This window comes from Drosophila virilis, chromosome 5, assembly GCF_030788295.1.
Source record: "Drosophila virilis strain 15010-1051.87 chromosome 5, Dvir_AGI_RSII-ME, whole genome shotgun sequence".
NCBI lineage: Eukaryota > Metazoa > Arthropoda > Insecta > Diptera > Drosophilidae > Drosophila > Drosophila virilis.
Genome location: NC_091547.1, coordinates 22,395,868 through 22,684,225, shown reverse-complemented (window position 1 = coordinate 22,684,225; position 288,358 = coordinate 22,395,868). Strand labels below are relative to the sequence as shown.

Sequence of the window (288,358 nt, the reverse complement as noted above, 5' to 3'; positions counted from 1 at the left end):
TTCAGATTGCAAATTGCAAGACGGCAGCTGCGAGAGTTAAGGCGAGTCGAGGCGTTGTCCGTGGCCGAAGGCACACAAAAGGCGGCTAAAATGGTTTGGGTGGAGGGGGCAGGCGGACCTTGAAATGTCGCACACATAAATGAAATGCAGCGAAACGGTTTTCCAGGCCACAAATCGGTTTGGCAGCCGGGCGCATGCAAAAAGCCAATCTTGATTACAATCAGTCCGACAGTCAATGGGAGCAGCGCAGATGCAAACGCAGATGGTGCTGCGGAGTGGTGGAAAGGGGCTTTGGAGTTGCGGCAGAGCGTAGCATGTTGCATGTTGCTAGGCGATAAAGATCAAATGAGGAATGAATGTCGCCGACGCAGTCTCCGCTCTGCCACACTGCCATACTGCTTGCTGCCTGCTGCCGGCCTAGTTGCATGTTGCGTAGATATTTGCATTTTGCGGGCGGTCTCCGGCTGACAAGATTTGTGGCAGCAACATTGCAACAAGCGGCTGCTGCAATCAGTAAATGGTTAATACCTACACCCAACTCTGTTCAGAGTTCGAAGCAAGTGTTATCTGCTGCCAGCTGCTTGCAACGCAACTCTTGGCTCTGCCATTGCGAATTATTGATAATCGAGTGCGTTCTGCAAGAAACGCAAAATACAATTCTTAACAAATCTTAAGCTTAAGGTTATAATTTTTATTTTTTTTTTATTGAACTGCTATCTTTTTTTTTTGTAATTTCCTATAAAATAAATAACATTAAAAAAATAGTTTAATAGTTCAATAATTTATATAGTGTAGAAGTATTATTAATAACTTTATTTTATGTTTATTTAATTTAGTTGATTTTTTTAGTAATATTAAAATAATATTATGTTCGAAGCAGTGTTGATAAATTCTAAATGATCTGACAGACTGCTTGCCTCTTTAACCTACAAGCAAGCAGTACAAAAATACTGGATTTAGCTGGATAACATACAAACTGACATGGATTTCCAACTGCTTAAATACTAGCCACAAATATATATATTTTATACGTGTATCCATTTGGTAATTAAAAATGTTAATAGAACGGAATGTAGAAGCTCAGAAGGCTCAATTAAAGGTATTGGGAGTAATTAATACAAAAATACGTCCACAAACGATGTGAACTAGTATTTTCTTTATTTAACAGTCTTTAGCCATAAACAAGCTAAGACTAGCAGCAGTCGCAGCCCAAATGGTTATAACTACAAAATTAAGTATTTCTGCAGCGATCAGCAATTGATTTGGTGTATCTCTGCCTCCATTTGATGTACCTACAACTAATTGACAGCTTCCAGTGCGACGGTCTCTTGCCATTGCGAATGCTGTTTACAGAATTTCGTGATATGTCACGTGGCTGAGCTGCATAAAAATGCTGTAGCCATAAAACCGGCCCACGTCTTCAGCTAAGCCACAATTATTTTCGGGTTTGATGAGGGGATAGGGGGCAGGAGGAGACCATGTGATTGGCTTTGCGGAACCGAACGAGACTGTAAATTATTTTTGCTCGAGTGTGCAAATTAATTTCAACTAACTGACTGACTGCCTGCCTGGCTGTCTCTCTGACTGGAACTACATTCGGTTACTCGCAGTGCCTGGCGGTATCAATTATGTGTATTTTATGAGCGGTACCCACACTGCAGCAGTCGTCGTCGCCAAGGCAACTTGGGCATTTGGTAAGCTAGAAAAAAACCCGTCACTTCACCAGTTTTGGCCAAATTTGGCTATCAATTTTGTGTGTGTGCCGTTCTCCACTGCCGTTGACATTTTGGCCAAGTTGTTAGTTGGCTGCTGACGCGTGCCTTGGCTAACAGCAATTAGCATTTTGTTAACATGGCCCAAAGCACACGCACACACACACACACACACAAACAAATATACCTTGCTTGCTCTTGGCCACCATGCGCCGTTGCACTCTGGGCCTGAACTATGACACGGCATAAATCAAAAAGCGGCTTCGGCCCATTGTAAGTCGTCTAACTATGTGGCCCATAGTCGTTCAGGACAAGATGAGCCAGAAAGTTTCTCTGTTCGATTTGGCTGGCCTAAACTGGCAGTAGGTTTGGCTTTCACGCCGCCTCTCAGCGGCACACCTGAGCTCTGGCAACTAGACGCTGACTGTGGCAACACATCATCGGCTCTGCTAACTAAATCAACAGCCAACAAAACAATGGTCTGCTAACACACACACACACACACATGCATAAAAATCTTGAGAGCCGCGAAAATTAAAGTTAATCGAATGCTTTGACCTTTTCACACAGCCACACAGAGTGCAGGTAGGCATGGCCAGCCCTTCTCCAAATGCATCGCATTCGATTTGCAATTTCAGATAAACAAAACAACAACACAAAAGACACGAGAAAAACAGATCTCAGAACACTGCAAGCACACGGGCAATGCTAAGCAGGCGAATACCCTGTATTTTAAGGTTTTCGCAAAACTTTGAAGACTCGCACAAAACACATATGTTTCAGAAAGAGCAGAAAATCGCCGAGCTGTTCATTTAAAATATCATATATATATATAGCCTTAAACTTGGCGCTAAAACTCCGTTAAGTCCTGTGTATCCTAATTTCAAGCACTCAGACAAAACATTCGCTCAAACAACAAAATAAATGTTCTACAAACTTGGCTCGAAGCGGGCTCGAATTAACCTTAATTAAATTTGTCATATCTGAGGTTTTTAATCAAACAAATGCTTCATGTTTTATGCTGTGCATATCTTTTTGTGTGTGATTCTGTGTGTGTGTGGGGGGGCGTGTGTGTGTGTGTGGACACTCGCTAATGTCAGCGACGACATGACAACAAAATGTGACCAGAGCGAAAAAACGAAATCTATGTTAGAACACAAACGATTAAAATCATTTTAGCCCCCGTTAAACACACCTAATTGCTGGACAACCATCAGACAGCTAATTGAAAAGCCGCCCGGTACAATGTTTCTCTGTATATATAGATAGATATATATATATATTTTGCATTATTTTTTAGTCTCTTACATTTTCAAGGCCCGCTCTTGACTAATTTTCTGTGCTCAGGTTTTTTATTTCGATTGTTTTTACTGCACAATTATTTCAATTTTATTTTATTTATTTGCTTTGGGGTGTGGCCGCAGTGCGACACGTTTTATTTCTAGTGGCTGCCAAATGCATTTGCTGAGCTTGCAAAACCGCAAGACTCCGCTCGAGTCGGGGCCCATAAATAGGGGCGTGTGCGCCCGGTTTTATGGCAATCAAATGCGTTGTTTAATTCGAATTGACTTTTTGAACTTGCCGTGAAACGTCGTGTCGCAAATGGGAGCCAGTGTTGCAAGTGGAGCACGTGCTCGATTCTCTGGTGATCAACAATTTTAAATGACTAAAAATCGCACTTTTGATTGAGTTTCGATGTGATTGGCAAACAAATAACTGATATAGATAGGTTCGTATAGCGAGTTAGTAATTGGATGTATCTATTATTACTATTATAACTATCATAACTATTATTAGTTTTATTATTATTATTATTTTTAGTCTTATCTGATAAGCTCCGATAAAATGTTACTGAAAAGTAAATATTATTTAAGTTTCTTATTTGTGGACGATTGTGAGCCTTAATTACTAAGAATCTTCAAAAATTTGACTGAGCGCCGGTAAGAATAATATATTAATCTCCTGGAGCCATGAAAATACACTAAGTTCTTTTAGTTTAATTTCACTACATTCTTTTTTTCGCTTTGTACACTCTATACACTCTGGTAGCGCTTCCAGCACTACATACTAAGTATATATGTTCATATTATTGTTAACTTTAGGATGTCAGGCCGTGCGCCAATTCAGGGACTGAGTCGAACAGTGCCTCCATACATGTTTCGGTTGCTTCAGATCGACTATGATCGGGTGTACGTAATCTTCATATTTATTATATTAAGATTCCCTATAACCTTTAGCGTGGGACTTGAATTTAAGAGCTGCTTGAGGGTCAACAGCCTTAACCACGGGGAGCATCGACAAATTTTCAAAAGGACATTTTAGACGTTCAACTCACTGTTGTAAGGCAATCTTTACGGAAATTTTATGTTGGACTGCTTTAGCTCCTGAATTTTGTGTGCTTCAATTAAAACACACTGGATAAATTTGTTCTCTAATATTTCAATATATAATAAATTTCATTTAATACATATTTTTAAATATTTATATTTCTTTATATGCATTTAACACTTTTTTTAAATGATTACAACTACGTTTCCCTAGCCTGGCTTGGGTCTTGCTTTTCAATATTTTTGATATTAAATATGAAAACTAGTTATCACAGTTTTCGGAGATTTGTTTATTGAATGCATTCGCCCATTTCTAATGAAGCTTTCGAACTACTTTGTCAGAGTATTTCGAATAGAAATAAAATGCTTTAAATTTGTTGAAAGTTTGCAATTGATAGTTGTATCATAAACTAACGCCGACTCGCTTTTAAAACTATTGCACAAAAACCAAAATAAAAAAATAGAAAAAACAAAAGGCCTGTGCACACAACACTGCCACAGCCCTCTCCCCGAAAACAAACGCCCTCTGGATGCAGACAAGCTAACAAATGCAATTCAGAGGCGGTTCGGACACAAGGCAGGAAGCGAAAACAAGTTGTATGGGGGGCGGCCTGGGCGTGGCATCGAAGCGATTTGTGAAGTGTGCAGTGCAGTGGGGGTGGAGGGGGTGGGCTGGAGAGGGGAGGAGAGGGTTGTGCCAAACTTTGTGGCATAAACTTTTAATGAGTTCTTTTTATATTTGCGATTTGCATGGCCACGCCCCCCATTTGTCACACAAATGAAATCTGCTAGAGCGAAATTGCATTAAAGTTGCCATCGTTGTTGCTGTTGTTGTTGTTGTTGCTGCTGTTACTGTTGTTGTTGCTGCCACTTGTAAATTATTCACCCGCCACGACCCACTTCAATGACATTGCCTACTTCGGTGCAAAGTTTTGGTCAAAGCGGCCACCCTCCAATCTCCCCCCCACCTCACCCCGCCCCTCTCCGGCTCAATGATGAGCGCAAAACAAAAATTGCGAAATAAAATAAATAAATATGCCTGGGCACAAAAACTTTTAAATTGAAAATGCGCTTTGAATATTTCAGCATTTTGCAATTCGCATTTTCCAGCACTTCCTGTCCGCCATCTTGTGCGCCATTGCACTTGGCTAACTGCTAACTGTACTTGTGCTCATCTTTCGCCGTCTTCGCCGGCTTTCGGCACGAGGCGAAAATAATTTGAAATTTTAATTAAAAATATTTCGGGAAAAGTTGCGGCGCTGCCGGCGGCGTTGCTTTCTATCACCAGACACAAATACGACAAAATCAAAAAACATCCAAGACAAAAATTAAATAAAATTCCACACAAAAATAGGGAAAACTATTTCCGGCCATTTCATTTGCCCCCCGCTCGCTCCCGCGCTTGCTCTATCGCTGGCATCACTTGTCTTCAATTTTAATATTGCCGCCAAAGGCAAAAATGCGCACTTGAACAAAACGCAGGAGACGGCAATCCGGACATGTTGCAGCTTGCAATTGTAGCCGATGTGACAAGTGTCGCTTACTATGTAGTGTGTGTGTGCAAATCTTTGTGTGCGAGTGTGTGTGCCTTGTGCCTTTTAGTTAGTTTGTATATGCGTCCACATTTATCAAGATAATGTTCTAAAATTATCTGAATTTTTTTCTAAAGTATTTAAGGAATATGCTACTGTATAATTAAATTTAAAAATTATAAATTTAAATTATTTTAGATATAATATAATAGTAAATGTAATATAATATAAAAACAAATAACAATAATTGAAAGTAATTAATAGATCCATCAAAATGGTTTCCCTCAAAAATAAAATTACACAAAACTATAGGAAATTAGCCTTCTTCTGCCTAGTCAAAAGAATATTAATATAAATAAGTATTACAAATTGCAGCCGAATTCGAACCAAAAATCTTTTAAACAATAGATAACTCTGGCAACTAAACTGAGCAGCCCAATAATTGTCTTGGCTTTACAATGGCATTTCATTGATCGCGAATTCCGCTTACGCATAAACGTAAGCTTGTACTGATGCACTTCTTTGCATGCGTATACGTAGAAAGTATTGCCACTAGCTTTTTTTTTCCTTTCTTGGTGTAATTAAACCTTAGTAGCTGCCGAAGCAAAAAGGAAGGAAGCCTTAAGGCAGTCACAGACGAAGATGAAGACAGAGACGGAGCTCTTAGCACAAGAAAGAAAGAAACTTTATTAATAAAAGTTTTTCCTTTGGTATTTTAGCCAAGTATTATTAAAAACTTTCATATACGTAACGTTGGCAATTCAATATGCCGACTAACACACTCCCACACACACACACACACACACGCACTCACACACTCACATAAGCACACCCACACACATGGTGCATATGTCGACGGCTGCTCATATAATCAGGCATTAAATTGTGTGGTCCTTTTTATGCATGTGACAATATTTGTTGCAGTTGTTTTTTGTTTTTATTAATTTTGTTGTCATAGCATTGCGCCTCTTGTCCTTTTTTTCGTGCGAGGAAAAGCATTCGCACACTTTTCGCCTGCAGGCCGTACACGATAGACAACAGCTCTTTTCTCCAACCCTTAGCATAATTGGCTCAAATAATAAAATTATGGGGGTCCCTCACGCTCTCTTCAGACGTGACAAGCTTGCAGTGGAATATATTTGTAGGCCTCACTGTGTGGGCTTTGAAGTTTACTGTGCATACATATATTTATAGAAGAAATTACCCGTCCTTGCCCGGGCCAAACACCACATTACCCGTTTATTCGTGCGTCCTTATATTTTATCTAGTTTTATATTTTTTATTACTGTTGATTGCGACTAATACATAAAACAGCTAGCTATAATTTAAGTAAACAATAAATCAAGATTGAAACCAGCGCACTTCAGTTTGAAGTCACGTGGGCTCATAACAAATATATATTAAGAAAACCTAATCAAGGACTTATATAGTCACATATCGATTTGATAAAACTTACCGCAATATTTAATATCAGCTTTACAGGGTATCTTCGAATCATCGACTTTGTTCAAAACTATTTTTGATATTATATGCACTATGGGCATGTCTTAGAGCTTAGCCACAAAGCAATTTAAAAGCCTTAAGCTATGTAGAAAGCATCTTTAGCTGCTGCCCAAAAGACCGCATAAGCCATAGCCCGCAATCCTTTTGATGATAAGTGGCCAAGCAGCAAATGACTCGTCCTGGCCAGTACAGGCACTACAGATGCTCCGATGTCGTTAGGCTTTGAGCTTGACTGGCTGCGAGGGAGAGAAAAGGAGAGAGAGAGAGTTTGCAGTCGGGCTGTTGAGCTCTCAAACTATTTGCACATTGAGTGCATGCATATTAGTTAGCATGGAAAAGGGAATATCTAATGAGCTGCGTGTACCGTCCATTAACAGGCGAAACGCATTTTCACAAAGTTTAGTTCCATTAGAGAGTAGTGCTTCGGCATCGTCTTCGTCGTCTTGGCCTTCTTGTTTTTCTATTTACCCGGCACTCACTTAGCCAGACAAACTGAACAACTAATTAAAGTAAAGCAACAACAACACATTTGCACACAAATTTCGTTGACCAGTTAGGCGGAAGCAATTGGACTGTTGTAAAAGCTAAAGATACAGATACAAATACAAATGCAGATACATTCGCTGACACGCTAAGCAATCAGTGCAGCGACCACAGTCGCCCCCTTGCGCTTTGACACATGAATATGCAAATATGACGCAATCATCGCTGCCCCTCCTCTCTTCACAAGTGCGCATTGAGACCCCCCTTAGCATAGTTGTCGCTGCCCAGCTTTAGCCATTTACTTCGATTTGCTGCGTTGTTCATTAATTTGCACTGGCGGCCGGTCAGGACTCTCTATGGACTCCTGGGCCTGAGAATGCTGTTGGCATTGCTATCACAGCTGGCTGACATCGGAGCACATCGATATGGACCTGGCTGACTTTGTTGCCCGTTAATTGATTGCATCCATTTAGGTAACGCAGTGTTGTCCCCCCACATCCTGCTGCTGCTTTTCCAGCATCGTCTGGCCATTTGGTGTGAATCTTTGCGCCCGTCTCTGAATTAATTAGTGCCTGTTGTACGCCGCGCCCCTTGACAACTGCCCGATATTTATTAATTGAAATTGAAAACTGAATACTTACATTTCCAGGCTTGCAAATCTGCTCAAGGTGTGATTTGCTGTCCAGCTCAGAGTTAAAGCAAAAAGCTAATTTGCTTTGAACTATATATTTATGCGTACATACTACTTAATGTTTTCTCATATTTGTGTCGGGTTTTTTCAATAACTGTTATATTAGAAGACGTTATTCAGGGGTGTATTACACTATATTCACAATTTTAAAATATAAAGTTGACATTTTATAATATAACTTTCTGTGCCGGAATGCAACATTGCAAGCACTCTTATTTAAATGATGTTCTCCGATAAATGTAAGATTTGTTCAAAAACTAATTTAAATATTTTTTATTTTAGTTTATATTTTCTTGCTTGTTCAACATTTATTTGCGCTATCGCCAATAAGAAAATAGACAAACTGTTTTCGATTTTTTTTTTTCGCTTAAAATTCTTTTAATAATGCGTTTATGTAAATTGCATATATCGAAGAAAATAAAAAAAATATATATATATTTTTCAGTTTAATTAAAAAATAATTATTTTGACTTTTTAGTTGACGAATACTTTTGTCCCTGACTGTGTTTGCACACATATTCTATTTATCAAGTTACAAATTGTTATATATATGTTGTCTGCTACTTTTTTTGTACATTTGATTTTCAATAATTTGCTGCTGATATAGGTCGTATCATAAGTTGTATAAATTTGAGTGTCTCTTCGAAGCCGTGCCAGTGTTGCCAAATTATGCCCTTGCCGCGCGAGCTGGTGTTCAGCTGCCGCCGCTTATAGTACTTGCCATTGGGATTGCTAATTGATGGAATAAAATACTTGGGATTTTTTACGTATTGAGTATACACGAGTAAGAGACATACCAAAAGGCTGCACAGGCTGCGTACCACCAGGCGCTGTGATATCGGCGCGCACAGCTGCCTTCCAGCCAGCTATCGTTATCGCTGTCCAGTGTTGAGAACTTCTGCAGGACATTCAAGCCCATCGAGTTGCCAGCGTTGCCAGTGTATCTGCCCAGCGAGCTGAGCTCGTAGAAGGTTTTCTCACTGCCAATGCTGAAGTTGTCATAGTGTGCATAGCGTATCTCGCCTTCAAAGTCCTCCAGATGCACATAGAGCTCATAGGGCTGCAGTGCGGTCAAACGATGAAGCTTCTCTAATCCAATAAAGAACTCGCCATTAAGTGCACCAAAACCCAATTGATAGTCGCTCCAGTTGCGATAGAAATTCACGCTGCCGTCCATGCGGCGTTGGATGACCAACCAGCCGGAGCCAGCGAAGCGCGCATCGCAGGGCACATAGAAGGAATCCAGGCCAGGTAGCTTGATCCTATAGATGCCGGTGGTGCTGCCAAATGGCAAACAACTGCGCGGCTGAAATTCTTCCAATTCATCTTCGTAAGCCTTGAGCTTGCTGTGTGCCGCCTGCAGCTTTAACGAATGCTCATTGGTCAGGGCTTGTAATTCCAAAATTTGTGCATCTTTAAATTTGAGCTGCAAACTCAGCTCCGATATTTTAGCCTCAAGGTCCACTTCACTCTGAATTTCAGTCTTATAATCTTTGGCCATTAAACTAATTCTGCAGCTAGTCAAATTGTGCAGCAGTGTTGTAAAGTGATCTTCAATTTCCTTGAACTCGACTGCAGCCGTTTTGACCTGTGCCCGGCAAGCAGCCAACTGGGTCTCCTTCTCCCTAACATGAGTCTCGCAACACAGCTCTTCTGTGGCTTCAATGTGCCCTGATATTTTAAAATCGGTGTCGGCTTCCAGCTTAAGCAACTGCTCATTGTTTTGCTTGATCAGTTCTTCAAGTTTAAGAATTCTTACTTGTACTTCATCATCCTCCATCAAACTAGCCCAACTATTACTCACTGAGAGCACGAAAATGTAATTTATAAAAATATTCGAATATCTGCACATTTTGCTTATGCGTCCCGAACTAAAAATTAGAGCAGATTTTTTATACAAATTCCCAAGATTTGGGCTGCCTATTGAGAGCGAACACAAAGTCAGACGGGCTATCAAGCTATAAACCAGCAAAAATATGTGGGAAGTCCCAGATAAGCGCTATCAGAATGTTTTTCCTGCTTAGTACACTGACCAAAATTGTTTGATATATTATAAATTCTTTCTCTTATTTTTATAGAGTTGTCAGATTAGGTTAATAAAATTAAGAAGTAAAAAAAAAAAAATTAAAAAAAGATTATTATTTCTTCTCATTATTTTTATTAAACCTTTTTGGTTTAGCTTATAGTTTCTTAGCCCTTATCATGATTTGAACTGATTTGAAGGAATAATCATTATCATGCCAGTCTGTATCCACCCAAAGGATGCCTTGACTCGAGGTGTAATCATCTGGTTTTTGGTAAGGACCATTCAAGTTACTGCAAATAACAATAATAGTTTTATACATGCATTTATTTAGTTTAAATATTTCATTTAACGTACCTGAGACCGCACGCATAGTACCACCAGGCGCCATGAAAACGTTCAGCACAGCTTAGGGATTCATCACTATCGTTGTCACGATCGTAGGTGCTGAACTTTTGACCTTCATTTAGACTTAACGCATCATCAATATCTCCGCCGAAATTTCCCAGGGACTGCAGGGCATATGATTCCTGTTCAGAGCCAACCTTGAAGTCATCATATGTGGCATAACGTAACTGGCCATCAAAGTCCTCCAGTTGTATGTAGAGTACCTGTGGTTCAGCTTTGGTCATATGGTGCAGCTTCTCCAGACCTATGAAGAACTCGCCAGCTAAATCGCCGAATCCAGTTTTATAGTCGCTCCAGTTACGATAAAAGTCGACGCTCCCATTGATCCTGCGCTGTATTACTGTCCAGCCGGGACCAGCTAGTAGGCCATTGCAAAGCACTGGAAAGGGTTCGCGCACACCGGGCACCTTTATCACATGCACATTTGAAGAGCTGCCAAATGGCTCACAATTCGAAGCCTGACAGCAGTTCGTGTAGGCGGCTATTACAGTGTTCAATTGCTCGATTCTCGCAGCATCAGAATTCAACTGCGATTGCAGTTCAATAATTGTATTACTCATTGTGCTTATACGTTCACCAGATGCCGTGACATTTATGTTCAATTCTGTTATCAGCTCATGATTTTCTCTGAGCTGCTGCTTAATGGCCGTGTCTCGGCTTTCGTATTCCGCAATACGATCGTTTTGCTGCCTTAAAGTGACGTTCATGACATCTATTGTCGAGCCTTGTTCTTTGATTTTTTTATTTGTTTCACTTAATTCGTTAGTCTTTTGCACCAGCTGTTCCCTTAGTTCTTGTATGGTTAATTCACTTGAGTTTAGTTTAGTAAATGTTTCGTTGATAGTTTGTTTCAGTCCACGCAGTTCGCTAGTAATGTTTTCTAGTTGATTGGGCTTATTAATGAATGTATCTTGCAGGTTTATTTTAGCCAGTAATTTTTCATTATTGATCGTCAGACTCTTGACCATTTTTTTGTAAATAGTAGTCTGCTGCAAGCGCTTTTCTTTTATGGCATTGTAGTATTTCTGTAACTCTGGAAACTTAGAACACAAATTTTCGCAGTTGCTTAACAGAGTTTCGGCTTGTTTATTTCTAGCCAAAGAGTTTTCCAAAGTCAATAACACTAAAATTAGGTACACAAAAATCTTACTTTGCATTTTGCACAAATTATCAGATCAATTTTATTCCGTTCGTATTTATTGCTTCAGTCGTTCTACATGCGACAGTTGCTATTAAAATTGCTTATTGGTCTGCATATATTACTTGGCATTTTTCAGCAGTCTCTCATATTTATACACTGCAAGCATTGAAAATAGGCATATAGGTTTTATGCTAATTTATATATAATGCTCAGCCGAGTCGATCTAGCTCTGTTCGTTTATCTGTCCGTCAATCGTAGAAACTACGAGAAATAGGGATATGAATTTATAAAATTCCTTCTATCCCAGGATAATCATAGATAACTGGCCGCCCTGGTCTTAAGATATCTCGGAACTTATAAGGGCCCACCAAATATCGTAGATGTATTCACGTATAGTATACACACATATAGAATGTATTATTTTTCGGATATCCCATCACACTTGGCTAGCGCCTGATCAGCGTATGTGCTCAAGGTATCTCCCAGTCGGTCACTTCTAACTTGAGCCCCTTGTTAATCATAACATGCTTATCGCAAAAACTACATTATATAAATACAAACAATATATGCATATTATACCCTTGCAGAGGGTATTAAAATTTTGCCTCGAAACGTGTAACGCAGATGGACATCTAAAACTATACGTTCTTGTGTATTTAATTCAATATAAATAGATTTATCTATCTGTATGTGTACATGTATATGGGAGCCGCCTTTATTAAATTTGTGCATAGTCTATTTCTCATGAGAACTAGAAGAGTATTCAATGGTCACCGAATTGCAGATAATTGTGTTCTCTCTTGTATGCAACTTCGGCATTCTCTAGGGGAAAAAAAAAACAAAATTTAAGTATATAATATAGTTTAATTGGAATATTTCAGTTAAAGTACACTCAAAAAATTAAACCAGAATTTTAGAAGTTAAAAAGTTTTTCTTAAAAAGTATGTTTTGATAGAATTTTTTAATGAATATTTGCTTTATTAATATTTTTTAAAATTCAGAAAAAGTCATTTTGGGCCGTACATTAAATAAAATAATTCAGAAGACTGATATTTTGTTAAAGATAGCTAATATTGAGATTTAACTTATACGGAGCTTCTAGTTTAGCTACCCGTTTTGTGTTGTTACAAACGACTATGCAGAATAAATAAACTTTTAAGTGAAATGTTGTTTTTATTTGATGAATATTTTAATTTCCTTTTAATTTGGCAAAGGCTAAAGCTTTAAAAGCTGTGCAGATGCGCTGCGTGAACAGCAGCAACATCAATTAAATGGTTATATTTTATTAAAAGTCTTGAACAAAAGACGCAATGGCATTGCCATGGCAAATAGATGGCGCGATTTTCGCTCATTTTGTGGTGCAACTGAGCGTATACGCAACGTGCAACAGTGTGAGACCTTTTGAAGTGTGGGTGTGGCTGGTGTAGCATCCACCGGTTGCCATAACGCTGACGCGGCAGCTCGACTCGACACGACTGGACCAGCCTCGAGACGCGACGACGCCTGCACTTCGCAGACAGGTGCGATGGAAAAGGTAGGAGGGGCGGTGTGGCCAGGTGTGAGCGGGGGAAGAGCTCTAGACAACGCTGTTATTTATTCCGGATTTGTCTACCTTTTTTATTTATGTTTGGCAGACGCCAATTTTCATGGCGGCGGCAACGGCAACAGCAATGGATTTGGCTTTGGCTTTGGCTATCCAAAGGATGCAGCTGCTCTTCAGCTTACCTGCACGTAGAAGCAGGTATGGGGGTGCGGCTGACCACGTGATTCTGTGCGCCAGCCAAGCGGAAAATAAAAGAAATGCCAAGCAACAGCCGCCACGTTGTAAGCTCACCTTTGATTGTCTTAGCCCGGTCGGACAGATGCTCGCCGGCCAAGTAATGAAAACTGCCCCTATTTAAGGGTTGAGATTTTGGCAAGCTAGCAGCCAAAGGGAAAGAGATGGCAAAGAGAGGGAGAGAGAGAGAGAGAGAATTAGAGAAATATCTCTGTTTGTGCTGTAAATATTTAAGCTGTTAAAATGCTTTTGGTTTCTGGCTTTGTCTACGGCCTTTGTCTATTGCTAAGAATTGAAACGGCAACCTTTTAAATTGTTTCGGAGTCGCTGTCATTTGGAGAAAAGTGCTTAAAGCCAACTATTTTTTGATTAAAAAACTTTCTTGTTGGCCGACAAACAAATTCAATAAGCAGCAGCAAAAATCAATAACAAAAGCCGACAGCTGCCTCACAGCCGTCCATCGAAGTGGCGCGAACTTAGTAATCTAAGCCACAAAACACAGCCGCAGTATGCGTAGCAGGGTGTGTGTAAGGTGGTGGCGTGGGGAGTCCGTTTGTGTGGGGCACATAAATTCAAGATGTGGCCATAAGATTTATGACGATTGCGAACGTGGAATTTCGACAGCGACCATAGACAAAAGTGGCTAAAAGAAAATGCCGCAACATTTGTGAGCGCCTCTGGCCTTTGAACTTCTGTGTAGGGTGGCCAGCAGGGGCGGGAAGGCGTGGCTGGACAACAATTTACAGTAGGCATATAAAATGTGCATAAAAATTGAAACTGCCGGCGCGCTTGCCGCCTCTTGAGAGGGGCCGTCCGTCCTGGAGCATGAGGCGTATACTTTACGCATTTTAAGTTTCAATTTCACAGCCGAATTTATGGGCATAAAAATGGTGGCATGGCCATTTTATGGCCACTTCCGCTGACCAAAAACAGCAAGAACTCTAAGTGATTTCTAACATAAAAAAGCATTAGAGCCAGACGTCAGACAAATATGATAAATTCAGCGCCGTTTTTATGCCATATAATGTTGTCTGACTTTCAGCTTGAAATTTGTTGGCTTCAAATCGAAATTTGTCGAGCTTTTATTTACTTCACTCACTGACTGCTTAATGAAAATGCTTTTTCCGTGCAATTTTCCAGGGCATACCAACCCCCAATCATGCCCTGATTTGAGCAGCGCAATCAATTGTCAAAGTCGTCGGGTCCACGGTTCCATAATCTGGCTTATTATGCAAAGTAAATGCCCGGCCCTTTGGCAGCGGGCCCCTGCCCGGTCCAATGGAGACGCCAGATAATCTTGGTGATATTTCATTGTCGTCGTCGCCAAGGCTTGTAAATGCGTTAACAGCCACGCCTACCCTCAGCCTCTGCCTCACTTTCCCGGCGCTTGCCTCGCGCCAATTGCGAAATATTTCCGTTTCCGGTTTGCTGTTGTCGCTTATGCACTTCCTTCATTCCCGCTCATTTGTCGCGACCCGCTCATAATGCCGGACTATTTGCTCAGATTTTTCCTTTACGCTGGCGGCGTTGCCATATTTTTTTATATGCCCTGCCCCATATCCGTTCATATATGGAAATACTCGAATTTATTATGCGTTTGTCCGATTGTCTCGCGCGTAATTTTCCAATTTCCATAAACGGTTTCAATTTCAGCATTTCCTTCATTTTTTTTCTCTTATTTTTATTTTTATCATCGTGTTTATGTGTTGGTCGAAAGGGTTTTGCAATTGGGCATTGGGGTTCCTTTGTGCTTCATTAGCATATTAAATGGTTCCTTAAAGTTGATGAAGTATTAAATTATACGATTGTAGCTATGACTATGCCACATTATGGACACGTTTCATTCCATTTGTGGTACAAATAGCCCAAACAGACATGTGGGCGGAGGCTCCAGACTATGTTGATTATGTGGCAACCCTAAACAGTTTTTCTATTTCAATTTACATATTCATTCATTTGCCTCTCATATATTTCATGAAGAGATTTTTTTTAGTTGGAAGATTTTACAAATTATGTGCTTAAGAAAAATGAATTATATAAATTGCTTGCATTAAATTTGTTCCGGTTTTTTAAAAAGATATTCCCGCTATAAATATATATCTGAATGTGTGCCGTGCTCTTTTTACTCCCCAATAAATTTGCGTATATAAAAATGAGGAAAATCTTTTTGTATTTTGAGCTCTTAGTTTCTTGCATAGCAAATGAAAATCAAAAATAGCCAAATATTTCGCATAGCTCATTTGCATTTTCTTTATAAAACCATGTCTTAAATTGCATTCCTCTAAGTTTTCGAGTGTTTTGCTTGTCCCTTGCAAAAGCAAACCCCGTTAAATAGTCGAACTCACCTCAAAACTAAAATCGTATGACACAGCCGTCGCACATGATCACCTGCTCTTCGTGCATTGCATATATTTGGCAGATACTCCACTGTCTGTCCATTCCATTTCATCTCGTCTTTTTCTATGCAACTGAATGACTTCATTTTGTGCGCTCAGCCATGCAAATTCGCAACTGATTTTGCGCCCAAATCACATTGTTGGAAGATGCAGAAGACGGCAACGCATGGAAAAAAAAAATCACGATTTAAAAACTCTAAAATTAAGCTATCATCAGGTTTTACAACTGACTCTGTCTCGCTCACGCCCACTATCTCCCCTTTACACTCTGCTCCTAGGTGGGAACACATTCCAGTACAATATGTGTATAAAAAAGTCAAAAGGAAATAAGTGCAATGCAATGTCATTAAAGTAGACAAGCAGACAAGGACGAAAGGAGTGTTGGGGTCTGACAATGACTATGACCAACATAAAATCACAACACACACGTACACACACAGACACGCAGCAGATAGAAAGACAGTCGCCGTAACCCAATCCGTAACCCAACCCGTATTCCTGTCTGTGGTCGCTTATCGGACGGTGTGTGCGTCGCCTGGCTCTAAACTCCATGCTCCGTCCCCTATTCAGTGTCCGTGTGCGTTACATAAAGCCGTAATCTGTGCTTATAAAACGGCAAAATGGCAAAACTCTGCAGAGGGTTTTTAATTGTCTGTGCCGGATGGCAGCCTTAAATGCCTTACGACACAAGATGGACCCGAATCACACAAAGAGAAACAAGGCACTTGAACTGAGAAGATGAAAATTTAATTAATTTTATTTATTTTACTCGAAAATAATAAAAACAACAGAGAAATAATAAAGATTTTTAAAAATAATTTAAAAACTAGAAAAAAGTAAATGAAAAGTAAAAATGTTTTACTCTGTTTTATTTATGAAAAATGAACTAAGAAAAATCTAGTAATAATAGAAAATATTAAAAGTATTTTTATTTATTTTATTTATTAATGTTCGACAAAAACGAGTGTCTTGCTAATTATCTAATACATAAAATTATAATATTGAATACCGAAATCCCAATTAGAATAAACAATCATCAATCTTAAAGAAAATTGTTTGTCCTAAAGATTCTTTCACTATTATCTAGGAATTTCAATGATATGGTTGTAAAACATACATTTTTTATATGTATATATACAAATTCGATTTATTTTTAACTCTCTGCTCTGAAAAATTTTTGTCAGTGCACACACGTCCGATATGAAACGACTTTGTTGAGTATGCCCGAGCAAATGCTGTGAGATTTTTTTAATTAAAATCCCTTCATAATATTATGTTAATGTTTGCTTGCCACCTGAAAAACTACCAAGGGACCCTGTCACTTTATTGCAGCACCCTTGCAGCAGCCACTCCTCACCTTTGCCACTTCAAAATGCTTTTTAGCTGAAATCAGCGCGAGGCAAACTAATTTCTGGCCGAGATTGAAGTGCCAGCTAGAAAGTTATAAAAAGTAATTGTTGGCACCCGTTGATTTTTACATTTTTTCTCGTCCCACCCTCACGGCCAAAAATGCAAATTGAGTGCGCTATCAGCAACTGTCATGGCAACCCATTTTCCCCTTTCCAACGCATGTCCATTGGCGAGGTGTGGTACACGTCCATTTACTGTCGCACAGTTTCACCTGTTTTGGTTCTTTGACTCCCTCCCCACCACTTTTTTTTTAGCAATTGTTGTTGAGCTGGTTGCCATTTGGCTGATGTCGGCAGATTTAGCGCACGTAGCATTTTTAATAATGCCGCCAATTGTCATATTTGCCCCAACGAAAATGGTCATCCCATTTCGCAGAGGGTATCCTCATATGGTTATTGTTGTGCTTCTCTTCCAGCTCTTTGCATCAATTAGTTTCAGCAAATTTCCAACTATCTCACAACAAAAAGAAATGTGTGACGGAACCGAGTTGATGAACGAAAATGTGAAAAAAGACAATGCAGATGAATTTGGCCTTAAAAGAGATAGCTAGTGTCAGCGAGTATGATATAGATACACGTATTTACTATTATGACATTTGCAATGTTTTCGCTGTTTTATGTTTTTTGTGAAGGTTTACACGAGCTGAGGATATTGTGTATACAGTTGTAGATAGGCTCGTGTAAGACTTTGTTTGTTAACAAATTTATTTATTTTAACTCACCCATCAACAAGAATCACAATCTTTGCCACGTGTAAACTTGCGAATAGGAGAAATCAGAATCTTAGCACCGTGTAAACTTGCGTCTGCCTCGAAGCCTATCAGTCATAAAAATACATACAACGTCGTTTATTACCCCCCGCATCAGCTTTTATATATTTTTTGTGTCTCTTTCTCTGTTGTCTGTCGTATCAATTGTCAATTTTAATTGCTGGCAGTTGTCATAACTCGGTTGTTAAATTTACAACTGAGCTGGCCAACAGGGAGCGAGGGAGTTGGAGAAAAAGCGAGCAACTGAGAGAGATGGATTGAGAGGTGAACGGGGGGGCAACGCATTTAATGGCGCCCTCAACGCAATGCGTTGACTTTCTTTATGGTTATGCAACAGCCAGACTGGACAGAGAGTCCATATTCGAGTCGCTATGCATGAGCTGCTTAATATGCAGCGAGTGGCCATATTGAATCATCTGAGGCAAATGCCGCGGGCACACTCTATCGAACCGGGCGAGTCCGTGGCTCATGCTGATAAGCAGAAGTCACGTAGAGATGATTTGAAAAGGAGACAAAATCATGCATTAAATCGTTGCGACTGGCCCGAGCCCTGGTTCTCAGTTCATTTAATTGCGGCCCGCTAAAGGTGTGCAGTTACACAGAATCCATCCCCCCTCCCCGTGCTGCACCTGGCTCAGTCCCAGTGCCGTTCTAGTCGCAATTAGTCAAACGAATTTGTTGGAATTAATCAGAATGTGGCCAGCATTTAAAATGCAAAATGCGTGCGCTAAATTACGACGAATTCTGAAGCAGCACAAAAAATATACATAAAAAAAAAGAAAAAACAAACTAGACGCATTTTTTAGCGTGTAAGCAGCGCACCCCGCGCTGCCCCTCCTCGCCAACTCCCCTGGCGGCAAAAGAGAGAAGACCTTTGTGCCAAGTTGATGATGACTCGTTTTGGCTTTGTGTTCGTCTTTGGCGCGTCTACATTTGAATACTAATTGCATTTGGGGCACGTTGTTGTTGTTGTTGTTTTGGTTGCTGGCTGCCTGCCTTGCGGTAAATATGATAAACAACAAAGCGCCTCATTTTGACATTTGTCTGTTTGCAGCGCCCACGTTGACGTTGTGCCACCACGTTGCCAATTCCGCCGACAGACTCCCACGACTGACATACCCGACCTGCCCCGCCATGGCTGGCTGCCTGCCTGTCTGCCTTTGCCTGCTCTTCGTAATCGCAAATAGATATGCGACTCAGATAATGATCGGCTCAGCTGGCAGGCCAAACTCCAGCTACAGCTACAGCTCCAGCTCCAGCTCCAACTGCAACTGCAATTCCTGACTCCGGCGGTTGTCGCGCTTTGAACTTAAATGGGTTTTGCTGCTGTTGTTGTTGCTGTTGTTGTTGACATGCAGTCAGCAGGCAAATTTGCCATATGTTGGCAAAATGGCAAACTGCTTTTGTGCTGGCCTTTTCAGCTTTAACCAAGTGTCAGATATTTTAACATTGCCTTGCCAGGACTTGCTGCCTACCATTTTAGCTGACACACAACAACAATGCATACACTTCCAAATAAGAGAGAGACCTCTATTTTACGCTTGGGTTTTCCTAGTTCCAAAAACAATGCCATAGTCCAGAAACAATATTTATTAAATTAGGAATTTTAATAAGTTTTTCTAAGCTAATTAAATATCTTTCCTAACTAGGCTGACGAATTTCATACTTCCCGAGAGTAGAAATGTTAAAATTAAGTTTTCAAATTTTGATTTACATTTCATGGCACAAATATTTACCAGTCTTCACGCGACCTTAAAATTGCGAAAAGCCATTTAAGTACATTTATTTTTACATTACAACTTTGTTTTAATTATCAAAATCAAAGCAATAAAGGTAAATAAAAATGAGTAAAGTTCCCTTGCTGATAACTCTATTCAACAGCCACACCAGCCAAAAAAAGTAGTTTCCAGGTAGGGCTCGAACTCGCGACAGAGCGCACCACTTGCTTTGGCCTTAATCAACAGCCACACCAATAATTAAGTATTATTGAGAAAAAAAAAAAGAAAAAATTAAAATAGCAGCACAGAAAACTATTGCAATTGCAATGCTGTTGATAGAATTCGAAGCAAACTCTTCTTAACCGATCTCTATAAAATTTTCTACAGTATATCTTATTGTACCATAGAATATTTGTGCATTCTCAATTGCATTTAAATTGAGGCTTAAATTGGTGGGTAATATAAGTTGTGCTATTTATTAACTTGATATATAGCTCTGCGGTGGTAGCGAGGAGGGGGTCATAGGTATACAATTAAAGATAATATATATCTCAATATCTCAAACTGTTTGCCCTGACTAACCGACTGACTGATTGGTGTTCAACGCACAGCCCAAACCGTAAGAGATAGGAAGCTGATATTTTCACTGTATTTACCTTATGTGATAAAGGTGCACGTTTAGACGAGGTTCCGGGAATTCCACCCACAAGTATGGAAAAATCGCGATAAACGTTTATATGAAACTTTTTTGTTAACCATCCGATCCACCTCAAACTCTATTTCTAAGTTCTTCAAGAACAGAGACAAGAGTATATACTCTATGGGATCGGAGATGCTTCCTTCTGCATGTTACATACATTCATTTTGATTTGCACAAAGACATTATACATATTTGAACCATTTTAAATGGTTTCAGGGTATAAAAAAAAGTCGAAATGCATGGTTTAGGTTCTAGAGCGTTGGACTACCAGGCGGGAACTCGCAGGTTAAAATTCTGCAGCGAAGTTTTAAAATTTGTATATTTAATTAAATAGAAAACAACGAAGTGAAAAATGAGAATACAGAGACACGTGCCTAAAGAAGTCGCGTTTCTTTTTTAGTGTTCCACAATTTTTGAATTTTTATGGAATAGTTTTTAATCACGACTTTTCTCTTTGCTGCCAGTTACTGCCAAATTTGCAAAAATATCGTTATTGTCGGTGAATTTGGAGCAATTTATGTGAATGGGAGAATCAGAGCCAGAAATGAAATAACAGCAACAGCAGCAGAGCCAATGAATAATTGACCAGGCACAACATCAGCGCCGCACTTGTAATTAATTATACAGCAGGAACAGTAGAAGATGTAGAAAAAGGCACGCAGGCAAGAACAGGAGCAGGCAACAAATATGTCTGGTAATTATCACTAAGACACGCCGTTGCTGATTAAAAATGCGACGCCGACGCTGGGACTTGGAGTGGGTTCGGGTCTGAGACTCGGAGTTAGACTTAAACTTGAACTGAAACTGGGATTGGAACCTGGGTCTGAGTCTGGGTCTGGATCTGGTGATGTGCATCGAGGCAGCAAGTTGAACGCCAACTTTAACTCGAATTCTGACAGTTTTCGTACGGCTGACATGACAAGCTGCCAGTGCCGATGACGCTAAAAACTTGGAACCCAGTCGGTCGGCGGGCCCAGTTGCGGCCGCCGCGGCCGGCGGCTGCCCCCAACTGATTGACTGCCCAGACAGGGCGACTGGCGACGGAATCTCAAAGCTGATGCTTGGCCTGCGCTTGAGTGGCGATTTGAGCAGCGCAGCCTGAAAGCCGCACCATGTAGTCAAGTGCCGACGGCGACTGACCGACTCCTGACTGCGGACGTCCAGTTCTGCGGTTGGCACAGGGTGTGCGCGGTCAGCGGGCAGACGGTCAGACAGCCAGCGACATGGAGTACCAAGTGTTGCATATAAATGAGGCGTGCCAAAAGTTGACAATGATATTAACCTTGAGTGGGCTTTTCAGCTGGTTTTTTACTTGAAGGTCATGTAGTCAGGCGGCGAGCCATTGATTCATTGCGATGTGCTTGAAGATAATTGCTATGGGCATTAGATGACTAAAAGATGATGCGTTTGTCATTCATGCGTGTTAATCAGCTTGCGACAGTAATCGATATACATAGTGCTTAAACGAATCATCTCAGTGCAATCCTCTGCAATTTTGCCATGAAATGCAAAGAAGAGATTTCTAACCCCATAAAGTATATATATTTTCCATTTCAGTCTATTTCTATGCGAACTAGTCTCAGTTTTTAAGCTATCGTCTTAAATCTTTGAAGAGGTCAATTTTTCCGCCGCAGGAAGTACATATGTACCTACAAGTATGTCGTAAACGGCCTGATTGGACCTAACTATTCTTATATATTTGAACAAACTCGGCAATTACTATTTAGTTTCATTATACTCTTTATTTATGGTCCAAATAGGAAGTAAGTATCTCTAGCTATTGAATATGTTTGTTGCTATAAAGTATCGTTGTTGCTTAACTAAATCAAACTTATTTATAAAGGGTGGTGTCTATAAATTGTCTACGCGAATTATTTAAAAAATTTCTCTTCCCAACTTGATAACCGAACTTAACTTTCCAAAACTGTTATTGTAACTGTTATTGCGCCTAGGCATAGCAATAAAATCGGGAAAAATAAAAGATTGCAAGGGATCAACCCGGTTTTAACAATAACAACTGTATTAATTTTGCAGCGATTACATTTTGCATTTGTTAACCCTTTTTTGTTGCTGGCATTTTAAGCCAAATGGGTATATTATACAGACTTTGCTGAAGCTGTGAGCTTGGCTTGTGCATATGTCTGATATACTTTGGGGTTTTTGCACCACACAAAATTTCCAGTTACTCCTTTGCCTTGCGTCCAAAGTTTTCACCATCCTCCAATGTCTCCGGCAAGAGAGCACCGCGTGTCTCTGGTAAAAAGATGCTGCAAATCACGGCCGATACCGAGAAGAGGCCAAATATGAGTGGTGTTATCCATGCCTTCAAGAGGGCCAGATCACAGATGAGCGGTGCAAGCAGGCCACCAATACGGCCAATCATAGAGCACAGGCCCATTCCATTCGAACGCACCACCGTCGGAAATATCTCACCGCCCCAAAGATACACATTGGGAAATGATATCGACGCACCAAATAGTCCCAGTGTGGCGCAGGCCACCTGAATCCGCATATCGAAACTAGTCAGAAACACCAAAGCTAACAGGCCAATGGCACTAAGCGCATTGGACAGCATCATTGTTATCTTGCGACCCAAATACTTGGTCAAGACCACACAGAGCAGGGTTCCGGGTATGCCTAGCCCAGCGGCGATGAGATTGTTAAGGAATATATTGCCGCCCAGCTTGGATATATACTGGGCGGTGCCATAGTAGACCATGCAAATCACCAACCAGATAACGAGCATGCAAAAGGTCTTCGTACGCAAAAAGGGCGTTCGAAAAAGATCGATCACGTTACCCTTTTTTGAAGGCGTCTTGGCAGCTAACACTTTATAGCCGGACTCTATTTCCCCACGGATAGTTTCGGTGGGCGCATTGTTTTTTTTTGCAATCTTTTCCAATATCTTTATGGAATCATCCACACGTCCTGTCGTATACAGCCAGCGTGGCGATTCGGGCACCAGGAATATGTAGAGCACGAACACGACCGAAAATATTGTCACGGCGAACTGAAACCAGCGCCAGGTGCGTATAAAGTAGGCAAATATCGCCAGGGAAGCGTGGCCAACGTTGAACGGTATCTGATACAGAATTGCAACTAGTTCGCGTTTCTTCGGTCCTATTATTTCCATGATGAGCACAAAGCTGTTGAGAGGGAGGGAGAGGGAGAGAGAGAGAGAGAGAGAGAGAACAATAATTAAATTCAAATCTAATCCAAAATTGCAGCATACCAAAAGTTTAAATAAATGTAGATTTATTTGCTTTCTTACCATACCTTCATAAACACAACACTCATTTTGCGAGGCATCGTGAAGGTCATTGAAGAAATTTCCAATCAGTTTTGATATAGACTAGATATCAACATATATTCGACTGACAGACTGATGGGTGATCATCGCACATCTGCAGTTTTTCTGTTCGAATTTATTGCGAATTCCACCCGCAAAAGTGGAAAATTAGAGGAAAAATTAAAAGCATAATTAGCTTGAAACCAATATTCAATGATTTTCTTACATTTTCGAAGTGTTCAAAGGTTCAAGCTTCATAATAAGAGACTAAAGTGGGTGGAAAACATTGATTCCATATTTTTTGTGCATCTCAAACTCATTTTATATCAATCTAAAACTGAGATTTGGAACTTCAGATAGTGCGGGTGCATACAAATGTTGTACAACCGGTAAATAGATTGTAGTGAATGTCTTAAGTTGTAAGCAAAACGCTTGAAAATATATATTATATATATTTTATTGGATGGTAAGAAAGCTAAGGCCTTACTACACAGCTTGCCAAATGTTAAGGTCAGATTGCTTTTGGATCGATTAATCATCTTCCTGATAGAGTATATTAAATCATCGGTAAACTGTTAAAGGCTTTCTATTTAGCTCTTTACCATTAAAGTTAGTGAGTGTGGTTTGAAATTTACCTTGTTGTCATGGTGCCGCCTGTGGCAAAAGCCGTCAGAAATCTGAAGAGACAGTAGAACCAAAAATACGGGGACAGACAGACGATCAAACCAGCGCCTAGCTGCATGAAGCAGCAGCCCAAAAACGCAGGACGACGACCAAAACTGCAAATATATATAAGTAAATAATGAAATGAATATATAAAGTTATATTGTATATAGCTTACCGATCTGCGATCATGCCAAAGACAATACTGCCAAACATAACGCCAGCCATAACAATGGATTGTGACATGCTGGACAAACTCGATTTTTTACAGGTCAGATTCCATTCTGTGACGATGGTGGTCTCGAATACGCTGGTGTCGAATTCGATCTCATCGCAGTCGTCGCTGCACGCATCTGTCACGTTTGCTGTTGCGCAACTGAGGGGCGTGGGAGCCGCCAAAAATATGTGTGCTAGTGTGTGCCAGCCCGTGCCAAATTTACTTAAAAATATCAGCATGCAAAACCAGAACTGATAACGCTTAAAGTCACCAATCTGGGAGATAATTGGATCGGCTGTCTTCTCCACCGGGACAGGATCCTTCTTCTTCGGTTGATCGCCCATTATAGTCAGTTATTGTACCTGTGTTTGCTATCTAAAGTGAAAAATATGTAAGAAATAGAAAAGAACATTGTAAGAATGAATGTTAGATAATTGATTATCCTTATAGTAATAAAAGGAGTTCAATGCCAGTTTTTTCCTGTGTAAACTTGACTTTCTCAATTATATATACTATATACATGAATATATATATATAACGGACTGGCGCTCGCACAACTCGCGACCGGCAACTTACTGACTGGCGCGAAAATGCGGCTGGTCCCAAAAGATCGTCAGATCGATTTCATATGCCAACATCGAACCGGTTTTGGGGCCTCATCGACCTCAGCTGGTTAGCAGCCGGTTAGCGTGACAAACTTGGCCAGGCATTAGCACCTGAGCAGCAGCAGCGACAGCGGCAGAGACTCGCATCCAGGCTAAATTGGCATTTAGTATTGCAGCAGAAATAAGGCCAAAAGGCAACAAACCCCACTTTTACCTCTAGTCACAGACTCCCAGCAACATGATTCGGAACTCTGTAGTTGTAGTTAAATAAAGTTGGCCACCTCATTAATTGAAGGTGCGCCGCGGCCAGAGCTATTTGCCACAGATAGCAGCCAGATGCAGCCATTGTCTACAGCCAGATAAACAACGCTGCCACTGCCACAAGATGGCTTAATTATCGACTAAGCCAGGCCACAATCGAGTGAAAGTTTGGCCCAAGTACTGGTACTAGTGAGCCAGGCCCCAAGATTTGTCGTTAGCGACAAGCAACAATCAACACTCGCTACTTGCAACCAGTCAGCATATTCCCACGACTGTGGTAACCTGTCCAGAGCAACAACAGTGGCACAAAATGTCACAACAATTGAAAATAAATTATATGCAAATTGGATAGCCAATCAATATTACTTACACATACGCCAACATACACTCAGGGCCAACACAATGCTAGCCACATGATAAATCCGCCAATTGTCGCATAAATGTGTCACATTGGCACCCACTAAGATGCCCAAACTGGGCATAAAAATATAACTTCAGATATACAATTCGATTTCGATACGGTTACTTAAGAGCTGTCAACATGCCTATATGGTATATGAGCTTTAACAATTTCACAATCATCTCACTTGATTTTTTTTTAAGTATAACTTCTATTAAACTGTGTATGTATAATTGACAGACATGCGGTTAAATCAAGTAGGGAATACTAATAAATGCCCGGTCAGGTCAAGATTAACAAAAACAAACATGCTGACAATTGCTATTGGAGTCGAATAAGCAACCTCTGTTTTTGATCCGACGCTAAGATACCCAAATCAGACTTGCAAAACACACTCCGTTTATAAAGTGCGTCCTTTATATAGCTGTTAGCAGTAGTTTAAGTAATATATTTGCTACGTTGCTTTTACTATTATAATTATTGTTATAACTAAGTATTATCTCTATATATAAAACTGATGAAGGTGCACGTTAAGACGGGGTTTCAAGAAATCCTCCGCAAGTATGGAAGCTTCTGAAACCTCTCTGAAACGTACGTATGAAGCTTTTTTGTTTACCATCCGATCGGTCCCAAACTCATTTTCAAAATTCTTCGTTCAAAGATATTTTGGGGATGTTTCGCACTTTTAAGAAAATCCCTCCCTCCTTGGTGAACCTTTTATCAAACGAACTGAATACTGAAACCCTGTTTCGCAATCGAGTTGCAGCCATATATATATATATATATATATATATATATATATAAGCATATACGATTTTAGTGGCTATTATGATAATGCACTTTTTTTTATAGGTATTGTAAAGTTAAATGCACATGTTACCAATAAGCCTTTATGCGTGGATCACCAGCTATTATCCATACAAACAATTTGTGTGTGATAAGAAAAAATTTAAGCCTATTTGTTGTTTATTTGCACTTTGCACTTTGCACTTTGCATTTGGCTTGCAAATGCTAGGTTTGTCAAAATCGTGAATTATATATGCCACTCACGCCCGCATTTTTCTGATATTATTTAAAGCACATTTAGTTTTATTATTTTACTTTTAATATACAAATTCCCTATATATCCGTTTCATCAATAGCTTTCAGCAGCTGCTGCCAGACTGCGTATAACCCGTACGACAACAAGTTGAGCTGAATGAGATCTGCATTTTCACAGCGGGTGAGTCTGGGTTGAGATAAGAGCTCTCTGGCCTGATAAGGCGCAAATAAATGCTTTATTAGTTTATTATTAACTCGTTCTCCACACTTAGTCAATACGCAAGCAACTTATCTGTACGATTCTTTTTACTAGACTATTTTGAATATTTTAACAGCTTCTGTTGACAGCGCGAACTACTAATGAAATCTGACAATGTTGAATGGAACATAATGGAAAAGAAACATAATAACGAGCTAAGCCCTCTTCGTTAGTGCTTTAAAGTCTTTAAAAAAAGATTCTATTTGCAGAGTTGTTTGTGAAATCTATTAGTTTACTTAGGAATATTATTTAAATGGTTGTAAGTATATAACTCCTCAAACAATCTTAAAAAAGTTAAGCGAACTTTTGTAAAATAATGAATGTATTTCAATGTGTCAGAAATACCCAATAATATAGACATATGATATAAATATCTACAATTGAACGAGCTTTTGAAAGACAAAATACATTCTTCAAGTATCAGAAATAGCCAATAGTATACTCATAACTGCCTAGCAGGGTATTCGTCGCAGGATAAAATTTATAACTATATACGAATATATGGGATTAATTCTTCAAACTTTTATAAAGCTCTCAACTAGTCCCACTTCTAGTGCTTCTGCAGTATGTCCTCGTCACAATTTTAGCTTGAACAACTTGTAATTAACAAAGAAGAGGCAAGTTGAAGAGGCAATTGAAATAATCTATGTACCTACTGCTTGTACCCCACACCGCCTCCATCCCTGCTACTGTTTGTTACATATTTTGCTGCTGGTATTTTTGGCCAAAAGGAGCTGGGTCTATGATAGACTTTGGTTGGAACTGCTTACTTACTTGGGTCTGCGTATAAGACTGCTATAATGTGTTTTCTGCACTTCGCAAATTTCCAGTTACTCCTTTGCCTTGCGTCCAAAGCTTTCACCATCCTCCAACGTCTCCGGTAACGGAGTGCCGCGTGTCTCTGGCAAAAATATGCTGGAAATCACGGCCGATACCGCGAAGAGACCAAATATGAGTGGTGTTAGCCATAACTTAAACTGTGACAGTTCACAAATGAGCGGTGCTAGCAGACTACCAATACGGCCAATCATTGAGCACAGGCCCAAACCATTCGAGCGCACCACAGTCGGGAATATCTCTCCGCCCCATAGATACACATTGGGAAATGATATCGACGCACCAAATAGTCCTAGTGTGGCGCAGGCCACCTGAATCCGCATATCAAAACTAGTCAGAAACACCAAAGCTAACAGGCCAATGGCACTAAGCGCATTGGACAGCATCATTGTTATCTTGCGACCCAAATACTTGGTCAAGACCACACAGAGCAGGGTTCCGGGTATGCCTAGCCCAGCGGCGATGAGATTGTTAAGGAATATATTGCCGCCCAGCTTGGATATATACTGGGCGGTGCCATAGTAGACCATGCAAATCACCAACCAGATAACGAGCATGCAAAAGGTCTTCGTACGCAAAAAGGGCGTTCGAAAAAGATCGATCACGTTACCCTTTTTTGTAGGCGTCTTGGCAGCTAACACTTTATAGCCGGCCTCTATCTCTGCACGGATAGTTTCGGTAGGCGCATTGTTTCTTTTAGCTATCTTTTCCAATATCTTTATGGAATCATCCACACGTCCTGTCGTAAACAACCAGCGTGGGGACTCGGGCACCAGGAATATGTAGATCACGAACACGACCGAAAATATTGTCACGGCGAACTGAAACCAGCGCCAGGTGCGTATAAAGTAGGCAAATATCGCCAGGGAGGCGTGGCCAACGTTGAACGGTATCTGATACAGAATTGCAACTAGTTCGCGTTTCTTCGGTCCTATTATTTCCATGATGAGCACAAAGCTGTTGAGAAAGAGAGCGAGAAAGATAGAGAGAAAGAGAGAGAGAGAGAGAGAGGGAGAAAGAGAAAAAGAGAAAGAGAGAGAGGCAAGCAAAACGATAATTAAATGCAAATTTAAACCAAATTTGCGGCATATCAAAAGTTTAAATAAAGGTAGATTTCCTTACTTTCTAACCAAACCTACATAAACACAACACTCATTTTGCGAGGCATCGTGAAGCACATTGAAGAAATTTCCAATCAGTTTTGATATAGACTAGATATCAACATATATTCGACTGACAGACTGATGGGTGATGAACGCACATCTGCAGTTTTTCTGTTCAAATTTATTGCGAATTTCACCCGCGAAAGTGGAAAATTAGAGGAAAAATTAAAAGCATAATTAGCTTGAAACCAATATTCAATGATTTTCTTACATTTTCAAAGTGTTTCACACATTTCTCACGACCACAAAATGGGTCATGGGTCAATGGAATTGTTTGTTACAAAGGTTCAAGCTTCATAATAAGAGACTAAAGTGGGTGGAAAACATTGATTCCATATTTTTTGTGCATCTCAAACTCATTTTATATTAATCTAAAACTGATTTGGAACTTCAGATAGTGCGGGTGCATACAAATGTTGTACAACCGGTAAATAGATTGTAGTGAATGTCTTAAGTTGTAAGCAAAAAGCTTGAAAATATATATTATATATATTTTATTGGATGGTAAGAAAGCTAAGGCCTTACTACACAGCTTGACAAAATATTAAGATCAGATTGCTTTTGGATTAATTAATCATCTTCCTGATAGAGTATAAAGGCGTTAAAGGCTTTCTATTTAGCACTTTACCATTAAATTTAGTGAGTGGGGCTTGGACTTTACCTGGTTGTCATGGTGCCGCCTGTGGCAAAAGCCGTCAGAAATCTGAAGAGACAGTAGAACCAAAAATACGGGGACAGACAGACGATCAAACCAGCGCCTAGCTGCATGAAGCAGCAGCCCAAAAACGCAGGACGACGACCACAACTGTAAATATATATATATATATATATATATAAGTAAATAGTAATATAAATATATAAAGGTATTTTGTGTATAGCTTACCGATCTGCGATCATGCCAAAGACAATACTACCAAACATAATGCCAGCCATAACAATGGATTGTGACATGCTGGACAAACTAGATTTTTTACAGGTCAGATTCCATTCTGTGACGATGGTGGTCTCGAATACGCTGGTGTCAAATTCGATCTCATCGCAGTCGTCGCTGCACGCATCTGTCACGTTTGCTGTTGCGCAACTGAGGGGCGTGGGAGCTGCCAAAAATATGTGTGCTAGTGTGTGCCAGCCCGTGCCAAATTTACTTAAAAATATCAGCATGCAAAACCAGAACTGATAACGCCTAAAGTCACCAATCTGGGAGATAATTGGATCGGCCGTTTTCTCCACCGGGACCGGTTCCTTCTTCTTCTTCGGTTGATCGCCCATTATAATTAGTTTGTGTACCTTCGTTTGTTATCTTAAGAAACACAAAAACGACAAAATCATAAAAAACATTGGAAAACAGCATGAATTAGAATGTTAGAAATTTATCCCTGTGTGTGTACTGACTGTATTAACTAAATTGACTTAATTTATTGACAGGTTTTTCAAACGTGAACTTGATTTTCCTAATTAGTTGGATACATTTATGTGCCTGTGAAACGTTTTGTCCCTGTTAGTCTATGGTAAGAATCTTGAATCCGAATAAAAAACTTGCGTTTACAAGGTCGAACTCTCCATTCAATAGCGGCGAATTAATGTATTTTAATGTGTCAGAAATACCCAAAAATATAGACATAGGATATAAATATCTATAATTCAACGAGCTTTTGAAAGACAAAATACATTCTTCAGGTATCAGAAAATCCCAATAGTTTACTCAGTACATTTTAGGTGTAGAATATGAAGAATATAGTGTAAGCAGATCTTAATATGTATGCCTTATATTAAGGGAAGGGATAAGAATATTAGGTAAGAATATGACACTCACAGCAGTCCAAACAATCGTATTATTTGAGAAACAGTATATGTATATATGTACATAGCAGAGTTTTCGTAGCAGGATAAAATTGATAGATATATACGAATATATTGGCTTAATTCTTGAAACTTCAATAAAACTATCAACTCTTGCCACTCTAGTGCTTTCGCAGTGTCCTCTTCTCAATTTGAAAATGTTAGCTGAAACAACTTGTAATTAACAGAGATTTGAGCTGTGGCTAAAAATCGCAAGTTGAAGAGGCAATCGAAATGATATGTGTAACTACTGCATACTCCCCACCCTCGTACTGTTTGCCACGCCAGCTGCGTCGACGTCATGCCAAGTGTGACCACAAAGCTAAAGCAATTAAAAGGCATAAAGAACATTTACATTGTAGGTCGTTTTTGGCCAAGTGAGAGATTTAAGCGGCTTTTAAATGTCAGAAGCGGCGGTGAATGCTTATGCCAAATATTTTGGCAAATATTTTTGCCGCTCGTTTTCATTTTCTGGGGTATTTATGGTCCTAGCAACGCTCCAATTATCGCACAAAAGGATTACGGGCCAAATACCGCAAAAATTGTACAGAGCTTATGACGAAATGCGAGCAGTGTTTGAGCCAAGGCCAACACTTTGCACTCCGGTTGCGGTTACTGGGCCATAATTGCAACACAGACCCGTTAACACTGCCAAAGGGGCAGCAGGGAGAGTACGCTTCTAAATCCACTCGTAGCCGAATCAAGCGTTCGCAACAAACAGCCAGACAGATGGAATAAAGTGCAACAAGCGTTTAATTTCAGTTCACATGAAATACAATCAAAATATTTTATATTTTTGCCCATAAAGAAATTCATAAAGCGAATGTCGGCGTCGTTTTACCAATTCATACGAAAATTGCTAACTCAGCGCGCACATATATCATTTTTATGCCCGACCACGCCCCTTTCAACTCATAGCAAATTGACAAATGCAGCAACGCGCGGCAATGTCTGAAATGTCTTTGCCACTATTTAAGGTCTTTTATGAGTTGCCAACTGCGAGCTGCAAGTTGGAAGCTCAGCCCCGCAGCCATCAGAGCGGTGTGTCGTAGAGAGGGTGTCAGAGGAGAGAGGTTGTGAGCAGGCAGCGCAAATGAAAAAGCGCACCAGAAACTATGAACAACGCTCAGCGAAATAAAACTGCTTGTAATATGTAGGAAAAACTCCAAGTAGAGATAATTTGTATATGAATCAAAGTGACTAGGTGATGCTCTATATGTGAATACTAATTGCAAAATTCAAAATATAAATAGAATTTGATTTAAAAGTGCAGATTTAGAAAGGGAATTACGACCTTATAAACTAATAAATTTAAGTTTTTTTGTCGAGAGCGAATCAACATATTGATAAGAATAAGTCCAACCTTAAGCTGTTATCAAATGTTCTTGAAGAGAACAAAAATTAAAACTTAATTAGTTCGATTTTCTTTACCATTTATTTATAATTCGATGTCAAATAATTTAATTTAAAAATTGATTCAAATGCTTCCTAACTAATTTCAATTTGTTTTAGTTTTTATATTGGTAAAATAGTTTCAAAACATTCAACTAAATTTAACAGTTTTGAATTTCTTAGAGATTCGTTTATTTTCACTTACTGTGTTCCCAATACCGAAACGTTGAATAACACTTGCCTGATGCTTGACCTCTACTGAAGAAAATCAATAGCTAGTTCCTTTTTATAAACAGTGTGCAAAACTACCCTTAAAATGTTCTCGATATATATTTGCCAACTACCTGAGTTCTTATCAAACATCTGCCTGTCCATCCAAATGGTCACAAGTCCTGAGCTACCTGTGCCGTGGATCGTGTGTGAGACTGTCTCGAAGGTGTAACAATTTACAGGACTAAGAATCGAGTTGTACTGCAAGAAAAATCTTCCATTGAGATACTCACCTATAATCAAAAGTGGGGAAAATGGGGAAAAGCCAACTCTTACGGCTTCAAGTTGAGGTATACCCACTGACTTTTATAGGGTATTTGCAGCATTATTTTATGTGAAAAAAAATCAGCTAAAAACAAAGCGCCGCATCAACGCTTTGGCTGCCTTGGCTTGAGCTTGGGCTCTGGGCACTGGGCTTTGGCTCTATTCCTCTCTAAATCCTCTTTGATTAAGTGCTCAGTCTTTACTGTGGAGATTTTTTAATCGTTACCTCGTACCACCACGTTCCACAGGACGCTTCTAGCTGCTGGCTGGCTGACTGGCTGGCTGGCTGCTTGCAGGCAAGTGTAGGACGTGCATGTGACCATGCCCCATAGATTAATCGCTAATCTGTCCCTAGAGGGCGTACGGACATTTTTAAAAACTGCACACAAAAAGCAACAAATATACGCTGCCTCATCCCTCTCAAATCCAGCTAAGAGAGCCAGCACCGAGACTACATGAAGACTGAGAACCATTTGGAGTTCTGTTTCTCGTTAACTTCTTGTATACTTTTTTTTTTTTTGTGCGTTACAGCCAAGTCGGGTTTCTGTTCTGTAGCTCTTTAAGTTCGCATTCGCACCTCTTTTTGTGCCTCATTTTTTTCTGCTGCCCTTTTTTGGTTTTATAAATAAATTAATAAATTTAAGGCCCAGCATTAATTGTTGCCCAACTGTCGTCGGCAGAGCTTCAGATTAATGTTTTAATTTTTACTAGTCAGTCGTCTAGTTTAGTATTCTCTCCAGTAACTGCTTTACCTCATCCATTAATTTATGCGCCATTTTTGAGTAATTTGTTTGGCCAGAGGCGCAAAAATGCATTAAATTGGAATGCAACAGGGCCAAATCAGGTCCAGTGGAACGGCTCTCGGCTCATCTCTGAAAATTGTTAATTTTAAAACATAATAAAATGCAGCAATAATTTTTAGGGTTCGTTGGGCCTTTCAATTTGCCCTCGTGCGGCCACAGCGAACACACTCTAATGTGTGTCACATAAATCAGAGCGGGAAGTCGAGAGTGGTTAGTTGAGTTGTGGGGCCTGCTAACTACAGGGTGTCTCACTGGGTCTACTAATCGAAACATAGTGAGCTTGGTACAGATTTCGGCTTTCAAATAACTAATTTAAGACTCAGGTGAGGGCAAGAAAAGGTGGAGCTAAACTTAGCAAAGAGTATTCAAAATTATTGACATACGTCTAGTTTAGGACCAATATTATTTTCGTATTTGAAGAGCAGCAAAAAGGTAATATATGACATTGGGCTATGAACCTTTCTAGAACTACAATCGATCTTCCTCGGCAACACTGCACGCCTATGTTGATCAAAACCATAGTTTTCTGGTGTAAAAAAATTGTAATATTTAGTTCATTATTTAAGAATATTCAAATTATATTTAAGCAACCTTCAAAGCAAAAGGTTCGACTGTGTGTTAAAAAAGGATGCTTTTTAAAGCAGACTTTGTACAGTCGCAATCACTTTCTTATAAATATCCAGCTGATGATAAGTTAGTTTTGAATATAGTTGATAAAATCTGTAATTAAAAAATGCATTGAACGAGTCATGAATACATAAATACAAAAATGGAAGAACCAGAATTACATATTTAAGAGCTTGAATAACATTCCCAAGAATAATAAATAAATATAGTGAGTGGGCGCACCTCTATGATCGGAAGTCCTTGTATTGATAAGTTTTAGAATAGAAAATTAAGGAAACTTTATTGAAACATTTTTTACAATTATCAACAAGGACTCGACTTAATAGACTTTGGCAACTGCGTCTTGAGCTTTATATCTTCAAAGATTTTAATGAGTGTACATTATAGATTGTAAATAAAATATTCGAAAAGCACAGTGTCTATTATAGCATTCCATGTATTATAACGACTTGAATCTTGCTCACATTAAACGAGCTCAGTTGATGGCTTGTTAAGTAAATTGATAGTGACTGGGCGCTGTCATGGGTCTGGCTAATGCAGCTTGTAAGTTGCTCACTTAAGTCATTTGTTTGCAACTCATTTCCAGCTGAGTGCCATAAGCATCATCATTATGATCAAGTGCTGCTGCTGCTGCTGCTGGTGCAGCTACTCAGATTTGTCGCTTTAGTCGGTGGCTGCTTAACTAAGCCGGCTCAAACAGCAGGCCGAATGGTCTGAGCCCTTTTTCCATGACCAGCCCGTGGCCAGCCACGTTTCGGCTTGCCTTTGAACTCCTTCCGAGCGGCTGTTGACGGGCTCCATAATTGCTTGTTAAGCAATTTGACACGACTAAATAAATGACTGACTGACTGAGAAACTGACTGAGAGACTGGCTCACTGACTGACTGACTGACTGACTGACACTAGACTTTGGTGCATTTCCTGGGCGACGCGTATTTCATGCATTTAGCTTAATAATCGAGTCGAGTATTTTACGCCTTGTTGAAGGCCCTGGTAATCTGCCAGGTCTACGACTCGAGGGCCTAATCAATTTGTTGGAGCTAGCCCATTGGCTCAGTGGGGCTTAGTGTAAGGTGGGGCGCACTCTGATTTATGCGTGGCGGGCACGCAAATCGAGGCGCTTAATTTCCGCTGCCGACAGTCGCCAACCGCAGCCTGTCAGTCAAAGCAGCTGTCATAATAGCTTGCAACAAGCCCCATGACCATCCCCCTCCCTCGTTTCTGTGTAGGGGGGTGGGAGCAATGCTTTGCAATCTTTGCGTGTGCTTTAGACCAGAAGGTAAATAAATGCCGACACGGCTCTCGCACTCGCTCTCGCTTTACGCTGGTTTATGCATAATTAACTTGACTACAAAACTTGCACCGTTACAATTTAGTACAAGTTTTAATTTATGCCTCGAACGGAGTCCTGTAATGAGTCCAGCGTCCTTGCATCCGTTAGTTAGCCGTTCAGTTTGCTCTACGTAAGCAAACATATTTTAATTTGAGGTTATGTTTACATGCTCTGTGTGTGTGCCACGCTTCAGCTCGCACAACATCAGCAACAACAACAATAACAAGAACTGTAGCTAAAGCTTCAGTAGAAACAGCAGCAGAGCCACAAGTCCAACCTTCACCTGGTCGCATAATTTTCAAAAGTTACAAATTACACTCTGCTACCATTAACAAATATTTATTTGTCAACAAAGTGTCTTTTGTATTGATGCAAAAGATGTTTAAAATTTATGCTGGGGCTGAGCCTGATATAATAAAGGACTTAACAGCTTTATTATATTATATTTATTATAATTTTTTAATACTCGAAACAGATATATATCTACGTATAAAATGTATGCAATCGGTAAGTTGTTATAATGTCAAAACATTGACAAAATGGAAGATATAATAATCTACAAATCTACAAAATAAGTAAAGCACTTTATTAATACATTTTGTAATCTACACATAAATAAAAAGTAAGTCTTTTTTAGTGTATATTTAAAAGTGATTGATTATTATTTAATTTAAGCTATATTTTGTTATATTTTTATAAAGGTATCGATGATCAATAGTAGACAAACTTAAAAACAAATACAAATATAAATTTTATGTATTTTATAAAGGCATCGATTATTGATTAGCGGTAAAGGTATAATTTCCCAGCTGCATAGTGTTATGGAAATTGTTCAATTCTGTTGGGGTATGCCGTACGTATGCGGCGCTCCATATATGTATATTATCGGTTGTGCGATATCAGACACAAACATAAATGCAAACAATAATATTTGCTTAAAATTGGCTACGCCCTGGACATTGTGTTAACAGAAATGAAGAGGAGAAGAGGAGACAAGGGCGGTCGTTAGGTATGCCAAAAGAAATAAGAGGCAACATGTGTTTTACATGGCAATGGCGATTGGCGATGGGCGATTGGCGACTGTTGATGGCGATGAGGCACAGCAACTGGGCGTCATGTTTGCTGTTCAATCAGTCGTTCAGTTTATGGCAGCCCTGGGACAGGCCCATCCGCTGGTAACAAACCATAGCAGCGTTCTGTGTGCAACTTTACAGTCTTGTTTACTTGCCAGTTGTTGTTGTTGCTGCTATGTTCAAGTCCGCATTGCGTATACGACGCATTGGCACAGTGGATACACATTTTGCAGCTGACATTTTTGCGCCGCTTTTGCTGCTGCTGCATTTTATGCAAATGAAGCCAAATATTGTTATAGGAGCAACATTCTGTTCGGCTGCTGTCCCCCCCTTTCCTGGTCTCTGCCTCCGGTTTCTGTTACCGTGCCATGTTTACCTGCCAGGCCACACAAGAGCTAAGTCAGCCAGTTGTAGTGGCTGTAGGTTTTGTTGCATTCGTATTTATTTTATGTTTTCTATATGTCACACACTGTGAACGAACATGCCACATGCAACACATGCAAAAATCAAAAATTGTTAGTTATATGATGCTCATGTTTTTTTGCCGAAGTGATTTTAGTTGTAGAATGTTTTTGTAAGTGCGCTTGGCTTAATAATTAAAATAAGATATTACTTAAATATTGGAAAACTCCATATGGGTTGCTTATCGAGCGAGCTGCATGCATTTAAGCTGTGAGAATCGCGAAGAGCGGCGTCGTGCTGCAAAAGAGCCAACACGCAAATGGAAGCCAATAAAGATTTAAGCTTTCACCCGTGAATCAGGCTTTTTAATTAATGCATTTGCAAGTGCACTTTAGGCCCACACGCAACATATTTGCCCGTAAGCCGAACATTTCCACCAGCCCTCAGCGTCCCCCTCCCATTTACTACTGCATTTATGGTAAGAGTTGGGTGTTTCTTTTTTTTTGCTTTAAATGCGCATCATAAATGCATTCATTTGTGACACTTGATGTAATTTGTTAGTGCGGTAATTACATAAAAGTGCAACGGCCAAACAATCACACACTTAAAAGCTTTTTGGCGGTGGGCGTGGCCCATGGCCGCGTAGACGTCGTTCTGTGTGGCCCAGTGCAGGCGCGTGTGCGAAATCGCATTAAAATTAATGTAATTTACAACAATGAACATTAACTTAAATTAGCGATGAAATGCAGCGCACACAGACAGATGCACACAGTGCATCGAAAGTGGCTGGTCTGTTAGGGGTGAGGGCTGTGGGCTGTGGGCTGTGGGCTGCGGGCTGCGGGTTACGGGGTAACTGGCTCTAAAGGAATGGCATTCGGTGCGTATGCACACAGCTATTTGGTGTTGTCCCGTTGTCCAGTTGCGTACACTGGCGGCATGTGTGGCATGCAGTCACGTGCAGCCAAACGACGCGAAATTCGCCAACGCATTTGTCCAGCGTGAACCCCCGGCGACTGTCCCCCCACCCATTCTACACACTGTTCGGTCTGGTCAAAAGCTTTTGTTTTCAAGCGGGCGCCAAGGAAACAAATCATTTGCACACAGTTTCCCCCCTTCCTTTGGTAACAAACCAAGCAAGCCCTCCCCGCACAACAAATTAACGGCCATAAAGCGTTTTTGCCAGTGGGTGACGGGCAATGCCGGGTTCTGGTAGAAGAGGAGAATCAAAATTTACGAGCGGTGTCTGCGTCGCCCCAAAAATTATAGCGCACATAAATTGTTAAACGCGAAATCCTTTGATTTTAATTACGTCGAGAATTTTTATTGCCCGGTCCGTGCGGATGCGGAAGTGCGGATGCAAAGGACTTGGGCGCAGCTTTGCGCTGCTTCCGGCATGCGTTTTGCTTGAATTTTCTTTATTTTCCCAGTTATACTTTTTTCGCTTGTGTTCTTTTTTTTAGACAGGCAAATTAATTTTAATTGTGGTTTGGCTGCCGTAATTAATTGCAATTGAAGCGTACAACAAAAGAAAGGTAGCAAAGCGTGAGCGAAGGGCGAGGGAGAGAGAGAGAGAGCAAGTGAGGAGGGCTAGAAATAGCATAAGCCAGCTACTTGCGCCCATCAAAACAAATCAAATGAAACGCATATTTCTGCTTCAATTAATCAAATTAATTGAAATTTAATGAACCTAATTGTTAAGAACCTAAACGCAGCGAACCTCAAAACAAGCTTTGTTGTTGTTGCTTTTTATTTTATTTATTTATTTTGTGCTACTTCAGGTAGCTACAATAATAACAACAACGGGCAGAAATATGCAATACGGAAGCAACACAAAATGGCCGCAAATCAAAGGCAGCGCCGCTCGGCATTTCCTTTTTGGCTCTGCTGAAAAGTTAATAAAGTCGATATACAAAATGGCCACGCGCCTGTCAACGATTCCCACAGGAACTGCAGGAATTTTCGAGCGTTCAACCCCCAACTCCCCATGTCTGCTGGCACCTTAAGCTGCCCAGGCATTTATTTGGCCAAGTCTTGCAGTATTTTTTCAATTTCTTGTGATTTTTAGTATGGGCCACACAAATGACAGACTCAACATTTTAACAACGTATTATAGCTAAGCAGGATAATAACACTTGGGCTTCCTCCCTCTGCGTGTGTGTGTCTGCGTGTGTGTCTGTGTGTGTGCGCGCAAGTGCAAACAAAGCTAAAATAAAGATACTTCCGGGCCGTGACCAGTGACAAGCACTTTAGTTGCGGCCAGCGAACAATGCGAATCACTTGGATTCTACGCGCTTAGTGTTGAGCACTTGGCCGTTTAACAGTTAAACATTGGTTGTTAGCTATGAAATGAATAATGTTGTATGCGATTTGTCCATATACACTTTTGTTTTATCATTGAACTAACTTTTGCTTAGCTAAGACCAAAAAATTGTACATGTTGTGCAAGGAACAAGTTTTTTATGTGTAACTGAAAGCCTACCTTACTTTAGAACTAGCCTGTGGAGCTTAGCCGCGGTGGCTGAATTCTTGTAATTTTCAACCTGTTTCTAAATAAGCAAAATACCAAAAATAAAAAAGAGAAACAATTATTAAAATAAATGGTATATTGAAGATCTCTCAAAGTTGGCAATTGTATTCGGAAAGTACAAAACGCTGTCGTGTTTAAGCTATTTTATTAACATTTTCCAACTGGCCATAATTAAAATTATTATAAGCAATTATTAAAAAACAATTTGGTTGAATTTTTGTGCAGATACTGCGGAGTTTATTTTCATTTATTAAAAAGAAACAGCATAACTGACAAATGTATTTAAGTTAATCAATAAATATAATGATTTCCATTTTGAAAACGCGGCAAAATGCTGTTCAGCTAGTTTTTGGCGGAATTTGGAGCATGTTTCGTAACTTCCCAACTGCCCAAACCCCGCATTAAATCTGAGTTGACGTCCGTTTGTTTGTATTTTTTATGAGCTGCCAGGACAGCGAGGAGTACTAGGGATGTGTAGCTGTAGGAGCCTGAAGAGTGATGCTGGTCAACACTACACAAATTGTTGCGCTGACCGTATCCGTGTCCTTTGTTGTGCGTCATTTTCTTGTGTGTTGTTTGCTGCTGTTTGTTGTGTTGTTTGTTATTGTTGTTGCTGCTGCTGACTCGTTCATTGTGTTTGCGCCATAAATCGCTTCCGTTTATGTTTTAGAGCCACACAATGGTCCAAAGTGCGAGCTGAACAAGAAGCAGAGCACGAAGTAGCTGTAGGAGATAAAGAAGAAGAAGCAGCAAACGGCAGGCAGGCAGCATCAATGGCGGCAGTCAACAAAATGGCGACGTTGACGTCGGCAGCACTGCTGATCACAAGCGTAAACAATAAAGTTTAAAACAACTAAGCCCAGATACAAAATGTTCTACTGGGGGGAACAGCGATGGAATTTCATTTCGTATTGTCTCTCAGTATGTGTGTGTGTGTGTGTGTGCTGGAGCTGGTGTGTGTACTTTCTAGCCACGGCTCGCTGCGCGCTCTTGACCATGTGACCAGCAAGCCGTGTCAGTCATTTTGAGCGCCGTTACGCTTTTGTGACCTCCCCACACCCCCACCCCCTTAAAACAAGTATTAGTTGAGGGAGCTGAGGATGTGGATGGAAGAAATCTCATCTTTGTGTTTGCACTTAGCCCCTAGCCAGTGTGCGCGTTGTCCTCCTGTTGTAGTATGTCAGGACATTGCGCCGCCTTTTCGCCTTGTGCTGGAAATAAAATAAGTTAGTCCCTGGCAGCAAGGCAACGTCCTGTCCCAGGACACAACGCACAGCTCATGTTGACTTTTCCTATTTTAAGTCCGTTTATTTCTTTTACACTTGCCTACTCCCGACACCACACCGCACTACGCCTCTGTCCGCCTTCACTTCCGGTTTGGGTTCACAGTTCGCATTCGGTTGCAGCAGTTGTTGTAAAATGAAAAGTTTTTCAGTCGCCTGCCAAGTGGCAAACACCGCTCTGCTCCCAACAACAATGCCAATAACAAGAAGAAGCAAAGTAGAAGAATAAAGAAGCAGCAGCAGCAGTCAGCAAATGCAGTTCCTAAGCTAAAGTTTTAATGATCCAAGACGCTAGATTTTAGAATCCGAATTACTTTGTTAAAAATGTTAAGAAATACGCAGTGTACTTGGAAAGGCAAAACCAATTCCATAAATTTAAAAGATATCACATATATTATGAGAACTTGCTGGACTATGGATTTAAAGCTTTAACTTGCCCGTGTTTACTTCTCCTTTTCTCAGTGGCAACAATCAAATTTGTATGGAAAACCTTCACTGCTATCTGTAAAAAATGTAAATATTATAGTTGTACAACGAGAAATACTATTATTTATAATTCTTCTTCTGTTATGGTCCTTTTAATATGTTCTAACTTATTTGCGCTATAAATGACACTTTTGTTTCTCTCTCTTATTTTTTTTTTCCAACAACTTTAGTTCATTTCTATTCTCACTGTATTTTCCCCGTTGAGAATTCTTTCAGCAACTGCTAGTTTCAATAGGGAGCCTTTAATATAAACCCAATACACACACGTACAAAAGTCATTTTGGCTCCGTCCCAATTCCAGCTGCCTCTTCATTATTTAGCACCCCCAGTTCGAATGCATTGCTTTGGCCCTGCCACACCTCTTGTCGCTTGGCGGCCTAGCCCCGACTCCCTAACACCTGCCCCTGCCACCCATTTCGCATGCCTTTTGACACACACCTGTGCGCATTCTCAGGCCGACCCCTTGGCTTAATGTTGTAACAGACAACCGCAACACAACAATGGGTCGTGGCGCAAAACACCTTTACACACACTCACACACATGCACACGCGCACAGTCGACTCACATGAACAACTTCCACACCATTTACAGTTCATTGAATTTTCCTGATAAATACGCATAATTTGTATACATTTATACGAAATATGTATATATACTACACCTCGACCCGGACCCGGCGCGGGCCCAAAGTTGGGTGCGTGATTTGCCGCATTCTGCTTGAATGAGTTGGCAGCTGACAGGACGAGAGGAGAGTAAGCAGCACGGACGAGCCTTTCGGTCCGTTCCAACTGACACTGAGACGTCGTAGGTGCTCCGGTTGTGCCCATAATTACTTTTAAATAAGCAAAATGTCTGCCTGATGTTAGGCTGTGTCGGAGCTCAGCCTCTGTCTCACGGTTGCCAGCATCAGAAAACATCAAAAAGTTTTGTACATTAAATCAGGCATTCTGCGTATTTGTTGTTGTTGTTGTTGTTGTTGTTGTTGTTGTCGATGTTGTTAACAGGCAGCTGCCTTTTTCGCCTGCTCTGCTGATTTTCCGTTAATTTCCGCAACGCGGCAATCATTGACTTTTCAACGCGGCCAACTTCGGGGCCCAAGCAGGGACTGAATTTGTTGCCGAGAGGCTGCTCTGGGCTCACAGGGGCCGCCTGGCCTCGCCTCGCAACGACATCAGCGACGACGTCAAACACACTGGAGAGCCATTAGCGTGCACATGGGGTTTGTGTTAGGGGTTTTTAGTACTTGGCCTCCTCGCAAATACCCGCCTAACCTCCCGCCACACATGCTAATACACACATTTGGAGCTGCCTGTTTATTCCCTGGCTCCCGTTCCCGTTCTCATTCCCATTTCCATTTCCATTGTGCCCCTGTTGAAGTCGTTGATTTTTCACATTTCAGCCTTTTTCACGCTTCTTCCACCCCCGCTTTTACTTTTTCACTTCTGCTTTGTTTCCGCTCGCATCCGGCGTATGCGGCGTCTCTTTTAAATGCGCGTGAATGAGTAATTTTTGTTTACACTTTTGTAAATAAAGATTTATGTCGCACGGGGCGCATGGGCGCCACCGTGCGGCTATGTGGCACGCGCCACGTGCCACCAGCCCACCTGATAATAAACCGTGTGCAGTTTATTCACGCAAATTGATTAGTTCGATTATGTCGAATGCCACCCAATACGCAGCTCAAATCCCCATCAACAATGTTAAGGTTAAACAGCATCAAGTGTTAAAACCCCGGAGGGTGAGAATTTAAGAGTACTCGAGTTTTGATACCCTTTAAAGAGTTATGTGACGAATGTTAAAATATACATGAAAGTATGCATGGGATCAATTTCGCAATTTTTTATTTTGTAGATGCGAAAGCTTACACGATAAGGAAAACAAAGAGATCTACTAAAAAAAATGTACAACTAAAGGGTTAGTAGAAAGCTTTTATATAATGAATATTATTAAAATGACTAAGCTATGGCTAAAATATAAATAGTAGGACTCTCATTTTATGCATATGCTGCCTTTTAATGTAATCCTCTTAAGACTTCTAGGTCTGAGCTTAGTTGTTTCTGATAATATCTAACGGTTGAAAATAACTTTCCAATTGCCCACTTCACACTTTTTTAAGCGCTTGGCCCTATCTGACCATAGTCCTAGGCGGGGTAGCCTGCTTTAATCTGATATCGCACTGGGGACTTGCACTTAAGTGGAATTACCTTTTTAAAATAAACATGTAAGAGTCAATATTGTTTGTATATACATATTTGTACGCTAATGAATGTCAATATTTATTTGGAGAAGTCGGGGCACATACAAACTTTCGGCTATCTGCGAATCAGACGTTTAGGGCTAACAACTGTTGTCCAGTTCGTAAACCAATTCGGGCAATTAACTTTGGGTGTTCAAAGTTCATTGATTTGTTTTCCAGTTCTTCAACAAATTGACAGCCTTGACCTTCGACCCGCTGTCGACCTGTCGCCAGGTGGTCGTCGCATGAAAGTTTCATGTAGTTTATCAAAAACTCCCGCTCCTGCAGCGCGTGCCAGTTATTAGTTAATAACTATTCGGTCTTTGTTTATTTATAATGGCCATAATTGCCGGGACGTGGCCAATGTGCTTTGGCACCTGCTGCTGTCCAAAAGCAAAGCCAAATATAGCGTCCCCACACCCCACCCGGCGCTGCCAAGCCCTGAACCAGACTACAATCCGGCCGATGCCAGTCCTTGTCTAACGTTGTCCATTGGGCATTGTAATTTAATGGCCGTCGCACAATTATTTTCCAATTCACAGCCCAAATACGAAGAAGAGCTGCGGCAAAAAGGGGGCACTCGCAATTCGCCCGTCCTGTTGTCAAGTTAACTTTTGGTCTGCGGCACACAGCAGGTGTTGAAGTTTGGCTAATTAATAGGCACACAGATTTTTTAACTGGATGCGATCCGGCGAGTTGAGGCTGCCGACAGGTATGTATGTATGTGTGTGTGTGTGTGTGTGTGTTTGGGGCTGGAGCGGGCAACGGGTCACGTCCGCTTCACAATGCGGGCGACAGCTGCGTCATCCTGGTCCGCGTTGCGTGCCTGGCTACATTTTGTCCAGGTCCACGTCCCGAAGTTATTACTAATTTTAAATTTATGTGCATTTAATTGAAATTCGGCAGTGGCAACCACAGTGGTGCCCGCTGCCGCTGCTGATGACCCACTTGCTGGCTTGCTTCGGTGGTTCGGCTTTGGCTTCAATCGAACATGGCAAACAAGTTGCAAACAAGTCACCAAAATCGCATGCAACATAAATTTTCGCACATTTCGGGGCTGCAACGAAGCGCACATGCAAGCTCAGTCGCTGCCACAGACGCCGCATCCCAAGTCCAAGTCCAAAGTCGCGAACCTGGCCCCAAAGAATTAAAGCAAACAAAAAAAATGTTTATGCGAGTGCGCATTGTGAGCCTTTTTTTGCCTGGCCGCAAATTTATTACGTTAATTAAAATAATTCTTAATTAATAAGAAGCAGCAGCAGCGGGGCATGAGCTTTTGCTGGATGCTGCCGCGTCGATGATTGTTGCCGCACAGCGCAGTTGCATGTGCCACATTTGCAAAGGGACTAGCGGAGACAGCAGCGTTCTGTTTGCTGCCCTTTGAGGGCACTCGTCGTGCTCTCTCACCGTCACTCTCTCCCGCTCTCTCCTTCTGCATTTCCATAGTTTGCCCTCTGTCTGCCACAAGCTTTTTGTCTAGTAATGCAGGGCGCATCAATTATGGATGCCATGTGGCAGCTCCCCTCAGTGCAGTTACTCTACCCAAAGCCAAGCGTAACCGCCCACTCGGCGAGTTTCTCACGGCGCATGTTTTAAAATGAATTTAATATGCTCTTTACTATATTGAAAAATTAATTAAAAAGGTGTAGGTTGAATTATAATTTCATACTGAAGATTACTTTACTATCGAGTATTAAGCGGAAGTTTTTGAAAATATAATATATATATATATATATTATATATAAAGCTAAACGTTACCGGTTCAAATCCAGCATGATCAATTTTTCAATTTTTAAATTTCTTTTTATGCGCTGTACCCATTGAAAGTGCGTTAAAAGGGTATTATGTATTTGTGCAAATGAATGTTTTTTATATGTTATTATTCAGAACAGAAAAAATCAAGCAAGCGGTTCGGCACTGGCAAATCTATTTTTAAGAAATAAATAAAACAAATACTTTGAGATGCTTTTTCCATAAAAAAAAACTCTCCACAGCCGCTGCTGCGTATTCGTATATTTGCTTATAATTTGAACATTTGTCTTACCGTTTGTGCCACTGTCGCTGCACTCTCAGCCTAAGCTGCACTTGTCCCATTGCTGCCACTCATTACATTATTTTCGTGTGTTTATTGTTTCTTTGCGCTGCGGCAGTTGCCGCCATACCACTGGCCACGGGCCACGCAGCTCGTAGCAGCAGCAGAAGCAGCTAGCTGGCGCCCTATTGTTCCAGCCTGCGTCTGAGCCTGCCTCTGACCCGCTGGCCCTCTATAGACGGTGCTTCGACTGTCCGTTGGCCGCCGCTGTGCCGCGCTTGTGCTGCTGCTGCAGTTTCAGTTTATTATGCAGCAACGCACCCCCAATGCGGATCGGGTTGCTGCTTGCCTCGTTGGCACAGACAGCGCCTGACAATGAGTTTTTAGTTTGTGCAACGGCGCTGCGTTCATTTTGCTGCTGCTTATCTGCCACTGCCACTGGTGCAGACGCCGGCGCTGGCGCTGCCAATGTTTGCTGTCATTGCAAATTTTCGAGTTTGACAGCTAACAAGCACAACCGGAGACGGGGTTGGAAAAGAAGCGCTGCTGACTGGTTCCTGTATGGACGCTGACGCACAGCGTCTTTACTTAAGTGGCTCTACGCAACAGCGGCAGGAGGAGACCCCTGCCTACCTGCCCCAGCCCCCTCCCTCTTGGCGGTTATTAGCTGGCCACTGCTTAAGTCGCGCCGAGTGGCTCTCCACACGAGCAGCTCCTATGCGGTGTGGTCTTAATGATGTCAATCCAAAAGCTGCTGCTGCTGCTGCGAACAATGCATTGGAACTTTTGACAAGCGGATTGGGCGCTGGGCGGTATTAGAGCTGATTAGCCGTGTGCTTCGGGTATGGGTTTGTGTCTTGCCTGTATTGTGTTTTAGTCCTTGAGTCCTTCAGCGCACTCTCATACAGTACAGCTATAAAATACACGTAATTAATGTGGACTTACCAGTTTGGCAATTGGATAGCCAAAGATATGGGAAGACCAGCAAAAATTCTTTGCATCGCTGCACACAGCTGCAATTTTTGTAATAGGTTTCTCGCTTGCTTGTTTCACATCAGAAATATCTGCTAAATTAAAAATGGGCGAACGAAATTCAAAAAGACCAAATAGTTTATAAACTTGCATAAGCAGAAAGCTACAATTAACACAAGTAAAAAAGAGCTTAAAGTTTTTAAAAATTTAGAATACATTTTTATTTTATTTATTTTATTTATTTATTTTTTAAAAAGATTTTTATATTCATGTATTGTTTTATTCGTAAGCTCGCAAGCTCAACTAAGTGATTCATCTAACAAAATTCTTGGCTATGCCCAACTAAAAACTAAGTTCAACTCTTTTGCTTGAAAGTTTCAATAGGTTTTTTGCATTTGCCCTTTGGTGACACAGCAGTTCTTGAACATTTTCTAGCATGTTAGCAAATTGTGTGTAGAGTAGAAGGTTAACACAGCGCATACTAGACCCCATTTGTTGCAGTGTCCTCGCGACGTTCTAATACATATGTTTATGCCAATTTTCTTATTACATAAGTGAGTCAGCTGAAAGCATAAAAAGACAACAGCTGGAGCGAACTTCAACACGAACGAGTCATGAACGGAGTGGGATAAGCTGTGCGAAGCTGTGCGCCATGTCGATAAGTCAACTACCTTTGAAAACGACAAGTCATCGCAACATTGATTTGCAGTTTGATGCGTTCTCTAACCAAAATTTATGCACTTATTTGCTACTGTCCATAATTTCAGTACCAGTTCGATTTAGAGTTATCGAGTTCTATAAATGGGAAAATATGCTGGGTGTGCGATTCCCTGGAGCGCTCTTTTTAACTGGGTCCTTGACTTGCTGACCCAGTTGGGCGAACAGCTATGCGCCACGGCCTTTGTTTCTGGCCTGGCATCGCCTGGCCTAGCCTCAGCTCGGCCTGGTATCTGCTCATAGTTATCGCCACAAATAATATTTATCCACTAGATATTTGTATTTATTTGCAATGCTTTTCCACTTGAATTCCTTGCTGCTATTTATTGCTCTCAAGTCAGCATAAAGATGTTTGCCGAGAGTCGCTTCAAAGGTCAACATTGCAGCTCGCGCCAGTCATCATCCACCTAGCCAGCTCCCCTCCATCCAACTCTGACTTTCACATTAGTTTTGCGTGGGTTTTGGCTCACTGCTGCCCCTTCTCCTATTGCACTCGGCGTGCTCTATCGTTCATCGAGTACATTATCAGCATCAGCATCATCATTGGCCAACAACAACAGCAGAAGCAACAATAACAACGTCATCAGTTTTTAGGTCTTGGTGCGCTGACTTGGCCGTTATCCGTTTGGCTCAATCTGTTGGCCAATTCCTTTGATTACCGCACCCTTTTCTGGGTATTCGCTGCCTTTGTTTGGCTTAGGTCATCATAAATTGTTTGCTTTCAAGTCAATTACACTAGGCAACCACATATTCCAAACCCCAAATGCCAAAATCAATAGAAATAAATTTTTTAAAGATTTCTACATTTTACGAGTAAGGACACGAATTTTTGTTTTTATTGTAGTCTTGCCTTAAATAAATATTTATCGATTATTTTAAAATATTCCAATCTATCGGTAATATTATAATATATATATATATTTATATAACAAATAGAGTATATAAAGATCGAAATCATGTCCATTATCAAACAAATTTCGATAGCTATCGCAAGTATTGATTATAAAATAAAATAATCGAAGCGCTACGCATTATAGAATGAGAACATGTAATATATTGGGAGTTTAAGGAATAATTCCCATTTCTTTCCATAGAACCGAAATCGAAGAAACAACAATTTTGGTAGTGTGTTAACTAGTGTTGTCAGTAGAGGATTTGCACTTATGATTATCTTGGCCTGCTCTTTAGACCCCCGTCACTCAACTGGGTCAGTAGAGTGTCGGCATTGTCTCTACTACTCTCTATACTCACTAGCCAGAAGAAAGTTCAATGCCAGCCCAATACCAAGTGCATCGTTTGGCTGAACGTGCCGATAAGTCCGCGATCAATTACCATATCTTGTGGCATGGGCTAAGCAAATTGTAGCACTCATAATTTGTTGTTGATTGCCTGGCACTTTTGCGTGCTCGAGTGTCGTCTCGAGACCGGGTCCTAAGTAAACTTAAAAAAAATATATATTTTTAAATCCAAACAAGTGGGCAAACCCCGCAGCTGCCCGTACGGCAAAGGGACACTTGAAGCGCCGGCGCAAACAAAAACAGGACTGCGTTTGGGTCTGAAACTGTGGAACGGACGGGCGGACAGACGAACAGACACAGCAATGCAGACAGCGACAAGTTTTCCACCGTGCCTTGTCCCATTGTCGGCATCTTTTTTTCATATCTCTGGCGCTTCCGTTGCAACGAGAGCGAGATGCAAATGTGCCTCAACTGGTCCCTAGCCAACCAGTTCCCTTCCACTTCAAAGTCTTTTGACAATATTTGCGCGCCTTGACAATAAAACGCAAAGTGAAGTCTCAAGCTGTCGCCATCGCTCCCCTCTCACTGTTTTGTTCGGGTCATTTAAATTTCATGGTAAATCAAAATTCGTTGTGTTTATTATTTGTTTTTGCTTTTGTATTTGTTTGCTTTTGCATTTGGCTTTGCGCTCTATGTAGTCCATTTCGGCGCCCCCAACAGCAGAAGACGCCACTTTCAGCAGACCTGCTGGCCACAACGGCTGCGGCAACGTCGGCATCCTTTGTGCCACAGGATGTCGATTACATTTGTTTACTGCACTCGCTGTACTATAATTTTCCAGCGGCCGTTTAATGAACAGGTGCCTGGCCAGCCTCTCTGCCTGCTTGGCTGCCTGCTTACCTGAAACTGCTGCTTAATTTGCCAAGTGCACACAGCCGGGCTGGGCAGAGTGGGAGCGTGGTGTGGAGAGGGGCGCCTTGTGGAGGGACTGTGGTCAGAGTGAGTGCCGGCATTCACATTGCCACACAAATGGCATTTAATCTCAAAGCGCATCGCCAGATTTACGCGCTAGACAAGATCAAAGCGTCAACTTAGCATTCAACAGCCCACCAATCAGCTGGGCTCAGATAGGGACCAGGCTATCCTGACCACAGCAGACAGCCAAGCAGTCGGCACTGTCTGTCTGTCTGTCTGTCAGTCTGTCTATCAGTCAGCCTGTCTGTTTGGGCTTGGCTTGGACTGCTACTTAAATAGTTATGGCATGGATTAGGTTGAGATTGAGTGGAAATGGGCTGGCAAGTGAATAGCCGCTTTATCAATAAATTAGATGCCCTCCGATACGAATTCCATTTTGCACTCGACTTAAACAAGCACGCGCAAAATTTGAACTAATATTTATTTAACTTTTAATGCAGAACAGATTAAATCGATAAAAATATATAAATATTTGAAAATTCATTGTTAGTATGAATATAGTATAATCTGTACTTATCAAAATATTTGCCCCATCAAGTTTGATAATATATTAAAAATGGATCCCGTTCATAATATTTTCATCTAGTTTTTTAAAAGATTAACATTTAATCTTTATGGATATATAGATATGTAGAAGGGTCAACCTAAAAAACTCGTTAATCATTCTGTGGAAATAACGAAATAACTTGTTTCCATGCAAATGCACCTGGGCCCAGTGTGCTATGGCAACGTGCTACGAGACATAAACTCGAACGCACACGCGAACATTAGCAACAATATTTCTGCAATAATGTTGTATGTTTTTATACCCTAAACCCATAGAGAATGGTAAAAAATGGGCATATTGATGTTGTGCATATGTGGATAACAGGCAGAAGGAGGCTTCTACAATAAATTATCGATAACAGGCCACCGTGCACGAAATCGATAAAAATTGAAATCGATATCATAATTTTTACCTTGAAGCTGACGAAAGCAAAAGACACCGAACTTGCCCTGTTAAATGTCTTAAAACTAAAACGTTATTATTTCTCTCTGTTGCTAACTCAGACATTTCTCCGAAGTTAATCAGAAATGGTTTTTCCATAGTGTGGGGATATGGGAAGCTCGCTTAGAAGTCTTACAATGACAGCTTTGCGCTGCGTTGAGGGGGTATCTCCCAGTTTGGCACTCCCGACTAGAGCACTCTTACTAGTTTTGTTTGTAATATTGTTGTTGTTTCCTTTATACTGGCTACATTTTGTTGCACACTTTGTCAACAATGTTGCCAAGGCAGGCAACAAGCGCATTGCATGCGTGCGCGGATTAGCCGCAAGGACCGCCAACAGACTAAAGTCTGGGCATAATATGTCGAGTCTGCAGACTCTATACGCATCCTGAGCGATAAATAAGCGATAACATTTTAATGGTCATTCGACGACGCAGCTTGGCACATGTTAACGCTGGGCGGGGCAGCACTGGCCGGGCATTCGGGCGTGGGCAGCGCAGGTGCAACACATGCACGCACCTACATGTGAGGCACATTAGTCAATCAGCGCGTTGGCTGATTAATGTAGATCCTCCGTGCCCCAACAGCGCTGACAAGTGCTGCACTTCCGTTGCAGACGTCATACAGTCTAGCGCTGCTTGAGGGGCTTTCAGGCTGCAGATGCCACAAATGACAAGTGTCAAAACGCGCGTTGCAGGTAGGCTAAAAACTTTTACTCATTTAAATTGGCATGATTTACACGCACAGCAGCTCCCCATTTTCCATTTACCATTTCCCAATGCCAGCTGGCAAGCAGGTCGGTCTCTAGGCCTGTCATCCGCTGGGCTGCGGCTGTGGCAAATTCCAACAGCATTTAACAAGCCGCAGCAGCAGCAGCGACTGCAGCATCAGAGGAGGCAGCAAAAAGAAAATGACAAACAGCAGCCCAAAGACCAAAGACAAGATGTTGACAGTCCGCAGAGCGGGCGGGCGGACGGCTGCCTTGCGTTGGTTGCATTTGTCGGGCCTGGTCTGGCCTGGACTGGGTCCTAGTCTGGTTGCTCTCGCTTCTAAGTCTGGGGCGGCTGAGGGTCGCCGCATGTCTGCTGTTGCAAGTTGCTGTTGTTGGTGGCTGACGACGCCGCTGCCGTCGCTTGCTGTGCATGCAAAGTGTTGAATAATTTGTTGCGAAATATTTCTAGTTGCACGTATCTGTTTCGCTGCGTACACCCAGCAAATATGTCGTTGACAACATGAAGGATCATCTATAATGGGCTTTAAATTTTACAGGATTTTAACAGACAAGTTTTATTTTTGTGCAACTGCATTTTTTTCTAGTTCTGTATTCACTTTCATTTTATTTTATCATTCCACTCATCGTTTTTCATTTGTTTCACTTACACACCCCTGTGGGTGAATAGCTGCATTGATATTATATACGATAAGATTATAATAATTATTATTTTTGACTGTGAATAGAAAAAGAAAGCAAGATTTGCCTCGATCTATTTAAAATTGTATTTAATCATATCACGTCTCATTGCATATTTCATTCGCTCGTGTCCACAGGTGGAAAATAAGTGGAAATTCTTTGAATCACATAACTAACATGAGCTTAAAAAAAGTTGTACGTTCTCTATATGATTCAAATGTTTGTGATCAAGATAAGAGTATTTGCAAATTTCATAAGGGGGTTTCTCCCCTATTGGATGTTGTTGCTTTTGTTGGGTGGATTAGCTGCTGCTTTGTTTGTGGCATGCTTGTTAGTGTAATGTGCAACATGTTGCAGCGACTGCGTCGCTGTTGCTGCGTAATTAAGTGGGCGACAGTCTGGTAAATGCAAATTTTTGTGTCTTGTCCCGACGCTGCCGAAGCGGCTGCCGCGGCCGTTGCCGTCGCTGCTGAACGCAGGACATGCGGCAACAACGATGCAGATGCCGTCGACTGATATGCCTGATAAGCAGCCATGTTGCTGTTGTTGTTTCTGCTGCTGCGAGCTGCTGCTAGCTGCGATAAGCGCCTCGCCTATGATCTATGATCTTGACCTTGTCCTGAAGCGCGCGGGCGCAGCTGTCGGCTGGCAACATTGCAGCGGCTTAATTAAAATGTCAAAACTGGTTTAATGGCGTTAATGAACGAACACTTGGCCAAGCACACACATTTGGCAGCTAGTTAGCTGCCACAGAGTTGACAATCTCAACGTTGTCTTGCGCACATTGTTGGAATACTTGAGCTCGACTCGTTGCGGCGCATTCAATTTGAAGTTCGCTTTGAAGTCGCTGCGCGCTCTGATTTATTGTCAAATGTTGAACGATTTCTAATAAAAGCCGCCGACGCCGCAACAAAATGGAAAGTTTTCGGCCAGCTGCTTTGACTGTTTGCGTACCGCCAATTGATTTATAGATATCAAGTTCAATTCAGTCTCAACGTCAAGTTAGGCGCTCGCCATTGTTTCTTGGTTTTTGGCCATGGCCCGCATGTTGTGACTCCTTGCCTACAAGGACTCATAATTAATGATCGGTCATGAGCACGAGCAAGCACTATATATCATTTAAATATATAAATAATACCACATACAAATATTTGATTGAACAACTGATTTGCTGATCAGCGCTTGTCTCAAACTGGAGAAGTCGCCGGATCAAATTAAGACTTCGATTTGACCAATTGGACTCTCAATATGTTTGAACAACAAGTACTAGAATATGTTCTAAAACTCTCTCCCTTCTTTCACACACACTGCCCCCCCCCCCCCCCTCTCCCTCTCTTACTCTCCTGATATGTTTGTCATTTGCAGAACACAAGCCCATAATTCGCAGTGCCCGTAGACGGAACTACGTCCGCCTCAACCTCAGCTGCCGCCACGGCTGCAGTGGTGTCTGCTGCATCTGCCAGACGCGATTTTTATGGTAGAGAGCGGCAGGGGGGCGAGGCCAAGCCCATCGACTTGGCGGGCCCCATGTCTGAAAAGTTATGTGATTTATTTGGTCGGCTTGTGAGTGTGTGTGTGTGTTGTTTTTACTTTTTCTTTATTATTTTTTTTGTCCATAGTCACCCGCTGCAGTGCGCTGCGCTTTTATTGTGGCACAATTTTTATGATTTTTATTGGTGCGCACTCGAGTTGAGTTGCCATGGAGTGGTGCAGAGTGGTGCCGAGTGCTGCTGGTGGCTTTGCATGCCAATGACGCACAGTGTGGCACGAGAGGAGGCGGTTGCTGTAAACACAACTGCAATGCATATCCATGAGGCAAACGGATCGACAATTCGTATATATTGTACGTGCATTTATTATAATACCCTTTCAACATTTAGTGGCTGTGAAAGGGTATGCCAAGTTGTGCAAAGGTTTTGCTGACCATTAAAAGTTTAAGCACTGTTTATCAGTAGCCCAAAATTCTGGTCAAAATACAATCGATTAATAAAACTACCGTTATCAAAAGGTAAATAATATTCGAATAGGAAAAACATATGTTATGCCACGAAACTAACTATAGCGTATCTGCTAGTCGAGCACTGGCTAACGCCGCTTTTGCTTTTTTGTACTTGTTTTACTCGGTTTGCTCGAGTTTCGTGCAACAATCTGTAGACACAATAAATTACCAATTATATTTTCATTTCATATTTCTGTCATTGATTTCAGTGGCCCAGACGACATCGCCCTCGCCGGGCATCAAATTAACCGAGTTTCAATTGAAATGGCCGTTTCTCTGCTTTTGCTCTCTCTTTCTCTCGCTCTCTTTTGTATCTCTTAGCTTGTCGCTCGCACACATTGTGCAGCTGGCGCGAATTGATTTCCATGAATAAAGGAAATCAATTCGCGGCAGTTGCATAATGAGTCATATTATGCAGGTAAGTAAATGTTAATAAATGTTTCCCTGGGATAATATGTCAACCAAAAAGTAATATCAAAATGGAAAAACAGAAATTTGGATTCGTTTAACATTGGACGTTTCCTGTATACTCACAGGATTCGATATTAATGGTACTTAAGCTCGTCTGCCATGTTATAGGCTATTACTACTCGTAATACCTACTTTTCGAATAAAATTGAAGAGTTTTCTCGTTTACTTTCGAGAGCAGTTCCAGTTAAAAATTGCTGCCAGTTTTGAACCGGCGACCTCTCACTTGTTAGTTCGTCGCACACAGACCTCTTTCATATAAGTATGCCTCTTTTGTGTAGTACAGATTAGGCTTAAAATACTTTTTAAGGACAATCTTAAATGTATTATTGACATTCACAAAATTAAACGAAGGGAATCTTTTTCCTCAGTCAGACCAGCTGCTGCTGGTGCATGCCCCCTTTCCATATATTCAGCCCCTAAAGCTCTCCGCCCATTATTCTCAATCAAATTTGTCTAGTCGCGGCACCAGCAGCAGCAGCAGCTTTGCATGCACATTTTGCCGAAACCTTAATGAAAGTTAGCAGCCGGAAAACTGCAATCTTAACGCCGGAGAGCTAAAAGCCAACGTCTGGCAAGGCATCCGGGCAAATTTTCTACCCCTATAAAGCCCCGTTTAGGACAAAGAGGAAACGCGAAAAATCCTTTTATTTGCGTGTTTTTATTTTCGTCTGGCCGTCTATTTTAGCACGAGACGCTGTCTATATGGCCGCGTGCTGTTTATTTCACTTGCTGTACCATAAAAAAAAGCTGGCTAGAGCTGGCTTTGTGTCCAAATCCCAAACAACCCTAAGCAGTCCCGCATAACTCAGGCCGGAAAATCAAAAGTCGCAGTTAAAGTGTCTAAAAAATTGTGAATGCATTAAATAAATGAAACACTTTGCAGACAAAGTGACCATGGTCCAGGGCTAAATAGGGGTTGCCACTCGAATGAACCCTAGACAACAATAAAATGAAATTGAAATTTGGCTAGCAGATATTATTAAATTTAAAAATTTCTTTTAAACTTCCGACTAAAGATCCTGATTCGAATATATATATGTATATATTCTTGAGGAAATCGTATTAAAGGTTAGAAGCAGAAAAAATTTATTATAAATGTAGTTGTAGAGAAATAGCTTCGAGCTGAAAAATATTATGCACTTTATAATTAAAGGATATAAATATTTCATATAGAAATCTTATTAACTCAAATATTCCAATATTTCCTAGCTTAAAGATCTTTCGAACCGAATTCCGCACAGTATCATTTTTTCTCATTGTTTCTTTGAGCCACATCCATTAAACAAATGAAACTGACCGAAACGGGTCCGTTCAATGGGTTTCCTATGCTTGGAGCTCGAGCAGACTGTAGGGGTAGTTACTTTGGCCGGGTCAGTCAAGAGTAAAAATTAAACAACGCAATTCAAAAGGCTGCCCGTTGTTGTTGTTGCTGTTATTGTTATTTTTAATTTTTATTTTTTTTTGTATGCATATTTGCAAAGCTTTTTGGAGCGCTTTTATTATGTTGGCCCTTACTTGAGCGCAGGCTTTTTGATTTATGAAGTGTAAACAAATGTTAATGAAAATTTGTATGGCCATAGTCTGAGAATGTTTAAAGTCCAAGGCACTCGAGCGCCTGAATTCATTTTAATTGCCTTAGCCAATTATGAAGTTTTCAGTGAAAATAATAAAAATCAAACCGAAAAAAAACTAGCTGGAAAAACTACAAAAAACTGCCAAATGCTTCAGCTTCTGTAAGCTCAGCACGTAATTCAATCCAGGCAATTTAATTTTTGTGAGCCTGTGTGTTCGTTACTTTTCCCTTTGCTGCGTTTGAGTTTTTCCAACTTGCACGCTTTGCTTTTTGCAGTTGTTGATGTTGTTGTTGTTGTTGTTGTTGTTGGGGAGGGCTGCGCCAGGTGGTCTAATTATTCAGCAAAATTTTCATGCTTCATAGCAGATTTTAGCATATTTTTCCATAATTTGCTGCGCTTGTTTGTCTGCCCACACACACACACACACACATACAAATTACAAATCGAAAACTTGCCAAAACTAGCGGCAATTAAAGTATTTTCTTGTGTGGTACAACTACCCTTAACCCGAGCAGGACTTGGTCTACCATTTTGGCTGACTGTGCGTGTAATTATAATTTTCTTTAAGTCGGTTTGCGCTAACTTTTCTTTATGTGAAAGTTTTCCACTCGCTATTCTGCTCATCCCTCCCAGCCCCTCACTCATTCTGCCTCTCTATCTCCCTCACTCGCTCATGATGTCTACTTTACTTGTTGTCGTTCTTGCCGCACAACCACAAATAATTTTGTCGAAAAGTTTGTCTCCCATTTTTCTGGTAAATTTTTTCTTTTTCATTTTTTTTTTCGCATGTTGTTGGTAATTATGCGCTTTGTGAAATTCAAAGAACGCAAACTTTTGGGCTACAACATCATCGTCTGAGTGTATTAGTTGTAATGTGCTACGGTTAGCCAAAGGAAGCGAACAAGTTGCCAAACTTGCGACAACAGCAACAACAAATACAGGTTAACTCGCATTACACGTGCCATGAGCCCAATCCAAAACCCAAACCGAATCCTGGTCTCAAGACTCTTTATCGTTGGGCGCTTACCTTTTGGGTCCAGTTACCGCCTAGCTAGACAATATGTCTTATTAGTTGAGCTTGGCAGGCGGGCAAACTTTCAAATGATTTCCATTCATTAGACCAAAAGACCACAAATTTTGAGCTAATGATGATGTTGATGAATGAACTGCAACTTTATTAACAGTTCTTCACGTTCTATTCGTCAAAAAGTTTACCACAGTTTGTCAGGTCAAAACAAGTTGTAAATTAATAAAATTTGCTTTTAATATTTTAGATTCAAGTTGACTAATAAAATGTATTTCAATGCTATGGAACACCGCACAGGTAGATACACTGTGTTTAGATGTCAGAGTCGCATTTGCTTTAATAGCTGCCAATTTCTTGCCTATCATTAAATTTCCTAAAGTTTTCCTCTACACTTAGCCTCTAATTATTATTTATTTCTAAAAAGATTTTTTTATTGTAAGTTTTTGACAGTACAATAATATAATATAAATTTTTACAATAATAATATATAAATGTTTACTTGTATAGAAATAGTTATTTGTTTTGTAATATTTAAAGTTTTTTGCAAAGAATCATGAGTCTTGGCCAAAGTAAAAAACTTTTTCAATTTATTGGCCATAATGAAGGCTATTTATTACGTTGGCCAACAAATGAAAACGAATTCAACTCGTTTGTAGTTAACACCAGCTCACGACTTGGCCATTTTGCCTAATGGCCCAGACATGTGCCTGGACATTTGCAAGCGGCCACCGCCGCAATATTTCCTTTTGTGTAATACGACATTTAATTGTATTACTTCATCAGGCATACAGCGAACAGGTGAGGGGATAAGCTACGAAGTGGAGTCATTTGGCCAAAGGCAATGGCATGAAAATTCAACTACAAAGTGGACGGTACACAAAAAAAAACCAGACTTGCAAAAAATGAGCTGAGAAAACTATGAATGAATAAAACATGCTGAGATGGTATATCTAAGAGCTGCAGAGATGATATACCAGGAAAAATCTTCCAGGCAGAGCAGTTTTGAGAGGAAAATATGCTTGTAAAGCTACCAAAGAGATCATATTTTTGGATTGACAGGAATTAAAGTTATAACAGAAACAGCAAACACCACAGCGAGCGAGAGAAAACCCATTTGCATTCATAATTTTTAAATTCTCTTGAAATTCCATATAATATAATATTCTCGCCAAGACTATGAGAGGAAATTGATTGTCCGTGAAATCGCACAAATTATGCTCAAACAGTTAAATCAATCGATTTGGTATATCATGTAGATCCAACCATTTTGGGCGAATTTTCTAAAGCCCCTTCTTAGTGTTTAACCTATTTAACAATTGTCTGCTTGCGTTGCCAACTAATCAGTCAGTCCCTGGAAATCATTTGCGTATATTTACTGGCAAGAGTTTGATAAATCATAATGTTAAGCTGACAAAAGACCAAACTACGCTCACTTATTATACTATATAAGACAGCTGAGCATAGTCCAAACAGTCCGATTACTAATGACGCCGATCATATCATGACAATTCCAGCTTAGTCCCGCTCACAATAGCTGTGTGCAGTATTAATCCTACGTAGAGACCCGCTAAACATGGCTGGTTGGCAAGGCTGGGGAGGCGGGTGTCTAGTGGGAGCTATGCAAAGTAGCAACAGCAGCCAATGCGACCAAATGTAAAATGTGTTTTCACTTTTGTACGTTTATCAAACGATTTGACTGGGTACGCTGAAGGGGGACATCGGAGAGCGGGAAGGTGCCAAGCGCCACGAGGAGAGACATGGCCAACTGCAATATGGCCAAAGGCAACAAATAGCTGACAATAACAGCGACAACAACAACAATGACCCCAAGCAAATGCACGACGCGCATATTGAAACCGAAAACTGCAGCCAGAGTTGAGTTAGAGACGAGGTGTAGAGAAGAGTGTGGAGCCAGACGGAGGGCAGCTGGCAGCAACACGTGACGGGGGCTTTTCATAGATGTGGAGCGACTCACAGCTTTAGCTAGAGCTGCCTTGCATTGAAGTTAAGTGAAGTGAAAATGAAAACAAAGTTTAACAAACCGTGGCTAACGAGCTACATTATTAAAACTTCAAAAATGCATAAATTTGCGAAAGGAGTTCGAGCGGGCTGAGGGACACTGTTAGGGGAGCTTAAAATAAAGGGGGCTGCTTATGCATGAGGCGACTGCCTCATGTAACTGCCATATGATAATATGCAGCAGATCCTGAGCCTGCATTTGAAAGTTATTGACACCTACTCGCCGATCGTGAGCTGGGGGAGGAGGTAGTAACAGCAGCAGCAACAGCTAGAGATCGCCTGCTTGGGTCTGCGCTCCGACTCCTTCTGGCCGGGGCTATAACTCTCACACAAGGTGTTTCAAAATGCATGTTCATGCGTTCACTTAGAGAAAAGGGAGCCTTAAAGAAATAACTCGACGAGTTTCAAATATATCACAAACTTCAACTAATAAAATATATTTAAATATTTCTTGTTGATTAACGAAAAACCTTTAATATGCAAAGCATATCATATTCCATATAAATAAATATATTTATAAATAAATGTTCAAGAAACTCTCGAATTTGTAAAAGACTTAATCTGACTGCCAATAATGTTTTAGACATTTTGAGAGCCATTTCGATGCTTGAAGCTGTAAATTCATGATCAGCGATTAATAATTCATTATAACACTTTAAGCATATTCTATCCCTTATTTTTGAGTGTACGCAGTTGGGCACGATCTTTGCACTGGAGACAGACGAGAGTTTTCAGTTCGCGACTTGCCTGCAAGTCATTTTGCGCATATTAGTTGGCCATTAGGCGCACAGACAGACGGACTGTCAGTCCTTCAGTCGGTCCTGCCGTCCGTCAGTCTGTCAGTCAGTTAGTCAGCTGCAAATCGCATTAAAATTCAGCTGGTGTTAAATATTACAAGCGCCTAGCCCCAACGCCCCCAACCGAATGTCGAGTGTGCGGGGCTAAAGGTTTTCTCACTGATTCGCTGCTGCTGCCAGTCAAGTTGTACGTCACTCAACAAACCGGCGAGGGGGTGGTTGGGTCGAATGTAGGGGGATTGTGGGGGCAGAGGTGTGTGTTGTGTGGTGACTGGCAGCTGATGCAGCTGAGCTGTGCTGCAGTTTATTTGCTTGTGAAATGTTATGGCAACGTCTACGTGATATGTTAATCATGCAGCCATGGAACGTGTGCTTCGCGTCCAGGATGCGGATGTGGCCAAAGCTAAAGCTAAAGCCAAAGCACTTGCCGCACAAAGAGCGAGAAGGAACTATTTGCAGAGAGAGCGAGACGTAACACAGTGGCGAGGCATAAATGTCAAACAGTTACCACTTACAACAGCTCAAGCACATATGCTTATTATATGTGTGCCCATTCGATAGGTATGCAAGGGTCAAGCAAACTGACATCTCACTAGAATTCTTGGCATGCAATTTCTAGCTTGGATGAACTGTATAATAGTTTCTGTTGCTGGCTTATGTAGCACGTATAAATTAAATCTTTAAGTTAGTCTTGAAAAAAAACTACGGCTTCAGTAGACGCATTCAAAGTGTATTTGGACTGATCTTATTTGTCCCGGCGTCGTATCCCCGGGGGATAGAAAGCGGGCCAATTGTGCCGGGCTGCACCACTGTTAAAATGGTTGCGGCGTACCACTGTGAATTACAAGGATGTTATCTTATGTTTCAACTTGTAAAAATAACTTTCCTACAGACAGACGAACTGCTTAAAGTAAATACTATAGTACAGAAATATATAGGCATGAGAATACGTAAGCATTGACAATTTAATACGCCTTTGTTTTCATTTGGGAAAAGTATGTATTGGCATGAGGCTTAGCGTAAAGTTTATTCTCCTGAAACACATAAATACTTATCGTAAAACAAAAAGCCTTAACAAAAAGGATACTATATTTACATTCAGTTTAAACGATTTGATGTATCAATCTTCAATTCTTTACACAGCAATCTGAATTTCAGTAATTTGTTGAAGAATGCTTCCAGTGAAGAAGAACTTGATAGTAGAAAACATACAATACAATAGTTTTCCGCCCAAGAGTAAATCTAGGTAAAACCATCGAGTAACTCGCCTAAGCAAAATTTGGTAACTCTGATTTTAAGCAGTCGCTAGTTAATAGTTGGTCTTAGCTAGGCATCACATTTAATCACAAGCCGATCAGTCTTAATATTGGCCATATTTAGCTGGGAATTTGTTGGCCATTTATAGCTCTAACTGCAGTTAAGCAACAGGCTGCTCACATTTAAAACTCTCCCAGAGCATAAACAGCAATTATAGCGGGCTCAAAGCGAGTAGACAGATTCGAGCCATGAAATACCAACACCCGACAGCTGTAAACAACAATTTGCTAGGCCACAAAAAAAAAGAAAGAAAGCAAGACAACGAAAACGTGCGCGAAAAAATGTATATACATATATATAAGACGAAGCTGCAAATACCAATAAGTTGGCAAGATCGTCGGAGCCTTATAAAAAAGTTATTTAAAACGCCAGCCGCAATGGCAAATGATGATGATGATGAGCAGCCCGCTGCTGGCCGGGCTAAAACGTTAAAACGTTTAACGTTTTGGCAGGCAACAGACACAGAAAACTTGAATGAAAACCCCAAACGAGAGCCCAAAGACCACAAACTGAACGTAATGAGCAAATTTATGGTCAATTGATAATTTAATGGCATTCGGTATCATCAATTATGGCGGATGGGGACTCGCAGCTCGCAACTCCAGACTCAAACTGAACGATTGCAGCTTGGCTGCTGTATCTATAGCTATAGCCGGACATTTATCTGTATTTTAGCTGCATCCCGTTTTTTGATCTCCCCTCCCTTATGGAAGATGAAGTATTGTTATCGAGCCCAATGAACCTGAAATTGTGCAAAAAATGTTTGGGCATTTTTGTGGCACACATGAGTTATGCTCCCGCGGTTCATCATTAGCTGCAGCCGTGCTTTATATAATTTGTCAAAGCTTTGCTTCTAAACAGTCCCAAATTGGGTCACATGTGGCTCGAACCGGCAGCCCAGCATCAGCTGCTGCTGCTGCGCCTGGCGCTGGTCTACGCCTGGGTCACAACTTAAGCCGCTAATTGAACGCTTTGCTTGACACTTGGCATAAATCACACACACATACACACATCTGACTAACGGGGGGCTGGGGGAGCGCGCTCGAATTGCTCTGCTGCACCTTGCATACCTGCTGCCTGGGCACACTGTGCACGTCGCCATATTTATGCCAATAATATGCCATAAACTATAGGCAAGGAGCCGCCAGACAGACAATGGCCAAGATGCAGGCCAAAAATGGTTAAGAAACGCGTCGCGCGGCTTCCTCTGATAAAGTTTATGAACGTCTTGGCCTGGTCAATGGCAACTGTGTAGGCAGCCACTTTGTCAGCTGTATATGCCCCCTACCCTTCACGCGCCCTCTGAATGTCCTTGAGTGCGGTGCTAAACTTTTAGCATCGGCTGCAACTTTACGCACAAGTTGCGCGCATAATTTACTCCCCTTCACCACCGCCGTACGCCCCTGCGTAATTATTGGCCAGATGCATGTTGTTGCTGGGCTGGGTTTTTGGGCTTGGGTTCGGGCTCGGGTTCGAGCTCGGGTTATATGTGAGTGCATTAGAGGCAACCACAAATTGTTTGGTTTGCTTTTCGCGCAAATTGTAGTCATAATTTTTCTACAGCCTGCTACAAACTGGGCTTCATTATGGCCCAAATGCAGTTCTATCAGAGCTAAGCCACGTTCTCGAAATGGCTAATAAATAATTTTAATGTTTTATATTACCCATGCTTCGATTTAAGAGTATATTGTGCATAATTATGGGAACCTTTGAGATTAAATTAAATTAAGAACCGAAATTTAGATAGATAGTTAGCTATATATATATTCACTTTACTCTTTTCTTTAATAGAATATTTGGACACCAATTATAGTTTACCGTTGCGTAATCTTATATTTGATCGCTAAAAAATTGTATTTTCGATAATCGAATTTAAAGCTCGTATCTCTCAAAGTCTGTAGATCTTTATAGTCGTTCCAGACAACTCCAATTAATTGTATTTCGATTTTTGTTTAAATTTATATACGATATATTTAATATTAAATTTAATTATATGCGATTATTTATTAGATTTAAAAAAAAACTATTTAAATATAAATTAATATAAAAAATACACTTTCCAGCTTTAGCACTCGTATAAAATGCACAGAAAACTTGAAAATGTAAAGTTAGTAAATATTTAAATGCTGCCTAATTGCCAATGGCTGCAATATCAGCAATCAATAGAAGCAGCAACAATTGCAATTTCCAGGAATTGTTTAGGGTAACAAAACGACCATACACATAAGCGCGAGTCCGTGTCCGAGTCCTGGTCCTGGTCTCGGTCTCTATATGTGGCGGTCATTATTGAAGCCCCGACAACGGGCAACATTTGTGTTGGCAAGTGCCACAAATCCCACATCAATCAAAATGTGCGTTGTCTACAACAACCACAACAACGATAATACGTAACAGATGTGGGATTCACCCACTTCTCTCCCTCTCACTCACTCTCGGGCTCTCTCATTCACATGCCGCTCGAAGTGCGACAATTGACCCGTTGCGAAATTAAACCAAGATTGAATAACCGCTAAGGACAACATTGCAAGCCCAAATTATAGCGCCCATCGATCGGACCATTCAATCAGTCCCACGTGGTTTGCTGCACACCTTATGCAAAGTCCCACAACGGTAAATTGTGCCATAGCACAGTGGTCGCAAGTGTTGTCAAACGTGGCGAAACAATCGATTACCAGTTCTGCCAAATAACGCATTAAAGAAGTCGCTGAGTCCAATACTAATAATAGCTAGAATATTGAATATTTTGCTATTTGAGCATGGACGAATATAATTATGTTATTGAGAAAAAAAAAACTAAAAACGCTTTAAATTTTAACTACTTCCAGTCACGAATTCGTGTGCTTAAATAAGCAGAATTTACTTAACCATTGCTTGGAAACAGAGTAAGTTATCGATTATCGGAAACAAACTCGATCTGCGCAGGCACTAGGAGCACCTACATCTAAAATTTCAAGTCTCTAGCTCTTGTAGGTTCTGAGATCCTTTCGTTTATACATACGGACGGACGGACGGACGGACAGACAGACGGACATGGCTAGATCGACTCGGCTATTGATGCTGATCAAGAATATATATACTTTATGGGGTCTGCCTGTTACATTAATTTGGATTTTGCAACTTTTCAGTTTAAATATTTATTTGTGCTATGCGCTTTATGTTAAATATAAACATTATTATTTAAAAATGAATAATAATATATAATAAATATATTGCATTTAAATTGTAATTTAATTCTTTAAATTATTCTCTGTTTAAGTTAATTGTTATTAATTGTTTGAATTTAATAAACTAATAATATTTCTAACCTAGTGGGACACAAAAAACTGTGTTTAATATTTTTTGTGTTTGAAATTTCACGCGCTGTTGTCCCACTGTGCCATTACCAACGTCGCTGGAAATGGCTTTGCATGCAAATTATGATATTATGCCACGCCTTACGCCCCCAAAGCATACACACACACACGCACAGAGAGAGTGCCCGCCTAGCTGGGCGCGGGCAAACTTTAAGTTTGCAGGATATGTCCTTCGTCCTTTTCTGCATTGATTTTGTATTTCCAAGGAAGTCGCGCGGAAGCTTGTTAGTGCGCCAGCACCCGCCCCTCCCCTGTTGCCTACAGCTTTAAAAATTGCTTTGCATGCAGTTTTCTGCAAGCCTGCCGCGCCCCCTCGCAAAAATGGCCGCCCCCTCATCAGCGGGCGCGCCCACATAGAGACAGAGCCTCGGCCCGAGCTATTACGCTGGCAAATTGCAATGTAATTAGTTTTTACATTTCTATATAGTCGGGAACGTATAATTGTGGAAAATGGCATTTCTAGTTAATTAATGGCTTGAATAGGACGCCGAGCGACGGAGACGTGAGCGGAGAAAGAGAGATGGAAGATGAGAGACCGACGCCACCTCCCACCTCAACCACCTGCTGTTATGTGTAAAACTTTCTGCACACTTTTCGACGTGTGGCGTGCAACAACAAAAAGTGCAGTCACCTACATGTTGCAGCACACCAACCTACCTACCCAACCCGCCCTTTTCACTCCTCCTCCTCCCTTTGCCAATGCTCTACCCCCTGCTGACAACTGTGGCAACTTTTGCTTGAATTGCTTGAAAATTTAATTAAAATGTTGGCATTTTTGTGCACGAATTGATTTTTACGAGTTGGCCCAAATAAAAAAGAAAATTATCAAAAGAGCTCAGAATATTTGCAAAACAACAACAAAAATATCGTTTGAATGCACATGTGTGGTGTGGGCGTGGTAGCCACTTGTACGCCCTCCATTCACAGCTGACCCTCAAAATGCAGAGTGCAGGAGCTGAGCTCGGTTCAGCTCAGTGTTGATTCAATTACGAATATGTTTGATTAAAATTTAATTTCCAGTAACTGTTTTTTTTAACATACGCTTTCGTTGTTGTTGTATCTATTGTCTGCCCTTTGTGTACCAATTTATTTGTGGCAATTGATTCTTTCGTGCAGCACATCAAAGCGAATGAAAATCAGCTTTCTCTTTTCGTACAGGAATTTGACTGCTATCCGATTGCTTGTGATGTAATGTTAAGATTCTGATAAGATTATGATCTTTTCTGAGGGGCAGGCGAGTGATTTCTGTAGTGGGCTAAGAGTTAGCATGAATTTTAGGTTTCGAGCACCCGAGCAGACAGAATTTGTTTTCTTATAAAAGCTATTCATTGTTTAGTAACAGACTAGAGATAATTTACTCAAATTTATATTTGTATTTTAACTTGACAGTAGTTTTGGCACATATGTTTTACCTGCCACAGGCAATCTGCTTGATAAGGAGATACGAAGGAAGAATTTGTACAGAAAGAGACAGACGGACAGACAGAGGGAAATGGCTATATCTAAACGCCTTTCGATGCATATATAATATACTTTGTGAGGCAGAAATGCCCCTTCAAATCGCTACAATTTAATACATTTTAAGCAACACATTTAATAAAATTAAGGCGAATAGAAATAAAAACTTTAGTTTTGTTGCGCTTTAGTTTTCTCGTATTTATTCAGTTCAAGCAATTGAGTCACATTTCTGCGTAATCAAGTCCAATCGCTCATTCACTCGATTTTTTTTTAATGTCAAAGATCAACAAACAAAACCTCAGTCACAGGCTGACATGCAGAAATTTGCATAAAATAACAAACCTAAAAATGGACACGCCCAGCAACAAACAAACAGCAACAAGAGCAGCCGCCGCATTTGAGCTGAAAGTGAAAATCGAATAGAAAATGCTACCGTTTTATTTGTACAGCGCTTTGTCCACTGACCATTGAATTTGTTTTTGTATTTATTATTTATTTTGGGTGCCTAATTTAAATAAACATTTATTTGTACAAAGGCCCAAATAGGTTGAGCAAATGACTTCCTGAATTGTGTGCAGCAGCAGCAAACCCAGCAACACACAAAAGAAGAGAAAAAATAGCCAAATTGCATAATCAGTGAGACAAATGCAGCGGATTATGAAATCCTTCGCTCAAAGGCTGCCCCGGCACGGCTGGAAGCCGCACACAGACGCCCAGACGACCGGACGGACGACGGTTGGACGGTCGGACAGTCGGCCAGAAGGCTGTGAGGCTGCCAGGCAACGCCAGGCAACTAACAACAACAATGTAACCAGCTCTGGCCCTGGGTTGGGGAAAACTGGCAGCAACCTGTCGCATATTTAAAGCGATTAACGGCACGATTTCAGTTGGCAGCGCTGCCTCAGCATAGAAATTGAAATTGAAATGCTTTTGGCAGCGCCAACACTTTTGCTACTCACGTAGGGCAAAGCGGGTACCTGAGCTGCGTCAGCCAATTTGACAAAACAGAGCACTAGGTGGAGAAGATATTCCCTTAAATACAAATATAAACTTGAGTTCAATTTTGTGTAAATAATGATCCACACATATAGCTAAAAGCCTTTGTATAGGAATATAGAAATTGATTTTTTAATTTTTTCTGGAATCCAGAAGATATGGCAAAGATTTTTTTATATACTAGTATGTAAAATGAGTATTAATTTTGATTGGAAAGTTCTTAAAATTTCTTTAAATAAAAATATATAAATATTTAATTACCTGGCGTAAATCGAACCATTAAAATTTTGGTTGAGCTGCTTATAATTAATTCATACTTTCTATATTTTCAGATCAGTTCAGTTCAGAAGGAAGGAATCGAACCCGACAACTACTTGCTGTATGACCTTCATTCCTGCAATAATCTAGAATAGGGAATCAAAACAACTGAAAATTCAGTAAACGAATTGGGCAAGGTAAGTGTATTTAAAATTCGTTGTGCTTTAAATGTTTTGTGTTCCTTGGCTTGTTTGCTGTTGTTGCAGCTGTTGTTGTGGTCGTTGTTGTTGTTATTATTGCAATTCGTGTCTCTGGCATCGCAGACAAAATTGAAAACGTTTGTAAATACTTTGAAAGCATTTGCAGCAATTGAACAAATACAAAATAGTTTTTTGCCGACGCTCTTTGGGGAATTGTGAAAAATAAAATAATATATATGCATGTACTCACACACACACACACACACACACATATATACAGACAGTGTGAGTTGTTTCTGTTTTCTATTTCTATTTATTTTTATTATTTGCCAGCTTTTCCTTTCGGCCTTTCCTCCAGTTGGCCATTGCAATTGCGGCGCTGCGACTGACCTATAAATAAAGTTGGCAGCCAACAGCACAACTACGGCCCAAAATGGCATCAGCGAAAATTGTGCAATAAAAGCGCATAACCTGCAAATAATATCTAACAGCTACAACAACATTTATAGAAAACACGCTCTCAATTTCCTAGCCAATTGGCCATTTCTTTTACTGGCCAAGCGCAACTGATTGACTTTTGAACTTAACCAATTTTTGAGGCGGCTCAAATTGGTTGGGCTTGCAATTTTTTAGTATTTTTGTTTCACATTCATGTTGAGTAGAAGGCTGGGAACCTGAGATACATCTCTGATCTAGGCTAAAATCTAAGATATATAAAAACGTTTTTTATATAATATTTAAGCTTTCCAATTAAGCTATTTTCTTAAATTTGCAGACTTTCAAAGAATCAAACTCAACCAACAAGTTATTTTTAAATTCTTTTTAATTAATCTTTGATCAGTTTTACTTTTAATTGTGTCAAGCCTGCATGCAGATATTTCATGTTAATAGCATTCGTTTGGCTTGAAATGTAATATTTACAATTTTTTCAAAAAATAATTGTGGTGTTAAGCCAAACACTTAAAAGCTCTGCCAACTATTTGCTGTGATGCATTTGAAGACTTTTACCTTTAGCCCGTGCAGCTGCAGCCAGTGTCGAATTTCTGCTGCAAAGCCAAGAGCACAGGAATTGATGATGGTCTCTTAGTTTGTGAAACTTGCCTCGCTTCCAGCTACCCGCCTTTCCAACAAGTATCAAACGCTGCTCGTAAACTGAAGCCGGGGCTAGCAAAAAAAAAAACTCTTTCCTAAAAGAAAACAGCCAGAACTCAACAAGCTCTCCTACATACACGCACACAGAGACAGTTTGTAACTGTAGCTCAACTACATGGCCAATACCAGAGTCTCTGCTGAGGATGTTTGCCTCAAGCATGCTTAGCAGAGAGCGAGCGAGCATTATGCTTATATCATAAAACAAAGAATTTCGGTTATTTTTGCAGAGCTTCTTCTCTTGCCGCAGGCCAGGCATTGGGTTGCTCTGGCGCACTTAATGGCAAAAGCTTTTATCAGCTCCGATTACACAATTTAAAGCAACAAAACTGTCACTTTAAATGCAATACAAAATGCCACGCCCCACCCTTACACACGCCCACCCCCCTCCCCCCGCAACTAACGCCCGTTTTGATGGGTTTCATAGCATAGCACCTGGAGCTGTAGACCCATTGAAGAGTCCTGCGGTTGCCGCACCGCAACATTGTTGCCGAAAACCAACGTAACCCAAGCCAAGACAGGCACACAGCTGGCAACACCCACCCGCCCATACACCCGTACCCCGTTTGTTGGCCAAGCGTAACTCAGCTTAAATAAATTTAATTTAATTACCAGTAAAAACCGCATGAGTGACTCTAGCTAGATGAGTGAGCCGTGCAAGGACGTGCCAGCTATCTCACACAGTTTGCTACACTACACTACCTACGCCGCCCCCGCACTGCCCGCTCCAGCTGCACAGGCATTAGAGAGTCTTACCTTTGCATAGTGTGCGTGTTTGTGTTTGTGTAAGTGTATGTGTTTATTTAGGAAATAACATTTTTGTGGCAACACATTTTTGGATTTTATTACAGAGTGCGGCGGCGGCACGTTGAGTGCGCAATCCCCGCTACTCCCCGCCGCCAGCTCACGCTCCGCTTGAGGTCAACATGCATTTTATCACTGCAAACAACAACCTGACTCAGCACACTCTGACGATAAATAACCTTAATGTAGTGGCCGCTGCTGTAGCTGCCGTTACCTTTCGTTTTAATTACAGGCAGCGACTGAAATTTCAAATTTCAAAGCATACTTTTAGGCGCCGCTGAAAAAAGTGCTCGAGAAAGTGTTGCCGCAGCAAACGGGCCACTGGCTGCCATTGCACACTCACACCCACTCATCATACTCACACTACACCTACTCACCACACTGGCACTGTACTCACCACACTCGCCTAGCTGGGTTTCGGGGCCTGCCTGGCGCACAAGGTCAAGTAACTCGAAAACTGCTGCTGCACTTGACGCTCAGCGTCACGATTATTATGCAAATTGGCCCCGCAGTGTTTGCACACGTGGGCAAATACTTGAGAAGCGGCTTAGCGGAGAGCTACAGTCACTCGAGACGCACTCATCCATATAGTTCGGCTGCGGCGGGGGCGACGAGAACTTGCAGTGGCCACAAAAAGTAAGAGTTACCGAGTGATCAATATATAACAAACTGCTTTTCTGCCAGGACGCCCTGCAATTCCGTTCTAATCGATCCCAATGCGATACTCCTCTATTTCATTCATATTCAATTCGTTTTTAATAAACTATTTCATTCGAAAATCGGAAAGCGGATATTCAAAAACAATATTTTTTAAAAACTTAAAAATGCCATACTCAGGTAGTATATAGAATCAATAGAATAAGGTCTTAGAATAGAATAGGAGGGTCATAGAATAGACTGGCATTAAAGTTAAATGGTAATATCATAAAGAATGCGGGTTTTTTGATGGCAGCCGATATTTGTGGTTCGTACCAGTTGGAAGGCGCATTTTTTTTTATTCGGACGGTATGTATTCAAGATAATCGAATTAAAAATTTGTTAAAAGCTTTAAAAATCCATAAATCGAGTAAATAAAGTCCGATTTTTGGAAATAGTGAGCATTTAGCTATCACGGAATCCCATAAAATCAATTTGACTCAATTCCGATATTCGAGATCCGTTCGATTTGAAATAGGATATCATTCCGAAATCGGGCTATGTTTACCCGAGATATTTCCCGATCCCGGGAAGATTGGGCGCGTCGAATTTGTGGAGGCAACCGATAGTCGGGATTCGTTCGAGTTGAATGAGGTATATGCTGCCGAAATCGCACTGTGCCTACTCTACTTGCCTGCTTGTGAAGCTTGTGAAAACTCCACTAAAGTCTACATACAAATTAAATGTATAAGTTCTGACACGAAATATAGTAAAAACACAGGATACTGAATCTCGTATCAAATCGTTTTCATCAAAACGAGACAAGTTACTGATTGATTTCAATTTTAATCAACTTTGAAGCATTGCAACTATTTTATGAAATTGTTCTAAAAATCGATCAATTTAAATTAACTTAATAAAAATTATTTCGTATACTTTTGCAAATTATTTTGTAAAACAAGAAATGAGTTCTTTTAAAATAAAAGTTGATCAGTGCTGCCGTCTTAAATCTGTTGGTGCCGCCAGTTCCAGATTTACTCATAATGGCTCTTTTGGGCATTCCACAAACTCACAGAGCCCCATTGGCAGCACCCCGCTCACCCGCTCAATAACCATATGCACAACTCTCTTCACCTTTCTTCCGGCCCGCACTTGCCGTGGACCTTGTCCGTTGCCTGGTAACCTAGTTTAATAAATAATTCGCTATTTTTGCTTTTTGCCTCTCTTTTACATTATTTTTTGTTGTTGCCTCTCTCTTTTTGTCTTCGGCAAGTCATTCATGTGTGCAATCTGTGGGTGTGACTAATTCAATTACAACGCCCAATTGTGCATGCCTCGGCGCTTGCACGTCGTCTAACATGCACCTCCCTGCCCACCCCGCGCAGCACACTCTCTAATACACTCTGTGTGTGGACCGTGATTTTTCATTTTCATTTCACGCTTTCTCTCTCTTTTTTGACTACACCTCCAACCCCCCCTCATAGTGAGCTGATAGGAGTTTAGGAATATGTGTGAATTTCATTAGGTCTGCTTTTTTGGGCTCCTGAATTTCGCATATCGCGCTTTCGATTCACAGTTGCGCGCGTTTCGTGACGCGTTTCTCATTTAATTGTTTTTTGTCACACGAGTTATCCTTTTTTAGGGCGTGTCGTGTTCAAAATTGAAATTAACTTACAGTCGCCCTCTCATCTATAAATGCAGTTGGTTCAGTGTGTCATTCCCTGGAATTGGATGGGTAATCAACGTGATTTGCAGCCAAGCGAGCGCAAAGGAGGCGTGAGAGCTACCGCCAAAACGTGTGAATATGGGTGGGTGCTGAATCGGGAATGGGGTGTTTATGATCAGATGAGGTTATCCAAGGTCGGCATTTACTAACAGTAATTATAGTCGGTTCCATGGAAATGAGGTGTATAATGGGAATTGGTAGATATAATAAGGACATGAATTTGGGAGAGTAAGAATGAAGAGATGATATTTTCAGAAGGAACTATGGCAACTAATTATTACCAATAATGATATTATTTACAGATATATGGATAATTGCAAATAAATATAGATATATATAATAGAGTGTTACAATTAAAGTGAATATGGTAGCAAGATATATGATATATGCGAATGTAGTATAAACTGTTAATGGATTAAAAGAGCAGAGAATAGAATAAAATAAAAGCTCTGCCAATCCAATACAAATTGTCGGTAGTTCCGCTCATGGCTCGAGAACATGTCACGCCTTTGGGCAGAAATTTATCATTTCAAAGAAAGCATTTACTTTTAAATTATTTAAAAACGCATTAAATGAGAGTTAACGACAGAAAATATATTTTATGCAACGAAAAGTTTTTTTTAAAGAAAATTGAAAGTCTGACAGCTTAGAAAATTCTCCCAACTTGCCCGAATAAAAGACCTCGCATTATCAGCCAGCATTTATATTATTCAGTAGCTTTTTGATATCATCCTTTTCGGCTGCATCCACATAATTCTGTCCACCCGGCGTGGTTCCATCTTTATTAGCGCCCTGATCTAATAAAAATTCAACGCATTCGGTATGCCCCTCCCAGATGGCTGCCAGTATGGGCGTTATATGATACTTGTCAAGCTTATTAACATCGGCTCCGATCTCCACCAGATACTTAAGCATCTTTAGCTGCCCAAAGTCGGCGGCATAGTGCAATGGTGTTCGACCGCCAATAAATTCGTTAACATTTCGATTCGAGTTCTCGAATGCCATTTGCACGGCATCAATTTCGCCGTTTTTAATGGTCCAAATTATGTTTTCATCATTCTCACACATTTTGCTGGCTTGATTAAATAAATGTTGCTCACTCAATTTGTAGCTTACTGAGATGTGTACAAATAATGAGAGAGAGAAAGGGAGGGAGTGCTTGCATGTGGTTCGATTCTGTGCTACATCTTATAACTTCTGCCCTTCTTCCTGGAATGCATCACTTAACTATTACAACCGCCTAGCAACGCTTTGTGCTTCTTTCGAGTGTTCGAAACGTTTCTCACAGCCGCCGCCGCCACTTCCTGCAGCCCCAGACATGGGCATAGCTGGCGGTGCTATCAACACTCAAGCATCTTGATGATCTGGCGTATACATTGCGAAACGTGATTTGTAAGGTCATCATTCAAAAGGCATCGAGTGTGCGACAGTCGGACCGACAGACAAATCCCATGCCCAAATCCAAAAAAGGCTCAAGAAACGGCAGCCAACAAAAATTAAAATGGTTATACATTCATGTAATTTAACGAACTGGCAACAAAACTAAACTAAACTAAAACGAATCTTGACTTCAGTCTAAAAGATGCGGCAATGCTTGCTGCTGTGCTTGTTGCTGCCTTGGAGGTTGCTGTTGCTGCTGCTACAGTTGTCTGTGGCGATATTGGCGATGCCAAGCGTGAGATTATCGACGATTGTATGCAGCGATGATGATGCTGATGAGGATCAGGATGAGGCACAGACCTGCAGCAGCAGCAGCAGCAACTGCATGGGCAAAGGCAATGGCCATGTCGATGGCTCCCGAAAGCGGCCAAAACAATGCAACGCGCAGCTGCGGCAACTGCAACTCAAGTTCACTTTTCATGCAGCGGTGGTGCGGGCTGTGGCAGAGCTGGAAGCTGAGCTGCAGCTCCAGTCATTGACTTCGGTTATCGCACGCCAAAAAGACAAAACAGTTGCATGCCCTGCGCTCAGACAGAGCCGACAGACAGGCAGGTTGGCAGGCCCCAGTCAGGCAGGCAGCGCTATCTGCATGCGATCAAATTTCCAGGGCTTCTGTTGTGGACAGCTACACTCGGAGAAAACCCTCTGCTAACTACTATTACTGGGATAGATTTTATACTGTTTTGTTTGTGACATTTTTAACTGAATGAATAAATAAGGTTTGTTTAACATTAGTTTATTTGGTCTTCTGAGAAATTGCATTGCTTAAGTAAGCTTCAATGTTTTCTCTTATTAAGTATAAACCATCTTTACAAATCAAGTCTAATTTATTATATAATTGGTCGGTGATGATATTCGAAAATTGTGTATTCTAATTAGGCTTTTAGCACCTAATTTTTATAATTTAATATATTGAATAATTAGGAAGACTAGTTTTAGTTGACTATTTAATAATAAAATGATTTGCAGACCTTTTAAAGGTTAGTGCAAATTTTCCCTTGAAATAAGAGCTCTTGTTCTTAAATTGAGACATGCATATCTGAGATTTAATACTCTATTTATGTATTAAAAGAAAACCTCTTCAAACCGAATTTTTTTTTGTGAAGACATTGCGACCTTGTCTGCACGAAATTCACAGTTTTTTCTCTGAGTGTATGGCTTTGAGCACTACGCTTGTGGTACTGTGTATAGGGCACCGGCGATCATATTGAGCGTCTGCTTTTGACATTTTGGACACAATTTGAACCTTTTACTTTTTGTTTTCCTTTTTTTCTTATTCAAGTCTTGTTTTTGGGGCCAGAGTGTAAGCCACGATTTCCAGCTTAAGCGCAGTTCCAGGAATCAACAAACTCGAAGTAGCCTCATCTTCGACTCCCCCTCAGTGGATATCTCTTTGTGTGTGTCTCTCTTGCAAGCCTTTGTCGCTGCTGACATTGATTGAGAAATTGATTTAAGAAGCGTTTTAGCTGATTTTGATCTGTTAAAGCGCGCAACTGGCTGTCAGTTAAGCCCCTTCCCGCCGCGGCTTTTATGCAGCGTCTTTAACAGTTTTGATTTATAAACTTTTTGATATAATTGCTACAACTGCAAAATGGGATTTATTTTACCATTTTACGCGCTCAACTCGTAACTGACTGGCAACTAAATCAATTTAAATCACATGCATATCCGGTGCTGCTCAGCCACTCCCCCTCCACACACCACCACAAATGTTGCCACAAGGTCGTTTCCATGTCCAATTTAATGGAAAATGTAATTCACAAAATTTTATGAAGTTTTGCAGAACTACAAAAACTCCAAATGCAAAAACGCATCATTCACTTTGTTGTTGTCGTTGTTTTTGTTTCTGGCCAACTGTTAACTTAGTTTTGGCAAATATTGTTGCACACAAATGCTAATGACAGATGCCAGTACAGTTATAGTTGTGGCATAGCATAACAGTTACCAACTTTTGATAGCCCTGTCAGAGGTAAAGTGTTTTGATGCCGCCAAAGTTGGCTTTCCTTGACCTTCATTCGGGCTTCGGTAGGTGGGAAGGGAATACATATGTTTGCCAATTGTGTTAAGTGAATGATGAAAGCGTAATGCAAAAATTTGGGAAGTGAATTAAGAAGTAAAGATGGGATTGATAATAAGGTAAGTGACATAAATAATTATGTAAGCGCTAAAGCGTTATTTTAGACAAAGTCTACTTTTAGTTGATGCTTATGACCTAGAATTGTATATCATATTTATAACATGAGCAAAAGAAATAAAACTGTGTGGCCGAAATCATATTATTTCAAAAGTTTAAAGCCCAAAATTGATTGCTTAATATTCACAAAATTAAAAAAAATGTAAGGCTAAAATTATCTTAATCTTGTTGGTTCAACACTCAGACATTTACCCAATAAGACGTCACGTTCGCAAAGCACAATAAGATAGCTGCTGTTCTTTTAGATAGTCTGTCATGATACTTTAGCAATTGGTGCTACTGGACTTGAACTAGAGGCTTCCAACTCGCTGATTCGACTGGCAGATTAGAAAGCCACGCACTCTCATGACGTTGCAGGTCGAATTTAACAATACCCTGTCAGCAAGTACACACAAACTCTTTACAATGCGCGTTGATCAAGTCAGGACAAACACTTTTATCTAGCCACATAGCTTATTCATATTAAATATAAATATTTCATTACTTATTTGACAATTTTATATTCCAAATTTTCACTTGTATTTCCTTAATAAGATTCTAAAAAATCTTTCTGACGGATTTTGAGAATTTCAGCTTTAAATATGCTAACTAACTCAAATTAAATACGTATTTGTCGAAAACAGGCCTAGAGATAAGCAAGAGATAACCAAAGCAAAGTAAAATATTTTGTTTTGCTCATTAGGGAATATATTGTAGAGAAAAATTGAGAGAGAGGGAGAGGGAGGGAGCCAAGAGCAAGCAGAAACCCAGAAGACCGCAAGTTAACAATCAACACTCGAGAGGCCTTAAATAATTTATAATGTCTTAATTATTTCCTCAACATCAAAATGTGGTCAACAAATTGTTTATGAACTCGACAACTAACATGAAAACACTTCCTCTTCATAAAGAGTAGGGATTGGGCGGGGGTTCTACGAAAATACGGAATGATATGCAGCAGATTAGCAGATGTGATAATTTGTTTGGTACCCATTACCGTTGCGCTCTAGTGCGCTTAATAAGGCGAGCCCAAAAACTCTGGAAAACAAAAGCGAATTAAAAACTAGCCAAGATATACCATATACATATATATGTATAGCATTTGTCGAGTCTGAGGCCAAACTACTAAATTGAAAATTAACATATTTCGGCAGTAGATGCTATCGGGAGCAGCACAGACAGCAACATTGTTTGGCAGCAGCAGCAGCAGAAGCAGCAGCAGCAAGCGGCAGCAGCTCCCAAAGGTTAATTTAATTTTCCATTTTCCGGACGCCGGCAAAAGCAAAAAGGGAAATTTTTCATTTTTTAAATTGATGGCCGCCGGATTCGGAGTCGGGAGTCGGTAGTCGGCAGTCGGGAGTCGTTGTGTCTTTCGTTGGCTTCCTGTTTGGCAATTGTCTTGGCACAAATCTCATGCCCACCGCAAATTGAAACTACAACATGGCATTGTCCTTACCGATTGAATAAGAATTATGCCAAAGGATGCCACACACACAGACACACACACTCACACATATATATATATATCGTCTGCTAAGAAAACTCAGCCTCGAGACACCCAGGGAGCGGTTCCATGTAGCTGGCTGTCAAGCTCTTTTGGAGCATTGTGATTAATGTGCTGCCGTTTGCCGCCTGCTGCTCCTGCCAACTCCTGTTTCTCTTCTTGGCCTGCTGCTGTTGCTGCTGTTGCTGCTGCTGCTACTGTCTCTGCTGCCCGTGTCCCTTTGCTGCTCTCTAGCTCCCTTTGTTGCCATTGTCTATGGCTCTAACCATTTTGGCATGTTTGTCATTTGGGAAATTGTGCGGTAGCTGTTACAGCTAAAGACAAACAGGCGGCAGGTAAGCAGCCACAACAATTCTGTCCTGTCTCTGTAGTCTATTTGAGTTACTTCTTGGCAAAACGTATTCACATTTACTTACAATGCACACACGAATTCGAAACTCGTGTTGCACCTACATGCTTCACTTTTGCCTTTTTCTGTCTGTTTCTGACAATTACTGGAACTTCATTTTCTATGCCCGCCCACACACATCAATATTCTTTATTCTTTTACACAAGTTGATAGTTCAAAATATCGAATACACCAGTCCATTTTAAGACTAGACTACGAACCGCCTTTAAGCCTAGAATTGTCTTTTAAAAATAAGCAAATCGAAACCCTACCCGAAATATACACAACTTAATTATGTAAATAAATAATAATAATACACACATTTTTAGTAGAACAGGCAATGTTAAATTAAAAATAAAATTTTGAATATATTATTTGGCCTGCACCAAATCCTGAGATTATGTTTTGAAAAATCAACTCAGAACATTAACCGTAAATCTAGCCAATGTATATATTTTTTTGGGTTTGGAGCCTTCTCCTTTAAAACTACATAATTCCAAGCTAGGCAGGGGACTTATTTTAAAAATTAAGCCCAAACAACACATACAAAAGAAAGATGGTTGGGCTTGAACAAATTGAAAGGAATTCATATTCTGTCATAAGGAATGAGGTCAATTATAATTCCCTGCTTGCACGTTGTAACTTGTAACGAAAATTTATATTTTCCTATATATATTTCAATTATTATGTAGATATGTTCGCTTCTCCTGAAAGTTCTATTTAGAAATGAACAATTGTGCCCCATTCGTAAAAGTGGGTATTAACTTATATTTATACCATTTACGTCATAAGCGATCAGCATTTATTCTTATTACAAAAGTCAATCGCAAAACAATTTTGCTCCATTAGGTCTATTTTGGAGTCTGTGCAGCATTCCAGGCAACATTTGATTTCAATCCTGCCATTAATATGCCAGCTCTGCACCCCAAAGGCAACAGCAACCAAGACGCAGACCAACACGGAGACCAAGACGAAGACGAGGACCGAGACGAGCTGCAGTTCAATGGCTTTAACATCCTGACGACGACAACAACAAGAACAGCATTGATTGCCTTCTGTGGCTGGCTTCTGGCCTCGACTCTGACTCCAGCTCTGGCTCTGGCTCTGGCTCGGTTCTGGCCTAATATGAAGCAACACCATTAACAGCATGCAAATTAAAAGTACTCAACAACATATCAACTGCTGCGCTACCAGACTGCCAGGGATTGGCAATGGGATTGGGTTCGAAATGCGACTGCGACTGCGACTGCGACTGGAGCCGACTTGCGGCTGCTGGCTGTCGGCCTGGCCAACAAATGCTGTCGAAACAAAGACTAAATGCCTAAAAACCTAAACAGGGCTTCATGCGGCAGGCAGGCAGGCGGGCAGTCGGATTGCGGCTAGCGGGGCACAGCTATCAAAGCTGGCGATGGTAATTGCAGGTTTTGCCGCAAACATTTTGCACCAAAACGACGCCGCTGACGTCTACCAATGCACTTCAAGGAGCTGCTGCAGCTCTTCGACTGGCTCTGTGCTGCTTTGCTCTGCTCCTCAGCGACGGTGTCTGCTAAACGCGTTGAATGGTCGCTGCTCTTGACGCGCATGCGCGGCGGCCGCGTCCAGTTGGCCATGGCCGTCACTCAAGACGGCAACTGGTCAGAGCCAGGGCCACGGCCAGAGCCCTAGTACGAGTATGACAGCCCGACAGACAGACAGACAGACAGACTGACTGACTGACTGACTGCTCGAGTTAATGATGGGCCTCCGCAGCTAGCTGGGCAACAGCGTAGTTGACTGAGTGCTAGAAATACATATCCACTCAAATGTCATCGAGTGCAGTTCTTGTGCTCGAGTAGAGCTGAAAACCTAAACTACTTGAGTTTTTCTTGAAGAACTGTAAGAGGCGGAGGCATGTCAATCATATAGAAGATTTTAGCAAATGCCAGAGTTAATAATACAACATTTCAAATATAATACTGCAGAGATTAATATGATTACGTTTAAATATTGCAAGGGAATGATTTTTAAGCTCGAATTTCTAAGAATACAAATAAATGTAATATACTTTAGTTATACAAGTTATACAAATATTATTGGGCCATTAAATAGAAAGAGAAAAATAAAAATAAAGGGTTTTTTGAAAGCTATTTTGGTCGGCAAACAGCAGATCGCTGGTTCAAATCCAGCATAAATTTGCGAATTTCATATGTGTATTGAGCTTATTATTCAATACAAATTAAGTGATATATAATATAGAAGTTTTTTTTAGTAATTATTAGAAAAGCAACGATTATTCCATTACTTCTGCCTGGACTCATTATATTCATATCTTCTACGCTCGCACCATTTCCCATTGGCTCTTCAAGTTGCAGTTGCCATTAACAGTTACTACACCGGGGGGCACCATTTCACAGCGAACCACCAATCGAATTATAAACAGCCTCAAACCACGAGTTGCCACTCTAATGCGCACATCCAAGTACCCACATGCACATGTCAGTGGGTCCGAAAGAAAAGAACAACAAAAAATACTATTAAAGATGCGGCAATGATAACCCAATGAAACAATGGCAACAACAACTGCAGCAGCACAAATTGCAATTGAAGTTAATTTCAGCAAATTGCATGCCAAAATGTGTTAAAGGGAAGACATTCCCGAGCCCAAGAGCCCAAAAGAGAACCCAGTCCAGAGAACCCGGCCAAGAAAAAGGGATGGCAGAAGAAATGGCGATCGCAGCGTTAACTAACTCCGACTACTTTGGGCTACAAAGAGCAGAAGAGAAGCTTCTCCTTGTTGAAATAAAACAAAAAATACAACAAAATAAAATAAAACAAGAGAGAAAAATTAAATTACAGGCTTAGAGGCGCGCACATTGCAGCTTGGCTGGGTATTTGGCTGTGGAAGCTTGACTGCTTCCTCTGATATAAATGATGGCATGAATGAGTGACCGGCTGACTGACTGAGTGCCTGACTGACTGACGTACTGACTGACTGACGGACAACGGCCAACGTGCAGCGGGCATCACTTAAGTATCTGCGCTTGCGGTGCGCTCAAAAGCTCCGCCCACCAAAAGCCCGCGATGCAACTGCAGCAAAAGGTAGGCAGGAGGCGACGGCGACGACGATGGCGACCGGCATCGGGGCGCGAGATTACTCACGCGAATGTAATTTGGCAATTGCTTATTAGCGCTAACGCGCCGCTGACTCCAGTTCCGACTTCAAGCCCGGTTACCGCTTCAAGACTAATGCACAGTGGTGCAAAGCGCACGTTATGCCGATGAAATGAGCCCAAAAAGTAAGGGCTAAAATGAATAAGTGATTGAATGAATGAATTGTAGAAAAACTGTAATTTATCCTTATAAGTGACTAAAGTTGCCATTATATCAATTCATTTACCATTAAATGTTTTTGTTTTTAATTAATTATTATTGTTCTTTTTCGAACAAGACAAGAAAGCCAGCTAAGACAAACTCATCTATAGATATAAATTAGATGGACAGTTTGCTTTGTATCAAATCATTTTGTAAATTAAAATCTACTTTTTAAACAATTTAGTTCCTTTCTTGAGAGTCTTGTTGCAGTATGCGATGGCTGCAGCAACAACCGAACCACTTATATCACCTTCTAGTTAGAACGAGCTGCGCCATTCGCCATTTGCCATTCGACTGCTCGTCTCTCCATCTTCTGCCCTCATCTGTCCGGCTCTATTCCCCGATATGCTCAGTGGTCGGCTTCGTCTGCGGCTCTTGCGCAATGCGCGTTGCATTTTCATAACGCGATCTTTGATGCCGCCAGTACAGGAGACGAGGACGAGGCTGATGATGAGGACCTGGACGTGAACGTGGACCTGGACTTGGACGTGGCCTGAAGCAAAAGATGGCACTGTCCGATGACTGTGAATGTGAAGTGCAATAATTTTCTTTTTTATTATTATTACATTTTTCGTTCTTTTGTGGCCTTTTGGTCTCTTGAAACGGGCTGCTGGCTGCTGGCTGCCAGCTTGTCGAAGAGTGTTGAAACATTTTCGCGTCATTTGCAGATTCTTTTAATATTATGATTTTTTGGTGGCCCTCGCTTAAACGAGATGTTTGCTGGCCAGGAATGGCCTAACGACATGACAGTTGTGGCCTCTTAAAGGCATTGCTTCAACGCGGCAAGCCTTTTGGCCAATAAAAAAATTAACTTGCTAAGAAGCTTGGCCAAAAGTATGTTTCCTTGTGCCGAAAGGAATGCCGCCACAATTAAAGTGACAGAAGGAGCAAAAAATTTTAAAAGCTGTGAAGGTAACAAAGAGAAAGAGCTGATTTTTTTAACTTTTTACAATTTTAGTTATTAATCTAAATCATCATTCAGAACCAAGTATTGATAAGATATATTACAGCTCTCCGGTTGCCTATACGTGGAAGTCTTCTCGTTCAGAATATTGAACTCTGAATTTGGGTTTCCACATCCGGTTAGATTTGGAGACTTGGTTTTTCATATATTTGCAAAATGTGTTCTTTGCCCAAAACTGACTTCTTACTGATATGGTCAGATATATCCAATGATTGGGATCTAATTTTAATTATGCTTTGGGGCAGAATCTTCATCAAAAGTTAATATTTTGATAAACTATATATATAAAAAAAATAGAATGGTTCGGTTCAGCTGCTTTTTGTACAAATGGTTTAGATTGAGGTTCGGATTGTATTGCAAAATAAAAGTTGAATTCTTAGTGCAAACCAGTTATATTAAAAACGTTCACTAAATAACGACATTATACCATAGCCATATAGAAAGCATCGTAATTATAATAAAAGTACCTACAGTGAACTGTTAAATAGTCAACAATTCCAATCCAAGGGTGCTCTCTGTTGGCTTAAAATTTGTATATAGAGGCCGGTTTGAATCTAGCAAGATTCACGATCCCTGACTAGCTTTTTAACATGCTCCATTATCAAAACGCTCTAGACAGTCTCAATTTAGGCAGAGCTACCCAATGCTTATGCCCAAAAATGTGAGCCAGAAAAAACAAAGCTCAGAGGCAATACCAGAGAGCACAAGCTAGAAATTATCAGGACAATTAGAGAATCGATAAGCGACAACGGCGAGCATGATGGAATCGGGCATCGGAATGTGTTGGCTAAAATGGTGGCATCAAGTGGTGTAATTCAATCTGCATATGCGGCACAAACGAAGGAAATCAAAGAGCAGCACACAATGGGCCCGGGCACAGTGGGTTCGAGCTGACTAAACAGGGTAAAGGGCAATTGAAATGCCCAAATATAAAAGGAAATGCAAAAGAAAAGAATCAGATGGAGAAAACGAAGAGTGGGAAAAAACCTAGCAAATGGACTGAAATGTTGTCAAACGAAAATACGGGCATAGATTTCTATTAAAAAATTGCGCACAGAAATCGAGAGGCATTCGAACCTTTTGTCTTTTGTAATATTATGCGACAAATTTGTCTCCCTCCAACTCTCTGTCTGTCTCTCTCTCTCTCTCTCCCTATCTTGCCTCACTAGTGCTAACTCTCTTTCCACGCTCGAGTTTGCATAACGACTAGCTGAAAGGCAAATTAGAAAATGGCGCTTGGTGCCTACAAAGAAAGCACTCGATGAATGCAAAGGGAAAAGTATTGAATAACATTTGGATATGCTTAGAATTATATAGAGAACGCTTTTTTTCGGCATATTTCGCTTTATCAATAGCAAAATTGTCAACGGCAGCTGCGTGTTCCCAAAAAAATAAAAATTTAAAACGAGAGAATGAAAAAACAGAACCAATTGAAACTCAACTGAAGTGCAATTGAATGGAAATAAATACCACGCCCAGTCCCAGCTCCACGCCCAACCCAAAAACAGGCAGCGCCAATTAACAAAGCGCAAGCAGCAGAAAATACGAGAGAGAAAAATTCTTGTATCGCTGACCACGCGAAACACATTAAAATTCAAATGCTTTGATATACCAATTAATTCTCGAGTTCTGAGGTTAGTTTCTTGGCTTCGCTACTCAATTAAATGCAACGAGCGGCGTGATAACAAGATTATCCGGCAGCCGCAGACATCTTGAGACAATATCTATAAGCCATAAAAAGTCAAGACGGAGTTGCAGTACCCAAGAAACAAAAAAAAAAAAATCCTGTTTTGCTGCTGCTGCTTCTTTGGCCAAATTGGCATTTTGGCAATGAAAGGCAAATGCTGCCGCCGTCTCAGGTTCCTTCTTTCAGACTCATGCTCATCGTCCTCGTCTTGTCATTGATTTGAATTTTATGTGCACGCAGCGGCAGCAGCAGCACCAGCGGGGTGGTAGGGTAGAAGGGGGTAGTAGGAAAAAATGAATTTCCACAGCCTTATTTGTCAGACCAGACACAAAACCGCCGGTAGCAGGGGTACCGTTCGAAGCGCTACACTTTTGGCAAGCGCCCCAAATAGGATCCACATCCCCCCTTACCACACGTTATATTTGCATACCAATGCCTCGCATTGAGCTCTGCAGCTTTTGGCCAGCCTCGAGCAACTGTGGCCTAAACGCCGTGGCTGTGCCTGACTTAAGCATAGATAATCTAAAATAACATCTCCAATGGTATGAGACTTCTTCCTAAACAACAAATTGAAAAAAATCTTTTGGCTCACAATGTACAGTCGTTTGTCGCCAACATCAATTTCTATGCTCGTTTGGCAATTAACTCAAAGGTTTCTAAACACAAAACAACCACATCTCATGTTCAAAATATGAACGAAATATTTTTAAAATGTTTGTGTGTGTAATCGCCAGGAACTGGACATTAAAGGACTTATATCTGCAAATAATTATACCACAATATATTACCTCATATTCGCATATCATATTCTTGCTGGAAGTGCATTTTTTTTTTGGCATTTTTGAACTAGTGACTTCTCTTCACTGGATCAACTTTTGCCTTTTGCTGGAAGTGTTTTGACAAAAAGTGTTTAAAAATTATTACAACGATTTCGCAATAATAACTATTTAAAGTCATAAGGTACAAAAAAAACCTTTAACTCAAAATTCAATCAAATTGAACTTGGTAACAAAACAAGAAATATATATTCCTTGAAAAGTGCAATTGTGCAACGAGGAACGAAGTTTGAGCCCCAGGCTAGTAGATGCTATTTTAAAAATATAATAATAATGATAAAATTCGGGTTTTTATATAAATAGTGTTAGGTTAACCGAGTTAAAAAATATTATCTTACAGCTAGCTCTATAGCTCGGATATCTACTGTAGACCGATCCCTAATCTTTAAGGTCCTTCAAGCACATATTTTAATTGTAGAATATATTTCTAGCTCATCAATCAATCTAAAACTCATAAGCAACTCATTAAACTAGCTCAAATTAAAATTGCTGCCAATTATTGTCGTGGTAGACCTTGAAATATGCACTGGACGAATGCAAAGTTCAGACGACGGAATTAACAACATTTTTGGCCAAACACAATAAAAATAAAACAGCACTAGCAACAACAACAAATGCCAAGAAACTAGTTTGTTCAACTTACTCAACTCAAGCAGCAGACACTTCCCAGCACCGTTCCGCGCTGCGCTGCGCTCCCTTTGCACCGCGGGAAGACACTACCAGTTCCAGTTCCAGTTCCAGTTGACGTCTCGGTGCACACTCCTGCGGCTTTGAGGACGGCGCATCAAGTGTGAGTGTGTGTGTGTGTGTGAGTGTATACGAGTGTGTGTTGTGAGGCTTGTTAAAGTTCATTTTCGATGCAACGAGCTGCAATAATGCATAATTGTGCTCATTAGTCTTTTTGGGGCCAACGATCGTGTATGAATTTAAATTTTAGCACGGCGAACCAGCCAACACTCTTAACTTGAGCTGAGCGGGTGAGGGAGAGGGCGAGGAAACGGCTCAGACGGACCCTAAATAAATACAATTGGACAGCAATGGGTATGGGTTGAGCGAGAGGCGACTCTGAAATGTCGGCGCGAACTTGAAACATTTGCGCGCAGGATTTACGCGTCCAGTTAAATTTACGACTGCGCACCTTTGCATGAAATTGACGTGGCTTTTATTTTTTTTTTTTTTCGGCCCGCTCCCCTTCATACGCCCTGAACGCAGGTCAACTTGTTGGCCGGAACGTGGGCCGTGTGTGTGTGTGTGTGTGTGTGTGTATGTGTGTGTGTGTGTGTGTGTGTGTGTGTGTGTGTGTGTGTGTGTGTGTGTGTGTGTGTAGTTAATATCAGCGAAATACTCGCGTACAAGCCTTGTTAAGTGATTAATCAGCGCCAGATATAATTTGTGTCTGCGTTAATTTTTTCACTCGAATAAAACCACCAGCTTGTGTGGATCTGTGCGGATTTGTGGTGCGGCGGCTCTGTGGCCGTCAATGTGCTTGCTGGCTCTCAAGGCGGAGTCAAGTGTAAATTAGGACGTTGCAGCTTAGCGGACAGACAGTCGCAGCCGAACCCAACATGAACGCGCAAAATTACTAAAAGATATATGGTCCGCAGACCTGAGAACCTGCGCAAAATTGAGCATATTGAGGCCCAAACTTGAACCTAAACTTAGTTAACCAGAAAGGCAGGCATTATGCAGGTAATTGCAGGAAGACATTAGTTAGGTATTATATTGGTCATTTAGAGAGATGTGAGCTGCCTATAAAGCATGATCAGATACAATATTAGAAAAGTAAACAAAATTCTGAAATACTTTTGGACAGTACACACGTTAAGCTAAATAACATCATACAACTTAGCACGAGAATTTCAGACAACTATTTTCAGCAGACTTTGTAATCGATGTAAGAGATTTACAAGCCCTTGTCCCCATTTCGAAGAATTATAAGCAACAAAGTGTCGAATATAAATATAAATTTATAAATTTAATAAGTAGAGACAACCATCAAAATAATCAATTCAAAACCTATACTAAACATGCTCTTGGTCTTTTTTATTTATTTAATTTAGTTACCAAAAAACTCTAGTATAATATGGGCTAATACAAAAGCACGATTCACAATTTATATTAACATATATTGGTACCCAATATTCAAGTAGTTTAGCTCCTTCTTTATTTTATTTTTGCAATTTTTTATCTCATAGACATACATTTTTTTTTAAATATTACCTTCTTAACATTTTTAACGCGTCAATAGAAATTCTGTCTAATCAAATTTATTAACTCACATTTTTCCGAAATTTATTGAAGTGCATGGCTGATTCCATGAGTGGAAGTCGTTCAGTTCTTAGAGGGTAACTGCTCATTCTTTGGCTGTTTTTTTGGCAACTCGAGACTCAATTGCCTGGGAATTTGCGGTTAATCAAACTGTAGGACAAAAACTTTAAGAGCGGAATCCAATAATAAAGCGAAGTCGAAAGCAATATTCAATTCGAGGACATAAATTAACCATATAAACCTTTATATGGAATGCAGTCGGGCGTTTGATGAAATCAACAGCAGGCGGAGCAAGAGGGTTTTATAGGGTTGCATTTAAGATAAGGAGAAGATGCGAGGGACTGAGGGTAGCAAGGAGGAGAGTAAACACACAGACAAAACAAACTGTGTTTTCTTTTTATTCTGGGACAATCTTGTTATCGAGCCTAGTCTCTTGTTGGGTTTGCGTTTCGGCTCTCGGGTTATATAAACTACTTCAGGTAATCTAAGGCTTAGAAATGCTAATCGCCTTTATTTTGGGAACAACGAGAAGAACAAGCAACAACAATAGGGAGCAGCATCTACCTTTTTGCTTTGTCACCGTTTGTCCTGTCGTTTCGGTCTTTGATAATTGAAACCGTAAAATTGTTCAGCTTTGCTGCACAGGATGTAAGCAGGAGCAGCAGCAGCAGTAGCAAAGGCTTCAGCGTTCAGGTTTTCCCCTATTTCTACTCCGTTTTACATATTCTGCTCCTTTTTTTTTTGCTTTTCTGTTTGTTGATTTAGTCGTGCGAATTATTTGTACACGCATTGTAGTGCCGCCTCAGGATCAGCAGCACGCAGCGCACACATGTGTGCTGGGACACACGCTTTGCATATCCTTGCCAAAGAAGTTCGCCCCTAAAACGCTTTCTTTATAGGGAGGTGCATCATTCCTTTTTGATATTGCCTCAAATTTCATAGACAGCGCACCCTTTTCGAGCGGCGTCTCCCTGGCATATCCTGTACTTGGTCCTAGTGCTGGGTGTTCTTCTGACTGCGTCCTGTCGCTTAATTGCAGGTTGCAGCTGGGTCTTTGATTTTGGCCGTCATCTTTGTCACCGCGGTTTGTTTGTCATCGTCGCCTGCTCTCGTTTTCAGACTCATATTTCATTTGTCGTTTGCCCAAGTTCTTTTGGCTAGCCTCCTGGCAGCGTTTGATGCGTTTTTATTTGTTTGCTATCTTTTGCCCTTCTGACAACAACATCAGCGTCATCATCATCAACAATATCAACGTCGTCAACTTGATTATCCTTAGAAGCAACGTTTCGTTTGACAATTTTCTGCTTGACATTCAAGATTTTAATCGCCGGCATTTGCCATAAACTAGAAAAAAATACTTCTTTGGGTTTGCCGTTTGCTCTGGTCTCAAATTTCCACAGACTTGAGGCTGAGGCCTTTTGTCGATTTAGATCGGGAGAAATGTGCTTAACAATGTTTGCAATAGCTAAAAGCTGCAGCTGTTTAACTCTTTAACATTTCATATCTTTTTAGTTATTGAATATTTATTTTATTTATATTTACTTATTTACATTCACAAACCAACAAAATGAAGACCTCCACAAACTACAAACTAGCTCAAAAAGTATTTGGAGAATCGCAAAGCAGTGCGCTTTCTGGCAATTTATAACCAAAGTGATTTGTTTATCTTTTGTCTGTTTTTCTTTTCCCCTGGCATGCATTTAAAATGCCTTATAGGTCGTCTAGACTAGTGAGTACCTTGCGTACTTACGAAGCTGCCACCAACCCCCCTAGCGGCATTTCTCCCCCTTCCACGCTTCTAGTAGATTTAAGCTTCTTGTGCGTTGTTTCGTTTTGCGACTTTACTTTGATTTCGCTCGGTTTGTTTGTTTATTCGTCTCTCAATAAGGAAAAATTGTTGTGTATTGTTTGCAGCAGTTGCTTCAGTTGTTGCCTCATTAAAATTGTATATTTCAATCAAAGTTCGCTGCTCGGTTGCCTTTCGAGTGGGCGTTGGCTGTCCAAAGGGGTAGCTACGCCCCCAGCCCCGCTTTGTAGATGCTTGGAATTCAGTTGCTGCTGCTGCTTCGCCCACATTCCTTGGCTCGTCGTCTGTTAGCCGGCGGCATCAGCCCCGCGCCCTTTGGCCCAAAAGTTTTACGGTGTAATCGGAGCTATCAAAACTACTCGCACATATAACTTTGGTAATTATGCAGCCAGCTAACGGGAGCTGCTTGGCTAAAAACTGTAACTGAGCCAACGACCCTAACCAGCAAATGTCACACGTGCCCAGACACAGGGACCCCAGACTCCAGACCCCAGATCCCAGACCCCCAGCTCCCAGCTCCCATCTGCAGACAAAGACTTAGAAATTTGCTATGCTCGCAGCGAGGCGCGCTTAAGTAGTTTATAATTAAGACATAACTGAATTAGCGTTGATAATGTCTATTTTATAAAATATACACACACACTCACACACACACCCACACCCAGAGTCACAGCGTAACTTGAAGCTGCGCACTTTTCCCATGTGTCTTATCCGAAGCCTTTTCTGCCCGCTCTCGTTTTCTTGTTTATTGTTGTTTTTCTTAATGAACGTCATTTGCTTTGTAAGCACAATTTCACAATTTAGCCCTTTCAATTTTTGTTAATTATAATAAAGGCGAGTACACAGCTAAGCAGGAAGTCATCTCTGGCTTCTCAGCTTCTCAGCTTCACGTTCACATTGTCCATTGTCATTCTTATCAGACTAATTTGAATTTATTGCTGCTCATGTGTAACAAAAACAATGCAAGACAACTCATTACCGTGCAAGTCAAGTCAGGTTGGAAATTTGTCAATGGAGTTTAAGGAAACGGTCTAATGCATTTTGGTCTTGCATTTAGTTTTTTGTTCATTTGATAAAATACAATTTATTCCCTTTTTCTTTATTTCTTAACTCGCATTTTTCTTTCAACGTCCTGAGTTTGCACTATGGCGTGTTAGCTAAGCCCATGAGTAAGAGTAAACACTATCTGGCATCAAAAATTAATTGAATCTACTAGAAACACGCACACAAACACAGAATCCATTCAGTTTGTTTGCTTAACGCTCATACGCCACGTAAACCCCCAAAAGACAGACAAAGAGAGAGAGAGAGAGGAAAAAGAAAAATTAAATTGGTTAAAAATTTAAACTTGGTCACGTGCCGTTGATTAATGAAAACTGTTGCCGACGGCCACGACGGGTAAAGATGATGAAAAGTAACAGGCTGAAATAAGTGAAAACAAATACGAATGCGAATACAGAGTAGTTGGGGGATATGAGAGCAAGGTTCGAGGCAAACACTTTGGGAAATCAAAGCACAACTTGAAGAAGCAAACACTTTAAAAAACGCTTATGACACGCATACGCCCCGTGTGTTTAGCGAGCGCGCGAACCTGAATTGAATGAAACTCGCGCATACAAATTGACAAATATTTAGAAAGGATTGCAGGGTATGCCAGGAGGAAACTTCTCGGATGCTGGGATGCTGAGATGCTGAGATGCTGGGCTGCCTGCCTTAGCAGCGACAATGACATTAAATGAGCGGGTGTATGGAGTGCGCGTAGCAAAAGTCAAACAAGAGATAAAAGCAAGGATTAGTACGTTAAAACGCAGACGACGACGACGACCACGCTGCAAAAGAAGAAGATACAAGGCAAAAGGCATGTTGGGTGGCAGGAAGCTGCACGAACTGGCTGCTGCAGGTGGCGAGGGGGCCGCAACGTTAAGTAGACAGATGAACGTAAAACACGCGCGTGGCTGCGGTAATGTCTACGGCGCTGCAGACGCGACAACCCCACCCAAAAAGGAAAAAAGAAAAACCCCAACCCGGCTGGCATGGTGTGCGTGCGCCGTATCGTTAAGGCTGCCTGACTTGCGTGTGTGTGGGTGTGGATGTGCGTTGGAATATATATAAAAAAGTAAAACTCCTCGAGAGAAAAAGCATGTTGAAAGTAAATTGAAGCCGGAATTTTCGCAAGTGTGCACAAAAAGGCAACAGCACTCGCATTGCCACTGCCCCAAACTAAGTTGGCTAGGAAACTTTGCCAGCTGCTGCTCGCCATATGGAGTGCCATAGCAGTTAGCTTTAAGAAAGCTATATTTTATAAAGATATATATGTACATCAATCAAGATGTGGTCAGAGTGCTTTGTACCGAAAATGATGGACTTAAAGTGCTTAGTTAAGGCTAATACTTATTAAAGAAAATAATGTATCTATGTGGTTTGTTAAATTGTTGATGATAATATAAAATTCTTTGAAATTCAACTTTTCATGAATAGCCACACTAAATTTCACTTTATTTATTATTATTGCTATCCATTCGCGAGACAGAAGCTAGAGAATTAGAATTTCAAATATATATTCTGGCGTGTTTCACTACGTAAAACGATTCTCTATTTTCGCTCTCGAACATAACATAACATAACATCAATAAAAATCAGTTTTAACACTAAATTTGGTAAACAACCAATATCAGGAACGCACTTTTCATACATAGTGTGTGGCTAAGGTAATAGAAATGTTTGTAACGGCAGTTTGTCGTTGTGTTCAGGGTATCTTCAAGTCGAGCATAATTGAGTCTCGATTTTTTTCTCTTTTATATGAATTTCTAGCTATCATCTCTTGTTGCAAAGCCAACTCCTTTGTAGCCACCCTGCAGTCGATAGTTAATCTTGTGCTTCATTTAATTTTTGGGTTTGGGCAAAGGAACGCTTTAACGCCTCATTATGTGCAGCAGACAAAAGGGAGAAATGTTTCCACACAATGGGCACCCAAAAATTAAAAGCAAAATTAAACACATTCAATTAAATTGTGTGCAATTTTTCCGGCACAGGCTGACAACAGCACCACCTGCTGAATCCCAGACCCAAACAATCAACCACCTCCCACCATGCCGCGCGAGGCAAAACCCAAAAAGGTGAAAAGTTATGCCATTGACTGTAACGTTGCGATTACCTCCGGAGCGTACAATAAGGTGCGTGTTTGCCCGCCGTTGTTGTTATTGCTGTTGTTTTTGACCCATGGTTGTAATGATGCTTACAAGAGTGTGGAGCGCCGAGCGAGCAGGCAGCAGGGGGCTACTACACTGCGGGCTGCCCCAAAATATGGAAGAGTAATGCCAAACATCAGCGCTTATAACTGTGCAGATTATGAAGTTAATTTATCAGCAACGAAGCGGATGAGCAGACACTCAGTCGGAGCTGGGGACGGTGCCTGCTGCCTGGTGACTGCTGCCTGGTGCCTGGTGCCGGGGCGGTTGATTATGAAGCCCTCAAGTGGTAGCTGTTTAGCTTTTTGGCTGCCACATTAGAGCGGTGAGGGGCAAGTGAATTGTTTGGCAGCACAGGCGGACATTCATTAAGCCATCAAATTGCCTAAGACAAATTTGCCAACTGAAATGAATGAGTGCCATGTGCCACGAGCTGAATTTGTACGGGGTAAAGTTCAAAGCACACGCAATAAGAAGCTGCAAAAGCAAATTTAAAAAATTAACTAAAGGTTGATTTAAGTGTGGCGAACAGATAGACGCCCATTAATAATCTATAACTTTCTATCAATCTAGCCAAGGCACAATAAATTTAGTCAAAACGTACATTTTGCTTAATTGCAGAACATCTTTTTAAAAAAATTTTCTTATTAGTTCATTTTTGCTTAAACAGCGCCAAGAACATTTCATAACATTTCGAAATTAATAATTTTGTTTAAGATTTTCCTTAAAAGGGACATCCGTTCAAACTGCGTTTATTTCCTTGAGTTTATATGAAGTTTTATTGGCTGAGATATTTGAAAGTACTTCTTATGCACTTATAGCTATTCCTTTTCCTTGAAAACTGTCTGAAGTATTTAAAAAAAGTTCACACTTGTGAACTTGAGTTGACCTCTTCAATTAAAATAAAATTAGCAAACAATTTCATCTCATATTTATTTTTGAAAAAAAAGTGCATTGAACTTTGAATAGAATCCGTCTTATAAAGTTTCTGGCTTGACTTCTTCAATAAACTTTGACCACGCAGCTAAGAATGACTGCGGGGTTATTCACATCCAAAAAGAAAATAAAAAATATATGAAACCTACAAACGAATCAAAATGAAATCAAAATTCAAAGAGCAGCAAACGAATTCCACAAATAAATGAGGTATTAATTAGCACCCAACTTAGAATAATAAACCCCAAAGAAAAGTGGTAAAAAGAGAAAAACACTGAGAAAACATGCACAAAACGGAATCATATACAATATATATGTATATATAAGGAGAAATGATTAATTACGCTAGAGCACAAAAGAGCGCATTTCGGCAAAGAGACAGAGAGAGAGAGAGGAAGAGAGAGAGAGAGATAGAGAGAGAGAGAGAGGGAGAGGGAGCGATAGAGAGTGGGGCTTTTGGGGGCGTTTGTATGCGAGATCTGAGTATGATTTATTGTAATTTAATTGTGGCACATTATGCGGTCGATTTCGGTTTTTGGAGAGAGAGTGAGAGAAAGAGAGAAAAATACTGAGTTTCGCCTTCTGCATTTGAATGTCATTTTTGTTTGTTTGCTTTTTTTTTTCGTAGCATGAAAATTGCTAAACGAGATAACTCAAGACAAGGGGCAAAAATGTTTTGGTGTCTAGGGTCCATACAAAGTATGCCGCAAGGCAGTTGAATAACTGAGCAGCTAAAGCAGCCGGAACAGCTGAAGATTCGTCTGAGTGTGTGTGTGTGGCACAGTTACATAAAGAAATCGATGCAATGCCACATGCCCCACCCAGTTCCACAGACAACAAACAGACAGGCAAGGCGAAAAGTTTTCGCTGCCAAGAAAACAAAAGCAAATTATCATATCATTGAAAGTGGAAGGAAGTGTGGGCGTAGGGGCCAATGGAGGGGCAGCAGGAGCAGCTACTGTGGCAGCCACAGCTCTGATGGCTTTGTTTGTTGTTTGCCGAACGCGGAGGAGGGGTCCAGCAGGTAGTGGGGTCTGCAGATGTAACCAGGTGAAAGAAATTATATATTCCCTTGATTATAATTTCATCAGCGGCAACACTAAAGCATCATCAGAGCCATGTCGAAGACAGGCGCAGGCGGCGCGCTGCTGCCTTTACTGCTGCTGCTGCTGCTGCTCTTCAAGTCTCTGTTGCGGTTGGTCCGGAACGGGAAGGCACGAGGAGCTGCTGGCAACGGAATGTTGCGATGATTGAGTGCCAGTGGAACCGTTCGCTGGCTGTGTCTATGGCCGGAAACAGCACGCTGCATGCTTCGTTGTACATTTATTGACTGCTTTGGCAAAGAAGCTGTGCTGCCGTCGCCTGTCAGTCAAGTCCTTGCCAGGAGAGCTGTGGCTCCAGCCTGGCCAGACAGAAATCAATTGTTCCCATTATTATAATGAGATTACTTACCTACTGAACGACAAAACGTCGGAGCAAGCAGCCACGACTACAGTCACTCACTATATATAAATCATGTATATATAGCACTCAATCTATATACATATAGATACCTATTTACCTGCTTTTGTGTGCTTGCAAATATAATGACTTTAGTAGTCAGCGGAAAATGTTGGAAAATTGCTGTGGAAATGCTGAAAAATGTTGGAAACGCTCAAGTTGAGGGTTTCCTTGGCCAAGGGATTGAGCTGAAGTAGCTCCTCGAACGTAGACGAATTTTCATTCATGTTTTTTCCCCCTTTTATCCATTTTACTTTTTGCGTTTACTTTTGTTTTTCCCACTCGACTTTTATCAGCATTTGCATTGCATTTGAGCGCTGAGATTAGCGCATGGATTCAAGAGCTGAAGCTTCAGCTGGAATTGCTAAATCGGTAAATCGGTAAATGGCGTTTTGATTTCCCTCGAATTCTTCAGTTCGTAATGCAAGCAATGGAATGCCAATTGAAAATTAATAAGCTGCAAGCTCTTCCGACAGGTGGCTACAACTAATCACAGCTTGGATGGGTTCTCTACTAGCATAGGTATTCAAGCATAGGTATTCAAAAGTAAATTAACTGTGTGAATGTATGCTTTTTAATGAAAGACGTGAGTACTAGTATTATACTGAATACCTATTTAGAACTCAATGTGGTTGAGCCCGGAATTTGAATATACTTATAAAGTACTCCCCAAAAAGTAAAGAAACCAAAACTGAAACGAATAATATTTTATCTATTTTTTTTTTTTTTTAACGTATTAAGGAGTCTTACCTAAGCATGCATAAGTCTTCTATGCAAATAATTTAAAGAAATGAACGACCAACATTAACCCGAAGCAATCGGTTTGAAATTTATTATACACTGTAATAGCCAAAAATTAACGCATTCTGTAGAGATTATTTTTTATTAATTCTGTTAAGGTCAAATAAGTCAAGCCAAACCCCAAGGCAATAAAATTAATAAATATCTTAAGATAAGATCTCCGCGCTTACTTCTAGAAACTATTTGTTTTCCGTTTCTCCCACGCTTGTAACACACTCATGTGTGTATTTTAATATTTCTAGAGCGCTTTCTAGACCAAAAAAAAATAATAATAATAATCACGTGCTCCACAAAAAATTTGTGTGTCAATGCAGCTCTTCAGCCAGACAAAAGAAAGTAAAGCGACGTCCATTTAGAAGACAACACAAAAATTTTGATAAATACTTGAACCGAGGAAAATGCTACAGATACTGTGTTAAAAGTTTTTCGAAGTGCTTGCTTATTGGGCTTAAAATGAGGGAGAGCGACAGGGAGAGCGAGATGGCAAATTATGTGGAGAAAAGCGCCCCCAGTCAAAAAGGTGTGAAACAACTTTCGTTTTTTTCACAGCTAAATAAATAACAATAAATGTGAGTAAAAAATAAAAATAACAAAAGATGCTGAAAGAGCAGAAATTGGTAAGAAAGGGGAGAGACGCAGGCGGTGGTCGTGAAAGAATGGGCAGCTGCTGGGCGCAGAGCAAACGGCGAAGCAGCTTGACGAGCTCTGGACACGGACACGGCTCAATTTCAAGAGACAGACAGCTAGTTAGGTAGACGTTGCAAGGGGGGCTGAAGAGGAGTGGGGTACAAAAGAGTTGCAGAGCAGTAAAAAATATATCGATTAACGAAACTCTCGTAGGCAGCTGAAGTCATTGCTGTCCATATGAGAAGTCGGCTTAAGTGCCGCACAGCACCGGGACTCAAGTGGACTGAGGCGACGCCAGCCAGTGTATATATGTGTGAGTGTGCGTGCGAGTGTGCGTGTGTTAAAGTGAGTGTGCGGCATGTGTGAATATCACATGTCAGTGAGCTATAATTAATGCGGGTCAGACGCCGATTACAATGCGCCAACTGACAGCTTGAAGTGCATGTGTATGCGTGTGTGTGTGTGTGTCCAGACTTGAGACCAAGAATAACAGTGCCCTCAGGCGGAGGGGTGGGCTGCGAGAGGGTGAGTTGGGGCAATGACAAGTCAAGAAACGAAAGCAGCCAAAATCGATGGGCCAAGTCAATTGCCAAGACAGACGATCTGAGACACATCAAGTTAGAAAGAAAGCAAAGCAATGATAAGCAAATTTATATGCTCTTTTTTTGCCTTGGTCACACTGAACGCTCACTTTCTATAAGGCGAACTATTGAACCGCACACTCGAAAATTTATTACAGCAGCAGCCACAAAAATTTGTCTAACAATTCCTTCAGTTTTTTTTCCTTCTTCAGAGTGCGACAAAATTAATGAATTTTCTATGCAAATGCAGAAAAACGCGAAATAAAATTTAATGCCAAGAAAAAATGCGCAGGCGACGTGCAAACGGCAAACAATGAGTGGCATCTAAAGCAGGGGCGTGCGGCAAATGTGTGGTGTGGAGCGGGTGTTGGGGGGGGTAAGGACCGGCCAGTAGGGATGTCAGCAAATTGTAGCATAAGAAAAATTAAACGCATTAGGCCAGCGACCAAGCGCCAAGGCGTGCGCACATCCTACTGCCCTTCCTTGGCCCCTTCGACGGCAACACTCAGACAATAGACGACGCTTTAAACTTGGTTTCTAGTTTTCTGCTTTTTTTTTTTTCGATTTATGCAAAACTGACAGCATGCGCACGTCCCCATCACAAACCCTCCTCCTACTAACAGACCTTCCCCAAGCTGTTTTGTTGTGCCTGTCATTATTATGTACGTTTAGGCCTTGTTGCTTCAGCTGTTTGTTGCCTCATGCTTGAGCTTGGGCTACGACAGGCGCTCATTCGATTTGACTTGCAACTGGGTCAGGCTCAGGCTCAGGCGCTGCTTGAGGCGCTCAGCTGCCTGGCAGGCGACTAAATGTCCTTGTGCCAGTACGTTTGACGTGCAACTGTCAGCAGCCAAGGCGAATGTGAGGCATAGCATGAGGCACCAAATCAATGCCTATTGACACACAATTTGCGTGCAAATTTTTAATGCATTTTCCAAAAGGAATTTTCACTGCTCGATGGACCCTCATTAACTTAATGTGTCCCCATCCAAATGTTAATTCAGCAGCTGCACTTGGGATAAGTTTGTAGTTTGGTATAAATCTCTTGTTATTGAATGCATATACATCCAGACCTAAAGGTCCCTGCTGCCTAGTTGAACGTTCGCATTATATAACCACTGCCGATTTGACACAAAGTTTAACATACAATTGACCAAATTGCAAGGCACCTGTTTCGAATTTAAGTAATGGAAATCAACCTAACAGCAAACGGAGCCCTTTAAGTTTCACTTGATTTTATTAATAAAAGTATTTAAATTGAGCTTTCTTTAAATAGTTAATATTTACTCCACGCCTAAATTCTACTGTATATTGAGAGGCAGGGCGAGCGGGCGCTTTTGTAATGCGTAATAAAAGTTGTTGCATATTTGCGGGCGTTCCTCAAACCTTTATCCCTCGCCGCCGACGAACTATTCCAAGCTTCCACACGCAAGTTCGGTCAGTGTTCACATGACAATGTCGCTGACAGGGCGCAGGAACAGGACGTGCAACATAGCCAGGAAGTGGCAGAGGAAGAGCACAAGGTGCTGGGTTGAGGACGAGCAGTTTAATATGCTTAGAGCAACACTTTGCTGCCCCACTCATGACAACAGCAGCAACATAAATTAGCTAATTAGGCACAATTAAATATCCCTTTTGATTGCGGTTGCCACACACACACACACACACACACACACACATATCTACTCACTCACGCACACACACACACAATCATAACCCGCTGCTTGATGTTTTTATGTACATTGCCCGCCAACTTTTTTGTGCTTCCTGCAATTTTAGGTCCTGGACGACGCGTGTTGCCAGCCACGCCCACATGGCTGCAATGTCGTACGCCCACGCAGATAACAGTACACATAGACACACACACGCAAACAGACACATTCGCGAGTTTTTGCCACAACGTGGCAAAAGTTTTGCCGCCACAGCCAAATGTTATTTTCGACGCTGTTTTTGTCTTCTCTTTGGGGGTTTCGGGAGGGTTTTGTGGGCGCTGGAGTCGTTGGGGAATTTTCCAACCGCAAAGTTTTCATGTAGCTACGGAAAAGTGCTGTGCGTTCAAATAATTGAGTTGGCATTGGTCTCTAAAAACAACATAATTACCATAATTAATTGTAATTATAGTCAAATAAATTATGCGCACCGGCTGCAAATATCGCTTTATATTTTTGTACATTACCTGTACCAACACCAACAATCAGCCCCCGCCTGACCACTTTTGGCCCATTACAAGCCCGCTAACCAGGTACTAACTAAAACTGTAACAACTGTAGCCAAAGTTCAACTGTAACCCGCACCGCACCATTGACACATACAACCGACAACGTTGTTGCCAGCCAGTCAGGCTAACGGTGCCTGACATCACGCACAACAACAACTTTAACAACAACAACAGCAACACGATCGACCTCGAGTAGCTGGCAAGAAACTTACCAAACAGCCGCACACAAAAACAGCGCCTAAAATTTGTACCTACAACTATTTCAGCTAATTTTCAAGCACATTCCCTAACTGGCAGCACTCCACACTCCAAAACTCTCCCAACACTAACCAAGCACACTCCACACTGTGTCCACTTCAATCCTCACTCGAGGTGCTGAAAATTTCTGCTTAAGCCGCAGAACTAAATTCAAATTGCTGCTAAAGCCTGTGGCACAGTGGTTGAGATATCAAAAAACACAATAGGAAAATTAGTTATACTTTAAAATCACGTTATATCATTCTTCGTCATTCAAATGGAAACTACAGATTGTTATTTAAGCTAATAAACTGTATGGATATAAATTCGCTTCATATTTAAAGAATCTGGAATTATTATATTCTTAGCAGTATACTTTACAACTTAACAATCAACCATCGCCATCGTCGAGGACATGACAATATCTCTGCACAAGCCCTGGAATTAGTCACAGTCGAGTAAAAATTAGAATTGCACTAAAATTGATTAAGTTTCAAGAACTAACAGGTATACATGTATGAAAAACTAAAGGAACTTAACCCGAACTTACGCACATACAAAACTGTTCAAAATTTCAACGAAAGTCTATGCACTAGTCCATTTGCTGCTGGGTTCGAGCCAGCGACTTCTCGCGTGCTATTTAGACGTTCTACTCACTTATATGACTGCACTGTTTTATATATTTTCCATTCAAACTTTACAGCTAAGCAGCATTTATCAACTAAAGTCCATTATATATTAAATATTGGAATAAAAGACTCGCTGGTTTTATTATCTTTATGAGGAGAGTGCATTTAATAGTAATGTAAATAATAATAAGTATAATTTATCAATCAAAATTTTGCATAGTTATTTAATTGAATTACGCCTCAAAAATATGCGTACTAATTCGCCAATTTCGCTAGCTCTTGCTCCACTGTGCGCTGTGATTGTTACTTAAGGCCGTTGCTCAGCCGCTGCTTGGTCTTGCACTTAGCTTTGCGGGGCGATGCGACGCGACGCGACGCATGCGCAAAATGCCAACAATTTTCGGCGCAGCTGTGCCCGACTGAACTTATCTTTGGGGATCTGGATCTGTGTGCTAACTATGCTGACAACTCCAAGGCGAAAAGTGCCGAAAACAACCGAAACAACAACAACAAGAATAACAACGATTTTGGTCTGGTTGTTGAGCCGTATGCTTGGCTGTCGCTCATTTGGCATTGGGTTCATTTGGTGTTTGGTTCTTTTTTCTGTTTCCTTCTTGTTAACTCTGTGAAATGGGGGCCTGGTGCGGGGTCTGCAATAAGTGGTATAATTTGGGCTGTTATATTATGTCGCACACACACATCTATACATACACACACTCGCGCAACATATTCCAATGCAATTTGGTGGCACAGCCGCAATTAAACGTGCAACTGGAGGCGTTTGTTTCTCTCATTTTGCGCCGCTTGGCCAAATGAGTGGGTTACACAGTCGGTGGTGGTGCACTGCGGCTCTGATTGGGCATTTCGTGGCATAACTAACTCGAAATGTGTCTAAGTGGCATTGCAATTGCCTCTTTTTGGCCGCAACATGCTGCTTGCTGCATGCTGCACGCTGATGAGGAATGCATGATATAGCTCGCAGATACCATAGATGTGCGAGAGATTAAAAAGGCACAGCGACAGTTAAGCAGCAAGAGAAGCGTGTGAGTGTCTGGGAATGAATCTTTTATAAAGAAAACTGCAGCTTATCATGAAGCTTAAGCTATTTTCTCGGAGATCTACTTGTTTCCATCTTAAATAAGCTCTAACCATAGAACTCGCCGACTACAAAACTAGTTGTATAAAATTTGGTATATGTGTTCTTTTATACAGAGTGATAGAAATAAGACAAAAACCGCAGATTTAATCTTTTTTATAATAGTCCTGTGTGTGGAAAAGTGGGTCTGGGAATGAATCTCTTATAGATACAGCTGCATGCTATACATACATCTTAATGTCATAAAGCTGAACTCACATATGTTTGAAATATGTATTCTAGAATATGCTCGTTTCCAATTTACATAAGTTGTACCCATTAAACTCGAAAACTATTAAAACTAGGTATAACATATTTGGTATGTGTCTACTCTAGAGCAGAATGCAGAATTTATACAGACTGAAATCCCATTGAATATTAAAACTATAAATGTTTTATTGGTAGACATGTAAGTACTTTAATCCTTAAGCTATTGTACTATTATAACGATTAGGAGAGTTTTTCAAGAATTAATTACTTTTATAATTCGCTCATCCTAGCTGCCTTTATTTACACCCAACTACGCATTAGGTTTCCCAAAGTAACTTTTGGTTATTTTCGACGCAATTTGTCATGTCATACAAGAGAGAACCCCCACCGGCAATCGACTTAGCTAACTGGGCGATAACATCATCGTACAAAGCGCTCTATGGGAAATTTATTGTTTCATGTAACATGAGAGAACGACGCGCAACGGAAGTAACAAGGGTAACTATTTGACTTGTGTGTGGATCAGCAGCTGCCACGCCCAGAGGCCTTAACAATGCTAAAGCCACACACAAAACGTGGCTACAAATGATGACCACCAAGTTAGGGATCAGAAACGAAGCGACAACGTTTCGGCTAATGTAACACAAGACTATCTCAAATCTAAGTTAGCCACGCTCGCGTATTGGAAACATCATAAATAACTGCTGGAAAATGTAGATTTGTCCACGCCTATTTGTGGGCAAAATCTAAAGGGCAGCTGCGCATTTGCCTAATGGGAATGCTGCACGCGCGCGTTTCACAGCGCAGAGAGATGCAACAGCCCTGCCGCCCGTCGCATGCCGCCCAACCCACACGTGTGTGTGGCTCTTCCTTATCTACAAGCAGCAGCCTTTTTGTGGGCGTGTGAGCGAGTGGCTGCGGCTGTGGCTTTGGCTGTGGCTGACCTTCGCACACTTGAGTTTGCTGCAGCTGCCAGAGTGATATGATAATGAGGGTTTCCGAAAAATAAAGCGTCTGTCCTAAAACATAAATCATGGTTAAGCTGCACTATGTTAATTGGCCTAAAAGGCAAAGCCCTCAAAGACGTGGCCAATTTTGCAACGCACAAATTCCTGCCAATTTCAACAATTTGCGCAAAAAAAACAAAGGCAAAAGACCGCATGCAGGCGAATGCAGGGCCAGGGGCAAGCGGTGCAGTCGGGGGCAGTCAGTCGGCACTTGAGTGCCTCCAACAAACACTCGAATACGCAAATTTAAATAAAATCATCAAGAATCGGAAATTTGAATTTCCGAAAAGTGCCACTCGGACCGGGCGAAAGGTAGCCTAAACCGCCAAACGAGTGTGCTGCCCCCGCCGTCCGGTTGCATGCCCCACCGTCGTTGCCCATCTCTGCAAGTACTTCAGGTTGAAAATCGCTGCTTGGCAATGCCAACTGTTTTTCTCTTCTTTTTTTGGTCCGTTCCGTTCTGTTCTGTTCTGGCCTGGCCAACGTCAGTCAGTCAGCACCTCATTCAAATGGCCGCGTCGACGACCTGTGCAACAACTGTGCACCATGCCCCAGCCCAGCTGCACCTAAGTATGGCACTTGCCGCTGGCCTCTGCTTTGACTGCCGCTCGACGTCTTCTTGAAATGCTCGTTTCGCTTCTGCTGCTGCTGCTTCTTCTTCTTCTTCTACTGGGTTTTTTATTTCTTTTATTTTTTTATATACTTTTTTGAAGTGCATACAATTGAAATAATTTCCTGCAGGGGCCGCTGCTCCCCTCAAGCTGAGTGCAGCGCGCACTTTTTGCATAATTAAATTTATTTTTTAGTTGCATGCAGCGTCGAATGCGGCGCTGTTAGCCGTTAGCTGGTGCTATGGCCCCAACATTAAGTAGCCTGTAATATTTTAATTAAAAAATAGCTTGTTTCCTTTTTTTGTTGTTTTTGTTTTCCAGCAATCAGCAAAATCAACAAGAAGCCAGAGAAACAGTCAAGTTTCCAAGCGATATTAAACTAGATATGGATTTTAAAATAATGTTTTTATAAAGTCAGGAGCATGCTGATGGTCACTAAATTGAACCTATTTGTATTTGAAACCTTTTACGATCTATTCAAATTATTTAAATAATTTTAAAATATTTTTTTATAACTCAAGCAATTTATTCGTATTTAAAGTATGTTGTATTCCTAAAGAAATATTACGAAACCTTTATTATTAAATAAGTAATATATTTTATGCATATACAAAATCTTAAGAATTGTCTGTTTTATGGCTATTACCTTCTAGAATAATTGCTTCACATTTTTATAACCATCTTCATCTATAGTCGTTATATATTTAAAATCAACCGCCAAAGTATAAAAGCCATTCCACTTTCACATGCGGCCCCATAAAAAGTGAAATTATGCAATTATCTGCATTTAATGGTTTATTTTGGCAACTGCACAGCTGCCTTCGGTAACCCCACGCTCTGTTTCTTTCCCACTTCAGCCTCACCACGTCCACGAACATTCACAAAAAAATTGGATAATAATAGCGCATTGCTCCTGTGCATTGTCTGTAAGCAATTTTGGCCAAAAGTAGGCTAACAAAATTTATGTCAACTGACTGCGCACAACTTTTGTCAGCCACAAACAGAGAAAGAGAGAGAGAGGGGGCGAAAGATCCATTTGCAGAGACTTGGCTTTTTGCATAGCCAAAGATCTAGAGTGAGGCGAGGTAGAGGTATAGGGTGCCAGGAGTTGAAGTAAAATAAAATGTAGCACATTGAAAAAGGTGGCCGGGCGTAGGGGTTGCATAAAAATAAAACTGTCCGGCCGGAAATTTTAATATATCCCCTCCAACAGCAGCCCTGCCCATAGAAACTATGTCACTAGGCGGTGCAGCTGGATTGGAGAGTGGAGGGCGCCGCATTATGCCCTGGCTTTAGAGCAAAGCTCTGCTTTGGCTGCAACGTCTGGCCAGATAAGTTTTCCTGCTGGCAAACGAACCGTCTCATGCACAAAACAGCAAATCCAATTCTGTAGCTCTGCCACTCCCCTTTGGCGAGCGCTCCATCTCACACGCTGCTCCATTTACGTGTCGCAGCATTTGGTCTTTTTGGGCCAGAATTTAATACACGGCAGTTTGTCTTTGACAATAACAAAAAGACAAAAAAAAACTTCGCCAGGTAGCGGCGTGCTGCATGTATACGAGCGCGAATGCGAGTACAAGTATCTACGACTCGCTACAAATGTGCAAAGGCTGCGACTTGTCGCCACTTGCAGCATTTGCCATTTGCCATTTGGCATTTTGCAGCACTGCAGCCACTGCGACTCCAAGTTTTGTGTTTTACATGACAAGCAAGAGCAAGTCGACGAGCTTTATCGCCCGGCTTAATATTTGCCCTCCCCGGTTACCGAATGGTTGCGGCCAAGAGCCGTGGCGTATATATAATATTTTATTGTGATGAACGGATGTCTGGGGGCTTTTTTAGCTATGGGTAACACATTTTCTGAGTGCAGCTTTTGTTGGGATAACCAACAAAATAAGTTAGGAGCCTGCAGAGAATATGCGTTATATCTCTATAATAACAATGATAATTATTTTCAAATGCCAAAATTAGTCCCGTTTCCAGATTTCTGTGGCATATAAAGTCCGTTCATTGAGTGTTTGGCTTTCTTGGAAAATATAACTCAATCTTGACAAATAATAAAATCAAGCAGAAGTTTTCCTATATTTCGTATGAATAACTATACAAATCATTTTAAAGACCTTATGGGTTCAAACTAAATAAATATTAATTGTTATTAATTTAAAAACAAAATCTTTTCAAGAAAGCAAACAAAAATATTTGAAGGTAAAATAGAGGCATAGTTACCTCGAAATTGATTGCTTTCTTTTAATAATTGAATAACGATCTGTAAGGGATAGAAACAAGTTAATTTAATTTAATTTAATACATGTATATAAATTCTATATATATTTTGCTCTCTTGGGCTCTCCTCTCTGACAAGTCGCTCACTTTAACACTGCACAGTGCTGACTCGTTGAGCGTGGACTTCACAGTGCTGACTCGTTGAGCGTGGACTTCAATTGCAGTTACGTGCAACTTCAACCTCGCCTCGTCCTAACCACCGCCTTCGACACTTCTGGCATTTCGCAAGAGCTTTAAATTGGCTTTCAAATTAGGTCGCGCTGGTTGTTGCTCATGTTGTTGGGGCTGTTGCCATTGTTGTCACATTTGGTTCGAATGCGTTGGCAAAAGGCAGCAGCAGCAACAACAACAACACATCAACACACACACACACACACACACACTCACACACACACACACACACACACACACACACACATGTGGCACACACACTGCGTGTCCAATGTCCAGTGCTCGTGGCGTTGCCCAATGCCTTTTAATTGAAAGCGGCATATGCAGAGCAACAACAACAAAAACAAAACCAACAACAGCAGCAACATTGCCGAGACAGACGCAGTTAAGAATTGTAATTTTCATTGCTGCCAGAGAACAGCAGCCTACAGAGCCCACCCCGCCCTTCAGTCCCACACTCCCTCTGTCGCTGTCGAGGGAACGAATTCGGTTTCAAGTTGATTTTTGTTTCTTTTGCTGCAAGCTGCAAGCGCGGCTTTAAAATGCGTGTTGCAAGTTCTTTGGGGCAGTTGGCAAAGTCGCTACTGCCGCCAGTCGCACAAATTAAATTGGCTTTAAATTGACACCTCCGGTGGCAGGATATAGCCGCGTTCACACACACACACACACACACACACACACACACACACACACACACACAGAAACGCACATGCACGTTGTTTAACTTTATTAAGGATTTCGTGCAGCTGCTGCCTAGATTGTTGCCTTTGGTGTTGCTGCCGCTGTCTGTTGCTGCTGCTGCCACGCCCCCACCAGCAGCGGCATCAGTTAATAAAGAACCAAATTATTGTGTTGCTCACACTTTGACACATTGAAACGGAAATTTAATTAAGGATTTTTTCAATAAAATTGCGCTCTTTATAGCCGGCCGCAAATTTAAAAGGCCAGCAGCTGCGATCTGTCAGTGGTTAAACTAAAGCAATTGCCAAAATGTTCTCCAAAAATAACGTTCCCATTATAGTCTTCTATTATGTAAAGGAAAGGGTAAAGGGTTCCATAAAATGAGAGCCAACTTATTTATACTTATCGCAAATCTCAGAAACTAATAAATACATTGTAAAAGCGAGCTCTAAGTATATTCAAGAGTTCCTATTAAACTCTTTACTTTGCAGAAAATCAGAATTTCCGGGGAAAACGTTCAAGGATGTTTCACAAACAAGAAATGCAAATGTATCTCGCGATTCGGCATTCCGATCGAAGGTAGTTTACGTGCAATACGTTACTTTCTTTTATAATAATAATCATATTTTATAATTAGTAAATACATAAATCTTAAAGTGGCCCGCTATAAATACAGTATAGATATATTATACTAAACGTTATGAATTTTAACTAAAAAGTAAGCCTGAACTTGACAATATATCGGGAGAATTGCGTGTTACTGTAAAGTCCCATCCATTTCGCTTACTTTGCAATCCTTTCCCGTCTTGCAGCTTTTTGCCCGATCATTTCTCTAGTACCACTCGATAGTTGCCCCATTAGAGCCAGTCAATTAAGATATTATCACAGTTCTTTAAATTGTTAACCTATTCACAACAAACGCTAAATTAGCCTTCAACCTTTCCACTCAATGCTTCAAATAACTGCTCGTCTCTCTCGATGCATCGGGATATATAAATAAAATATATGCAGAAAAGTGCTCTAAAAATTAGTTTTTGCATGCGCTGCTCGTTGTAATGGATACGACTACAAATGAGCGCAGCTCGAAGAAAACTTGCCAAAGGATGTTTTAGGCTATGTGCCGTGGAGCGGGCGCGGGTGGTTGACTGGCAGAAGGCACTCGAAGGCAACAACAAAAGAACTAATTAAAAAATTAATCTAGCTTAAAGTTCCATTAGAGCGCGAGCGAAGTTTGACGCTGTGGGAGAGGGATGGAGGGAAGCAGCAGCAGCGGCAGCAGCAGCGGTGCGTTGAGGAAATGGAAAAACTTTTTCCTAGTGCAGGCAGCAGCTCTGTGTGCATTTCGCGGATGCCGCCGGCAGCAACAGCCTGCTGCCACAGACAAGCGCAACAATGCCGTCCAAGGGGAAAGCGGAAGTGACAGCGGCAGCGGCAGCCGGAAGTGCAAGCTGTTTGTAAAGCACAAAAAAAGAAGGTCTGCGAAAATAAGGCTGAATAATTAAAATGTCCTTGAACAGCAGCTCGAGTACTGCATAAAAAGTGTGCGAGCTGCAAATTTACAAAATTCAAATGTAAAACAAGATTTTCTACCTTGCACGAGCAAAGTCCAACAATCGCACACCCTGCAGCATCCAATAGATATAAGGCCTGTGGGATCATGATTTGTGTTCATTGTAAATTGTTGGCCCAAAGCGCATTTAGGCAAAGCTGATGAAGCTGACCTCTACTTGCATGCGACCCAGCAAAAGTGAAAGTTCAACAAAGCCAAAGGAACTGCAATTATGATTAGTGAGTGGGTCAGCAGATCGTTAAGGTCGCTGCTTTGTGCCATAACACAGCAAAGATTTAGTGCAAAGCGGCTTAAGTAATGCCTGCCAAGTGATTTATGAGCGCAGTTCAAATATGTAAAACGAATTTGTAAGACAAAGGAGACAGAGAGAGAGGGAGAGGGAGAGAGAGAGAGAGTGGGAGATGGAAGGCAATTTTAATCCAATTTTATTGTAAGTCGTTTTAATTGAAACAAAAAAAGGAAAATATTTGACATTCTCATTTTTAACAATGAGTTGTCGCTCACTAGAATCATTTTTCGTTCATGGAAATTTCTTTTTCGTCATTTTTATTTTTAATAAAATAAGAAATATAATATATAAAAATATAAAAAATATTCTTCTTGATTAAAATGGCTAAATGTTCAGTTTTAGTTGACTGGAATTTATCTCATTTTATTTTATTAAAATTTATGAAAAAAAAAAACATTTCGTTATATTTAAAATCTTAAGTATATGTTTAATTGAGTTGTTTTTTAAGCTAAGTTAAAAATAACAAGCCTTTACATCCAAAATGCAAAGAGAAACGAGATTTTGGTTTGGAATGTATTCCTTTATTTTAAATTAAAATAAAATTTTGGAAACAAATTTCAGTTATGCTTTTAAGCCTTGAGTTTTTGTTTAGTGAAATTTATATTCTTTTCTATTTTGAATCAATTTGTTAAAACTATTCGATTGCATATTTTTTTTATATTGAGTTTTCTTTTGATAGAGTTTCTTTGCCCTTTTTTCAATAATTGTTTTTTAAGCTTTTCTTCTTGAACTGCAAAAAGAAAAGCTTTGTGTTAAAATTCTTAGTTCTGAGTTTTCGTTGTCTGGAATTTAATTAACTCTATCTCGCACCGCTTTTTTCATGTATTTTTTTTTATTTAACTGAATTCTTGATAGCTGGAATTTTTGCAAAACCAAAGAATTGGGCAATGGCGATGTTTTTAGTCAATTAATAGAAATTCAAATATTCATGACTCCCAAATAATTTATTTGACTTCCTTTAATCTAATCAACAACAATCTCTTTTAATGTGTTAAGTGTTTCGCTTATTGTTTTTCTTGTGCTCTAAATTTAATTGAACTAACGTGCCTTTAATTCTACTACGGATGACTCACCATAGTTTTTATTTTATCGTGGCCATAAAAAACTATGCTAAAACGACAGACGTCAGGGCAAATGCCATTTGGTTGACACTTTAAAAGGGGTCACAGAGCACTTCAAAAATTTTCCGAAAAACTTTTAACTTTATTGCGGGACATGTGCGCACAGATGGGAAACCAGAGAGAGAGAGAGAAAGAGAGACAGAGGGCAAGATACAATTTTTTGGCGGGCAGTTTAGTGAAAGTGTAACTGTAACTGTAATTATATACAGCTGACTGTCTGTCTGTCCGTCTGTCAGTTTTTGTGTGTCTGTCTAGCTGAGGGCAGGGCACGTCCAAAGTTTGCAAGTTTATCCAAACGGTTTACCGCCCTCCAAACTACGGCCTAACCTTAAACTCAGCTCCGGCTCAGAATTCATCTCTGTAAACTGCAAGTGTCGCTCAAATGTCGCTGCCATTTCTGTCTGTCTGTCTGTCTATCTGTTTGTCTGGCAGACTGCGTCTGGTTGGGGTGGGCTGTCATAAAATATGAAACTTTTTGGCCAGCCAAAATATATATATATATCTGTATAGTAATAGTATTTATATATATACCGCCTTGTCGATGTTGTTGTGGGTTTTTATTTGTTTCTCTTATTTTTTTTTGTTTTTTTGCTTGCCTACCCCAAAAAGTTTGCAGTTTTTGTTGCCAGACTTTTGTTGGCAACAGTCGCTACTGCCTCCCACCGCCCTTAGTTGCGTGGGTGTAACTCGAAGCGCCATTGGCCCAATTACACTAAACGAGTGTTTCGCAGATGACAAAACCCCCCGGCACAGAACGTCCCAGCCAAGCCCAACCCCCCACTAAGCCCAACTATGCTATCGCTTCAGGCAGTCGCAGGCTGTCTGCCTCGACTAGATAAACGACAAGGATTCGACGAGGATTCCGCATAGACAGGGTTTTCACATGCTGCGCCATCTGTAATTTCAGGCGTTATAATAGAGCTTAATGCACAAAAGTCGTTATCAGTAGCCGGCGTTGAAAACTTTCCGTCAAAAACAAACAGACAAATAAACAAATGAAATTCCAGAACGCGTTTGATTAAATGCATGTAATTTGCATCGCATCCAAACCCGAGCCAAGCATTGGGCCATCAATCGTCATTGTCTATTGTCAAATTGCGCGAAATGAAGCGGTGGAACAAGACTTTGTGCGGAACAAAACACTCCATAGACAAAACAGACAAAAGAACAGATCTTACAATGTTCAACCATCGTAAACAACTGCCAGGAATGGAAGAGCTGAGAGTATGTTCAACGGACCAGTTGCCCTCGACAGTAACTGACTGAAATGCTGAATAAAATATTTATACATAATTATTTTCAAATTTATTCAAATACATTTCAAAAAATTAATAATATCCGCATTTCCTTTTTTAAGTATATACCTCAGGTGAAATAATATTATTATGCCATATAAAATATTTTAGCATACAATATTTGAGTTTTTTTAATATATTATAAACAGCATACTCGTTTTTATTTTGTCACTGATCCTAACTTAACGAAGATGGAACAATGTCTAATAGTTTATTTAAAGATCCCTAACTAAATGTGCATGCTATTTGATAATCCAATTTCATGAACTAATCAAATTTATATTGACTAGTAAATAACTTACCAATTAAACATGATTGAAACAGTTTTAAAACAAGTTCTATAAGCCCAACAGACCCTTTTACATGTTGATTACAGGGTATATTAATCGACGACTGGACCGAAAGGTAAACAAACTCTTCTCAGCACAAACGAGAGTCCAAAGACAGAACTTAACCTGAGTCCATCATAAAGCATCTCTTTGTTGCATATTAATCTCTTCGACTATTTTAGCGGCAACTTGTGAATTCCTTTCAGTTCTTAGGAGACCCCCTCTATATACCCTTTTTCAGCTATTTATGACGCCCACTCTGCAAACATACACTCTCACACACTAGAGAACTTTGAATTGGGTTCGAGTCTCTTCGTGTATTATGTGAAAAATGCAATTTGATTGCTTGTAAAACATGTTAAATTCTTATGCGGCAAGAAAATCCAACAAAATTTTATGTTTCTGGATTTGGTAGAATTTATATGACACGAGGCGTGGTCCAGGTTCAGCCTGTCGGCGGCCTGCCAGTTCCCTAAAGAGCGGTCCATACTTTTATGATTTGTATTTATATTTTCTTGTTGTGTTTGATCTTTGGACCTGCTGACTCACACATGTGAAAACTCTTCACATCTTTGTACAACTCATAAATGTGATGGCCTTGGTAATGTTTTTATTTTTTCCCTCGGTTCTGTTTTTATTTCGCTTAGAATATTGTCTTATGCCACTCATGTGGAAAATATTATTGTATGTATTATGATATATATATATATATATATTTGAAATTGTCAACGCTGCTCGTTTTTATGGCTCACATCATGGTCGATGACATCGTTGACTTAACACGCCTTCAAAAAAAGGACGTGGAACTGCATAGAAAGCACCTTCCGGCAATGGCATAACCCAATGTATAATCGTGTGAATTTACGACCTGTCGATGCGACGAGCTGCTTTTTCCTTAAGAACAAAAGCTTAAGTGACTACATACATTGAATAAAACCATAGAACGCATTTTGCATTACCAATAAACGCTTCCATATCATATGCCAAAAATATCAAATGTAAATGTAATATATGGAGCCCATTCATATTTTCACTTTCACCGAAGTGTAAATACAACTTTTAAGGGACTTTATTCTAGATATTCCTGTTATATACTGACCTTTTAACATTTCCGTTTATACAAGACATTATATTTCGGCCATTTTGGTCCGAAGTAAAATTGTGAAAGAAATATTTCTAATTCAAATACTGCTAAGGTTTATGTTCTTAAAAGAAATAATCTTAGTATGTTTCGCCAAAGATTATTAATTAATCGTCAAGAGTTTTCATTTATAAAGGATATTTTGGAAAGGGTGGAAAAATCAATTTAATTTATATTGCTATAAGAGAAAAGCGAATGTTAAACTGGTTCTTACAAAAAGAAGAATATGTTTATTTTTCTTATAACGCAAATATTAATCAATTTATCATAAACAACCGACCTAATATCAGCTTGTTCCTCCATAGAACTTTTTGTGAGTTTAAATAGTTGCTTGCATTAAATTCTGCATGCAATTGCTACAAAATATCTGGTTAAGTATAACTCACAAGGGAAGTCGAAGCTGAATCATATAGAGAAGCATCCAAAAGTCATATTCGACAGTCGCCCAATATCCGTAACGATATAATGACAATCGATGATATTGTATGCCGCACAAGACTGTCATGTTTTATTTAAATCAGCTTTGATTGCCAGCTACCCCTTGACATAGATATGCAAGTATATCAATGCCAAATAAATGCAACGCCTGCGCGTAATTTAAATATTCGAAGATAATCAGCGTGAGGCTGTGATGCTGGGATGTTACTTATTATCGAAGTGCAAGAGGCGTTGATGACGCTGACAATGAGGATGACGACTTTGCCACCATGTGGCAAGCATTGGATGAGCGCGAAAGATGAAAGCGCAGCGCCGACATCAAGTGAATTGAAATGAATCAGCAGCAATGATGGAAATGGGGCTGAAGATGGGGTAGCTGGCTGGGGTCGGGGTATACCAGGCAGGCAGCGAAAAGGGCAACAAGAAAAAGCAAGCAAAACGAGTGGCACTTGAGCGCCAGAACAAGCCTAAATAAGTGGCCGCATAAAGAGGCGACATAAATATGTGTGCGAAAATTATGCAGATAAGCAGATACGCAGCTCAAGAGACACAGATACATATATACATAGATACATTTATATATATGTGTATGTGTGTTTGCAATTTGCGTTGCTAATTTGACAGCCGTCAATGGATTTGTCTTGCTTGGGTGCTGGCTGCCAAGGTGTTCCAGTTACATTTCCTGGCCGGCTGGCTCTCGGTTTTGGTTTGAGTTTGGGTTGGGTCACGTGCCTGGCTTTGATGTTCCGTTTTTTTCTCTCTCTTAATTTTTGTGTGCCACAGCGCAGCTAATTAGCCAGCGTAGAGCATGCGGCAGCAATCGCTCAACACCACTCGCCAGCAGCTGCTCGCATAGGGCCCGAAATAAAATTTAATTACGCAGATTTTTACGCCTTTCGCTCATTGCTCAAATAACACATTCAAAATGCGAGTGTGCGTCTGTGTGTGTATTTGTGTGTGTTGGCAGCCAAGCGACTATTTCCTTTTGACATAAAAATGCGTTTTTAACAAGCATTTCAACAAATCTGTCCACACTGCACACAATTAAAATGCTAAAAAGCACCCGAAAATAAAGGCGCAAAATTCCGAAGAGACAACAACGAATATCAAATGCTTTACAATACAATTTGAATGGATATGAAATTTTTTAAAAAATGTCACCATATGCTTCAAAATGTTACAATAATAACTATTTTTTAAAATGCTAATAAGCTTTAAGCATGATGAATATAATACCGCAAAGGTAAACTGTTCAACTTGTATTTCGGCTGCAGTCTTACAATCATATTTTTAAGCTTTAGCATATATAATATAATACCCTAGGTAAATTTCAGTTGTAAACAACTATAAAAGAATCGCAAAAGATCTAAAATGTTTTGTAAATTGGATTGCATTTTTAGAATATTTTTTTAAGTTTTTGGCTTGAAATAGAATGCACAAAGTCTGCTATAACTTTTAAGATGTTCACAATTAAGAAACTGTCCTTAGTCAAATGAAATTCAAAGATATTTCGGGTGACATAAGTGGTCTTTAGTACACACAAGTGCGATTTATGGGTCACATGAATATATTCAAATATCACAAAACAATGAACTGAATGTTACAAAAGTAATCAGGAATTTGTAATACCCCTTTTTAATGGCTACTTAATATGAATTACGAGGTGACTGCGACGGCGAGTGAGTGTCGTGTTTGTGTGTGGGAGGGAAAATGAGGAGGATGTTGGGGGGTCAACGTCACCCCTTTTTGGGGCAATGAAGCGCAACCATGGCAGATCAAAAACAGCTGCGCACATGACGACGAGCTGTACAAAGGAGCTCTTGGCACTTGCAAATGCTGCTGCCTTGTGTTTGGCTTCAGTCTGTTGTTCTTTTGACATTTCAACTGTCATAAATGGCAAATGCAGTGCGTCGCCTCAGTTGGCAGCGGCGCATTCGCTGCCAGTTCCAGCCGAGCGCCTTTAATGCTCATGTGGAAAAGATTCACATGTTGGCCCCAAATGATTGACATACAACGAATGCTGCCGCCGTCGACTGACAAAATGCCGGCGCACCTCCAAGTGCCAGCAGCAGCATCAGCAGCAGCTACTTACATATTTGCAATGACTCCCAACTTCAATTGCGTCCCCCCTTGCCCGCCCCTTTACCAGTTGCTATTGCGGCCACGGTTCCATCTGAGTCTCATTCTTGGGTTCTGTGCGCCGCCTGTGACGACTGACTGTCAACAATTGGCGTGAAGTAGTTGAAGCTTATTGTTCTCGTTAACAGCACCCCAACGCCCCCTCCCTGACGAGCCTCAGACCCCCGTTTAGCTACATTTCTTGTTCAACTTTGCGGGTCTCGTTTGCTAGTTTGCTAGTTAACCAGCCATGTCTTATGTGCTGGCTAATTAATTTCAATTAAAATGCCTAGACTGTTACTCAGGCAGCAGGAGGGAACTGAGCGGGCAGCACTCTACTCTCAGTTACTTTGGCAAATGCAAGAAATTCGCATAGACCTTTTAATTGATTTACGGCTGTCAAGTAATTTAACTAATGGGCAAATGGAAATTTTATAATGAAAACATTTTCACAATTGTGCCAGCAACCAATGTGTGTGTGAAATTAAGTAATTCCATAAAGCCAATCAGAGAACAACATTTGTCAAGTTCACCAATTTTAATAGAAGTAGAGAAGTTGACTAAATAATTAAGCAATAATTTGATATAATAGAAAATGTTAACCCATAACATTGACAACAAATGAATTTGTGAACTGATTAAATAGGCTGCCTCCGAGGCAAATACCCAAAAAATGTTACCATATATTGAATTTCTTCAACGATATCAAATTAATATGAGAGCTATTTAAAAATATAATAGAAAACCCCATTAGACTTACTTCATTTAACTAACATTCTCCAATATCGTAAGCGAGCATCATCTGAATGGCTGTCCACACATCCCATTAAGCTCACAGCTGGCTTTACGGCAGGTCCAAGGGGAAAGAAAACTCCTGATGATGCCCCGGCAATTGGTTCGCTTTAACAACTGCCAACTTTGCATGTGGCTCACATTTATAAAAATCAATATTTTGCCCAGCCAATTCGGATGGGCGTGGGGTTAAGGAGGAGTGTGGATGGTGGCGGCAGCACGTTGCATGCCCCATTCAGCTAGACAGCGTCATATAACTCAGCATAAAAAATGTCAACTGTCTGCGACACACAAAACTTATTTGTCATGCAATTTTCTCGAACGCCTTAAGAGGCGGATGAGGTTGAGCTTGAGTTTGAGGATGTGAATCGAGGATTGAGGCATAGAAACATGCGGCACACACGGCACACATGGCGCACGGGCAAAAAGGCAATAGGCAATGGCAATCTATACATGTCGATGGACACAGCCAGAGAACCAGTTCTGCCAGACATAATAACTTATGGCGATTGGGTGGCAGCGGCAAATTGTGGGCTGCGAATCAATAACGTCAATTGATGCGGAGCAGGTGACAGTCCAGGCCGGGCTCTAGGCATCGAGCTCCACTGGGAAGCCTGACCTAGGCTTACAGTTAGTTGCAGCACAAAACCAGTTACACAGTTTGTCAGGCAAATAAACGCGGAGCCAACTGTCTGCCTCTGGTTGACAACGGCCAGCTAATTGGTCATATTACTAAAAACTGTTAAAATATGAGTGGCCAACTGGCCCAGCCACATGACTGCAGTCGTATATTTTACACACAAATGGCTTCATCACGAACCTGACTTAAACTAGAGCTTTGCTCAAATCTCGCTGCAGCTAAAGAAGTTGAGCTGACACAGAGTGAGATATATATATATATATATAGAGAGAGAAAAAGGGAGCGAGAGAGAGAGAGAAAGAGATCCTGCCTCTTAACGTGGCACATTAACACTTTAACGTGCCATAATTACCCAGAGCACACAACCAGGTAAATAAAATCATGTACACGCGTAAAAATGTCAGCCAATGCCTTTTTAAAAGTCAGCGAGCAAGTTAATTGTCCGCTCAAGGTAGCCAAGGGACAGTCAGGCATTGTGGCAAGGTACGGCCAGGGGCAGCTGCAGTCAAGACAGCGACAACAGCAAAAATCATCATCATCGTCGTCATCCTCATCCTCAACCTCATTTGAGTTGGAGTTGGAGCCCTGACAAAGTTGTAAGTTGTTGATGTTCCTTTGCTTGTTAATGTGGCTCGCATTGTTGCTGGGGCCATTTTAATGCGTCTGACAACGATTCAGTGACACAGTGGGGCGCAGCCTGAGTTTTATGGGAAGTTTCCTTGCAAAAAAAAAAACGATCAAAAACTGTATTCCAAATAGCCGCTGGGTTCAGCGGACACTAAAGTTACGTTATTATATGATAACTCAACTTTCTTTTATGAAGATACATTATTAATGTTATTAAAATACTAAAAATATGTCTCTAGTAGTACTCATACTAGTCATACTATTCTTAACCATTTTAACTAATTTTTATTTTTAAATATTCTGAGTTGCCGTCTCATTTCCGAGCATGAGTATTCATTATGAATATACTTATGGGAAGTCTAGTACTCTAATGTTTCTCTTTTCCTCGGGTATTATAGAAGCTGCATATGCTTCACGATATATATTAATAGTGATTAATAGTGCTCTATTAATTAAATGCTCATCCCGTACTCGCATATGCATATTATCAAAACGTATTATGCTTGTGACTACACTCTTATGTTCGTCCTATATTCGAGTATGCGTATAACCGAGATTTATACTTAATAGAACTTGTTTTGCTCAAGAGCAGTCAATGTTCGCCTAGACTTCTCGTATGAGTATTACCAAAGACAATATAAACACTTATATATTATATATTGTCTTTGGTATTACCGATATTCATTCTGCTTATGTGTACTTTAGTACTATACTGTTCGCCTCGTCTTCGCGTATGGGCATTACCCAGGTTCACACATAAAATTAGTTATTTTGGCTTTGAATATTTAAAGGTGTCACAGGCCCAGCAGGCGGACTACTTAAAAGTATATTTTCTGACACTATATTCATAAACCTTATTGATTTGATGACAAGTTCCAAAAAGTGTTTAGTTAAAAGGTTTTAAATATTCGAGCTTTATGCAAAAGCTGTTTGTCCAAATTGAACCATAGTACAGCGCATAATTACAATTCCACACCTCGAAGCAGACACCAAAATCATGCGAAGAGCAGCTACGCGCCAGGAGCGACGCGTCGCTAATGCCAGATCGTCAGATCGTTAAGTGAATTCATATAAAAATTCCTTAAATGTCGCATTATGACAAAACGATCGTTTAAGAGGCGCAGCAAAGCGGGAGGAGCGCTTGAAAGACCAGCGGGCCGTCAGACAAGCCCAAACAACATGATTTTTATGAAGAACTTTGTCGACGACAAACAGCAAACAAAAAATGTTAACTGGAGCCTGTTTGGGGCTAGGCTGGCGGTAGGACAGTTGCACAGAGTGGGGAGAGGGCTGCGTGATAAAAATGCTTAGCACACGGCACATTTTGTAAACATGGACAACATGACTGGGGAGCACAAAAAAAAAATTAAAGGCCAAGGGCAAAGGCAGAAACTCTCGATTCCGATACCAAACTAACGATTCTCAACTTTAGCTCTGTCACAATTTTTGTGTTTCATTTTTTCTTCTTCTTATTTTTTTTGTTTTTTTTTTTTCAAAAATACTCCGCATTATTTTCGTAACGTTCGCAGCTTCGGCAAAAGTCAGAGGCTCGAATCACGAACATTTTGTGTCGTCGCCTCTTCCATTCAAAATCCCTTTCTGCTCTGTTTGCCATTTTTTGTTGTTATTTTTTTTTTTCAAGTTTTATGCAATTTTTGCTTTTATTTTTGGCATTTCTGTGGCTTTTGGTCATGAATCATGATTTATTTGGTTTTTTTGCTTCTTTAACTTTTCGACTGCTGCGCAGGACATTTTCACTTTGTTGTTGTTGTTGATGTTGTGTACTGCTGCTGCTGTATAAGCCAAGTTTGGTATTTAGACGGGCGGCGACAAAAATGGCTTAGTTTGTTGCACACGTTTTGTTTAGCTACCACCAGCAGCAACAGCAGCAGCACTTGGTGGGAACTTTGTACCACCATCCACTGCAATTGTTGTAGTTGTCTGCCTGTCTGCTAGTTGTTGCTGTTGCTGTCGTACTATGCCGGCTGCCGGCATAAATATAACCACATCTGCAGTAGGTTCTGCATGTATTTTGCCAGTCGTGATTTGAAGTTGATTTTGTGCCACAATTGTACAACTTTTTAAAGGCCCAAGCCCAACGCACGATACAAAATTTAAATATTTAGAAAAAAACGAGGAGTTCCTTAAATGTTGTTTAGTTGTTGAGACTCAGGTGAATCGGCATACGAAGGTAAATATATCTTTAGGTACGTACAAGCAACAATAATGGGTCAAGATCTATATCTAAATAGTTGCTAAGTATTCGCGAGAGAGACTAGTAAAAACTCGTAATATAATTCTAAAAATTCTACAAAAGTCAACAATTCTTCAAAGACAAAACTGTAAAAATAATAAATTATAAGCTACCATTAAACTGCAAAAATAAAACTCCTAGCTGAGTGGAAACTGAAAACGATTAAGTTTATTTAAATAACTTTAATGGATTTAACTATGTCAAGCCTAGACGGGCTTGATGACCAACGCAGCGCTTTGAAGCTATGTTTAATTGCATATATTATGTGATATCACAGGAATGTCGGCTCTTGAATTGCCTTTTGCCACGAGAGTGACGGCAATTATTTAATTTTCACATTTATTAATTGATTGAAATTCAATTCGTATATTGATTCGAGCGTCCTTTTCGCCAGAGTCCTGTTTAATAGCCTCGAGCATATTTCACGCTCGTTTCGCCTGCCGCTTTTTTTGCAGCCTTTATTTTTTCCCCATTTATTTTACAATGTTTTTTTTTTTTGTATTTAATGTTAGCATTAAACCGGATATTGTCAGCTTTGCTGAGGCGTGTGGGCCAAGTTAATTTGCCACACCTCGCAATGCCCATTTGAACAGTTGTCAAACGAACTGAACGAGTTTTAATTAGGTGATGCAAAAAATTGAATTTTATTCGCATTTTTCGTTACTTCCAGTCGGAAATTAAAGACATACTTGTCCTTATTCGTATACTCTTGATATGCAATCCTTATATACATATATTCCAGATTAAACGAAAAAGAACACTTACCTTTAGTTTTTGCAAAATATGCTATTAATTTTCACCCCAAGGATCCTCTTGCAGAAAAATGTTTACAAATGTTTTTTATATGGCATGTGGATTCGATACATAAAAAAACCACACATATTTAATTATCAGCATAGAAAAAATATATTCTCAAGGGTATTTAATGTTAAGCAAAGAGAAAATTACTTATCTTTCTGGTTTTCAAGTCAATTAACGGCGGAACAGTTGCAGGGGCTCCGAGAGAAGTTACTTGGTTTCTGCGTGGGCAAGCCAATGGGCTGATATATGCGGCAGGTTTCAGGCAATATTAATGCAAAAGTCATAGGAAATTAATTTAGACTTGAAAAGAAAAAATATTGCCTGTTTGTGAAGCTCTTTTTTCCTTTTTACGTTTGTGAAGGCAAACCAATTGCATTTGCCCGATTTTTCTTTGAACATTTTCTATTCGAGCTGTGGCAAGGGCAACTGCCTTTGCATATGTTTGGCTACGTGCGCTTTGCCACGCCTCCCTGCCCACATTTCCCCTGCGCCAAGTTTCAATTAAAGCCACACAATTTGAGGCACTTGCACTTTAAGAATTGCATTAAGATTCGTTTGGCTGGGTTTTGCTTGGCCGCTCAGGCAAAAGTTCCGTGTACAGAATTGAGTCTGGAGCTGAGACGGAGACTGGGGCTGGGATTGGAACTAAGACTGGGACTGGGTACTGGCTCTACGTGCCTGGATTATATTCTAGGGCCAAAGAGCCATTCGCAGTTGTAGTTGCAGGCGCAATAAAAATTATGTTATGCATTTCACGTGCAACAAGTTGAAATCATAACAAGCCCAAGTTGCACTAAGAAAAATACTTTTATAACGGAAATGCAATGAAAATATTGAAAGAGCCGTTGTAGAAATTGAAAAGCAAACATTTTTACAAATCCTTTGGTTGAATGTGTGTGTGTTGTGTATGTGTATGTTTGTGTGTGTGTGTGTGTGTGTGTGTGTGTGTGTGTGAATGAGTTAATTTAAGTTGGTGAAATACGTAAGGCTGAAGAAATTTTTGGCTTGTTGTCTTAAAAATGATTAACACTGTATTCCAACACATAACATATAACATATACATATCGATTTCAAGAAGACAAAAAACTACAAATAGACTAACTTAAAATTGATTAAGTATATGCTCTATTAAGCGGAGCTGTTAGTAGTAGGCTCATAGTTTTTAGATGAGATGTAGTTTAAAAATCTGGAATGAAACCAAATAAATTGCTGGGAAACGAGTCAGAGTAGTTTAAACCTAAGTCTGGCAGGGAGTACAAGGAGGGTGAGCGAGAGTAGACTACCCACAGCAAACTGCTAGGGTACGAGGAAAAGTAGTTCAGACCTAGGCTTGGAGAGGGGTAGCTTCAGTGAACCAGACTTGCCGCAAGATGGCCATGACCGATAAGCTGCAGATATTTCCATCTCGGGCCAATGCGGTGCTAATAAAGCAAAAGATTGGGGCCGCTAAGCGTGGCATGGGTCTGCTGAAACGTAAGCGTGATGCGATCGATCTAAAGCTGCGGGAGATCAAAAGCGAAATGGCCGATAAGGAGGAGCAAGTGGATAATATGATGCGCACGGCCATTTTCTCGGTGGCCAAGGCTAATCTGTTGGGCACGGACTTCAAGCCCGTGATAGTGGCCGACAGTCGTGTTGCAACTGCATTTTTACGGCGGCGTCAACAGAAAATTGTGGGCATAACATTGAACTACTTTGAACTGGAGGTGAACGAACAGGGCGCCTTTCCACTGGCAGGGCTCAGCTGTGGGGGCCAGCAGGTGCAGAAGGTGCGCAAGTACTTTCAAATAGCGCTAAAAGAGATCGTCGAATACGCATCGCTGGAGTACATGTTGCGCTTAATGCTGGAGGCCTCGCATCAGACCAACATGCGTGTCAACGCTCTGGACTATGTGGTCATACCCCGGCTGATCAACACATCCAACTACATCAACGGCGAGCTGGAGGAGTTCGAACGTGAGGATTTCTATAGACTCAAGCGTTCGCAGGCCAAGCAGCTAGAGGCAAAGATTGCATTCACGGAGCTAATCAAGACCAAGAATATGACGGAGGAAGAGCTGGCTGCCTTTATCAAGCGCGGCGGTCATTTGCATCCCGTCGCCGATGTGGGCTTCGATTCCAACGAATTTGAAAATGAAACCGTGGAGGACCGTATGCGTAAGGCTTACCTGCAGCGCCACTCTCACCATCGCATTCCATTGAAACGTGGAGATGAAATACCGCCACCGGATCCTCATGCCGCTGTCTTCCTGCAGCGCACAGTTATGCGTGATCCCCGCTCAAGCAAAGCCAGTTTCATCTCCCTGCGTGCACGCACCAACATACCGAAGCAGCCAAGTATATCCACATCCAGCGATAGTGAACCATAAGATATTCCCTACTTTCTAATGATTAGTTGTGCTACTCAAAAATTAATCATTAAATATTTTAATATAGATAATCATGAATCATTTTGGTCATCTGTTGGAAAGGGAACTTTAGATCAAACTATTTGGTTCTTATTATTATTATTTTTTGGAAAATGGTTTTGTTTTTCTATATATCTTGGCCATATTTAACAAATATAAGCTAAGACCGTAAAATAAATCCCTAGGAGGGCATCTTCGGCTTGCCGAAGATGTCTTTCCATTCTATTAATATTATTATTACTATTAAAATTTAAATTAGTACTTGGAACCAAGCAAAAAATCTCTGACTCAAACAATCCCAACTTTTAGATTCTAGAGTTTTAATTTTAGGTATTCATTAATCCTAAGATATATCAAATATCTATACCATATGTTACATGTATGACACGACAAGTATTTACCTGATCCTTTTTCACATACGCATAGGCATGAGATCAGTTCATTTTGTGCGGCCATAAATATAATTTCATGACAAATAGATGGCCAAAAGCGGCAACTCTACAGTTTCTATTGCCTTTTAGGAGTTGAGTTGCTCGTTAGCCAACATTTCACCTGCAATTGAAGTTTGCCAACTATGCGGCTCACACATGCTGTGACACGGAGGGAAGGGCAATGGCTGCGATCCATTGCCAGTGCGTCTTTTGTGTTGACAAATGCATATTACAAAATGCAACTGGCCATAATAAAGGACGTCTATTACGACACATCAGAGAGGAGCAGACATTTGTAGGGGTTCGAGGCAGAAAAAATAAAATACACACACACAAACTCATAACACAAATACTGTAAGCATGCAGCACTTTTTGCTCTTGTTGCTGTTGTAAAGCCTGCAACACAAAGGCCAAAGCAACAACAGCAGCTTGCACAACAACAACGACAACAACTTGCAACGTGCGCTGCGGTAAACTCACGTGTTAGAGAAAACAAAACAAAATAACTGCAACAACACAGGCAACGGCAACAAAGCAGGCGCAATGCAGGAAAAAAAAAAACGAAATACATATAAAATGCTGCAACAATTGGCAGCAACAACAATGAGACAACAGCAATAGCAACAGCAGCAGCGACAAGCGCTTGCAGCATCCATAGCGCTGGGGCAGCAACGGTAGCTCCAAATAATAAAAGGATGATAGTCAAAGTTTAATGACAGTTCAAATGATGTTGCCGCCGCAGTCAACGTCGGCAGCGCAGTTGTCGCTGCTGCTGCTGTTGCTGCATTGCTGCACTTTGCAATGTGACGCAGCAAACAAATGCATGAGGTTGTACACAAAAAATAGCGGCTACTACAACTATCACAACAGCTTTGTATAGCAACTAATAATAATAATATTAAGTTAAATGATAATAAAAGTAATTTTTTGTTTAATTAAAAATTATTTAATTCCAACTATCTCAATTCCTAATCAAGCATTTTGAATCAAATCTTATATATTTAAAATTTATTTACAAATTTACCTCAACATTTCATTTATAATAAATAATAAAATTATTGCCAATTTTAAGATGATATTGTGTTAAAAATACAACTTTTTTAAGCTCAACTCCAAATACAATTTGATAATAATATAATTATATTTATAGGTAACTATAATTTATTTTTAATTTACCTCAAATATTTATCTTACATTATTTACAAATTATTAAGGAATTAAACATCACATTTTATAACCTCTGTCCACTGGTTTAAGAAATGTTACATTTTCAAATTTCACATATTGGTGATCCACCATGTACTCACATACCGCTTCTTTAAATAAACAGCTGATCGAGTGTCATTAATTTATATAAGCGCCGTAGATTTCTTTTTCCAAAACTCAAAAATTGCGCTCTCGAAGTAGGAAGGTACACTTTTCAAGATTTCGCCATCTTTAAATTCTAAGAACTGTGGAATTATTCTATTTTGTAATTTCTTATTTGAAGTTGCCGCTTGCCTTCATTGATATATCAGCTGTTTATGTTTACGATGCTTTACCATTTTTCACAACATCAATAGAAATCTCGATTAACTATCGCAAAAAACACGAAATGTTCGGGGCGAACTTACACATTTTTCAATTTTTTTTTAAAGATGTGTGATATGTGTTTCATTTCACACATTTTGCAAAAATGTGACATTGTCAGAAATGTGTAAGAAATGTGTTCAGTGGACAGAGGGTATAACCTACAACAAGTAAACATATTATTCTCAATGCTGAAATCATATGTATTTATATGTTAAAGAGTGTAAAAGATTCGGTATAATTTTATTTTTTTCATTTTTTGCATGTATGATTCGATTCCTTTTTGTGTTTTTGTTTATTTTTTTTTCATACATTTTTTCCGTGTGCGCTGTGTTGCCATTGATATTATTATGATGGTTGCAGGCACAGGCGCAGGCACATGCAACATGATGTTGCAACATGCGCTTGAACATAATAAATTTTTATGCATGATTTCTCACATTGCATGTGATGGCTGCCACTTGATGTGCCTGCTGATGCTGATGGTCCTGCCGCTGCCGCTGCCCCTGCCCTTGGCACATGGGGCGTATACGCGCGTTCGGGAACCCAGCGAATGAGAAATGTGCATTTTAAATATTAAAGTAATTTATGCCAAACATATAAATAAAGCACAAATTGTTAAATATTTAACAGGCAGACTTTAAAATGAAATTGCATAAAAGCAAGCATTTTATAGATTTCATTTTAGTTGATTTTTGTGCCCAAGTTTGCGAGTGTTTCCTCGCACCCATTTTTCACATATTCTGCAATAGAAGTCATTAAAACACTTAAAATGACAACACAAAATAGAAGAGTGCCCTAGTGCAACAAGATCAAAAGGCCAGACAAAGACATCAAATGGGAAACGCAGATGCGCTACACAAAATCAGCGCGAGATTTAACAGTGGGCGGATATGAAGAAACAGTGAATATAAAGGAGTGCAATTCAATAAATGTCAGATACATATACATACTTTATATAGATTAACCAGTTTATTAAAGAAGGAAACTAGAAAAATAAGTTATCGACAGTTTCGATAGCAGCGCAATTAAACAACTCTCTTATATTAGTCGCCCGATTTGCGCTCAGTCAACCATGGTGCAGATGGGCCAAGCAACTAATCTCTGACAGCTCGTTATGCCAAATGCTAAAACCAATGTCTGAGCATCACAGAGCAGGCTCCCCAGCGCCCCAGCCAATAACTACATCATCATTTGTCGGCGACTCTTTTAAGGGAACTGGGTTGGCGTCTGAACCAGAGTAGAGACGCGGAAAGGGAACCTGCTTGTACAATCAAAACACTCATAGACTTGTAGAGCTTGTACACATGGTAAAATGATTTAAGAGCTCATGCCGCTGCGATCATAATGCGGATGTGAATAAATGCTGATCGTGTATGGCTAGAGCCAGAGCCAGAGACAGAGCCATTATAAATCGCCTGGCACTTGTGCATTATGCCGCTCAATCAGCCTGTTCCCAAAAACCCCCCAACTGCCAGCTGTATTCCTGGTTCGTTGGAATCATTGTGCAGCATTTTAATTGCAAAATCACATTAGCATAAATTTGTTAAAAACATTTTCAAGTGAAGTTATGGCAGAGCAGCACTGTGCCCAGCACTGGGCCAGAGCACAATGACATTAATAAGCAATTACAAAACAGAAAATAGCAACTGCAAATTACTTCAAAAGGCTAAAAGCGTATGAGCTGAGCGGGCAGGCACCCCCAGTCAGCCAGACAGACAGCCAGTCAGATTGTGTCCGTCTCTGCGGGCAACATACCTCTCTCTCTCTCTCTCTCTCTCTCTCGCTTTTTAGTTTATCATCATCATCATACTTTATATAGAGACGAAGGCCTGCGTTGGCCCAGCTGTCATACGTCTTCATAGTGGCTGTGATGGCAAAATGACCCCCAGTTACGAGTAGATCGCATTGCAATATGCTATGGCCTATTATACCCTGTTTTAAACGGGCTAGGCATGTATATTAGCTTCAGTGTTTGCATATTTGCTCAAGTTGCTATTAAAGCTACATGCGAACTGTATCTCAATCGAAACCTGTAGCTGCGTATGTTATGTATTTTCATCTGCATCTGCAGCTGTGGCTGCATAGCAGACATTGGACACAGGGTAACTCGCAGCCCTGCTATGACAACAGCAATGTTTTTGTTTGCTGAATATGTGTCTGTATCTGAATATCTATATCTGTATCTGTATCTGCAGCTCTATCTGTATATGTGGCTCCGTTAGCTGGCATGGCACTGTTATTGCTTCAAGTGGCTTCATTCATTCACTGCAGTCTCTGTCTGTTCTGTCTGCTCTCTGTCTTTGCCGCTAGAAAAAAGCTAAAACTGACGCCGCGCCACGTCAGGCACGACAATGAGCTGACTATTTAATGTCCTAGCAACAGAACCTACTCCCTTCGCCCTACTCTCCTCCTTTTGCTCTTCTGGCTAGTCTGGCAAAAACAAGAGCAACCTTTATTAGCAAAAAGTTTTGCCGGTCTAAGCCAAGAGAAAGCGCCGCTGGCTGTGTTTTGTCCAATAGACGAAAAGGGTTTATATTTATTAGCCAACTGAGTTGCCGTCTGTGACTATTGCTATCTTTGGCGTATCAGAGAGGGGGGGTCATGAGCAGATTAGGCAAAGACAAGACACAACTCAACTGATGTGTGGGCAGTGGAGCTGACAGAGAGAATATTGTCGGCTTAGCTTGACATTAGTAAGAGAACTAAAAGCTGGCAAAAGAGTTGTAAGTATTTATTTCTGTGCCCCCAGAGCAAATCCAACCAATCGACGAGTAACTAAATTACACTGACTCTCAAATGTACGCAGACATGGTTAATATATGAAAAATGGAAAAAGGAATTTTCACTGAAATTTTGGATCATACTTTAGCCAGTTAAAAAAAATATTCACCTAATAGTTTTTTAAATGGCTTTTCAATAATATCAAGGAAGGTAAATAATTGTAAATAAATATTTGATCTTGGTCTTTATTACGTATTTAGAACATATATCATTCTTATTCCTATAGGAATATATTTTCCGGTTCTAAAAAGGTTTTATATTGGAAAAATAAGAATTAGATTGTATAATTAAAGTACAAAACATCCATGAACTACAGCCATCTAAAGGCCAAAAAGAACATCATATTACACTTCTTTTGCGCTAATTTAAATTGTGAATTGAAAAAATATCTGGATATATTAACATATTATATATATTTTTATCATATTTTATATGCGCCAAATTTCTTCACCTACTGTTTGATTTCTTAAATTTAATGACAATAGAAACCTTCCCTTATCCAAAAAAAAAAAACAATGCTAATTCTTGTACAACTCATCTGCATAGTAGCTGCCACTTGCAACTGGAACTCGAAGTCTTCTGGTGGTGGCACTGAAACTGGCTGCACGGCCGCGACTATCTGCAGCTATGTTGCATACATTACGCAACATTTGGCGTTTTGGTTGTTGCCACAACAACACTCTGATTATTTGCTGATAATGATAGTAGTGGCCCGAACACCACCCACTTCACCCACCCCAACTGCAACTGTGCACCACCAAAACCCAAAACTACTGGCAGCCACCGCGAAATTGCGTTGACAATGCGCGACTGCGACTCGATTCGACATGTTGGCTGCACTTTTTGCCAATTTCGAAAATGAAAATGGGCACCCAAACAGCAGTGGAAATTGCCCCCGCCGTGCCGCATTTTCAGTTCTGGGCATAGATATGAGCGACAATTAAGTGTTTGCCGCATAATGATGTTGCCCGTTTTTACAGCATGCAGCAGCAGCAGCAGCAAGTGGCAAGTAGTTGTTCGTTGGCAGCATGCAGCATTTCGCCAGTTGCAGTCACAGCAACTTTTTATCGACATTAATACACGTCGCAAATATGCAGAATGCTTTTCGGGGCCGACAACGTTGCGGATGTGGCGGCTCTTTGCGGACTTTTTGCGGCCGCAAAATGTCGCCGCATTGCTTAATGACATAAGTTCCCCACAGTCCATTCAGAAACTAGCTCCCAAAGCTATTTAATACAGTTTTATGGGCGCGATAAGAGAGCAAAAAGAAAAACAACAACGATTAGAAGTTCGTATAAGCTTGATATTAAATTAATTTTTAAGCTGTCTATAATTGTTGAAATACTTAGAAGTTTAATTTGAATTGGCAACTTTATTTACTTAGGAAACTAATTAAAATATTATATTATTTATATTTTTTTTGTATCTATAATTTTTGCAATATTTGTTAATTCATTTATTAATATTTTGTTGTTTCTCCTATTATATTTGTTTAGTATTGTTTAATTTTAGAAAATTTAATTTATTTATATCATTTTATTTATTTGTATTTGTACTGTGATGACTTACCCAGATCGCTCCGATCTGGGAAGAAGAAAACTGTTCCTAATTTTGCCTATTGTAAGTACTCCAAATTTTTGTATCCCAAAATAGATTAGAAAGCAAGACTAAGAAAATTCTTGGCAAAATCAGTTATGCAATTTAATACAGTTTTGATAAGATCATGAAAATCAGTAAGCCAAGCCACTTTTTCGGAATTATTTCTAAACCTAGTCAGATTTGCTTTAGTTTTTCTTTTCTAACATTTAATCTTTCAATTTAACAGCTTAACCTTAGAATTACATTAATAAGATGCAATTAAAGTTGTTGGTTTAGAGTTTTGTCTGCAGTTTTAAGTGCCGTTAGAATTTGATTAAGCAAATCAGTTTCGTGATTGGACAAGTGCATTTCCATGTCCATGCGCTAGTTTTTCTCTTATTTGCTTCATTTTGGCGGGGTTTGAGGCGGCGGCGCCTTGAGAAATATGAAGCCATTTGCGCTGTCAGGGGTGCCATTAAAAGTTGGATAATATTTTGTTAACAAAAATTAAAAAAGTCACAATAAAAGTTAGTGGCATGGTGGCAGGATATTCCAAATGTATGTGGGTCGGTTGTGGGGCGGGTTGCTGTAATGGGTTCTGGCTGCTGGGGATCTGTTACTGCCACTAGGCTGACCATTTTGATTGAAAATCCAATCTCGCCGCGTCTGAGTCTGAGTGGCTCATATGTGCAGTTCCCACAGCAATTAAATTTGAACACAGGACGACGCAGGGTAACAGAGAAAACGAAAAAAAAAACGACCAACAAGAAGAAGAACAGTTGACATGCTCGGCAAACAAACAAACAAGCGCAAGAGGCAACAACAACAAGAACGAATAAAAAAAGGAGGCAGCCAAAAGACAACCGCAGACATGCAGCAACAACAACAACCAGATTGAGTCGCACATACATATGTGCCCCGCCTACCAAGCAGAACAGAAAGGGGCCAGGACTACAGGCCGGAGAGGCGGACACTCTGCTCGGCTGCTTTTCGGGCATGAAGAAGACATCGCAACAACCACAAAAGCGAAGGCAACTGCTCTTCCGCCATTTTTTTTGTTGTTGTCCTTTTGTGTGTCCTGTAGTCCTAGAAACAACAACTGCAAAACTAAAAAGGACAACGGGCATACAAATAACATTAAGCCGGCGAAATCAGCAAAAGGCAAAAGGACTCACAAACCGACTGTCGATGCGGGCCAACAGCCCCCGGGCCAGGACCTGGCCCAGGACCACACTATCAAGCGGAGCTATCGCCTCGACAGACAGGCAAAAGGACATCATCAACAGCAGCAACAGCAGGAGCAGACCATATTGAAGGTGAAAGCGCTCCATAGAGCCATGACAATGACAATGTACTCCACTCCAGCCCGCTCAACTACAGCCGCCTGGCCCCGTATGCCCGCTGTGTGTGACACAAAACTGGCATTAGGCAAGGATTTGCGTTGATTATGGACAGCAATGGGTTTTAGCTTTAGCCATTTTCAAATGAAAAGACAATGAAAGGTTTGTCCACACACCAAATCTCTGCCACCTCTACTCCAACTCCAACTTCAATAAGCAATAAGACAATAATGCCATAAAGAGCCCAATTTAAGGTTAAAAAAACAGTTCACAAGCCGTGGGCCCAATTTAATCGGATTGCTGGGAAAAGTAACGTTGCTGCTCCGGAAATTTATTTGTTAAACTAATTGCATAGCTTTGATCAGAATATTAGGAAGAACTAGGAATCCATATCATGATTTCTGTTATGTAAAAACCACGCGTCTGTGAATTTGCATTTATCTTTACGGGGGCTCGATCCGCACACTTCTAACCAAGCAGTCCACATGACACCATCATACTTGACATAATCAAAATATATAAGAATTAATTGAAAATAAATGTGAACTACCAATATTTTCAATTTCTTTGTTTTTGTTTTTGGTTTAAAATTGTTGCAGAATGTTTATGTTTATGGCAGAAGTAAGTAAGAGTTTTTTTTTGTTTATAAAATATATAAGCCAATATATTATTGTTCTTTTGTTGGAAACTTTTGTGCTAGAGGTCATTATCACGCAATAAATCTACGCTTCGTCTGACTTTTAGAGCGTACGAATACTTGATTTTATTACTTCTAAAGAGTTTAAACTTTATGGTCGATATAATCGGTTGCTCTTTTGCGCTGTGGATTCTGTTTTGGTCACATGTGTTGGTAAGTGGCAGATAACTAACAGCTGGTCACACCTTTTTCGCCTATTGACAGCTTAATTTCCATATGCTAACTCCCAGTGCCAGTTAACAAAAGTTCACACATAACAAAATTAGACGAGCAGCCGAAACCAAATCGAAGACGAACCAAAACCCAGACCGAGACTAAACAAAAGAGCTGAACGAAAAATGTGTGAGCTTCCCATTTAGTAAGGCAGCTTAGGTAAATTTTCGGGCATCATATGATAGCAGGGGCATCTTGTTTTCTCTTTCTATCCCTCTCTCTCGTTATTGGCTTTATCGGCTTTTCCCCGTTAGCATTATGACTGAAAATGTCTTCTAATGACTCATAAGATTAAAAAGTAATTTTCTTGTTATGCTGCGCAAACGATTTTTGTTCCACCGTTAATTTTTATACATATTAATATTGGAAAAGAAGGGAGAGCATCGAAGAAAGCAAGAAAAATAGAAAAGGAAAAATATTCACGAAGCAACCGAATAAACATAAATTTGATGCACAAAATTGGGTCATTATTGGCAGCACCGTTCGTTGGGTTCCCAAATAAAAAATAAAAAAAAAAAAAACAACAATTTGTTTTTCTTCGATTTTTGGTTGTTTTTTTACTGTCGTAAAATTACGCCAAACAAATTGATAATTTTCGTTGTATTTCGTTTTATGATTAGCACGCCCTAAACGAAACCCCAGAGTGGGGAGCCCGACACAATTTGCGCCCATTTACGTTCATTTTCGTGGGAAGGGCAGGGGGCGAGGGCGGCTCTTAATTATTAGCCGGGCTTTTTTATGGCCCGGCGCAGTGGGCGGGGCGCATATAACTTGCTAGCAGCCAGACAGACAGAGTCGCAGAGCAGACCAATTTCTGTGGTTTCCAATTCAACGCACTCTCAATTAGAACGTCCAATAAATAGTCTGACGGGGGCGACACTTGTGCGACACTTGGCAAAGTTTTTGGAATGGGAACGGGAACGGGAACGGGAACCGACTCTTGGTCTGTGGAGGGGTTCTGTTTTGCCTCTGGGTGTCATTTCTGGGAGTGTGGTGGGGGTGTGCCATGTGGCCTGTATCGCACATTTAACTAATTAACAATTAAAACTGCCAGCCTCGAAAAAAAAAAAACAAAGAAAACAGAACTACACAACAATATGCGCCCCATTCAAAAACGCCTAATGAAATAATAATAAAATATTTTTTTATGTCTATGGCAGTGGAATGGCTTTTTAAATGATGCCTGCCACAATTTCAAATGACAGCCAAAGAACATCATCTACATAATGTTCAAAAGCTAATTATGGTGCCTTGGAAGAACTGCGAGAAGAAGAAGAGCAGAGCATTTAAAGAGCAAATAGTTTGGGAGTGGGAGGAATTGAACAAGCTTCCCGTTAAATGCTTTTGCTTTTATACATTATGCCAGTTTTTTTAAGATCTTCGAGACATTATCTTTCGTCTTCACAAGGTTATTCTTTGTGGTTAATCTATAAAAGATAAAAAAATAATACTTTTTGGCAGACTTTGGTAGATCATTTCTAATCTTTTTACCGCTAATGCTTAAACGAGCAATTTTAACCGACATAGTTCTTGCCAAATACCTCTTAATTCATTTTCAGCCAAAACACAATGCGAATTTTCGTGCAATTCCGTACATTCATACTTAATTAGATACGTTTCACATTAATGGATTTAACCTCAAGATTGCGACGCATTCATTTGCAACCTGGGGGCATAAAGCAAATATAACTCAAGCAAGACGAGTTGCCTCACCAAGTGCGACAATGTTTCCGGCGACCTTTGACATGCAGCTGTGCCAGCTTCAGAATGAGAGTGTGTGTACCATATGCCACATGTCATGTGCCCCGCACAAAACATGTCACTGCCCATTTTATCCTTGCTTCCTGCCACCTTTTGCCCAAACATTAAGAACCTGGTTTTTGGGTTTTTGGTTCTGGCTCTGGTCCTGGTTCTGGCTCTTGGCCACACAATGACACAAAGACCCGAGAGCGCACATAAAAGAAATTAATCAGATTTGTATTTAAACGCCCAGCCATGGGGCGTCCACCAGCTGTGTGTGTATGCGTGTGCGTGTGTGTGTGTACGTGTGTAAGTGTGTATGTGTATTGTGACCATTGTCCCTAACAAAAACCTCCAAATCTCTCAGCATTTTGTGTGCAATTTTTGTCAACATGTTGCCCCGCACAACGTTTGCCTGCCCAGCCTCTCTCTCTCCAACTCCTTCTCTCTCTTTCACTCTGATATCTTTGCTATCTATACATATACCATCCCATCCCATCCCATACTCTTTCTATGCCCGAACACTATTTTCAGCCCTTCTGTCAGTTTTGTCAGTTTTCTGTGGAATTTTTCAAACCCCTCATGAATGATTTTAGCAGATTTTTATATTTCCACTGTGCTATTGTATAAAAACTCGTTGCGTCCAGCCAAGCGCCCATCCATCTCAAAGCATCTATACCGATCTCTACACATACACACACACACAATGTGATAGTCGTATCTATGTAACTCGACGTTTATCCATGCGTCGTTCCTCTATCTCTGGCATATTCTCTTGGTTCGTGTGGTTAGTTTGGTTTTGTCATTACAATTGTTTGCGTTTTTCCACCATTCAATGACGGTCCTTTGTTGTTAAGGACTCGCCACAAAAGGAGTTACGAGCAGCCAGACGCACAGACAGATAACGGAAGCCGCTTCGAAAAGTTGCTACCAAATATTTTGCTGTAACGTATATAAAAAAAAAAATGAAAATAAATAAAATAACAACATTTTTGTGTGCAATTGAGTTAGGGGCAGAGTTCTTCCCAGAGAGTTATGGCTAGCATTTGCATTATGTGCGAAAAAGAGTTGCATGAAATACAAGTGAATCATAAATAATTCACATAAGTAGCTCGGCATGAATCACTCAGCGTATTTTGGTTTTTGCTAGTAACGAGGCGTTGTTTTGTTTTCATTCTTTGCTAATCCTTTAAGCCAGTTTTCATTTTATTTCTCATATGGCATTTATTTATATCACCCTGCTTGCATCTATTATCTAAGTTCACCTTTATCATTTGTCAGAAACAGCTGCATGCTGTTGTCTTTATTCAATAAATAAGTCATTAATAATATTATTCATTTTGATCGGTATGGATAAATTATATCCAAATAAATTATTTTCCCATATTCTATATCCTTAACTTTTCTACACGTAAAACGCTTGAGTAATTGAACTTATCTTATTTGAAATATTTTCTCATTTTTTTGTACATTTTCATAAGATTTATAATTTTCTTGGCCTACATTAAAGTTGGTATAAAAAGTTCTTAAATTGTTTGCTTTTTTGCACTTTTGTAAATTTGTTTTTATTTTTCCTCTCTTTTAGTTCCGTCTTTTTTCATTTAAGTGTTTTTTATCTTCATATTTCTGATCGGCTTTGTGCTTGTAAATTTTTTTTTAATATTCCTGGTGCCCATCTTTACAGCTTCTTAATTCTAGCTCTTGTTCGTTTTTATATTTTTAATCCATAGTTTATGTGCTTATTTTCCTTACCATTTCTTGCCTTCCTTTCATTAGGCAACTTTCGTTTAGTTTTTTAATGCTTACCCCTGCCATTATTATCTTTTTCGATTTGACAATCTTTTTTCTTTGCTCTTCTCATTTGCTCCTGCTGCCATTCCACGTATTTTTCCCGAAATTGTCACAACTTTTTCTACGCATTTGCCCACACTTACAGAACTGGCAGCACATTGCACCACAAAATGATGGCACAAATGTGTTTTTAAACCGAAACTTGCCAAGAGCTCGAGTATCACACTCATTTTACAGCATATTAGTTATTCGCCACAAACAAGATGCGATGGCCAAAGCGGCGCCACGGAGCTACCGCTTCTGAAGGAAGATAGAGAGAGGGTGAGTGAGCCAGCCAAGCACAAAATTAGGGTTGCCTGGCAGGATTGCCACCAGCACTGATATCATCATCATTATGAGCGAAACCTGCGACAACTTGCAAAACACAAACCAAATTGTTCAATGGCGCCGCAAAAATGACCAAAAATGCGCTGCCAGCAAAGGCGCCACCGCCGCCGCCATTTTTATTTGCAGCACTGCCACTTCCGGCGGCCATTTGCACGACCGCTCCACGCCCCCGCCCATTCAATTTTGTGTCATCTTGCAGTGGCGAGCCAAAAGCTGCAAATTGATGGCGACTGGCGCACATTCAAAACGCTTTCATTATTGTCATAAGCTGCGGCGACGTCTTCGTCTTCGTCTCCATCTGCTTGTTCTTTTTCCTGTAGATAGCGCTGGAAAAATTTTGCAGCGTACTTTTCGATTTCCGCTACGTAATATTCAAGTGATTACCAACGCAGCCGCGACAGCCTCCAACAGGAAGCAACAAAGTGCGCTGCCAACTTTTGTGCTGACGTGCGCTGATTTCATCCATAGACTCGATTCGGACTTGCTACTACAACTGGCCGCATTATTATACCCTGTAGCCTAAGCCAGGTTAAAAACAGAGGGTATCATATGCGTAAGCCAACCCTTTTAATCACTGGACTCTCGGTAAAAGAACCTCTTAGACCACCAATGGCCCTATTTATCTCATAGTGCTTTACAGCTATAGCCATCAAATTTGCTGTAGGCATTCCTTAGAAATTTATTAGTTTAAAAATCTTTGACCATGCCTTAAATTACATATGTTCTATACAAAATTATGGATAGTCTTGATAAAAAAGCGCCACAAGGCAATTGCTAGTCGGGCATGCCCAACTCTTCAGTTTCTTGGTTGTTTGTGTTGCTAAGTGTACCGAGTATTTCGGACCTCCGACGGGGTTCAATGACAAAGTTTACTACCACTAGGTATTTATAACTATTATTTATGTGGTGGCCCTGGACCTGCTCCTCCATTTTAAATGCTCACTGATGCGCAACGAATTTCTTAATGGTGCAATTTGGCGTTTTATGTCTGAAGTTTAGGCGAAAGGCGATTTCGGTTGAGGGGGCGCGGCAAGGGCGGGCTCTTACTGCAGCATTTTTGATGTACGCTATCGCTACGTGCATAAACTTTTTGCAAACAATTATGGCCGAGGTCGAGCCTGATGGCCTGGCAGACGACCAGCCAGGCGGTAAGCTGCCTGGGCCTGGGTCTGGCCAACATAGAACCCTCGATATTTGCCGTTTTTCATTAAATTCATGGTGTGATTTCCGCAACGCTTTTCGGCTTCCGGCAAAACGCAAACACAAATCACAGTTTCTTTTTTCCGTGCCTATCGAGTGTTGTCAATTTGAAAATATGCTTTACGAGACAATATAATAATAGCGGGCGGTTCCCGGCTCGTCCCCTTGCTGTGGTCCACAAATAACACAACGGAAGAGTCTTAACTGATATACTTTACTTGTAATAAGGCGCTAAATTATAAAAGTTTAAAATGCTTTCGAAATTTAGAGCGTTTTAAGTAAAAGCTTTCAGAAAGCGCTTAAAATACATTTCTTTCTATAAGTTTAGGATTTTATAACTCTCAGCATAAAAAATGTATGATTTAATTGAGGAAAGAGAAAAATGCATTTGAATAAGCCAAAAAATGACGAATTTTTTAAATATTTCCTTCCAATTTCCAGTACTACATTTTAAGTTAATTTTTTCCACTTTTATTCTACATTCACATGACTTGCTATTTGACGGGTCCACAGCTGGTTGAAGCTATTGAGAAGTGAAAATAAAATTCAATTGATAAAATCAATATACTCAACGCTAACAAAAAATCAAGTCAAATATCAAATATTTTGCCTATCTGAATGCATTGATTAAAATACTGAAAACGCGTATGGAAAACAAAAAATATATGGCTGCCAAGCATTTAATGGATAAAATGCGCTGTGTGGCACTTATGACAATGGACCATTATGACACCTTAAATCATAACGGCATAATCTGCAAATATCCAGGAGAGTATGTGCCAGCGTGTGTGTGTGTGCTTGTGGCTGAGGGGATATGAATATGTTGTCATAAAGAATGAAAATTAATTGAAAATGCATTCTGTATGCCATTGTCTTCAATTAATTTTCATTTCAATCATTTCCAATAGCAAGCAAATGGAGTGTGTGTGCGTATGTGTGTGGGAAAAGGAGTATGGGAGTCCATTATAATTTTGTACAGTTGCTCTAGTCAATGAGATTATCATTATGGTACACGGTCAAGCAACTGGGCTGTGTTATGCGAAGTATAATAATTCATTATAGCGAACTATTTTATTCGTCCAATCAAACATAGAGATATTTACTCTAAATATTTATGTAAGATAAATAAATACTTTATTTAATATTTGAGCATACATATCAAAAAAGGGTTTCAATACAAATAATACTATTATTAAAATGTCTTTTACTTCATTTAATACAGACAATTGATGCAAGCTTAACTTCTGCGGCTAATCATGAAACTGTTAAAGTGGCGGCAGAACAGGGATTGTACAAGGCTTACTTGCCTACTTGTTGGCCTGTTTAAGTAATCTTAAACAGAATTATTAAATATATTTATACAAATATAAAATAATTCTATTCCTAGCATGTCTTCATATTGTTAAGGTGGCGGTCTAGCAGGGTCTGAATTCTCCCTCTTTCTCTCTCGTTCACTCTGTACCTATGGCCAATGCCTTGTCAAGTTGCTTGGCTCAACTATGGCAAGTTCAAGCGGCTTAAGTCTTAATTGGCTCACAACTAGTTCAAATAACATCCCCGGCCCCCGTCAACTCGTCAAATTCATCGTGTTCTGCATGTTGCCCTGGCGACCACAAATCGTTTGCACTCTTCGATTACCAAGAGCTATCATAATGTATTCAAAATCTTTAATGTAATTAATGCTGTTTGTTTAATGAAAGTTGTCGAAGCGCCAAGGCCTAACATACGCACACGCACACGCATACACACAAGCACATACGCAGAATTAACACACATATTTGGGTACCTAAACACAGCCTATGTTGCGTAGGATATACAAGCATGCAGCCCGGATATTGCATAGATACTTTTCTTGTTGTTCTTGTTGCTCTTGCTGTTGCCAGTCGTGTAGCGGACGTGCAACATGCAACATGCAACAACAACAACAATAACAACTTGTGCCCCACACAAGCTGTTGTCGCACGCACCGTTTGGATGTTTCAGCTTTTGCGTTCATTTCTAATCATCGACAACTCTCCCGGCCATAGATTTTGGTAACCTTTCCCCGCCACGCCCCGCCAAAACCGGCGCACCCGACCACCTTCCGTCTGCTGCTGCTGTGGATCGAAGCCGGGATTCGGGGTTCGGTCCCCGCCGTGGCCTTCTAATGCGCTAAAGTGCTTTTTCGTAAAAACAAGTTACACTTTGCAATTTGCACTAAATCCCACTTGGCTGTGGCCGGGCATCGCTCCACTGGGCAACGAATCCATTGCATAGGCCAGCCCTCATGCCCATGCTCATGCCCTTCAGTCCCCTCGCACACCCTATTCAGCCATGCCACTTTTCTGCCTCCTGCTCGGTGTCTCCTCAGTGTGTTTGTGTGCAAATCCTTTGGCCGTTGCGTGGCAATTAAAAGGGATTTTCATGGCTAAAACGTATTTATTTTACACACACACGCACGCACACACTCCCACACGTACACGCACGCACACCCATATGAACTTCCTGCATTTCCGCCCTCTTCCCCAATATTCAGCTCGCTTAATATTTGATTTTTGATTTGTGGTCTGTTGTTGTGCTGTGTGCTCTGCAGGTCCGTATAAAGCAGGAGTTTCTGGCGGAGCGGGTGTGAGGGGTTGGCTTATTGGAATGCTGGTAAAAAGCTCCAAGGAGCGACAGACAGTCGGGCAGGTGGCAGAGTATGTATTCAAGTACTCATATTAATTACTATTGATTTTAGTGCGCTGTGCGCGTTAATGAAATTGAATTGCACGCTACAAAATGCCGAACCGCACACTTCCGCCCGCCCTGTGCCGTTCATACGAACACCAAAAAAAAAAAAGGGACGAACAACAAAATCAATAAAATAACCGCAGTGGCACAATTTCAGTTTGTTTTTTCTCTCTCTCTGTCTGTTAACAAGGTGCACTGAACTTGTCCTTTACACAAATGCCGATGAAGTCTAAAGATTTTCAGTTAAGTTTTTTTAGCGAAATATTGCCAAGGAATTGGCTAATGTTATGCCTAAGTATTTTCGTGTATATTCTTTTATTGCGTTCGCAAGCTAAAAATGTAAATTAAATGTGTGTCAACAGCCTTCAAGGCTTTTTATTAGTTATCCTAAATTTATGTAATTTGTTCATTAATTCACTTGATTCATGAAAACTGTTCTTCCAATTGCATTGTTCCTTACAAAAGTTCGAATACCAACTCGTCTGAACTTCCGCTTGCCATAAAACTTGACGGATGTTCACCAAATGGGTAGGCAGTTTGTGCGTCTGACATCACACAGAGAGCAGCCCTTAGCTGCAGCTGAAGTATAAGTCCACTAATTCCCAAAGTCTGGCATTCGGCTGGGCAGAGCCAATGCTTTAAGTGCCGCACCTTGCCTCAAAATAGCCACCGCAATAATTTGTTAAAGCTTTAATCGAACGGCAACTAGACCCAGCCCCAAAGGGTGGCTTGAGCCTGGACAGCCGTCCAGTCGGTGGCACTTGCCACCCCCAAACGCAAACACCTTGCAACCACCGTAAAAGAGAAAAATAAGAAGAAAATGAGCGGGCAACATAAATTTCATTTCATGCCAATTTATTCAATTGGGGTTAGAGGCTTAGATAGCACCAGCTGCGGCGCGGGGTTGGTAGTTGGCCAAAATCAAAATAAATGCCGCCCCTGCAACCGATAAGCGTTTGTCACATGCGACTGAAATTAATTCGTTTTTGATTAGGCGCAAAAAATCAATTTCTCGACCAAACTGAGTTTTATTTGTTTATGGCCAGCATCAGTTTTGGCCATGCCACGGCCCCCACATTTTGGCAGCTGTTACGTCACATAATTTGTTGCTGTTGCTGCGCGGCAACAGTTGAGGCCAAACACCGCCCTACCCCTGTCCCAGTCGCTTAGACGTTTATTTGTTTTTGCTGTAGGTAAATGCAAATTCAAGTGGGCGCAACTTGCAGCATGATTGCGGGGCAGGAGACAGGGCCATCACTGCCGGGGTTTATAAATCAACGCCGTGGGAGCAGCAGCTTGCGCTGGCAGCTTCTCCACCAGCCGCCATGTTGACAATTTTTTGCGTCAGCGACCCCTTGACCAGCAAACGATCCAAACGGCCAGACTGCGAGCCCCATCCAGACCCATCAGTAATTAACACATGCAGATTTCAAGGGGTGGGCGGTGACCCGCAGGGTCGGGGGGGCTAAATCTGTGCAGGCTGTGCGGGGAGACAGGACACTGGCACTGGCCAATTTGGCACAACTGTTGCCAGGCAGGCGCCCAATTGTCCGTTTGCCTTTTTGGGGCGATTTAATTTCAAATTCAATATTGGCAGCAGCATCGCATAGACAGGGTTTAACAGACAGGGAGACGGGATGGAGGGGGTCCAACTGACAGTCGGACAGACAGTTGGCAATTTGTTGTCATATGTTTGGTCGATTTTCATTTTATTTGTGCAACAACTTTACATAATTAATGGAAAGGGGGGTTTGGGGGCAGGCAATCGGGCATCAAATGTGAAAACGATTTGAAAGCAGGCGCTGATTTTGCTGAACCCTGCCAAATTGGCTGCGAGCTATCAATAGATTGGACTTCTATTGGTAGATACATATTTTTGCTAATTAAACTACGGTTTTAAGCGGTTTGAATTTTAGGTCGACTAAACAATAGAACTATGCAATAAATTGCAAATAATTATTTGCGTTTATTTATTATAATAAATTACCAAGAATTAGAAAATATTTCTAATTATAATTTTGTCTGTCTGTTTCATTTATTTAAATTTACTTATATAAAAAATAATAATGAAGAATATATTAAAACATTTAATATTAAATTTTTTATTTTGCAACCAACAAATATGGGAAATACTAACTTGATTATTTTTTATATTCGTAAACGAATTTAATTTTCGGGATAACTCGAATTGAGTTGTTTAAATAATTAACGTTAATTGTTTCGTGTTGATAAAGGTTTTTCGTGACATATTTCACACATTCACATTCAATTGCTTACAGGGTATTTGCTAGGCCAGACAAATTAAGCCACACATTCCTTTTACAATAAGATAACTTTAATATTTGACGAGCAATCGAAGCAAATATATTTGAAAATTTGCGCACACTTTTAAGATACGAAACTTAAATAATTGATTAGAAGATTGCTCGAGCCTGAAAAATAAATAAAACGCAATAAATAAGGCTATCTGCAACTTAATGCATACTTAATTATTCTATTTATTGCAAATAATACGCAATAAATTAATGCATATATCGCATTCAATTTAAGTAATTGTGATTTATTTATGCGAGTGCTCCACATTGCTGAAAATGCTTTTTGTTTCTCTGTTTTTTGGCAGCCACTCATTGATTACGTAATGCATTTCAGATTTCAGCAAGTAGGTCGCTCGCATATTACGCATACGCCGCGTGCGGCAGCCCGAAAATATGACACGAGCTTGTCATAATGCAAAGTTTAAATAAATGATATACGATATATGAGAATTGCATATAGAATTAGGCATGTGTGTTTGTATGAGTGTGTGCATTCGAAAAAGCCCATAAAAAGCAGCCATAAAACCCTTTCCGCACAACGGAAATCCCGCTTCAAAACAAACGCCATTAAAAACGAGGTCAGACAGAGCAGCAGCAGCAGCAGCAACAGCAGCAGTAGCGGGAGGAGGGACGACTGCAGGGGTTAGCGGCGGCGCTCTGCCAGCAAGTGAGTGGGAAGTAGCTGCTTCAAGGACTACCAAAAGTCAAAAAAGAAGAAGACAATTTAGAGCCTCGAATGGTGCCACAAAAAATATATATCAAAAAAATTCTTCAAAGTTTTGCGCAACAAACAAAATATAAAAAAAAAAAAAACAAAGTGAACGAATATAATATAATATTTTAAGAGTGTGCATAGGGAGTACCATAAAATATGGGCGCAACAAAAAAGTTCAAGTTTAGGCATTAGAGAGTGAGAGACAGACACACACACCCACACATACACACACAGGAGAGCTGTCTGTGTGCCAAGGTATTTATTTTCATAACGCAACACAACATAAGGAAGCAATAAATTTAAGCTGACTGACGACAGTTTGCTGGGGCCTAACGGGGGGTGTGGTAGGGTTGATACTGCTAGGGGCGGCTGCTTTGGCTTAGGCGACAGCATTAGGGCAGCTGCGGGTGTTTATGGCGGGGGCATGCCATGTGTCGTCTGCAACTCTCGTGTAGGTAAAATGCTAGCAGACGGGTTTGCACACATATTGCATAGTTATTGTTTTAAAGCTTAAGCTTTCCCCCAACACATCCACCCACCCGTGCCCTTATCATTTAAATAAATTTTATGCAATTTAGTTAAGCTGTTCCCTAGCTCAAACCCCACCGCCCCTATGCGCCACACCCACCACCTGACTCCAGCTGCAGCGGCTGAGTGAGTGAGTAAATGTCATTTAAATATTTCGCTCTCTACTCATGTGCTCCACATGCTGCTCATGCCCCAACAGCTTGATGTTCTTCTCTGTGGCATTCCAATTTCTTTTGCGCCGCCTGCTGCCACGCCCACAGAGTGCCATAAAATATTTAGCCGAGCTGTGTAGGGAGGCTATATATACCCCATATATACCCTGACTAGGTTTCCTGTTGTTAGCTCCTGCTTTGGCTTTGCGTTTGTGTTTTTCCAGCTTTTTCTGACTCTTGTCGTTTGTCAACGGCGACTTGACGGAGTTGTTAGTTTTACAGTTGTTCTGTACCTGATGTTGTTGCTGTTGTTGTTGTTGTTGTTTTTGCAGCACATCATAAAATCATATGTGAGCAGTCGGTGCTCTGTTCGTTCCTCGTTTTGGTTATTTATGTTTGTCATGTTGCGTTTGTCAAGTTTTTGCACTTGAAAGCATTATGGCTTAATTCTTATATGAGCGCCGGCACGAGAGCTTACATGCCAAATGCGTGTATATATACATATGTATGTGTGTGCGTGTGTGTTTGGAAATAAGCACAAGCAGGTGTCACAGACACCCCGTGAATTTTAACTGTAGTTACGCATTGTTAATTCACATCAAAGGAAATGTCAAAATGATGTCGGAATCGGCAACTGAATTTTAATATCAGCTGGCATCTTGAAAATCTTGAGAATTTCTAACACTAAACAGTTTTAATATGAATCTATTTTATAATATTTTCCCTTCTTGAAATATCTAAAGAATAGATATTCCAAGTTATCTTAAGTAAAAAAGATACTTATTGAAAATATGTATCCAGAAATATTGTTAATTATGAACGAAATCCGGCATCCATAGAAAGTTCTAAACAAATGATGCCCTTCTTCCAACTTAAGAAATGTCTTCTAAAATGTATTCAAAACAAGACATGCGAAAATCCTGACTTAATGCCATGTATTTAAAATGAACTGAAAATGAATCAGTTGTTTTCTATTATTTTTGGTTTTTAATGCAAACTTGAAGGTTCATTTTATTCAATTGCTGCTATTTTAATTGAAAATTCCATAGAAAATGCGGCAAACATAGTTGAAGAGTAAATACCAGATATAGTTGCAAAAGCAGGCTCCACAACAAGAGCTTAATTGAATCAATCTTAATTAAAAATTGTTATATATCACAAAAAATTAGTCTCAAGTTTTATTGGGATTACAAAAATGTTGTTGCACGAAGCTTGCCGCAAGGTGAAAAACGAGGCATATGCCAACAGCTGTTGCAACAATTTATTTGCACAAAAAATAAATATAAATATGTATGTATGTGTTTGTATATAGCAAATGTCAAATGTGTGTTTACATTGACCAAATACACAAAGACACACATACACATATACACTATGCTATTGAGCGTTGCCTTTAAGGAACAACAAAGAAAATTGCTTTAGTAAATCCAAACGAAAATAAACACAAAAACAGAACTTGAGCTACAAAGCAAACAAACTCATATACGTGTATATGCGTCCAGGGTCTAAGGTGCGCCCAGGTGAGCAGGCGGTGGTTGGGCGGTGGGAGGGGGCCCACAGCTAGGAGCTACTCGTTGACGCTTTTAGTTGGCGTCACATTTGCCAAAGTCAAAAAGGGTTGAGCTTCAAGTGTTTATGTCTCGCAGCTATGACTGCTGCCCCCAATGCCACGCCCACTTGTGGCAGGTTGGGCAAGAGGCGACAGGCGGGGGCGACGACAATCATATTGCGCCTTATGTATGACACTTAAACATGCAAAGCTGCTTGCCAAGATGATTTATATTAGCCATGATTTCTAACAATTTCTAGCACTTTACCTCAACCACTGCCTCTTTTCTTTTGGCCCAAGCGTCGAGGTGTTGATTGTTGCTGAAATTTTGCACACCAGATGACGGACCCGGAACGTGGCAACATGAAACAGAAGTGGGTAATTCACACACACACACACACAGACACAAATCTAAGCACACGTGGCGTATGACATATTTTTAGCCATGATAATAACAACTTATTCATCTTAACTTTTTCGCTACCCTTTCTGCGACCCATTTTTTACAGCACGTTTGAAACGCAAGTTATGGCTCGCTACTTATGGACCCAAGGACATTTATAAAGAGGATGAGCTCAGTGTCAGAATGTGTATATAGCAGAAACTTATGCCAATAGCAAGTACTTAGTGAATCCAGAAACATATGCCAATAGCAATTACTCAGTGAATCCAATAGAATCTTTTAGGCTTCGTGTTCCAATAAGAAATCAGTTTATACCCCACAGTAGACTAGAAAGCAGCCTGCATAGCAGGTGTTATAGCTATTTATGGTAAAAACGGTAATCTTAATGTTGACTTTGACATGTATTGTCTGTTTAATGAAGTTTTTTTAACTCTCTGAGAGGTCGACATTAATTGGTTTCTTTGCTTTTGTTTCTAGGAAATCTCTTTGATAATATTCAATTTCCAGGCAAGACAATATACCTTGATTAACTTGATATCATTCATAACCAAGCACTTTCACAAATTTCAGAATATGTGAAAAAAATTATCCGATCTGACTATATATTTATATTTGTTTTGTTTACAGTCCCATTGAATGCTGGATAATGATATTTTAGTTTTTTCCCTATACGTCAACTTATTTTAAAACAGTTCTTGGGATATCTTTCCGAAACAATGTCTGCACTTAGCTAACAGTAATGCAAATTGAATGCAAATATCAGCAACAAATTCATAAATGCCAGCGGAAAACCCGACGACATGCACATACCAAGTCGCAATGGAACCAAGCAGTTTCTTATAGGCAACGCGACCGGTACTGGCCACAGTACCATGTAAACAAAGCGCGTGCACAAGGCAGTTAAAACAATTACAGGCCACAAAGCAATGCCGGCGGAGTGGAGAGGGCAGCCAGCTGCTTGAGCCACGCTACGTATACGTAATGTTTACAGTTTAAGGGCGGCCGTTAAGGTGCCTGCGCAGGGGCTGGCATGCAAAGAGATGGCACACACTTGGGCTATCAAATTAAGTAATTGCATAATTGTTTCACTAGCATTTTACTATGCCCCAATGCCCCACGGGTGACTTAACCAAAAACCAAGCGACTAGCTAAGCCAGCAACAGCAAGCCCCTCCAATCCCCCACCCACACCGCCCCTCACCGAAGCACTTTTTCGGCTTGGCTTTTTATGTGTGTGCGGCGCGTTTTTCTTTTATTTGCCTTCTGCCTCAACTAATCCCCGCGGCCTGCTGCTGCTGCTACGTGCTTGTCTTTGAGTTTTTGTAGGCACTTAGTAGCCCGCCCGCACCACACCCGCCTGCCCGCGTCACTCATAAATCAGCGTCAAATCGTCGAGGGCTTTGCCAGAGCGTTGTCGTTTCTAATTGTTTTGTTATAGACACATATCCGTGAGATTCCGTGCCATGCCAAATGCCAAATGCAAAATGCAAATGCCCTGTAAAGCAGCCCTGCAAGACCACAAATATTGTAAATGCCCACCGTTACCAGCCCGCCCCCTTGTTGGCGACCACATGTACACATACGAGCACTTGCACCTGCTGGCCAGCCCTGCGGTTAGCCAACATTGTTGCCTCCAGGCAGTAGCCAGTGCGGGTCCGGTTCGGACTGGCCTGGTCGAGTCATGATAACGCCAACACGGCGGTCAAATATGGCGCTAACATTATTAGCTCAAACTTTGGGCCAGGAAGCTAGAGGCAGGTGGAAAGTACAGCTAGAGCTGGCCCATGCGATGTTTCAGCGCTTTCTCTGGGAGGTTGGGGCTGTTCGGACTGGTTAATTGTTTGAAATAAAGTGTAATTGGAAATTGTGCATATATTTTCATAAAATATAAAGCAAAAGGTGGAAGGTAGAGCGTGCGAGCAGCGAAAGAAACTCTCCACAGCACTTACTAAAGCAGGAAATATATGGTGGGTAAAATGTAGATAAAAATCTTGCACAGAAAGTTAATTTAACTAACTTTTTTTTAGGAGAGGTGGGAGATTAAGCTTCGAAATCTTATGAAACATTTTTGCCATAACTTTTTCATCACTATCTGTTAACAAATATTTATTTTAAAATATGACCGCATGCCTAACTCGCACATTCGTACCTATATCCATATATATATGCATGGTTCCCATTATCTTAATATACCTTATCCCCCTCGTAATATCGTATTGTGTGTAAAGCCCACTTAAGCTGCCCAGACACACCCTTCTACTCTACCATAACTCTACCTTAAGCCTGCTTGCTTAGCAGCTCCCACATCCTCTGCCATATGCCATGCCTGCCCCAAAAATCTTAATTGCCTTTCCTTACCTAACCTATTGATGTGCCTGATGCGCCAGTTTTCCATTTAGTTTTTTACCAGCGCACGCATTGCCCAATTTGCTGTTGGCTCTGGGTTATTTTTTGTCTTCATTTTTATTTATAACCCTTTCGCATGGTAGCTTTAGCTTCTGTATCTTCCTTTGTGCAGTGCGTTTTCAGCATTTATCATTCCTAATTACTGGGACTAAGCTGTTTGTCTGTTCGACTGTTGCTGCTGGCTCTCGGCTGGGGCAGGCAGCAAACTGATTGATCTATGCCTCTCCGAGGTCTGGACGTGCCCAGTGTTCTGCGCTCAATTTATGGGATAAGTCAGAGCGGCATGTGGAAGTGCAACTGCAACTCGGTCGAAAATCTCATTTGTTGCGCTTCGTTGCTAATTTTAATATTATTTTTGGAAATCTTATAACTTGCCCTTCAGCTGCCTCTCTCTACCCACCTATAAGCACCCTTTTAGTGGTGAGCGTCTCGCTTGATTCTTTGATGCCTCCGAACTGTTGATGTCTTTATTGCAGTTGATGTTGTTCTTGCTGTTGTTGTTGATGTGCTCTCTTCATATTATAATTTTCATTTTTCGTTCATTCATTCAGTTCTCGTGCCAGTGGATCTTCACTCTGGCATCTTTACGCGACTTTGACTATCTATAATTGGCTGTCTGACTGCCCCCGACTGGATTTGCTATGGCTATGTGCACTCTTCTCTCCCCAACTTAGCCAATCTATTCTCCTTAGGGTCTTTGGGTGCGGAGAATTGCGGGTGTGCGCTTTTAATCAAGATCAAGCGTAATAAATTAAAGTTGCTCTGGGAATTGAAAGGCGTTGAGTGTGGGCAGTTCTGGTAGCACTGATTTTACAATGTCTTTGGGTTGGTTTCTCTTTATACAGATAATAAAACTACAAAAAAAGCAGTTAATATATTAAATGAAGGTCATCTATGGAATGGGAGAAACAATTTAAATCTAATATTTACAGGGATTGTTATCTCAATAAATTTTATTTTATAAAATACAAAATAGTGTAACCTCAGAATAGTTGCACAACAATTTAAATGTCAATTATTTAATCGATTCGAATAATGGGAAAACAATTTCGAAAAATATAGATTTTTATGAGAAAATCCGATAATGGCAGAATAATTATGTGCACAACTTATATTTATTCAGCACAGCGATTATATTTTATCCGTAAATATATTATATATTCTTTTAATCTCAGAAGAATTATGTAATTGTTTACCCGAATTTAAAAATTTAATTCAAGTAGAAATATTTTTTATGGGAAATGGATCATTTTTTTCCTACCCAAAATATCGTACCAAAAAAAATATTATTTTATTTTAAACAGTATGTATTGAAGAAACTATCACAAATGTTCAATACTCAACCTTTGAAGCTATACAATATATCGATAGCCATTGCCATAAGTAAAATGATTACAGCTTTGCAAGCTTTCATCTTTCAATGTTTTAATCCGGTAAAAACATATCATCATAGGGAATGGCTTGTACAAACTTATTGATAAGATTGACAAAGCTTCGGGTATAGACAGGCAAAATGGTTGATTCGATTTCGTTCCAAAACTCAACCCACCTTTCGTTGATCACGCGATTGAGTAAAACAGTTAGATCGGTATTCTCCTTAAACAGATTATCAGCTGACAAAATCCAACTATAAAAAATAGGCGAACTTAAAACTCAACTCCAGAAAGAACTTTAGTTATGGCTTACCGATCCAGTTCGAAGATTGGTGCCATTTCGTAGACCTTAAGATAGCGTTTCTTATTGCGATACTCGATGAAGCCCTTGATTGTGATCGTTATGCGCACATTCTGCATATCCGATTTCGTGGAACCACTTGAGTTCGTATAAACTATAATGCCACGCCCACGCAGCTCGTAGTTGCCATGCATGACGAGACTTGGAATTTTCAATTTCACTTCAAATTTATTTAGTTCCGGTTCGCGGTCTAGTCCCGACAAAGAAATGATAGTTGCATTTTCAAAACCCTTGAGAACCTGATTCTTCAATGTGTAGCTTATCCAAAGGGGACCAGGTGAGTTTATGAGTGTGATATCGTCCACTTCAATATTATCGAAAGACGGTAAACCAATTTTGGCATCGCCTTTGGCATAGCGACGTATAAATTGATTTGTACTTTTTGCAATGCATTTGCCATCTCCAAAATGGCATTTCTCGATATCTGAAGCTGTGGATGGTCAAGGTAAAAAGTGATTTTTGGGTACCTTTGACACACTTCAAGCTCACCTACGTATCTGTAGAGGCACAGCAATGTTATCTTTAAATATATTTCAGCGAAACACTTCATAATGCTTTAAGAACTTGTTAGCACAACAGTTCACACAATAATATTATTTAACGTCTGATATGCACTTGCAACAAGTCTCAGTAAGAGTGTTTTTTAAAAATTAAAAACCTGTTTGGCTGCACGGGAGCTGTATATAACATTGAGAATCTAAACCCATTCACCTTACACAGATCATAGGAAGTGAGAGTGGCAGCTACTAACTGTTAGATGCTCTGTTCTCTGTGTGAATTTTTGGGAGGAGCTTTAGGAATATTTATCAGAGCTTGCCCTGACTTATGGACTGATTGGTGATAAAATAACTTCCAGATTTAAGTATATAACTGCAGCTATACATTGAGTCGAATGGCAGCACATACTGAACTTTTGAGTATGTACATAATAAATTTGCTAGCCACTTTCAAAAACTAAATTTTAAGCAAGTTAACACAAATGCAATATTTCGTGCTTGGTGCTTTGCTTTGCTTGGTGCTTTGCTTTGGTGCCTGATATACCCCTATTTGTCATGTAAACAGTAAACAACAATAACAAAAGTAGCAGGTTTAATAGCGTAAAATGTAATAGTACTTGAGAATTTTGAGTCAACAAGTTTGACTTAAATATTATAAAAACATATCATCGTATGAGAGAGTATCAAATATATTATTCAACAGCTGGACACCCGACCTGCTAAAGCTGGGCAATACTTTCGGTTCAATATCATTCCAGAGCTCCAGCCAGTTTTCACGGTAGACGCGATTCACGGCAAGCGTTAGATCCAAATTGTGTTGATATAAATCGCCCAATTCCAGAAAAAAACTGCAGCATATATAGATAATTAATTACACTTTTTCGGCCCATGCCATTTAACTGACCGTCCCAGTTCTAGTTGCGGCATCAATTCATAGATCTTTAGATAGCGCTTCTCCTGCCTATATCTTACAATCACCTTCAAATTGAGAGTAAGGCTAACATTCTGGAACTCCGCATAGCAGGGTCCCGTAGTGTTGGTTTGCACCATGGACAGCCAGCGCAGTTGCATGTTATATTGAGATCTATGGACTAGTCTGGGTATACGTAGCCCAATCTCTAATTTGGCCTTGGTAGGATCCCGTTGGAAGCCACTCACGTGGGTAACGGTTGCATTCTCACAGCCGCTAATCACTTGATTAATAAGCTTAAAATTCAACCACATGCTACCAACTTGGGGGGCCTGAAATAATTGTAGATCACCTGGTCGGAAATCATTAAAAGGAGATATGCCCAGCTTCGGAAGACCTTTGGGATAGCGTCTTATGAGCTGATTGATGGTATTTTTTATACAATTCCCGTCACCATAGCGACATTTCTCTATATCAGTTGCTAATGGGTTATTTTGTAGAGAAGGATGTTAGCAAGTATCCTTTGAAATCACCTTTTAAACTCACGCAGTTTGGCACCAGAAACCATTTCAAGGCATATTACGAACGTGACTAATGCACGCATAATTATACTCTTATAACACTATTGAAACTTGATTGGAGAACCTACTAAGTACACAGCTAAGCTATAAGTGATTCAATATCAATTTATACATAAAATGAAACTGTCGACTGCTAATAAAATATCATGCAAGCCGTTAACCAGTTTCACAGAGTACTTTGTTGCACTGGGAGAAAAATATCTGGACAAGACCTAGAGTTAGTTGGCCTGAATCTATTAAAATAAATAAACTCATATTTTAACAGTTTTTCAATAATTTGTTTTTTATGCTTAAATAGTCTTTTTGGCTTATCCAGCGAGAAAGCTCGGTAGCTGTTTTTTACAATGGGCTTTTGTGTTAACAGGTAAAATATGTAAAATAGATAGGTGCTAGAAGTAGATGTAACTGAAAATCGTTATTTTCAAACTTTGAATACGTAAAGTTCAACCTGCAGGGATGTGAATAGTCAAAAGGAATGAGGTATGCAGCCTCTGGGATATAGATATGGATAAGATATTAATTGCTATATCATAACAATTTCAATGAAAAATCTTAATAGTACTTCCCAGCCTTGCCCTCTCCAAATTCATTACTATAAATTTAAGACCTTAATATCCTACCCATTTCTCGGTTATAGAAAATCAAACATCTATAACGCCCAAGTAGACAAATGTACAAATATTAGCGTTCTTTTCAACATATCGCCTTGCTCTGCTCTTCTCATTCGCTGGGTATTGGTATTCAGTATTCAATAAGCAACATTTTCTGCGTACAAATCAATTTATTACTTTTGTTTTATGTAACATTTATAGCTCGGTGCTGCATATTTCGACGCATTTCACAATGAAACTGCCCAAAAGGCAATAATCATCAACTTGCACAGCACATGGCCCTGTTGTACGGACATATGTACGAGTGTAGATGTACTGAAAATCAAGAATAACAAGAAAATGTACAGAAAAGAACAAAAAGAAAAACAATAACAATTTTTGCTGCTGCTGCAACATAAACAAATATCAAACGTGGCCCGACTGCAATGGGCCTCCGATTCTGATACAGGCCTGTCAGTCAGCGCCTTTAGTGCATACCAAAGCATACTCAATATGTATTCCACATATATCAAGAAATACTAAGAAACTTTTGCGAAAGGCACGTTGTGCTTTTTTGCATATAAATTAAAGAGCAATGAATGCGGACAATAAACGACAGAGTCCAAAAGACAAAAGGCCCAGAGCCGAGAGACCGAACTAACCCAAACCCAAAGTAAAAGGCAAATTGCTGTCAACCAAAGCCATTTGACAGGGGCTAATAGCTAAGGTCAACAATTAAACTCATTTTTCTGGGTTGCACTAAAACGTCTGTCTGTTAGCTTTAGCAAAAACCCACCCCTCCCTACTCACACTCTGCACTGCATTTATTTTAGTTTGCCCAATGCTCCTCGCAGCCCCCAACCAACCCATGTTACTTGACTCTGAGGCTGCTAACAAATATACCAAAAACACAGGAAAAATCAATCGCCCGCACTGTCAATGCGCCCGCATTTTCCGGAGTTTTACTATTTTGTTTTTTTTTTTTCCTTTTTTTTTTTGGGAGGGGTAGTGCACCAAAAATTTTACCTACACACGCGCTGGCTATGTAAATATTTATCATGACCGCCTGACAATATTTGTGCAGACTTTGATTCTGTTTTTAACAGAACTTAACAATGAGTCTGTCGACTGTGACATGAGGATCGCATTTGAGATCGGAAAAAAAGTTGTACCAATTATTTGGTTAAATATCGAATTTAATTTAATTAATTTTAAATGATGTCAATTATGGCAAAGTTTTATATGAAATATATATACCATATATCAATAAATGTATTAAACAGCAAAAAATGTATTTTAATTATAGTAGAAATTATAATATTAATATTAAATATATATAAGCCAGTGAATAATATATATATATAATAAGAAATATATTTTTGACTTACTCTCACTTTTTGTTAATAATTTTTTATTTTAATAAAAAAATAATATTTTTAATAAAAATATTGAAAATTTTAAATAGTTTTGCAGTAACCCATTTATAATCCTAGAAACACAGCAAGCAGCTTTTATGAATTATTATTTCCGTATTAAATAAATGATTGTAAAATTAAACTTAATTTAATTATATATATATATATATTTATTAACCAATTTGTATAATATATATTTAAATCAAATTAAATTAAATGCTTACTACAGATAATAAATAAATCTTCAAGGATCCTTACAACGGAACTGCTTATGCTGATTACCATTTTTAATTAGAAGAATGTATAATAGATTTTTTTTGTTTTGTTATTTTATACATTTTATTTGATTTATCAAAAAATTATAATAATTTAAATAAGGTTAATACTACTGTGAAGCGTATTCTAGCTTCGGCTACCTGCATACGAATTTGTTATTAGTTTTCATGTTGTTTCAAGTTTTCGAGTAGTATATAGAAATTTGTCGAGCTGCACAACATTTGTTGTTTGTTGTTTTTGCGCAGTTGCCTGTTAAAATAAGTGCATTCTGTGTGTATGTGTGTGCGCGTGTGTGTGTTTGCATTTATGTTTGTGAGTGTGTGTCGCATTGCATTTCCGCTTTGCAGTGCATCACAAAAGTATTTCGAATTAACAGTAGTAAATCAGGCGGCGCTCGCAGCCATTGCACGCGCCACGCCCCATGCTACAGTTCTATGTCAAAGCAAACAGTGAGGGAGTAGAGGAAGAGGGCGTAGCAGGGGCTATGGGGGGAGCAAAGAAGAGAACGCACAGCAAATTGTTGGGTAAACAAATATCGAAATGATGCGTGCCACAGTCGCTGCTGCGGGCTTTGTGCATTTGGTTGCATGTTGCAACAACCGCCAGCCAGCGAGCCAGCAGACACTCTCCATCCCCTCTTTTTTGGCCTGTATGATAAATATGAATTTCTGTATGTCTGCCACGAATAAAACATTCCCAACAGCAGCATGTCAGCGATGCACTTCCCCAGTCAAATCTCTGACAGACGTCATTCAGGAAGTGACAAGTTGCTTGGCTTACTCCCAACTTGAATTACGCGTCGTGCAGCGGACAACAGGTGGAAACTCCTTTTTTGTTGCCTTCGATAGGAAACAGCCTGACGTATTGGAGAAAGTTGGCAAAAACTCATGAAATACTTGTTCAGATATGTAACTCTTTTATATTTCATATTGACAACAAAAAATAAATAAAAAAAGTAAAAAACAGATAAATAGCTTCCTGAGCCTAAGACAGTTTAGAATTTGAAATATTTTTGGTGAACTGGTTCATACTCTCTCTCGCTCTATATATTCATTTCTAATTTAATTTTTAATTATTTTCAAATTAATCGAAATCTCACCTAACCAAAATGTTTATATGTTTATAAATCCTTTTTTATTTCACAATGTATATTTTCTGCTTTGAATAAGCAATCGAAAGCAATCAATTACAATTTTCGCCCGCTTACCAAATTGAATATAACAAATTCCCAAGTTTCTATAAAATGATGCCCAAAATGTTCTCGTCGCTGTTCTTTGGGAACCAATCAATTGACCCAACAAAGAATAAGGGTTGCGAGTGCTGGCGCCCCGATGTCAAGAACTGTGGACAGGTGGATAAGTCCAAGAAAAGTGAGTACTTTGAGAGCGACCTCGAAGACATCGCCAATAGCCTGATGAAGGTCATGAATATCTGCCGGCTGCGCCCGTGGGAGGTGAAGCGCAGTAAAGAGCTGATCAAGCGCGCCTTTCGCCACTACGAGGAGGTACGCTACAGGATGGATCGGGTGCCCAGTAAACGCTTTAACAAAGAGAACTTAATGCACGATCTGGCCGTAGAGGCGGGCATGAGTCGCATGGACAGCCAGCTGGCTTATGGCATAGTCAAGCGCGCCTTCCGAGCGTATTATCACGGCTCCGGGGAGGGTGGCAAGCGCATGGAGACGTTGTCCACACAGCTGCGACATCGCTCCGAGTGCCTCTGGTTGCATGCGGCCAAGCGGACGGCGCAGATTTTTGCCGTTCATGTGGGTCTCATGTACTCGGAGGAGCGACAGTATGAGGAATGCATCGAGTGCATTTACAAAACGCTCTACGAAGAGCTGAAGTCCCGCATTGTCAACGAGGATGCCGATGTGCGCGGCTGCGTCTGCGGACAACCCGATCAGACGCAATCGGAAAAAAAACTAAACAAAGGTTGGGACACCGTATCCGCTGCCACAAATATGAGCGCCTCCACTGTCAAAACGATGGAACTGTTTTTCAATAAACAAACCTTTAATCTCAGCAAGCCCACCTCGCCCATCTCCATACGCATGGAATACACGATGATATCCATGGAACAGATGGTTACCAAACTCGAGCAGTCATCCCAGAAGATCAACAGCTCCAACCAGTCGGTGAAATCCAATGCCAGCAAACGAGTCAAGAAGAAAAAGAAAAAGAGGGAGACCAAATGCAACTGTCCCGAGTTGCAGTGCTATGCGGATCGGCTAGCGCCAGTGATAACCGCCGAGTGTAGCCAAGGCCCGTATGTTTGTCGCTGGGTGCCCTTCAACGAGGAGGAGGAGACTTTACCCAAGCACCATGTGCCTTGCCCACCAATGGACGAGATTTGTCCGCCCTGCGAGAGTGACGGGCGTTCCTGCGATGATGAATGCACTTGCACCTGCCAAATTTGCCAGTGCCGCCCAGCATACGATGACTACGAGGAGGAGGCACATGGCGAGAAGTTATCAGGCTCTGGACTGGAGGATCACGATACGGATTATTGCTGGCTGGCGCCATTCCGCGACTTTCCTAGGGTAGAGGAGAAGGAGGAGGAGCAGCTGCCAGAAGAAGAGGTGGAAGAGGAAGAACCCGAATGCCGTTGTAAGTGTGAATACAAGCAACGTGGTTGGCCGCATCTCTTCACCTATCTGGCGCCCTTCAAAGACGTAAAGCCCGAACCCGAGCCTGAGCCAGTTGTAGAGACGGAGCAGCCAAGACAATCACCGCCCTACGGCATTTCAATGACATGCTATCGCTGCTGGAACGACCCAACCGAATCAGTTGATGAGGAGGATTCAAATACACCAGTTCCATACATGGAGCTGCTTAACGCTGTGCACAATCCGCCAAAAGTAGCGGGCATCAGTATGGATGTCACTGTCAAGACCCAACACCATCCAACACCGGACGCTTCGCGGGGCCAGAATCAGCCGGTCAAGCGACAAGCGCCCAGGTCGGACAGATCCTCGGTCATCGTCAAGCGGAGCACTATTGCAGCTCTCGAATCGAACATGAAAGCCATCCAGAATCAAAAACCCATTCAGCCGCCTACCAAGCCGGCCGACCAAGTGAGGAATACGCCGCCCCTGAAAGCCGTGCCCGCACCTGAAGCTAAACCTGTGCGGCCCCCAGCAGCACCTGCGCCTGCTCCAGCGTCCGCCAATGCACAAGACGATGATAAGTTAACCAAAGAGGATATTCTGGATATGTTTGGCCTAAATAAGTAGATTAACAAACTGTTCTCTCACCATGTCCAAGGCTTACAAATTTTAGGTATATTATTAAAATTTTGTCTTTTTCGAAATACTTCCTCTATCCGAATTGGGCACAGATGAGCAGCTCGTTTGACAGTCTGTTCTAATTCCTACAATTATTTCACATAGAAGTAGACAAGTTATACCCCATAATTTATATATAGTCTTGATCAGCATCGACACAAGTATATATTGTTCTTTCTAAAAATGGGGATATAATTAAATAACAGCTAAAACTGTTTTTAGTCAACATTTTTAGCAATCGAAGCGCTTAAATTAATATGAATTTCGCAAAGTTATAGTTTTTTATTCCGTTTTTATCCGCTGGTCCGATATACGATTTACATTTATGAATTAGTTTAAAAATTTAATGAAATATCTGAAAATGTTGTCACCGAGCTCTGTTTAAACTTTATTATTAAAAATATCACATATCTGCGCTTCCGTTCGCCGGAAAAAATGAAAGTGTAGCCATTTGATGTAGCAATATTTTAGAGCCGAAATCCCAAAAGGATGCATAGTTTTTGTGCTCCTTTGAACAGTTGTCAATCTGAGAGGCATTCAATTAGTTGTTAAATGAAACATAAGAGGCCCTTGAATTGAATGGCTGAAATATGCTTTGAAATCGTTTTGGCCAAGTTATTTGATACTTTTTATTTTTGTTGTTGTTCTTTGTTGCTGCATATTGTTTGTCAATAGTTTTGCACAAATTTCTAAGTGTGTGTTTGTATTTACCAAACGAAACGTCAATTGATTGTCAAATTAAAAAGCAAAACGGAGGGCGGGCAAGGCGGTGCCAAACTCAGGACATGGGGGGTTTCCCTTTTGAAATTGTAAACTGTTTCGTGCGGCAAATTTTGCAACTGTTTAAGGTGGCGAGGAGAGGGCTGCTCCGAAGGGGCGGTTCGAACCACTTCAGCTGCAAAACTATGCGAAATACTATACAGCACGCACACAATAAAAATAAAAGCCAAAAAAACCTAACAACAAACACGCATCATTTTGGCATTTTTGACACATAATATTTTGTATTGTGTGTGTGTGTGTGTGTGTGAATCTGAATGGGCAGACAGCCGCGCCCACAATGGACAACATTTGTTCGCTTGGTTCCGGTCGCACAGTCCAGTAAATTACAAAATATGTGTGTGTATATATGCGATATTTGCATTGTCAATAGTTTTCTTTGGGCACAAATCTCGTTAAAAACAAATCACGTACGGGGTTTCCATTTTCGGGTTTCTCAGAACTTTTCTGACTGCCCTCCCACCCTGCCGCCCGCCACGTCCAAGTAATTGCAGACAAATTGTAAGGCAACAATATTACCAGACGACCATTTTGTCGGTTGACAAGGGCCGCTCCAAAGTTTTGTGACAGACGCTTTTAAGCAGAAAATTGTTTGCTCATAACTTTTGACTTGATATCAGGGTTTTGGGTGCTGACCCTGCCTATCAAGAAATAAGTATAACAATAAACAGAATGCTTTCAAATAGAACTCAATTGAATTTTATAGCGAATTGAAGATCAAAGCTCTGTGGAGAAGGTGCATATGCAAAAGAAATAAGATTTTAGGTACTTTTTGAAAGACAGTCTGGAGTGGGTTTACCACAAAAGGGAATATTGAAATATCGATTTTATTTGTAACTTAACGTAAATTTGATTTCAGATTTAATTAATTATTTTTTAATTTTTTGGAATTGGTTAACATTTCAAATCCAAATATAACGGAGCTTTCAATATAAAGAGATTACCAAATAGTTATTTTATCCTTAATCCATCTGCTCTAATCAATATATACAACTTGGATGAATCGATAAATATATCGAAATGTAGCTGCTTTGTAAGTTACGATACACATTTTTGGACTTGGCTACCATTTAAGTGGCAACTTTCGCCTTTGCATGGTACCTAAAAAGATTGTTGGGCGGATCTTGCAGCTGCCGCTCTGGCTGCATGCAAACGCCCGCAACCGCCTGCAAGAGTCGCAACACCCTGGCAATTACGTGCAACACATGAATTACTTACGACTTTCTCGGCGCACAGAGTAAAAGTAAAGGTGCTTTTTTGTGTATTTTTTGGGGGGCAGCCAAACATTTTGAAGAGAGACACGACTTCAAATTAACACGTAAATTGCAGCAACTTAACGCGCTGCTTCAAACAGTGTTGGCCAAATGCAATTGCCAATGGGCTGAGGCTCGTTAAAGGTTGCCCGACTGGCTGGCAGCTAGTTGGCCAAGCTGGCTGGCGGGGCCTTGTTACAATTAATTGCATATGCCAGGCAACATTTTTGCATACCGGCAACATGTTGCAGTTAACGATAAATTAGCGTTTAAAATGCAATGGGCGCGCTGCATGGCCAACAGACACTTGCCACTTGGCACCCTCTGTCTGAGGTATCAGCCCTAGCCTTAGCCCTGGCCCTGCACTTGGCCTCGGCTTGTTAGCTCAAGAAGATCAGGCTGCAGTTGGCTGGCGGTGATCAATCAAGTGCCTGTAATGGCGGTACCCGCTCGCAACATGATAGTTTACTTGAATTGCGCAATTAATTAGTTTCGTGTTAATGAGCAATGCGATGTGCATCAACATCATCAGCAGCAACTTCTTCATCATCGCCTTTGTGTGGCTAGAGATACAAGAAGAAGACGCTTTGGCATTTCAAAAACGCTCCACACACTCGCTTGATACTCGCTTTTACGTCCAGGAATTTCTTTAATAGCCTTCATGGCCTTCGGGCCAAGTCAACGCCAGCTACCAACTGCAGCAACTAGACGTTTTATGACTTTGTTTTAGATGCCTTCAAAGTGTCTGTGCACCTTCAGCTTAAATTTAAATAGTTTATAGACGAGTAATTCAATAGATAGTTCGTCTATTTTCAATTAAAAACAAATTACATGGACATTATTTCATAGAAAAGAACATATATCAAAAATGTTGTTTGCTGCTGAACGTTTCGATTAACCTTAATAAAAAAAGATATTTTAAATTATCAAGAAATTTAAATGCATATTTTTTTTAAATGTATAAGACAATTGCAAATCAATTCAAATACCAAAATAAAATGCTTAACTTTTCTAATTAGTTCTTGTTTCGCATAACATTTCAGCTGCGTTTTGTGTATAGCAGATCCTCCTCATCAGCAAAATATTCATATTTTTGAGTTAACTTTGGATAACAAATAGTTAGCCTCAAACCGAAAAATAGTTTTTAAGCACTCGCAGCTGGCAACTATATCGGCAAAAATTCGAAAATACTCGTATGTATCATTTTCATCACTTTTCAGCATTCGGTCTACAAATCTGTTAAGTCCACACTCCAACAACTTTCCCTATTTTCCACTTCCCTCTGTCTCGCTTACAACGCGCCTGCAGCTGGAGCCATCAATCAAAACTGAAACTGGCTGGGGGCGGAAGGGGGAACTATTTGCAAAATCAATAAATACCCATAAACTTGATGATGAAATGAAACTTTGGCCGCATTTATCTACTATATCTCAATATAAACTGCATTTGTTTTTGCCTCTTCTTTTTGTTGTTTTTTCTTCTTTTTTTTTTTACCAAATAAATGCTGACAGCTAAATAGTTTTGAGTACAAAAATGTTTGGCATAGTTGGGGCCAAAATGTTTGAAAAACTTTTACGCAAAATCCCCGCCCCGAATCCCGAACCGGCAACTAAACCGCAGAATGCACATTTGCGCCGGGTCTGGCTACGGTTTCCAGCTTTAGATACGGAGTTGTTGGCTGTATCTGAATCCGAGGCTCAAAATGCAGCTGCAACTTGTTTGCGGTTTTATCGTCGTCGTATCTGCTGGCTGCAAGATTGTTTTTGCGTAGTTTGCGATTGCAGCGATTCGGGCATTTTTGGCGGTAAATAGTTGTGAGCACCCGGCCCAAAATGTGTAACTGCAGCAGCGGGCGGCTCCAAGTAGCGCTTTGTGGCCACACACATGACAAATCTCATGGTGCTTTATGCCAGCCAACATATGTTGCCATTCAAAATATTTAACCGCAGCAAAGCTGCGCGCGGCGGGCCTGAGGGGGTGTTGCGTCAGCTTGATTAATGGCAGCATTCAATGCAAGTGCATGAAAAGTTTTCAACTGCTGTTTTCGGGGCGTTTGCCGCATGTATCCATCAGATACACAGTTTGTCAACGACGCTTTCAACTGACATAATCATCAATTAATGCTCTATTAATAGAGGCTTTTCCCGCTTGCCGCACTCTCCCCAACTGTCTACTGTTTGCAGCTCGGTGTCTACGTTTTGTAGGCGCGACAACACTTAGGGCCCCAACATGTGTTTATGTCAATTTGATTGAAGAGGCACCCGAAGAAATAGGAAAAACTAACAAGCCCAGCAAGATCAACGTCTCGCCCAAAAGCCGAAGCTAGAAATACACTTCAATGAATACTTTATCGTATAGTAAATATATCCTTCTAATACTATACTATACTTTAATTTAGCAATAATTTTGTTTGAGCCCAAAATATAATTATAAGAAAATGCTATAAATTAACTTCCGAGTTGTTTAATATAAGTTTTGAATTTAAACTTATCAACACAGGATTTTGGGGCGAAAAGATACAGTAAAAAATAATAGATATTTACTTAGTCTTGAAATTATTCTAACCAGTTCCTTTTCAATACTTTTCAACCAAATTATGTAACACTTAAAAATTTGTTTGATTCCACATATGTGCAGGAACTTGAAGCTTAAGGAAAATTGCATCCTTGCCTCCTTTTAAACCCATTTTTTCATTGCTGAATTCTCTATTGCAATCACATTTTTTTTTTAATTTAAGGTTTTCTTTACAAATATTTGTTTATATTTATATTTTATTTCTGTAAATCTGTAGCAATAAAATGTAATACTCTTTCTTCTGTCCTACGCCTTAAAATTTTTACAATGCCCTCACTTCACAAGTAACGAGACGTGTGTCTTGAACTTAGATTATGGAGTTTTGTCTTTGTATCTGAGTTATTTAAATTGCTGCTAAATTTCGAAATCATTAAAAATTCAATTCATAGCCAATTCGAGTTGAATTAATCAATCAAATGCTTGAAAAATAAAGTATATCCACCGAATTCTTATCAAAAAAAAAACAAATAAGAAAAAAGTAAAGCACTTGCGTGTGGCTCAGACCTCAAATTCAGCTGGCAATGAAGGTCGCCAAGCTAATTTACTGACCATAATTAGCATTGGGTTCGAACTCGGGCATGTTGGGAACGTTTTACAGTTTTCCAAGCTGCTGCTGCTGCTGCTGCTGCTGGGCCGGGCTCATAGATTATTTTCAATAACAGCCAAAGCCATTTGCCAGCCATTAACTGTCTCTCTGAGTGTAAGTGTGTGTGTGTCCCACACACCGTTCACTTGGCCCAGACACACATATGCCAAGCATTAACCCTCTCTCAAGCGTCAATCGAGTGGCACGCAATGGCCTTGCCTCGCCTTACCTTGCCTCTATGCCCGAATCCCTATACCAGTTTCCAATGCCCAATGCCCAATGCTCAATATTTAATTCAAATACCCAAAAGAAACGCATGCGTGTTGTGCCTTCAAGTGCATTTTATGCTGGCCTAAGGGCAAAGAATTTTAAGAAACATTTACTTATTTATATTACCAATTTTTTGTTTTTTTTTTTTCGACAGCAAATGGCTTTAATTAGGCAATGCGGTTACCAGCTCTTTAAAGTGCGTTGCCTGCCCTGAAGGGCAATTATTTACATACCTCTTGAATAGGTACCGTTTAATTTGGGCTCCAATAGAAGTTTAGTCTATGAGTTGAGATTAGATGATATCAAGAGAAATCATTTTTAGAGATCTTAAACTGAATAGGGGCTCATTAAATGCTAATAATAATTTAATATTATAAATAAATAAATGTTAAACCAGACAGAATCGCAGTCAAGATTCGATACTAGTGAACATATGTCCACGATGTATCGATACTTGTTTAGGCTTTTTTCTATTCTCCTCTTAACCGAAATCTTGTTTCTCATCAAGACTTCTTAACTTTTATGTGATTACAAACAATATTTTACTCGATTATGCTCTGCACATCAACATATGTTGTTTGTTTAGTGATAGTATATACCTTTTGATCTCGAGAATAATTTATATGCTGGGCATATTCAGCCCTTTTAAAAAGTCGCTACAAAGGGTAAGAAACATTGTTTTGCAAATAAAATGATATCAAATAAGCAACATATGAATATATTTCCATTAAAAAGGAAACGCAAAATATCAAAAGGAAATGTTGAATGTATAACTGTGATGTATCTGCACCTGATATTACGTTGAGGCAAGCCTAACTCCTACCCACAGCATTTATTTGTAAGTTAAACCATATCCTAAACGTACTTGTTCGAGGCCTGTTAATTTATATGCATGCCAACGGGGCTGAGCAATTGTGCGTTTCTTCCAGCCCTTCGCCGTCCAATCCAATGAACTTAGTGAAAACAACGCATACAACGTATTTTAAAGATGCAGAAACTTTTACATTTAACCGCATTTATGAAGCCGATGCCAGCTGCTTGAACTCAAGACGCCCAACCTAGATATAAGTATGCCCCATTCCCCCCTCGCTGCTTTAGCTGTATAAATCCAAAAGCTTGGGCAAATGTTTCACGCGCTGCGTGGGAAAACAAAACCTTTTGAAGCTTTCAAAAGATTTTCACCTTTTATTAGATGCCAAGAGTTTATTGTTTAGCCCAAGTTCGCGATGATGGCAGGCGAAAAAAAAACACATACACATGCCATGCGAAAGGATTTTATCCTTACCAGAGCGCACATGTGTGTGTGTGTGTGTGTTTGTGTGGGTAATATGTAAAATTGATTTGCCTTAGCTGCTGACTGCTGCCGGCCTGACGCCGATGCTGATGTTTTTGTTTTGTTTTGGGATAATCCCATACATTAGACTTTTGTAAGGTGCTTGTTTGATTTTCGCTAGTCTCAAAAATTTTCTCCTTATTTTGGCTTATTTTTTGCTTATGTTTTTGCCATGCTGAAGGAAAAAATCATTGTGCATTCTGGGAAAACAGATGGAAAAAAATTGTATAACCATAAATGCGCCAGATTTGCGTTTACTCGAGAGGATTATGCGCCGGCTCCCTGTGCTCCAAAAGCAGCAGCAAAAGCAAACGAAACTTTCTTCTAAATTCACATAAAATTAGCAAATATTACATTTGCGCTTTGGAACAGCTCCCAAAAGGTTGCTGCACGTCCACATCAGCCAACTCTTGGCAGTAGCTCTTAGGCTCTCGCCTCTTCCCGCTGCCTGCTACATCTTGAGTTTATTTTGTATATTTTAAGGAAAAACTTTTTTATTGCCGTAAACAAAGTTTCGGCGCGCAACGGGGACTTATTTAACGTATATAACTAAAAACAAAACAAAAAAGTTGCTAGCCCAGGAAAAAAATAAGTCAGCCATGTGGAAATGGTAAGCATCCTGCAGCTCACATGCCGACAACCCGCTGATTGACTTCAGGCCCAGATACAAGGCTCGCCTATATACATATATCAACTCTACCCCCTGGCCAGGCAACCGACGCACTTAGGACTAGGGTGCCTCTTAATGTGCGACAAAAAGTTTTCACTTTCCACTTGGCAATTTACAGTTTATCGGTTATCGGTTATGTCATCTAAATGGGCAGCCTGCGATTTGTTTGGCATTATCATTAACCGCTACGACTTGTGGGTTTGCTGATATGCACATTATGAACAGTCCCAGGAAGCCACGAGTGTGCCAAGCCATTATAATCTATAAAGTGTGCGCCAGTATTGACTTTAAATGGGCGTCATAAAAGGAATCAAAAATATCTTCAAGCGCTCAAATATTAATATAATAGAAAGTATTGAGTTTCATAGTAAATGTTACTTCCAGTAATCACATTTTCATAAACTGAATGGATTTTAAAGCGTTACCTTCGTTTAATTTGGGCTTGTTATCAAAACTGACTTAGAGTTTATGGAAAATTTGATGTATTTTTCTACTAATTTTTAAGAGATTTAACTTTTTGATATAAATCTGCAATTATAATTTAAAATATTATTTTTTTAAAAGGATGTTAATAAATATTTTGTAAATTTATATTAATTGTAGACGTATAATCTATTCTGATATATATTTCATATTTTAAAATATATTTTAATATTTTTAGACTAATAAATATATTAAATGTTTATCTTATAGTATATTTATTAAACATTATTAAAATAGTTTAATATATTTGAACGTTCTTTACATATTGTATTTAAAATGTGTAAATCTTAATTATTAACTTAATATAATTAATTAATATTTATTTATATTTTAAACGTTCCTTTGCCATTCTGCATTCCTTAGGTGGCGCCTGCTACTCCATTCTCTTGCACATCTGACACTTCCTGCACTTGTGGCAAAGCAATTTCACTGTCCCATGCTCCACTAGTAATGGCTGGATACATGGCATGTATATGATGCGAACATATATATATATAAATATATATATTTAGGCATACATATACCCAACGTAACACACGATGCGTGGCTAATTTACAATTTCAATGTCACGCTCCATGCAAGTGACGATAAATTTGCACTATGTAGACTTGAGAACTGAGAAGAACTGGGAACTGGGAGCTGAGAAGAGTTGCGAAGAGCTGGGAAGAGCTGGGAACTGGGGGATACGCTTGTCGTTGCTTCGTTTTTCGTTCTTGCACTTAGCGAAATTACATGGCAGCAGCTCAAGACTTGTTGATTCTGCCCGTTGGCTAAATTTAGTATTATTAAAAAAAATTAAGCTGACAACATTTTGTTGTTGTCATATAGACCGGAAAAAAGGCACACCAAGTGATGGTAAAAGTTGGAAAGAGAGGGAGTGTGAGTAAGAGAGCGGGCTAGCTAGTAGAGCGTGAGGCAGCAAAATGAGACATGCGTGCGTCATGTGGCAGTTGCTAGAGTAGACCCGAAACGCCCGACACTTTGTTTAATTTCTAGGTGCCGACGAGAGCGCCTGCCAGCCCGAAAAACTGGAAGCGAAACTTCAGTTGTGGAATGGCAAGAGACATGCCACATGCCTCGCTGATTAATTATATTTTTGTATACTATCTCGCTACTTCTTTACTTTTTTGAGTTATTAAAGGAATAGGGAGAGACTGAGAGGGCGAACTTAATTAAGTGCAATTTTTTATCCACATTTAATTACGCTAATGATCTAACATCGGTCAGGCAGTCAGCAGAATAGTCTCCTATGCCAAAGTCTGACAGTTGTTGTCCACCTAATCTCTAGAGGAACTCGAAAGACTGCTGTTAAGTATGCTCCCGACTATTGTCAGGCAATTTATGCTGTTCTCTTCGGCTGCTGCTTTGTTGTCTTTGCCTTTTATCTAACAGAAAAATTTCTTTCACGTTCCGAGCAACTGAGTCTGGGACTGGGACTAGCACTGGGATGGGGACTGTAGCCTGGGTGCCTCCTCATGACATGATTACCAGTCGCAAGTGCACTGAAAAGTACACGAGTTGTAAGTCAAACTGACACTGAAGATTATGGTTTATGTCGACAAAGTTGACACGTTGTTTATCAAAAATGCAAGTCAAGGACTTTGCCACAGCATGCACAGTGGAGTCGCAACTTCAGCTAGAATGTGTTTGTGTGTTGACGAATGCTTGGCAAGTGCATGGCAACAACAACAACAACAGCAGCGGCGACTCCCAGACAAAAGATGTTGCCACTGACTACAACAACAACAACAACAAATAGAGCAACAACGAGGAGCAGAAGAAGACAAACAACAACTGCAACTATCACTACTTACAACTGCCACATGGGGTGTCAGAGAGGTGGGTTGTTGTGGCGGTAGCTGCCTTGCACCCCCCTACACAACACAACAACACAACATATCGATGCTGATGGGCTCTGATGTGGCAAACTTGTAACGCGTGTGTCTGACAAAATTGTTGTAATTAATTTAATTTTCTTTTTTAGCTTGCCATAAAATGCAACATGTTTTACTTAACATTGTGATAAATCATTGAATCATATATCTTAGTGGAAACAACAGCTGCTCCGTGCAGATGAGTTAAGCATCGAATCCAATTTATACAAATTTTCAAAAATTTAAAATAGTTTTAGCGAAATATGTTTGTGCGTCGAAGAAGAAGAAGAAGAATTATTTAATAAGATAAAAGGATAAATGCTTCCTTCGCAGCAACCCTGAGTAATTTATTTAGTAAAATATTTAAGAGAAACACCAGAAATAAACACAGCACACGCCTTAATTCCAAGTCAGGTAAAAAAGAAAGCAGGCATATATCAAAAGAAATCGGATCTCTTTAACATATTTGAAGATTTGCAACGTTTGTTGTACTGAGCTGGGAAAAATCTCAAGTGCGTTAGCGATGCTAATCACATTCTGTTAAATCATACCGCTGATGGACAAGGCGTGCTAAACAGAAACAAAATCCAGTTTGCGGCAAGAAGAGGCCACTGCCTCGACCTCGGCTTTGGCTGCCTCCGATTGTGATTGCGATTGTGCCAGGGCCAGGCAGCACCCGCCCAGGAGAGTGCATTGTGCTCTGAAGTGCACTTAAAGGATATTTTTTAGTGCGCAACGCAGCGCACAGAAAGCAACGAACGAAAATCAACAAAATAATGACAACTACCCCAGCTGAAATTTGTCCTGATGTTGTCCTGTCTTCTGGCTGGATGCTTTCCTGCCGCCTGCCTGCCTGTCTCAACGTCGAGTGTGTTGTTTGTCCTTTCAAAATGTTTTTCTTTTCTAACAACTTAAGTGCTTGGCGTTGTATTCTACTACATACATTTTTTTTGTATGCCCCATGGACAATCCTGTTGACAATCATCTCAAATGTGCGCTCGTCCATGCTGTAGGCATATATCCATATCCCTATAATGATCCTCAGCCCAATGACAGCAGGCAGCAGGTAGTCTTCCCCCATTGATTTTTATTCGCGCGTGTGTAATTCCCGAATCAGCACCCGGAGATCTTCAGATCATCGTCATCGTCGTCGTTTTTTGTCATTCATTCGCTTTGCGTTCTCTTTTTTTATATTTTTTGATTCGTGTTTTTTTTTATGGACTTTGCAGCGCTTTGTTCCGCTTTGTTTGACAGCCGCTGATCTTATCAACGTTTTGTTTTGTGAGGCATTAAAAATTTGTCATTTATTTTGCCCCTAACGTTCCTCCGTTTCGGTTTTAGCCTTCTTCGCCATTGAACAGTTGCTTCAGAGAGGAAGCAGCTGGTGTTCCCGATTTGTTTTTGTGGTTTCTCGATATCAAAGTAAGCATGCCTGGATCATGCCCTCAACTGCTTAGCCTTCTGTTCAATCTTGGTAATTGCTACCTTTTCGTCTTGTTATCCTCGAAATTACAGTAGCTGCATTTTTTTTTATTATTTGGTTGCTTTAAATATATTATCCTCCATACAGTTTAGCATATGTTCGAATTTTCTTTTTGATTTGTTACCCGTTTGGCATGAGTTTTGATAAAAAGGGTAGTTTGAAAGCTGATTATTAGCAAATAAATTGGCAGGATATGAATTTCCGTTCAGATAAATTAGACACAAGGAAAGCATAGTTCTACCCTAAGAGCTTGCTAGCAAAGTGTAAAACTTTAACTTGATAAGAACTGTTCGAGAATTAGAAACTAAAATTCGCATGTGATACAAGCCTAAATTATAAAATCCTGTATTTTATTTTACCAGGGCCAAAAAGAAAACGATTACAAAAGAGAGTTTGCTTTCGACATAAGGCTTACATACTTTCAAGAACAATCAGCTGCGCCCGCTTCTAAACATGTAAATTAAACAGGTTTTTGCAGCCATGGCACAATCGAGATACCACAGATCAATCGCATGTCATGCCTCAAGCCCTCTCCAGTTTTGTGCAAACCTTTGGCACAGAGTCCGGCACAGGGGCAGATGTCAACGCGAAATTCAACAACTATTCGATCAGTTAACATTTCCCCCTATTCGATTTTTGTTTTGCATACCAAATGGAAGCGGGTTCTTGACATTTTGTGCTCTGCTGCACTGATGAAATGAACCTCAGCATAGAGTTTGGCCAGTTACCAGTAAATGAAAACCCATTGACGGTTCCGATTACAAATCGACTCTATGAGTCCTTTAAGCCCGGTACCCACTGCCCACAGCACACAGCCACCCGGCAACTCAGCCGTGTCTGTCTGCATTTCTATTTGCAAATACTGATTATGTTTACATGCATACATCAATGCACGATGCCCAAACAATGCTGTCGCACACACACAATGCTCCCCCTCTCTCTCTCTACCTTTCTCTTTCAATTGCAACTCAATTGTATGCGCTGGACAATTGGTCGTATGCGTAATGCCATATGAGCAATGCCAATGTCCAAATGCGTAATGAAAATTGCGCCACCAACTGACGGACCTGCATATGAGGCGCCGCATCCCTTCTCCCAGATCCCTGCCTCACTCTTCGTTGGTGTCTACTGCTGGCCCATATCCTGGACTTGAGTAGACAAAATCAATTTGGTTTTGCGGTTTTTGTGCCCTGTCCGAAACGAAGCAGCTGAAGCTGTTGTCCAATTTGCCAGCCCTGCCCTGCACATGTCTCACACATCCTGATGCCCAGCTGTCCCAGCTGCTCGGCCAACGAACAGAAGTCTCAGCTGCATTTTAGTTTAAATACATCAAAGCGAATTATAACAAGTAGGAATGTTGTTGCAGCAAGTACGTGGTACTAAGGAATACTCTATAAAGCTGGCAGTGTAAGTTGTTCCAAAAAGGATACCGATTTTTGAAAACTAAATAATGAGATTTTCTAATTGATTTAGAGTATTTTGTGGGATAGTTTCTGAGCTAGCTAGATAGGCATAACAATTACGGAAAATTTAATTTTATATAAAGCAATAATACGAAACAAATTTCGTCGGGTTTAACCGATTGCCCAATACTCTATGCAGTACATCACCCATCTGATTTGTATTCTCGTTCCTTAAAAATACCCACAAATGTTTCCAAACCTAAAAACAATTAAGAAGTTAACCTTTTTAAGCTATGTTTGGCTGTTTTCTTAATGTCTTTGTGTGTAGACCATTTGTGCTTTGCAAACATACTAAGTTATTTGTAGCTATTTTAACCATTGTTTGATAAAAAAATGTTTGATAATTTAATATAACTGGAGAAGATTTAAAACAAAATTCCAAACTTCGGAGCTTCAGATATACCATATACACCAATATACCCATTTGTACTTTGTTAACCGTCTAGACAACCCATATAAAATCATGTCGAGCGTTATTTTCAAAGTAGACTTTTACCAAATCAAACATCATGAATGGACGTCTTCGTGGTATGAGAAGGAGCCTCTTGACAGCTGAGGTTGTCGATAACCTTGCTTTGGATGACGAGGAATAACGTAAACAAATAATTAGCTGCGGTAAGAAGTGTCAAGAGAATTAATCAAATTGCAATACGAATTTAATTAAAATAAATATGATTGACACGCCTAAAATTTATAGGCTTTGAGATCGATGACGACCAGGCTGAAGAATATTTAACCTTATAATGCCTATGATTTTTTTTGTTCAATTTTTTTACAGGGCAATTAATCAATAATGATTCCAGGATACGCAAGGATATGGCCGAGTTATAGCCTATTTTTTGTTTACAAAATTGTTCTTAAAAATTTTTTGTCCGAAGGACTTTCGTCCTTTGGGCAGTAAATTCTATAATGGGGGAGTGAGAACAATCTGCTGGCCAAGGACATCCCGATGGTCCTTCAAATGGCGAAGTTAGCCCGGATATTTTCGATTTTGGCCAATTTTGAGACTAACCCCTTAGGATAAATTTCGATGAAATTTTTTGTCGAATTCTAAAAATCCTTGAATGCCAATCGATAGACTTTTCCCACGAGTTCAAAACGGTATATCCTTCCGATATCCTTAGGGGTTTGGCCGAGTTATGGCTATTTAAAAAATGTCCTTTTTCGAAAATTGCGCATTTCCAGAAAACGACTAGGACGATTTTGATGTCCTTTGGCCAGTTTATAGTCCTTGTTCACACAAGTTGTTTGACACAGAGCCTGTCAGGATATGCAAGGATACGGCCGAGTTATGACTTTGTTTATTTACAAAGGAATTCTAATTATATCTAGGCAGTCTGAAGGACTTTCGTCCTTTTTATTGCATATTCTGAATCGGGAGGACGAAGATTATCAGTTAGCCAAAGGACATCACGATATGCAAGGACATGGCCGATCTACAGCTCTCTTTTTTTACAGGCAAGTATTATTTTAACTCAGCTCCTTAAAGGATTTTTGTCCTTTTTATTACATATTCTAAGCTGGTAAGGCGAGGACTGTATGAAGCCCAAGGGATGAATGTCCTTTTTATATCAATAGCCATATCTTGAAAGCCACAAGGACGATCTTGATATGCTTTGCACAGGACTCTAGACTTAAAAAATTGCCTGTTTCAGGTACCGTCAGTATCAAAAATATTTAGACGAGTTTTGGCTTACTTTTTGTACTAACTTATATAGAGTTTTCTCAGCCATTCAAAGGACCTTCGTCCTTTTCACTTTATTTTTAAATTAGCGGAATATGGAGTTTCTATTGGGAAAAGGACATAATGATTTTATTTGAAATGGCCAAGTTTTGTCCGATTATGTGTTTTATAAACAAAAATCATATCCGGAAACCACAAGGACGATTTGGTGGTTTAAACGTGCCGTTTAGTCCAGGACTCGTCTGGATCGGGCAACAGCATAGTTCATGAAGTCGTAATAAGAAGCCCGATTTTGTATTTTGGCTCAATTTTTGTCCTTTGGTCAAATAGCAGCACTTTTAATACAACTCCGCACGAATGCAACCTACTTACAATGTGACTTCCCTAGATATCAGCAATCTGCAGGTCGTCCACGCAGGAGGCCCAACTTAGTCCACAGTCCGTAGCCTAATCTTGCCTGATTGCCGGGCAACGCCTACAAATTGGCAACTCACAAGAATTTACAAAATCAACGAAAGTTGCCAACGTCAGCGGACCAATTTTTCGGACTTGAACAAAGTAAATGAAAAAAAAGAGCAGTTTTATGTTTTTTATGCAAGTAGCTGTAGGAAACTATTATTTGCAGTTGGCACTTTTGTTAGATAGTCTTTGGAGTGTATTTGTGTTATTGAAAAAGTTTTGTCAGACTGCGCCGCATGCAAAATCCAGTGCCGAAAATGCTTGAGATTTAAATGAAGTGAAGTGAATTTAATGGTCAACAGACATTTGCCATACAAACATCAAAAACTGGATGTATACGGAAGTACCTAATGCTACAGCGGGGGCAACTCCTATTTACATAATGGGGGCAAACGTTGCAGCCACACTCGAATGTGGAGAGTTTTTCGCATGGAACGCAACTTGGTATCTATCTATCTATATTTGCATAGTATATATTTCGAGTGCTTGTTTGTATGCATGAAACACAGAGCCAAGCTCTGCTCTGTAGAGGGTGTGTTTAGCTAGGGAAGGCGGCGAGAGGTTGCCACTACCCTAAGTTCTGGCTGTGAGTCTGTCCTGGCTGGGTGTAACTATCAACGCAAATGTACTTGAAAATTGTAATGAGCTCTAAGCTTAAGCGTCAACAACAAACATTTGCCCATCTGAACACAACGTTTCGCAGTGTGGAACGGTTTCAGTTCGGTTTCGGTTCCAGTTCCATTTTAAGTTCGGTTGGGTTCTCGTTCATAACCATTCAGCCATATGCTCGGATTAGGCAACATTGATAGCAACGTCGAGCACTTGCAGTTACAGTTACAGTTACAGTAACTGTTACTCCCAAAAACACTTAATGCTGCAGTCTACAATACGATTGGAGAGTTTGTGTTGCAAATTACTTTGGCTCGGGGCAGCAGCTAAATACTTTCTGCTTTTCGTGTTGGGCTTATGTGATATAGTGTGAGAAAACGAGGGAGCTTAACCAGTTAACTAAATTTAGTATTAACTAAATGAAGCGCAATAGGGAATGGATAATATAGAAACACATTTGATTTAAAGAGCGCGGCTCAAACGAAACTGACTTCGACATCATGCATAGCAGACAAATTAGTTATAATAACACGTTAAGTTCTAAAACAATTTAACCAATTTTTATGAGAATTATTTTCGGAAATTCAATTAACACTAAATGACGCATTCAGGACAAGGAAGCCTGTTCAAGTTTTTCTTTAATGAAGGATTCAGGACAGGGAATTATCATTTTCTATAACATAAAAAAAAAAAATTAATAAATTGATTGAAAGTTTGACAATTCAATTACAATTGTTAATGAAAATTTGGCAATTCAATCAAAATTGAACAATAAATAAATTAATAATCTTAATAATTGGATCTTAATCAAAATCATATGTAAAAAAACCTTTTCCATTTTTAAAGCAATACATTTAACTCGATTTTGTACCAATCTAATACACTTGTGATGTAATAATTAATTATTTTTTTTTATATTTAAATTTCTGTTATATTAGAATATTTAAGAAAATTAAATACTTCTTTGAAAGCGTCTAATAATATATTCCTTTAATGAGTAGCAAAAGCACGAAATAATCAAATAATTAATTACCTAATTAGTTAAATAATTTATTAAATATTTAATTTAAAAAACTTTTTTACAATTATAAAAGAAAATGAAGTAAAAACTAAAGATTTCTTTGAAACTCATGCCTCTGGAAATAGGAATACACATTTAATGTTTATAGGATTTATTTCATCCATACCAAGTTTGAAGAGTTAGACAGTCAGAAATACCTAAATCAACTCTGATGATAGCCCCTTGCGAATTAATAAAAATATACCGTAGTTTGTTCAATAAAATGAAATTAATGTATTAATCTAACTAGACCCGTTTGCTTGTAGCTTCTGGCATTTGTACGTCATTTAAACTGTTGAACGTGCTTGCATATTATTGGGCAGATGCCACTTGAATCTATTCCCATAAAGCAGCCACATTCTGATGTCCAAATCAATTTAGGCTAGAGCATAGAGCTGCAATTTAGCTTTTGAAATCGAATAAACTGAATGGCACTAACACTCATTAGTTGCCATAAAACACAACCAACCGGGAGCCTTTCGTTGAAAAGTGCATTGCAAAAAAGAGAAGAAAAAAATGAAATCACGTCGCGCCAGTGCAACAAATTCAAGTTAATTGAATTCCAAAGTAAGCATAATTTGAGCCAACAACCAGCAAACAGGCAAGAGGCAACACTTTTGCCTCTAAAAGCGAGCAGAGCAGAGCAGAGCACAGCACATGCTTGGAGAACTCATGATGGAACTAACGCGAGAGGTAAGCTCTCGTACTACCACATAACAAGTCGTATTGGGCGACAGTCTGTCAGGAGCAGGAGCTGCAGCATTCATCGCTCTCTGAACGGGTAGGCACTTAAACTAAATTTAGCCTGAAATTGCTTCCTTTTGCTGACTTTTTGTGTGATGCTGGCTGTTGCTGCTGCTGTTGGCCCGGCCTGTTTGCCACTTTGCCGACAAACACAAAATTCAATTACAATTGGCAACAGCAGCAGCAAAAACGAAAATGAAAGTCGCGCTTCAAGCTGCCAGCTTGGTACCAACAACAGCAGCAGCAACAGCAGCCGCAGCTCAGCTCCCGTTTCGAGCCGGTTTCTTAATGTTTTCAGCACTTGCAATTATTTTGTGCCGCCATCGTTTAAAGTGTCGGAAATTTGGTGCGGTAATTAAATAAAAAATCAACGGCGACCAACGCCCGGACAGCAAACCAAGTCAGCCAACGAAAATTATATATATACATATATCCAAGTAAAAACGCAATATGTGAGACAAAAACGAACATGAAATACCTTTGCCAAAGGCAAGTAAAAAAATATATTTTATTCGTTATAATTATGGAGAATAAAAAACGTACATGATTGTTAATAATAATAAGAAAATATATTAAGAATATATGTGTAGATATATTTATCAAAAAGAGGCCTCAATAAAATTCCCAAATAGTCAAGGATTTAGATATTTAGTATAAATGCCATCTTTATAAAAATATAGTATACATAAATAATTTTATACTTTATATTTAAGTTTTAATGAGTTTGTTTTTTGTTGGCGCGTTTATAAGTGGTTTTATTTTTTACAATCTTCTGCGAACATAGCTAGCAGAAAAACTTGTAATGCCCATTTTTGGAGCTAGTGTACATCAATAAAAAGAAATATTTTGCAAGACACAGCCGCAGAAAACTCCAGCTGCAAATAAACTAGTTCAACATGTTGTAGGTTGTTAAAGCAACCCCCCCGTCCGTACACACTTCTGTCCCCCTTTTAGTGTGTGCTGTAATCAAAATGCTTGTGCCAATAAAAACAACACAAAAACTGATATCAAAGAGAGGAAAAGCCAAGCCGTGAAGAAACCATAACAAATCAAAGTACTAATGAATATTGAGAGCCCACTAAAAGGAGCGCCGCGCAGTAGCAACAAATTAATATAGAACAAATACACATAATAATAAATGCAGCTCAAAGCTCCGCAAGGGAGGGCGGGAGTACCTAATAAAAGGGCCAAAGTAGCAGAGCAACTTTTGCCGAAAAGGATAATGAAGTGGCGCCCAGTGGGCGGGGCAGGAAGTACAGTGCGCACCTGCCTAACAACCCGCACAGACGGCAACGACGACAATGGTAATAAAAATCGTATAAATAACCAGGGGTAAAGACAACAAACGGGACGCGGGGTTGCTTGGCTGGCTGGGCTCGTTAATTTGCAATAAAATCCGATTATAACCACAAAAATGCCCCCATTGAAGATATATGTAGACTTAAGCAAAAGCCAAGTAGGCAGCAAACCAAAACGAATTCAAGACTGCGGCACAGGTACAGGCACAGGTGGAAATGTAAAGCCTGGAAGCAAAACGCCAACTTGTATCAATATCAATAAGTGCGTATCAGTCAGTAGCAGTCCCCACTTCCACCCCTACACCCAGTTAAGCAGGTAAAGGGCTGCCGCCTGGAGTGGCACATAAAACTTGCATTGATATTTAAGCCCGGCTATAAATAAGACGCCCTCAAGGCATTCGAAAGCCCACAAATTATAGCAGCCAAGCCCATGACCATGCAGCGGGGTTGGTTTTCTTTTCGATTACGACCAGGCCAACGCCGGTTGGGGCTACAGGTCACCCCCTCTGCAGAAAAATATTGAGATAGCATTCGAATTTGCATGGTACAAATTGCACCCTTTTCTAGTGTAAAGTAAACGCCCAAATTATGTTTAATTTGTGCGCGTTAAGCAATTCCGGCAAACCAGGGCTGCAGGCTATGATTACTTTTCGTAAAGTAAACCCTTAAACGAATAACAATGCGACTTGAAATAAATTTAATAAAATTTAAAAAAATAATTAAATTTAATATTAAAATTGGCTTAGTAAATACTTATAAGCTTTTTATATTATTTTATGTTGTTATTTTAAATATTTAACAATTTATGGAGAGTTCGATGCTCCAATTTCAATTTATATTCTACCACTTTTACTATCTTTTGCCCTTTTTAATTTCTTAGCTTAGCTTTTCTATGAAATCCTTACAATGAACTGATTTTATCTTATAAACGCCTTTGCCGCCCTGCTTAGCAGATCAGGTACTAATTTAGATATTACTCAAAAGTTTTCCGCCCTCCAAGTGATGTCTCAACCAAAACTTTTTCTGTTAGTTATGACCGCAAATAACCAAGGGAAATGCCAAGGCCCCATTGCCAGGCCCCCCAAAACAAATAAAAGTGTAAACACTGATTTGGCACGCGCCGCGTTGAACGTAAATTTATGCATAAAAAGCTCCCCACAAGCAGATGCAGAACCAGCCCCAACTCAACCCGACTCACCCCCTTTCTCGAAAAAAACGAAAACCCCTACGCAAAACCCGTTGGCCAAACATGGTAATTACCTGAGTCCTTTTGGGCGAAAAATTCACGCATATAAACACGTTGTGTTTGTGGGCAGGGTGCGAGTCCAGGCCAGGGCAATGTCTGGCAACTTTTTCTTTATCATTACTATCAGGAACACACCTAAACACACACACACACACACACACACACACGTACACACATATAAACTCTCAGGCATAAGCCGTAACATGCATATGAATATGGCCTCAAGTCATGTCTGCTTGTCTGGCTGTCTGTTTATAGGTGTTATGGCCGGCTTCCGCAAGGACTTAACGTTTTTGTAATGCATAATTTTACACAGCTAACAGAAGAGTGAGCATGAGAGGGTGAAATAGTGAATTCGAGAGTGGAAAGGAGGCATGTGTAAGTGGGGCTAAAGGTTGGCCAAGAGAGACATATGCATAAATAATGCGAGTATTTTTAATATTTTTTCTGCAGCAAAATGTTGTTATATGTAATTATACGCAAATTAACTCGACAGAGACAGAAAGAGCGAGAGAGAGAGAGAGAGAGAGAGAGAGAGAGAGAGAGAGAGAGAGAGAGAGAGAGGGAGAGAGAGAGAGAAATTGAGAAAGAGTGATATGCGGAGACTACAGCTAGATAGAAAGAGACAGCAGACAAACTAATAGAGATGGCCCGGCCAGGCACGAGCACGACAAAAAACCGGGCCCACACGGGCTATTCTTTATTTATAGTATTATTATTATTAACATAAACTATAATACATTCATATTATTAATAATGCTATAATTAATTACAACAAGAGAGCGCTAGCGCCCAGGTTTTCAGCTGTCATTCTTAATAAAGCCCAGCCCACGCGAAAACCAAATATGCATCATATTTTAAAACCCTTTTATTATTAGTTATGAACGTACCTTCTTCTTTTAATGGAGCGACACTATTATTGAACTTTGGTTAATAGATTTGTGAAGGATTTTATCGCCATATTGTTTCGATAGTTTGAGGAAGACGTGAAAGAGGCTGCGATATTTAGATATTTCTCGAGCGTTGTTTTTTTATAGATTTATCGTGCGTGAATTACGAGGCCCGCGCGCATCTTGAAACATTAATGTGTTTTAAATAAACAGTGTGGCCAGGATTATTGACTTCGCTTAGATCATTTCCAGGCGCACAGAGAAAGAAAGACAGAGGGAGAGGAAGAGCATTTACTACAATCATTTTATAATTTCATAATAAACAATTTAGCAACAATTTAGTTAATTTATAGGCGGAGAGCTGAAAGATTTGAGCTGAGAGCTGCCTTTTGGCTGGCTTTAAAATAGCCGTTAAATGCACAAAGGACACGCAAAGTTACCAGACACAAACACACAAAACTGAAAGTCAAGTCTGAACCCTTTTTCAAACCTGCCACAGCAGCCCTGCAAGGGCATGAACAGGGTCCGGGGGTCTTGCAACTGAATCGGGGGGAAGCAATCAGACGATAAACTTATAAATGTTGCAGACGCCGCAAAGCGGGCAGCCATATAGTAATTATAGCCATGGGCTAAATTCTCAACAGAGAGCAGTTGGGGCATTAAGTTCAAAAACACAAAACCCGGCATAAGTTGTGTCCTCCTTAGCAGGGAAATGGGTTGGTGGGGGACAGACCTGTGACTGCTCTATAGTTATATAAGGTATACGAGTTGAAGAATTGAATGGCAAATAAGCAGACAAGAGACGAGCTGAGGTTGGCTGAGGCTGAAAGGCCGCTTAATGCCCGACAAAGTGTGTGGAAGCCGCGTAATTTAAGCCAAACTTCAGAACATTTCAGGTGATTATTTTGTAATTTGATTTTGGTTGCAGCTCTTGACGATATTAACAGCAGCCAAATCAAATTAAGAACTTGAAGAGTTAACCAGTTCAAATAATTGTTTAATAATTTTGAAGTTTATACTCTTATGGAATCAGGTGTTACATTTAAATAGATGAAATAGCAGATATATAGTATATCTATATATCGAAAAGTTTATTCGTATACAAAACTTAAATTCATACATTTTTTTATAAATTGATTACTAAACTGTACTAATCAAACAAACAATCCGAACGATTTCTCAATTTAAGCTATAAATAATTTCATTTCCACAGAAACTACCAATATTTTATTGAATTTAAACATTTTTAAATATTTTTGTGCTCATAATGCTGCCTAAATGATTGATAAATGCATATATATGCATATATATATAGATGAATATTTACATATATATATTTATACTCAAAGAAGGGTGATATATACCATATATCATTATTATTGACAGAGTGTTCGACTGACACGCCGCAAGTGACGAGCTGTAAAATAAATGGCTTTTGCCCGACAAAATGAAAATGAATTATGAAATATTCGCCAAGTGTGTCGTCTGGCCTAATGAGCCAAGCTATGTCAAGTGGAGCTGAGTTGAATTGAGTCTAAAGTAAAGTCGAAGTCAGGTCAAGTGGCTGTTGTGGCCCAGTAAAAGTAGCTGTCACATTAGCACCTTAACCGATGTAAGCCCAAGATAAGTTAACGACAGTGCCGATAGCTGACCCAGGCCAGACCAAAAACTCGACCCCCTGTCGTGGCCAAGATGAAGATGGACCCGAAGAGGTTCAGAGTTGGTAAATTGTAAATGGTAAATGTTGATGTTGATGGTGTTAGTGTTGGCGACCTGCCTGCAAGCGACGACTTCTGCTCACTTTTATTTTTCACAAACGGCAAAAAATAAATAAAACAAAAAAAAAACATTCGACAGGTAGTCAGAAATGTGAAGAAAATGATGTGATAACAAAAAATACATTCGCATATACATATATTTCTGCCAGTTTATGGCGCAGAAAAAAGGTCAAAAGCGCCCTAAGACATCATAAACGAAGGTTCATCTACGTCGCAGCCCAAACGGGCAAAACAATAACTGCAGGCAATTTGGGAGCTCGAAACTCTGTTTATTTGTCAAGCATTTTTCTCTTTTTGACATGTCGACTTCCAGCGGCGCAGCCCATGCTGAAAACCTCGGCCAAGACGAACGCAATTCAAGCACGCGCCGAATTTTCCTTTTTCGCCCGCTTCTGCTTCTCAAAATGGGCAGTCGCCAGATATACGTACATATACATTTTCTTTGAAAGATGTCCGAAAATTGTTATCGATGTTTTTGTCATGTTGGCCTCAAATTAAAATCCCCAATAAACGAGAAAAACTGTCATGTCCGGACCTTAGCGTTGATATATTATTATCCGGTGCCTGCCAGCATACGCATGCTAAGCAGCACTTGCATCCTTGAGGCAACGGACCCAATGTCCTGTGACGTTTTTTAATTGGCTTCAAGTCAAAGCAACTGGAATATCAAACATTTTGTGGCAAATGTGGCTTCAGAATAATAACAAAATAACATTTTCTGACCTAGAAGATTGACTCGAAGAATTTGTTAAATATTGAACATTTTTTGAATATTTTGGTTAAGATTTTGTGTGAGCTTAAAACTAAACTATTATTTGAACAATACAATTTCGTTTATTTCTATTTATTTACAATTTATTTATTAAAACAAGAAAAATAAATGCTTACTAAATATATACTTTCAGTGCAATCAATTAATTAATACAAATAAAATACATGAAATACATGCAAAAAAAAAAAAAACTAAATACTTTAAATACAAATCTTTTAATACAAAAAAAATAAAATTTAATAAATACTTCTTTTATTTTTGTGATAAATATTTTAAATTAGATTTAAGTTTTTGTATTTATTTTAAACATGATTTCATAAAAGCCTAAAACCAATAAAACTATTATTTTTTTCTATTAATGAAAACAAAAAAAAAACATAAAAATTGTTAAATAAGTCAAAAAAAAAAAAAAATTAACAAACTACACCTGAATTTATTTATATTATGTAAAATGAAATAAAAAATATTTTAAAATAAATATAAATTAGGTTTTATTAAATACCTCTAAGCATTTTTTTATAATTAATAATTTTAATAAAATGAAGAAGTTGTTTTCAGGCAGAATGTGACCAATCCCTAATATATTACGAAAAATACAAACTAAATACCGCGAATGACTCATAATACGCTATATAGATACGTAAACTAAAATATCTTCTTCAATTTGATTATGGCCATAAGCGAGACAAGCAGCAAACTTTTTCGCAAGCGCCTCAAACTGGAAAAGTTGGGCTCATTCAGTTGTTTTGTAGGGAAAAACAACAGCAGGAAAAATTATAAGAAAAGCTGAGAAAAAATAAATGGCCTTTCAGATTGCAGCTTCATTTACTAATTTCGCTGCTATCTGCTAATCGAGCGCAAAATAAGCAAAAACAAACGAATGCCAAAGGGGCAGTCGGCATATCGAGTTGCCACAAATAAACTGGCTAAGAGGGATTGTGTGTATAGTGGGAAGGGAGTTGGGCGGCGAACGAGAGTACCCCTGCCAAAACTTGGAACGTTAATTATACGAGCAAAGTTTGTGCAACGCACTTGTAACTAAAACCGGGCGATGACGCACATTAATTAGTTTTTATGATTATTGGCGAAAGCATTGAAATACAATGCGCGAATACGAGATAAAATTTACATAAGCAGCAGACAGTTTGGGCAGTGGGTGGTGGGGAAGGGGGAGGGGTTTACGCCAGGATAAAGCCAATATGTGGCGGCTTTGGTAGTTGAATTTGTCAATTTCTAATGCCAGTTTATCGTATGGGGCTTATTTACGAGCTACAGATTTCAGACAGCCGCCAGAAGACGGCTCTAAATGGCACACCCAAGCACACACACACACTGGAACACACACACGCACACAAACAGTGTAGGCGCCTGTGCCATAAATATGCAGAAGCTTCAGCTGCTGCTTGCCAGTAAATCCATTTGGCTAAATAAATGCCAGGGCTGACATAAATAAAAGACAATTAAATTAAGATAATCGTTTTGACTTTGGCTTCTGCCCGAGTTGCCATAGATGGTAGGGGATTGCGTTGCGGCTTAATGCGCTCAGCTCTCCCTCCCTTCTATGCCATAAACATAAAAACTCAGCAAACCCAACAGCTTTAAATGCGCTACAAATTAATGACAATCGCAGCCAACCCACCCTAACCATGCCTTGCTCCAGCTCCAGCGAAGCCCCAATCTGCGACAATTGCCATGCACTTTGATTTGGCTTTGATTTTTGCTTAATTACTTCTACAACTGTCGAATTGTTGTTTGTTTGTCTGCTTTTGTTGTTGGTTGTTGTTGGTTATTGTTGTCTTTTAATTGCGTGGCTTGCTGGCTGCATGAGTCAAATGTTGCATGTTGACTGCTTAATTGTCGTTAACCGCAAAAAAAGGAACGTAAATCAAGTATTAAAGCCAAAAATGAATTCAAATGACGTCAATCATATCGTCAGCTGCAGACGACTTGCGCCAACTTCCTGTCAGACAAGCGGCTGGCTGTAGTTGTCAAACTTTAAGTTGACATTAGGGTTTTTTTTTGGATTTATATACATTAACATAATATGATAGTTTACGTATGATCTATTAATTTCTCCCAACTATATTTGTTCTTTAATTCATCTATATTTATTGTATCCTGAAAAATAGCTTTGTGCAAGTGTGTGTGACAGGCCGAAAATAAAATCTCCAAGTAGACTCGCATATTTTGATGTCAAATTTAGGCGCTGAGAATATCATAAAGATCGGACAGTAAAAACCGAAATTATACAAGGACGTACTTCTCATAGTGTGGGGTCAATAGAAAAAACTGCATTCGAGCGTGTTGCATGTGTTTATGTGCATACGAAACGAGAATTCTGACCTATTTGTCTTTATATACAATAAGCTAGCCCAGTTAGCAGACTACATGAATACTCTTAAATTACAATATTGCTTGCCCAATTGATATCTTTTTCTTAACACAAATAACCTTAACATACAAACCTAACTAGCCCAGTTGATATCTTTTTCTACACATAATTGTTCAGCTTTCGATTGACTCAAAAAATCAGCAGCTAATATATATTCCCCGAAAAACAGGGAAAAAATAAATATGAATAGAGATTTCGAAAGTGAAAAACATGCCTAATTTTCACTTTTTATATTTATTTCTCCCAACAAGAAACATGACAACAAGCGAACACACGACCTGCATAAATTTTGTAAGCAAATAGAAGAAAAAATCTTAATCAACTTTGAGCCTACAAATGAAAACATAATTCAGCCCAAATGAGATTTGCATAAAACACGACGTTGCAGTCAAATAAATTTCGATTAAAGTTGAACATCAATAAGCGACAGATAACTTTATAATTTATATGCTCAACAAATGTAGATACAACGTCTATTTTTTCTTTAATGGGTGATTAATAAAAGAGACAGATACATTGTCGAATGCAGATACTTTTCGAGCTGCAGTAACAGCAACGGCAACAGCAACTGCAACTGCATTTAGCCTGGCATTTAATGCATCTTGATTAGCAAATCGTATTTTTTTATATTGCCAAAACTGAGTGCAAATAGTTGTCGCCTGAGTCGCTATTGGTAAAGGGGTGGGAGAGGTTGCGCCCGATTGGAGGCTGTCGCTATTGAACTTTCGAATCTGACGTGCCGCCGTGCAACAAATACCTGACACATTCGACTATATCTAACACACATAATGTATGGTGCAGGGGTCTGAGGGGTCTCTTGGGGTTTGAGTTCTGCATATGAATTTTAGCTGGGCAACTGGTTTTTAGGTTGTGTATACCCTATACTAATAAATAATATTGTTTTATAAAAATAGTAAAAATATTATGGAAATAAAATATTCTTACTATTACATATTAATTTATACAAATAATAAATATTTATTAAATATAAACATCAAATAAATATATAAATATCATTTAACCTAGTAAAATTATTAATTTTAAGTTGTATTATATATTAATATTAATATACATAAAAGCTAACATAATAAAATGTAATTAAAATCTACAAAATTTATATATGTTTAATTATTACTATATTACTTAAATGCTTAAAAATTACTAAGAGCGTGGACAAAAAACATTTCAATTTATTCGAATTTTAAGTTATTTTTTACACATTTCTACATTTTCAACAGCCCAGGATATATTCTAGTCGTATAGTTCCCATTGCAGCATTTAATCTCGTTATTTTTATTTTCTCGTTTTCTTTTTATTTTGGAACCCATGCAGTCTGAATCGCAGTCGCAGTTGTAGCTGGAGTTATAGTCAGAGTCAGAGTCAGAGTCGCAGCTATCTACATAATTAATGCATGTCTGAGGCCACACGAAACATGCAAACGCTGACATATTGACCCAATATCTAGGCAAAGGGCTTGACATTTGTGGAAAACAAAAAAAAAAAAAAAAAAAAAAAAAAAATAAGCACAAAAAACAAAACGATATCACAGTTAAAACGAGAAACATCGCGTGCCAAAAAGCCACAGCCAGAGACGTTTATACAAAATTTATGCCTCTGCAGCTCGGGCAAATAATTAAAACAGACCAAAAACAGGCAGAAAAAGACAGGAAAAAAATCAAGAAAAAACCCAAATAATTATGAACAGATATGGCCACAAGAAGGCAGAGATAGTTTATGCATTGGGTGAGAGCAGCAGAGCTTTGGAAATGACACAAGACAGGGAAATATCTTTGCGTGATTAATGATGGGTCGTGCGGACCTGAACAGATATATATTTGTTTTAAATTTGTTATTAATTTATGTGAGCGCCAGAAGAAAAATAACGCTGCTTAGTATACGATTACAAGCACAGCAAAGCTTTCAAATTGGTGGGTTAGGTAATCGTGGCAGGCGAAATAAAGTTGGTTGTGTCTAAAAAATATGATCAAAGCATAAATGTGACCACAAATAAAATGTACATGAAGGCGCGGTGGCTATTGATAAGTAATACTAATCATATATGATGCTTGAACTAGCAATGAAGGTTACAGAACTGCAGAATGAATATATAACAGTGGATGACAGAAGTGTATAAAGTACTTAATTCCACACAGGGTTGCGAATAGAATTTCACAAGCGCTGAATAAAAATATGCGCAAATAATGTATGCTGGATAAAAATATGCGTAATAATGTAAATCATAAGGAGTAAAGATATTAGTTGGAAATGATATCTTTGCTTCAACCTACTCAACAAAGGCTTAAATAACTACCGCTTAATATTTATTGCCGAATACTTAAGTTGCCTAGCTGAGGCACTCAAATATCATATAGTTTTTGTTTTGATGATTGTAAACCACCCGGTCAAGCGAAATGCATAACTTATTTCCAGTAATCCAGAGAATATGTAATCATAATAAAAACTGTAGAAGCCCACACACTAAAAATCAGCCTGGCATATCATCATAAATTATCTAATATAAAACGTCATCAATTATATGCAGGAATTTATTGTGGCAGCTCTCAAAGCACAATTGATAATTGCTGTCGTCTGGGACTGGGTCTGGGTCTGGATCTCTGCTCTTTCCCACTCGCTTGAAGACCAATTAAAACGGTTCGGTTCCATTTTCCGATGAGCTGTGTTCTAACATTTTTGTGTATTTTTATGATTTTGATTACGATTTCGGCGCCTAAGCGAACGACTTGGAAGCACAATAAAAACTCGAAAACGAAAAAAAAAACCAACTGAGCTAAAAACTCAATTTCAATTTGAAATCAATTTTTCAACAGAGTTGTTTTCGGGCCGTGCTTGTGACACCTCAATAAAAAACCAAAAGTCTTTGACCAAGACCCACTGAGCAGGAGGCGCCACTCACTGAACGGTGTCCAATGGGCTGGACAAGATGCGCATGCATAAGTTAAGAGCTGTTTTGGGGGTAGACACAAAAATCGACCCCCCGTTGGGGTATAAAAATTAAAATTTTATTTGTTTAGCAAACGGCGTGACAACAGCAGCAACAACAAAAATAAAAGCTACAACAACTCCGACAGGTATCGAACTGCTGCCGTGAGGGTCAAGTGGTTTTGAAGTCCCCCAGCGATATTTGCCCATTGGCGCATTAATCAAAATTGTAATACAAGCCCAATAACAAACAATCTAACACTTTCGAAAACTTGAAACCCAACTGAACTCGTACAGAACCTAACTCCGCTCGACTCAAATCCAATTAATAAAATCAACATTGTTGCCGACGTTTCAAATATCACAAGTGGATATCGGCTGCCCACGCTGAGAGTTTCGTGTTTATTCTGTATTTGGTTCGCAAATTTATTAAATTATGCTTTATATTTTAAGCATTCGCGAGAGATAAATGTGAAACCAGCTGAAAGTTGTAGGGTACAAACAGATAGTGTTGAGATTAAAAAGATTCGATTAAGCAGCAAATAATTAGGCTATTCTGTTTTGGTAATTATAATAAAAGCAACATTAAATAAAGCTAGGTTTATGATAAATAAAATAGTTTAAGCAATAAATTTGTGAAAAAGTATCGATTATTTAAAGAAATATAAAAAAATATTTACAAATAACAAATTTATTTATGAAAATTAAAACTAAAAATTCAAATTTTAATTAGACTATTTGTATTATTATTATTATTGTACTTATAAAAAAAAATTTTAAGTTACGAACTTTAAACTAAGGGGAAACTACTAAACTAAATATTGCTGCAATGGTCTTTAAAATATGTAAGCTTTATTTAAATAAATTATTGTTAAATGAAATTAATACTCGAAAAATTTGCTTGTTGCTCTTTTATAGAAAGAGCATTTGAATTTCAGTCAACGTGCGTTTTAAAAACTCTTGTAGGTGCTACCAAATTTGGTTAAATGTTTATCGCTAATTTTTATATAGCCAAATTATTTAAATCATTAGACGGGCAAATAATTTATTGTCACATGGGTAAATTAATCAAACTGAGCAGAATAGTTGATTAATTTAAGGAAACGCACATGGCAACAAAAATAAACAAGCACACACACACATACACATACACACACACCTAGATACAGCTGAAGCAAATCCAATTGGTTGGGCAAAGTTGAGCGGATCGTGGGTTAATTACCATGTCAAATTCAAACAGAAACAGCAGCAGCAGCTACAACAACAGCCAAAAAGGTAGTTTATCATTAAAACAACAACAATATAAATAATAGGCTGCCAAAAGGCACTATTCGACGCATTCAGTAGGTAGGCCCGTCCGGGTCAGGTAGTTTGAGCCTAAGTAAAACCTTTTCTTATCATAATTACGCACAAAACGACGCACACAATGGCAGCGTAAGTTGTGCGAAAGAGAGGCAGATAGACGAGGTAAATTAGAGCGAGTGGGCGCTACTCGCACTGGCTGCTAAGCGCCGCCGCGACAAATGCAAATGCCCAATTGCGAGGCGAACGGAAGTCGCAGCGTAGTTCGCCTTGGTTAAAATGAAGGCGTCGCCCGCATCGCAGCTGCGGCCCTGTAGCACGGTGGGCGAGGCTGCCGCCCAGCTCCCTCTTTTGCCCACGCTTGACTGACGTTTCGCGTACTTAAACAGACGTCCATTTATAATCGACGGGTCAGCCGTGCGGACAGGCCGCACTTACGATTATGTTTGTCCGGGCTCGCACTTCGGGACAGCGGGACGGCGGGTCTTTGGTAGTGCGTTTATTATAATGAAATTATGCATACAAAACATCGCCCATATATCAAACAAAAAAAAAAAAAAAAAAAAAGAAAAGGCACTGCGCATCGTCGCAAGTGACGCCGCGTATTAAAATAATGACTTAATTTCGTTTATGCATGCGTCCATTCCAAGTACCAGCGCCTACCCCACCCCACAGGGCCCATCTGTCTTGTCTCTGTCATCTATATACACCATATAAGTGTATATATATATGTATATATATCACATCTAGTCCCAGACGCACTCGTCTCCCAGTTGCAATCGAGTTGGCGCGTTAATTGCCATTTGGACCGCCGACATGGAGCCGCATTTGGTTATCAGCACGAAAATACTAGTCCCTCCACCCCCCGTTAAAAGCCCGACGCTCCACGCTGCTGTTCAGGCCATTTAATATTATGCATGACAATTGCGTCCATGGAATGGCGCATAATCAAGCAGCAAATGCGTTATGAATGACAGACGCTTAAGCGGGACAAGTGCGGAGTGTGCGAGAGAGCGGGGGTAGAGACTAGTTAAGGGCGGCATGTGGCATGTACTTAGAATATGCTTATCGGACATATAGACACACAGTTTGAGCAGCAGATAAGTACACACACACACACACGAGTCCTTAGTAACTTGAGATCTATTGGGCTAAGCAACACCTTTTCAGGCACGTGTGAGCAGAGCTGAGTCATCGCTCAGGTCGAATATTTATAGATGTTGTAAAAATACTCAACTAGTTTCAAATATCATCAAGTATTTGACGCACCTGTCAGCTGGCAATTGGAACTATAAACATAAACATTTATAATGATATATTATAACTCGAATTCTAGAAATTCGCTTTTACCAGAAATGTGTTTGGCAGCTGTACTTAAAACAAATGTGTCCTTCAAAGATTATAACAACTCAATATGTTGGCTAGATGTATCAAAACATATGCGACATATGTCTGAAATTTGACAAAGATATTTAGAAACATAATATGCAGATTAACTTATAAATTTTAAAATATTTTTACAAATATGACAATTTCAAATATATCTATTAAATAGTAAAAACACTTACCGCAAGACAATCTATGTGTTGACAGAGATTTCACATCAGACTTATTATATTTTTAAGTTTTCGCTTCATTTCCATATTTTATCTGCAATAAACAACAAAATGTTCAAGAGAGTTTAACTAATTGAACCAGTGAATCATTAAGTTAACTGCACTGACTCCATATTAAGCAAAACTGGTTCACAGCTACAAATTAGTTTCTGACACAGTTTGATCTACCGTAATGCAACTCCGTTGGCACCTGCCTCCAGGCTGTATAGAAGAGAGCATATTCAAATGGCATAAAACAGAACATAGAATCCATGAAGAACAACAAGAGACGGAGAAGATGACCGTCTGTTGTCACTTTTGGTATGCTTGACCCATTTCATGATTATCATGCGCTCATTCATTCATTCCTTCATTCATTCACTCTGCCAGCTCGGTCATTGTCTTCTTCACTCACAATTTTGTTTGTCAGTTGAGCTTCGGCACACTCAACTGACAGCTGTCATAATTAATTTTGACGTTTTTTGTGTGGTAATTAAATATGCTATCTCTCCCTCTCTCTCTCTCTCTCTCTCTCTCTGTCTCATCTAACGCACAGGTTCTCAACGTTAGGGAATGCGTCGTCGTCGTCTTGTTTTGAATTTCATGAAATGCCAGCTCTGATTAGCCTTTTCAAGTGCTGTCTGAGTTCGGCAAGTAGGCTCATTACGCACCACATTTCGATAACAACTTAATAAAAAGCTGGCCGAGAGAAACAGGTGGGCGGAGAGAGGCTTATTAATACCCCGCAGTATTAAATGGGGTGGAGGGCGTCGGCTACCAAATTGAAATTGCCTACGAACGTCCGTTAACATCTACTTTGTATACCCTGAACCCAATGAAAATTATTAAAAAGGGTATCATCGTCTTGCGCAACATTATGTAAAAGGCAAAGGGAAGCATTTGCGAAACCATATAATATATATACATTAGATCTATCCATTTGTGCGAACGGGATTGAACTACAAGAGCCGAAGACTAGGAATTTAAAATATATATACTCTCATGTTACATGCAGACCGAGTTAATCATTTTGTATGAATATGCAATCAAATTCTTGATAAATAGTTCACTTATAGGAAATTTTCTTTAAAAAAGCTGTTAAGCTTAAAACGCTTAAATGTTTGTATTTCAGAAAATATTTTCTAAAAATTTTATGAAATTAAAATCAAATCAATTTTTGTTGGTAATTGTTTAGCTTTGCGCTTTGATAAGTACACACATTTGAGCTTCATATTGTTGTTCCCCTTAAATTTCATAGAGATCGGACAATAAACACCGAAGCTTTTCAAGAATACATTTCCCAAATGGGTATGTTTGTATAAAAGTAAGCTAGAATCTATGTAAGAGTAGCTCGATAAAGAATTCAGGGTATAGCGTAGTCGGACAGTCGTGACTTCAGCACTATTGGTTGGTCTTTTGTGTGCTTGGCTACCACCGAAATGGGTTTTACTTAAAGACTTAACCGCCTTGCTCTATAAGGCAGGGGTGTGTTTGGGTTTGGGCGGCACATCCTACTAACCCCAATGCATTGTTTGAGGCTCTACGGAAGGGCACTCCGGCTGTGCGGTTCATATGCACGCGGCCGGAAACGACCTTGGCACGTTATCGTCGACTTTTCATCACTTTCATATTCATACAATATTCGAAACGTAGCGCTCGGCCCTTGCCGCTGCCCAGGCATGCATGCACAGGGGCGGCGCAGAGCGGAGGTTGGAGGGCCAGCCAGCGGTAGCTCTGCATATCTATGTAGCCTTCGGTATGTCGTGTCCTGCCCGTGTCCCATGTCCTGGTCAACGTCAACGTCAACGTCATCATCATCGTCGCCGTCATCGTTGTGGGCCAGTTGGCAGCCACGTTGTTCGAACCACAAGCTATCTGTGTCAGAAAATCTCAACTACCCAAACATACGTTATGAGTTTTCTTTGTTCAACTGCCCGGTTTGGGGAGGGGGTGCGGCGGTTGCGAGTGCAATTGCGTCTCTGCCCGAGCGATAGGTAGCGCACACAATTTCACTGAAATCTGCTCAAATTTCATATATTTTTCTCTTCTTGTTTTGACAGTTGCCCTCGGACCTGGCCGACTGCTATGAAAGGCGATGGGCGTATGGCCAAACAATTGACAGTTAAATAACATTCTAAAGTGGATATATTTTTACCTTTTTCTATAAAAGGAAACAACTTAAAATATTAATAACAATAAATTTCATGTGCTTCATACATAAAATATATGCATTTTCTATAAAGGGCAAGCAAAATGGGTTACTAGAAAGAATATCAGTTAAAATGGTCTAACAATGAAGGCTACAAAAGTAATCAAATAGTTTGATATTTACCTGTAAAAACTAATCAAATAGTTGTTAGCCGCAAAACTTTTGCACTCTTTAACATTAACATAAATCTGAATATTACTATGATCTCTGTAACTGTAGGAGGTAGAGATAATTGCAAACGTGTCGTCTATTTACCAAAGTATTTTATACTAATATAAATATTAATAATAAAACAAAATTATGGATTTAAATCAAAAAATAAAAAAAAAACAATCAAATAAATTTAATATAGTATTTAAACAAGTTAGAGTGTTATGGTGCCCGGTTAGGAAATACTTTGAACATTTTTCTACCAGATATAACTCTTGTAAGAGGGGAGAGGAGTATAAACGGTATATACTATAGAAGAAACTGTATATCAATATTAGGGACTCTAGCCAATAAGAAAAATGTTCTCCAATATCTGATTTCGATATCGATTTTCATCGATTGCTTGCACACGGTGCAAGTTATCTACTATCGAAAGCCAGCTCGCACTGCGCGGGCACTTGGAGAGATTTGCTCTTATAGGTTCTGAGGTTCAAATGGACAATCTCAGTAAAAACAAAACGAAAACCATTTTTTTAATATGCCAAACATGAAATATTAAAACTAGTTTGTTTGGCCATGTATCAATTTGAGCCACTCAATTTGCGTTTAATTGATATTTCCTATTTTATGATAACTGCAATCGTGGCCAAATTATTATTACCTTGCCAGTTGTAATTTCCATTCAATATCATCGTCAAAAATTACTGGGAATATTTCAACTTGACCACAATTAAAAGGCCATTGAATGTTGTAACATGAGTTTTCGCATTGGTTTATTGGGGGTTTTGGGCTGGATTAGAAGCAAAAATGTTTCGGTAAGCCACAAAAATAGTTTTTACTGCTGGTGTCACTGCAGCCGATGTATCTGAACGTGTTGCCCACGTAGGTTTTGGCCCTCTAGGGGGTACCTGTAGCTTATAGTAGTTACTTTTAACTGCCGGCCGTTAGGCAAACAGTTATTGCGCTCAGTACTCGCCCCATTAGAATGACACTGTTTCCCCAAAAAGCAACAACTTGTCATTAGACAAATTCAATTTAATGCTGGGCAACAGCAACAACAACAACCAACTGGCGACCACAACATTTTTCGGTGGGGCGATACCATACAAATTCTATTTAATTTGGCGCACACCCCCGCCAGCCCAACGCAGCGCCACACACCTACGGGTCAAAATGGAACAGACATGGAAAACTCCATCTAATGTGCACATTGGCACGTTCACTTTGTTGACACAACTGTACAATGAGGCGCGGGTTGTGGCAGGAAGGCTACCCCATCAGGCGGGTAGCGGGTCCCGCAGCCTGGCGAAGTTTATTTCGAGTGGAATCGCCGCTTTGTCGTATCTCAAAGGACATTACAATGCAGATAGACCCGGACGAGTGAGTGACTGGAACGACACAGCCAATGGAGTTGAAGCCCTGGCAATAGCAGCAGCACTGAAAGACTACATGCGATGCGGCACAGTGGTGCCAGTTCAAGCAGGAATTGCAGCGAAGAAGCGTACGCCACGCACACAATCTCCTTTTTGATAGAATTCTTCTTTGAATATAACGATTTTTACAATTTTTTAAATGTTAATTCAAAGAGTTTTAAATCACAATTTTTTACATTTTTAATAGATTTAATGTATTTATGTTGTAATATTTATAAAAATGTAGTTTTTTCAAAACTCTTTAAATCAATATTTAGAAATCTTAAATTTAGTTTCTCTTCAATTTAATATTTTCAAACTTAATATATAAATTAATCCGAACTTCATGCTGCATATTTTTCAGCTTATATTTATTATACTTAAAAATACTTAAAATATTTTATAAATCTCTAATAAATTTATGGAAAAATTTAAGGCAAACTAATTTTATTTAAATTTCTCAGGTTAAAAGAGAAACGACATACCATTCAAAGTGTACAAAAATTATTCCCACATTGAAAAAAAAACTTATATTCTTTACTTTACTTTTATAGAAAAAATATATTTTCCATAATGTTCCCAAACATAATATATTTACATTTTTTATAACGATCCCAAACATAGCACAAAATCCACTTGAACTATTCATAACTTTCGATATGTGACAAAATCTCCACATTATTCGACAAATTTATTTTAAATTATTTTTAAAATGAAACGTGCTTTGATTTTTTTTTGTCATATTCTGTAGTTCAGCAAGCTACTCATATTTTCATTAATTTGCAACTAAATTGTGAATCAGTGTGCGAGCATGTGGTTGCCGTTGAGACTCGAGTGTTGCTCAAGCTGACGGCTTTCTGTGGCGTCTCTCCTTTTTGGGTTCAGTTAGTGGCATTGTCACGACTTCTTAATGTCATTTTATCAAAGGCAAGTCGCGGACGCGGCAGCCACCCAGGACACGGGACACGGGACCCTAAGAGCCTGGCGAGGCGAAGCACACACGTGTGTAGCAGCCGCACAACGCTGCGTATACGTGATGGGGTTATTATTGTTGCCGTCATTCTGCCAGCTGTTGTTGTTTTTGTTGTTGCTGTTGTTGCTGCCGTGTCTCGTTGTGTTCGATATGTTTATATTTGTTGTGCGGTTTTGCGTGTCTGCGTGGCCCTTTAACATGTGCGTTACGTTCACATTACACACACACACACGCACACACACACGCACATTATGAAGTCGTAATAATATACATATTTGAGTGTATGTGTGCGTTTCTGTGTGATAAGCGTGTACGTATCAAACGACATTTGGCGAAAATTTTATGGCTCATACCCTGCACACCGAAAAATTGGTTGGAACCCACAAAAGTTGCCACCCAGACAAACGCCCGTTTTGTGTAGCTCTTCTGCTTTCTCTTTTTATTATGCGATTTGTTCAACTTCATTTTATTGCAAGCACACTCATACACACACAGCTGATGTGTGTACGCGTATTGGTGTATTTAAAATTTAATAGCTAACATTTTTATACACAATCGATCGAAAGGCTTCATTACATTTTAATGAAACGGCACACAGATATTTCGTTTGAGGAATTTTCAGTTTCAGTTTAGGTTCAGGTTAACAATTCCAGTTCGGGTCAAATTAAGTTCAGCTTCAGTTGCGGTTGTGGTTAACAAAAAGTTGGCTGTTTATATGCCAAATTTACTTCAGAGTTTTTTGTATGCATTTTGTGGCCCGGCATTCACTATATAGCTTCAAAGCTGTCATGCGTTCATTGAAAACCTATTAAAATGGAGTTTTTATATTTCTCTTTTTTTTTACTCAAAGCTCATTTTCATGCATTGAAATCAGGACAAACAGCACTCAGCAAACCGGCGACGTGTCCTTAACAAAGTCACAAGCAGAACCTTGACATGTCATTCAGTTTGAAATCCTTGCAATTTCTTTTAACCACAACATATATGCCATTCCTGCCCGTCTCCGCAATTCCCTTCTCTCTTTTCCCACTTAAACATTCCACTAAATGCACCATACAAATATCATTTAGCATGACATCAATTTTATATACTACATAAAGTTGACATACATTTTATGTGCAGCTCATATACATCGACGTGCACATATGATGTGTATATATATATAAGCATATAAATATGTATATATTATAAATATATGCATATGTATGTATATGTCTACCATTTGGAGAGCCTACAATTTGAGCTGATGCTTCCTGCGCTCCTCTTTACCGCTAGCAGCAGCTGCCAATTCGCATAAATGTCACGTACGTCAGTTTGTCATTTGTGTAAAAGATGCAGCCGCCAATGACAACGTCGCGCTGCACTTGAGTCCTTCTATGAAGTATGAAATAAGTAAAAATTCCAAATACTTGTAAGCTAGCATAACAGATACCTCGTAAACAGGGATGTCTCGCCTGGCAATCGCGCGTTGACTCGACTTTTCGACCTACTCTACAAAGTAGAAGATGCCTGTTGCACATATATGTACGAATTCAATATACCCACTTTCACCTTTTATTACTTCAGGGTATTTTTAAGATAGCAGAACAGCATCAGACGTTTGCACATACAATTTCGAGTTCGAGTCGTATGAATAACGCATACGCACTGTGAGCCGCAAACTTTTCAAACAGCTCAAATTGGTGGCACGCAGCAACAGCGGCAACACAAGCGACTAATTAAAATTTTATAACGCCCAAAAACTCAGCAAAAAGATGTTGTGCTGGCGTGTGTGCGTGTGTGTGTGTGTGTGTGTGTGTGGCAAATTCATAACAATTTTGTCAAAATGCTTTCCAGCTACTTAAATATTAAATGAGTTGACATTTTTGGCCAGACTTAAATATCAGTTAACGCATTTTGAGCTGAGCTTTTGCTTTTGATACCCATGCGTTGATTGGGGATTACATGGTTCACGTTTTTGTATCAAGTACTTGTACAGTTTAAGCGCTCAGTATTTATTTATTAATTGTGGAATTGTGGAGGAAAAGAAAAGACAGACATTTGCAAAAGTCTAAAAAAAAATTCGATTAATACTATAACTATGTTCATGATAAAATATATGTTTTTTAAACCGTCTCCAACATATATCATAAGAGAATGAAATACAATTCATAAATAAATTCAAGAGCCTTTAAACTTCATCCTCAACACAGGAAGCTACCATTTTTATGCACATAATTATCAGTAGCTCTGTTTCAATAGGAACACTTCCAGCTACTTATCAAGTAATAAGTATTTCAAAGTAAAATTACTTTTTTTATTATTAGAATTTGTGTTTTGTGATAAGATGTTTCTTTCAAAGTCTACCGCAGCATTTGCACGGATTTTTCCTTTTCATTTGCCATGTTTATTTTCTCTTTCATTTTTATCAAATTTCAAAGCTCATTACACTTTATGTGGATGGGCTTAAGCCGTGTCGCCGCCGCAGTTATCGATGTCGATGTGGGGCATTAAACGACCTATAAACGGCGATGTCGCCGCTTCAATTGACAATTATGTTAAACAAAGTTATTAAATTACGCAAAAATAAGGCAGCCGAGCGTGCCAAGTGAATGGGATTACACATACGCACCGTCAGCGCCAAAAGCCAAGCGACAAATCAATAGCAGGCGGCGGGGGCCAATAGGAGCTGGGGGTAACTGTCACAGGTGCCTGACTTTGCGCAACTCTCCAAAGCCAAGCAAATTGCAAGCTAAAAAATTTCCATTTAGCATAAAACTCATGCTATTATCACACGACAGAGTTTTGCGCGGAGCAGACGGGCGAGGTACATAACAAAAAATTACGCCACTCGGCACACTACACACTAAAATATGCAGAGAGAGAGGGAAAGTAAGAGAGGGGCTACAGGCAGGAGTGGACCCAGTAGACACTTTTTAATGTACCAAAACGGCGGTGGCACAAAGAATGTCTGCTCCATTGCCATAGACATCATAAAAATTCGTTAAAAATAAAACACACGCCACAACAAAGACAGCCAGGGCGGGGTGGGGCTGGGGCGATAGCGAGCCGACTTCCGTGTAGCTTAAACCTTGGCTAAGAAGCAACTGGAGCTGGAGCAGCAGCTGGAGCTATGTGGCACGTTTACCGGCATTTCGGATTACGCATACGCCACCGTTTTCGGGGCGGGGACATTGTTTTCCGGCGCCTTGGCCTGCGGGGGCTGTTTATGCGACAGACGCTGAGCCTTGGCGGGCGCCATAAGTAACAAATTTTATAAATTATTTAAATTTTTATTCATGCACCGCCGTAAAGTTAAGCCCGCTGACAGTTAGCTAGTTTGGCCAACAGCAGCTAAAAAATTCCTGCCAGCCGCTTTCATTCATAACTTTTTCCTTATTTTCGGGGGACTGTTGCTTTTGGCCATGTGACCTTGACTTGTTGGCTTTTAAATATTGATACCGGCGGCCTTTGATCTAAGCCCAGAGTCCAACGGCCCGAAACCAGCCACAAAAATAAAAAAGAACAAAAGAACAAAACCTGCGCTTAGGCAAATGCGTTGCTTACCAAAAAAAATGCTTTGCCTAATAAAATGTTACGATTCGGCGACGTATTTTGTATAACAATGCAAATACTCTTAAAACCGATTCAGAGGGTATTATACACTTTTGAGAAAATATGCGACGAGTTTATGGGGACATCATTTTCAACAGAAAATCTATATACATTTTGTATTGGATAAAGTTAAGTTTCCATCTATTCAGACATATCCATTAGGGTTTATATACAATTTGTATAAATTACAAATAATTCTAGAATTTTTTTGGTAATTATCTTTAGCAAGACGCAATTTTGAACATGTCATTTTAGCTATCACCAGGCAAAAACTGACTGATCAACTTTATTCCAAAAGCTAAAAGCTAATAACGAGACATAAAAAAAAATAAAGAGCATTTGAGTTTCAATGAGAACAAAGCTATTCTCGCTTTCTCATACTTTTCCTCTTCATTTTTTTTGTTGCTGATTTCATATATTCGCATGATTTATAAGCAACTGAAAAGATACAATAAAAACGACTGTCGCAGTTTTATGAGCCCCGGCAAATGGCCATAAAATGCCAAAGCACATATGAGAAAATATAAATAAATCGAACGATTATTGACAATTATAATGATATATGATGCATTCTTAAAAGTCATAAATTGAGCCAAAGGCTGGGTAAGTATATTAGTCGAGCAAAAAAAAAAAAATAGAATTCATATCAAACAAATAATACAAAATCTGGAGCAATGTCGCTCCTTGTGGGTCACTTCTTAAGTGGGTGACGTGGCCACAAAGTCAAGTATTGTGCAAAATGGCACAAAATAAACGAAATGAAGTGAATGTGCAATAAAAATGAAAATTTATTGACTTTAAAGTAGTTATTGCATGTGGGAAATGGCTTCCTAAAGAGATGGGTCTTAAAAGATAAGTTAACTTAGCAAGAGCAACAAGAGGTTTTTGGAGCCTTAATAATGTTAATATACGTAATTATTTATATTTAATAATATATGGTGTAACATCATATAAATATAAATATGAGGAAAAACATAAATATAAATACAAATATATATATTTATTTATGTATCAATATAAATATTAAACAAATTCCAATATAAATGTATTAAATTAAACTTTAAATAAGCTGAAAGCTGAAGTTAAAAAACAGTTCGCAAATGTTATGCAGTTTATTTTAAATTTAAAAAAGCTATTGAAAATTTACTAATTGAATATTTTTAAAATGCAAAATGGTTGAAAAATTAAAATATAAGGCTTACATTTTTTTTGGCATTATCAATAAGAGAAAAGAAAAAAAATTGTAAATAGAAGAATTCAAATAAAAAATTCAAAAAGTTTGATTAACGCCTTAAAATAAATAATTTAAACATTTTTTCGTAAAAAGGCATAAAACGGAGAAATCCAGCTCAATAGCTGCAAAGTAGAATTAAATTCTTGCTAAATTACACCAGCATATTACGGCTTATTATCAATGCCCAAATCGGCTTTAGCCCAGTTTTAGCTTAGTAGTTAGAATTTTTGTAGAACCGACTAATTTGCAGCGCTCGCGGCGTTTACGCCAGTTTCGACTACCCCTAACCCCTGCGGCAATTCTCAACAAACAAAAAAATGCAAAGCCGCAATCTATGCAGTGAGTACACACTCCGTCTCGAAACATTGCCCCGGCTAATTATCAATTTAGTGCAATTTGTTTCGTTGGGCTCGTTCAAAGTGAGCATTTCCAGAGCTTTGGGGCAAACGAATAAAATGTGTACAAGTATGAGTGGACTCACAAGTTGCACAGTTGAGTTTTATCACAGAGTTTGTTGTGACTTAACAGCCTTAATTTGTTTTCATATTTATTGAGTGTGTGCGTGCGTGTGTGCGTTGCTTTTAAACTATTAAAAAGTTCGAGTTGTCTGCTATGCCATGCGCCACAAATAATAAAACAGCAGCCGCATCAACTGCTTCTTAATGCGCCTCAATGCAAAATAAACAACAGCAGCAAAAGAAGCAGCAGCAGCAGCAGCAGCAACAGCAGCCGCTCTTGAAAGTCGTTTGTTGCAGTTGTCTGCACTGGAAAAATATTGTTGTTGTTGTTGTTTGTCACTGCCGACTGCCAGCAAAACTGTTTGTTAATAAATTAAATGTTTAATTTACTAGCCATTATGGCTAACAAGTTGCTTTTTGTGTCTGTGTGTGCCATTAATGATGCATACAGCCAGACATTTTCTTATTGCAATTGAGCGACAATTTTGTCGACAGGCATCACTTAAAAATTATTAAAACATATTTAAATAATTATGTTCATTTATCAAGCAGCAAAAGAAAGTTAACATTTTTTTGTGTAATTTGACATCCAAATGAAGCTCTAAATTAACAGCTAATAGCAGTGCTTGATCTCCCAAATAAGAGTCTAAACATAATCATATAAATTAACACAACTAACTGACAAAAGTAACACGTTTTATTGTTGTAAACAAATATTTTCGCTTTTGTTTGTCAACTTGTGTTGCGATTGTGAATCCAAAATTGAGTTATAACAAAAAACAGTTATTTTCTAATTTACTTTGTTGTTATGGGGAGTGTCCGACTAGGGCATACCCAGTACCATTACTTTTACTCTTGGCAAAAATAAATAATTAATCACTGTCATAAAATGAAAGATACATGACCTGTAGATACCAAACTAAATTTTTAGCCCTTAAAATCTCGTAGCTCAAAAAGAGATTTCCATATCGCTTTAATCGATTGCTTGGGAACGCTTATTGATTATAGGAAACTCAATCGTCCTGCGCGGGCACAAGGATGACCTACGTTCAAATCTCTAGCTCTTATAGATTCTGAGATCTCAGTGTTCATACTTGGCTGGATCGACTCGGCCTTTGATGCTGATACTTTATGGGGTCGCTGATGCGTCCTTCTACCTGTTCTGCCCGTATATTCGCACAAAAACATTATAAACCGCTTACCAATTTTCAATGGGTTCAAAGTATAATATTTAAAATTACAATTATTTTAAAATTGTTTATTCCATGTTTGTTTTAATTTATGTTTATCAGCCAAACTATATAAAAACGCAACACATTTAAGCATATACAGGGATTGTCAATACTTTTGAAATATTAAATTACAAATTTGGACAAAAATTGCAGAGTTTGAGGATCAAGTTTTATGGCCAAGTCTCTCAGAAGTGTTCCTCACAGACTAACAAATATATTGTCAATTAATTTAATTTCCTGTCATTTTAATAATTTATTTTTTGTCATGAGTTTCCACATTGATAAAATCATAATTTACATTTTTCAAATTTCAATTTGTACAAATTTTTACCTTTTCAACTTAATACATCTCGTGGCAAACTTTGTGTAATAATTGTATTTGAATAATTTTAACTTTTTAAAATATACAGGGTGTGTGTAATATAAACCGCAACAGGCGGCAACAGGCAGAAATAAAAATGCATTTAAATTGTTGAACGTTAAATGAGATTTATGCATTTGTTTTATGTCACATTTTATGCAAACCCAATGACAATATAAAACATTCGCATATGCCAGTGACAGAGTTTTTAATAAACTTGCCAGTTTTTCGTATTTTTTGTTGTTTTTTTTGTTTTTTTGTTTTTGTTTTGGTAGAAATTAAACGTGTATTTTATGTGGAGCTTAATTGCAACGTTTTTCAACGCTGGTTAACCCAATTGCGACCGTAAATTTATGAAATATTTATTATACGTAAACAAATGCATAAATAACAAAAAATAAAAAAGTTAAGAGTTGTACGCAGTGTGCGTGTGCACATTTGGTAGATAATTTAAATCAATTGCTGAGTAGCTGCAATTAGCAGAAAAAGATAAAAAATTAAAATTTACAAACAAAACAAATGGCCCAAAGACCACAGAGAAAATAATAAAAAGTAAAAAACACACAGCCGAGCCCTAGCCGCAGCTTTTATGGGCGGGCTTATAAAGTACATGTACATACTATATATTAATGGCGCAGGCTCCATAAATTATGGCGCATTTACTTAGCCAGATAGACAGATAGAGGAAAAAAGCCAAAGAGTTGCGAGTCGATAAATGATTGCGGTCGAGCCTGGAAATCCTTTAATTTGAAACCCAAACTCAGCTGCAGCAGTCGCAGTCGCTGCCACAGCCAAGTCAAAGGCACATTTCACAAATGTCGAAAGCAAATAGAAAACAACTAAGGATGCTACTTGATGAAACTGATCAACAAAGAGTTACCCTATATAATCGATTACTGTATACCTTTCAGTGTTAGCTATAGAGCTGGCTACAAATTTGTAGTCTCTAGCTTTTAGAGTCTCCGAATTCTTGAGACAGGCCGATCTAAATTGAACTTTCTAAGCTCATGGCATTTTATAGAGCACACGTACTAATTTTAAGGTATCTAGCTCTTATTGTCCCCAAGTTATTTCAGACAGTCAGCTGCATATGGTTAGATGTACATATTTGTGGATACTGCTAAAAATGTATATACTCTTTGATGTTGTATATATGTTATGGAGCCTGCATACCATTTTTAATGTCTGTAGCTCTTATAGTCTCAAGCTATTTATGGATACATGGTATCAAAACTTTAAGTTCTCTGGCTCTTATAGTCCCCGGGTTAATTCAGGTAGGCAGAGGCATTAGATCTAATGAATGCTGCTTTAAAACTATGTTCTTTAGATAGCATATGTCATGATGTGACCGCACACATATCTTCTTTGCCGCTGCATTTTAAATAGCTACAGGGTATCAGAAATAACTAAAAACGAACCAAAAGCCAAAACACACATTAAAATGCATGTGTGTAGTCTGAAGAAATATGACCATAGCAAATTGCTGACTCTGGCACAGAGTTGAAAAACTTAAAAATTGCTCGGATGCCCATCCTAGTGGAGGCGGCGGAGTCCTTTCTGTGCGCCTGCCCGCCCGCCTGGTTCAGTCCCTTTGCTGTGCTGCTTTTTAAGTAAAGAGCAGCAAAACGCAAATATCATCGAATGGAATATAATTTATGTGCTCCATTTGCAGTCGGCAGTTCGACACACACACACACACGCACACACAGATCCAAGGCACATATGCTATGGTCCCATACGGGACAACCCCGTGCTCTGTCCAGCTTTCTATCCCTTTCGGTCATTTAGGGCGCTTTTGCATATGGGATACCGCTGCCAACAGTTGCCGCAGTTAGCAATTCCCCAGTCGCGTTTCTGCACTCGTTTTGCTTTTTTCTCTGGTTTTCAGTTTCTGCTTTTTTTTTTGGCAAGGTTGCGCCTTCAATCCATAAATATCCGTTGGTTAGTTCTTGAACCCTTTGCTAACCTGGCTCTTTGGCTCGCTGCCTTTTTCGCTTGTATTGGGCTTTTTGTGTTTGCCAAATTAAATCGTTAAATGCTTGTTAAAAACTTTGACTGCCATTTTCTATATCTGTATCTGCGCATATACGTATCTTTCCCTCTCTCTCTCTCTGTATATAGCTAGTGTATCTGTATCTTTGACCGTTTCTGGGTAACTCGCCGTCGTCGACGTCGCCGCCGACGCTTATGATTTATGTCTGCGCATGTTTTTGTAGTCTCTTCAGGCACAGGTTGGCCACGTAAACGTAAATAAGGCAATATCCGACATTGAAACAATAAAAAATAAAAATAAAAAAAAGGGTTGCGTTTTAATGCGACTTCGGCTTCGTTTGCCGCAGGCGCAGCCAACAATAAATTAAATGCAAAAGGAATTAAACTAAACTTTTCGCTTGCGTTTTAGTCATCGATGATTGCAAGTTGCTTAAAAGTTCCTGGGAAACAATATAAAAAAAATTAAAACGGTTCTGGATTAGTCATGCTGGCCAACTCAGGCCCTGAGTTATGGGTAAAAATGCAAGGAAACGGAGGGACATATTTCAGGTAAAACGCAACTATATAACTAGCATAAAAGTGAAGTAAACTAGGTTTATAAGTTATTCATAAGCAGCTCATATATCATTTAGAGACAAGTCAAAGAAGTGGTAGAGATTTTACGTCTAAGGCCTAGGGCCCAAGACCCAGAACATCCAGCAATAAAACCTACAATTACTTTTGTAATCAGTGTTCTGCAGCTTTCCATTAATTTGTTTAAATTCTTCACTGATTAATTTTTGAATATACGAATAAAAAAGACAACATTCCTTAAGTTTATACAATGTTTTGCTAAGCGGGCGAGGAAAACGTTTCAAATAAGTATTTGTATTTTACTTACAACAATAATAATTTTGCCAAATTTAGATGCCAAATTGTTTTTTGAACAGAAGACTCCTGAAATTAAATTTTTTTTATATTTGTATGTTTATTGTTTTGAATCAAAACAGGCACACCTTTTTATTAGAACGCAGTTTACTTAGGTGATATTTCGCCAAGCCTGGTTGGGTCCTCAGGCTTTATCGTTGAAATTTGCTAATAACTTTTGTCGTTGTTTCTAATTAGAACAAGTGTCTTAAAATGGCTTAACAAAAGATCAATCGCTTATAACAAATGCCTAATTATAAATACGCCTCTAATATTTAGCATGATCAATTGTCTCTAATTTTTGGAAGTTGCCTTTTCATCCCTGCTCAGGCTAATTGATGCACCTGCATATTAAATTGTTACCGAAAAACAAAAAAAAAATATATAAACAACACACATGGCATCTATCAACCGCGCATGATTAACGCCGCCTGCTCTACCCTCGATTAATACATCAAGAAGACATTCATAAATACACATGTACCTGCATACCTTATGTAAGTTGTGCGTGTGTTTGTGTGTGTGTGTGGCTGGCTGTGCAGCGAGAGCAGCAGAGAAAAAAGCTGTCACAATAAATTTAAATAAATTGTTGACAAACGTCAATAAACATAAATTTTCGTGTGCAGCAAAGCAAAGCAGACCCAAAATGAAAACCGTGGACAACAGCAACTGGACCGAGTGGATCAGGCAGACGACCGGAAACCGCAACGCTCGCTGCCACTCAGATGCATTGCGTCAATCAAAAATGTACGAAACGGTCAGCGAGCTGCGTGCGGGGGGGCAAGGTGAGGCGTCCGAGCAGGCATTGGGAGCGCGGCGCCCGAGCAGGGACAAACCGGCTTAAGAGAGTCTGTCGCACGTGTGGCGCTTGGTTTTGACTAATTAGCAAACGCGTCGTTGCCAGAGTTTTTTTTTTTTTTTTTTTTTTTTTTTTTTTTTTTTTTTAGTTATGCAAATTGTAATAACTCAATTAAATGTTGTGCCAGGCCCGGGTTCGATTGTCAGCGAGTCTTGTGGGGATTGTTGCATAAGTTGGGAGCGATTTGATTTGCTGTGATGCGGGCACAACTGGCACATTGACCGATCGCTGGCCTTTTGTAAACCACAAGCTCGCACACACGGACACACGCACACACGCACACACAGCTCACACTCGAGGGTCTCATTTTTATTGATGTCCCGTTGCTTTTGTGGCGAACACAATTGTAGAAATGTCGTCGACGTCATTTAATTGTAAGTGAAACTACGCTTTGTTGGCGCACTTCATGGATGCACACAAGCACACACTCAGTGTCAATATGTGTGTGTGTGTGTGTGTGAGGTCAACAACCAGGCAGCCAGAGAGCCAGTCGGCCAGCCAGCCAGCCAGCCAGCCAGCCAGCCAGCCAGGCAAGCAACACTCAACATCAACTGACATCCAAGTGCTGTCTATATATTTATCTATCCATCCACATCCACGCAGCGCTTTCAGCACTGGGCACTGGGTTTGCAACTGGAGCAGGGGCAGCAGCAGTGAATGCGCGGAGAGTGAGAGAGAGAGAGGGGGGGCGGGAAGTCAGGAGAGTGGGAGCCGCAGCATTTGCTGTTGTCAAAATAAAGCACACTTTAATTGACACATTTGCATTTTATTATAGCTGCGCGTTCGTAAATGCCACACTGAGAATTTTCGTAGTGTTTGCGTTGCATGAATATTTATAATTATCAATGGCTCAGCTCGACTTTAAATGCTCTACAAATGCAGTCGCATTCGCCCGGCATGGGCGTGACCGCATTTCATTATATTGCATATGGCCTCGCTGCATTATGACTATTTGCCAACACTTAAGCGCTAAATGAAGCGGGTCAAGAATTGTGAGTAGTTCAACACTGGCATAAAGCTATTTGATTGCAAAGTGACGGGAGGAAACAATTGAAGTTCTTTCATATACAAGTATAAATTATATGCTAACTCAAGTGCAAGTCCGACGAAAAGACATTGGTCAAATCTCTTATTTAAGCTTATAAGCTAATATAACACACTTTTTGTCGGTTCTAGAATGTCAACTCGCAATTTTTCCCCCATTTTCGACACGAAGTGGCGGATTTGTCATATTCAATGCGATCTGTGTACTTATACTTATACTTATCTAATGCTTACTCATAGTTATACTAAACTCTAGCTAAATCCTAAGCAAACTATTTAAATTTTTAAGAAAATTCTAAGAATTGTAGTCCCTGCTCGGCCGCGTGCTATTCATATTACACAAAAAACTTTACAACTTCATTTTAACAACTATACAAAAAAATACAAAAAAAAAAACATCTACTTATATGCTTTGTATCTAAACATGTTAACAGTGTTTTCTATACACAGCTCTACCTATTTGTCTAATCGATTTTGGCGCTAGACGAAACCATCAACACAGCCCGAACAGAAAAACGCAGCTGGAGCTGGCGTTGAAACTGGTGTTGGGCAACGTCAAAAGCGCAGTTCTAAATGATCGCCGGCAACTCACACACATGACTAAGCGATCGCGGCAATCAGCATACAGAAAAGTGCATGAGCTTGTTTTTTTTTTTTATATATTTATTATTCGTTTTAGGTGGAGCTCCAGATCACCTTGCAGCTTAGACACTCCACTTAGACACTCTATTTTGCGTGTGAAATTCAATAAGTTGACGGCTGAATGCGGCACAAAGCAGCAGCGAGTCGAGAGCTCGGGCCACAGCAGAGCTCAGAGTCTGAACCCAAGCCAGGCCATGCTACAGATGCATATCTATCTGTATTGACTAAATTGTTGCTGTTTGTTGTTTGTGTTGTTGTTGGGTGTGGCGCAAAAAGCACGACAAAAGCAACAACAGGCCAAGTCGTGTTGTTGCTGTAGTTGTTCCTGTTTGTTTTTGTTGCTGGCATTGTTTAGCATGTTGTAGTTCAATTTATGACGCTTGTCGCGCTTGACTTTTGCGCAGGCGTTGAAAGCCCAACAAAAATGTTCAATTTTCTGACATGGACTTTGCTTTGGCGCTCTGGAAAATCAAATTGAGCTGTGGCTAGAGCTCTTGCGCTATTGTTATAGTTCGAGTGCTTGCTCAGTTTCTATTTATTTTTTGTTTGTTTTTTATTCGTTTTCGTGTTAATTTCTTTTCAACACAATGCGTCACAGTATCTATGTGTGTTTACAATTTCATTTAGTGTCCGACAACCATTTGGCATTTCGATCCATTCCGGGCATGACAAGTTGCACGATCGATTTGATATGTTTACATGTGGCTGGGGAAATTGATATGTCAACAAACAACAAGCAAAATGTTTGATTTTCTGCTCTGTCTGTTGTTTGTTGTAGGTTGTGAGTGCATTTGCTTCAATTAGAAGAGACAACTTTATTATCAACTGATATTTGTTTTGGGCACTTTTAGTAGGTTATGTGGCAACATTGCAAAGAAACACCTGCTTAAAATAGGCTTTAAAGCTTTTAGGAGCTTTATTTTTAATACAAATCAATTAACAAGCAGCAGGGCTCAGTTAACGTAACGTGCAAATATAAAGTGTTCATCAGATGGCATACTTTATTGAAGTTCTTAGTAACATGTCTGACTGTCTAGCTAGACAGCTATAAGCACAATAAAAATGGCGCCCGAACAGAGACCAGATGCCTTAACTATTAGTAAAAGTTCAAGTAAAACTGCAAATGGGTTAATTGTGCTATGCAAATCGAAATAAAAGCGAGTTGAAACTTTCTTTTTGACACAGATCTCTTTGGACGCCCACATCAATGCCATTTGAAAGCCGTTTTCATTAGGGTCATCTAATTGAATGGCTAATTGTATTTCCATAACTCTGATTGTCTACATGCGATACGACGATACGATACAGAGCCGGCTATTTGAATCAATTCGCAGACCTCAATACGTACAAACGTTCCTCAATAACAAATCCATTATCCACAGATGAAGCTGGTTGATTGTTTTTTATTTCTCTGAATCGTGCTTCACACATGCGGAGCGCTGCACTTGAGCTAATTCCCAAGCACTCGAGTCACACACGGGCACACGCCCACACAACACAGCAGCAGCTGAACAATTGGACTCCATGTCTATCTTAGCCATATATGAATTGTACATATATATCGCATATCTTTAGAGTGGGGGCCTAATCACAGAGCTAAGGCCATTGTTCTGACAAGGCGTTAAGCAGTTGCCAGCGTCGTCGATTATGTGGAAGGCAATTATTTGTTGTTTTCCGCCGCGGAGGCAACCTTGAAATTAAATATAATTATGAAAACCGAAAATCGCAGCAGCAGCAGCGGCAGTTGAATGATATTTCATAAGCTGAGCTATGCCAGGCAGCAGACTCGGACGTGCCTCAAATGAAAAATTATTTAAGATGCCGCGGCGCACACACACTTCAAAAGCAGCAACAACAGCAACAAAAGTAAAATAAAATAAAAACCCGAGCGCCGAATCAATAAAACCAACGACCTGCCTTTTTTCATTGTTATTGTTGTGGAACTGACTCCGTGAACCGAACCTTTTTTTGTTGTTACTTTTTGCCCAGGCAATTATAATTAACTTCGCGGCAAGTTTTGATTTTTTGTTTGGCTCTGCAGCAGCCACTTATTTTCCCGCTCGCTCGCTGTCTCCCCCTCTCTCTCTATCTCTCTCTTTGTAACTGCTGGCAGCATCTCTCTTTTTCTCCCTCTCTCTCATTCAACGCATTCATCTGCATCTGCGTACCCGTCTGTGATAATTTTGTTCGCACCTGATCGTGTTACCCGACTTTAAGAGTATTTTCAGTTCTTCAGTTTTCTTGAGTCCGTTTCACTCTGCTTCTTCTTCTTCATCATCATGCTTCTTGTTTGCTTCGTGCGTGCGCGTCATTAACTGCGGCTGCGCACACGCGGCCAATTCATTAAAGCACTCCGTTCTGGCCAGATTGACTTGGCCCAGCTGCGACTGTGACTGCCTAACCAAACACAGCCCGGCTTGTTCGTCCGGCTAGTTCTTTAAGCCTATTTCTCATGTCTCCCTCGCTCTCTCTCTTACTCTCTCGCTCGCTCGTTCCGTCTCCACAAATTAAACTTTCGTTTTTGGTTTTTACTTTTAGGTTCCACCAACGAAAGTACAAAACCCCAAACGAGTTCATTTTGCTTTAATGCTCTAGAGTAATTGGTATATAAAAATTAGAATACCCATGTGAAAAGGAAAGAAAATAATGGCTTAGTTGATAAGACGGAAGTCAAATAGCCATCAGTGCTTAACTAAACTCGTAAACCTAATTCTGTGGATTTCACCAACAGCTTGGGGAACACTGAGCAGAGATACATGATATGATTAAAGATCTTAAATATATTATTTTACATAATATGATTTAATATCTACGATAAATATAAATCAACAAATAGGTCAAATTAATAGCTGAGGAAATCTTTAGAATATAATAATAAAACAATAATAAATAACTATATATTCAAGAGTTTGAACCGTCCAAGCTAAATGAGATCAAATCTGAAATTTTTGCAAGACAATTTTTTTGGGCCGAAAGTAAACGATAAATAAGGCAGAATTTCGAAAAAGGGACCTTCAAGTGGGAAAAACATAAAACAATTTATTAAATGTGCTTTGTTAACTAGGCGTCTTTAGATTTCGTGCCTCAGACCAACAACCGAAAGTTAACTGGTTCAAATCTAGCAGCAACATTCAATTTTTATTTATTATATTTTATTTTCTCTTAAAGCACATTTAAAGCGTCGAAATAATATCGAGCTGAAGAGCTAAGAAAATTTAAACATTTTTAGCACTTCCTTTAGGAAACATTATATCGATTCCGGGTCGTAAGTAAAATGAGAGCTTAGATTGGCTTTGACAATTCCAATGGCACCTTGGCAGACGGGTAGGGAGCAATAAAAATGAAACCGATGCCGTCTAACCCTCATTAACCAAAAGACCCGGTTGCCAAAAGAAGAAAAAAAAAAGGTGTAAATCTTCCCTGCAGAGACTTAACTGGAAATCTGCAATGTGCAGGAGGCGCGCTATAAACCGAACCTATTGCAGCTTTGACAGCCGCATAGCCCCACACACAAAAGGGTCTGGGTCTACGGGGCAGCGAGGGTGCGAGAGGGGCGTACCTCTAAAATTTACAATGCTCAAAAAGGCCGCCGAATTTTATGACAGGGCGGCCAAGAGCCGCAAGAGAAAGCGGCCAAAAATAAGCGAAAACCAGCGACAGAGAAAGAGAGGGAAGAGAGACAAAAAGAGAGAGGGAACAGAGAAACCCGAAAGCTGCCGTAAAAAGCGTAACAAAAGCAAAACAATGAAGGATGAACCCAAACATAAAAAAAAAAAGGAAAGAAACAACCAACTCGCAGCCAAGCTAAAGCTGAGCGGGCGGGCGGGGGTCTGCGAAGGGGGCGAAAATTCAAATCACAAACTCGGTATTTATTTGCGAAGCGTAAATGATTACCACTTAAAATGTGCTCGACTGCCACCTAAAAACCAATTGTTGGGAAAAGCACAACCGACTCCACGAGCAGAAGGAGTAAAAGGACCCAGCACGGCAACATATGTTTTTTATGCCTGAGCTCTCTAAGTGGATGTCAGACTGCAGAGACAGAGAGAGAGAGAGAGAGAGGGGGGGGAGGGGGGTAATGGAGAGAAAGTGAGGGGGTGTAGAGTGCAGGAACTGTGGAATAGCTGCCAGAATTCGTTAGAGACCCACATGTCCATGTCCACGGGCTTATTGTGTGTGTATATATTATGTATATTGGGGTTTCTCCAAGTGTTACTCAGAAGCGTGAAAGCAATCAGGGGTTATAAGTACTTGTATAAATAATATGCAATATTATGATTACAATCAAATTATAATGAAAAGGCAAGGTTATAGTAGAGTTTTGGATATAATATTAAAGCTCGATAGCCAAAAATGTGGACTAAAATAAACGAAGAGCATATATTTATAACACAAACATATCTAAGAGTATATACATATCAAAAATATACAATCATACATAAAAGCAACTTTTCAGCTGTTTTGTGATTTATATGGTAACATTTTATATTTCAGGGAGAAAACTCCTACTAGCAAGCGTAGATAAGTATAATAATAATTCGTATCAAAATTTGTTCTCTTTTGAGGATTTTATAAAAAATTTGCAAGAGACAATAAGAATGACGACAACTAATTCTTTATAGTGAATTCCCCCAATTATAATAAGGATAGGAAGTTTTTTGCAACTGCTTCTGGGTTTTAACATATAAGTCTCAAATATAGAACAACTAATAAATATATTGTGTTAACTTATTACAAAAAAGTAGAAAGAAAATGAAAGACAGTGAGAAAGCGACAAAAAGATCAGCCAATTATGATTGTGTCAGAGAAAAACTCTGGTAATGAGTGGGAATTCCTCTGTAAAATAAAACGGAGATTTTTGAGAACTTAGACAAATTATGTGAACATTTTGCTGGACTTTAGAAGCATTACAACCAAAAAACATTTTATAAAATATATTTAACTAAAACTTTTGTCAAGTTTATATATAGGTTATATTTATATTATATTTATGCTTATTTACTTACATTATTTTTGTATTATTATTTATTACATTCTATTATTATTATTTATATTATATTTACATTAGATATCAGCACAAAGAGCATTCGGTAGTCGAGTATGACCGCCAAGTGGCTGCAATTTCTTTTGTTTTGTTTGACAATCGGACTCAGTGCGAGGTGTCTCAGTGGCTTTTCATATTTTCCATTGACGCCATAATTTCTTGCGCACTTTCAAGACACTGCCCTCTCTAGCCCCTTTCGGCACAGGCAGCCCACGTCGCATACGAAATGCGCGCGTACATGAAAAGCAGACAAAACAAATATGTTAATGTATCGTGGGCGCAAGGACACGTATTGGTTTCAGCCTGCAATCGTTAGGATCGCATATAGAATGAGTTGAGTTGAGTTATTTTAGCCATGTGTGTGTGGGGGCTGTGGGGGGGTGGGACTGTTACAACAAATGGGTGGCCCGTGCCGGCGTCGCCTTTTTTCCTGCCTGCGAGTGTGTGTGTGTGTGAGTGTGTGAGTGTGCTTTTTTTATGGTCGTCACGGGCGTCGCCCCGCGGCGAGACAACCCCATCGCTGCCCGCCCGCTGCTCGTCCGCTTGCGGCAAGGACTCCACCCACATGGTGCACGCCCTGCTGGCACATTATTTTGCCACTTCTTCAACTGAATTTGAATTAGATCTGTGTGTAGCGTCTGGCGTGCGTCTTGGCAACGTGTAAAATAATATATTTATTTTTATTTTGGCCAACAAAGGGGCAAAGGCAGCACCAACAACAACAACAACAACAGGAGTAGCAACAGCAAACAACAAAAAGTGTTTTGTTTTCCTTTCAATTTGTATTTTTATTTCATTTGTATTATTTTTGTGTGCTCATGAATAAAAAAAGAGGCGGAAAGCAGCCAAAAAAAAGGAGTAGGAAGCAGCCAAAGCGACAGCCTTAGATGGCCCCAAAATTGTATGGCTTAGCCCTTTTGTGTCCAGAGAAGGAGAGCGAGAGAGAGAGAGCGCGGGCGAGCGCGCCTCTAGAAAAAGTTAACAAATTTTCGCATGAATATTTCGTTGATTTTTCTTAAGGGTGACCCGTCGTAACAGGCCGAGACAGGGACCATGGGCCCAGCCCAAAGTACTGGCCCATGTTTTGGGCATGTTGACATTGTTTGCCGCTGACAGCCAAAAAGTTTTGAGGAATTTACTTTTAATGGACAGACGAGACGAGACGACGTTGTCGGGCGTGAACTTGTCATTTAAATAAAGCGACGACGACGATGGAGGAAATCTATTGATTTTTCGCTGCTTGTGTCTTAAAGCCGCGTCAGGGCTTTAATCAAAATATTTAGTTAAATAGCTGGTCCAGAAAAAAATCAAGTAGAAGATTTGAAAAAATTACTCAATCAAAGTGCAACAATCGGTTGGCGGCGGCGCATCAAAGTTGCCGCCGCATCTTGGTTCGGCGGCAGTTCAAAGTTCTTAAAAGAGGCGGCAACTTTCAAATTTTCACCGTGTTACCTAATTTTAATTGTCATGCCACCTGATGACCCGCTGATCATCTGCTACCTGACCAACAATCGACCAGTCTCGCTCGCTGACTCAGCTCGCCCGCTTTTTATTTGTTTTGCTATTTTTTCTTCTTTTTCTTTGCTGACCTTAAATCCGCCGCTCAATGGTTATAGGCTCAACAATAGCCTGAGAGTCTGGGCTACTTACGACTACCGATTTCCTTTGGCCCTCTGACACCCCCCTCGGGCTGTCTCCGCTGCGCTTTTTATGGTCAGCGTGTGTTGCATTGTGGTTTGTCGCTTGTCTTACGTTGCGGGTGAGCCGAGGCTTATGTACCAAATATTTCTGGGAATTTAATTGCCTTTTTGTTGTGCAATTGTTGCCCAGTTTCGTTTTGGTTTCGGGCTTAAATCTCTTCTTTTACATTTTTATTTTTTGCACTTATCTTAACGTTTGTCAAACCTTTTTTGAGCTCTTTTGGCAAATGGCCCGCAGCGTTTTTGTAGCAATTTCTATGGAGTCTTACGGAACTCATGATCTAACAATGCCCGAGGATTCCGCTTGCTGCATGAAAAGACATTAAATAAATGAGTATATACAAAAGATGCAGTAAAATCGCTGGCAAAAAAAAAAAAATGGCTTAAAAATAAGCAGAAACAAATTTAAAATTTAACTGTTTTCATTTTCAAATTTTCAGATTTACCTTTAGAAAGTTTTAATTTTAATTTTAGCTAACAATTTGAAATATTATTCGAAATAATCAAATTTCTGTATGTATATTCTTTTTAAAGATTTTAAAATTATTATTTATTTTAAGTTATTACGCTTTAATAATAAAACAAATACAAATTTAATTTTGATATCTAAAGTATCATTTGTGCCTTTATTCTTCTTGGGGTTTCGACCCTATATTAGATGCTCAAGCTCAAGCTTTACAACCCTGTTGATTTGGTAATAAATAAGAATTGAGAATATTTTTATAAACTATGACTTAATCCTTCTGTAATTTAGAATCTAAAACGCACACGTTGGCTGTTCATTATGATTTAATTACCGCTCAGCTTCTAACTCTACTGATATAAAGTTATCCAGGTACTTTCATCGCCGGGTTCATCTGCCCACAAATCATGCAATTTCAGCTGTGCCAAGGCAAATATGTGCTGAAATTACCCAAGATTTATGACTGTTAAGCGCTGTTAACTGTCAACTGTCAAACCCGGCTTGCACCTGGGAAACGATACAAGTCATAGGCGGCTCCACTTCATGAACCTGGCGCCTGGCTACGCACATTCAACCTCTAAATACTGATACAACACCTACATTTACAGCTACAACTATATCTACACCTACAACAAGCCCAGTCTAAGCCTCATCAATGCTTGAGGTTGCAACCTGGGTTGTTCCCTTGATGCATGCATAGAACGGAGTCATAAAACTTCCGCTTTACCTTTTAGTTGTTTGCACTTGGCTGATGGAGTGGAGACAACAGCCGCCTACATATCAGCACTCCATGGCCCCTTCACTCCCCTAGGGGCACGTTGCTATTAGCAGTACATTTCATACATTTTGTAGTGAACATAAAATGCTACGTTTGTTTTTCTTATTGTCGTTGTTTGTGTAAACTGTTGACAGGCAGGCTGGCAGGCAGGCAGGCGGCGCAGCGGGCGAGTCAAATGAGCTGCAGTCGTAAAAAAGACAATTGAGCTCATATATTCTACACATAGGAACGGCGTTGACAGATCGTAAAAGGCCGTCAACTGAAAACCCGGCCATGTAGACTACGACGACCACAACTCCCACATAAATATTAAGCCCCTGGCCAAAGGCATCGTAAAAAACACCACCAACAGACTCCCGACTCACAGACCACAAGTTCAAAACGCACACACAAGCCAGCGAAACCAAAAAGTAATAAGAAAAAAAAAGAATAACAAAAAATTGATTAATCTCATTAATAAAATGCCAACCTGCATGGTGCGTGCAATCAACGAGCTGTTTGGCTACTCCTGTCCCCTCTTTTACATTCCGAGGTCGAGGCAATAAAAAACGCAATCGTAAAATATGAAAAAAATAAAAAATTAAAGTAGAAACGATCAAGGCGAGAGGGTTTGACAGACAGATACCCTGTAGTACTGACAACAGCTTTAGCAAAATTTAAAGAATTGTTTTATGATAATTAATGCGGCTTTTGGCGACCATTCATTGATTAATTAATTAATTAGCTAGCTCGGGCTAGATCGAAGTTTTATAAATTTATCGTATACTAATTTTTATATAACTATAAAGCCCGAGTAAAAGGACACTCTCATAGGGCACATAATGGGTATAGGGTATTCATTGTCCGAAATCCAAGCCCAAATTGAGCGTTAGAGAACCATTCTTTGCTCCCAAAGTTTTTTAATTTTTTTTGCTACCCTACTAGTCGCACTTATGACCCAAGTTGGGTTAATTTTTCAGTGGGGTTCAAACTGTCAACGCGCATAAATTTTAATAAAGACAAACTCTGGCATTATTTTCATAATTATTTCTATTCATTATAATTACTCCCTGCATCTCTCTCTCTCTCTCTCACTGCATTTATTGTGTAATAGTTAATTAAAAAAAGTGAAGGAAAATTTCAATAATAAAATGTGTACTCATTATGAGCCTCTTATCAGCCTACATCTAACTGGGCCTATCCGTGGCGAGTCTGTGAGTTGTTTGCCCTAACCCAAAACTTAAAGTTTGACTCACAAATGAGCTGCTGGCCGGGACAGGGCGGGCAGTGCGGAGCTGGTTTGAGCCGGCTCGTATTGGCTTTGGGGCAGGTGGTTTTACATTTGATATTGGTTTGTTTTCATTACAAACGTTGCGCTGCATTTCGATAAGCAAATGTTGTCGTTTTCTATTTTCAGTTTCAGTTTCAGTTTATGTTGTTTCACTTGCCAAAGCAAATTTTCGAATTTTGTCTAAATAAACAAATATATATTGCCTATGTTTATTGAGCACAAAATTAGATATGCGCGTAGATAGGCAAAATCATGGCACAGTCTATCAAGGTAAAAATGCTTTCAAATTATTTCAGTGCCTCGCAAACTGCATGCCGCATTAAATTGAAAATCGTATTAAAAATTTGGAAAAAAGAGGTTATGCGGGCTGTAGATTCCGCCTAGCGATATCGAAAATATAACATTAAGACTAATGATTCGAGCTTTTGATGGTGTTTCCATTGGGCTTTAATTGAGCTGTGATATTTAAATGGGTTCGCCTTACTTTATTGGGCGATGGCGCAGATCAGGGTCTTATCTAAGAGATGACTTTTTCGACTTGGGTTGAAAGGCATTGAAACATTTTTATAAACATATTTCTCAAATTTCCATCAATTTTTCTAGTATTCATTTATATTTTCCTTTCATAAAAAAATGCACAAAATTTTACAAGACAACATTTCTTACCTTTGCAACATATATTTGCATTTCCAAACAGAAATTCAGTTAAACATTTGGGCATAGTTCATTCTGCGTCTGTTCAGATGATCCTAGAAAAAAAAATTTTTTTTTAAATAAATACAAGTAATTTGTAACAAACTAAGTTTGCCGCGCCCGTTTCGGCGATTTCCCATCAATGTCATCTTCAAATTATAAAGCCTATTTATAATTTTCATATAGTTTACCTTCATTTCTAACTTTCTACCTTCTGGAATAATATGGTTACTTAGATTACCTTCCTTTCATTTAAGCTGCACACTTCAAATTTAGCTGTGAAAAGGGCCTTAGCTGGCAGGACAGGCGAAAATTATACCTTTTGCGTGTCGATTATGATATTAAAAATATTTGTATTCTAATTAGGATTTTAGTTTTTAGCTTTGCTATTTTAATGTAATGTGTACTTAGGTTGACACTCATTTTGTCGACCATAACTAAACAAATATATAAATAAATATGTGTATATAATATATTGATTAAATTTATATTATATATTTTCTTCTCATGTAGATTGACAATCGCTTGAAAAAAGAAAGCAAATGTACATCTTAATTTTATCTTCTTTAAATAAAAGCTTCGGAGAAATTTATACAATATCGGACAACTAAAACCTACGACTTCTAACATATTTCCAACTAATTTTAGGCAATTTGAACAATAATTATTATTCATATTGAAAAGAGCTAAATATATTTTAATAATAGCAAAAGAAAGTTTAAATATATAATATAATAAAAATACCATTAAAATTTAACAAATATCGATGGCTCTAAGCACAATACTAAATATACAATAATAAAAGCCTAACTGCCAAAAACCCGAATATTTTTGTGATTACACACAGCCCGCTGCGTATGAATGAAATCAAAAAAGTTTTATATTCTATGGATTTGCTGGCCAAAAACAGAATTTCATTAGCTTAGTTAACCTCTATTATTAGCCCGAGCAAACAAAGGGCCAAGTTTTGACCACAACTATGTGAATATGTGTAACGTTAGCTTGGCCGGGCCCCATCAAAAACCCATAATGTCTTCGATTATCCAAAATAGCCGCAACTTTTGGCTTTGGCCTGCAGCACTTTTTTTTATTGTTGTTGTTGCCTGTTCTTGTTGCTGGCCGCCATCAAAGTATCTCTCAATATCCATCAATAGTCAAGATACTTATCGGTCAGATAATAAATTTCACCGTGGGTGTGCCCCACTGTCCCCTCGCGACCGACACCCACCCTCAACCATGCTGGGCATTTAATTTTAAACGTTTTGGCTACGCGTGCTGATTTTATAACTTATCTTGGCATAACATTTTTTACGTTTTATGTGGCTTATGAAATCAGAAACTTTTTGTTGCTTTGATCAACAGCAACAACGACAAAGAATCGAAATAAAAATATGCCCAAAAAATTCGTTGGTCAAGTTAATTTTTAACTTGAGTTGAGTTGCGGCTGCCGCTGCGATAAGATCTTCAAATGCTTATGACAGACGCACAAAGGAGCAGCAGCAAAAAAAAAAAAAAACAAATAGGAATCAAAATTCAAAAACCATAAAAAATTATAAAGCAAACAAGTTTTGTTGGCGGATTTGCCATATTACTCAATGGTTTTGATGTTGCTCATAGTTTCTATTGATGGACAGTTCTTGACAGGCTGTCTCGTTCAGTGTGGCTTATAAAATAGTTCTAAGCGCTGGTTTTGATTACTACACTGAAAGAAATTGTAGGGCTATTTTTAAAGAGAATATCAGATGAAAGACCAAGAGCTTACCAAGATTGTATCCCGAGATTTCAAGAATGTTATGGGATTAATATAATAGACGTTTAAGTTTTTCACTGGAATGTGATCTAAAGCAGAGAGACGCGGGTAGGAATCAAAGTCTTATTCCTCGTCGTACGATGCCAGGCTACTTGGCCCGTATAGGCGTCGTACCACCGGTGGTTAGAAGAGTGGCCTATTAAGCCTAAGGCCACAAACTAGACACCCTTCTTACACCCAATGGTACGACAACGCGCCAATTGACCACCCTTCTTACACCCGGTGGTACGACGCCGGTTCTATGTCTTACGGAAATCCTTATCACATTATATTTCCTTCTAGTTTGTTCAAGTATCTATGTTATTTTCTGCGTGTAGCCCTAACTCTGCATATAAAACCCGCTAATCCTACCGCACATAAACAAAGCCTGCTCCATTTTTTATGAGCGCCATAAAGTTAGTTCAGGCCATATAAACATTAATGGGCTTTATATTTAAATCAAAATAAGCATAGTTAAACATTTTGGTTGCCTTTCGTTGTTCAGTTCGCTGCATGCAAAATTAGTCCAGCTCCGCTTATAATAGCTAATTATGTGGTTATAGTTTTATGCATTTTTAATGCAAGCATATAACAAAGTCACCTATCCCGAGTGCCACATAAAATGTCGCTGATTAGAGGCGACGCACGTTCGAGTTGCTGTTGTTGCTGTCACTGGCCATAAACAATTTTATTGTTTAATAAAATTTATTAATAAATGTTCGGTCTAACGGGGCATTAGTCGTTGTCACACGCTTCCAACACAAATCAAAGTTTTAATAAACATGCAGTTTACGAGAGTTGCGGGACCCGGGTTCGGGCAACCAAGGGTTAAACCAGTTCTTATACAACGGCAAATTAACACTTTATAAAGTGCAGCCCCGGGCGCTCGCTCAGCCGGTTGCAGGCAAACAACCAAAACCAAAGTACAAAAAAAAAAGCTTTCGGAAAAGTTTTTTCTGCTGCATGTAAATAGGCAGACCCGAAATTTGAGTAAGCAAAGTAAATGAAGTAGAAACGAGCTGAACAAAAAAAAATAATATAAGAGAAATAAATAAAGGCGAAAGAAAAAACAGAATGCCCCGAAAATGTTAATTACTTCCTTGTTTACACAAAATAAGTGTGTCTACACGTGTGTGCGTGTGTGTAAGAAAGTTTCGGCTAGGGGCTTTTAGGAAGATGCGCTACCAGAGGGTTACATGTATACTCTAGTAGTGTGTGCAGCGGGACAGGCGTAAAGGGATGGGCATATTTAAATTTTAAATAAGGAAAAAATTTGCATAACTAGAGCTCATATCAATTATTCAATAAAACTTGATAAGCTACAGATTATCCGATAGAACTTTCTTAAAGCGGTTGCTATCGATAATTATAACTACAATTATTGTTAGATATCTAGCTATTGCTATTGAGACCAGCTTAAAGACTTAAATATCTAAGAGTAAATACCTGAGTTCGAATATCATTGGTATTTTCAATAAACCGCAAAAGGTTTTAAGTATTTATTTGAATCTTTAGTAAATCACTGGGCTATGCGTTTAGGGTTCAAGCCCCCAATCACCATAAAGAGGGCAGACAAAAATGTTTTTCACATGAATACAAATTTAACCTTCAACCGACTTAAGTCTTATTAACTCTATACAAAAGGAAAATATAAAAATAATAATAGTAGTCGTAATAATAATAAGAATAATAATAATAAGAGTAATAATAATACTAATAATAGTCATAATAACAATAATACAATAAATTGATTCGCACACAATATGTATGACCGGATAGACCAATTCATGGACTTAAAGAATCTAGTAAATGCTAATACAAGAATGTTGTGTAGTAAACTGGTACGAAAACGCGCCCAGAATAAGCATTAAAGAGCCAAGATGCCAGATGTTTAACTTTTAGAGTCTTGCTTTCACACTCTTGACAATGTAGAGCACACAGCGAGGGGTGTCAGCCTGGGCTGTTAATTCAGGCAAATGTAAACGCAAATCAACTCAACTCTTTTGGCTGATGGTGTTGATTACACACGATTACAAAGCACTTGACAATACACGAGTAGTTCTCCAGAGAGCACTGTGCCATGCACACCCCGTTCATTCGTGCGCCCCACTCCTCCCGCCATGTAATCATTCTTACAGAGCTCTGCGTCTAACTGTCTGCATTTGCTTAGACGCAGGGCCAACATGTAAGTCCTATCATTAAACTTTAGCAAAAGTCAAACAAAATTAAGAAAGCGCCCGAGAGAGAGAGAGAGAGAGAGAGAGAGAGAGGAAGGGAGAGGGAGACCAAGAGAGAGAGAAAGGCAGACTCCTTTTGCTTGGAGGCCACTTGACGCTAAGTAAACCGAATTAAAAAGCACACACACTTAAGCCGGCACACACATACACTCTCACGCACACAAATGAGGCACTCGTAGCTGCTTTGAAGTTTTTTAAGTCTTTAAGACCTGCTGACCAGCTTAAGGACATGACTGGGCATCGCATTGACTGCTTATTGGACTGAACATATGCCAGCGGTCGGTCTGGTCGGGTCGGTTGGTCAGTGGTAAAGATTATCGATCGTTGGCTTTTTCAATTGAATTGTCTTCGAATCTCAATGCAAGTCGCAGCCATGTTTCTAATATAGCCCATCTTGCTAGCCATCTCACTTCCGCACGTTGTGGCGCTCCCTTTTGCTCCAACACATGACCTCGTTGTGTGCCATGTGCGTGTATGTCCTGGCTTGTCCTGGTCTGTGTCCTGGGCAGGTTCTGACTTTGCTTTGTTTGCGTTTTATTCTTGTATTTTGCTTCTTGTTTTCCCCCTTTTTTGTGCTGCATTCTGCTTGGGGTGCCTCAACACTTGCTCCAACGAAATTTAATAAGCAAAAGGACATGTTTTGGTGTCGTCCTCGTCGCCCTCAGCCTTTGCATTGCGTGTAAGACGTCCATCAACTGAAGCAGCCGGCTCATTAAACTTGTTTTTTTTTTTTCTTTTTGCTCCTCTCTGTTCTTGGAGTGCCCAATGGCAAATGGCATATGAAGCTGCTGGGGTTTGACTTTAAAAGCTAACAACCATGTCCTGAACTTATTGATTTTTCGTATCCATTTTCGATTTTTTGTCCTCCATTTTTTTTTTCTTTCTTTGGGTAGGACCTATACGAGCCGGTTATGAGAAACTTAAAATTGCAACATTTGAGGAAAGAGCTCAAATTCTTTAATTGTGAAAATTAAACGATTTTGTTTTGAACAGCTTTAGTAAAATGAGAAGCGATTGTCAAGTGCTTAAATTAAGTGAAGCATGTACTTTGCATAATTATTTAGATATCAATTATTATGTATATATTATATATATTTATTGTCTTATATAGCTTTATTTTTAACGAATATATTCTTTTTAATTTTAATAATTTTTATATTATTTCTATTTCAGTTTGTTTTTAATTATGTGTATTTTTTATTTAAAAGTTGATAATATTTTGTTATAAAAAAAAAAAAAAAAAAAAACAAAAAATTCTTAAATAAACTTTTTCTAAAAACAGAAAATAAATGGCCAAAATTGTTCTACTATTTATATGCACCGATATATAATTATATTACTTCGTTACTAATGATCTTTTCTTATATAAATAAACTCAATTGTACAGAGCATTTATGAGTATATCGCCCATAATTAACTACACACACACACACAAGCACATATTTTAGCTTAAGTGACATTTCTAATGTCTCAGCAAGAACTCGACTTGTTTCCAAGTAGTTTACACAAATTGAATCTAACCAATTGAGGCTCTCAACTAAACCGAAACTCTTGGCTCAAGCAGCTCTCTTGGCCAAGCAGTTGAGCTGGGCCAATTTAATAAGCTTCTAAAGGGCCGCCATAACGCAAATGTGACAAGTGCCAACAGGCAACACACACACACACACACACACACAAACATACGCATACGCACAGACAGGCAGCTATAATATGCATGTATGTATGTGCATGTATATATATTTGTATATTTGAGTGTGTTCATCTGTGTGTGTGTTTTGTCATAATTTCACGTCCATTGTCAGCATTTATTCAGCGTCGCATTCAACATGGCGCGCAGCAGAAATGTCGCAGGACGAGCAACAACAACAACAACAACAACAGGCACAACGCATTGTCCTGAGCCTGCCTCGCATTTAGCTGGGTTTGTTGTCCTTGCTGCTGATGTTGTTGCTGCTGCTCCTCCCACATCGTAATTATTTGTTTTGGCTTGCTGGGTTCATTTACTTCATAAAAAAAAATAAGAGAAAAACCCCTAAAGAAGCGAGCGACACACACACGCAAACAGAAACACAAATCTACATGGCCCCGTGGCAAGGGTTTCATCGTGTGGCATGCCCCACATGTGTGTTTTGTGTTTATGCACATGTGTTTTAATTTTTGTTTGTTGTTTTTAACAACGACAGCAGCAGCAGCAGCAGAAACAACAACAAGAACAACAATAAAAACTGTTACACTTTTGTCGCTGTTGTCTTTAGCGTGGGCTCAAACAATTACAAATTATGGCTCAGTGTACGCTTAGGAGCTTCCTACCAAACCTGCCCCGTTTCGGGTTACCTTTTTTAATTGTTTTTTCCTGCTGTTGCTTCTGCTTCTGCTGCTTATGTTCCTGTGGTGTTGTATTGCCCAAATGTTGTTGCTGTTGTTTTTATTGTTGTTGTTTCTGTTATGGTTAAGTGTCACCTTTGTTTATTTGAACAAGCCAAGTGTTTTCAAGTGTAGCTGCGGCCTAAGCAGGTCAAAGTTGAACTCGCGTCCAGAGCGCATATACTTGAAGCAGAGACTTGACTCCTTTTGAAAATCTTGAAATACTTTAACAATATTGTTAAGCAGTTGCAAATACTACAGATCTATTTTTTAGTTTTAAGTGAACATTTAGTTTGCTTCCAAGGATCATTTCAATTGATTTATTTTAATATTTAATATTTGTTGACGTAAAAATTTGTATATTTCAAATTCATTTATTTTTTATATAATATATTATTACATTTAATTCATTAGCATTTAAATTGTTTATATTTAATTTTTTTTCGTAGTTATCCAAATTAAGTTGAAATTTATCGCGTTTAAATCAGACAGTTGATATTTTACACTAATTGTCATTCTTCGGTTATTGTTAAGCGATGCAGAAAGGTTAAACTAATTAAAGTTGACTTATCAATAAAAATAGAAGGAAATTTATTTAGTGCACAAACCCACGCGCGAATTTCATTCCAAAATAGACAATGTCAAGAGATGGAAGCCAGAGACAGTCAGATACAGAGACAAGCAGACAGAAAGACAGACTCTGATTTGCGCAGTGTTACACTGAACTACTCACCTTTTGTGCTGTTGTTTATGTGTTAATAGAATATGCCAGATATATACATATATATACATGTACAGATATATATGTATATCCATGTATAGAGCAGCATATATGGAGCTGTACACAGTTGCCAGGAGACCGAAGCGTTTATTATACAGATTTATTTGCCTATTTCTACGCGCGGAACGTGACAAAAAGCTCGTTTTACTTTGTATGAAAAAATACATAAAAAATGCCCAGCAGCAACAATTATATATATATATATATATATATATATGTGTATGTATATGTGTGTATATGAAGTCAGTTTGAAGTAAATCTTTATGCAAAATGTTTGGGCAATGACTGGCCCACATTTTGTGCACACATTTGACACCCGAAATGCCTTTGACTTACTTTTTTTTGGTGTCAAAGCAAATATTTTGAGCAACCTTTTTTATTACATTTAAATAATTTGATTGCAAGTGCTGACAGGGTCCGGTCGGAGCGTTTAAACTTGCACCGCGCCCGCACTCGCCTCTGACCTTTTTATTATTATTATTATTATTCTTTTTTTCTGTATTTTTTTCTTTTTTTTTTGCAACAGTTTTCAATTCAATTTAATTCACTTTGCGCTCTGTGTGGGCGTCTCAGATACATTTTCTTATTTAATTTTTTTTATTTTTGCTTTTTCTGCTCCTTTCTGTACTCAGTTTTATTTGTTAAGGCATAAAAATTTATTATCATAATAAGCAGGCGAGCCGAAAAGGCCGAGCTACTTTTTTAACAGCAGCTACCCATATGAGATATATATATATATCTACTTTTTTTTGCTTTTCTGTGTTTTTTTCCAGCAACCCTCGAAATGTTTTTTATGTGTGTTTTTGTTTCTGTTTTGATGGAAATTCGATATTTGCAACATGTATTGAATTTTGATCAGTTGCCTAGTAAGTAATACGGCATATATATATATCTTGTACGATATTCCTTGCTGCTGTTGCCTGCCTACATTGATTTAAAGTGCGAGCAGCTAATTCGGCAGCTATTGATTTTGTGTGCTCCAGTAAAATGTAGCTCAACGCCAGCAGATGCGTATCTGCAAACAATTAAAATTCTTAAATGAAATTTACGAAAAGGAAAAAAACATTCCGAAACTCTCTACGCTACACTTCCTGCTGCTGCTACCCATCCAAGTGCCGGCGTTTGCCCGGGCACAGTAGCAACTCATGTCTGTTACCATTTGTATCTAGATACGCATTTATAGTTACGTTCAGTGGAGGGTTTCAGGTCTGATGTGTGTGTGTGTGTGTGTGTGTGTGTGTGTATCTGTGTACTTCATGTGTGTGCTGTTTCTTTGTAGGTTTTGTGTGTAATTCTATTAGTTGCAAGTTGTTGTAGAGTGTGGCACAGCTCTTTTGACGCAAACAGCCAACGACAAACCTCAATGAAAGCAAATTAAAAAACTTTTGCCCTGCCACCAGGCAGCACAGTGGAGTGGGGCGATGGGAAAGCCGTGGGCCAGGGAGGGGGCACAGACGAATAACAAACGAATGGCAGGTTCCCCTCTTTTATTTTTAAAATCGTTTTTCCATTTGCCAACGAAATCGAGTGCAACTGTTTGTTGTGCAAAAATTTAGCTACTTTTTTGCACTCAATTCGAACTAAAATAAAGAGAATGTGGGCAACACAAGTAAAGAATGGGAAGATGCAATAAAAATTAATTACTAAGGTAATGAAATTTTGTGAATTAACTTTAATTACAAACACAATAGTTTTGTATATTCTAAGTGTGCATATATAAAATGTACTAACCACTTTTAGTTTTAGCTCGTTTGTTTTTTATTTTAATTATTTAAGTACAACTAAAGAAGTAAATAAATGGAACGTTCGCTCAGAAAATTTTATATTTCAATATCAATCAATTAGATAGGTAAGAAAATAAATGCTCTAACTAATAACTTTTAATAATATTAATTATACGTGCAGAAAGTAACTCTAAAAATTATAAGTAAATACAACTTTTGAGACATGCAATAAAATAATATTGTAATTTCTAAATATACTTAAGAATTGACTTTAAAAACCTTACATAATTGAAATTGTAATTAAAATTGGTTTTTATATAAGCAGCATCATGGTTTTGCCAGCTTTGTCGCCGTCTTATTGGTTTAGTTCTCAAGTTGTTATAGACTTTGAGTTAAAACAATGCCTTGCAAACCTAGACTCGATGGAAAAGTCTGCCATTCATGGAACCGGGAATGGATAATGATACAACTTAACATAGATACACAGACAACCGGCTCCACTCTTGGTGTTTGCACCTTTGTGTTGTTGGTCGTTATGTTCAACACTGACCTTGAGCCGGTCAACTTACTATTTACTTAAAATTTCAAATTTCTTTTGTGAAGTTGTTAAGAATGGAAAATCGCAAAAGAATTTCGCAAGAGCCAAATACAATTTTACTTATTTCTTTTGCTTGATTTTTACGTGTTTCTTATTTAATTTGCCCAGTTTCGGCCAGCAATTTTAGCTATTAAATTGAGGCGACGCATATACAAAGTTTAAGTTTAATATACATTTTTTAGCCTATTACACCTTATCCTTACCTGTGCCTTGTAGCACATGACAGTTCTTTAACCTGTTATAAACCACTTCGGTAGACCTAAACCTTACCACAAGCCACTCTAAGGTCGTCCAATGCTTGGCAAAGACAAAGTCGGTGTCTTTTTTCAAGTATCTTTTTCTTTTTAACGCGTTCTGTAATACTGTTACCAACTCTGCCGCCACTTGTGGGCATCAAATGTAGCGCCTACTGCTTACTTACTCAGCTCTTTTTGGCCGCATAACGCACTTTGGTAGCACTCGAGAAGCTGAGCTTGGCATAAATGCAAAAAAAAAAAAAAAGACCGTCGTAGAGAATGTGCCTAAGCGACTATGAGAATTTCTATGAGTGTGTGCGTGTGTGTGTGTGTATGTGTGCTTGCTACCCTTCAATTTGATGCACAGACATGCCGTCATTTAGGCAGACAAACACTCCGCAAAACTCAACTGACAACCAGACAGAGCGGACCATACCGAGAGCACCAACCACTGTAGAACTATGAAAGGGTATAGGGTAAAAGGGTAAAGGGGGGCTGGAGGCATGGAATATGTCTGCAATGCGAGGCGCATTTGTATTTTGGTTTCATATATTTTATATATATACACATATATTTACATTATAGAGAGTGAGGGAGAAAACAAAAAATGATTTATCACTTTGGTGCGCGGCGTGTATCTGAGTTACGTTTGCTCAGTTGACTTTGACAGGCCGCCGACTGCGTGCAGCATCTCCCTCCCCGCAAGCACCGCACCATTCGACAGGGTTGCCGCACTGCGTGAGGATTACAAAACAGCAACTCATGTGCATGATGAATTAAATTAGCAAAAAAATATATTTAAAAGAAAAAACTAACTTAAAAACCTGTCTGAAATTGTAAAACACCAAGCGACTGATGGAACAGAGTCTTTTCTCATTATCAAAAACGCGGCTTGCTTTTCGTTTTATTATAAAAGGTTTTTCACATATTAAAAACCTGCCCCAACATTAACAGCAGCAGAGCAAAATACTAACAAATGTAGTTTTAAGTTTTTGCATTTACAAAATGAGCTCTGTTTGTAAAAAGAAAATCTGGCTCAACAATTTTGTAATAAAATGTAAAAAAAACACTTGATATTGGTTAGGATTTAAAAAAAAATATATGTTCATGAAAGGAAATCTTCGTCCCTTTGCCAATTTAATACCCTTGTCGATATTTGCCTTTTGAGGCTCGTAAATGCTTAGTTTTATTAAAGTACCTTGGAAAACAGAAGAGTTTACCGTAAAATTACCTGCTTTTCGACCAGTTGTTCCTTTAGACGCTATAAGAAAGTCGGACCTATGCAAAGTTTCAAGACGAGAGCCTCAAGACTGACAGATTAGTAGGCATAGAAACAGACAGGCGGACAGATGTACTTGGCTATATCAACTGACCTAGAATATATATGCTTAATGGATGCTGAGACGTCTTCTTGATATGATATACCTTATGAATACACTCTACAAGCGAATAGTAAACTAAGAAGTTCAGCCTAACATCAATATAGAGTTAACAAGAAAAGTTCTTTCTTGAGTTTCTGGCTATGGAACACATTATTATTTATAAATAAATATTTAATAAGCTGCAAAAAAGAATCAACATCATTTGGAATTTACCTTTGATTATACATTTTACTCAAAATACATATTTAAGTAAGTGCCTTAAAAAAAAACCCCCCAATTATAAACTCGGAGTCCCAACCCAAATTCTCAACATATAAAACTGACAAATTTGTTTAGTTTTTAAAAAAAGGTTTTTCATTTCATTTTTCATTTTGCATTTGTTCGCTTGCGAAACAGAAAAATATCTTTGTTTTGTCGTACATAGATGTATATAATAGTTATATATATATATATAATATATATATATATATATCAATATATAAATAGTTATTCACAAGAATTCGAATTATTCATAGAGTACATTATATATATATATATAAGAGTGGCATTAAATTATAACTTAGAACTTAGCATTGTTTTTTAAGGTATATTATATATTACAAAATAAAAAATAAATAACAGTTTTGGGCTTTCATACTGGTACAAGTGTTTGCTTCTCTCCACAACTTCCACTGCTTCTCTCTCTCCCTCTCTCTCTCTCTCTCTCTCTGTCTCTAGCTAACTAACTTCTGCTAACTCTTTCTAATTTGCTTCGCTTGTTTTTTTTTTTGTTTTATTTGTATTTATTTATATGCTGCTTAGTTTGAAACTGTTTTGCTAAAACTGTATGACGAGTAGGCGAGTTTATGATCCAAAATATGACATATACATACATACGTAATTTTCTTAATTTTCATAATTTTTTGTTTTGTTTACTTTGTTGTTGCTTTGAAATAAATGCTCTTAAGTGTTGGTATCTTTCGTACTTGCTATAGGCAGTTGTTAAACATTTACTCTTGTGCATATACCATATATATGGATATATGTATACATATATATATATATATAAAGTTTATCTCATATAGGTTTGTTTTTTATAATATCAGTTAGTACTTTCTTTTGTTTTTACAGTCACATATATATATATATATATTTAGTATTTTTTTATGCATGTGTTTATATTGTGTATACGCCATGTAGTTTTAACCCATTTATGAAACTTCTATTATTATTTTATATCGATATTATTATTATAATTATTACAATATTTTGGTAAGCGTAAGTGTTTAAAATGAGCTTTACTGCATAGTTTTTTTTATTATTTAGAGTTTTATACGTTTGCTAGCTAATTGTTGAATGCTTCTTTTTTTTTTACACAAATTCAAGTTCTCTGCATGTGTGTGTAAGTGTAGATGTATGTGTGTATTGAATTAATTGTAGGAGACTACGTATTTGCAGTGGCATTTACTTAGATTTAGGCATATCTATATAACTATTTTAGGCGTGTTTTTCTTTATATACATATACAAGGATTTGCGCTTTAGGGGAGGGGGAGCAAAGGGTGCAGAGCAGAGCAAAGAATAGGCGGCAGTTTTTTTTTTTAAAGCTCTATAGAAATAGTCAAATAAAAGTTTGCTTTAGCTTTTTTTTAAAGATAGTTAAACAAATCTTGGCAGCACATTTTATAAAATGATTTCAAGATAGAAAACTGTTTAGATTGTGAAATTGGAAGGAAAAAATGATGAAAAATAACCAAAATTATTACAACATGTTGCATTAATTAATTTACATGTCAATGCCAGATTTCTAAGAAATCAAACTGCCAATTTTAAACGATTAGTTATTTTATAAATGAAATCAACTTTGCTAGCATTATTTAAACCTTGTCACCTTGTCAACTGTCAAAGCGTGTTTAAATAGACGGACATTTGAGATACAAAATCTTTGTGCTGTTTATAAATCTTAAGCTTGTTGCTTGGTCTAACTGATTAAAAGCATATTAAAAAGTTAGCTGGCAAATGCACTAAACGCATTTTGCAGCTCTGAAGGGAAAATGAATGAATGAAAATGCTGTTTGGCAAAAGTTTTCTGCAACTGCAGCTGAACTTTGTGGAAACTTCATTTTAGCTCACACAACAACAATTTGACATTGCCACGCCCCCCCCCCCCCCCCCCCTCTACCCATTCTGACTATTCCCTGCCCCTAAGCACAATTCGTGCAACACATGCGACTTACTACATAAACACAACACAACACAACACACACAACACACACAACACAGCAAACAGAACACAAACAAATGCAAGTGCAACTGTATTTGTATCTTTTAGTTTGTATCTGTATCTTTTGGTCGTGTATGTCTATGTGTTTAATGTACTTGGATTTATGTTTGTACAGTGCACTAAAATGACTTTACACTGGGTAAACAAAATATTTGTTACGCTGCGCGCACTTCCTGAATGGGGTTGAAGCGGGGGGGGGGGGGGGGGGGATACAGCTGGGGGCTGGGTGCGGGGTTGTTCGTTTTTAGTGTGTGCGCCATGTTAGGTTTTTCTTTGGGTTTGTATAACTGCAATTTTGGACTGTAGACAGAATTTATAATTTACTTTAGCTGCCTTGCACTCGCACTCGCACTTGTTCTCTCTCTTTCTCCCACTCCCACTCACACTCTCTCTTTCTTTGTCTCTGTCTCCTTTTCTAATGCACCCTTTGCTGTCTCTCGCCCTTTCTCTTAATTTTAGCTCGCACATAATTTAGTAATTAAAATGATGCACCAGGAACCAGTCCCTATAGAAATCACTGTCACTCTGTCCAAATGCTGGACAGGCATCCTCCAACATATATATCTGCTTCTCTTTCACTTAATGCGTCTCCTGCTTTACCTTACGCTGTCCCTCTCTCTTCATACCAGATACGCCTGCACATGTGGGCCCTGCTGTTGGCCACTCGCCTGTTGTTGCTGCTGCTGCTGCTGCTGCTGCTGCTGCTGTTGAGGATTGGACTTGACCGCTGTGCTGGGACCCAGTGTGCCCGCATGTGCCGTCTGCAGCTGCTGCTTGGGCTGTGGTCGCCAGGTCTGTGCCCGCTGCTGTGACTCGAGCGAAGCTGCTGCTCCGGCAGCTGGCATCATCAGCATGTGCTGCTCGTTGTCCAGCGTGGAATAGTCCGAATCGATGCTGGAGTAGATGTGCTCCGAGGGCGGACGCATGCCATGGTGTTGATAATATTGTGCATGCAAATGATGCGGCCCCCCTGGATTGACGCCCACGCCAACAGCCACGCCCACACCCTCACGTTCACCGCGTCGCTGCGGTCTGGGACTGGGCGTGGCCGTCGTAGCCGTGGAATAATTTTGCTCAGCCACGGCAGCAGTAGCAGCAGCCACGGCAGCCGCCGCCGCCTCCGCCGGGCCACAGTAGGCAGGCGGCGGTGCCTGGCGATAGAGCAGACCCGGACTGGCCGGCTGCTTGATGCGCTCGTGATTATGGTCCAGCGTATAGTTGTTGCCCCTATAGGTGGGATAGTCGACGGGCAGAGCATAGCGCAGTTTTTCCCAGAAATGACGATCGGTGCGCCGGATGCGATGCACCGCCGAGGTCTTCAAATATGGCAACAGCTCAATGTCGCTCTCCGCCTCAAAGGCCACCTCGGGCTCCTCAATGATGACCAGCTTCTGTGGGCGACCGCGCAGTGCGTCGTGCAGGGATCGGCGCAGCTCACAGCGTGACCATTCCGTTTGCAGGAAATTGCGTGTCAAGAGGATGACAACACGCCGGGACACACGACTCGCCTCCAGCAGCTGATAGTGTGTGGCATCGTGTGCCAAATCCCGATGCTGCAAACAGACGCGCAACGCCGGCCGACCCGTTTCCAGTTCACTGGCCAGATGCTGGCACACAAACTCCGAATCCTTGGCGGAGTGCAGCAACAGGGCATCGTAGAGTTTCTCCGATTCCTCGCAGCGTGGCCCGAACACGCGCACCCCGTAATGCGCAAAAAGCCAAATTCTCAGGGATTCCCGGAAGACAAACACAATGATGATGACGACCAGCAGAAAGATGAGCGCCAAGGCGGCCGCCAGCAGCGGTATATAGGATTCGGGTATGCCATGCTGCAGCATAGAGCCACCCGAATAGTAGTCGGTGCAGGCCGCACCAGTTGAATTGAAATCCAATTCCCGTTTCTGTGTGCCAGCGCCCATCGAGCTGCTGTCCGCATAAGCTGCAGCCGCCGTATTCGGTGCCGCCATGCAGTAGATATCCTGTGCATCCTGGACAATCAGCGCATTCTCTGCCACATAGGAGGTGAGCGCCTGCAGGAACTGGCAGCGGCAGCTCCACTGATTGCGCCCCAGCGATATGGCGCGCAATCGCTGACCAAAGTGTGTCGCATGCAGCTGCCAGATGGGCAGTGTGACCAGGCGATTGCCATCGAGACGCAGCAGCTCCAAGGAGACCAACGGCGCCAGCGTGCCATTCTCAATGTTGGCCAGCTGATTATTATGCAAATACAGCTCCCTCAGGGCGGACAATTGCTCAAACTCATAACCATGCAGCGTCTGCAGGCGATTATCGGATAGCTGCAGCAGCTGTAGTGTGGCCAGACTAGCGAAAGTGCGATTTTGTATGGCTGCCACCTGGCTGCCATTCACATACAAGGCCTTCAGATTTTTGCGTCCAATGAAGGCGTGATTCTTGAGCACCGGGAAATTGTTGCCATCCAAGTAGACAATGCTCGAGTCCATGGGCACACGACGCGGCAGCTCCATGGTCAACTGATTGCCGCAATCGACCACATTGGTGGACCAAATCTGATCGTGATAGCAGGTGCAATTGTGCGGGCAGGTCATCTCGCAGTCGCAGGCATCAAAGTCACAGCAATGGCACAGCGCAAAGCAATGCGATTCGTAGCGGCAGAGAAAGTCCTGTGGACGCAACGCGCTTAACGGACGCACTGCAGCACCGCGAGCATGCGGCATGACGCACTCAATATTTGGCATATCCATGACACGCGGATGCTGGCGTGTTGTCAGATTATTGATGCGCTGCAGCCAGTCCATGGTGCAGTCGCACTCAAAGGGATTGCCGCCCAAATAGAATTCCGGCAAAGGTTTGGGCGCCAGCACCGGAGCGATACGCAGCTGTTGCAGCTGCAATTTGCTCAGCTGATTCGCATAGAGATCGACGCGTGCCAAATTGGATTTGTCGACAAAGGCATTGGGTAAAACATTGCCAATTAGATTGTTATTTATGAACAGCAGCTCAATGGTATTCGGTATGGACATTGGGCCAATTTCCGTAATGCGATTATGACTGGCATCGAGGGTCTTGACGCGTATCTCCTCCTGCAGCTTGTAGTAATTGCCCAATGCTTCGATATAATTGCCATGTATATCCAGCCACTTGAGATTGGAGGGTATAAATGCATAATCAAACCAGACCAAGTGATTCTCGGAGAGATTCAGCCAGAGCAGCGAGACCAGTGTGGCAAACACGCCATTTATGTCGGAAAGAAAATTACGATCCAAGCGAATCGCCTCCAGTTCATAGTTCTTATCAAATGCGCCGCGCTCGATGCTCTGTATGCGATTCTTGGCCAGATTCAAGACGCTCAAACGTGGCAAATCCGCAAACATGCCCACAGTTATATTCCCTATTTGATTATCGATCAGACGCAGACCGGTTAATTGATGCAAGTTCTTGAAGCTTTGATTATCGAAAGTGCGTATTTGATTCTCGCCCAGATCCAAGGTGCGCAACATGGCCAAATCCTGTAGAGCGCGCGGCACCTCATTCAGCTGATTGGAGCTCAGATCGAGCTCCTTGAGATCCGAACAATTCTTAAAGACAGCTGGCTCCACCACACTAATAAGATTATTATTCAGCGTCAGCTTGGAGAGCACATAGAGGCCATTGAAGAGCTTGTCATCCAGCGTATGCAGGCGATTCTCGGCGAGATTGAGCGTGTGCAGATTATAGAGCGGCAAGAAGGCATTATCCTCGATATGGCCAATCGAATTATTGCGCAAATTGAGTATTTGCAGAAAATACAATTCCTTAAAAGTGCGATAGTCGATGCGTGTCAGCGCATTGTGCGCCAAATTGAGCACTATGAGACGTATGAGTCCGGCAAATGTTGTATTATCGACATGATTCGAGGTCAATTGATTGCCCGACAAATCGACCACAAGCAGCTGCTCCAAACGATGAAACAGCCCCTTGGGCAGCTCATACAGTTCATTGTTCTGCAAGTGTATCTCACGCAGCTCCTTGCTGCCCGCAAACAGACCCTCCGGCAGCGTCTCCAGATGATTGTTGCTTAGATTCACAATACGCAACGAGGCCAAACCGGCCAGCGCCTCACCCGACAGCTCCGAGATATTATTATGCTGTAAATTCAAATGCTGTAGGCGACGCAGCCGCGAGATGCCCCAACTTTCCGTTATGGAGCGCAGCTCATTGTGGCTGGCATCGAGCAGCTGAAGCTCGCTGCCACTGCCAGTGCCTCCGCTGCCGCAATTCATGTCGGCAAAGCCCAACTGTTCGGCGGTGCGTATGCGATTGCGTGTCAGGTTGAGCGTTTGCAAATTGCCCACGGGGCACAGGAAGCCAGCGGGCAGGGCACGCAAATTATTATCGCTCAAATCCAGCTCTGTCAGCTGCTTCAGTCCATTTAACGAGTCCGGGTAGAGTTCCAGCGCCTTGGCCGGGCCCCATTCGGCATTGCGTGTGCTCAGCTTCAGGGCTTTCAGTGTGCTCAAGCCCTCGAAGGCATTGTTGGGCAACTGCAGCAGCTTGCAGGACTCCAGACGCAGCGTGTCCAGCGTTTGCAGGCGGGCAAACACAGCCATCGGCAGCTGCGATTCAAATAGATACAAATCGCTGCATTTGATGGTCAATTGGCTGCTGCCATCGGCACCCTGCAAATCCAGGCCCGGCTGACGCTCGATCAAGCGCAGCGCACAGTAGACCGAACTGGTGCCGTTATATGTCCAGGTGCATTGATTACTTGGCCCGCTGTGTGCCGGTGCCGGAGACGAGGCCACCGGCTGCATGGCGGCGGCCAGCAGTGAGCTATAATCGTTGGAGAGGCTAACGCTGGCGGCGCCGGCGCCACCTCCTAGCATCGCATGGCTGGCAGCGCTATTATCACTGCTGGCCGAATCCTTGGGCGCCAGAGCGCACAGGCAGCTGCCTTTTAGGAGGAGCAGCAGCAGAAGTAGCCGCAGCTCCATGTTCTGGCTTGGATTTGGGTTGGGAATCTGAAGGGGTTGGGGTGGTGGGGCTGTTGCCTGGGTATTACACGTTTGTATATTTTTCACGTTACGTTTTTCGCGTTTTCACTGCTCAGTTTTTGATTGAAATTGACATTTTTAATTTGGTTTTTTTGTTACGTTTTTTTTTTTTTCTTTCAATTTTTGATAGCCTTTCGATTCTACGCACAGCACTTATGAACAAGAATTTTTTAATACTTGTATTTATTTTTGCTTTATTATTTTATGCACTTCACCATTGTATTTTATATTCATTTCATGTTTTCATTTTAGAATTTCTCAACTCTCATTTTCATCATCGTTTGAAACGCTTTGCGATTCTTTTTCTCTTGTATTGTGTTTTTATTTGAATTTTGTGCGTGCTCCACACGTCCGTACCGTACGGCGCTCGCACTCGAACTGTTTGTTGGTTCGCTTAACCAACTGGCCGTAGACCGATGATAGGAATATCCAACAGCCGAACAACTGCACAGATACAATGTGCAGTTACATACAGAGAGTGTAAACGAGCCCGTGTGCGTGTGTGTGTGTGTGAGAACGAGAGAGCGCGACAGGCACGAAGGAGGCGCATATGCCCGTCGGGTGGGTTTTTTGTTTAAGAACGAACACGACAACACACACGATATAAACGGCTCTCGCACGCTGCCACTCTCCCATGCTCTCTTACGCTCTCGCGTTAGTTACATTTCTTGCCGCTGCATGGCCAAATGGCGCTAGTGTGCCGCCGCAAAAGAGAGACACGACTTGCGAGAGAATGTGAGCGCATGAGTTTTGAGTCACATTTTGAGTGGCTTTTTATTTCGGATTTATGAATTGAACGCAAAATTATGAATAAGCAAAAGATTTATAAGAATTAAGGCCAATTTTTGGGCAGGCATATATAAAGCTTAATTTAAGTTGATATATATGCGTGTTTTTTAATTAAAGATATAATTTTCTATAAAGAGATTTGAGATTCCAGAAATAAAATACATTGAAATAAAGAATTGAATGAAATAAAATAGAATATTAACAAAAATAAAATTAGCCTAAGCTACACATCTTAACCCTAAGCTTTCCCGCATATTTATTATATAAATATTATTGCATATATTATGCAATACGTCTTAAATATTTATACGAAAAATCAAATCTTTTTAACTTAATTATTCGCAAATTTTTCCCATACCTAAACTTTTAACAATATCATCGGACATATGTATGTGCTTTGTTTTTGATAAGAAGTAATTCAAGAAAAAAAGATATTTAATAATAATAGTAAAACTTTTCTTTTGAAAAAGAAAACACACAATGGCCAAAGCAAAGTCTTATGTCTCTATAAGCTTATATAATATAGTATTACCGAAAACTCTATGCAATTAGTTAGGAAAAATTAGGTATCAATTATTTATATATATAATCTAAAACACGAAAACTTTATAATTTCTATTCATTTGTATAAAAACTCAAATTCATGTTAATTAAGTTCTATCTTAAGCTACTCTCTCTCTTTTCACTCCTCACTCTCTCCGCGCTCTTTAGCTCAACATCAGTCGAGAGTCGCCCATCTTTGCCTCTCTCCCGCTTTCAACTGCATTTCCATTCGTTATTGTCGTTGTTGTTGCTCTTAACTCACACGCGCTGCCATCAGCAGCAGCAGCAACAACTTTGAAGGCGCATCCGTCAGATACGTTTCCTATTGCGAGGCAACTTCTAATTGTTGCAGCTGCAGTGCAAAGGCGGTTCGTGCAACGGGGGTAGGGCACAGGGGCAGGCAGTCTGCTAGGCAATTTTGTCAACGCTAAAAGATGTTTAACACATTGCTAGGATAAAGATAAAGATATACAGTTGGGATCGCGCACTTTAAGATACATTAGGCAATTCGCCTGGCGGCTCAAGTGTGTGAAGTAAGAGAGAGAGAGAGAGAGAGCCAAGCTATATTTAGTGCAGGCATTGTTTAGACAAGCCATGAACAGCAATTGGGTGCTATTTCTATATATGCATCTGAAGTATCTTCAGTTGGAAGCTGTTTGAATTTCAGTTGTTCTCCTTTTCGTATTTGTTTTGCTTTAAGGCCAAGGCCATTCACAAATGCTAGGCGAGCTGAGGCGCAGTGTGTGCTTGACTTTGCCACAGTGCGTGGCATTTGAAAATTTATTATTTATACAACGCATATGTATGCAACGGGCACAAACTTTTGTTTGTATGCAGCAAGTTTTCGTCTAATGCATTTATTATTCATGCCAACTTTTTCATTAACTGACACAGAGTCGCCCATAGCGCGCCCACACATGAACGGCAGATGCTTGTGGTGGCAACCCACCCATTCTCAATACTCAATTCGCAGGTCCTGGCCAGTCGTCATCGGCAACAAATCTACAAAAAGGCCAAAGCATAAAAGTGAATTGCCAAAGGTGGAGAAAAAGACGCCCCACACCCCTCGCTTTTACCAAGAGCGTAAAGGTAACTAAGTTAGTGCCCATCGCCGCCCCCTGCCACATCTTCTCCTGCTCTTGACCAGCTCTGGCTCTGGCTCTGGCTCTGAGTAGGTTTCTACGACAACGCAGACGAAGACAAAGTCTCAACACATTGGCATTGTTTCCCATTTTTTTTTTTTGTTTTTGTTTTTTTTTTCGGCTGGTGCTAAGGTGTCGGAAACTTGTTCAACTTGTTTCCATTTTACTATTTTTTCCCTCACGCGTGTGCCTGTGTGTGTGTGTGTGTGTGTGTGTGTGCGAGGCTGTAAAAATAGCAACAACGCAAACTGCTACCTCATATTTAGGCATGTAGCCGCCCGGGTTTCCTATTTGGAGTCTGTTGTTGCTGTCGCTGCTGCTGCATCAGTTCGCAGGACACTTTTTTGTTTTCATCAGCAGCAACAAAAATTGTCAGCCTGGTTGTCAGTTATCAGTGAACAAGCTCTATTAAGCGCAGTAATAACACGTTTTAGTTTAATGGAAAATGTAACTAGGCCAAATACATATATTTTCAAGCTACCCAACCCAAGCCGAACTGTGTAAAAACTGACGAGATTTTGATGCTCTATGCCATTTCATACAAATCTTGGCTTTTAAGTTGAAATTTTATATTAGAAATTGATTCATTTTAAGAGTATTAAAATTTTATTTAGCATACCTAGTTTTATACATTTTTTAAAACCTTTCTAAAATCATAAGAAGTGAATTATTCTTGAGCTTTTTATCAAACTGGTCTTATAGATTATTTTTGTCTTTTTCTTTTTTAATTACATTTTTCATACTTTTTTTTAAAAATATTTTTGAGCATCTACGAAACCTTCAAACATTTATTTTTTGTCAAATGCGTCACCAAATCTCTAATCTCATTCCTAAGTTTGTGAAATCTAAGTCTACTTTTATCATAACTATATGTTTTAATTTCTTAAGATTTTTATATTTTTGAGAATCTACGATAATCATTTATTGCCAATTTTTTCATGAAAAACACCTGGCACCTTAATCTAGACTCCTTTCAGATACCAGTGTCAATTTTTGAGATATGACTTGATTCATTTTATAATTTTTTGAGAATCAAGGGTTAATTAAATTAAATCTATATATATTTAGCGCATGCATATATAAACATTCCATTGGTATACATAATATAACGACAACGACCTCTTCAGACGACAACAATTGCCCGGTTTGCGTGTTGTACTTTGTTGTTATCTACGCCAGAGTCTGAGAAGTCATAGCCCACCATGAATTATCTGCAGCCAAAGAAAGTCACAAGTACAAAGACAACTCTATGCCGGAGATGAGGAGCCAGTCGAGGGTTATCAGCTGTCGCTTTGCTGTTGCTGCTGCTGCTCTCTGATATGACAGCGCTTTGCTGGTATTATATTTCAATTTATAGTTCATATTTTATGGCTGTGTTATGGGCTAGCAATATATTTAAATATGCATTAAATTACGTAATAAATTTAACAACTGATGCTAAACTCTCTTACGCTTACTGCCTCTCCCGCAACCTCCCTCCCTTAAACTCTCTGTCTCTCTCTAATTAGAGGGCCGACAATAAAATGCATCGCAGCCAAGTTTAATTACCAAAAGTGCGACAAACGTGGCGCAATTTTTCGATTAGAGGCGCCGTTGTGAGGCCCCAAAGCGATTCCGATTCAATGGAGCACAGCGTCTATATATATGTATATCTGTTTCGGTTCCATTATCAAGCACGGCGCAGCCCTTGCCCCACCAAAAAAAAAAAAGAAATGGAAATTTGTCATCAAGGGAAAGAGCACAAACAAAATATTGTGCAATAGGAAATGCTGCAGCCAAAGAGCTGATATAAAATATGCCCGAACAGGCCAAGCCCGTATAGATGCGGCCAGTTTCACGGCTGGACACAGAATTTTGACCAAAAATTGAACTAAAAACAAATTTTAGCAGCAGCTGAAATTGACAGGCGCTTTTATAGGCTGGGAGGGGGGGAGTACAGGATGCGACTAAATGGAGCTGTCGCTGCACCGTGGCACAAAAAAACTGTAGTTTGATTCAATATATTTGATTTTTGATATAAAACTAAATCATATTAATATATTTTGGCTGGAAAAGCAATTAATATTACAACAACATCAAATTATATTATTTCTGACTATTTTTGTTGGGAGCGAATTACCTCTAACTATTTACAGTGTTTAATTTGGCTTTTATCAATAAAAAAAAAAAACTTAACACAAACTTGAAATAAATTTCCAACATTTATATCACAACATTTATAACTGAACAAACTGCCAATCGATTATGAACCAAAAACTCTGAAATAAGATCTTGTTAAAGCCAGATAAACTAAATGAATCCAGATAACTATGTAAGCTTAAATGGAATGTTGAGGCATACTTAGAAGTACTTTCAAGTATCTACAACTACTGTAACAATAAAAATATCGCTAAGGCTCTACTTATTTGCCAAAAGAATATATATCCAATTTGAACAATTGCCCAAAGGTTTCAGATTTTTATTTAATGAAAAATATCTACTACTAAAATTATCTACTAGCAAAAATAGTACTGTCTAAAAAATACAGAGGGAAAATTTTAATACTACACTCGACAATAAATAAATAATTAATTATTACGAAAAAATAATAATTATTAATATATATTTTAAAATAAATTAAATACAATTAATTAATAACAAATTAAAAATAATAATCAATTAATTAATATTTAATGTATACTTCGGTAAAATGTTCATTTTTGGTTTTTAAATAGTTATTCCTTTAATGATTGCTAGCTTGATTTTTATATAGTTTCCGGTTCCTGTTCTGATGCTAAGCTTCACTATAGTGGTTCATAATTCTACTTCCTGTTGGAGTCCCTGACTAAAAAACGACTGAGAAATTCGTGAATTATGTAATTGAATGTACCACTGTGCGCTCTGCACTTGGCTCGCCTTGGCCCTCGCAGCAAGTGTGAAAATTGCTGAACTGCTGTAGTTCTTCTTCTTCTTGGAGCACCAACACACTGTCTCTGTCTCTGCCATCATCTTTGTTGTTATAGTTGTTGTTGTTGTTGTTGCTGTTGTTGTTGCTGGCGCTGCCATGATATAAATTGCACAGCTGAGCAGGCAGCATAATCGCATGCAATTATGCCCCACACAATCACAACGGCAAAAGTTTGCAAAACTCGCCAAGCAGCAACCAACTCAGCTGGAAATACTGTAGCAGCAGCCGCCGCAGCAGCAGCAACAGCAGCAACAGGAGCAAAAGCAGAAGCTTCAATTGGAGAGGGAACTGTGGGGAGGCCAGCAACAAGCCGGCAATAACAGGTGAGTGGGCTGGGCAGCAGCACGCCGAGTTAAGACACCGAATTGAGAGAGCGAGAACGCCCCAGAACCACAACAATGCAATGGCTATAGCCACAGTTGCAGTTTTTTTTTCTGCTGCAACAGCTACCCCTGCCCCATCCGCCATGCCGTCTCTGCGTGCTGCTCTCGCCTGTTTTGTTTGTTGCACAATCTTGTCTAACTTTGTTTAGCCATCGTGGCCAGTAGGTTTCCTGTGGCCAGTCTTCAAGCTCACTCTCACTCCGCTTCTCTGTCTCTCGCTCGCTCGCTCTGTGATTTTAGCCATGTCGTCCTTGCCTGATTTTTGAGGCCTATTTTTGTGGCGAGTTTGACGGCGCGCGCTCTTCGAGCTTTGCTTAACTACATTTTCTTTCCCTTTTTGCCACTCGATGATTGCAATTGGATGCACCGTGTGTAGCCATCGTCCTGTGCAGCTTTGATCTATTGATGGATTTTCAGTCCAGCTAGTTCTACTGTTGTTTCTTCAGCTTGTTGTTGTTGTTGTTGTTGTTGTCTTATCCAGTTTTCAGTTTTGTGCCACGCTTTGAGCAAATATTGCATTTTGCATTTTGCGTTTTCCAATTAAACTTGAACAAGTGCCGCCTTTTTTGCCTACTCGTCACGCGTTTTCCTTTCACAAGTGCTCAGAGAAGGATTTCAGTTATCGAGAATGAATTTCGCATCCTTTGGGTAAGCTGAGCGGCTGAGAACTGAAGATTCGTGCTGATTTAACAGAAGGAAATTGAAGTGGAAGCCTTCCAAGCTTTTTGCATTGGTTGTAGCAGCAGATAAATGGATTTTAAGAGTATCTTTTGTTTAAGATACGAGCACCAATTACCATAAATATATATAATTAATACAACATCGTTATCAAATTGCAATCCAAATTAGGATACTTCTAGTTAAATGTGTATAATGCAAACAAATAATAAATAAATACAATAAATATAGTAAATGCTTACTGAGCACAAAGCGAAGAGCTCGAGCGCCCAAGCAGACGGTATATTCTGCTCTGTTAGTTAGTCTATACGTTTTTTCATGCTACAAATTAGTTTGCTCTCTCAGAACTAAATGCTGTGCCTAATCTTGCACATCTTTCTCAACACTTAAGCCGAACAAAATTACATTTATCTTTTATCCATTTTAAAAGATTAAAAAACTCCTAACTAGTCTTTAACTCATTCATAGAAAACTAAAACGTCTTTCCGTGAAAGCAGGAGTACAATAATTCTTGGAAAAATTCATGGCAGTATTAAATCGAGTACAGCTGGTAAGAAAAGAAAAAAACTGAAAATAAATAAATAATAGCAATTACATACGAAACGCGCCGAGCTAATAAAACCGGCAGCAGGCAGCATTACATAAAACAAGCGCCTCTTGGCCAAGTTCGTCTAGAGCCGGCTTAGAGCGCGCACTTGAGCGCGTTTATAGCACTTTAAGAGGCCCGGTAAATACATAAAACAAAGTTCTAGACAGACTTTGCCCCCCCTCAATCAACGGGAGTGTGCCTTCAATTTGGACACGTGCAGCTCTCGAGTGTTTTACAATTTTTCATTTAGCAAAAGGAAAATTCCTAGAAATTGTTAGCAGGCGTCTAAACTAGTTTACGGTAAATGCGCTCTAACTAAACTAGAAAAAAAATGTCCAGTTGCTCACATGTTGCTCTTCTCACATATTTTGGAATTTTGTCATGCATAAGAAGGCATAACTGAAAATCCAAAGATAATTGTTAGAGAATGCCGTGCACGTAGCTCGCTCGTTAATTCTACGAACTCAAAAATCATATATAGGTATGTATACACAATAACCAAAAAGCAAGACAATTAAAGCATATTTTTTTCCTGGTAAAACGCCACACATAACCTTGCCTGCATTTTAATCATCAAGTTTTTTTTTTTTTGTTGGTTCTTTGGTTGGTTTTTATATTTTTCTCTTGTATTCTCGCATGGTTTTGACGAATTTCAACGAGCTAGTTGCACGTGCTGCAGTGTGAGCCACATCAATCAAAAATAATTTATTTGAGAGCAGCCAAAGCCAGAGTCTTGGCCATACAGCCAAAGCTCGTGGCTTGGACATCTGAGATAGCGTTATGGTTATGGTTAATGGTTACAGTCATGCTGCCTGCGCTGCAAAAGAACTACGCGTTGATAATACTTAAAAAACAAAAACCCAAAAAAAAAAAAAAAACAGAAAAAAAAGCCTCAAATGCATTTTGTGGCAACTTTTCTTTGTCGAATTGTAATTGTGTTAGAGTTTTTTGTATGCATGACAATTGCTCTCTTATAATTTACGAGCTCGATTTGCTTACAAGCCTGTCCCCAATTAATTGATTTATTGCAGTCCGGAGCTAAACGTGTCGAAAAGTGGGAGTTAAGGGAGAAATTGAATAACAAAATTTTAAGAAAAAATACACTGAGATACGACAAAAGAAAACTATGGAAACTTCAAATGAAAACTTTAATACTTCTGAGATATGGGCAAACAAATGTTTTTAAATATTTTGAAATATTACATATATATATATATTAAAATAATCCTATTATTATTCTGCCTAACATAGGTCGGAGTTCTGTTCAATTTCTTCGCCTCCAAAGGTTACAACCCTGAGACCTAACTACAAGACGAATCATCCGGTTCATGGAAAATATCACCTCAATATAAATACTATATAAACTAAAAAAAGAATTGTTACTATAGCCTATTTCACAGTCTTATGCTTCATCGATTTCTAAGCATAATAAAAAATATGAAATCTTAAAGCAAGTAAATATACTATGTTTTTATACATTTTGAAAGCTTACGCGAAAAAATTGATTGAAAAAATTGTAAAATATTAAGAATAGAAAAAAGAAAATGTTTGCTACGTGAGATTCGACAGTCACGACTCGCAGATAATCATTTTCAACGCCTTAACACATGTCTTCAGCAAAGGGTGAAATTTGTGTGTGTGTGTGTGTGTGCGGGTGAAGGGCTCGGATTGGAGACTTAAGTTCTTTAAATATATTTAGTCTGTTTAATTCCTTTATCTTGTGGCCGCAGAGTGCAAAATGTTGGCAGCTGCCATGGGCACAAAGAGTTTTATTGTACCCGAATCGCTGTGTGTCTTATTTACAAAATATTTATGCCAAATGTCTGGCCCTATACGTAGAGCCGTAATTAGATAGTCAAATAACTTGACGCTGAGGCCAAAAATCAATAGCAGCCACCACCAAAACCAACACCAACAGCAGCAGCGAGTTCGAGCCGTGAGCTGACAAAAGATGCTCGGGTACGTCCATTAAATTTGTCACCCGCGGCTAAGCTAAATGTCAAATAGTTGGCACACAGTCACACAGTCACACACACACACACGCACAAACACTCGCACTCGCACAACAATAACAGCATCAATTTGACACGTACAGGCGCTAATGATGGGAATGACCAGCCAACTGAGCGATCGAATCCCATTGACCGACCGCTCAACATGCCCACAATTGTGCCTCGACCCCGTACTCTCTTTTCCCAACCATCCACCGTTCGGCTGTGTTGGGAACTTTTGGACATCCTGCCGTTTCCTGGCTCAACCAGAAATGTGGCCCTAACCTATGTGTCAGTTGACATTTGGAGTTGTCGCGTCTCAGCGACTGCCAATTTAATTCCCATTGACAAAATGCACAATTGCTCTCTAGTCCTTTGTCCCGCTTGCTGCCTCCCGCACCCTATGTCCAGTTACGTTTCGCCTTTTGTTCAGCTTGTAACTCTTGTTGTTGTCCTCCAGTAATTTCTGTAATTTCTGCCCGTGACAGCCGCCTCATCGCACCGCTTGCTATTAATTATTTTCGAAAATCGCTTGTAATAACAATAAATTTTTGGCCCATAAGATTCCGTCTGCAGGCCCGCTTCAGCACCCTGCGGTTACCAGCCTGTACAGTCAGCCTGGCTAATTTTTTTATGGCAACACAACTGTTAAATTTTACACGACTTTCAAATATTTGCCTGTCCAAAAAAAAAAAAGTAGAAGAGAGTATCTTTACTTTTCAACGAAATGCAATCAATGCAAATGTTTATATTGGGCTTTTCGACTGTCTGCTCTATTGGGGAGTTAACCTTTCCCTCTCTCTCCCTCTCTCTCTCTCTCTCTTGCTCTCACTCTAGCTTGTATCTGTCAAGGTCCCAGACATGCGAAAGCAACCACTTTCAATTTTGACGGCATATCGATTTAATAAATTTGCGTGTGCGTCCCTCGCGACAATTTGATTGACAAGCCACGTCCGTCCGTCTCCCATTCCATTATCAGTCAGTCAGTCAGTCAGTCAGTCATTCATTCATTTGTTGGGGGGTTTTCCAAAAAGTCCGCTGTTTACATTTCGAGTGTGTTCGGGTCAGGTTTTTGCTCTGTAGCTATGATACTGCTGCTGCTGCTTCTTCATTATTTTTATATTGGCCCAAGAGCATGAGAAATTGGTTTAATTTTGTTACAAATGTCAATGTTGGGTTCTGGTTGGGACTGCAAAAATTGTTTGCTAACGATTCATTTTTGCGCTTTTCCCATGATTTTGCTATGCTAGGGCGTTTTTTCTACTTTCAAGTTTTTAAGAGCGGCGTAAAATTGATGAACCTATTAATCCCTGTTCTAATTTGTAATACTTTTGAGACCTCCAAACACATTTGTTCCCCATATCTTTACTTTTTTAACTTTTCCTTCAATCAATATATAATAAATTAAAACCACACTTAAAATTAATAAATATAATTAAAACATAAAAAAGCATTTGTATATATAAAATACAAATGAAATAAATGCTTACATAGTTATATAAAAATATTCACCTTTATATGGGAAGAAAATAATAATAATTTATCAAATATTTTTATTAATATACAAAAATCACAATAATAAAATATTTTATGTAATGGAAAAATGTTATTACATTTTTCATTTCATTCTTAACTGATTTTCTACTATATCAATTGTCAATTAAATAAGTTGGCATGCGACATGCTTTATAAAAGTATTATTTGGCTTTAGATAGATCTCAATACGCTGATACGTCGTTGGCGCAGAGAATTAGCTATTTTTGTGACAGAACTGGAACTAATTTGAAGATGGGCCTATAAGACAGCGAGCAGCGTCCGTCCAGTTATCAGCAGCTGCTGTTGGCTGGCTTGACAATTGTCGCCCCTTCTGCGGTGCACCCCTTGGCGCAATTTACAACACTTGCTGGCTGGTTGGCTGGCATACCAGCATTATCAACACTGAACGATCTTATTTGGGCGATGCATTGCCATAGATACGAGCTGGGTGATATGAGAAATAATGGACGCGTAGACAGGCGTGGCTGTTGCTCTGTCCTTTGGTCTTTCGTCTTTCATATAAAATGAATTTCAATTTTGAAAAATTGCCTTTCGAATGTTTGTGTGAAAAACGGAAATGCCATTTTCCCCCCAACCACCGCAACTCCAGCCCACACCCCCGTCCCAATGCCACTCGTCACTCGCACACTTGGCCCTTTTGTTGTTTCCTCTCTTGCAGTCGGAGCGTGTGCCCAAATTAGAAACCAAATGCAGAGGCGTCAGCGCGCGCAAGGGGGGATGGGGCTTAGATCTGTGGCAGGGGTTGGCCGAGCAGACGTTTGACACTTTTAGTTTTGTGTTTTTCCACATTATGTGCGGGTACACGTTTGCTACGTTCAATGAAAAGTAACGGAACTGGCAACTGCCAACTGGAAACTGTGACCTGTAGAACTAGGCGAACTGGGTACTGTTTTTCCCGCGCTGCCCGCTCAAGATGCACGAACACGAAATGCTGCACCGACCCCTGACGGAAATTTACATATGCATAGGTACAACACCTAAAAAGTTTTTATTGCTAAATCCTTATTATGTGGGAACTGTGTCTGCCTCTGTGTGTGTGTGTGTGTGTGTCGGTCTGCTTCCCAGTTTCTGTTTAGAATTAAAATTTTAATTATCGGTTGCATGTCACCGCCTTTTCAATACCTTCATTATAGACGCCTACTTTTTGAACCGACTTGCTATAATTAAGCGCGCCTAAATATATACCCAAAAAAAAAAAGTAAATAAAATCTAAATACTGAGTTTTAATTGCTCGCCCCCGTTGTCTATTTTTATCTACCAAAAATTCAAGAGCTCGCGCGTCGCGAGTGATAAACACAATTTTATTCAAATTACCCGGATGTTAACAATTTGCTGTGCATGGTCTTTGAGCGCAGGCAGCAGCCGAAACAGCAGCACCAAAGTTGATTTATGAATATAATGTTAGGTTAAGGTGGGTCTAGATCTAGCTCTGAGAGCTAGCAATCGGTAACATGCGAAACTGCTGGTAACAGGAAAATAATAAAATCGTGAGAATTCGAAAAACTTTACCTCAAACGGTTTTTGCTTCGATATATATACATATACATTTTAGCGGTAGAAGGGAGTTTCCTAGAGAGCTTGCTAATAGGAACTTTTGACACTCAAAAGGTGTATATAACAACAAAACAAAGTGCAAATGTACATAGGCTTTTCGCGGGGAAAACCTAAACTTCCACCAATTTAGGCCAATGCTTACAAAAGCAATAAAAATAGGAGTCTTACTCCTAGGAAAAGGACAAGTGTTGACTAAATATATATAAATATATAAATAGCAATAAATAAATATAAAATATATCGGAAAATAAACATAAAAATAATAATAACATAAACTGTGCTCACATAAGATGATTCCTTTTATAGGCAATGATTTAATTTAGATTATAAATTGAACATGCTCTGAAACGAAAATTTTGGCTTAATAAGAACTGCATATTTCATTTTATCATTTTAAAAACATTCCATTCGCTCATCAAAAATAGTTTTAAAAGATATAGGCTGGCCCGTCTTTGCATAGTATACTCATCACCATAAACAACAACTGTTTAAAATTCTTGGCAATATTTTTGCCAAGTCATTCAGCAGCACTTTGGTCTCCACTGGCAACCATTGAGAGGCAATCGCAAGTCGAAGCAACCGCCCAACTGTGCAGATGCAGCAACCCTTTCGACGAGGCTGAACAAAAGCCTAAAAACAAATCAACAGCAACTTTTACAATATATCCCATTGAAAGGCTGACTTTAGCCCAGCCAACGCCACAGCACACCCCACCACACGCCACACCGCACCACATCGCACACCCTCTCCTGCTGGGCACCGTAACTACGTACAAACAATGAACTCATAACTCAAGTGACACTTTTTAACTTGACTGCATTTCATCATGTGGCACATGAGCGCTTCTTCTTCTTCTTGTTCATATTCTTCTACTGCTGCTGCTGTGGGCATCTTCTTCTGCGTCTTGGACTCAAGTCTTGCTGTTTGCCGCTTGGTTCTTTATTTTTCGTCTACCTTGCATAGGGTATTTTAATTATGTCACGAAATGTGTAACGCATGGATAAGGAATAAACTAATTTCGTCCTTCTGTTGCATCTATATATATATATCTATCTATATCTATATCTATATCTATATCTATATCTATACCTATATCTATATCTATATCTATACCTATATCTATATCTATATCTATATCTATATCTATATCTATATCTATATCTATATCTATATCTATATCTATATCTATATCTATATCTATATCTATATCTATATCTATATCTATATCTATATCTATATCTATATCTATATCTATATCTATATCTATATCTATATCTATATCTATATCTATATCTATATCTATATCTATATCTATATCTATATCTATATCTATATCTATATCTATATCTATATCTATATCTATATAAATATCTATCTGCATCTATATCTGTATCTTCCTTTTATGTCTACATCCTACTTCTATATCTACCTCCAATATCTATATGTATCCTACTTCTATATCTACCTCCAATATCTATATGTATCCTATATCTATATCTTCAAGTGTGCAAGAGTATATAAGCAGCGGTATCTCGAAGACAACATCTCCATATTGTTTTTTTTTTTGTTTTGTTCAGTTTCAACAATATTCAAATTGAGTTTTCCAGTGCAGGCAACGACTGTAGTCATCCATCGTCAAAGTTTCTTTTTGTTCCTGTTGTTGTTGCCTGTATTTGTTAGTTGATAAAAGGCCAAGCCATTATATGCATGGCCAAGCTGCACAATTTCAAGTGCCGCTCTGTCCAGGTTGTGGTGGGCGGCACGGGGAGGGCAGCGCAACAAATTTGTATGCATACGGCTGCTATGGCTACCGCCTGGCCTGGACTGGGCTGGGCTGGGCAGGGCTGGGCCGAACTTCAACTCCAACTACGACCCGACCTTTCCTTTCAATTCAAAGTAGCTCAACTTGAGCCGCAGCGTACTCCGCTCGAATGTCTTTTTTTCCAAATTGTCATTGGCTTCGGGTCGTTCACTGTCCTTCAAAGAATTTCTTGGCTTTCTTTTCTTCTTTAGTTTTTTTAACACACGCGTACAAAATTTCGTTGTCTCATGTCGCCCGGGCTTGTCAACCTGCGGAGCACGATGCCCCCTCCTGCCCCGTTCAGCTTCGTCATCTGCAGCATCATCTCAACCCCATTGCAAGTGCAATGAACTGCGCGTTGCAGGCTGGCGGCGTTGATTTATGTTACATCTTCTATGGTTACATTGGTCCAAAAGCCCCCCTCTCTCTACCCCCTTTACACAAAACTCCAATCCAGCACAGTTGCTTGTAGCCCATTAGGCGCAGCTCATATGTTATGGAGAGAGAGAGCACGGTAGAGAGCGCGGTTGCGGGGCACACACACGCACATGTGAAAATGATTTATTAGCGGTAATTGGTGTCACAATGTTCCAAAGAAAATGGAAAGGATTGCCATATCCCATTGCCCATGGCCATGACCAGGCTCTCCAGCTACAATGTCCCGCATTACTACCTTCAGTCACCCAGCCCCCACTCCCCCATGTTCTTTGTGCGTTGTTTTAATTATCTTGATTTTAAACTTATTAAAATTGACAAATGATATTCGTAGACAACATCGCGCTGTCGTCTTGTAGGAAACAGGTTGTCAATGGCTGCTTCCTAGAACTCCGTGCGTGCGCGCTCTCAAGCGACTCTTGATAAATCACATGAGGCATATTCCACTTGGGACCATCTTCATCTGCTGCTTACTACCAGCAACTTTTATTGGAGGTATAAATGTCTCTGGTCAGTGGAATTGTCGGTGCTGTGTTGTCTGGCTTGTCATCTCTCTAGGATGCTCTGGGCTTGGCCCCAAGAACATTTTTGGAACACACCTTGCACTCTGATTGTTTTCATCGCAGAATACAATCTCATCGATTACATTTAAGATAAGCAAATACAATGATAGGTTTGGTCTTGGGAGATATTGGGAATCAAATACTTCAAACATATTTTTAAGTTTTTATAGTTTTAAAATAAAAGTAAAATAATTGGGATTTTTTCAGTACTTATCAAATACTAGAAGAATTTACACGCGCATTACTTGATTCTAAAGAATAATGTTGCTAAATATTGATAGAAAGCCGCTTAAATTGTCTGGTTGAATAATCACATATGGAAAATTTGCTGCTGGATTTGAACCGGCGACCCCCGTCACTATAATCCGACGCTTAGATAGCAAAGCCACGTTGTTGTTCGTAAGTTACTTCCAGTAATTATCTTACCGTCTATTCGATCAGTTTCTTATATAGATTTGAAAATCTTTTTTCGAGCACTTTCACTTTTGCCAAAAACCCAATACCAAAAATATTTTCTTTAATGCTTCATATAAAGAGACAAACAAACATTTATTTAACATTAATCTAAAACCTCCGAGCCCTGCTGAATTGAAAGTGGGATATGATTTGATTTAGTTATATTATTGTGGTCCCCCGATTGCCTTGTGTTCCTTTAGACACATGGAGATCTTGAATGCAGTATCGCAATCATCGGTGCCCTTAATGTTCCTGCATGCGTTCACACCGGACGAGATTTCAGGCATTTTATCCTTCATTTGGGGCACATCCTTGAGGCTATTGAGCAGAGCGTCAGCGTTGAATTGACCATTGACCAGGTGGCCTTGCTTCTCCATCAGGCACTTGGCGTAACATTTGAGGTTCTCATTGGGATTATTGTTCATGCCACTGGACATGAACGCCTTCAGCTCCGCCTCTGTCAACTTAGTTTCGTCCAAGCACTGTTTCATCATCTGCTGGTAATTCGGATTGCACTGCAAAGGCCGAATAGTGGAAGCTCTACATGAACTGTTTTCACTGAAGGATTAACCGTCACGTTACCTGGACAACCGACATAACGACAAAGACTAGAGTTGCTGAGAAAAAAGTTGGCTTCATTTTGCTATGAGGTTTCAAATGTGACTGATGTGGACAGGCTAAAAAAGCTGCTGTTTATATACAGCCCACACAAGTGAGTGCAATTGAAGCAATTAGAGTTTTTACAATACTGTTTCAGTGTTTGATTACGCACAATGCTTCAATTATTGAATAATCGAATTTCCCTTTTTAATACCCCGTAATCCATAGAAATGGGCATGCGTGCGGCAATGTGCTATACTTTTAGAAATGGAGCACACATCGAATAGTATTTAGTATAAGCATTACTAAATATTCTTCAGCTGTATTCATTATGGCCTCATTTAAATCAGAGGTTTCAGCTTGAGTGCGAAAATAAGTCATATAATACCCTGACAATTATCAAATTAATAAAGATAAAATACTGATTGATAATAGTCAAATTAAAAAAGATTAAATATTAATTTCTTTTACATGCGTATCTTAGCACAACTTTTGTAAATAGTCTACAGAGCATAGTCTAGTCGAACACTCCCGGCTAGAACTTTTTTTTTTGATATTGTTATTATATTTCAGCTAAAATTAACAGCTATATCTATAACGCCGGCGACTGGGATTGTTAATAGGTACACACACACACACACCCAAATGTAAACCAAAATAAGTGTGTGCACACATAAACATAAACATGAGTGTGCACACATACGCACACAATGGTCAAGCACAATTAGTTTTCTGCTTAAACAACAGCAGATCAATTATTTATTTATTGTGTATGTGTGTGTGTGTGTCCGTGTGTGTATGCTGATAATTTCAGCTTTTGTTTAAGCCTTTGTCTACATTATGCAGCTGGACAAAAATTATAATTTGTCGTGAACACTTTACACCAATTTTGGCCAACAAATGCGCAGGTGAATAAACAATTCGTTGCTCTCCAATTTCGAACCAACTGGCAATTGCAGATTTTTGGCAAGGTCATTATTAACCAACCAAACCAAATTGTCAAAGCTCTCCCCTCCTCGCCTCGTTTCTTATATAGTACTTGAATGATGCGAATTAACAAATTATTAGTCATGGTGAGGTGACAATTGTTTCGCTATTATTCAACATTGATCAAAAAAAGAAAATTTCATTTAAATTTGTAGTTTTAGAGTTTGGATGAGAGCCAGTCAATTAACATAATAAACAGTCAAGTATACGCTTTAATTGACACGTGTCGAAAATGGGAATAAAAAAGAAACATGTAAAAGAGACGGAAGCTTTCAACCAGGAAATACCCTGCGCAAAGTGCCTGCGCTCTTAAATTCAGATTATTTAATTATTTGTAAGATTCGGCATAGCATGAAATTAGATTTGAACTCAAGCGTTGTTTAGATAACATATCGATAAGTATCTATGTAATTGATTTATCGATACAAACCGAATGCATGGATCGATATATCAATAATTAAGCGGGGGCTTTACGAATCTCACGGCTAATGATGTCCAAAAGTTAAATATTCTCGATCCGGGTATACTATGCGAGAGTGTACCAAATATGGAGATCTAAGCTCTTATAAGCTCAACATCTATAGGCACATGCTTACGCAAAGCAATTATACCATATTTATCCATTTTTAATGTGCTCGGGGCACAAAATGAAATCAAAACCAGTAAAATTAAATTTATTTATTTTATTTAAATATATATATTTCTCTGAAAATAACGTATGGGTCTGTTTACTTTATAATTCGATAGAATTAGATAAATATTGATCATTTGAGACGATTGAGATTATATAGAAGATAGAAAATTCCTGTTTAAATATCTCTATTTTAACATAAGAGTTATCAATAAATTAGCTTCTACCTAAAAATTATCTCAGGACTTTGCTTGTTGCGCAAAAGTAATATGTAGCTAGCATTAAATATCTCAAATAAAACTATATTTATACCAATAATCTGTGTAAAGAAGCCGCATCAAAATGTTTTCTATGGAAACCAAGCTAACAAAAACCAAAAAAAAAAAAATTAACAAAGAAAATCAATTAAACAAGCAGCGTGTGGCCCCGTCCTCACACTCTGATAGATGTGAACTATATAAGTTATCTAATACTTTGGGCAAATTCAAATCAATAGGCCAAACAATAAGTCGAGGCAAATGCCATTTACAGGCCCCGTTCAGACGGCTATGCCGAAAGCAATGCTGACAGTGAAAATAATTTATGCCTTTGTTATAAAATGCGCACCTGCCTCTGGACTTGGACTCTGGGCTTTGGCCCTTGCCACTTGTCACGCCCATTGGACGGGGATTGGGGTGCAGCCCCTGAGTAGTAGTTGCTGCTGCTGCTGCTGCTTGTAAGTTGGCTTTTTACCAGGCAGCAAGAAGACAAACGCCATTAAAGCCAAAGAACTGGAACTGAAATGGAGATGCGAAATGGAGTTTGTGACGAAGACGGAGACGGAGACGTAGACGTAGTTGGTTAAGCTGGCCAATGACTATGAGTAAGAGTCGTTGACAAAAAGGCAAAGGGACACCGGGACGACGGGGACAACCAGGAACCGGCAGGAATTGGCAACGTGCTGCTGCCTGGCTGGCTGCTTGTCATTAGTCAGCCCGGGTTAAGCAAAAGGACATGGCCATAAAAAGGGCAATGCGAGCGAGGCAAGTGCTGGCCAACTACAAGGTGTGTCCTCTGTGAATGAATTGCTGAGTAACCAATAATGAAGTAAACTGTGCTAGAGTCCTGAATGTGTCATTGTGGCAGGACGAAACTCAACCGAAGCACAATTCACTGTCAGTTGCATTGTTTTGACCTGATTTACATGCCGAACCCAACTACAGAGCGATACTAGAAGGAGACAGATAGAGAGAAGAACTGATCCGAGCTCGTACTGTGGACATTTATAAATTACAACAAGAAAATCTATTTGCGATACGACGAATATAAAATACTCTTAAAGATACATGGCTAACGAGCTTGCAGTTATGTAGGGAGATGTTTAGTCGGGACATTTTGAAATTCCGATGTTAATAAGATATAGCTCAAATATAAAAATCAAAGTCAAACTAATTAATGCCGACTTTGATAAACATTTATTCTTATACAAGAAGGTAATCTTCGAACGCACCCTTCTGATCCACCCAACAAAAACTTTCCTAACAATAGATTTAAGACTGAGAAACTAGTTTGGATACAAACAGGACTTCTTATGAAGAATATATATATATCTTATGGGATTGGAGATATCATCTTCTATACGCTATTCATTTCATGACAAAATTATAATACACCCTAGAAGAGTACAAAATGTACTGAAACGACGACCGCTTCCTGTCCTGCCAGCAGGACCCGCAGACGCCGATGACAGGGCCAAAACAAAGGCCAACGTTAATGAGCCAAGAGAATGGCGCGAGCCGTAACAAACGCACAAGGAAAATAGAAACGGGCGCAAATTGTAAGAAAGCAGAACTGTGTCACAATGTTTTGACACAGAGCAAAAGGCTAAAGGAAGCGGGAGAAAGAGAGAGAGTGGCAGAGAAAGGCAAAGTGAGACAAAGACAGAGAGAGAGAGAGGGATAGCGCGGCGCAGACGGCAGCAGGGACCACAGCTCGGCCATGTAGCTAGTTAAGGCCGGGCGGGCGCAAAAGACAAAGTTGATAAAATTAGATTTGTATGGTAAATAGTTTCGTGGCTTGGCGGCAGCCGTTCCAGACTCTGTCGTCCTGCTGCTTCCCCGGCCCCATCCACCGCCTGTCGTGCGCCAAAAGTTTAATAAATGTATAAAATTAATTAGCCAGTTGAATGTTCATTAACAGCTGGCGAGACAACAAAACAACTGACAACTGTATTAAGCCCATCCCCCCTACAACGCAGCACTCCTTCCAGCTCTTAAACCTGGTCGCTTTAAGTCGGCGCCTTTTGATGATCGCATCGGGTTCTTAAACTGGAACCAAATTCTGCTTTAATACTCATAATTCTATTTTTTATAAAAATCCTCATGCTTTCGTATTTCCTGTAGTATTTTTCACACCTACCGCGACCACACCACCCGCTGTGTGCGTTTTTTAGCCAAATAAAACAAGAGTATTATAGTCGGGATTGCCCGACTGGAAGATACCCTGAGCACAGCGCCAAGCTGTCGTTAGATACTTTCTAGCCGTTAATTGTATACAAAAATACAGAAACATACACACACATGCATACATATAATCACTATAATCAATCTATAATGCATCCCTTATTATAAAAGAGTGTATATACCAAGTCTCTAGCCATAAAATATGTTTTACTTTTTATAATTTAAAGGAAGAATGGATTTCTGGTTATACATATTGAGAAGAAAAACACTTTTCTGTATATATGTTACGCTAGCCTACATACAATCACAATCACAATAGATTAACAATATTATCAAAATGGGAAAAGATATCGAAGAAGAATATGATAGCCCATTTTTATCATGCGGTAAAGGATATATATTTAATTTAAATTTCCAATTTCCAGCATTTCTAGTTTCTGTTTCGGGTTGGAGATGCTTTCTTAGTTTCTGCTACACACATTTGCACATTATACAACATTATACCCTTATGCCCATTTTCGATGTGTGCAGGGTATACAAATAGAAAATAAAAACGGAAAGTGAAAAACTGCCTAAAAATGTTGACTGACCTTTAACAATTGCCCAATCCACGTGGGCTCTTTGTGCCCCTGGTTGCAACAATCGGCTGTTTGTTGTAGTAACCTCATGTTGTGAAGGTTTTTATTCATTTCTTCTTTCTTTTGTTGTTACATTTGTTGTTGTAAATGTTGCATTGGTTGCAACAGCGATGACCACAAAAGTGCCGGACAGCAGGAAACGAAATCAAAATTATTTTTGGGCATTGTGGTAGAGTAATTGGTTTTCAGTCAAATTCCATTAAACAAGAACATTTGAGACGAGGGGTTAAGAAGCTAGTGAGAAGGATATTGAACGGAAATAATATTTAAGAAGCATACCCAATAGATGGAAAAAATATGGAAATGAAGCAGAAAATTTAAACCGAATTCTAATTTTTAGCATGTTTTATGGGTAATTTATTTATTATGCCCATTCCTTAAATATAATTCTGGATTTATTTATTTTTGTTATATTTATATATATTCGTAATATTTTCTTCAAGACATAAAATGCAAGTGCATAAAATGATTGGATTCATTATTACAGATAAAATTTAGTAAATAATTTCAATGAAATGTGTTGAGAATTCGATAATCGTTTTTCGAAGGGCTTTCTATTCGATTTTCAAGAAGCGTTGACAACTTAAGTCTGTACACTCGAAAAATTTAATTTACGTAATTCACAGCCAACACTTTTCGCCAATGGCAGCTGTAATTGAAATTGGGTGTGTGTGTGTGTGTGTGTGTGTGTGTGTGTGTGTGAGTGTGTGTATGAGCATTTTACAGCACTTGAAGCTATTTGGCAGTCAAAGACACAAATGCTCAAGAGAGAAAAAAATTGGAAAAAAAATAAAAAGGAAGATTAAAAAGCGAGCGCACAGAGTTATTGAAATTAAACATCAAATGTCAGCAGCAGGCGAAAACGAAGGCCAAAGCACGCACAAAAGCGCAAAAGTCCTGCCACATGAAACACCGAGGAGAGGCAGCAGCAACAAGAACGAAAAAATGGCTGCCACTTGGCTGACAACTTGCAAAAGAGCATGGAATTTGAATTTTGGAATGGAGAGCTTGCAAGTTTTTTGGCAAAAATAAAGTCGATGCAAGCGCCAGCGTCGAAGACAATTGCCCCAGCAAATGAAATCAAGCACAAGCAGGAAAGCGCCCGAGCGGGGATCCGGCAAAGGGAACCACTAAATACGACGACAAGGGCTGCGCACAAATACAATTTACATGCGTACGTGTGACAGCAGAGGGTAAGGATGGATGGACGGACGGGCAACGCTCTATAACATGTCCTTAGGATATTTGTATGCAAACAGGCACAATGCGCTGAAATCGATATGCGGGCGGGCGCGCGCGTCCTCGTCGTCGACGTCTGCGAAGAAGCTGAAGCTGCAGCTGGCTGCCGAGACGGCTCAGGCCGCATCTACTGCTGGTTGCTGGCTGCTGGCAGTTGACAGCCATGTGCAGCGGCGCAATAAAATGAAAAATAGTGCGAAGACGAACAGGACGACGCCGCCGCCTGCAGCTAAAAGCCTGCGGGGCAGCGACAAAGAAACAGATTTCTGATATGCCCATAAACCGTATCGATACGACTAGGGATGGGCCGCAATCGACTCTGATTTTGGCAGTTATAAATTAAATGGAATCGGAAGTTCAGTTGGATTTTTCTATTTCAGACTAGAATTCGCAAACGATATAGAAATACAATATTTTTTTTTTAATTTTGTATAACATTTTATAATACATATTGACAAAATCTTAAAATATATAAAAATATATTAAATGGGAGACAAAAAAAGCCAAAAAAAATTAATCAGTGGTAAATAAAGCTAACGAATCTTATATACATTGGCACTATAAATATGGCAAAGCAGTGTTGATAAAGGTAAACTTACAGCCCAATGTTAGTAAGGGGACTTTAAATCTACGGTAGCACATATAACATGTAACATCATGATTTAAATAAAATAAAAAAAAAAACTATTTTGATTAATATCAAAATTTTTGAAAATTTAACATTTGGTTTTGGAGACCATTTAATAATAATATATTTTATTTAATAATAACATAAATATTAAATAAATAATAAATAATTAACATCAATCTACAAAATTTAGGCTTGCTATATCTTAACACAAATAGTTTTGCTCCGAAACCCACAAGATGTGAGATAAGTGTTGGTAAATGAAAATATTGACCCAGTTGCTGTTAATTAGAATTTTTATGTATACATCCATTCTCTTTAGTATTGCTATAAAAAGTGCTTTGAAATTTGCGAAGTCCAAACCTTATTTTCAATAAAAATCTACACATTGACTGGAAATTACATAATTAATGCCATAATTTCACAAATACATATTTGCCAAGGTTCACACAGGCTGCGCATAGCCTTAACATTAACATTAACATTAACAGCGTCACTTTAACATAAAATGTATATCAAATTCGGAAATTCTGTTTACTGCACCCATCCCTGGTTGCTTTTGCTGCCATAGCTGTTGTGTGTGGCAGTGTGCCGCATTTGATTATATCTGAGCTCTGTTGCTTGATTTGTTTTGCACACATTACCCAACTGATTGTCTATGCCACGTACGGTGCTCCACTCGGTCGCGTATGACTTGCAGTCAACAGTTGCCCTCTATGAGTGAGTACCTCTCGATGCCCGAACTCAAACTCAAATATTCAATGCTCTCAGTTATCCAATACCCATTACCCGGAGTGTTGCCTCGTTTTATGCTGGTGCGTCATGCGCTGCTCTTCCTCTTCTTATTCTTGTCTTGATTGTGCAACTTTGATAAGCAATTTTGAGCGTCGTTCGTTCCCCCTACAATTGTGCGTGTGTCACCAGCAGCAGCTCCCTCTTCCTCTCCCACATTTAGATAGTCATCAAATTAAGGCCGAGGCAAATCAATGCCTTGGATTTGCCCTAAGGCTGCGGCTGCTTTTACAATTCAGCTCATTGTTTAGCCAGCCTAATTGCCAGTTTTACCTTTTACGGACAGGTGAAAATTGTTATAAGACTTCTTTCTCTTGATCTTAACCCTAACACACATGTTCACTAAATGCAAATGAAAAATTTTAAAAATATGCCAAAAGCCGAGCTGCCTGCGCACTTACATGTGCTGTAAAATATGCTTACTTTTTTTGGGTGTGTGTTTTCTTTTTTTTTTACGGTAGCAAATTGGTTACAAACACAGCTGTGGACCCTTACGGGCCATAAACTAAAAGACAAAAGGTATTTGCTTCTTGTTGCTTTTTACCTTGCCCCAAAAATTACATTAGATTGCGAGCAGAACACGTGACCGAGAAGCAGAAGAAACAAAAAAGATGAAGAAGAAGAGAAAAACGCAGAGTTAAAATAATGCGGCTTCGAAGTTATAAAATGTTTAGGTATTTTTCATGGGTGGTCAAAAGGTTCAAGTGGAATGCCAATGCAAATATCGTTGCCGGCCATTACAAAAGTTGTATAAATATTTACGTCATGTTGTTATTGTTGCTGTTGTTGTTGTTGTTGTTGTTGTTGTTGTTGTTGTTGTTGTTGTTGTTGCCGACTGTTGACCACAAAAGAACTGTAACTATGTGCGGTTGCCATTTGTGTAGGACAAGCCAGACAGAGAGCGAGAGAGATGCAGATGAATTTGAGTGGGCTCTTGAATATAGTTATCATATTGTTTCTAGTTATTTAATATATGCATTGTACATACTTGACCCACAGAGTTGTGTGCGAGCTATTTGCTCTACTAAAGATACATTGTTCAGCTTTGTTTCCGAATATTTACACATTGTCAATGGCTTTAATAATCCAAAAGACTTGCAAAAATTAACTAAAATATCTTTAAGTTAAGTACTTTGGCAAAGTTTTGAGCTTTCTGCAATTGATACAGACAAAACAACAGCTCCAAGCATACAGTAATGGTTGATAACAGTAGCATAAATTAAAGAAATATTAAAATAAAGAATACATTTATTCAAGCTTATATCTAAAATAAAGTAAATTATTGAAAAATTGGAATTATATTTTATATTAACTAAAGAACAAATAATCAATACTTGATATCTGAATTTCCACATTACCCAAATTTTAAAGCCTTGCCAATTGAATCTAATCGTAATTAAATGCCGTATATACTAAACGGTTTATATGGTGGCAATTATGTATATCGTATAATATCGCAGGTGCATTTTATTAATATTTAAATCGAAAACAATAATTTTAAAGTTTGTAAAATCCTTTCTAACCCATTTGCAAGTATTGCATCAACAACTTTCTATATACACATCTTGTGATAATTTATAGTTGAGGCTTGCATTTTATGCAGCACACTTGATTGTATTCAGTTATTCCTTTTTTCGTAAAACCAAACAAAACATAAATATTCACCATCAGCTGTTGAAAACTGGCACAACAAACTACAGAGCACACACAATAAACATTTCTGTTGGGAACCGCCTCTTTGTCTGCCTGTCATCGTCGGACCAAAGCACAAATATATATGCCTATATATCTATACAGAACAGCAAAAGATATATACATTTATATATACATTGCATTCCTATATGTATTCCTTTAGAGCTGCCTTCGAGCTGATTACGATTGCGAATTGCAAATCGATGCCGACGAGATATAAACGTAAAAACCGCACGGTAGGAAATTTGAATAAAATGCAATAAGACAAAGAAATCAAGACAAACACATGCATGATAATTTGTAACCGTCGCTGCTGTTGTTGTCGGCACTTTGGGCATCTCAACCTGCCCTCGGCCCCCCTCTAAATCCTCCCTACAACAATCCCTTCCTGTGTATATGCAAAACTGAAGGCAGACGCAGCTCGTGCGTGTAACTCGTGATGATGATACAGTAAAAACAACGAGCTCTAAACAACCTCAGCCACAAAATACATCAAAATGATGCGGTTAAAACCAATGCAAAAAAACAAGTTCTCAAGTGGTTAAGAGGTGTCTGAGCTGTATGTGTGTGCATGTGTGTATGTGAGAGAGGAAAACTACACACACACACACTCAGAGCTGGGCATGGTACAATGAACCACTATCGAAGTGCTTCTTCGACTATTTTAAGTGGAACCATGTTCTTGGTTTTGTTGTTGGCAAAAAGTCAGACAAATGTGTTTAAGAATCAAAACAGAAAACTTGATTGGAGTTCGGAAAAGTTATAGGGAAATGCAAAGGGCTTACATGTGTACAATTTTTTTCAGTTAAAATATATAGTTTAACAGAAGTTTAACATGAGTGACGAACCGACTGATTGGGGATCAACGCACAGCCCAAATCGTAAGGGATGGGGATGGTTCTATTGAAAATTCTTTTTGGAAACTTTTACTTCCAAGTGGTAGAAAATATTGGTAAAAAATTACAAATCGTTCTCTCATTTTGCCAATATTAGTTAAAATACAAAAATATGTATTCATTTTTTGTTTATATAATCTTTAAAGTTTTTAAAAATTCTACAGTTAATATAATACAAAATGCATTTTGATATGATTAAGCACACATTTTCTATGTTCAAAAGTATTCATATTTTCATATAAATAAAACTGTTCTTAAAAAAAATTAATTTAAAATTGAAATCTAATGTATTGAAAATCCAGAATATAAATGCTGGACAAATTAAGAAAACAGCTTGACATATATTTTAATTTTTAGACGATTTAAGAGTTTGCTTCAAGCTAGGGCTGAGCACATGAGCTCAGTTTTCGGTAGATTTAGATCAAGTACGAAATGGAAAATAACAAGATTGTTTTTTTGATAAATATTTTGTCCATTTTAATACGTGCTCTCTGATGGTCTCTCACTCAGAGTGCTCTTTCAGAAAAGTGGGCGTTACGAAACATAGCAGCATTAGGTTTATTACCAAAATTGCAAGGGAGTAGGACAACTAATGGTAGTTGTGCAGCGGTCCTTGGGGGGTGCGCTGTTGGCAAATGCAACTGTCTGACCTTACGAGCTGTAAATTATGCATCTATGCATAATTTATAACTTATGCGTGGCTGGGGCCGAACCTCCGATACATTTTGCCATAGACAGATGCACAGACAGACAATGATTAGAGCCCACACACACACACACTCACACTCACAAGCACATACCTATTATTAACATTGTAGACCGGGGTGCACTGTCCAGTCGTGTGGACAATTGCAATTGCTTGGCAGTAATTTTCAATTTAATTATAGTAATACATATACACACACATACACACACACACACACACTAATACACACAGAGAAGCAACACAGTCACTTGTCTAAGTGCAGATTTGAGCGCATTTGCACTTAAGCCAAAGTTTTATGGCTTGACTTTGCCTTAAGGGCGAACCGACGGCCTGTTTGCCCTGGAGGCTGTGCTGCGTGCAGAGATGAGCGCGTGACACGAACATTTAAGAGCAGACACGACGTGTTCAAGTTGAAAAACTTGATATGGTGCGTGCTCGAATTCAGTGGAACAACTCTTCATGCAGAGATTAGACTAGACACGACCTGTTCGTGTTAAGAAATTCGACTAGGTTCGAAAACTAAGCACGACCTAACACGACATAATAAAATCGAACAGGCTCGGCGAAACCTCACCTAATCCAACAGTGTTGTAAAATAAATGTATGCTATTTTTGATCCAAAACAATCAAACACGACAATAGCTAACACGAATGAAAATTACGTAGGTTTCTTAATGCAATACAAAAATTCAAAATTACGTGATCAAATTATTAGTGAAACTAAATAATTTAGTCCCCTTTCGTAAGCTTCTCACGCACCCATCTCTCATCAAGAGCATTTGCGAGCTCTGAGGAATTGTTCAGTGCGTAAATCAAATGCAAATGTTCTGTGCGTGTAACTGCACTGACAGCATTGTCCTTTCTGCCTGTCCAGCCTGTTCTGTTTGTCCTGCCCTGTCTGTCAGTCTGTCAGTCTGTTTGTCTGGCTTGCATTTCGCCATATTAATTATGCGGTAAGTGCGGTAGCTGGCACTTAAACGCTTGCACTCGCAGTTATCTCCCGTATCCACCCCTACCTCAAAAAGCAATTGACTTTGATTGTAGTTTTCTGACCTGGCCAAGTTTTAGTAGTTTTCATTTTCGCACGTAGCCCTAGACCCAAACTTATCCACATACTATATCGCAAATGAGTAATCAAGCGGCATAGAGAGGCGGTACAGAGTTCCAGCTCGTAAAATGATGCTCACGTAGAAGGTACGTGCTGTTGATTTGATGGTCAGTTAATTATTATTTTTTGCGTTTATGGAGCTCAGCTCTGCACCACCTGGATATGCATGCGATATACATCGAAAATCAGAGTGGGTTACATTTAGTTAGATTGGGTTTGGCTTCAGTGAGTCAAGAATAGATTATGACTGGACAAGCTGCGTTATGAAGTGTCCCATAAAAATGAGACTAACAAGATATTAAAATAAAAGCAAAAATATGCGATACAATAAAAGCAAGAGATATGGCGAGTACGCTGATACGTGTAAATAAGAACTAAAATTAAACGAAAAATTGGATATATGACTAGCTATAAAAGAATTCAGCATAAGAGGGTATAAAATCATGTCCTCTATAATGATTGACCGTTTTTTTGTAGCTAGATTTAAGCTATTTATGACTCTAACAAAGAGATCCACTGCAGTAAGCTTTGGTTCTTTCCGTTCAGCTATGGTTTGAACCAGTTTCCTGGGTTAAGATTTGGTTCGTAAGCCTGATTTCCCTTAAACTCAGGTTCTGATAACATATATTTTAAAAACTACGATCAAAAATGTAATTTTTAATTTGAAATTACTTGACAATAAAGCGTGTTGTTCATAGAGAAGGCGAAGACTGATTAAGAGAGGTATCAAACGCTTTAAAAGTTCTCTATTTGGACTCAACCCAAAAAAAAAGAATGAGGTTCATTGGGGTTTGGGTTCGGCTATATTTGAGCAGCTGATTTGGTTTAAGATGTGATTCATCTTAAAAATTGCTTTTAATTTCGGGCTCGAACCGATTTGCAGTCTTTCGACAAACAAGAATTAAGACTTAAACCTTTTCGATTATACCTCAATGAAAAGAGCTACCACAATGTTTTTCTGGTTGATTGGGAGCAAGTGGATAACAGCCTAAAACTGGAAACTGAACCTTAACCTAGCATCAGGAAAACAACCTTCTCACTATGAGGCAGCATCGAGAAAAACACTTCCTTAATACTTATGATTAATAAAGTTTTTTTTTTTTTGTTTTTTATGAGCCCACGCCACAATCCAAGTTAAATTTGGTATGCCACTGCCCTGCCCTGCCTTGTTGTTTGCGCCTAATACCACAAAATTCACTGGGCCGCATCGTTGTAATGAGATGGCGAAAACCACCAACGCCAGAGAGCATTTCCTATGCTCAATGCCAATATTAATCAATTCTATATGGAGCGCGCGCAACGCTGCTGGACCATAACAATCCCTAACTGGTTATCCTTGTGCAGCAACAACAACAAGTCAAAACTCATTTCGTGTTGCGACTTTTGATTATGATGATTATTACGCGTAATCGCCGCTACATGTGCTACATGCAGCGCCATCGCCCCAGCCGCTTATTGATGAAGTACGAAGCTGATGTTGCCCCACGGCCAGAACCCTGGGACACCTGTGTGTATATTATTATTACACATGCGGCATGCGGCATGCGGCATGAGGCATGAGGTATGGGGGACATTGAGCAAGGGCCAGGTACTGGGCAGATGAATTTAAGCAAGATGCACACGCTGTAAATGGCCACTAATGTGGGCCCAAGCATATGAGCAGAACAACATAAACAGTCTTGGGCATTTATATAGAAACAGCTTAAGAAATGGACTCTGACTTGCATGCTGTATTTGTAATTTCTTGAGGCTTTCAAATCTCAACTAGTTTGAGCTTTTCAACCGATATCACAGTTTGCAAATGAACCGAGAGCTTATTGAGTTATGATAGTTTTCTCTAGCCTATTACACAATGTACCGATTATGTTTTAATTTTTTTCATAAGCTTTTAAGTTGAAAACAGATTCGATTTTACAAAAGGTTTGCTGAGATTATTAGAGGAAATAGTTATCAAATGAGTTATACATAAAACAACTTCTGACTTTAACAAAATGCTTGGTTTTTTCTTAAAAGAATTGCTAAGAATTGAATTAAAGAAGCTGTTACTGTTCTAAAACATAATAATTATAAATAAACCAATCGATGCAAATATCTCGCAATACAACGAATTTGTTTTAGATTGACGTGAAACTTCTTCGCCTGCCTCTGGCTGTTTTACCAGCAATCAAATGATCATCAGAGTATGTAGGACTTATATAGCAACTACAATACAATATATACAAGCTCAAGAGCAGACCCACTGAACGGCTGACGTAACAACAAGTTAACAAGATAATGACAGTAGCGGCAGCGGACGAGTAGGTTTAGTTCAGTTCGGTTCAGTTCAGACCGCGACTCTGGACTGGGTGACGCTCTGCGAGGTTGCAACTAAGTTGCCTGCGTTGTGCCCCGCTCTGTTATTTAGCTGGGTGTGTTGTCTGTGCATGTGTATGTGTGTGTGTGATTCGTGTGGAGTGTGTGTTCGCTTTGAGTGACGTGCCGTGCGCATAAGTGACTGATGGCCGGCGACGTCCAGCGCCCAGCCCCTTTCTTTATGTTGCTGCTGTCTCCGCCTCTGCTCCTGCCCCTACTGCTGCTGCTGCTGCTGCTGGCCAAAGACCATAATCAAGTATGCTAAAAAGACGCGCAACCAAAAAGGAAATTGAAATGAAATATGTACATACATAACCGTATATATATATATGTATATGTGTATGCGATACCTGTGTGTGTGTATGCAAGTATGTGTGTACTATGTCCCAAGGTAGGCAGCGACCATTCGCGTTTACTCTTTCATGGTATTTCGCACCTGGAGCGGCTGCGAACGGCGGCGCTCGCCTTGTTAAGCACAGCGTCGTTAACACTTAAGGCAGTTATACCCTGTATACCCATTGAAAAGGGATGTTACATGCATATTGAGGCATAATCAAGTCTGTCCGCTTGTCTGTCCGTCTGCGCGTATAATATCATATTTGATATTAGCTAAAGACAAAATCGAATCAGGTTTATTATCGAATACCGTTTTCAGGTAAATAACAACTTTACCCACAAGGTATCCACTAGTCGGGCACGACCGACTGGAGCACTTTTACTTGTTACGAGTTGTTGTTGTTGCCCGCTTCGTGGTGCTCGTGCATTGCCAACAAGCTCATTAGTTTCATAATTAGCTTTCGTTATGCTTTTCGTGTATTAATTAGAAGTTATTGCCAGCTACAGTCCAGGCGCCAGCGCACGAATGGGTCCACTCAACACCCAGACTGAAACACTGGACATACTCAACCACGCCCACAACATTGCGCCAAGCACTGCACTTACGAGACCTGCGACTCGACCATGAAAACAAAAAAAAAAAACGGGGAAAATAGAAAAACTTGCTTATCAAGAGCTTGTTTTCCGCACTATAGAGTTAACCTCTTTTTATTACAGATTACAGCTTTTCCTTCTTTAGTTCGTTGTTGTCGTTTTTCTTATTTTTTATCATTGGCCAGCCACAACTAATGCGCAGATAATGATGCTGCGGCTTTGATCGATTTGATAACAATTTAATTTCGAGTGCACGCACAACGCTTTTTTTATTCTCAGGCAAGATTGGCGCAAGATAATGCAATGCGGTGTGCAAGGCACGTAGGCAGATTAGTTGATGGGAGCGACGGGTAGAGGAGTATGGGAGAGAGGGGAGGTGGCAAAGTAATGGATGTACACACATTCAATTTGGCCAGTGGTTCGTGTTTTGACAGAAAAGGTGTCGATAGCCATAACAGAACTGTACAATCAACATTATTTAGTTATTGTCACAATTTATATAATGTTGAGAAGAAAATGCCACAAGCTATTAGAGAGAGTGAGATAGAGCACCAGAGTTCAAAAGAGAGAAACAACTTCTCAAAATACTTGTTGAAAAAATACAACAATAATTTATCTTTAAAACTCTGCTTAAACTATTTAAATATATTCCGAAATAAAAGTCAAGCGACAAACAAGACTCAATTTGATTAAAAGAAAAGAATATAATATACACATACCACAAATAAATCAAAGTGATGCGTTTATTAAAGGTTGCACTTTTCCAGTCCAAACATGATTAACTGCAAAGTATAAAAAAAGGTATTATGAAGCATAAGTTTTAGTTTGAATAATACATTTTATTCAATACACTTACACAATATACATTTTTAGCAAGCGGGTAAAATATAAGTAAGGGCTATGACGTCATAACAAGCGCTGCAAACAAGGTCACAGCAGGTAATGAGCAGCAGACACTTTGGCGGCCTCCAGAAGTAACGAATAACGGACCGCAAAGATTTGAGCATGGGAATCGCATTCATTCAAGCAAAGAATGAAAGTTAAAGAAGAGCAAAAATTCCATGTGTGTGCATGTGTGTAAGTTTGTATAGTATTGCATACAAATAACTGTTGTCTGCTACGGCTTGCGTACAGAATTACATACATACGTAAAAACATATGTATATATGTACATACGCACGCACACAGTTGAAAGCACTTTAGAATTGTATATTTTACTCTTCGACTTTTGATATGCAAGTGTGTACGCTTAAACAGTCGTATTTGCTAATTACACACAAAACCACAAATTTATTTCACTTAAAACATGAAATTGATCACTTTCCTATTTCCTAAGCTCGTTTAAGCATTGCTGCGTAAAATTCGCGTGCTTCTTCTTCCTAGTCGTCCAGCAGGTGGCTTGCAAACATATCAAATTCTAAAGCAATTATAAGCATTTTAATAACTCGATTTCAATTAACGGCACTAACACAATTATAAACGAAATTTTCAAACTCCAATTAACAATAAATTAACACCTTTTTCGGTATTTAACCAATAGGCCCGAACGACACATAATGAAATAGCAAAACTGAATAATGTGACCAAATTGTGAAAAGTCAAAATTATCCAAACATACTTGTTACTTATCACGTGATCGCGTTCCAAAGCTGCGATAGTAACGATGAAAAAGCACTGCCTCTACATTACAACAGATCGTGACTGCTATCGAACATTGTTATTGGTAATTGTGATTTTATACAATGCAGCGATAATTATTTTTGGAAAATACCACAGACTCAACGTGCATTCTTTGCAAATACCAATTTTTACGTAAATTGATTTATTGCATAATTTAAGCTTTTGAATGCAGTTGTATGCGATTTTTGTAGTATTTAAGTTTTTGTTGTTAACATTGTAAGCTGCGCTTTTCAATTTGCTGCGCTTTTAGATCCACAAGCGTAATCAAAGTTCACTTCTGTGCTTTGTTATTGTTGTTGTTGTTGTTGTTGTGTGATTGCACAATTGCTTGCACATAACAAAAACCAAATCTCGCATAATAAACATGGCAGAAAAAAGAAATACAAAAATGCTGAGTAAACCTTATTAAAAAGGGATAACAGAGCACGAGCAACGCTAATGACAATGCCTGCGAGGATGGCCTGAATGAATAAATGAATGGTTGGGTGCGAATGAATTGGTTGTTTGTCAGTGTGTCTGTGTGTGTATGTGTGTGTGTGTTCCCGTTGGTTGTGCAAACACACACGTCACTCAGCCACGATTTCCTTCCGGGAGCAGTGCAACCCGGCCGGGGCTTAACGCCGTTAATGACCAAGAACAGCGGCCTCGCCCTTGCCATCACGGCCGGGGCACTGCACGGGTCGACTCGTTATGACGATTTTATTACGTGTATTCTCAACAATTGATGCTGCATGTCATACGTCAGCAGAAGGTGCGCCAAATCAGGACGCACAGGACGTCGGCAGGATAAACAATTGTTACACTAAACAACATAAAATGCGACTAATTGCAATGGCTTGTAATAAAAGTAGTTATTGCTGCTTGAGCCCGGCAGCAAAACTGAGTTGGTATTTTTGTTGCTATGTTTGCTTAAATCCAAAGCTAGTATTTAATACAACACGTTTCATGTTGTTTAGTGTACAGTTTGTAAGTAAACGAAAAAAAAGTGCAGCATAATGTTTATTTGTCCGGACAATGGAAATTGATGTGTTTCTGCCGTCTGGCCAAGGCATTAAAAAACTTTTGCCCAAGATTTTGTTTGTGAAAAGGGTTGCGCCCGACCCACACACCCCCTGCTGACAGAGACCTGGGACAAATCTGCGTGGCCAATGCAACTTAATTAAATTTGAAAATACTTTGCTGGCCCGGAACTGAAGAATTATGATGCAAACTGTTTTCGCTGTTAATTACAAAATTGTAAAACTCAAAGTTCAAATTGCAATTTGTATTCATTTGTGAAGCCGCCATTAAATTTGTTAAGCGCCGATGCCTAAGCCAACGGCGCAAAATTATAAATTAATGCGGGCGGTCGACTGCGGCTGCGGCTGTGGCTGTGGCTGTGGCTGTCACAGCGGACACCTTCGGAAAAATCGCGGTTGTGAGCTCCCCCGGTCCTCCGGTAGCCCCCTCTACCAGTGCTCAAGCATTCACCCACATAATTTAAATGCATTTCCTTCGGCGCATTAATTTCCTAAGCTTTTTTGCATACCAAAATCCCCGCACAAAACTGCGTTGAATGTAATCCCATGAGCTTTAAAGTCACGTGTGTGCGCCCCTGCCCTTGCCCTGCCCCCGGCACTTGGCTAAAGGAGGCGGAGTTGGAGGCGTGTGTTTCGGCGAGACTGACGCAACACAACAAAAGCGACGGCGACGGCCGCTGCGACGGCGACGGTGAATGCCGACCGCGACGCCAGCGCTGGCATCGTTATTTGTTGTTGTATTTGCATGTAATAAATGTATTTGTTTATCCCCTCGTCTAATTTTTAACTGCATGTGGAAAATATTTCACAGGCGCTGGCCACAGCCAGAAACAAAGAGATGAAATGCTCTGTTGCTAGGGTTGTGTATTGCGTGTTGGAATAAGAGAGAGAGAGAGAGAGAGAGAGAGAGAGTTGTTGTTCAACCAGCTAGCTTTTGCGTAAAGTTTTTTGTAATATAAATTGTCCTGCGGCTAGGCACGGGGCCAAAATTCTATATGCTGGACCCACTCTATATATTTTATAACAGGCTGCGTATTTTCAAAAATATGTATGGAAATATATGGTGGTGTGCATTGCAGAATGCAAATATATTACTGAAGGTCGCTTTAAATACCACTTTCACTTGAAGCTCTTTAGACGGTATTAAATTTTTGATTGAAATAGTCTCATGGAAAACGATTTTCGTACAGAAGAACTAATAATCCAAATCATATTATAAAATTTGTATTTATATCTATAAGAAAGTTTATCATATTATGCAGATCTTTTTATTAATTTTTTTATTTTTGTATTTAGCTTATGCCGTTTGATAGAACATCGGTCCTGTGGCGCAATGGATAACGCGTCTGACTACGGATCAGAAGATTCCAGGTTCGACTCCTGGCAGGATCGAGTTGAAAGCAATTTTTTAAATTATATTTTGCGTTTATTTTACTAAAAGAAAACACCTTTGTGCCACCAAGAACGCGTGTTTTAATAATATGAAAAATTAATTGATTTTTAAATGATTAAATAAGTGTATAAACGAATAGTACATTCGAAACGCTAGCTAGTGTGTACAATGTAATCATTCACCATATTTCATTGCTATTATAAAATTTAAAGCACACTGTGCAAATAAATTGTATTTATAAAATCCAAAAAATTTGTTTCGCCCAACGTGGGGCTCGAACCCACGACCCTGAGATTAAGAGTCTCATGCTCTACCGACTGAGCTAGCCGGGCAGTTGATGATGAGATCACCAATTCGTTACTAGGTCTGACACACACACACGCATTAAATTATAGTAAATACATAGTATATTTATGCTAGAGAACAAATTTATTTTTGGTCGAAATTCTTTTGTTTCTGTGATATTTTAAATGTAAATGCATAAGTATTGAAAAGGTGTTGTTGTAATATTTAATTGAATTTGCTCAAAAGATTCTGTAGAAGTTTGTCTTTATCGAAAGTTTTTCAAATTTGGTTATATATACATGCTAGTAATTAAATATTTGATGTTAAGAGTTGTTAATTGTGAACAATTTTAAAATTAGTAAATTCCTATTTATTTAATAATATAGAAAATCGTATATGTGAATGAACTTTGTACTTTCTATAAGGTTTAACAGAACTCTTCGTCATCTCGACGTGTTCATTCATAAAACCTGTAACAAATGAGTTTCGCTCAGCTCGTTGAAGATCAACGCATACATTAGCTCACAAAGGGAAGTACGAGCTTAAATAGCCCAGCGGCATAAATTCCATTACGAGTACAATTCTGTTCCGTTTCTCAGGGCAGAGCTGCCGCTGCCAAAGAGGTGCCAGAACGAGAACTACACAAAATATTTTGTGCAGAGAGAGATGAAGAGGAAGGAGGGAATGAACAAAAAATGGTTATTCATAATCATTTGTAACGCTTAATTGTTGTCTTTGCGGTTTTACCTCATGGGCTGCTTTTGTATTTTGTTGTTTGCCCGACCGCAAATTGTTTTTAAATTCATTTCTCGCTCGTCCAGACTCTCGGATTCTTTGTGGCGCGCGGCAAATTACAAAGCCCAAATGGGTAGCCTGAGAATTTTTGATTATTGTCATTACATATACTTATATACATATATTGAACCAAAACCATTTGGAAATACGAGTATATTTTCTGTGGAGTCATGTGTGAGGCGTTTCATACTCGAGTTATTTCCCACCATGGCTGTGAAATGCACGCCCAAACTCGAGACGCGCTCGTCTTTTTATGTCTATCTATTATACCCTGTACATTAATGACTGCGTCCAGGCCCAACGAACTCGTAGCCTGTCAAAACTAAAATAAGCAAATTTGGTGTTAAGTTTTCCTGTATCCTATGCAAATGTATTTGATGTGATGGTTTTTCGTATCTCTCACAGAAAAGCGTCTTGGTTTTTGATAGGATAGTATATGTTTGCCTTGGCTATAGGGCATCTGTTAGTCGCTCTCGTTTTACAGTTATTTGTTGCTTATTTTTGTTGAAAATTTAAATCCGCACGCGTTCAGATTTTTGCCTTTGCCCGACCCTGTGCCTCGCCCTGTTGCTGTTGCTGCTCCTGTTGTTGTTTTATTATCCTTTTGCTGGCACTTTTTTATGAGTTAAGCCAGACGCGGCTTATCTATGTGACAATGCGGTAGGCGCCCAGGGGCGGGGCTGCCAGTGTGTATATGTGAGTGTGTGTGTGTGTGTGTATGTGTGGCAATTGCTTTTATTGCCAGCCTACTACCCTCCCCCCACACCACATTTCATTCATAAATAAATTAAATAAAAATATTTTTCCAAGCCGCAAGCCATGCAACAATAACAAATAAGGAAAAAAAATATATATATGTATATAAGAGAGAAAATGTTGAACGGCAAGAAATCTGCATAATGAAGCGTAATACGCAAATGGATGCGGAGTTTTCTGATTGGGGTAGCCGGCAACAGCAACAGCAACAGCCACGGCAAATGACAAGGTGAGGAGTTGGCTTTCAGAGTTCCTTTGCGGGGGAGGGTTAAGTGCGGTTTATGGCCCGCCATGCTCACAATTGAATGATTTAAGGTAAACAGCATAATTATGCAAAAAAAAAAAAAAACCAACAAAAATATAAAATATATGTGATGAGCAGGTGCTGTTGATTTTCTATAGATTTAAATAATACACACAAATAATGAAGAAGCTGGCAGAAAAGTTTGAATAATGTGAAAAAGAAATTATCTCAATTTGCACAGATCCGCCGAGATTCTAAGATAATTTACTATATTGTTCTGCCCAAAAATTTGTTGGCAGGTAAAAATTATACATAATTAATTTTCAGTTGGTTTATTGTATCACAGAATAAAAATTACCAGCTGCAACTTTACATTAAATATAAATTGCTTGAAAATTATTATTTCTTTTTTTTTTAATAACATTTTTATATTTGTATACCCTAAACCCAACTGTTCGTGGCAGGCATGTCCGCCCGTACGGCTGTCCATCTGTCTGTGTAGGTCCTCCTAGAGCCCACGCATAACTTGATCCGTTTCCAAGCGATTTGACAAATAGCTTTAGAATAGCATAGACAGATCAAAAATCTTTTCTTTTACAGCTATTGAGAGAAGAGGAAGGAGCTTGTAGAAGATGGTAAAGCGTATCCCCTAGTCGAGTACGCCCAACTAAAGCTGTCTTAATTAATAATATTTGTTTACAATTAATTTATATTAGAAACTTTGTGTACAAAAAATATACTCTGATTGGACTTGTTATCTATTCTATCGAATTTCTACAAAATCGACTTCATTTGCCCTATTCATAGCCAACATTTAAATAACAATAAGTACCTTCCTTATTATCCTATAAATTGTTGAATTCATTTAAAGATTCAATAATATGCACATAAATATTCCAATCATCTGCCTTTCTCGGCTCTCACTCTTCGTTTCAGGGAAGTCAAAAAGCTCTGTAAAGATTTGTGGCGCTAAGTTCAGAGTATTAAATCCTACGCTCGGAATCAAAACATAGTCTCTACCAACCAAGTCTTACTGCCCAGTAAAATTCGACACGCCTATCCGCCCACCACATTCCCGGCATCGTTCAGATTTCTGTGCGCCTCATTGGCAGCATTTGTTTGGGGCGTGTTAAAAGTTAAAATAAATCAAACAGCCATAAATTTTGCCGCTTTTGGCAATGTGGGGAATTCGATACGTTCATCAAATGTAAAAGGGTTCAAGCGTTGCGTTTGCTATCTATCAATAAATGTCTCTATATAAACCGGGCCGACCCCCCCTAACGCATATATATTTTATCAATCGAAGGGCAGCAGCGGCAGACGACGACGACGACGACACCAGACGACGCAGACTTTTGGCCTGCTCAAATTTAGCACACTTGTCAAGCTAGAGAAAAGAAAAAACAACCAGGAAATAAGACAAAGGTGTGTATTGTCGAAGATAGAATACTCTATATATCTATATATATGAAAGAGTTTGCCATGTCTGACTGACTGATTGGCGGCATCTTAATTCGTAGGATGTTGCTAGGATGATGAGCTCTAAGATGGGATTTTGAGAACAACGACTTCTAAATGAAGCAAAAAGCGGATCAAATTAATATGGATAACTTCTACATAAGCTATATAAATATGGTTTACAAACCAGCCTGGGTGAAATAGTTATCTGAACGTGGAACTAACAAGCGAGAAGTCACTGGCTCAAATTCAGCTGCAAACCAGTGTATACCCTGAAAATTCTGCTACCAATCGGTGGCGGTAGCTATAAAACTAAAGATACTTGATCTGTATATTATTTGCTAGAAGCTACATGTTAAATTTGGCGATTTTAGAAAAAAAACAAACAGGGAGATTTGCTCAAAAACAGGATTTCGATATCGATTTGTATCGATTGTTATGGAACGGCGAAAGTTATCGATCATCGGAAATACGTTACGTTAGGTAATTAATATATACAAATATTCCATATAATCTCCCTAATTCAAATTATCTTCAATATAACAAGTAATCACCCTAAATGCGTTACACAACATACGAAAAAGACATAATACCTTCGGTGAGGGCATCAAAAACTGGCAAACCCCATTCAACAGACGTACCCAAACACAGCAGAGCCCACCAAGTGGGCCAGCTTATGAAAAATATGGCGCAAAGGGGTTAAATGACGTATGCATTGCCAGGCATTTTTCTTTGCTTTTTTTTAGGGAGCTGACAGGACCCTCACTAGATTTGCCTGCCTGCCGATGTCTTAGTTACCAAAGCGGAAGTGCCAAATTTATCATAGACCTCTCAGCCGGACTCTGTTTGTGCTTTATGAGTGGGCAAGGGTTTTGGCAATAATTCTTCGACTAAAAATTTGATCAATAACGGTGCAAGTAGAGGTCACTACAAATATACAAATGTTGGGTCATTTGCAGTTTTCAGTGTTGTAAAAGTTCAGATTGTGCAAAAGTGACAAACGTGAAAGTGAAGAAATCAATGTTAGTCCATTGATGTTGACGATGATATTAAGTACAAAGTGTAAAACAAAAATTCGAATAGATGGACAAATTGTGAAAGGAAAATTGCTAATAGTCATAAGCAATTATTAGAATGTGTTCGGAAGATACAAAATAGTGTTGGAAAATTTTGAAAACTTATAAGAAACGTTAAGAATAGTCTTAAATAATTCATAAATTTGTTTATATCTTATTTAAGGGATAGGATATTTTTCTTATTTAAGTAAAATATTTTCGATAAAATATTCTTTGAACTAAGTCCAAAAATTTGTTCAGTGTATGTTGACTATAAATAAAACTTGGCACACCTATTAAGCTACATTTAGATTGCAAATGTTGGTAGTTAGTCTGACGAATGTCCGAAATCGTAGGAAATATTTTATTTAAATTATACATGAGCAAAAGTTAACTGAATAGCAAATGTGAGTAACCTTTGGGAGAGATGGAGATGGGTGAGGCATACCAAAAAGGCACTGCAATAAAATGTATTGTACGATTGTCTGATTATCAGAGCAACCGCAAAACAATTTAATACTAAAACCCAAACCACATGCCACGGCACGCGCATCCCGTTCCCCTTTTGCGAACCCGAAGCCTGGGAGTATGGACGACCCAACGACCGACCACATGCATGATAAATGCACAAAATCTGCAACAAAGTGTTGGAAACACGCACTTTCTATGCTAGGTAGGGGTGCTCACTATAAATATATATATATATCTATCTATATCTCTGGGGTGTAGCATTACAATCTGAAGCCGCCCTCTGACAAATGGTTTAGGCAGAAACAAACTCATTGAGCTGCAGAGACTCAAGATTTGAAGATAAGTTCTGTGCCAGGGTTGTCAAACTAATTTTTGTGATTGAAACCAGGTAGCGAGAGGCTCGAACAAAGCCAAACGTTAATAATAATGATAATAATATGAAAACCAGCCAGAGAAATGCATACATTTTTGTCCATTTTAATGCACAATGTGGCAAAAGGATAATTTTGAAAAGCCATTAATATGCCATGGACATTAACATGCTGTTGTGACAGGCAGTCAAATAGGCGCAGGACCTCAGCTCTGTTAGCGACTGCCGGTGGAGGAATTACAAAAACAACAACCACAAAAGAACGTTACAGGAAGTGCAAGCTGCAGGGCCTTCGCCCTTTTCCGAATTTCCATTTGCCGTGCTCCTGTCAATGGACACGCAGACCTCAACCGACGGCTGTCGCTGGGCCCCGTCATTTACATGGAATGCAATAGATCGATGTATTCTGAGAAACTGTTGACGTTGCAGCCGCATAAATCAGCAGACACTTCAGTGAGGGGGTCAGGGGGTGCGGGTCGGGTGTGTACAATGGGGGTTAACCGCTTGTCTAGAGCCCAAAGAGTTTTTGTTATTTCAGATTGCAAAACTGAAGAGGTCTTAGAACTAAAAGTGATATTGAGACGAATGTGTAAAAATGGGTAAGTAGTTTACAGTATTTCCTGGAACATTGTAAAATGTAAGTATTACAAACCGTTGTCTAGAACTTAAATAAAATAAAGATACAAGTGCTTGGATTAATATCATATTCCTAGCAAATTGAAAATTAATATCATTACCATTATTATTATAATTGTTGTTATTATAAATACTATTATTTTTTTGCTATCGTAATTAAATATGAAGGTCATGTTCTTTAAGATAATATAACACCTTATTAACATTGGCTTAAGGATTGTTATACATATAAATAATATATATGATATTATTGATTTGCATTTTTCAGCAACAACTTTTAAGATATAGTTAAAGGCGTGTCATTATAAAATGTTCATCAAATTGAATTCATATAGGACCTTTAGCACAATGTATTGCACTTGGGTCGCACGACTTTGAAAAAAATATGTACATATCTTAATGAATTAATTGCGATTGAACGATCTATGATATTATGATGCTTTTAAACATTAGGGAAGGGTGTATTATACAATACAATGTCTCTTTGCATATTGCAGTCCCAAATAATAAATCTTAGAAATCGAGACCTGTTAGTTATAGAAGGAAAAGCCTACCAATTCAATAATTTCCACATGCTGAACATTTTTTTTATTAGCTTCTTATTTAATTCTTATTTTAAAAATATCCAAAAAAAATTGTCAAAATAATAATAACATTAAAATAATTTTTTATTTATGTGATAAAGAATTCAATTATTTGTATAATTTGAATCACCATTTAATTTTTAAGATATTTTTTTAATTGTATTCGCCGAGTCCTAGTCCGAGTTTTTATAATTTGATGGAAGATCGTTTAAAACTTTAATTTCTATCTCTCTCCCTCTCCCTCTCTCTCTCTTTGTCTCTGATTTTTCCGTCTCCCTCTCCCTGCCTCTCTCTCTCTCTGTATCCGCACAGCTGCCTACTTAACAGATCTCGACTTAAAAATAAGCTCTATAATACCTTACGCCTTTTACCAATAGCTACTCCTGTGGCTATCAGTCTGTTGCTTGTTGACCTTGGATTATCAATGTTTGCCAACTTTGAATCCAGTTTACGGCCGCAATGCAACCACAAAATCGCATAAACACAAATAGGCTGCAGCTCGCTGTCTGAAATAAATCCCATTTGAAAATCCAATTTGATAAATAGAAACCAATAAATGCAATAAAAAGCGTCAAAATGAGCTCTAACCAAATATTTCCGCGCTTGCACAAATTGTAGAGCACAAATTAGCAATATGCCTGAATTTATGAAATATGTGAAAAACGTGACAACAATAATACGATACGAAAACCCAATCCAATCATACACCCAGACCCGGAACATTAACCCCAGCAACATTTGTTGCAACTGCCCTCCAAATGCTGCAATCGGAGGAATAAAAAAAAAAAAAAACAGGGAAAAACTGGGGAAACAGCTGAGTAACTAAAAATGAAGCCAATATAGAGCAAAGCTATGATTACAATAAAAACTGGGCTCGGTCCACGCACAAAGTCAGAGCCGGGAGGAAAAAAGGGCTGTGCAATGCCAACTAGAGGGTGGCTAGCGGGTGGCTATCGGGTAGTTCTCTCTGGGATTTTTTTTTTTGGGTTGAAGGGGGCGTTGCGAGTGTCATAAGTGCATAAAATGTTTTTGTGTTTTGCACAAAAGCGAAGCGAAAAGTTTAATTTTCTCCAGGCGAACAACAGTGCCGGGTAACCAAATCCGTTTAGATCGAAAAAACATAAAGAACACGCATTAAGTGTGCTCAACTTGCGTATAATAGACTAGAAGATGCCCTGTAAAAGCAGCTTTGCTAAGCTAAGAAGCGCGTATACGTTAACTGGTTGAATGAATTTTGTGTTTTTATTAACTAAATACTAGGTTTTAAGAGCGACAAAATGACTTTTGAAGATCAAACTTAACCAAATATCAATGCTTTGATTTAAAAGTTAATTGGAATATGATACCAAGAAATTATAGATACAATTTTTCAGTCTAACCATAATAGTTGCCAAGATTGTTGAGCAAGACAAGAAATTGTATATCAAGTTTTTTGACTATATATATAACAGTTACCGAGATTCTTGAGCTTACATAGATAAAAGATCAAACTGACCTGCGCAAATAACTTATTCAATTAGTTCTGAATATGGTAAAGGGAATCTGCATATCGAAATGTTCGATATATAGTTCCATATAGTTCCCGAGTTAGCTGGGATTATATAGTAATAGATTTCATATGTATGTTGTTTTTATAGTTATGCCTAATACAAGCACTTTTCTAAGTATTATATGCTCTCTCTAGATCTTACAGGGTATGCAAAAATACAATAATAAATGTAACAAATGACGCACACGCTGTTGCGTGGGTGGGTTAACGGCGGCCGGGGCGTTTGCAATTTTAGATGAATGCCCGGCGGCGTTATATATGAGAACCAGATATCGTTCATATATATATGCACTTATTTGACTAATGTCTTTAATAAAAAATTACACACGTCGCAGAAGCGAGAGCAAAGTGAAAAATTGGCAGGCAGGAGCACCAATGCCACATGCCTTATAGGAAGGGTAAGGCGAGTGCGACGAGTGTACGCTGTAATACTTGCGGCTTACAGAAATTTAGCATTTCATTAGGCAGACCGAACCACCCCCAGCAATTGCCGTGCCACCCTATACTTTTTAATATTTACTAATATTGACAATACTTAAAGAATTTTTTGTGTTTTTTTAGCCGCCGTTGCACGGCTGAGAGGGTTGAGTTGGACCAATGCGCCTTGGTAACCAGAAACTTTGACATATTTATAGTTGACAATGGTAGAGGGGAGGGGGCGAAAATGTAAGCCCAACCTTGACAATTGTAAAGTGGTGGCAGAAAAGCATCCGTGATGCGAGTTGGTGGTGGGCCTGCTTTTGGGATTTACACAATATTTTTCAAGTGCTCGGCAAAGCGACCGCCGTCGTTCGGGTCCCCTGGTGACTTATTAAGGGTTGCATTTAGCGGGCTTTTCTGTCATTTTATATGCAAATTGGATTAAAAATGAAACGCAACGCATTTCCACAATCCATATCTGTCCAGTCGTTCGTTTTCTGCTCTACGCGTTTACTAAATTAGCATTCATCTTATTGGCATATAATGCCAACAATAAATAATGTAGCCGCATGCACGCGTAGAGAGTACAATCCTGTACAAAATATTCTTCAATGCGCTTTATTAACTGGGAAATGCTTTTGATGTCAACAATTTTCATTGCGCATTTCAGTTGCCAAGAGGGTGGTTCTTGTGGAAAAACCTAAGCCTATCAGGCGATTAAATTTCCCTATTTTTTTTTTTAATTCTATTTTGATTTAACGATCTGTTTCTGGTTGCTAAGCTTTTGTCATGTAATTAAATAAAATTGTATAGGGAAGTATAAATAAATGAATGTATTAGATATTTAACGTGGAGTCTATAAAATATGATTTAGTTTGTGTTAACATTATTTAAGAAATAATCAGGCTGACTTTAAATATTTCGATTTCTAAGAGTGCGACATAAAATGTTGCCAAGCTTGTTCTTAAATTAAATTAATAACTCGACCATTAATTACATAGACCATTAACGAACAATAATAAAAAATTACAAATAATTATAAATAAAAATAAAATACTTTCTCAAATAGCATAACACTTATATATAAAACAATTTCAAAAGTTTAAACAATGTTGAATTTATTTTTTTATAATTAAATCTAAGAATTTATATTTCCTTTATGTATTCCGAACAATGGTATTTACTTAATGTACATAAAAACTCAAGTAAGCAAAAACACCAAAGATATTTTTTATAAATAAATTCCAAACTGGCTGGTGAAAAATATGTCATTAAATCAAAACCTTGACTATAATTTTGGTATGGGGCAAGTATATGAATGGGGCGTTTTCTTTTCTATGGACATATAGAGTTATCTATTTGATTATGGTCATCATGGCCGGCCATATGATTAACTTAATTTAATAGTCGCACGTTTCATATTTATTTGGTATTGAACTGTGTGGTGGCGGGGCGGGGGATAGGGGAAGGCATAATGAAAGCAATTTGTGTGTACCTAAAAAATAATACCATAACTATAACAATAACAAATGTGACTGTGTAAGTTGGTCTGTGTTTGTGTGTTTATCTATGGAGCTGCTTCCAGTTGGACTATTAAACTAATTTCCAGTTGTCATTGACAGGCACGCACACGTCCTGTATCTGGGACCTCTGCTCGCCGCTCAAACAGAGCACGCACAGGCATATACATAGATAGAGAGAGGGGGAATGGAGAGAGAGAGGCGCCTATAAGTTACAACAACAAGAAGCAGCAGCAGAAAAACATTTCAACTATGTTAAACTTCGAATATTGCCCTTCGGCCTCTGCTGCCTGCTTCAGTCTTCAGCCTTGTAACATCCTGTAGCCATTCACTCTGAATGTTGATGAATGCTGCTGATGTGTCGCAACTGCCTGTGACTTATACAACCCACCTCTGCTCCAATCCCCCCTCAGCCTTGACTTGCAAATGAAGTTGACTTTGTTGGCAGGATGTTGGCCGGAGCCAGGGGCTAGGGCCCAGACATGGATAGCTGCTGCACTACCTGTGCTACCTTTGCCTCGTAGGCATTTTTGGGCCAGTGCCATTGCACAAATTCCATATTTACTGTCAATGTTAATTGCTCCGAATTGCACTAAAGTGTTGACTTTTGTGCCGCACAGGAAACTTGCGTTCCACATGCCACATGTAGCAGGCACTCTTTGTGTGTGTGTGTATGTGTGTGTGTGTGCCTCAGCCGTAGGCCAGAGCTGACTCATGACTGTTGCAATTTGGTCAACTATTTAATGAAAAGCTACGAAACGTATCGGACAGCACTTCCAATTATGCAATTGTTTGTCCAGGCCCCATTTTGAGTGCGTTTATCTTGAAATATTTTTTACTATTTATAGTTTCGAAACTACTCTGACTGCTTTGGGAGTAACATACGCTGCAAATAGCTATTGGAATTGAGAATTAGGAGCCTAATTGCACTAACCGCTTAGGGTCTGAGACCCAAGAATGCATATGACAGCATTGTAGTTGACTAAACAAAGCCAAACCAAGGAACAATTCGAAGTAGTTTAGCTTACATTCTATTAAATTTAATATGTTTGTTTACATTCGTTCAATTATAATTTACTCCTTGTTAATATAAACAAAATAAATAAATCAAATTAAAATTTAAATTTGCTGAATTTAAACCAGCGACATTTCGCTTGTGGGCTCAACTCAGCTCTCTTTCTGTCTATTCACACAACCATTAAAGGTTCAAATTTTTCTTATCCACTTTCAAAACTAAGGAAACCTTCAGTAAAAAGCTGATAGTTAACATTTAAAGATAAGGCTTAAGGAATCGGACATATGGCTATCGTATGGATGTACTTCTTTTAAATTCATACTATATTATAGAAGTTCATATATTATATTTTAAATAAAATAGCTTTAATTAAATTTTTAAACATATTCTATTGGCCATTAAAATACTTTTAACAACTCAAATAAGCTGCAATATTATTGTAAATCTTGCATCTGTATGCTTATAAAAAGTCTGCGACTCTTCATTAAGCTTCAGCTCAATTCCGTTTTAATTATCCCAGATATGCGCTTAATTCTATCTGACCCCTGCCAGCTCTCACTTTCAATGTATTTATTTGTCCAAGGACTTTTTGCAGTGAGAGTTTTATTGTGCTGAACCTTAAGCTGTCCTTACAGGACACACTTCACGTGTCCTCTGGCACAGTGGGAAAACAAAAAATGGTGAAAATGATTTCCAGCAATTCACACTGAGCTGAGCTCTCATTGCTGCTCACTTACAGGGCATCGCTTTCCCGGGAATCATTTGCTACTTAAGGCGGCAACACATGTCGGCTTAAGCATCCTTCTAGCTCGGTATGCGGCTTGGGTTTCAGCGTCAAATTCGGGACTCACTTGGTTAAAGACATGTGGCACAGCCATTGTCATTGTCAAATGTCGCCTTAGTCTCGTCTTACGCGCTGTGTTAATTATACTAATTGCACTAAATCACTTGAAAATTTCAGAGCAGGCCCTGGAAAAGATGCCTTGTTAAAAAATAGCTGAAATTAGGGCGTAGCAGCCAGTCCCAGAATCCAAGCTGAATGTCAACGCAGGCTGTGTGAGAAAATTTGTTGAAGGAAGCGTTGGTAATCCTAGCATTTCGGCATATTTTTCTCTGCTCTCTGTGTATTTTTCTCTTTTTGCCTGGCATGTGGTACATCAAAATAAATTACTAAATCCTAGCTGGGATAATACTTAAAAAATAATGATGCGCATTTCTTTTCTTGTTCTCAAATATAAAATAATTAATGATAGAAGCCTAAGGCCTAATGAAACGCCTACATTTCTTCCTGAGGTGTTTGGTGAATCAATTTTGGAGACTGTGTCGCGGCTTTATAATAAATTAGGTTAGTTGAAGAAAGACTGTGGGAGGCCCTAAGAATCGAATGTACTTAGAGAAATGATATATGCCAAGGCTGCAAAGCAGAGCCCAAGCAAACTTTTAACTAGGTTTTCCAAAAACCAAAGCTTTGGCTTTTACTTTATGGGGCAGGTCCAGCCTAAAATTGCAGTTAGACAATAAATCAAATTGAAAACTCAATTTGCAAATATAAATATGTTTAATACAAATTTTGAAAATATCTGATAATCGAACCAGTTACTATTTCCTTGGGTCTTTCAATTCTTTTTATAGCTTACAATCATTATGTGACTCACCCTAAAGCTTAATTCTTATTATTCCCAACCAGTTATGGTTCGAGACAAATCAATGCTGCTTTTGCATGCAGCCCTTTAATGCGCTGAATATTATGTAAATGAAAGTATTTGTTAGGCGTATGAAGTCCAAATGCAACCCTGTGGCCAGTGTTTGATGCAACTCAGTGCTGGTTCTTATGCAGCTTCTTGACGCCTACTTCAACTAGAGACCAACTTCAATTGTGCAGACAACCCGCCTGGATGTAACCGAGAACCGCAACCCCTAGCGGGCGCAACATGTGTGCATGTGCGTGTGTGTTTGTTGTGCGAGTCCACCCAAACCATTTAACCAGACAGCGCCTACACGGCAGTGCAACCTGTTTCCTATGTTGGGAGATCTGGCACGCAGTGTGGGTCCATGTCGTGCATTTTCACAGAATTTATACCAATTTGTGCGGAACGTTAATAACAGTAAAAGGCCTATAACAATAACCCACATCAATACGGCGGCACGTAGTCGCCGCACGTGGTAAAGGCAAAAGGACTTGCCCTGCTGTGCGACAAACAAGGTGAGTAGGTAAGCCGGGGAATGCAATCAGCAAAGATGTGTGTGTGTGTGTGTGTGTGTGCGGTGTGCGTGTGCATGCAACACCCACACCATCCTGCAGCATTGCATGCAACCCTTACCGGTACAAAAAAACCCCAACTCCGCCCAGCACCCCCCACAATGCGCATTGTAAGCCGACAAACGCGTGTCCAAAACACACGCGCGGCATCTTTGACGGTCCATGGAATTGGGCACAGAGTATTTGGGTATGGGGTACCGGGAGTTGGGTACTGGACCGATTCTGGAGTGCGTACTCCTCCCTGCTCTCACTCATTATATTTGTGCATTGACTTTGCACATGCCCGAAAAACTGGCATCGTCTTTGCTGCTGCTATTTGCACAAGTGTTCCATGCTCTGCGCTTTGAACAACAATAAAAGAGATTAATAGATGTGGGCTGTGGATGGATTGTGGATGAGTTGCGTACGTGTGTGTTTGTGTGTGGATGGGTTGCCCAGTCACATAGTATGCACAATAATTGGTGCCTAAAAGGCTTGCATATTTGTCTGCGGGGGTAGCTCACAAAGGATTCTCTTAGCAACAATGATCGATCTGCAAAATATTTCAATTTAATGAATTGCGTGCACAGTGCGTGTTGAAAGGGTTGAGCGCGGTGGTTGGCACAGTGGCACGAGATCTTGCTATATTCGAACTGAATACCGAAAATGTTTACTCACACTTATATTTGCCACATAATATTTTTGCAAAATTCAGTATAAAGACTTGGTTTAAGAAAGTGGAAGTGAAAAAACAATAGTAATATAATAATTACTATAATAATGATATTGAATAATATTCATATAATTATAATATTAAAATCTTTCACAGAAGTCAAACAATACAATTTAAAAATAAAATATAGGAAAATTGCAAATAAATAAATAATAATAATAATAGTATTAATAATTAAAATAATTATAGTATAATTACAGTAAAATCTTTTGATCTTTCCATTTCTTTCGCAGAAGTCAATTAAAAAATAAATATAAAATGGAAAAACAAAATAATAATAATAATTTCTTCATTTTATTAAATTAAATAAAATTAAATAAATAAATTTTAATATTATTATTAATAATCATCAAATCTTTGGCACCCATTGCTTAATATTATACAATTTTTTCAATAAAAAATAAAAAATATATATATTTAAGCAAATAAATAATAATAATAATATAAATAAAATAATAAAAATAATTATGATGATAAAAAAAATAATAATCATAAAAATAATTAAATAAAATTATATATTATAATAATACAAATAAAATTAGAATTCGAATTATCATGGAGATAACAGATAAAGGAATTTTTGTAATTTGTTAAATTTTTTAATGGTTAACTGCCTCGAGGTCCAGGGCTTAATTTAATAAAATCAAAAATGAAAAATAATATAACATATTTCAAAATAAATAGGTCGCCATTGTTATAAATGCTTTTAAAAAATATTTGCTTTTTCTTTGGAGTCTATAATATTGAATATTGAGCCGGCTTATAAGTACCCAATATGTGAGAGGTTCAAATCATATATATTTGAGAACATAATATATATTTTGCAACTGCTGCTTTTCTAGATGCATATCTATAGCTCTACAGCAACTCTTTAGTTTTTGTACTATGCCATCAACCCCACTGTTAGCTTTGTAATCGGAGTTGTTGTCTACGTCCTGAGGTTATTGTCTGCGCATTAACTGTAACTTTAACACGCTTATCGCTTATCGCTATTAATGGCCAAATATGCGGCTCAAATATGCCGCTTATGAGCCGCTCATCATGAGGATAATGTTGTCCCTCTTGATGCTGTTGCTGTTGTTGTTGTTGTTGGTGGCTTGTCAATCAAAGTGTTCGTGGAAAAAGGGTTGCCACCCCCCGCTCGGCAGTAAAGCCAAAAGCCTCGAGTGCCACTCGACGCTTAGTGCTGATAAGAAGACGCTGCAGGCACAACCCGAGCAGAGTATCTGTCAATTTGTGCCGCCCCTCGAACTCCCTTCCCATCCTGACTCACTTTATACAATTGTTAAATATATGAATATATATAGATATGACAGTTAAATGTTGACGCTCGAGTGCGCGCACCAATTTTTACCTGGCAAAAAGCTATTTTAATTTTCCAACTTTTTGGCCGTTTTTCCCGTTTGCCCGCTGCCACTTTCCACCACTTGGCACATAATTTAGTCATTTCATTTGAAATGCTCGGCTGGGTTTTTGTATGGCGTGGTTTTGGTCGGGTTGTCTGGGTCTGGGCCGCACTATGCGCGATCTGTCAAATGTCAAATGCATGTCAAAGGCAACATGTCAGAGCCATTTTCTACGCTTCAGATTGTGCTGCTTCTTCATATTTTTTATTTTATTCTTCTTTTTTTTTTTGAAATTTTTTCGGAACAGGCGTTAAATGTATTGGACAGCAGCGAGCGCTCGATGCCTGCTGTCTGTCTGCGGTATGGGTTACTCTTGGTGTTTGGTTCCGGGCAGAGTTTGGCTCGGCTCTGGGGTGGGTCGATTGTCATTTTTTGCGTTGCGGCAATTTGCGGCTTTTGATTAAAAAATACGCCACACACAAACACACACACACACACACACACACACACACACACACACACACCAAAAACACGTCGAGGGAATAATGCGACTGTTTTGTTCTCTACTCTCCCTAAATGTGCCACAGCAAATGGCTTTTGCCTCTCGCCTCCGAATGGCTTTTTGTTGTTGTTGCATGCATATTGACGCGTAGTTTAATTTGCTCCATAACGAAACGAGCAGCGGGCCGAGCAGAGTGCTCTGCGTTGCAATAGAAATAGCAAGAACATGGACAAATTAAGTTAAAAGCTTGAAATTTATGGAAATATTGAACAGCGTTTCCATTAGTTGGGCAAACACGCGTATAAAGTTATTTAACAAAACGAAAAAAAAAAACAAATTTCATTTGGAAAAAAAACATAACTGCAATCAAAGTTTCCGGTGATGCGGTTCACGGTGCAAACGCATGCCACGATTTAAGGTTCGGTTCGTGCACCTGACTTTCAACATTTGTGTAGCCAGGCTACACAGGCGCTATCATTCGCCCTCTCCCTACTTCTACGGAAGAATAGAAAGTAGAATAGAAAGTTTAACCAAAGGTTCGCTCAATCTATCCTTCCCCTCTCTCTCCTATATATATATATCTTTTCACTCTCTAGATTAAAAGTTTTTCGAAATGAATGCTGAATTTTGAATTCTAAATTTAACAATATTCATTATTTTTATATATTCCACAAAACCTAAACCTTAATATAAACTTCCTTATGATAAATTTATTTAAGTTAAGAAAATAAAGTGCAATTCCTCGTAGCCTTAGTTCCTTGCCTTTCCTTTAGCTATTTTTCCCAACCCAGTCTCGCTCCGACTGCCGGTTACAAGCAATTTAACTTAGTAAAGAACCCAAAGGACTTCCAGCTGTATTAATAAAGTGAAGGTCCAACCATGTGATCATATTTTACATGCCATTTGGTTTTGTCGTTGTCGCCGCAGCTGTTATGATTTTTGCCATTTCCCCCGCCACCCCACACACTGAAATTTTAGGGCCTGTCAATGCTCTAATTGCTCCTACCACAGAACGTCCGTAACATTAATCACAAGAACTCAACTCGTCTCAAAAAGGAAAACAAAAAAAAGAAACGATGGGAAATCACAGTCATTTGCTAAGCGATTGAGGGCCAGCACCAGGTCCAGACAACCCCCACCCAAACACCTCCCACCCTTGAGGCTAGTGTTTGAGTTATTGTCAGTTCTGGATGGGCATTCGATGCATTCGAGTGTAACGCGAACTTTTTCTGCACTCTTTTAGAGAGTATTGTAAGTTTGTGGTGACATTAGTGAGGCATTGAATATTCTTGATCTTGATCAACAGCCGAGTAGATATTGCAATATTCATTTGTTTTTTTTCAATTGAAACAATTTTCTCAATTTAGAAATTACATTTTGATTAAGTACGCTTTGTCCGTTGCAGTCAGGACATATGTCGGAAACTGCAGAATTGGAACATGAGAACGATCGGTCGAAAATGAAGTTTTTGTATGAACATGTTATGTTTTTTAGAAAAATTTCGACCAATCTCTGTGAATATAAGCTACATAAAATAATAAATACATCTCTTTTTCATAACCCCTATCGGAAGAATTGGTTGAGGAAAGAGTCTGCAATTACAAATCAGCAAAGTCGTAAGCCATAATTCTTGAAGGGTATTTAAAAGTCTGCGTGCCGCCTAAAGCCGTTCTCTCCCTGTGGTTTTTCTGCTGCGATTCGGCCCCCCGGACCTTTTAGTGAGCACCGCAATGGAACGAAACGGCATGGAAATGGAATGGTTGTCGCGTGCACGGCCGGAACTGACACAGGAAACGGCGTACATCAGGCGAACGCGTTGACAATGCACTCGCGGCTAGCGGGTGGAACAGTCCGCCGGAGGAACGGGTACGAGCGCTGGCACGGCCAGGGAAAATACGCAGCACAGTTATTGTGTGTGTGATAGATGGGCGGAGCGGGTCTTATAGGCATTGCGACATTATTAGCTGTCAGTTAACGGAATTGTCGCGACGCGACTTCAACGCTTTTTCTTACTCTTTGCCCCAGCAACATTTTAACATAATTGGCCTTTATGACATAAAGGACGCGCCGGGTTGTGTGGTTGGGGGCTGGTAACTCTGGCAATCACTTTTTACTACCCCGCTAGCCAATTTTGTATCTGCAACTTTGCGCTTGAATGCATGCAACACAACAGCTCCACAGCTCATGCCACATCCAGCCACACAACAAACCAGGGCCACTTTGCGTGGCTGCACTTTTCCAAGTTAATTTCGCAAAGGCAGCAAAGAAAAAGTTCAAATGTAATGAAACAAGCTCTAATTAGACTTGCGGAATACCCTGTAAATGTAAATAGGCCTAAGAAAGTTTATCGAAATGATCACTGTTATTTGCTGATATCAAATAGGTTATGGCTACAACAGTCTGAGAAGCTGCTCACAACACTATGAAATACCCTGTAAATACTTCTTAAGAGTTTAAAAAGTTAGCTCCTTAGCTTGCAGATAACTTGTCTATGACTGTTAAAACTGGCTACGTTGCGTGTACTACTTTTTATGCAAATTTTAACTTGACTATGTAATACTCTGTAAATGCGCTAAAGCCACTTTTATTTTTCCAAGCTCTACCCCTTTAGTTTTAAAATGAGCTTTGTGCAGAAGGTTAGTGTACAGGCCCCTGGAAAGACGAAAAACTATAACTATTTAACAGAATTGGTTACAGCAATAGATATTATAATCATAGCAAACCCTGTATATACGAATAATACCCTACAATTAGAAACACTCAAAATTGTTTCAACTTTGTTAATTTACTCTGAATCTGCACTGTACTTTTCTTTTCAATCTACCCCATGCTTAATTTATAGCGGGGAAAAAATAGATTTGCCTCTTGTATTGCGAAGAAAATGGCTCGGAAAATATTTTTCAATCACTTTAATTGTAAGCAGCCGGGAACGCAGACGCTGCGGAGGGCGTTTACACATCAACTTGGTATATGTTAGAATATTGGTTAGCCTGGGCATATGTTGTTGTGCCTGCCCAGCCTGCCCGTCTGCCCGCCTGCCCGCTTGTCAGTCCCGATTTGAACCCCTGCCTGCCGTTCGTTTTTCCATAAACAAACTCCGGCAAGAGCAATGCAAATTTAATGTTGTCAAGCTGTCGTATCATACTGAAATATGCGCATGACTCTTCCCCAAACCCCCAACACGCCACTCATGCAGCCCCTGCCATATGCGAGAGAACCCCCCGCCCCCTCCCAACGCCTTAACGGCATGGGGACAATGTTATTGGGGTTGTATACGTACTAGTCATATGTCCAAGACGTAATATGAAACGAGGCGGTAGACACGCCTTATAGCATGCATAGCACTTACTTATAGCTGTGGGGCGAAGGGGAGGGGGACGGGGGTCAGGGCATGAGTATAGCTTACTTATTTTGAGATAATGCCGGCAAGTAACAAAGTCTTAAAAAAAAGGGTACAAATTTCCTGTGCTTCCGTTTGCCTGTCACAGCGCTGACAGTGGAGAGTGTCAACCCGGGGGCGCGGCTAAGGGGAAGGGGTTGGGTTCGGTGTCAGCACGAACTCCCCTCAATGCATATGAAACCCGGTTATTATCGCCTGCAATGCTCTATACCACCCACTGCCCCAACTACCTGCTTATATAACTGCCGGGCATTTGTAATAAAACTCAAGCGCATAATTGTTTGCCATATTTCTAAACTGTGGCAGGGGCAACGGCTCCCAATTGCATACTTTTCGGGCGTCCCGGCCCCTGCCAACCCACCTTCCGCTTGCCACTTCCTAACTTTGGCCAATTTATGAGCAGGTGGAATTTTTAAGTAGTGTATGTCGTTCTCGGGTTGTTCTCGCAGTTGCGCTGATTTTCGAGCTGATTGCTTTGGAATTCTTGATGAAGCTGCGTTTTTACATACACAAGTATAAATACACACACACACTCACACTCACACATAAGCACTTTTATTCTGGAGACTGTCGAGATTTGGAAACTAGGCAACAGCCATTGCACCATGTCTGGGTTAATTATTATGGAAGGTGTGAATCGCTTATGCTTCCCTGAGCAATTTTTAAAGGGCTAAAATATGCATTAAACACCTTACTTATTGCTTTTTTTTAAGCATAGAGCAGATTTTTCTTAATTTAAATATTCATATAACAAGTGAAAATGTGATTTAATGAGTATTCAATCATTTGAGACGCTTACTTAGACTGTGTTGAGCTTAACAGTATGAGTATAAACAGCTTGAAAGCGACATGCATTTGATGAAAAAACAAGATAGAACAAAAGCATCGGCACGGCAGTTTGAATAAAAGTAAAAGTGATGGTGGCTCGAAGTTGATTAGATTGGGTTCATATAGACCTTTGCTATGTCAACAATACCGAGTTTGATTAAGATATCTGGATAAACGCAAGAATTGTTTATATAAGAACCTACTTTTCGACCGATTATTACTATTGTTGATAGGTTTTTTGCATATATTCAAAAAACATAGTGAAACTTATCGATGTAAAGTTTGGTCAAAATATCTTGATAAACAAAATAAATATTTTACATATATTTTACATATATATATAGCATAGTGAAAATAATCATTTCTGAGTTTGCTTAAGACATTTTGGCCAAGAGAAAAGTTTTTAAGACAAGATCTTTACTTTTGACCGATGTTCCTATGGCAGTATGATATAGTGGTACAATCTGGGCTGTTCCGATATATATGCTGTCTTCAACAGAGAGACTAGCATAGAAACACCTAGACGATCAGACAGACATGGCTGTATCGACTTGGCTGTTGATGCTGATCTAGCATATATATACCTTATTTGTGGCCGGGGAAGTCTCCTTCTATGTATAGCATATGTCATGATAAAATAACAATATCCTTTACAAGAGTATACTAATTATTAGTATAGTTAAGCTTAATTATTGATCTTGTTTAAATTTGTTGCCGCATTATTATTAAACAAGACGTGTTGAGCATATTAGCGTGCGTAACCTTATAACAATTGTTATGCTTCCAAACTTTTCCCATCTCCAACTTGAGCATGTTTTTCTCGCACCGTCCGCATGCCACAGGATTGTGGCAATCAAAATTCTTTAGCTGATGTGCCTCCCCCTTCGTCAATTTATGCAACGCTCAGCACTTTTCTTAGTTTCAGTTACTCGGTTTCAGCTTTATCAATCGCACCACGCCCACAAGCGCCTTATGCCCTGCTGCTTGAGGGGCAACATTGTGTTGCTTATCCCTTTTGCCAGCTTGTGAAATTATGGACATATTTGACGCATGCCCAACTTTATTTAATATTTTATTTTTATTTTTCAACTTACCTTTTTAGCAGCAAACTCAATCTGAGCCAATCAATGGCGTTACGCATACGCCGCGTAAGCCGCGTTGCCAACGCCTCGCGTTGCAAGTGCCAAGGCAACAAGTACAACAACAACAACAAGAATAACTAC

At 39.5% G+C, this 288,358-nt stretch overlaps 11 protein-coding genes, 2 long non-coding RNA genes and 2 other non-coding genes across 17 annotated transcripts; 3 read left to right on the top strand and 12 right to left on the bottom strand.

Annotated features, from left to right (window-relative positions):
* Positions 1-8,351: 8,351 nt before the first annotated feature.
* On the bottom strand, positions 8,352-10,226 carry LOC6625605 (microfibril-associated glycoprotein 4). Its single transcript, XM_002049064.3, has 2 exons — positions 9,046-10,226; positions 8,352-8,980 (listed from the first exon to the last, which is right to left on the bottom strand). Exons 1-2 carry the CDS (start codon positions 10,098-10,100, stop codon positions 8,833-8,835), a joined length of 1,203 nt encoding a protein of 400 aa, XP_002049100.2. The 5' UTR covers positions 10,101-10,226; the 3' UTR covers positions 8,352-8,832.
* Positions 10,227-10,377: 151 nt separating this feature from the next.
* Positions 10,378-11,907, bottom strand: LOC6625606 (angiopoietin-related protein 7). The gene is made up of 2 exons (XM_002049065.4): positions 10,629-11,907; positions 10,378-10,564 (listed from the first exon to the last, which is right to left on the bottom strand). The coding sequence occupies exons 1-2, from the start codon at positions 11,834-11,836 to the stop codon at positions 10,429-10,431; spliced, it is 1,344 nt and encodes a 447-aa protein (XP_002049101.2). The 5' UTR covers positions 11,837-11,907; the 3' UTR covers positions 10,378-10,428.
* Positions 11,908-22,306: 10,399 nt separating this feature from the next.
* Positions 22,307-25,103, bottom strand: LOC6625607 (organic cation transporter protein). The gene is made up of 3 exons (XM_032437472.2): positions 24,721-25,103; positions 24,515-24,658; positions 22,307-23,736 (listed from the first exon to the last, which is right to left on the bottom strand). Exons 1-3 carry the CDS (start codon positions 25,101-25,103, stop codon positions 22,773-22,775), a joined length of 1,491 nt encoding a protein of 496 aa, XP_032293363.1. The 3' UTR covers positions 22,307-22,772.
* A 3,052-nt stretch (positions 25,104-28,155) lies between these two features.
* On the bottom strand, positions 28,156-32,798 carry LOC6625608 (organic cation transporter protein). Its single transcript, XM_032437471.2, has 4 exons — positions 32,762-32,798; positions 30,209-30,625; positions 29,987-30,130; positions 28,156-29,119 (listed from the first exon to the last, which is right to left on the bottom strand). Exons 2-4 carry the CDS (start codon positions 30,592-30,594, stop codon positions 28,156-28,158), a joined length of 1,494 nt encoding a protein of 497 aa, XP_032293362.1. The 5' UTR covers positions 30,595-30,625; positions 32,762-32,798.
* Positions 32,799-40,056: 7,258 nt separating this feature from the next.
* Positions 40,057-41,747, bottom strand: LOC116651302 (uncharacterized). Its single transcript, XR_004304313.2, has 2 exons — positions 41,130-41,747; positions 40,057-41,066 (listed from the first exon to the last, which is right to left on the bottom strand). It is a non-coding gene; the product is annotated as an uncharacterized lncRNA (long non-coding RNA).
* A 4,142-nt stretch (positions 41,748-45,889) lies between these two features.
* On the bottom strand, positions 45,890-264,417 carry LOC116651301 (uncharacterized). 2 transcript variants are annotated; one of them, XR_004304312.2, is made up of 7 exons: positions 263,694-264,417; positions 263,557-263,619; positions 213,358-213,440; positions 186,344-186,425; positions 84,965-85,188; positions 67,467-67,609; positions 45,890-46,960 (listed from the first exon to the last, which is right to left on the bottom strand). It is a non-coding gene; the product is annotated as an uncharacterized lncRNA (long non-coding RNA). The 2 variants fall into 2 exon arrangements; XR_011416869.1 differs by having other exon boundaries at positions 45,890-46,957.
* On the bottom strand, positions 72,574-73,108 carry LOC6625609 (myotrophin). The gene has a single exon (XM_002049068.4). The coding sequence runs from the start codon at positions 73,044-73,046 to the stop codon at positions 72,669-72,671; it is 378 nt and encodes a 125-aa protein (XP_002049104.1). The 5' UTR covers positions 73,047-73,108; the 3' UTR covers positions 72,574-72,668.
* Positions 119,784-121,073, top strand: Vha36-2 (Vacuolar H[+] ATPase 36kD subunit 2). The gene has a single exon (XM_002049070.4). It carries the CDS (start codon positions 119,997-119,999, stop codon positions 120,993-120,995), a length of 999 nt encoding a protein of 332 aa, XP_002049106.1. The 5' UTR covers positions 119,784-119,996; the 3' UTR covers positions 120,996-121,073.
* LOC6624910 (protein takeout) lies at positions 146,544-147,872 on the bottom strand. Of its 2 annotated transcripts, none has more exons than XM_070210326.1 (3): positions 147,771-147,869; positions 147,230-147,707; positions 146,544-147,170 (listed from the first exon to the last, which is right to left on the bottom strand). In XM_070210326.1, exons 2-3 carry the CDS (start codon positions 147,409-147,411, stop codon positions 146,969-146,971), a joined length of 384 nt encoding a protein of 127 aa, XP_070066427.1. In that variant the 5' UTR covers positions 147,412-147,707; positions 147,771-147,869; the 3' UTR covers positions 146,544-146,968. The 2 variants fall into 2 exon arrangements, with proteins under 2 accessions (XP_070066427.1, XP_032293364.1); XM_032437473.2 differs by having other exon boundaries at positions 146,546-147,170; positions 147,767-147,872.
* Positions 148,273-149,356, bottom strand: LOC116651299 (protein takeout-like). The gene is made up of 3 exons (XM_032437474.2): positions 149,231-149,356; positions 148,679-149,165; positions 148,273-148,622 (listed from the first exon to the last, which is right to left on the bottom strand). The coding sequence occupies exons 1-3, from the start codon at positions 149,286-149,288 to the stop codon at positions 148,427-148,429; spliced, it is 741 nt and encodes a 246-aa protein (XP_032293365.1). The 5' UTR covers positions 149,289-149,356; the 3' UTR covers positions 148,273-148,426.
* On the top strand, positions 152,660-154,858 carry LOC6624911 (uncharacterized). The gene has a single exon (XM_002049072.4). The coding sequence runs from the start codon at positions 152,790-152,792 to the stop codon at positions 154,779-154,781; it is 1,992 nt and encodes a 663-aa protein (XP_002049108.1). The 5' UTR covers positions 152,660-152,789; the 3' UTR covers positions 154,782-154,858.
* Toll-7 (Toll-like receptor 7) lies at positions 226,954-232,166 on the bottom strand. The gene has a single exon (XM_002049073.4). The coding sequence runs from the start codon at positions 231,707-231,709 to the stop codon at positions 227,378-227,380; it is 4,332 nt and encodes a 1,443-aa protein (XP_002049109.1). The 5' UTR covers positions 231,710-232,166; the 3' UTR covers positions 226,954-227,377.
* Positions 247,272-247,909, bottom strand: Obp56h (Odorant-binding protein 56h). Its single transcript, XM_002049074.4, has 2 exons — positions 247,780-247,909; positions 247,272-247,712 (listed from the first exon to the last, which is right to left on the bottom strand). The coding sequence occupies exons 1-2, from the start codon at positions 247,834-247,836 to the stop codon at positions 247,362-247,364; spliced, it is 408 nt and encodes a 135-aa protein (XP_002049110.1). The 5' UTR covers positions 247,837-247,909; the 3' UTR covers positions 247,272-247,361.
* A 2,438-nt stretch (positions 264,418-266,855) lies between the features above and the next one.
* TRNAR-ACG (transfer RNA arginine (anticodon ACG)) lies at positions 266,856-266,928 on the top strand. Its single transcript has one exon. It is a non-coding gene; the product is annotated as a tRNA-Arg (tRNA).
* A 260-nt stretch (positions 266,929-267,188) lies between these two features.
* Positions 267,189-267,261, bottom strand: TRNAK-CUU (transfer RNA lysine (anticodon CUU)). The gene has a single exon. It is a non-coding gene; the product is annotated as a tRNA-Lys (tRNA).
* Between the last annotated feature and the right edge of the window lie 21,097 nt (positions 267,262-288,358).

Excerpts from the sequence above, each read along its gene's own strand:
- LOC6625605 (XM_002049064.3), bottom strand. The coding sequence starts at position 10,100 with ATGTGCAGATATTCGAATATTTTTATAAATTACATTTTCGTGCTCTCA. Across the intron at positions 8,981-9,045 it reads GCAGCCTGTGCAGCCTTTTG|CAATCCCAATGGCAAGTACT; the intron begins GTATGTCTCTTA and ends TCCATCAATTAG.
- LOC6625606 (XM_002049065.4), bottom strand. The coding sequence starts at position 11,836 with ATGCAAAGTAAGATTTTTGTGTACCTAATTTTAGTGTTATTGACTTTG. Across the intron at positions 10,565-10,628 it reads TACTATGCGTGCGGTCTCAG|TAACTTGAATGGTCCTTACC; the intron begins GTACGTTAAATG and ends TGTTATTTGCAG.
- LOC6625607 (XM_032437472.2), bottom strand. The coding sequence starts at position 25,103 with ATGGGCGATCAACCGAAGAAGAAGGATCCTGTCCCGGTGGAGAAGACA. Across the intron at positions 24,659-24,720 it reads TTTGGCATGATCGCAGATCG|TTTTGGTCGTCGTCCTGCGT; the intron begins GTAAGCTATATA and ends ATATATTTGCAG. Across the intron at positions 23,737-24,514 it reads GGCGGCACCATGACAACAAG|CTTTGTGCTCATCATGGAAA; the intron begins GTAAATTTCAAA and ends CCCTCTCAACAG.
- LOC6625608 (XM_032437471.2), bottom strand. The coding sequence starts at position 30,594 with ATGGGCGATCAACCGAAGAAGAAGAAGGAACCGGTCCCGGTGGAGAAA. Across the intron at positions 30,131-30,208 it reads TTTGGCATGATCGCAGATCG|TTGTGGTCGTCGTCCTGCGT; the intron begins GTAAGCTATACA and ends ATATATTTACAG. Across the intron at positions 29,120-29,986 it reads GGCGGCACCATGACAACCAG|CTTTGTGCTCATCATGGAAA; the intron begins GTAAAGTCCAAG and ends CTTTCTCAACAG.
- LOC6625609 (XM_002049068.4), bottom strand. The coding sequence starts at position 73,046 with ATGTGTGAGAATGATGAAAACATAATTTGGACCATTAAAAACGGCGAA.
- Vha36-2 (XM_002049070.4), top strand. The coding sequence starts at position 119,997 with ATGGCCATGACCGATAAGCTGCAGATATTTCCATCTCGGGCCAATGCG.
- LOC6624910 (XM_032437473.2), bottom strand. The coding sequence starts at position 147,827 with ATGAAGTGTTTCGCTGAAATATATTTAAAGATAACATTGCTGTGCCTC. Across the intron at positions 147,708-147,766 it reads GTGCCTCTACAGATACGTAG|CTTCAGATATCGAGAAATGC; the intron begins GTGAGCTTGAAG and ends GACCATCCACAG. Across the intron at positions 147,171-147,229 it reads CCAATCTTCGAACTGGATCG|TTGGATTTTGTCAGCTGATA; the intron begins GTAAGCCATAAC and ends TATTTTTTATAG.
- LOC116651299 (XM_032437474.2), bottom strand. The coding sequence starts at position 149,288 with ATGCGTGCATTAGTCACGTTCGTAATATGCCTTGAAATGGTTTCTGGT. Across the intron at positions 149,166-149,230 it reads GGTTTCTGGTGCCAAACTGC|CAACTGATATAGAGAAATGT; the intron begins GTGAGTTTAAAA and ends ATAACCCATTAG. Across the intron at positions 148,623-148,678 it reads CCGCAACTAGAACTGGGACG|TTTTTTTCTGGAATTGGGCG; the intron begins GTCAGTTAAATG and ends TATATGCTGCAG.
- LOC6624911 (XM_002049072.4), top strand. The coding sequence starts at position 152,790 with ATGATGCCCAAAATGTTCTCGTCGCTGTTCTTTGGGAACCAATCAATT.
- Toll-7 (XM_002049073.4), bottom strand. The coding sequence starts at position 231,709 with ATGGAGCTGCGGCTACTTCTGCTGCTGCTCCTCCTAAAAGGCAGCTGC.
- Obp56h (XM_002049074.4), bottom strand. The coding sequence starts at position 247,836 with ATGAAGCCAACTTTTTTCTCAGCAACTCTAGTCTTTGTCGTTATGTCG. Across the intron at positions 247,713-247,779 it reads TCGTTATGTCGGTTGTCCAG|TGCAATCCGAATTACCAGCA; the intron begins GTAACGTGACGG and ends CGGCCTTTGCAG.